The sequence below is a fragment of the Hydra vulgaris genome, chromosome 12, assembly GCF_038396675.1.
Source record: "Hydra vulgaris chromosome 12, alternate assembly HydraT2T_AEP".
Taxonomy (NCBI): domain Eukaryota; kingdom Metazoa; phylum Cnidaria; class Hydrozoa; order Anthoathecata; family Hydridae; genus Hydra; species Hydra vulgaris.
The window spans coordinates 29,955,001-30,177,500 of NC_088931.1; the positions used below are offsets into that span (position 1 = coordinate 29,955,001).

The 222,500-nt window shown below is 28.4% G+C and overlaps 8 protein-coding genes and 2 long non-coding RNA genes across 11 annotated transcripts in view; 2 read left to right on the forward strand and 8 right to left on the reverse strand.

Moving 5' to 3' along the window:
- Positions 1 to 1,926, reverse strand: part of LOC136088645 (uncharacterized) — an 18,848-nt gene extending 16,922 nt beyond the window's left edge. Inside the window, exon 1 of the long non-coding RNA XR_010642352.1 lies at positions 1,870 to 1,926. This is a non-coding gene — a long non-coding RNA (uncharacterized LOC136088645). The remainder of the gene's footprint in view (positions 1 to 1,869) is intronic.
- A 5,861-nt stretch (positions 1,927 to 7,787) lies between these two features.
- Positions 7,788 to 8,318, reverse strand: LOC136088053 (52 kDa repressor of the inhibitor of the protein kinase-like). Its single transcript, XM_065811701.1, has one exon. It carries the CDS (start codon positions 8,316 to 8,318, stop codon positions 7,788 to 7,790), a length of 531 nt encoding a protein of 176 aa, XP_065667773.1.
- A 167-nt stretch (positions 8,319 to 8,485) lies between these two features.
- On the reverse strand, positions 8,486 to 9,049 carry LOC136088054 (zinc finger MYM-type protein 5-like). Its single transcript, XM_065811702.1, has one exon. It carries the CDS (start codon positions 9,047 to 9,049, stop codon positions 8,486 to 8,488), a length of 564 nt encoding a protein of 187 aa, XP_065667774.1.
- Positions 9,050 to 22,926: 13,877 nt separating this feature from the next.
- On the reverse strand, positions 22,927 to 63,578 carry LOC100212265 (gastric triacylglycerol lipase). The gene is made up of 8 exons (XM_065812866.1): positions 63,425 to 63,578; positions 44,804 to 45,018; positions 44,505 to 44,597; positions 38,541 to 38,638; positions 31,557 to 31,702; positions 27,490 to 27,720; positions 23,842 to 23,910; positions 22,927 to 23,772 (listed from the first exon to the last, which is right to left on the reverse strand). The coding sequence occupies exons 1-8, from the start codon at positions 63,533 to 63,535 to the stop codon at positions 23,530 to 23,532; spliced, it is 1,206 nt and encodes a 401-aa protein (XP_065668938.1). The 5' UTR covers positions 63,536 to 63,578; the 3' UTR covers positions 22,927 to 23,529.
- Positions 63,579 to 70,270: 6,692 nt separating this feature from the next.
- LOC100208269 (gastric triacylglycerol lipase) lies at positions 70,271 to 126,413 on the reverse strand. 2 transcript variants are annotated; one of them, XM_065812867.1, is made up of 9 exons: positions 126,288 to 126,413; positions 96,838 to 96,960; positions 80,042 to 80,256; positions 79,850 to 79,942; positions 79,628 to 79,725; positions 75,837 to 75,982; positions 75,209 to 75,439; positions 72,780 to 72,848; positions 70,271 to 70,540 (listed from the first exon to the last, which is right to left on the reverse strand). In XM_065812867.1, the coding sequence occupies exons 2-9, from the start codon at positions 96,952 to 96,954 to the stop codon at positions 70,313 to 70,315; spliced, it is 1,197 nt and encodes a 398-aa protein (XP_065668939.1). In that variant the 5' UTR covers positions 96,955 to 96,960; positions 126,288 to 126,413; the 3' UTR covers positions 70,271 to 70,312. The 2 variants fall into 2 exon arrangements, with proteins under 2 accessions (XP_065668939.1, XP_065668940.1); XM_065812868.1 differs by lacking the exon at positions 126,288 to 126,413 and adding an exon at positions 106,897 to 106,902.
- LOC136088055 (uncharacterized) lies at positions 101,679 to 102,338 on the forward strand. The gene is made up of 2 exons (XM_065811703.1): positions 101,679 to 101,921; positions 102,030 to 102,338. The coding sequence occupies exons 1-2, from the start codon at positions 101,679 to 101,681 to the stop codon at positions 102,336 to 102,338; spliced, it is 552 nt and encodes a 183-aa protein (XP_065667775.1).
- LOC136088056 (uncharacterized) lies at positions 102,935 to 103,531 on the reverse strand. The gene has a single exon (XM_065811704.1). The coding sequence runs from the start codon at positions 103,529 to 103,531 to the stop codon at positions 102,935 to 102,937; it is 597 nt and encodes a 198-aa protein (XP_065667776.1).
- A 5,286-nt stretch (positions 126,414 to 131,699) lies between the features above and the next one.
- LOC136088057 (uncharacterized) lies at positions 131,700 to 132,451 on the forward strand. The gene is made up of 2 exons (XM_065811705.1): positions 131,700 to 132,027; positions 132,117 to 132,451. The coding sequence occupies exons 1-2, from the start codon at positions 131,700 to 131,702 to the stop codon at positions 132,449 to 132,451; spliced, it is 663 nt and encodes a 220-aa protein (XP_065667777.1).
- A 5,966-nt stretch (positions 132,452 to 138,417) lies between these two features.
- LOC100212698 (gastric triacylglycerol lipase) lies at positions 138,418 to 183,644 on the reverse strand. Its single transcript, XM_065812869.1, has 8 exons — positions 183,486 to 183,644; positions 164,558 to 164,772; positions 164,333 to 164,425; positions 162,746 to 162,843; positions 158,433 to 158,578; positions 142,413 to 142,643; positions 139,949 to 140,017; positions 138,418 to 138,943 (listed from the first exon to the last, which is right to left on the reverse strand). The coding sequence occupies exons 1-8, from the start codon at positions 183,591 to 183,593 to the stop codon at positions 138,716 to 138,718; spliced, it is 1,188 nt and encodes a 395-aa protein (XP_065668941.1). The 5' UTR covers positions 183,594 to 183,644; the 3' UTR covers positions 138,418 to 138,715.
- A 34,873-nt stretch (positions 183,645 to 218,517) lies between these two features.
- LOC136087716 (uncharacterized) lies at positions 218,518 to 220,095 on the reverse strand. Its single transcript, XR_010642005.1, has 3 exons — positions 219,632 to 220,095; positions 219,008 to 219,074; positions 218,518 to 218,775 (listed from the first exon to the last, which is right to left on the reverse strand). It is a non-coding gene; the product is annotated as an uncharacterized LOC136087716 (long non-coding RNA).
- Between the last annotated feature and the right edge of the window lie 2,405 nt (positions 220,096 to 222,500).

The window sequence follows — 222,500 nt, forward strand, 5'->3', positions numbered from 1 at the left end:
AATAAGCCCTTCATATATAAGTTTAATTTAAGGTATCATTTTGAAAATTATTCTTTGATGGACCTCTCTGCCATTTAATGCATAAAATTGCATTAAATGGCAGAGATTAAATTACATTGATTGGTAAGTTTATATGCTTTATATAAACATCAGTAACTGCAATAATAGCAAACACTAACAAATAGTTTCACTATTTCACTTTTAAAAAAATATCTAAGAATATCAAATTCTTAACAAAAAAAAGACTGGATAACAGGTTGTTAACACATTAACTCTGAACAGACTTTAAAAAGCATGCAACAGAATTTTATCACAAAAATCGGATCCGTAAAACATGGATTCCTACATACCTAATAATAAGTCCCATATAATATACACCTGAGATGAGGCAGTTTTGTAGACATTTGCTTCAGAAGAAAAAGTTTTTTGTGATCCTGCCATTTTTTCTGTTATAATATATTTAAGAACCTGGGTGGAAACACAATTTGTTGTTGAGCCATGTTGAATGATATTTGCTTATAGAACAACTGCTGAGATATCCACACACAGACATTTAAGCTATTATGAGCCAGATGCTCAGGTTTTAACTATGGTATATATTAGAGGAACTAGTTTAGTTAGCGCTATTAAACATTAGAGTGTCACACAATTCCAATAAAAAAAATTCTTGCCACCTTGGAAGAAGTGGTATCTATCATGAGTCAAAAAGACCCAGTATAAAGCCAGAAGCATTTTAAGCACCTGAGGTTTTGATCAATTTTCTTTTTTTTTAACTAATTTCTTTTGACTTTAACTAACTCTATTAAATCAACTCAAAAATTGTACAATCAAATCCAGTTTGAAAAAGTAAGCATGTAAATATATATATATATATATATATATATATATATATATATATATATATATATATATATATATATATATATATAAATATATATATATATATATATACACATATACATATACATTATATATATATATATATATATATATATAATATATATATATATACATATATACATATATATACATATACATATACATATATATATATATATATATATATATATATATATATATATATATATATATATATATATATCGCAATAGTAATGAAGTAATTCAGAAGCAATGAGAAAGTTTATTATGAGTTCTTGAAAACATGTACAAAAAGTACGTATTTTAGTCTTTTTTAGAATGTTTCTAAAGTGATAAAATATATATATATATATATATATATATATATATATATATATATTATATATATATATATATATATATATATATATATATGTATATATATATGTATATATATATGATATATATATATATATATATATATATATATATATATATATATATATATATATATATATATATATATATATATATATATATATATCACATTTGCAGAATTAGATCGGTAAGTTCGAAACATGCTTCCTACACTTTAAAAATGTTGACTAAAATCAAGATATTTTTTCAGAAAAAGAAAAAAAAAATAGTAATAGCAGAAAAAAATTTTTATATCTTTATTTTTAAATAGTACCTGTCTAAAGCCTAATGACATTATTGCAAGAATAAGATGTTTATTTAAACATTTAAGCTATTATATAGCATGCCTTTTATTAAAAGGTATGCAGGAATTAAGTTGTTATTTTTTAATTTTAACTGTTTAAATTGTAAACTGTATGATTCACTATAAAACTTGACCTTTGACAATAATTTTTTACTAAAATATTGCAGCAAAGCGCTTTTTACTATTACTAATCTATTTAATAAACCAGAAACTAAAATTTTAATTTAACTTTAACCTAATACAACTACATCAACAACGATCTAAAATTAAGGTAAATAAAGCAATTCAACCTTTTGGCGCTTTTTAGATATTTAAATTGCCAGCGGCGAAACTCGCGAGAATCAACGAATGGTATTTAAAAATAATAAAAATTAAAAACAAAAACAATTAAACTAGACAAAAAAAAATTTGTTACTATTTAAAACTCTTCTACGTCTTTACTTTTGCGTATTAATTAACAAAATTTTGAAATAGTAAAGCATATTTTAGATTGAGACTAATAACCTCTCCCTTCCCAACCGGCACAATCAAAATTAAAAGTTGAATCGCCAATTTGGAGCTGTCCATTAATTACTTTGACAAATAGAAGAGAGGGGGTCTGAATTTTTTTCTCTACTCTCTATATCTATCTCGATATCTACATAAACACTCGGAGTTTTTCTAACAGACTGAAAATTAGATTTAATACTCATCAACTAGTACTAGTTGATGTAGTTGACTACTATAGTAGTAGACCTCAAAATATTTATGCATGTTTTATAAAATTTGCTTTTTAAATTTTTAGTTTTCATTACATTTTAAAGGTTCTCCACGATAAGACTTCTCCTGGTCTTTTCCGAGTTTTCTTCAAATACATCATCTTACTAAATTTATGATATATATGTTTATTTATATATTTATAATATATAAATTTACAATATATAATAAATATAATATACTAAAAATATAATATATTTTACAATAAATTTATAATATGTAATGTATATTTTCTTTAAACGACAACCACGAGCAAGTTCCTAGTAACCCTGTGGTGCGACGGACTTGCATACATTTTTTAAGGTGGTTGCCCACTATTAAAAGTCTAAAAAAAAAAAAAAATTTCTTTCTATTTTTTGGAAGTTTTAACCCTTATAAACAATAAAATATATAACCATGGAAGAAAAATTTATAAATTTTGCCTTAATTTTGTTCCTTAAAAAAGGGTTAACATCCAAAAGTTCCTTAGCAACGGCCTCAGTGACAGTTGGAACTTTTTTCAGAACTAATATGCACTTTTTCTCCATATTTTTACTTGTACCTTAACCAAGTTCTTATCTACACTGTTAAGTTATTCCCGAGCTAAATGACATTGGTCAAAAGTACTAAATCAGACTATATTTGAATTTGTAGCTTTTTATTTTTGAATTTTTTTTTTCCAATGCGTTTTTCTCCATTTAAAGATTTTCTACCTTCTAACAAAGATATCTTTGGTTTTGTTCAATATTTTTCTTTAAAATTAAGAGATAAAACTTAGTTAGATGAATGTGCTGAGTCAAAAATATATATACCATGGTATCCCATTCAAATTAAAATCTGGGTCAATGGGGCCATTTTTTAAGGATTTATACTAAACTGTAAATTTCAGAGAATTAAATTAAAATATCAGTTTTATTTTTGACTCAGCACACAGTTCATATAAGAAGCAAGGTTTTTGAAAAGTTTCACTTAATTTGGAAAACTCTGCAACTAGTTATCCTTGTTAGAAGATATGCTATTTTTGAGTTAATTATGCGCATAATTAATGACGTAACATTAAAATTATAAATTTGTTGTATTTTTTTGTCTTATTTGATTCCAATGTAATTGAAATGTTTAAATATGGGGAGATAAAAGGGTTCATTTAAAGATTTTATTTAAATAGTGGGTAGCCACCTTAAATCCAAGGATTAATAGCCAGCTATTTATTTTATAAACCACGAACTTTTAAATTCATTATTTAAACCCACTGTCTAACAAGCACGCGCTAACAGTATTTTTAACTTTCACTTATTGTAAATATATGTAGTGTAATAACTTTTTTGAGTGATTTCGTACACATATATATCGGAGATTGTAAACACTTTTTATTGAATTATAAAATAATGTTTGTTAAAAAAAAAAAAAAAAAGATTACTCGTAACATTATTATTTTTTCAAATTTAATATTGGTTAGTCTGCTGTGACTAACAAAAAAAGATTCATATAAGTACATTATGTTATTTAAACGTTACGTTTCTACATTATATTATTTAAACGTTTATACCAGGGGTACTGCGGCTCACAAGCCTCGTGTGTTTCTTTCGATGCCAAGATACGGCTCCTTAGCTCTATGCACAAATATTAATATAATATTAAAATAGAGATGTTGGTAGCTCTTTAAAAACTGAAAAACTTTGTAAATTGTAACTTTTGGCTCTTTTAACTCTTTTGCTCGTCTCAAAAGGTTGCCGACCCTTGGTTTATACAATTTGTTAAATGCATTTTTTATTATACTAGATTTTATTATACTTTTATTATACTTTTATTATACTTTTATTATACTCTATCAAAAATACTTGACTTTCTTTATAACATTTGATTAGGTCTAATGTTAAAGTGAGGACGTTATTTTATTGGGAGGAGAGGTCTTTGAAAAATTGGCATCGGGGAGGGGGAGAGGTAAAAATCGCTTAAAGTTATTGACGTAATTAATTTACAGCCTCTTAGTAATATATAAAAAAGTGAGTAACTTCTATTATATATTTACATTTTTTTGTGCATAACAGGGCTGCCGAGATTTTTAATGACGCCCGGGGCAAAGCATCTAGTGTGCGCCCTTTTCAGCATGCATAATTTTAAAAAAGAAATTAAGTTAAAAGCATTTGCAATCATGCATATAAATGATTGCATACGCTTTTAAAATGGCTTATTTTTTAAAGAATATGTTTTATTTCTGAATAAATTGATAATAATTTCATAAAGTAAAATTGTATGAATCAGGAAAGCAAGATGAAGGAAGCAAATTCCAAAGATCTGATGTTCGAAGAAAAAAACTAGACGAATCAGAGATTTCGGAGCACTTAGGAACATTCACAGAAAAAGGATGAGACTTAATTGAATGACGAGTAACACGAGAATGAGTTTTAGTAGATTGTACAAGAGACGCTAGCTCTTTATAGCATTATAGTATCTGTAGAAAAGAGAAAGAGAAGCAACATTACGACGATGTGATAATGGTTGAAGGTTGGCTGCATGAGCAGGTCCAACTGTGTTTACAATGCGTTTTTGCACCTTGTCTAAAAGAGAAAAGGCATCATTAGAAAATCCGCCCCAGGTATGGCAACAGTATTCCATACAAGGCCGGATTTGAGATTTATAGAGATAGAGAATAGAATCCGAAGTAAGAAAGTGTCGAGCTCGAGATGCAACCTTAGCAGATGCTAACTTTGCAACTAATTTGATATATGGTTTCCAAGAAAGATTGGAAGTAAGAGTTAATTCTAGAAGATGAAGAGTAGATGACTCATCGAGTACATCACCGTTCATAAATATAGGAAAATCTAAATTATTGCGATAACAATTGGTTGAAAAAAATTGAGTTTTATTTGTATTGAAGTTCACGAGCCACTGTAAAACCCATGCTGTAGCAGAAGTGAGATCCTCTTTAATCTCAAATGCCCCCTCCAAGCAATCAGGGAGTGTTGGTTTCTTTTCACGACAAGAATAAATGGCAGTATCATCAGCAAACAATGCCACCTTAGATGTGAGAATATCTGGAAGATCGTTTATGTAAATTAAAAAGAGTATAGGGCCAAGGATAGAACCTTGAGGAACCCCTGAAGTTACACAATAAGAAGAAGAGTGCTGTCCATCGAGGACAACTTTTATACTACGATTGGAAAAGAAGGATTCAATAATCTTGAAGATGTTGCCAGATACTCCATAAGAAGAAAGCTTGTGGAGAAGACCAGCATGCCAACCTTTATCAAAAGATTTTAAATGTCAAGAGCGATGCCCTTAACCTCTCCGCCTGCAGAATCACTGACACTAGAGCCAAGCCAATCAGAGTGGTGAGCATTAAAGTCACCGACAACAACTATATTAGCTGATGGATAAAGAGAGAGGGCTTGGTCAATATGATTAGAAATAATATCAAAAAGAGTGCAGTCTTGAGATGAAGGAGAGCGATATAGAACAAAGAGAAAGGCATAATAGTGAAGTGGTGCTAAACAAAAGCACATAAGAGAATAGTCTGTGGATTCAAACCTAGTTTCACGACAAATGGGTGAGTTGTTACTGCCCAGGCCAAGCATGTGACTATTGGAGTCTTTACGAATTAGAGAAAGATAACCATCAACACTAAGATCACAAGATGAGACAGTTGAACTCAAATTAGTCTCACAAAGAGCAAGTAGGTCTGGTGAACTTTGCAAGAGATAAGACTCATATGAATAAACCTTTTTGAAGCATTGTTTAAATTCTGTTTGATGATTTATAGATTTATGAATCATCCACAATAGATTTATGGTTGTTAAATAAACTTTCTCTCGTTAAGAGCTGAGGAAGTTCCTCATTACTGCTTCTCTCATCATAATTGACAACATTTTTTAATTCGTCGTTATTTTCTTCTTTCTTTTTTAATTTCTAATTACTTTAAAATCCATAAGAGCAAGGATAGGATATTAAATTTAAAAGTTATAACAAATAATAAGTTCATTTGTATGAGTTTAAGTAGGAGCCAAAGTAAATCAGCCTAGTTTTTTTAGCAAGTTTTTATTTCTCTCGTTATCTTGCGGTTTCTCCAGGGCCGGCGCCAGAGTATTTGGCACCCTAGGCGAATCTGACACACTGTGCTCCTACCCCCTCCCCAACTTACTTTTACAAAGGAATGCTTAAGTTATGTTATTATATTTTGTATATACATTCGGAAAAATACATACATTCATAATCATAAAGAAGCGCATATTCATGTAACTTTATAATATATTAATAAATAATTTCAAATCTTCACTTTTCACGCTTTTGTTTTTGCAAATGTAGAAACGAGTTCCGTCAGGTTAATGTCTCTAGCAATATCATGTTCACTTGACAGAGTAGCTAATCAAGCAAGTCTTTCTTGCTGCGTAGGCGTTCTTAAAAATAATTTTATAAGTTTGAGTTTTGAGAAGCTTCGCTCACCGCTAGCGACGGAATTTGGAAGTGTCAAGAGGATTCTTAAAGCTATAACAGTGTTAGGGACACTATCCGTTAAATTATTTTTTAATATAAAATTTAGTAAACCTAGTGGCAATGTACACCTTGCAACTCGTCTTGAAATTGATTTCAGTTCACTGCATAGATCAACTGCATCGATATCTTTGGAGTCTCCATGTTGCAAAGCCTTCTCAAGATTCAAGCAATGTTCATAACTTCTTTGCTAGTTACACTCTGTAAACTGTGAACATCATAGAGAAAACCAAACAACGAACTTATTGTTTGTATAAGAGTAAATCTTTCTTCAACCGATTGTGTCAAGAATAGCAAAGTAAAAGTTTATCTTGAATTTTTCTTTTGGATCTTTAATAGGTTCGTCATCTTCTTTATACGTAAATTGTTTATTCTTTCTTCTGATACGGGTTGAATCGGGTTCAAAAAGTGCAGTTATCTCTAAATTGACTGCAATTTCAACTGCATCTAATAGTATTTTCTTAAACTCCATTTTATTTCTGCGATTTACATGAAACTTCTTTATTTTTTTAAGATGCATATCTAATTCTTTTGCCTGAAGTTGCATACTAGTCATATTGATCTCAAACAACACGTCGTACCACACAACCAGAGAAACGACAAACTTAAAACTAGAAATAGCGTTTGCAATAAAGCGTACATCTACCCGTGTTGAATTACCAGATGCTCCTGTTAAATTTGTGTCGTTCGCAATCTCTGCCAGAGCATCGTAAATATCACCAAGTTGTTAACGGAGAGGTTTTAAAGCATCAATTCGGCTTTTCCACCTTGTTTCACTCAGCGGTTTAACAGTGAGATTAGAAGCATGTCGTGTTAAAACTTCCCAGCGACGAGTTGATGCAGAAAAGAATGCATATACATGTTGCATCAGATCAAAAAAGGCTGTTGCTTCTAAGCAACATTCAACACCATCATTAACAGCCACATTCAATGTATGTGCACAGCAAGGAATAAACAATGCTCGGAGATTGAGATTTAAAATTCTTTATTGGACACCCTTATTTTTTTCCCTCATATTTCTGCCATTGTCATATTCTTGACCGCGTAAGTTTTCAATAGATAAAGACATCTTGCCTAACTGCTTAATGATAGTTTCATCCATAACAGCACCAGTTGTCTCCTTTAGAGGCACAAAATGTAAGAAATGTTTCTTTATAGATGCTGTTGCTGCAATTCCATTTTTTGGATTTGAAATCACATCCAAAAAGCGAATGATCATAGTCATTAGTTCAACATGACCCGCATCAGGTATGCAATCTATAATTATTGAAAAGTACTTAGGATCACAAGCAGATGTTAGAATTTTTTGTTTGATTGCATTGGATAAAAGATGAATCAATTCATTTTGTATGTCTTTGCCTAGGTAATGTACATGTGTTTCATTGTCTTTAATCTTTCGAAGATGCTCATCCATTAGTGGGTCAAACAAAGCTAAAAATTCTACAAATTTCAGAAAGTTTCCGTCATCAGCAGTGTTCAGTTTCTCATGTGTTCCACGAAAAGCAAGATTTTGCATACTAAGATTTGCTGCCAATACTGTTCTTCTTTTTTAACAAGACGCAAATGTTCGGCATCAAATGTTTTATTGTTTCGCAGTCGCAGCTCAAACTCTTTCCATGACTGAAAATTCGCTAGATGTTCACTGCTTTTCTCATGCCCTGACAGAATTGCGGACATGCTTTTTCAATCATGTGAACCGTTGGAAGAAAGAGATGACGCAGCTGTTGTGCTACTGGTAAACAGTTTGCAGCAGAAGCAATACACAGAGTCATTACTTACAGAATACTGCAGCCAATGTCTGCGAACTTCATCTCCATTGACAAGCCGGCGGTTGTAATGGTTTTTTGAAAATTTTTTTTCCATACTGTCCTTAGGAAAGTCAAACTGATCGACTTGTTTTGGTTTATGTTCTATCAAAAGTTGTCGCATTTCATCATCAAATACGACCCAAGTAGCCAGATCGCTATAGTTAGCATATAGACCAGAGAATTTAACAATTTTATGCACTTCAGATTCTTTGTTTGCTACGTGTATTGCATTATGTACTTCAAACTCTTCTGATACTGTCATCTTATCGGCTTCCCTGTCTGCTTCAACTTGATTTTTTAACTCATATGTTCCATTTTCATTTTTCTGCGGTGAACTTAGATACTTTAACAAAGAACCAGCCTGTTTTATTATAGACCCTTCATTTGCAGCCCGTCGTTTACGATATTGCGCACCAGACAATTTTTTTCTTTCTGCCATCGTGGTTTGAAATAACAAAGGAAACTGCTAAAAATAATAAAAATGATCACCTCGTGCATTTTTAATACCTTTAAATTAAAATATTATTTTAAATTCTTCATAAAAGTTTTAAAGATACATTTTAAAACTTTTAAAGCTCCATAAATATAAATTATAACACTCTATTAGTATAAAAACACAATATAAATCAGTTAATTTGTTATATACTTTTTCGTAATTGCTATCATAGAATATTTAATTCAAATTGTTGCTTACTATTTCTGAATAAACAAGCCAGCAAAAACAATGCCTTGTATTAATTACTACAAAATTTCATTCTGCATAAAAAGTATAAAAAGAAAAAGGAAACCGCGTCAAATGAAACAAAAGTATCAAAATTGATTCTTTTGTTTTATTTGACGCGATTTAAAATAGTACTTTTTCAAATCTCCTAAATTTAATTCAAAGAGATTTGAAAAAGATTTTAGCAATGTTTTTAATATATTTATTTTTTATGTAGCTAGTTTTAGTGCCGCCCTAGAAAACTTGCCGCCCTAGGCGGCCGCCTAGTTTGCCTAGTGGTAAACCGGCCCTGGCTTTCATGATAGCATTTGTACGATTTAGAGCTTTGTAATTGTTTTTACAGATTATTATAAACTTAAACCTTTACTAAACAATGATATTTTTAATAATAAAAAAACATTGTGAGAAAAGTTGTTTGAAATGTTATTTATACATGATCATTCAGCAGGTGAGTTCTTCAGGTTTAGTGTGTTGCCAAAATGGTAACACTTACCAATTAAAAACATAATTTTTAAACTAGCTCTCAAAAAATTAAACAAATAAAAACTTCTTTTTAAAAGTTTCCTTTTATTTCTCAAAACAGATATAACTTTACAAAGCCATTAAAAAGAGCTAAGGGTCAAAAGATGTCCTGAAAGCAAATTTGGACCTGTAATGGCTCAATAAAGCAAACTTATTTTCAAATCTGGAAATTATATCATTTTATATAAAATTATAGGGAAACATGAAAGAGCCACTTAAAAGAATACTGTATAAACTAGTATACTTCTATCTTTAACCTAAATTCTATTATTGCATACAAATACTGATTGAATCAATGCTTAACCATATAGTGTACACTCAGAGTTTTTAACAGAATATTTAAAATATTTATAAAGATATTTTGAATTTTTTATTCAAAAATAAGCAGAGATCATACATCTCACAGTGTTTTCTGTTGCAACCTTCTAAGCAATATCAGCAACTTAGCTCTATGAACTTACCATCAATAATTACTATGAATTTGAACAGTAACTTCAGATAATACATTAATATGTATTAGCTGTTTTCTATTCTACTAATTTACTTTATAACCAAGGGTGACACAATCATTATCATACCGTTGAACAAAATGAATGCAATGAATACATCATTCCAAAATTTTATAGCTTATGCATTGAACCAAGTGCTGAAAAACAAATACTAAATAACAAACAATGCTTTTTGAGTTTTGAAACATGCTTTATAAATCACAAAACAACATATTTAATTGGGTATTTTTCACTTTTTGTAGTATTTGCATCACAATATTAAAAAAATCATACTTAAAAGCAGACAGCTCGAACAAAATTTTCTATGCCCAAAAATTGTTTGTTTTTATTAATGGATTATATTGAGGTATACCGCTATAATTGTTTTTGCAAATATAATTTGTTCATCAATATTGTAAGATTTAAAGAACTACAAAAAACCTTTTTTGGAGTTTTGAGGATCTTTTTTTTTTTTAGTCATTTTTTCAGTCATTTCTTTGAAAATTATTTATTTGAAAAAATTATTGGGGGGGGGGGGGACACAATAAATATTAGTCTTTTTTCAAAAAACTTTTAGGCAGAGGTATATTATACCTCTGCCTGAAAGTTTTTTTAAAAAAAAGACTGTTAGTTACTTTAAGGTTACTATTAGTAAATGTCAATGACAAAATGCCAATAAATTCAAATATTTGAATTGTTATTGTCATGTAAATGCTAACAAAATGCTAGATGTTTTTTTTTTAAAAATAAAACAGTTGATGCAATATATTCATACCATGTCTCCTTCAGACCTGTAGCAACGGGGGAGGGGGGCATCAAGGGCATTTGCCCCCCCCCCCCAATATTTTTTATATATTTTTTTCAAATAAATAATTTTCAAAGAATTGACTGGAAAAATGATTAAAAAAAAAAAAGGTTCTTAAAACTAATTAGGGCCCCCTTAATACAGCACTACCCCCCCCCTTCCCTCCCCTAATATAACTTTTGTTCCTACGGACCTTTCCTTAGCCTAGCAAAACATTGAAATTGCACTATTTTTTTTGCACTAATGTTTATACTATCGCCATATTGTTGAACACTATATCATTTTGTTTTTTTGCTAGTTTTTAGTAGCACCATTATCCCAAAAGGTTATTAATCATTTAGTTGTTTAATACAAGTATAGTTCACTAAAACACACACAAGTATAGACACAAAAACACACACAAGTATAGACACTAAAACACACACAAAATATGTTTTTTAATATATGGTAACACTTTTATATATTAAAACTATAACAATAATCAACTTATACAACTTATAACAAAAAAACAACTTAAAAAAAAAAGAATTCTTCTTCATGTTTTAGCCCATCTTTTTTAATATCTTGGCACCCGGGATACGTTCCCCGGTGCCAAGATATTAAAAAAATGCCCTTTTTAACCTTCTCTCCTCCTCTCTCGGCGGCCGTGATGCATAGTGATCCACATAACTTAAATTTTAGCAAAAATTAATTTTGTTGAAATTAAAAACCAAAACTTGCTGAAAATTTACTTGGTAATGGTCAGGTTTAGAATATTCTGTCGATAAAACGGAAGATTTTCTGCTAGGTTTATTCGGGTCGCACGCGTTATTCAAGAATATTTGTCTTATAACAACGGAAAAAAGCTCTTTTAAAATCTAAAAAAAGTGCTAAGACTTATAAATAGGGCAAAAGGTTAAAATTGAGGGGGCCCATTTATACATTCTAGATATTTTTAACACGTTAAAATAATATATAAAAGAAGGGGGTTGTAAATTTTGCATGGCTATAACTTTTATAATTCACTATATTTTTGAATGAAATTTAAAACCTGAAACCTTTAAAAGATGAATTAAAATTTAGTACAAGAAAATAAAGTGAAAATTTTACTATATTACTGTCTTTAAGTTAAGCACGTTAAGTAGGAGGAAAAGAAGAGACATACATTTTAGGAATCTTTCGTGTCCACGCCTCCATCATCGCAATTTGTATCATATTTAAAACATTAAAAAATCCTGTCAGCAGGATCATTTTGAATTTAGGTAAAAGCGCTATGTTTAGAAAGGCATGCGCCAATTAATTTAAAAAAGCATTGAACTTTTAAAACGGCTGTGGTCCTTAACTACAGCAATTGTTTTATATGACAATTGTTTTGATGTAGGTTTTTTAGTTAAATCTATTTTAATTTTATAACTGAAATAAATCAGTAAATTATTTATAACTTAGTTTCATAATAAAAAAGTTAAATAAGCCGAAAATAATCTCGGTGTATTAAACCTTCAGTTGAATGCCTTGAATGTTATTTTAGTATAAGTCAGTAATTTATTTTATTGAAATCAATTTATTTATTTTCTAGCCGTTAAAAGATTTTTTTTTTATTAATTCACAACAACATTTTCTCTATTTATGGTGATTTTTTAGCTGGTTCAACTTTTTTTCTATATAAAAATATACTTCTGCTCTTATGCATAAGAAGGAATAAAATTCTTATGCATAAGAAGGAATAAAACACACTTTATTATATCAGGGCATATTCATAAAAGTAAAAGTATATTTTATACCGCTAAAAAGTTGAAGCAACAACAAAATAAGTATACCCATATCAAGTATATTCGCAAACTAAAATAGCATTAGTTTTTCACAAATATATTGATGCTCTAATTAAATTGGTAAAATTTATTTATAATTATCTCTATATGAGGCACCTCACAGGATAAGGGTCCAAGTCTTAGAAATGAAGTTATTAACACTACTGTATAATAGAAAGAAAAATGATCAAAAAGAAAAAAAGTTAACCTAATATCTTTATTTTTGACCAAGTTATAGCTGTTTGTGCGGGACAACGACCGGAATAGCGTTTTTGAGAAAATTAAAGTTGAAAGTTCGCATTATTTAAAAATGTTATAAATTCAGTTTGATGAAGAAGTTAGTGGTTATTTTCTGTTTTTAAATGCATAATACAGTTTAGATTACGGGTACAAATTTTCAGATCAAATAAATTTCAGAAACTCTTTTAAAAGGTACCAACTCTTAATTAAATACAAAATTTTGTATCTGCTTTTTGTTTGGGGCAAACTGGAACTGTTTTTAGCATTTTATTTATATGTCCAACTTGTTTGCAGTAAGAACATGTGGACGGCTTTCTTTTAACCGGAGGCAAACCCGTCGAAAAATCTAGATTGCCAACCGTTTTTTGAACTGTTTTGCGAACATTTGCTGCTCTGACCTAGAAACAAAAAATAATTTAAGATAATTAGTGATGTTTTTATTGTTTAAAGCCTAAATATTAAGTCAAATATATCCGTATTTTAATTCTCGTAATGATGGTAGATTAAAAAATAAAAAACCTGGGTAAGCGTTATCCTGTCAACTTGTGGCTTTGACAAATTAAATCTTTCCCGCGTTCTGGGACAAAAATTCGGATGCTATCGTAGAGATACCATTGTTTTTCTGGTGAGAGAAGTTTAAGTTGTAATATTTGTGGCGTGGTAATTTTTGCGATGAGTTCGTGTTGCCATATTTGGAATTCTACCTCCGCACTGTCCGAATCAATCTTACAAGTAATCACTCCAGGTTTATCAAATTGAAATGTGAAAGAGTGCCATTGCTTGATATTAGAAATCGTTTTAAAATTAGGTGAAAGCTGTTCTTGCCAATCATATGTTGGAACAAAAAGTGAACTATTCTCGTCACCGAAGATGACTAATTTATCAAACTTTGAAATTGGAGTACTAGCTTCTATGCATGCAGCAAACTCTTTGACCAAAGCTACTTCACTTCGCCGAAACTTGGATTTCAGAATCCAAAATCCTGCATCTGGAGAGAACTTCGTGTGACCGACAGGCAATAACATAATAGTTATTTTTTAATTTAACCCAACAGCCACTCTCCAAGAGAAATACTGCATTACAATGTTGTTTTTATTTTGCCCTACACAGTTGTCAGCATGGAAATACAGGGTATCTTTGATAGAACATTTATGTTCAGCAAGGTAGTGATGAATCATACTCAAAATACAGCTTGCACCCTTTCCGGTTAACATGTTTTCAGGTATCACATAATTGTGCTGAACACAGGCCGATTCATTTGCAATACCAACAATCCCAACTTTAAACGGAATTAAAAAATAGATAGGTCCAGGTTAATCTGGTAAGTTTGGTAGAAAGTTTGCTGTGCATAGTCAAAAGAAATGTGTGAAATTTCATTTTTTTTTTGCCAGTTTGATACAATCATGATAAACGGAACACTCTTTCTCAAATAACTTTAGATGTTTTTACATCTCAGTTATACGCTCTCGTTTGATTTCTACTTCTAGATTAACCATTTCAGATATTTTTATAGTGTTATTCTGACACACACTGCATAAGTCCGAGCGCGAACGTTGGATAACAATAAAAGGTAAGAGCATTCCCCAAATCTTCAAGAAAGCTATAATTTGCAGCAAATGCATTCCAGACAATTCACATGCGGATTTACATTTTTTATGTATGCTTTTCTTTGTCTCCCATGACGGAAGAAGCATCATCCGATGATCTCTTATTCCTCGAGTTTTTCCGGGTAGAACTAGTGCATTGTTTTCAGCATAATTTATTATAAATTGAACAACTGTTGTGGCATCTACTTTTGTACAAGTATTTTTGGGTTGTCTTCCAGTATTGCCATGTCTACGAGGAGCAATTCCGAACTTAATGACTCGCCTGTGTAGTAGACGGAGAATTTTACGACCAATCCCTTGCAAAAACAGGAATGTTTTCAAATATATCTTGCATCCGTGAAACCGATCATCCATCAGTGTTTTTGATCGAAGATTAAAGTTCATTTTGATCTTCATAACGATTGAAACACATTAGCCTTTCACTCGTGTGAAGCAGAGCACTTAACTGGGAAACAATATTGTCATTCAGTTTGTTTTCATGTTCAAACATCCCATCAATCTCATTGTAGTCTGTATTCGCGTATTTCTGAATGTGAGAAGCGCGCCATACAGTTTTTATTTTTTACTCCTTGATTACATCCACAACCAGGTTTTATAAATTTTTGTATTTTTTCCTCACCTTCATTTTCAAATAACTGTGAGTAAAGTGAACGGAGAGGAATTATTGTCTTAATAGTGTTATCAAGAACAACAATGTCATTTTGGATCGTCAGTTCATCCTGTGAAGTTGGAGCCAAAGGTGCATTCTCACTCATTAGTTCATCGTGCAAAGTTGGGGTTAAAGGTTGATTCTCATCTATCGCCGCTTCATCATCGCTAGATGCTTGGTTATCAGATGAATCAGACATTAAAAAATTATCATCGAAATCATTTTCACAATCTCTATATTCAAAGAAATCGTGCAGGGCATCGTTGACTTTATGATGGATCTAAACCATCAGTTCCACAACTATTCAAAAGCTTTGCTATATCAGCATTTTTAAAAGTACTGGATTTACGATTCATAATAACTAAAAACCATCGATATTAAACGAGTCATTAAAATAAAACTTAAAGTTTAACTTTATCTGAACTTTTTTCTACACGTAACGTGAGTCGGCTCTCATCGTTGGTTTGAAATACTAGCAGAAATTTCGCAACTAATAGTTGTTTATTTGTTATAATTAATTTGGTGTGTATGAACATCACTGTCATGCACTTCTATTTAAATACAAAATAGCCGCAATACATAGTTACATTTATGAATTAGCAGGCTTATTACGTCAGCATTTGAAATCAATTTGTTTCTAAAGTACCTTTTAAAAGGAATTCAACAAAGAAAAGCATATTTAAAATTATTTCTTTATTTAATCTAATAATTGTTTTATCAATCAATAGTTGTTGGTACTACGATTAAAAACATAACAAAAAATTTAATAAAATATTTGGTCACCATGCTTGCTTTAAAGGGTTAATAAATAGCATACAAATAAGTTATATTTTCCACAACTTCTTAGGATTTTCAACGATTATTGATCAAAAATAAAAAATATTATATACTGGCACGCTAAAACGTTAATAATATAGCATAAAAAAATAATTAACAAGAAGTTCTTTAGTTCTAAAGGAGAGAACATTATCAAAACAGTTCTGATGAAGAGTTGGTACCTTTTCCATATTTAAAAAAAAAGCCCTTTTTGCAACTACCAAAAAATTTTTTTCACAAAAAAACACCTAATGTGCATTGTAATATGATAAAACTAATAAAAAAAAAAACAATAATCTCGTTTTCGAATTTTTTGACCTGACTAACTATTAGGTCAAATATCTCTGTTACTAGAAACTAAGGCTTGGTACCTTTTCCAGTGAGGCGTCTCATATATATAATTTATATATATGAGACGCCTCACTGGAAAAGGTTAATTATTTTTTTATATTATAAAAGGCAATGTTTGTATGTTTGATGTTAGCTATAGGCGTCAACACCTCTGGACCAATCAATACCAAACTTGGCACAGACACTAAGTAGGCCTGAGCGGTGATTTGGGCCAGGTTTGGGCCATCAGTGGCCCCTCCGGCCGCTGGGTTTGGGCCACCAGCGTCCCCTCCGGCCCCAAGGTTTTCCCAGACATTCAAAGAAAGTATTCCCAGACATTCGAAGAAAGTTTCCCAGACATTCAAAGAAAGTATTTAAACAACTTAACTCACATTAAACACAATGAAATCTGGAAAAGATAAATTTGGTCAAGTTTAAGTGTGACAGAAACCCGCACGAAGCGCCGGGTAATCCAGCTAGTCTTAAATAAAAGTGTCTGTCATTTTTAAGGATTCATTCGGAAATATTGTAAACTAAAAAGATTTTTAAAACTTACGAAGAAGGTGTTACTTGGTAAGAGGGACTCAAAGGCAAATGACAAATTTGGTAAAAAAATTATCTGTCATTAAAAAAAATATCCACAAAAAAATTATATCTTTAGCAGTTAAACAGTTATAAAAAACTTAATTGAAACCTAAATAGTGTTAGACAAAAAACTTTTTATTAGCTATATTATTTAAAAAATTTTAATATAATTTTTTTAAATTGAAACTTTTATTTTGGATTTTTATATATGTGTATTTGACTAAATTATCTAATTTCTTTATATAAAAAAAAAAGCTGGACAAATGATCCATTAAGCTTGATGAAAAGATGTAAATACGACCTTAGATGTAATATTATCATCTAGTAGGCAAAGACTTTTTTTTTGCACTTTATATTTATAAAGATGTGTATTTCTTGTTCCTCACAACTTTTTCAATGGACTCTCTTATTTGTCTTCTTTGTTATGATCTTCGTTTGAACTTACCGCTGTTAGATATTCTATACTCTTTTGACACAACAAATGTAGTATTCTAATGACAACAGAACACTAGTTATAATGCAATTACATACACACATACAAAATAACAGAGATTTGCCAGGAAAACTGGCAAGGCTAATTAGATCTAAATTATTGCGGCTAATACTTGTGCCATTTTTTTATTTGTGAGAAAAACAGCGAAAAAGATGTAGAGTTCAAGTTATTCTTGACATTACCAGGAATATTTTACCTACCTGATCAGCCCCATAGTAGTATTTAGTAATACTTAGAGTTTGGTTATTAAATCTCAACCAGCCGAATATCCATTTTTTTATGTATGGTGCGAAAGTATGAAAATTTTTTTACATGATATTTAGTTTATATCGTACACGCACATATGATTTTAACGGAGACTTTTGTCTGCAAACATTCCTGAAAACAAAAGTAGTTTATCTGCAATCTCTTTTAGGTTCATTAACTTTAAACAAAACCTTGGATTTGTAAACATTTTAACACTCGACTAGGATCTGCTAGAAAATAAGACGTTTCGTGAATGTTGTGTTGAATGCTCATTTTTGGGACGCCAAAAGAAATTACCTGAAATCAGGACAACCCTTGAAAACCATGACGTCTAATCGCCCTAACAATTTCTAGCTATAAATAAACCAATACATTGTAAAAATATCGGTCGCTACAAAGCTGCGGTATGCAGCCATTAACTAGCCAAGATTCATCGTTATGCTGTTACTAGCAAAAATGCTACGATGCGTAGCTAACAATATCGTAGTAATATTGGTAGCTAGAAAGCTGTATAAAATCGCAATATTTTAAGTTCAATTATTATCAAAAATAGTGTAGATCCAATGATAATAATTAAAATTTAAAAAATGTAAAAGACAAAATGAAACAATGTGAGAAAGAAAATTGATGAAAAATTGTTAAACTAGCTATTTTCCAGCTAGTCTCTAGCTCTTTTCCCACCTGGAAACTAGGTTTAGTATCATACTTATTAATGCATAAAATTGTTTAAGCAAAACTTTCACAATGTTTATTTGGGTAGGTTTTGTATTTTTTTGTATCTTAAAACATATTAAACTTTCTTTGCTTATCATTAACCTTATTAGTGATTGTTATTATTCATTAAACGATAAGTTTATTTTATGGAGACTTAAATGCAACCAAGACAGAATTCTTCCTGGTCTATTAGGCAAATAAGATAATAATACTGTCTTCTTAATAATGTCTTCTCAAAACATTTAATCTAGCCCTTTTCAAGGTGTAATTGAGAACTTGAATGTTGTAATTAAGAAAAGTAAGATGTAATTGAAAAATACAACATGTAATTTAGAAGTCCCTGTCCCTGGAAGTACCGCGCTCAACTTAGTTTCTCCGCGCAGCGACCTTGCTCGGCAAGGTTCGTGTTTCGGAGTTAAAGAGTTGAGAGAGGGTTGCACCACGAATAATAACTAAAAATTTAAATTAAAAAAAAAAAAAAAAAAACACAAAAAAATGAGTAGCCTCCTCGACTGTAGTGGGCCCCTTCGGGCCTTGGGGAGGTGAATAATCTAAAAAAAAAAAAAAAAAAAAAGTCGCAATATGTAATTAAGAAACACAACATGTAAATAAGAAATTGCAATATGTAATTTGAAAAACGAAAGTTGTAATGAAATTTGTAATGAAAAAGAAAGTTGTAATGAAAACGAAAGTTGTAATGAAAACGTTGTATGAAAAACGTTGTAATGAAAAAGTTGTATGAAAAACGTTGTAATGAAAAAGTTGTACGAAAGTTGTAATGAAAACGAATGTTGTAACGAAAGTTGATCTGGGACCTTTATTATTTTTAATATATGTTAATGATATGAATAAAGCTTCTCTTAAAATATCGTCAATTATGTATGCAGACGATACAAATTTATTCTACAACAATTCTGATGTAAAAATATAGTTCGAAACAATGAACACTGAACTGGAAAGCTTTAACCAATGGTTTATAGCTAATAAGTTATCATTAAATTGTGAAAAAACAAGTTTTACTCTTTTCCATAAAATAAGACAATCAACTAATCTTCCGTTAAAGTTGCCAAAACTGTCAATTAATAAAAATGAAATAAATCGAGTAAATTATACAAGGTTTTTGGGAGTAATATTTGATGAGAATCTATCATGGAAAAAACATATTAGTCCTATTGAAGAAAAAATATCATCTGCTATAAGTGTATTATATAAATCTAGGGCCTTTCTTGATTATAAATCACGCAAAATGCTTTACTTCAGTCTTGTTCATTGTCATCTCTCTTACGCTAATATTGTTTGGGCTAACACACACAAAACTAAATTAATAAGATTACAGAGGCTACAAAACCATGCATGTAAAGCGGTTAACTATTTAAAAAGATTAGAAAACCCTTCCTCTGTAATGAAATACATGAATGTGTTAATTTTATCAAAACTTAAATCGCTTCAAATATTTATGTATAAATATAAGAATAATTTGCTGCCAAAAGTATTTTCTGATATTTTTACTTTGGCGTTTTCACAAAATACAATCTTCGGTCAAATAGCAACCATAACTATCAATTGAGCAGAGTAAAATCACAAGTGTCAAAATTCTCAATTATTAACCAAGTTCCGTCATTATGGAATCAATTAAAAAATAACAATATAAAAGATTTGAAAAGCACTTCCTCTTTTAAATGACAAATGAAATTACATCTCCTAAACTTCTGATATATATGCGAGTATATTTATATATGTGTGTGTAAGTATGTTTGTATATGTGTTTGTGTATGTGTATGTGTACATATGAGGATGTATATATGAGTTTTTATTCTTCACCTGGTATTTTTCAGAAAAAATATTTTATTGCAAATTTACTAAAGTCATGTGGGCTTTAGATGTTATTAAATGTTATTGTAAATTATGTTATTGAGTTTTATTCTTCACGTAGTATTTTTCAGAAAAAATATTTTATTGTAAATTTACTAAAACCATGTGGGCTTTAAATGTTATTGTAAAGGAACTCTATGAAAAGATTGTGGTGACACCAGTCATCCGTATCTTCTTTGAGCCCCTGTCTGTTTTATATATATTCTTTCTGTAACGTAAAAGTTTCATTGTAATTTTACTATTTTATTTTTATATAAACAGCGAAAAAAAAAAAAAAAAAAAAAAATTAAGAAATCGTAATACGTAAATGAGAATACATTATTTGTAATTGCGAATTCAATGTAAGCTTAAAGGTCATTATAAAAGATCTTCTTGGACATGTATTTTAATAAGTTATTAATATCAAATTTAGCATTGGTATCCACCAGCAATACAGTTATACAGTAATGGAATTGAAAGATTGTTGTGTTATTTGTCAATACACTATGAATAGAAAGTCTGTTATTAAATTGAATCCGCGCAAGCATTTATTTCACCAAACTTGTTTACAACCACTTCTGGAACAGCCAGAACCACCTTGTCCAATTTGTAGACATGAAATACATACAACTAAACAAGTTAAAAGAAAACATTATGTTTTATCTTCATCGAATGATAGAAGAAGAGTAATTGAATGTGCTGAGCGAAACGACGATTGGGTGACTCTGGCGTAAACTTTAGGTGTCAAATATAAGACAGCATACAATTGGGTCCCTAGCGAAAGTTTAAAATTTATTGGAAGAGGTGGTTTTAAACCAAAAAAATTAACCGATGACCAAATCGAAGAAACACTAACATGGTTTGAAAGTGACTGTCAGTTGACATTGGCGGCCATTAAAACAAGGATATTAAGACAATTTAATATTAGCGTCAGCACAACCATAATTGCCAATTACCTCGAAGGCAGACTATTTTCATTTAAAAAAGTGCCTACTACAATGAGTAGTAATGAAAACAAACAAAAAAGAGCTGAATATGTTAGGAACATTAACGAACACATTACAAATGGTCATCAAATAGTTTGAATGAATGAAAAAAATTTTAATCTTTTTTGTAGGAAAACTCAAGGACAAGGGAAAAGAGCAGGGGAAAAAACAGGGAAAAGAACAGGGGAAAAGAGCAATAATGAAAATATCCTCTTCAAAAGGTGCAAACATTCATTTGATTGCAACTATATCAACAAAAAATCATCATGATGGAAACTCGCAGAGGATCATTTAAAGCAGATTCTTGTAACAAGTGGATGTTAGCTTTGTTTGACCAGTGGATTACATTCGGGAACCGTTTAGAGGATTTAGTCGTCGTAACAGACAATGCTTCATGTCACGCTTGTTTGGAAAGGGTGTTTGAAAATTCACCGGCTTAGTAGTTACGATTAGGACCCGACAGCCCAATGTTAAACCCAGTGAAAGCTATTTGGTCCAAAATAAAAATAAACGTTCAAAATGTTATTCGCCTGATATTATACCTGTATTCGGTGCTGGGATAGCGGAACAACGAATGCAGTATTTAGAAAGAATTGTTACTGCAGAAAAAAATACAATAATGGGAGGTGATTATACACGCGCTGTACAACATACGACCACGCATTACGCAACGATTTTAAATATGGAAGTCGTCCAAGTTGGTACTTAACTGAATATTGCAATAATTTTTATGACGTTGTTTAAATTAAAATTTTTATGTAAATAAATTATTAGTGTTTTATTTATTATTTACCTGAAATCTCAATTAAATTTTTCACAAGTAAAAATAAAAGAAAGTTTTAATTGACACATTAAAACTTTCTTTTATTTTTGTGGAGGTGGTGTATGCATTTCTCCCCCACTAGAATCTGAAAGTCCTAAAAGTTCTTAGAGGATATTTTATTTTAGGAGACACATATGTGATACAAAAATTTTTCAACAAAACTTCTCCCCCACCAAAAATTCATGGATCCGTCACTAAAAAGCGAATCGGTGAATGTAAAAAAGGGCGGAAGTCCAATAATGTAAACTTTCGAGAAACTAAAAAAAACTGCATTTTCCCCCGCAGTAAATTTTTGTTAATGGGTTAATAACTTTTTTTTTGAAGGTGAAAAACATTTTTCTCTTGGAAAAAAAAGTTATTGAACCATCGACAAAAATTAACTGCGGGGAAATTGCAGTTTTTATTAAATTTTTCCCGAAAGTTTTCATAGTTGGACTTCCGCCCTTTTAACATTCACCGATTTAACTATAAGTTAATATTTTAATACATTTGACGAATGAAGTTTTTTCGTTTTTGTGGCGTATCGCTGGGGCGACAAAACCGGGAGTGAGGGGGGCACAAAAAAAATCACGATATAGACGACTTTTTTTGAAATTGATTGCCGTTGGCCATGTATCGAAAGTGTATTCAAAAAACTCCAGACAAAAAAAATATTAAAATGATCATTATATTTTATTAATTTTACTTGAGATTAAAATTTAATTACATTCTAAATAACAAATGTTCTGCGTAATAAATGTGAAAAAGTGCTTCTTAAATAAAACCCAAAATATATCAACATTAAAACCAATACATAAACAGTAAATTAAAAATTAAATTGTTTCTTAACGTTAAAATATTAAATATAATTTAATAAAATCAAGAAATTGAAAAGAAAGAAAAAAATCTTTTAGCTTAAACTAGTGGACATAACCACATTTAGAAATAAAAATTCAAAAAAAAAAGAAAAAGAAATAAAAATTCAAAAGAAGAAAAAAAAGAAAAAGAAATAAAAATTCAAAAAAAAATACGCAAAAAAAGATCCATTTGCTAAGTCGCTATTTTGAGAAAATAAAAGAAATATAAGATTGAATGCTTTTCAGTAAGCAACAGTTCAAAAGTATTGAGTTTAAACAGCAAATTTTATCCGGAAATTTTTTAAAATACAAAACTATGATTTTCTAAACTGTTTAAACGAATTTTTAAAAAATAATTCAAATTGAATCTCGCTTTTTTCGTTCTTAGAATTTATAACCCCTTTCGATAATTTAGGATGATTACATTTTTTTCATTTTGTTCATAACTTCGATAATGTCTAAATAGATCATATTTTTGGCATTTATACCCCAAACAAAATCCAGGTGATTCCAAGCATCAATATTTTTATGAAGTATTACGTTAGGGAGAAAAGGTTTTAGATTAGTATTAACATCGGTAGGGTCGGCTAACCAATCATTGGACCCTGTGTATAGAGCAACAGGAACTTCAACCTTACTAACATTATATGATGGCGCATATTCCTATTAAGAATTTGATCAAATGTAAATATTTTTTTAAATGATTCAACATAAGCTAGTAAAAATTATTACCTGATTATATCGCTTGATGTTTTCTGACTTTCCGTAGTCAAATTTTTGAAACTTTCCACTTTTTACCATCTAGAGTTTAAACAAAAACGTTAAGTAATAGGGTTTTAATACATAGAAAATTTCTATGTATTGAAATTTCTATTAGAAATGCAAAGCTTTTTATTAAAAAATTTAAATATTTCAAACAACCTAAAGCAAACCAAATAATAAAGTTTGAATACATAAAATTTTTTAAAGGATCGACTATAAAGTATGAACGTAGTTAAATGAAGAAAGTGTTTACATAAAGCGTATGCATAGAAGGGTAAGAAGTACAATCACTAACTAAAAAAGGATATTTTACATTATTTTTCGAAATTATTACAAATACTTTTGAATATATGACAATTTTAATATGATTTTAGAAGACCTTAAAAAGGCCTTTTAGAAGATTTAAAAAGGCCTTTTAAAAGATTTTAGAAGGCCTTAAAAAGGCCTTTTTCGTATTTAGTTCAAGAAAACTTTGATTAATTTAAAACGTGAATCAATTTAAAAATGAAATTTCAAAGTTATGGAAACTAGGTTTCTGAAAAATGATTAATTAGATTTTGATATCAGTACATCAGTACTATAATAAAGCACATTAGAAACATGAAAATAATGTAACAACATTAGAAACATGAAAATAATGTAACAACATTAGAAACATGAAAATAATGTAACAACATTAGAAACATGAAAATAATGTAACAACATTAGAAACATGAAAATAATGTAACAACATTAGAAACATGAAAATAATGTAACAACATTAGTTGGTAACATTCAATAATAATTAACTTAGTTTGTTTAAAGCTTAAAAAAGGTTAACTCAATCTTTTTTTGTTTTTAAATACTATTTATTTTTTTACAAACTTAATATTCTTTCTTTATATAAATTACTTTTTGTAAAAAAAGTTAAACATATCTAAGAAAATGACGTCAAAACCAGAAGCTAACAGAAAAGAGTTTACAAATTTTATTTAGAGCATCGATCTAACGGAGAGAAGTTCACCTTGGATTAATTTAAAATTGAAAAAATTGCAGGAAAAACCATTTCTGACATAACCCAGCATGCTAAAAATGGGTCTGATTATAAAGGTTTTAAAGGAAGAGAATTTCGGACAATACGAGGTCGTATTGTCAGAAAAAAGAACGAACAAACATGATCACTACAACAGAGTTTCCCAAAGGCCAACGCAATTAAAAACATGCTCAACCCTTTTTAATGTAGTGTTGGTGCAGAGTGCATCAACAAAAATTTTCAAGAGATATACCTAGAATTGATCATCAATCACAATCAAACATGACTCCTAAAAAAACTTTTTACTTTAATTGCATTATAATGATAAACACTTTATATAAGTGGCAGAGATGCATCACAATTCAAAAATTACAAAAGTATTAACAACTTATGCTACTGTAAACAAGATTTAAACAAAACTGCAGAAGTTACTTTTTTGCAACATCAAAACTTAAGACCATAAAAATACCTTGTCAGAAAAATATTCATGAAACCAGTTATTATCTCAAATGAATTACTTTTGTAATTTTTTTAGCCGAAACCATCTAGATAACAATAAAGATACTTTAAACTATTTAATAAGTGCTTGACTGAACCTTGTTTTCTTGCATGCTGGAAAATTCAATTTTCAAAAATTTGGAGAGCATTTTGACCTTTCCAACTATCATCTGATCAGTCTTCTTTCTGTTATTAGCAAGATCTTTGAGTCTTTGATCAACAAAATTCTAACACCCCATCTCGAGTCAAATAAATTACTGTCAGACAATTAATATGCTTTTCAATCCTCTCCCATTACGACTAAATTGCTAACTGCTGTGACAATAAGATTTTATTGGGCATTAGATGGAAGTGGTGAGGCTATGGCTACTGCTCTTGACATATCTAAAAAACTCAATAAAGCTTGGCGTTTGCTAATGACTTAACTCTACACTCCTGTCTTGACAAAAAGTGGGCTTGCAGTGGTGTGTGAATTTTAAAAAAGGCTTGCAGTGGTGTGTGAATTTTAACTCCGACAAATCTCAGTTATTTACTGCAAACAACTACCCTATATTGATGAATGTCAACCCTCTCACTGAGTCCTTTGTTTTACGTCTTCTTGGATTATCATTCACTAGTGACCTCTCACGGAAACTATATATACAATTGATTGCTAAGTTAACATCCGCTAAGGTTCTCTTTATCGAGCTCACCATTTTTTTACTCATGATTGCATTTTTTTACCTCTATGAATATCTTATTTGCCCTTGTACAAAATACTGTTGTCTTATTTGGACTGATTCTTCTAATGACGCTCTTTCTTTTCTAGACAAGGTCCAAACTTATGTCAATTAATGGTCTATTGCAAATTGTTCCTTTTATCTTTTCCAATTTTTCTAGTTCCGTTTGTAAAGTTGTAGATTTTAAAATCAATTTGAATGATTATTTTTACTAATAAGTCCATTATCTCTTAAAAGAAAATGATTGTGTAGACAGCGACTCCTGGTACTACAATAAAAGCGGAAAATGTTATGTTTAATACCATTTTTAAATGGGACACAAAGCCTTTATTTTTATCACTCACTTTTTGCACCAACTGTATTACCATCAATAGATGCTACTTTTACATCCCTAGAAACTTTCCCAAGTTTCATTGTTTTTCAAGAAACAGAAATGCTAACTGCTGTACGACTGTAATTTTATTATAAAAGCCTTGTTGTAATTTTATTATAAAAATCTAATGGCAACAGTGTTTTGTTAAAAAAGTAATGTTCAAGATTTGATTTCTTATAATTTGACAGTTTTTTATTACTAGTTAATTATATTTTATTACTAATTAAACATATTGGTAAACCAGTGATAGTTGAAATAAAAGCATAGATTTCTGTTTATCACACTTTTTACTTTTAGTTTTAACAGAAACTATTTTTCTGATTAAGCACCATTGGTAAATGACAACTTGTGGTGTCGCTTGGAGGACTGGCAGAACTAAACCTTTATTTGAATGAAAAGGCATCAGAACTATATAAATAATTACATAATTTATTTTAGCATATTTTTATATAATTTTAAATCTTATTTCTGAAATTCTTTTTGAAGAAATATCTGAAATAATAAAAATAACCCAAAATTAAAATTGGTAATTTTTAAAAAACCTTATTAAGTCTTGCTTTTCTTTATAAAATTACAACAAAGTAGGCAATTTACAATGATCATAAAACTTAGCTTTGAACATTTCATGTAGATTTGGCGGTGGTATTGATATTGAAATATGATTTTACTTTACTGGTCCTTACTTTGAAAGCTAAAGTTTAGCTGAAGTTTAATCAATAAAACAAACAAAACTAAATTTAAAATAATAAACAAATACATTTATATTTTTTTATGAATATATGATCAAGTAAATCATTGTTGTTTTATTATTATTAGGCTCCTCAAAAATAGACAAGGTTATTTTTTTCCCTTTAAAATATAATCTCCTTATAACTCTGAATAAAAAACTGGCTTTCCATCTTTAATAATCCAATTCTATGTATTTATTTTTGAATTTCCTTTCATAAATAATTATTATTAAATATAATAATTAGCAAAAAAAAAATAATAATAATAATAAAGTTGAACAAAAACACCTGAGCAAAGTGAATCATATCTTTAGATGACGTTCCAGCAGGAAGGTGTGTCATATAAACTGGAATTCTTGTTTCATTTAAATTAGTAGTGTCATATCCAGCAATAAGAAAAGCTAAAGAACTGCATACTTCCTCATTCACTTTCCACAAACCACAAACATATTCACCAAGATAATGTACAAAAGGTGTTGACGGAAGGAAATCATAAATTCCAAATAAATTTATAAACATCTAAAAAAAAATTTATTGTTATAAAAAATTAGATTCCATTAATAATACAGTTAACCAATATTACAAAAATGTGCAAGAGTTTGAAACACTATTTAACAAATATGCTTATATTCAAAATACAAAACTTTGTTTTTACAGCATAAAAATCTACAAACCTTGTTTATCTATTCATGTTAAATAACAATTTTTATTTTTTGAAGAAAAAAAAAATTAGCCAGCTTACCCATATATATATATATATATATATATATATATATATATATATATATATATATATATATATATATATATATATATATATATATATATATATATATATATATATATACTGGGTTGGGGAATATATTTGTAGCGTTTTTATATTTTATTTTATTTTACAACGATTTGTTGCTGTTTGACAAAGTGTAAATATTCATTCGATAGAGCTCTTTCTGCTCTACAAAACTGTCCTAATCGTCTTTTGGAATAATTTTTTTGGAATTTTTTGTTACTTTTAAGGCTTAAAAATGGAATATCCAGGAGGTAAAAAACAACATTTTCAACACCTACTTTTTTTCGCTTTTCATCGAGGCCAAAAGGCTGCTGAAGCAACCCGGGACATTTGCAACGTATACGGAGACGGTGTCATAGGTGAGTCCACTGCACGAAAATGGTTTGCAAAGTTTAAAAATGGCGATTTTGACGTCGACAACACACCTCGCAGCGGGAGACCTTCTGACTTCGACGAAGAGCGTCTCAAAGCACTTTTAAAGGAGGACGGTCACTAAACAAGTCGTGAATTGGCCGAAAAAATGAACTGTGATCATAAAACGATTCTCAACCATCTTTATTCAATGGGATTTGCTGAAAAATTGGGAGCCTGGGTACCTCACGAGTTGAGCAAAGTAAACAAAGAAAATCGCCTTCAAATTGCTTCTCAACATCTCGCCCCCCCTTGAGCAACACGTGGTCATAAACAGCGCTTTTTGCATCGAATCGTCACGGGAGATGAGAAATGGTGTCTATACATTAATATGAAGCAAAGGAAGGAATGGGTGGCACCAGGAGATACGCCAAAGCCCAGAGTCAAGCGTGACCTTCATCCAAAGAAGATCATGATATGTGTTTGGTGGGACTGGCAGGGCATGGTGCACTGGGAAATGCTCGATAGGAATGTCACGATCACCAAGGAGCTCTACATAGCCCAGCTACGCCGTGTAAATGAAGCTATTCAACTGAAAAGACCTCATCGACAAGGCCAAACCATACTCCTTCACGAGAACACCAAACCCCATGTAGCACAAGTCGTCAAAGTCACACTCCAAGAGCTTGAATGCGAGGTCCTTCAGCATCCGCCGTATTCTCCCGATTTTGCACCCACAGATTACCATCTTTTCCGACATCTGTCGAACCATATGAGGGGCGTTACCTTCTATAATGAAGAGGACCTTAAAAACTGGGTCAATAACTTCTTCGATACTAGACTGGGGGATTTTTGGCAAAAAGGCAATGACAAAGTGGTCGAGAGGTGGGAAGAGGTCGTAAACAGCGATGGCGAATACATAATCGATTAATTTATTATGTGAAATTACACTTCTAGTTATGAGTTGTTACCTTATATGTAAACTTATAGAAAGCAACTAATTTTACATTATTGTAAAAGATTGTTATTAGTAAATTTAGATTAAATTTTCAAAAGTTTCTGTAAAACTTTAGGTTGAAAGGTCATTAGTAATTAACAGTTGCTAATTTTAAATTGAAAAAAAGTATATTTTGTTTTTTAAATCAAATAAAAATACTTGGCCCTATACTTTTTTAAATTTACATTAAGGTTTTCCCAGAAATTCTCATATCTAAGGTGACATTGTTTGCTGATGATACTACCATTTATTCTTGTTTTGATAAGAAGCCAATACTCTCTGATTGCTTAGAGGGGGCATTCGAGTTTGAAAAGGATCTCACTTCTGCTACAGCATGGGCTCTCAGTAGCTAGTGAACTTTAACTAAAACTCAGTTTAATCAGCTAACGCTATTGTAACAATCTAGATCTTCGTATATCTATGACCGGTAATGTACTCGATGAGTCACTTACCCTTTGTCTTCTAGGAACAACTTTTACTTTCGATCTTTCTTGGAAACCATAAATCAAACCCATTGCAAAATTAGCATCTGCTAAAGTTGCATCTCTTTATCGTGCTCACCACTTTCTCACTTAGGATTCTATTTTTCTCATAATCTTTAAAAATCTCAAATCCACTTTGTATGGAATACTGTGTGCCTTATCTGGAACAGATCTTCAAATGGTGCCTTTTCTCTTTTAGAGAAGGTGCAAAAACGCATTGTAATCATAGTTGGACCTGCTTTTGCAGCCAACCTTCAACCATTGTCATATCGTCATAATATTGCTTATCTTTCTTTTTTCTATAAATACTATAATAAACGCTGCTTGTGTCATCTACTAAAATTCATTCTCGTGTTACTTAATAAATTTAATTAAGTCTCATCGCAACTGTTCCTAAGTGCTCTATAAAATTCATATTTGTCTAGTTTTTTTCCCTCGAAAATCAGTTCTTTGGAATTTGCTCCTTTGGTCTTGTTTTCCTGATTCTTATAATTTGCAATGTTGGGTTTTATTCAATTTTTTCTATTTTCATAATCTTTTTATTTGAAAAACCCCAACCAAAAATTTAATGACAACTATTTGAGCTATTAGTATAACAGAAGTAACTTAGTCGTCTAACTACAGTGATGGATCCAGGGGAGAGGGGTGGGGGGGTGGGTGGGGGTGGGTGGGTTATGCATCCCCCTCACCAGAATCTGAAAGTCCTAAAATATCATAGAAAGGACGACCTTTTTTATTTCTAAGGAGATGCAAATGTGATACAAAATACAAAATTATTTCAACATCAAATCTCCAAAGCCCGCCAAAAATTCCTGGATCCGCCAGATAAATTCAATAACCAAAAATATTTGGTTATTGAATTTACCTGTATATTTTATATATTGTAAACTTATATACTATATTTTATTATATTTTGTATACTATATTATGTTGAACGTATCTGTGCTCTATGTTTTATATATTGTATATTTATTTGATATGTTTTTTTTATTATTACCACTTTTTCTAATGAATTGCTTGATTATAGGCACGTTATCATTTTCTAACCAGTCCAGTATTTCATCATCACTTTCTTCAGGGTCGCTAGATGGTACTGGCAAGATTCTGCTTCTCCTTACTTGAAACAATTCTTCCTCACTTTTGTTACCTAAGTTAGGAAACTCCACATCACTTGATATTTGCGGCAAATTATTGACAAAGACATCTATTATTCAAATTATTATCAAAGACTATTATTATTCGAATCAATTGGAAAAAAAAATTTGTAGATAAATCAACAAAGATTATTGTTTGTTTAAATTAACTCACTGAATATTCGACCAATTTAACAGTTAAATACATTTACAAAAAATAGTATTTATATAGCAATAAAGCAGTAATTATTGTAAGAATAATCGCAACATGGTTCTCTTAATGTATAGCGTGATGTCTGTCTAGCGGTATTTTCAAAAGAATTATTTTATCTTGCATATATCAGACAATAAATAAAACAAAAACAAACAAAAATTGTTATCATTTTTGACCAATAGTTTTTATGCTTTTATAAATGGTTTTGATTTATCTGTTAACGATCTCAGCACAACTATATTATCAACATCTAAGTAGATCTTCACCTCAGTAAAACTATATTGTCAACATCTAAGTAGATCTTCACCTCAACACAACTATATATTTATGTACAAATCATTAGTAGATCAAATTTAAAAAAATAGTAAAAACAAATTATACTTTTAACCTCAAGTTCTGGAGCAAAAATAGAAACTGCCTTAATAGCACCTTTAATATGACCAACTGTTGCCACGGGTGCTAATGCAACAAAAGTTCTAATTTTCTTTGCTAGTTCTTTATTCTCTCCAAACGCAATGAAACCAATTGAAGTACCTATATAAAACCAAAATAGAATTTTGTGAGAGTTTAAGTAAAACTATGCTCTGGTTTCCATCATTTTTGAAAAAATAAGTTAAATGTGAATTGATTATTTATAACAGAAATGAGTTAGGCTGAATTGATTGTAAAATTTCTATAACAAAACTGTAATTAGAAAAACAAAAAACATAAAATTAGTATTTACAAAAGTTTTTTAGCTTTTTATTTAGAGTGTAATTAGCGTTCATTGATATTTTCATAGTTAAAAAAGAAAAACTAAAAATATAAAATAGTATTTAAAGAAATGCTAACAGTTGCATCAAATGACTAAAATGAGCTGCCAAACCTCAGTGAAATAAGAAAACAAACTAAAAAGAGTGATAAAGCATTTGGAACAAAATAAAAGTAAATTGCGTAACAAAAGTAATAATGTTAAATAAGCAACAATCATGCAATAAAAATGCAAAAATCATACTCCATAGAGGAAGCCAAATCATGCATGCACTAAACCTCATACTTTACATACTTTTCCTGGAGTCAAGATGCTCTAAAAATGTTAAGAGACATATGAGAAACAAATTCATGAGATTTAATTAATTGAAACCTATTATTTTTTAGTCACCAAAATCCTGGTGTCCCTATGCCCGTGCCATCATTATACATAAGAACTCCAGATCAAAAATCATTGTTTCTCTAACCTAAAAGTCTTAATTTTTTCAAAAAAGGTAGTTCATAAGTCTCTTTATAGAGAACTACTTATAAAACTCCTGGATACCAAAAACAAGGAATAAATAATCATTTTGTGACTTTCAAATCCAAAGTCCTCTTTGAAATTCCGCATCCCTGCTAATAATTCAACTAAGTAGATTTACTAAAAATTCTAACTTCTAAAAGAACAATATAAAAGGTTATCATTACTAAGCATCAACAAAGTTTGCTTACCTTTGCCAACCAAATTTAAACGAAGTGGAATATAAAACATTTGATAAACTTTGTAACTGAAGTTTAACAAAAGTTCAGTATTCTTTAAACTTCTACTACGAAGTTTACTGTATATTATGTATTCATAAAACTTAGAATAATAAATATACTATTTGCTATTTGTCTCACTATTTGTTAAAAAATTTGTTCAACTATTTGTTCAAATCCAGTTTAAAGTTCAATAGTCTGGTTTTAGCTTCTTTATTTTTGTAACAACTGCTACACAAATAATTCCCTTAGGACATTATTAGAGATTTGTATAATTCTTTCTAGACATTAATGATTGGTGTACAAAATACAGAAACATGTAAGAAATCCATGTGAGAACGCACATAAAAGTTGTAGTGCTAAACGTAAGAATCAGATTATACAAGAGAAAATAATGAATGGTGTACATTGTAATATTAGTTTTTGTTTTTTGCTTTAATTTTATTTTATTATTAATAAAAATTTGGTGTCACTCCTTTGATCATATTTTGTTGATAAAAATATGTAAAATATAATAATATATCCACTTGCTTATAATTATTGCAATTATTTTTATTTGCTTTTATTTTATTATTATTTATATAATAATTGTTTAATATTTTGTTGTACATAACTAAAATGTTATGCATAACCTAAAAATATACATATATCTAAAGCAGAAATGTAAAACTGTGTCAAACAATTTTCTTCTACCTACCTAAGCTGGTTGTGAATTATTTTTTCTTGACAAATTTAAGTCACATTATTGAAAAAAAAAAAATCAATCGCCTGGTTTAATAACAGATAATGTTTATTGTTTAGATTTTTTTAAATTTTGTTTTCAATATTTTGTGTGTCATTATTAATATGACTATGCAAGAAAATCATGTATCGAAGTCATTTACATGATTAAACACTATATAATAAAATGTATTTACCTTTAAAAAATTTGTAAAAAGCAATTCTTCTAGACCTTTAGCAATTCTGGGCTAGACCTTAAAGCAGGGCAAGATTAAACCATCTATAAATGTATTTAAAATCAAAAACGAAGTATTCAATACAAAGAGATAACTTCCATACAAATAACCAGATAATACATATGCAAAAAATGCTGAAAATTATTCTTGTCATGCTGCAAGCATGACAAGAATAACACATATATGTAGCCTATTTTTATAACAAATGTATTCTTGCTTTGGAATCTACTGAACTATTCTACTAGATAAGTTTAGACAAAACTAATGTCGACTATGCTGAGATCTTTCATTGCCATTGTATTTTGTTTATTTTAAGACAGTCTTGTTAAATTTTTCATTTCTCTTTAATTTTCTTGATTTTACATCACCAGTTAGTTTATTGTGGTTTGCACCTACAGTCTTCATTAACAGAAATGGTAAGTTACTTTCATTTTCAATTATTATTTTCTATTTGCTTTGTGTTATTTTTGTACATTGCAATTGTTCCTTTTAATATATGTGCTTACATGCATGTGTTTACATTTGTCTCTTCTAGTGTATGTGTACATGATATTTATATGTGTATTGGCATACTTATTCATGACCACACCAAGTGCATCCCTCACCACCTTCATTATATTTTTGAGAATGCTGGATCTGTATTAAAACTGGGATAGGGTTTGAGACTTTTGGCATTTTTAAGTGTACTCTTGAGTCCTTAATAATAGGCAGGAGGAACATTTATTAATTTTTGGAAAAATTTTCCGCCCACCCTAAGCTTATTAAGACCCCCCCCCCAGTTTGTTAATTTTCACTTGTTATCAACAAAAACTTAATCTTAAAACTAAAAAATACAAAATTTAGTGAAAATCGGCCTTAAAAAATAGAAAATTATTATTTCAGTCAGCGATAAAAAACAAAAACTTTCAGTGTAAATTATAAAACTTGAACCAGCATATTAAATTCTATGGAAATTATGATAAAACAGCTGTTAGAAAATGCACATTTGACCAGTTTTATGCGTGTTTGTAAAAATATTAGTTAAGATTTATAAACTGAAATTTTTTATAAAAAATATTTATACTGTAACATGAAAAATTCCCCACCCACCTCCCTTGTTTATAAAATTTTGACTAAAATTCCCACCCCCCTTGTATTAAGGACTTGAGAGTAGTCCTAGTATATTGCAACATTGACTAGCATGATGTGGAGTGTAGGTGGTAGATCTGTTTCAAGGACACGCCCCTGGCGAGTGGTGTTAGTGCAGGTCTCGAGCTCCCTGAAACATCATTGGTGATAACAGTGCATTCCTGAGGAGGTTTTTAATGAATTATTGTCTAGTGTTTAGACCATAAATAATACTATATTTATAAACTTCTTTTTTTATAATCTTTTTTTGATACACCAATACTGACTAGGTTGGGTCATACTTTTAAAATTTTGGATGTAGAGCGCGCGCATTATTTTTTTTATGTATTAGGATATTGGAAGAGAGGTAAATAATTTTTTTGGGGGCGCAGGGGATTTGAAAAATATAAGTTTTACTAAAAACTCATCAAAATGGCACTTTTCTGCTTTTTTTTAAAAAGCTCATGGGAATGCAATCATTAAAAAACAATTAGGCATAATATAGACATAAAAATAAAACATAACCCAAGGTGCTACTTTACTTTAGGCCATACAAACACGGTAGGCCTAATTTAGTTTCTACAATAATTCACAAATTGAAGCTCAGAAACCTCTGAGGGGTTAAAAATTTATTGGTCCTTAAAAAATGTCATAAAAGAGAAAAAATATATTTAACGTTAAATTTATTTACTATGATTATAAATAATATCCTAAAGCAAAAGAAAACAACTAAAAAAATTTATATTGCCTAAATTAATTTAAATAAATCTTTTTTTGATTGGTTCACGAGCATTATTTCTCGATGTGCTAATGTTGCTCTAATGAACCCAACTCTTCTATCTTTTCCAAATAACGATTGAGAAGCTCTAGTGACTTCTTGGATACATCTTTTAATAGCTTGCCCATGAGCAGGAAAACAAGGTACATACATCGGGGTATCATTGTATTTTAAAAGTTCTTTGACAATAAAAATGTCAAAGGATGTATATTACTTCATTGTAATATACATCACTTTTTGATCTAATAGTAATTAGATCAAAAAGTGAATTAGCATTTTCATTATGTATATGTTTTCTACTTCTTACATTATTTCTGAATCTTCTCTTAATTTTAAAATTGTTTTAACTGCAAATTCTCTTTCTGTTTTTTCTAGACTACATAACAATGCTTGAAGAACATTTTCACTATGAGCATTCCATAAAGATGATAAAACATTACAAAGTCTTTCACTTTAAATCTTTGATGGCAAAGAAGTTTTAATTGCTTGAGTATATGGTTAGGCCCTTCCACTTTACTTTGATTTCAAACCAAAGTGGTGCATAAACTCCAACAATAACCTCCACCAGAAGTTAAAGATTATATGTTTCTTTAACTGAAAGTAAGGTTTCTGAGCACCAAAGTAAACGTATTCTATTTGCGAAATTCAACCATCTTGCATGGGAATGTCGCCAAATTTCTTTGCCTTTAAGATTGTCTGGAAAAACTCCTGCGTTAATAGTATGGGTAATTTCATAAAGAAAATTTTGATCCTCAAAAAGCGAATTTACAACTTCAGAGTCAAGATCTATCATTGCATTAGGAAATTCAATTTTTATTATGCTACCTTTGACTTTGATGCTAGTAAGCTTACCTATAAGTTTTCCAATAGAACCAGAAAAGTTATTTTTTGATGTAGTTTTTCTATCAAGCTGAATCATAAGATGTCAGAGTGGTAGTTCATTTGTATGTAGAGCACAAATTATTCATATTAGTTTTTTATCCAATTTATGTTCAAGGTAGTGGATGATAACACCTCCTTTCCAACTAGTGTTTAAATTTGTTGAGTCAGCACCAATGGCAACTAAAGAGTCTCCAACATCATGATACACAATCCATTCGTAAAACATATCAGCTATTACACATACATCTTGTATTCAAATGTGTTACTGATCTTTCATGCAATGAAATTCCATATCTCTCACCATAGGCAGCTCCGATAAACAAAGCTCAAGTCCATCACCCAATAACTCATGCAATTTAGGGCATTTTAATGCTGTTGAGCTCGAGTAGACTTATTTATCACAATTAAATTAATATTATGTTTGTTAAAAAATATTGGTAGCTTTTTGTAGTAAAGACTATCTTTATATATATGTTATAAATTTGTTAATTACATCATTTCTTTTTTTTTTTTATTACAATATTTAGGATACCAAAGTGATCATAAATAAATAGAACACATTCAAAAAGCAAATCGTTCAGGAAACTATTATTTTAGTAATTATCCTACAAATTAGCTACAAGACTGACTTTATACCATATAAAAATCATACACCATTTCCTGTTATTGACCAATTTTTATGGTTTTTAATAATAATGGAGATGATATCAGTCCCAAGCCCACAAATTTTGATAACCATGTTTTACGATTCACCTCATTTTATATATTAGTTGGATTATGTACATTGATAATAACAAATAAGATTCTTATACTAATTTTTTTAGAGTTTTTAACTTTAAAATTGACATTTTTTAAATGCCCTGCGCCCCCACAAGACAAACTTTTAAAGAGAAAAAAATTATTCATGTTTCTTCCAATATCCTATTACATAATTAAATTACTATCGCTCTACCATTTCTAACATTTATACTTTTTTCTTGTAAAATCCATAATGGTTGACAGCTTTTCTTATGTCTATCGTGTTTGTATGGCCTTAAGTAAAGTAGCACCTTGGGTTATGTTTTATTTTCATGTCTATATTATGTCTAATTGTTTTTTGATGATTGCATTCCCATAAGCTTTTTTAAAAAAGGCAGAATAGGGCCATTTTGATGAGTTTTTAGTAAAACTTTTTTTTAATGAGTTTTTAGTAAAACATTTTTCAAATGCCCTGAGCTCCCACTAGATAAACATTTTAAGAAAAAAAAACTATATAAATCTCTTGTAATACATAAAAAAAATATTGTGCATGTTACCATATCCAAAACTTTAAAAGTATGACTCACCCTAAGACTGACACTACAGCATGGTGGATTAGCGCGCTGCGTTATAAACTGAAGATCCAGAGTTCAAACCATGTAGGCCACATTTTCTGTTTTTCTCTTTTAATTATCCGAACTATCATTATTTATCATTTTTCTTACAACTTTATTATCTACTCATTTTATTTATTGCTTTATATTTTATTTTATTGCTTTATATAAGATATTTTTAGTCACAGGTTTCATTAGTACACCAGTGGATTTAGATAGACTTGCTAACTCATAGGCCATTATTTTATCATTTGCTAAGGATGACTAGAGCATTATTGTTATGACCAATAACTCTAAGAGGCACACATTATTTTTTTTCACTTCTGATTTATTATTGGTTAAATATAATTGATTCTTTATCAAATTTCAACTTCTCCTCTTTTTTCACCATTTTCTTGAGGTTAACTAATTACCAGGTTATTTGGTAAGCTAAATTAGAATTGAATTCAATTGAAGTTTTTAAACCATCCGATGTTTCATTCATTTTAATTGTTCATTTTAATATATGTGCATGTATGCACATATATTAAAATGAACAATTGCAAAGTATAAAAATAACACAAAGCAAATAGAAAATAATTAAAAATAAAAGTAACTTACCATTTTTGTTAGTGAAGACAACTCAGGGTCATCAAAACCATTTGATTATCCATCATTAAAAACACATACAAAATACTAAAACTGTATAATTCTAATAAATCTGTAGTAGGTTCAGTGATGAAGTAAAATCTTTGTTTGATTAGTAATTTGAAAATATCATAAAAATAATTACAAACTAACTCAGTCATAAATCAAATAAAAATTAAAACCTTGAGAATGTCCAACATAATACAAATCTGATTTATTACTGGTCTCCAATACATAATCTATTGATGCAGGAAGGTCGTACTTGGCCATTTCATCAAAACTATTGAATTAAAAATCTTTTTAAATATTTAAAATTAAAGTATCATATTTATCTAATTCTATATTGTGTTATTTTAATTGAATTATCTTTATGTAACTTTGATCATTTATTTGATTAAAATCAAGAATGTAAAGTCCTAAAAAAGATTTTAAAACGTTTTTAAAAAAAGATTTTTTTGAGACTTCACATCCCTAACAAATAAACAATTATTTAATAACTTTAAACATAAATTACTAGTTATTTAAAGTTATTTATTAGTTTATTATTATTTATTAGTATTTAAAAGTTATTTATTAGTTTATATTATTTATTAGTATTTAAAAGTTATTTATTAGTTTATATTATTTATTAGTATTTAAAGTTATTTATTAGTTTATATTATTTATTAGTATTTAAAAGTTATTTATTAGTTATATATCAACTAGTAGTTATTTAAAACACTTTTAAAAATTGCTAGCTGTTTAACTCTATGATTCGAAACAACATAAAAAATTGCTAGTTGTTTAAACCCATAGTTTAAAACAACATAAAAAATTGCTAGCTGTTTAACGCTATGATTTAAAACAGCATAAAAATTTGCTAGTTGTTTAAATCCATAGTTTAAAACAACTTGAAAATTTGCTAGTTTGTTTAACTAGTTAAATAACTTTTTTTGACATTTTGTCATATTTTCTAGTACATTTTATGTCCTATTTAATTTAAAAACTTTTAAATTTTATTTGTTTTGTAGCATTATTTACTGTTTATTGGATAATAAAGAGTAAATATTACTTTTTCTTAACTTGCAGTTGATAATTCTTTAACTTCTTATATTTTAATACAACTATATATTGCATTATTTTTATATATTGCAATTTTTTTTAAAATTTTAACAAATCTTTGAAATTGGAATATCTGCAGCAATTATTTGTTTTGATGACAGGTGATCATTTACTATTCTTAAGGTAATTGAAAAAATTAAATTGTTAAACTATATAATCCTAATTTACCAAAAAGAAGTTGATACAATAAGTTTAGGAAAAAAATTAATTTGTTATGCAAAAACTGGTTTTTAGAATAACTGAATATGGCAAACAAGGCTATAACAAAAAAAAAAAAAAAAGTATAAAATTCAGGTATAAAAAGCCCATTTTTTAACCAAACATTTAACACTTAATAAGATTAAAAATCAATATACATATATATATAGATAATGTAAGCAATAAAAATACAGTTAATTATCTTTTATTTAATTTTAAAGCATTTCTTTGTATCAAATAAAGAAATCACTGTTCTTGATATAATACTTGCCTATATAAACCGATCTTTTGCTTCTGATCCAAATACCAATTTAGCAGCAACTGTCACAAATTTTAAACAGGATTCAACACTTTACGGGTGGTTTAGATAAGTAAATCATAAAAAGTACATCCATAGTTGGTTGGATCTGTTTGGTTGTTAGATTTGAGGTAAATGGTGGTTCTGTGGCTTTAATAATTTCCAGTTAATTAGGTCATCCAAATCATTAGTATTCAAGTCATTTTTTGATTATTGAAATTATTTGATTTTAAGGCTTGCCTTCTAAAGTTGTTTCTTCTGAGTTAGTTTCTTATTTTTAAAATAATATCTGTAATTTTAACACGCTTATATTTGTTAATCAATCATCAACGATAAAAGAACATTTTCAAGCAGAGACAAACCCAGACCTGTGTTGGTACCGCTGGAGCAGTATGAGCGACTAAAGAAAAGCGCCCAGAAATACTTATTTTTTGTTTCTTTTTTATTAAAAATAGGAAAAAAAGTTTTAGTTTCAAATGCAGTATTAAACAACTAATTTTCTGCTTATTTTAAGCTTATTTCTTTAGGACAATAAAATGGATTAAAAAGTAATTATGTCCTGTAACTTATTATCACTAGCTAAAATGTAAGAGTTAAAAAAAACTTAAAATTATTTAGAAACTTAATTTAAAGACAATTAAATTAATGAAAAATTTGTTTTTTCAAAAGGTAGAGCGATTTTAAAACAATTTTAACAATGCTAACTTTTGCTTGTTTGCAATTAAGAGTAAACTTTTTTAAATAATAAATGAACATAAGTAAAAATACTTATTAAACGCTTTCTATATAATATATTATACAATAGGTAGACAGTAACAATTTGACTACAAGACATAAGTGTTTAAAAAGTGTAATTACTTTTATTTTAATTTTGCAAATACTACTTGCAAATATTGATTAAAAATTTTTTAAAGTATTTTAAACATTTAATAACTACATATAGTTACCTAATGTTTAAAATACTTTAAACAATTTTCATTAAATATTTACAAATAGTCTAGTATAAGCAACTTGAAAGTTTATTAAAATATTAAATAATTTTTCTTAGCGTAACAAAAGTCCACTGTTAAATAATGTATTCAATAGGGGTGTGCGAAACTCAAAGTTTTGAGTTCGAGTTTATTCAACAATAGAATTCAAATCGAATGTGTTTAGTTAATCGAATATAATTCGAATTTTGAAACTAAAGTTCGATATTTAAAAAGTTGCTGTAAAATCGTATTAAAACGCTTCAAAAAGTCACTGTAAAATTATATTAAAACGCTTCAAATTGGAGGACGAGTGAGTAAGGAGCGTTATTTGGAATTATTTTGATAGGCATAAAATTAAGGATACAATTTTTGGTCTTTGTAAAATTGGAAAATGCAGTCAAAAAATATCTTGTCCTACTTTATCTACAACTGGGTTATTTACTCACCTGAGAAGTTATCATAAGAACGAATCAGCAGAGTGTGATAAAAAGGCACAAGAAGCAAAAAGAATGAAAAAGGAAGAAAATAAAGCTGGAAAACAACTGTTAGTGTCACAGATCTGTGGGCTAAGAAAACAGCATGGATGTCCGATCACGAAAAAGCTAAAGAAATAATACGATCTATTGGGCACATGTTGGCTTCCAATTACCTGCCGTACGATTTTGTAGAAGGACAAGATTTTCAGGCACTTATGAAATTGGTTGTTTCTCAGTGTCATATTTCGAGCAAGACCACTTTTTCTCGCAGCATCGTGCCAACTATGTATAAAAATTTGAAATGAGAAATAATTGATCGCATTACAACTGAGTTTGTTGGCATACCATCCTATTGCTTTTCCACAGACATATGGTCTTCTCGCGCACTAGATTCCTATATATCATTTTGTTTGATATATTTAACTGCTGATTTTTAAATGTGATCATATACACTGGAGAATAAACCGTTTGTGGCTGTGTCACATACAGGCGAGGCAATATTAGAATCTCTTGAGAAGTCAATTGAAGATTGATCGCTACCAAGAGCAGTACCAATTCTTCAAGACAATAGTAGTAATATGAGAGCAGTCATGAACATGTGGCAAAACTTTATGGACTTACCTTGCTTTGCTCATATGCTTCAATTATCAATCAATGATACAGTATACGAAATTGAAGGCATGATTAGTATGATAGCGAAATGTAAAAAAATCGTCTCACATTACCATCACAGTATTCAATCATCTCAATTGCTGTATGCACAACAAAGGCAATTAAAAAGAGATGAATGTGGCCTCATAATGAGTGTATCAATGCATTGGAACTCCAACTATTACATGATTCAATGCCTTATTGAAGGGAAAGCGCCCTTATCAGCTGAGATCGCATTAACTGGTAAGGTGGAGAATCTCACAACGAATGAATGGAAACTCAACAAGGGTTATGTAAAGATTTTAACTCCTTTTGAACAGGCTAGCAGAGAGTTGTGTGGTGAAAGTTACCCAACATTATCCATGAAAATACCAGCTCTGCATGGATTACACCAGAAATTGCAAGGTTTCATCAGTGATATTGCAAATAGAGGCTCTGGAATTTCACTGGAGCGGAGACTTATGGCATATTTAGAAAGAAAGTTTCCTTCTTTTGACGAGGTAATATAAATAATTATTTATATACTGAGACTCAGTATATAAGTGCTTATTTTAGTGTTTTATCAATTTTTTTTTCACATTCACTGTCAATATCAATCACGCACTAATTTTTAATTACTTATTTCCACATAAAGCTTTCTTTAACTTCAATTGCATTACGGACCATGGTCATACTTATCTAATATATTAATATCTAATTATCTATATTCCTTGAACTATTTGACAATTTCTGTAATATTTTATTAGGTTCAGCCAGGTGCAGTTTGCACACTGATAGATCCCAGGTACAAGTCACTTTACTGCAAGCAACCTGAGAAGCTGGCGACCAACTTATCAAAGCTTCATGAATTACTCAATGAACTTCCAACAGTACCAGGTTCAGGACCAAAACCAGTCCAGTCTCAGCACTCAGTGATGGAGTCGACACTAGAAACATAATCAACAGGCTTGTGGGAATCCCTTGATAACATGATGACAGCAACTGCAACAATGTTGCTGATGCTGATGTGTCAAGTACGAGTGTGCTAGATGATGATGTGAAGACATACTTGAAAGATATGGAGATTGGGCACAATGGTTGTCCACTGACATGGTGGAGGCAAAAAAAAAGTCGATTTTCTTGTCTTGCTAAGCTTGCTCAATAACTTCTGGCAATCCCAGCGACCAGTGTCAATTCAGAGCATCTGAACTCAACATCTGGGAACATCCTTTCTATTAAACGCTGAAGTCTTCTATTAGAGCATGTAGAAGAACTTACCTTTCTTCATAAAAATTTGTAGACTTTTAGCATTAGGATAAGTATGGTTTGTTGATGATGACATTTTTAAATGAATTGAATGTACACTTTCACTTGTTTCTTTAATAATCTTGAACTCGATCACATTTTTTGTAATCTCAATCGAACTTGATTGAAGATAAAAAACCTAATCTCGCACAGCTCTAGTATTCAAAGAAATGCCTTTTTTAAAAGAGATGCTATTTTAACATAACTCCTTATCTTTAGATAAAACTAAGCAAGACGAACATAAACAAAGTTATATTCAAAAGTCATAGTGGCAGAGCCGGTTTTGACTGGGAAGAAGGATGAGGGGGGAGGGATAAATGCTACTACAAGAGCATTCCCCCTTATGTGGTCAAAAAAACAACAACAACCACTATCCTTAACAAACTCTGGGTTGCTCACTGTCAGGATAGGCAAAGTATGCATTCCACTTAATGTAAAGTTTAACAATATATCAATATTGTTGATATAACCAATAAAGGTAAGTGTTTTTACAACTCTAAGGCCAGAAATTCAAGTTTTGGTTTAAAGCAGAGAGGTTCAAACTTAATAGCAAGCCAACTTGGTCCGTAGTAAAGAACAAAGAATTGAGTTAGTAACTTTAAATTTGTAATTTTTAGGTTTTAAGGTACTAATCTTATGGCAAACTAATTTGGTAAATATACTGCTAATCTTCAATAAGATTGAGAAGTGCTTCTTTTGATAATATAAGTTTCCTTCTATAATAAAAGTTGAAATTTTACAATTGTCAATTTTTTACATATCCGAATCGCTTCACCAATTGATCTTGTACAAAAACTTCTGGCAGATGTTGGACCATAATTTTGTTTGAGCAAATGTTTTAATGGAGCTCATTTGTGTGTAGTCGAAATTCTAATGTATTTTCCAAGTTCCGTATTACTGTTATTGTTTTTTTTTTCCACTAATGTTATTTATAAAATCATAATAAATAGTAACACTACAATGCTTAAATTAAAAATGAATGAATACAAGTTATTTTTATTTTTCAATTACAAAAAACACTTGAAACATTTTAAAGGTTTATAAATCAGCAGATTCAGTTTCAATGAGAAAATGAATTTGCTAAAAGTAAAATAATGAATAGCAAATTGAAACAATGTCTATTATAGTTAACTTTACTTTTCTCTTTAACAAAACTCTTTGTCTTACCTAAAGTCCCAAAATTCCTTGTCTTTAGTTGTAAACTTGATATGCTCTGATGAGTAAGTATTTCCTCTGCTGTTTCCAAGCCAAACATCGTATCTAAGAAGTAAAAAAATTACTAACATAACCTAAATAATTTTCAACATACAAAAAAAATTTATAACTTTATACACCTTTTCTTACATATTTATAGCTAAAGATTTAAGTAAGGATGTAATACTAAAACTAAAAAATTATTAATTCTAAAGTTTTATCAATAAAAAATTGTTTAAAACAAATTTATCATTAAAAAAGTAACTACTAACCCTGCATCTGCCAAAATAAATCCAAGACTTTGATGTGGTGGATTCATTAAGTAGGTAGCAGAAGAGTCAAGAATTCCGTGTTGCAAAAATACTGCTTGCCCATTGCTAGATTTAAATAAACCATGAGGAATACGATGAAGTGTTAAAATATATCCATCTTCAGTTTTTACATGGTGTGTTTCACTTGGATAACCATAGTATTTTATTATTTCAATCTTTAAAAAAAAAAAAAAAAACACCTTTAAAACATTTATGCTTTTTGTTTCAATCTCAAAATTTGAAAAAAAAAAAAACTATAAATGTCTTTATGCAAATGCTAAAAATAAGCATATTTTTACTCTTATTTTTGGTATTTATGTTATAATTATATGTTAAAAGTATATTATTTCTGATATGGTTGTTAATCATTTTCATAATATACTAAATCATACATTTGATCTTAACAAAGTTATTGAATCCACAAAAAGACTGCTAAATAATAATAAAAAACAGAACAGAAATTAATTGACAAAAGACTCGAAAATAAACAGAATACTAGTATTGTACCTAAATCTGCTATCATAACACAGTGGGCAAAATCAAGTTTTTTGTGCCAAATTATTTTCGTAGTTTTTTTTATTAGAGTAGCTATATTTATATATAAAATGCATAAATAAAGTAATAAACATGTAATTATATAATATTAAAAAAATTAAATTTTGGTGAAAATACGAAATATTTTTTATGGACAAGACATCTTTTATCAGTGTAAACATTAAAAATATAACTTTTTAATGCATGTATTTGTCATAAAATAACTTTTTCAGATTCATATTTACAAAACTTATATATTATAACAGGAATGAAAGATTTTGTAGGTATTCTTTGTGTACAAAACATATTTTTTACATGTTCAGTATTTCTCATCAACTGACCATTAACCGAAGACCAATCTTTTGTTATAACTTTTTTTATTGCAAAAAGTTGCAAAATATTTATGATGCATGGCTATTTACATACATTTAGCATGAGATTTACATAGTCAAATGTTTGGAGGATATGGGAGGATAGTTTATCTGATACCTAATAGTAAAGGTTAGTAGCAAAAAAAATATCGAAAGCTGTCTGTTTTCGATGCATAAAAACTTATGATTACAATTACGTTAAATTGTTTTTAAAAGTCTGAGCGGAAAAAACAGTGTTAATTAAAATAATATATTTTAAAACGAAAGTTAATTCAAAACAATAGTAGCATAAGAAAGTTGATAAATAAAAAAAGCAAAAGAGTGTTTTGGAACACATGTCAAATTAACGTGTAAATAACCGCATAAAATTATGCTTAAATAATATTTAATATTTTTTTAACTAAATATTTCCTCTAATGAACATGTCTTTAACATTCCTCTAATGAACAAGTCTCACGGTGAATTAATGCCGACATTGATTTTTAGGTATTTTGGCAAAATACTATAAAATTATATATCTATAATAGATAATCTTTCTTGCAATTTGCAAGGTATGTTAAATAGCAAAAAGAAACTTTAAATAACAAAGAAATCTAATTATAAAATTTTTTACAATTAGATTTCTTTATGTTGAACTCTATATCATAAGTGAGAAAACTCCTCAAGCATTCTCAATTCCAGGATTTGAGGATTGAAAAACTTGTTTCCAAAAATTCCAAAATGAAAAACAAAAGTACAATCATAGCAAATCTGGCGAAGAACGAACTTTAAAGAAGTTTTTTAAAAGAACGAACTTTTAAGAAATATTCAAACACTAAAATTAAATTGTGTAAGATCTATTTTTATATACACATGTTATATACTATATATTTATATATTACAACATAGTCCAAGAAAAACTATCAATTAATAAAGTATTAATGCTTTGAATGCCATAATCAACATCATTTAGAATTATATTTTCTGAAATAAAAACAACAAAAACAAGAACATATTTTTTATAGTAAACAAATTTCAAAATAAAATGAATTAAACTTAATGAAACTCTCATAACAATGACTGAAGCACAAATAAGGTGGGGTAACATTGTGGGTTAAATATATAGTGAGATAAACATAAAGTAATTTATAAAGATACATAAAGTAACATTGATACATCTTTAGAAAATTTTTTAAGCTTTAGTTTGTCACAGCTTAAAAAGCTGTGACAAACTAAATTCAGTATGCAAAATTTTTATGTGTTTACCAATGATACTGCTGCCATAAACTGATGAAAAATTTAATTAGTTATCTAATATTATTGATAGATGATTTTGTTGTTGAGGTTTATTTGTCTATATGGGGTAACATTGACAGTAGTATGTTTTAAATTGTAAATGTTAAAGCTACATCATGAGGGGTAATATTATAATTGGAATTTTGACAAACATAATAGAGAAAACATTTTTAATATATATTAGCACCAATCTACACTTTAATTTTAAAAATTAGTAGAAGGCCTAAGGTAAAGTGGTGTAACATTGACACAATTTTAGTAAGTTTTTTTTCTCTTGTTGTGACAAAAATTTTATGTCAAATATTTTTATGCATGTACCAATTATATTGCTGTCATAAACTGATAAAAAAATTAATTAGTCATGTAATATTATTAATAGATGTTAGTTAATGTAACAGATTGTTAATATTGTGTTAGTGTGCAACTGTCAATGTTACCCTTAAACTAAAATATGCATTTAAAAAAATAATGGTACAAAAAAGTCTTAAAAGCTTAGTATTTAGAAACAACACCATAAAAAAATGTAAAATTATATTATAGTATGGTTTTACTTACGCTTTAATTAAAGTTTTTCTGCAACAAAAAATATATGCCCACTGTTAGGGTGTCCCAATCTGATAGATAGACTATTATACGGTTCTGTTTTTCTACTTTGGTCATTGGGAGATAATAATAAAGTTGCTTAAAGTTGTTCTTAACCAATAATCTGTTGTCTGATGACAAAACTTACTGCTGGATTTGCTATTGCTGAGAAACTAGATCACTTTAAAAAGTAAAACTTAATAATTTTGTCTCAAAACAAAGTGTTTTTTGAGATGGCCAGAAAATTTGTTGCATTTATAGTGAGAAAGTTTTTTTATAAATCTTTATTGAATTATTCATTGATAAAAGCATCCAATGATTTTGAATCTATTGCCTTAATTGAGTTGATAAAAATAAATTAGTTGATCAAATGTTACTTGAGCACATAATGAGTTAAATGAATTTATTGCCACATCTATGTAACTTGGTGTTATCTTTTAAAATTTTGAGATTTAAAAGTTTACCTAGGGTAAAATCAAATGCTTTTACCTGTCACCCATTAATTGTTTGAATTATTTTAACAGATGCTGAAACCAGATGTTGAATGAACTAATATAATTATTTTAATAGTAAGTATAATTAACAACACAATACGGTGGGTAAGGTTTCCCATCCGCCTCCTTATGTTCTAAAAAAGATCTGTTATATTCTTAAAATGTTCTATTGATTCTCACAAGCAACTCTGTTAAATTTTTTTAAAATTTTATTGGATTTAAGGGGAGCACAAGACCCTTAAACACTTACAGGGTCCCTAATATTTAAAAAGAAAAGGTTTTACAAAAAATGTTATGTATTAATGTATATCTCAAAATAACCAAAATTATATAAAAATTTTAAAAACAACAATCATTTTATAAAAAAATTATTATTTAAGATTTCTTTTTTAGAAGTATTATAAAAAAAAACACAATTTTTATTTTTAGTTATAAAGTTTTTCTGTAATTATCTCTAAAATAGTAATTTTTTAATAAAATGATTATTATTAATGAAATTTTTATATAATTTTGCTTCTTTTGAGACTCAACATGACTTTTGAAAATTTATTACAACATAATTTTGAAATTTTTTATGTAGTATTAGGGACCCGGTAAGTGTGTTTAAGGGTCTTGTGCTCCCCCTAAATCCAATAGAATTTTGAAAAGATTTAACAGAGTTGTTTGTGGGAACCAATAGAACGTTTTAAGAATATGAACAGATCATTTTTAGAACATAGATCTGTTCATATTCTTTATATTCTATCATATATAGCTGCATCTAATTTTACAACGCCTTTGTTTCTCTGTAATTGACTCATAAGGAACTAAAGAGACAGATGGTAAAGACCTTATCTATTTTGGTTTTACAAAAAAACCTTTCATTTTATTTAAAGGGATCCCAAACTTCCGAGACATGTTGTGTTCACATTAATGAGAATGATTAAAAAAAAAAATGTTTGGGCCAAGTTTTTTTGATTAGACAAAAAAAAGAATACCAAGAAAAACTAACTTTTTTATTTCAGTCAAAGCTTGCCTTCTCCGTTTTGTTGAAGGTCAAAAAGTCAGCCCAATATACGCCGCAATCTACAGACTTGATAATTTATTCAAGTGCGTTTTATTCCTTAGAGTTTTAGTACATGACGTCATTGACATTAACATCGGCTGAATACCCTGACATTATTCATTATATAAATTATATAATTATATAAATATATACATAATATAAATATAAATATATATATAAATATAAATAATAAATTATACATAATTATACAAATTATATAATTATACATTATATAATTATATAATTATACATTATATAAATTATATAATTATATAAATTATACATAAATTCATGCTGAATTTAAAACTAATTTTAAGCTTGAAGTTATTTTAAAAATATTCCCTGAGTTTTCCCTGATTTTGATGAATTTCAGAAAAACTTTCCTGATTTTTCCAGGTATTCACTGATTTCCTAAATTTCCGAAACATTTCCCTGGTTTTCCAGGTTTTCCTTGAGTGCTATGAACCCTGTTGTGTGTGTGTGTGTGTGTGTGTGTGTGTGTGTGTGTGTGTGTGTGTGTGTGTGTGTGTGTGTGTGTGTGTGTGTGTGTGTGTGTGTGTGGGTGTGGGTGTATATATATATATATATACTTAGGTCGTTAGGAAAGTTCATAAAAATCCCCTATAAAAAAAAAAAAAGGAGAGTTTTTTTTAATTTTATTTCATTAAATGTTAAAAATAATGTCCATCATTATCTATACAAAGTTGCATCCTCTCAAGCCATTTGTCAAACGTTTTTTTATACTCTTCTTTAGGTATACTTTGAAGTAGCTTCATTATGCAAGTTTTTCGACTTTCGATGTCAGTATTGCCATCAAGATTTTTTTTATCAAGTTGAATAGCCAATAATCGGATGGAGCTAAGTCTGGTGAGTATGGTGGGTGGCGGTTATTGTAATTCCAGCTTGGTTTAGACAATTTGTGACCATGTGAGTCACAAAGGGTCAAGTGTTATCATAGAGAAATTTGAAATTTTGAGTGCCTGTTTTAGGTCTTTGCTTATTTATTTCGCATATAAGAGGTTTCAAACAATTTTTTATATAATATTCGCTAGTAAAGGTTTCTCCGTTTTCAACATAACCTAAATGAACAACACCTGTTATTTTGAAGAAGATGTAGAAAATGTTTTTCGGCTGAAACCTGTCACATCTTACTATAGTTCTTGGACTTTCACCTTCACCGACCCAACTAGCATTAGCCGACTTGTGTCCAACTTGTCTCAAATAAAACCACGACTCATCCCCTGTAATAATATCACATAGTCTCCATGAGCCATTTCTGAAAAGGGCTAAATTTTCCTTACATGACTCAACTCTATTCTTGCAATTTTGATCGGTCCACTCGTGGAGTATCCAACGTGATGTTAATTTTCTTTTTTTAAGTGCGTTGTGAATGATTTTGTTGATTGGAAAAACGACTAATCAATGTCAGGGCTTCAAATATATTATGTGTTGCATGCCGATTTTCTTCAATAATGGCTCGCACACGTTTAATATTCTCAGCTGTATACGGTTTCCTAAGCGAGGATGATTTTCAAGACTCTACCATCTTCAAATAAAGTAGCCCACTTGGCAACTAAACTATATTTTAGAGCTTGGTCACCATGAACTAAAACCAACTCATTGGTTATGGCTTGTGCTGAAACTCCAAGTAGAGCACAGGTTTTAATATATGCTCAATATTCAAATTTTTCCATTTTTTAATTTTTCCTTTTAAACGTATATAATAAAATTTAAATAACTTTTTTAATAAACATTCAAAATATTTCAACAAGTACTTATAATGTTCATAATTAAACACAGTTTAAAATGATATATAAATATTTAATTATTTCCTGTCTCATTGTATCTTTATAGATGAAGTTCTATAAACTTTTCTAGCAACCTAAGTGTATATATATATATATATATATATATATATATATATATATATATATATATATATATATATATATATATTACATAACAACAGTTAAGTTAAATGAGTTTTTGCGCCAAGGTTTTTCATTTAAAGACACTTTAAACTATCATTGTTTAAAGTCTTTGTTGTTTATTTTAAACTAATTATAGAAACAGTTTTAAAAAAATTTAAATAAATTTATAAATAATTATGATTATTTGATATATGTTAGAATGCCCCTTTTTGTTGGTGCCCAAGGCAGTTGCCTAGATTTGCATAATAGCAAATGCGCCTTTGCATGTATATATACATACACACACATATATATATATATATATATATATATATACACATATATATATATACATACATATATATATGCATATATATATATATATATATACATATATATATATATATATATATATATATATATATATATATATATATATATATATATATATATATATATATGTATATATATATATATATATATATATATATATATATATATATATATATATATATATATATATATATATATATATATATATATATATATATATATATATATATATGTATATATGCTGACCTGAAAGTGTCTGTGGTAAGCAATTTTTTGTCGACCTCAGAATTTAAAAACTTAACTTTGTTATTTCAAATAGATTAAAAATGGCAAAACGAACACTTTGTTTTGATTCTTAATAAAATAATTAAAAAAACAACAACAACAACGACAAAACAAATGCTTTATTTAAAATCTAAAAATAATTTAATATAAAAACAGAATTAAATATGTTATTTAAAATTCTAAATAAAATAAAAACAGCAAAACAAATATTTTACTTGAAGTCTAAACAAATTAATTTAAAGCACAAATAAAAAAAGAAATATTTTATTTAAATTCTAAACAAAATAATTAAAATAAAAACGAAAAACTAAAATTTTAATTAATGACTAATTTAATACAAAAATAAAAAATTAATCTAAAGAAATGAATTATAATAAAAATAGAAAAACAAACATATTCCTTATAAAATAATTAAAATAAAACAACAAAACAAATGCTCAATTTAAATTTTAAAAATAAACCCATTTACTTGAATTGTAAAGAAAAAATTAAAATAAAAACAGAAAAACAAACACTTTAATAATAAATAATATTATTAAAATAAAATTGGCAAAACTTTTATTCCTTTTTCATGTTTTTAAGCAAGCGTCAACAATTTAAAGAAAATTCAACAAACTCGATGTTTGTAAATGTAAGGTAAATGTTTGCAAGGTTTGTAAGGTAAATGTTCGCAAGGTTTGAAAGGTAAATGCTAGCAAGTTTGTCGACCCTGTTTCAAAATCCTTGGCAACTTAATATATATATTAGGTTATATATATATATATATATACACACACACACACACGCACACACACACACACACACACACGCACACACAGCTATGCACAAAAGTTTAATCGAGATGGTATTTTTAATCAAATTTTTCAGGGTTTTTAACTATAAAAAAAATCAGGAAAATTGATTTAATTAACTCTTTTTATTTTTAAAAGAAAAATCTATTAGCAATTAACATAAATAAGATAGTTAAAAAAGCAATTCAAAAAAAATTAAGTAAATAATTATATAACCATAAAATGAGTTGCATAAAAGCTTATTTGAGTTAAGATTTGAAATACAATAAAAAGTTAAAAAAAAAAATACAAATTTAATATTTAAAGTGTTCTCCTTTGGCTTAATAGCAAAGAAGAACTCGTCTCTGCATTGATTCGACCAATTTCATGCACATTTCATGTGGCACTTTTAACCAGTACTCATTCAGAAAATGCTTCAAATACTCAATTGATTGAATTTGATAGTTATATACAGCACATAGTATAATAAACCAGTTTGTTATACTATGTGCTTTGTGTGCTGGAGCCCTGTTTTGCTGGAAGATATATTACTTGCTTCTGCCGCACAATTGCCTTGTCAATTGAATCAAACGTGTTTCAAGTGTGTTTTTGTAGATATATTATTTGAAACGGCCATTATACAGCTCACAAAAACTAAGACCTTTGTGAGAAAAACATCCCTATATGCCTACTGAGCTTCCACCATCTTGTCGGCTTGCTTTAAAATAGCGCTCGCAACATTTCTCAGTTGCAAATCTTTTAACCTTTGCAGTTCACAACCTGAAAATTTGACTCATTGCTCCAAATCACTTTTAGCCAATCCTTAACTGCCCCATGCAAACATTTTTTGCACCATTTTTGTCTTTTGCGTCGGTCCATGATTGACAGGATAGGCTTTCTTATTGCAATGCAAGACCCGATACCTTTTTTTGCTAATGTTCTTCTGACAAGTTCTTTGCTCACATTTCAATTAGAAAAAGATTGGTTGAATATTTGAGCTAGCTTTTTGTTGCTGAGACTAGGATTTTTTTTACTTGTTCTGAATACGTTACTTTTGTCAGTGTCACTAAGCTTCAGCGGTCTTCCAGAACGAGGCATGTCAACAACGTTACCTGTTAGCTCCAATGTTTTCACTGTTTTTTGAACGCAAAATGCAGAAACACCCATATGTTTACTAATTTGAACGTTGTTATGATTCTTTGATTTTACCAGTTCAAAAATTTGCCATTTGATGCTTTTCTTTGCATCTGCAAGTGAATTGAAATTTAAAGTATTGCAGTAATTCTTTTGATGATTTTTTGCAATAAATTTTTTTTGTTATTTTAAAATTTTTTATTTATTTAAGAATCACCAGTATCCTTTATATTTATAATTTATAGTGGTAATTAATTATAATAATTAGTTATCGAGTGTGAAAAATGTATAATTAATTAACTCGACTAAACTTTTATGTCATCAGTAAAATACTTAGTGTAACGTCTAATTAGTTTACCGAAGTAGTCTATTTTATTGATAGAAACATAAATAGCAAAACACACACAAAAAAATAACTTAAAATCTATATCCATTGAACTTTAATGTTAGAAAAACTGGCACAAAGCTATGAAAAACTCTATCTCGAATAAAATATTGTGCATAGCTGTATGTATATATATATATATATATATATATATATATATATATATATATATATATATATATATATATATATATATATATATATATATATATATATATATATATATATGCAGTTCTTTAGTAAATTGGGGTAGTTCTAAAAAGTTAATATCAATAAATATGAAAAGAAAATAAATAGAATTTTATGATGTCAAAAATTCCATTACGGTTACATGTTTATTCATCACAAAGTCTGAATATATAATCTGATGCTGTGTACAACTTGTATACATAATATTACATGTTGTATAATGATATAGATGTCACTGTTGAAAATGTAAAGAAACATATGGTAATTACTACAAAGTTAGTGGAAATAAATCTTTTAGCTGAAGAACTGAAAAGCTCATATCAAATTATACAACATGAACTTTGATTCTGTGCTTGCCATACGAAGGATTCTCTTTCCAAGATATCTAAATAATCTTCTTATTTAACCAAGAAATGTTGAATAAGATAGTGTATTTTTTAAAACCAAAATTATTTGTATTAAAGTATTTGCAAATAAAAACTTACTTTAGAAATTTCAACTGTGTATTGTTAGAAAAACTGACACCAAACTAATATATTGTTTTGTTTAAATGTACTACATTAGAACTGGTTATTTATACTTTTAGCCAAAAAAATGGACTAAACAATAAGTTACTAAGGTGATAAAAAAAATAATAATGTTTTATAATGTCATTTCAGTGGTATATTGGTGTTTAATATGCCTAGCATCACCTTTGCCAGAGCTAAAATTATATATTTAAATAATGTAACCGTTAATTTTTATTAACTCATGCCTTTTTATAACAAATTGTATCTTTTGCTTTATACAACTTCTGGCATCTCTGAATTTTTTTGAGGTCCTATTGCACATATAAGAAAAGCTTCAAAATTTTAGTAACTAATTCTCACAACTGTCTCTAGGTTAAGAAATGTCCATTTTTTAAAAATTAACTCATATAGAAATAAATGTGTCAAAGTAGTTTTTGGATAATTAGTTTTTATGAGATAATGGATTTGCAAAATTTCACGAAATATTGAATCATTGATATCTCCATGGCAATGCTTAACAACTTCTTCAACACTTTTCTTCAAACTCTTATTGGTAATATGAGTAGCAATCAAAAATCCAAAGGCTGTCAGGTTCTTCATATTCCACAGCTCTTTATTTTAAATTTGAATAGATAGTGCTTAACATTTAAAAAAATGCATACTATTTAAAATTTTTTCAGGGCTTAATACATTACAGTCAACATCAGGTAGCAATAACTTAAATAACATGGTCACAATACTTTAAGAAAAGAACGTAATTAGCAAATGATAACAACAATGAGCAGTACACATCTAATATATTTTGGAATTTTGAAAGTTTTTGGATACTGCATTCATTCTTTCTAAAGTTTTATATTAAAACACTGATCGTAGTGCAAACTCAAATTCCTCCATTTTTAAATAACTATTTTGCACTTCTGCTTATGCTGCTGTATCAAAAACATTGTCATCAAAAATACTCGTTAATGCACCCTTTATATTTTTATAATTATTCTTTGTTACCTTGACAGAATCGGCTCATTCATTTTATCTGTTCTTTAATAAAGGCTTTATTGATTTTTCAGATATTTTTTGTTGAACAGCTCATCTTTTTGCAGATGAAGAAAGAAAAAATTAAATCTGCTGCAATATTCCAAAATAATTTATAGATTAAATGCAAGCATCAGCTTCATATAATGCAACCAAACTTAGAGAATGTCCTGCACATAGTAAAAACTTTGCCTGGCTGCCTTTTTTTTAAAAACAATTTTCTACATCTCCTTGTACTTTTCACTCATGCTAAAAGCATTATCATATGATTGAGATCTACAGTCTAAAACGTTTAATCCAGCTTTATTTACTCAAAAATTGACTGTTGTATCAGCTAAATTTGCGCCAACGTGATACTCAATATCGATAAAATATAAAAAGCTTTCTAGGCTTAATTGTATCAATATCTTAAAACTACAGAAAGTTGATCTGTGTGCGATAGATCGGCAATAGAATTAAAGAAACATAAGCATAGTAACTAGAATATATTTTATATTTCTTGATTTTTATAATAAAGTGCATGTTTTGTGGAGTGTTTTATAAAATTTATGTTTAAGTTCTATTATTACATTTTTAATCAATAAGGCTAATAGAAACCAGCACTTGATACTATGCAATCTTACAAAATAATTTGAATTACTTAACCTTATAATGTTGTTATTATGTTTGAATTACTTAGACTTATAATGTAACCTTATAATGTTCTATTACTAGAATTATAGCACTTCATGTTGATTTTTAAATCTATTTTAAAACACTTTTTAAAAAAAAAATTGAAAAAAAAATTATAGTTGAAATAATTTTAAGTTAATTGAAAATGTTGGTACAATAAAAAAACTTTTTTATTATATATCTTATTTCATGTCAGGTCAGGTTATCCTGCTACTGGTAAAATGTAAACCAGTACAATCTGTTTTATATCCTGCTTCCTTTATAGAATATGCTTTTGGAAGTAAAGGCTAGGAGATGCCAACAATGACTTTATACCCCCCTGCTTTAGGGCTCTTGGTTAAGTAAAGGCAGGAGATGTTGTCTCGATAAAAATACTTATCTTGGGCAGACGTTACATGCATCAGGCTACTGTCTAGTAGAAGGCTTACTAGACCAAAGACCTATGAAGAAAACAAATTCTATCTGTTGACCAGCCTTGCACTTCTTCTTCATCTACTAGGCTGGCGTAGATGTATTTATATCATATTGTTTCCAGTTTAAGATGTTGAATGCTGGATCTTCTTGACTCATTGCATGGGTTTTGCTTGTGTCTCTGTTTTTGTGACTAGACACACATTATATTATCTTCTAATGAGCTTTAAAACTCAGTTTTATAGTACGTTTGGATCCATAGACCATTCTTTTACACGCTCTTGTTTAGCACCACTTTACTCTATGACTTTTCTTTTTGTTCTATATCGCTTTTCTTCATCTCAAGGCTGCACTCTTTTCAATGTAATTTCTGATCAAATTGACCAAGCCCTTTCTCATTATCTTTCAGCCAATATCGTTGTTGTTGGTAACTTTAATGCTCATAACACTGTATGGCTTGGTTCTAGTGTCGGTGACTATGCAGGCGTTAAGGCCCACAACTTTTGCCTTTCTCAATCATTGTATTTTTGACAACTAACTTAAGGCTGACTGGGACTCTTTCAGTGATTTTCTTTGTGATGACCCTTAACAGACTTGGACAGGAATGGTGCGTGATTGCATGCTGTAACTGACCACGCTTATAATTTTTTTTTACAATTTGACCACAGCTGTTTTAATGCTTTAACATTTTAAATGCAATTTAAAAAATTATCACATGAATAACTTTTAATCATTGATCTTTTCTAAAGTTTTTATTTCACGCAAAGGCTTTAAATAAATTGAAAATTAATTATAATGATCCTTTAAAATAAACACATGTTGTTTAAACCAAATATTACATTAAAATTTTATTAGGCATGTATTTTTATAATAAATTTAAACAGTTGAAATTACTTTTCAAGGTCTTCCAAAAAATCTTTTAGAAGATTATTTTTTTTAAAATAAGTTACTTTAAATTATGAATAAGTTAACTTAAAATCTTCCCAATGCAATGCAATGATTTAATTGGTTTTTTTTTTTTGTTTCTATTTTTACCAAGAATTGTTTAAAAGCTTTTTTTTTTAAACTTGACAAATGAAATAATTAACAATTACTATTTTAAAAAGACTACGTTATTATTTTATAAAAATTTTTCTTGCAACTTTTTTAAAAAAATGTTTATACAATTTAAAAATATATTTTTTTCTTTTCAATAATTTAATTTCACTAATTTTTCACCATAATTTAAATAAAATTTGTTCATTTATTAAACAACCATTAGAAGTAATTTGTAAAAGCGTTTTGCATAACTTTAATAAAACGTTTCAAAAGATAAGTTTTAAAGTAACTTATTTCAAGCGCAATTAAAAATGTAAAAAAAGTAATTTTCGCTTTGAGTTTTATTTTAAAGCTTATATTTTCTTATTCATAAAGAATAGTTTGTTCTTTTTCTGTAGTGTTTTTAATTTCTTTTTTTCTAGTTTAAGTTTAGCTAGCATTTCTTTTTTCAGCGCATTTCTGAAAACATATAAACACTCGTAGTCAAGTTGTCAATAAAAAAAATCATTAGCGTGGTCAGCAAAACCGTTCAATTGCGCGCCATTACTGTCCAAGCCTGCCTTGAGTAGAAACCTTTAACTTCCTGCTGACAAATGTGCTTTTTGTGTAACTTCTTCGATTCAGGCTACCATGGCATATTTTATTCCCTCTCAACAATTCCAAGTCAAACCTTATTCTTCTCCATGGTTTTCCTCTCAATGTGCTGCTGCAACCCTAACCAATACTTCCATCGCCAAAATAATTCTCCAGAAGACAGATGCCTATTTACTATTGCTAGAAACCATTGTAAAAAGATTTTGTCTAATGCCGAAGCCGGCTATTCTCAGGTCACTAAATCTGGTTTTTCATCTCAATAATTAGGCTCCAGAGACTTCTGGAGAATCTTGCAATGTCTTTACTCTAAAAAATGATTACTTGGATGCATCTTAAAAGTTATTAAAATATGCCCACCCCCCCCCCTTTTTTTTTTTTTTTTTCTAATGTAAAGTTAAAAAAAAAAAGAAAAAAAGTTGAACATTTTCAAATAGTAACAGTAGTAGAAGTAGTAGTAGTAGTAGTAGTAGTAGTAGTAGTAGTAGTAGTAGTAGTAGTAGTAGTAGTAGTAGTAGTAGTAGTAGTAGTAGTAGTAGTAGTAGTAGTAGTAGTAGTAGTAGTAGTTTACAACTTCAAGAAAAGGTGTTTAAAAGTAAAATGTTTAGAAAAAAAAAACTTAATTTAACGTTTAACTTATGAACATTTATTAAATATATATAACCATTTAAAGTTACAAAGGCTTGCTCTGAACAAACAGTGATTAGGAGTGAAAGTGATTACTACATACAACACTGTTGGTTTAAACTTCTTTCAGTGCATGATGGAAGGTAAAAAAAATTAAATTCACTCAACTTATCAAAGAACTGCAAGTCGATATTATGTCAATAATAAAAAAATCGTTTCAGTTATGGAATTTAAAAGAACAAAGAGAAAAATTAAAACTTTAATGGAGGAGAGTACTCCTCGATGTTTTCCAAAATTCTTACTATGATAAACAAATCGTAACTATTGAAATTTTCAATAAGATCTTCAAAATCTTCTTTAACAAAACAAGTTTGTATTTTTAAGTTGTTATATTACAAATAATAATCGTTAACTTAAAAACTATATACATAATTAATCTGAAAGTTATGAAATACATATACAAATATAAATATAAATATAAATATATATATATATATATATATATATATATATATATATATATATGTTTATATTGTTTTTACATGGATAACATTAGCATTAAGGTAATTTGGTATAATGGTATTAACTAACGTGCACATCAACAGACCTACTCCTAGATATATTTAAAATTTATCATAATATTTTTATCATAACTTATGTACAGTGCAGCATCGCAAAACATGAATGTGCCAATCCTCCTTACTTTAACTTTAGACCTAATCTAATTCCACATTGATAGCAAACTAATTATAATATAGTCTAGCATAACAAAATAACGCATTTGATAATTTGTATAAACAAGGGGTTAGCAATCTTTCATCACTAAAGACCCAAAGTTTAAAATTTATAAAATTTTTCTAGTTTTTAAAGAGCTACTAACATCTTGTTTTCAATATTATAAAAGTATTTGTGTGTAGAGCTGGAGAGTCGCATTATAACATTGAAATTTTAACATCAACTGTTTATACCAGGGTCGGCAATCTGCTTGCGAGCAGCATGTTGCTGATTCTGGTATAAACATTTAAATAATATAATGTAGATTATGTACTTACATAAATCTTTATTTGTTTTTACATTAGGCCAACAAACACAAACTTTGAAAAAATAATAGTGTTACAAGTAAACATCTCGCCTGTGCTTATTTAGTTCTGTATGTGTCAGGTATATTTAAAGCACAACACAGTTTAAAAGAACTAGAATATAGAAAATGTCATTAAAATACTAAAGGTTGGGTGAGTATGTAACACAAGATTACAAACGCTGTCTAATTTTCTTTTTTTTAAGTTTAGCTTAGTTTATTTTAGTGGTCAATAATTTAAAATATTTACAACAATCAGTAATAAATTTATGGACTTTTGAAAAATCATGAATGTTTACTATGTTTAAATTACTAACAAAGATGCGCTGCATCAGGCACCTCTATACTAACAGCTTTAAGATACTTGTGCACATTTGCACAAGTACCATACTTTAAGAACATAATAGAATACTGGAAACATATGTGGAGATTTCCAGTTATCGGTTAAAAATTCTCTTTTAACTAACTTAAATTTTATTCCTAAGAGTTTTAGTATATGACATCATTGATTTTTCTTTGTTTGCGCAAGAAATCGATTATGTAAATGAAAGTCAATGACATCATGTACTTAAAATCTTAAGAATAGAATGCGCTTGAATAAATTATCAATTCTTTAGATTGCAGCGTATATTATGCTGACTTTTAGGCCTACAATAAAACGAAGAAGATAAGCTTTGACTAAAATAATTAAATTAGTTTTTCTTGGTATTCATTTATTCTTTTGTTTTAATCAAAAAAATTTATCCCAAACATTCTTTTAATGATTCTCTTTAATATGAACACAGCATGTCTCAGAGATTTAGGACCCCTTATGTAATTATCAGACAAATTGTTCTCAACAAAAAAGTTTGTTATTTCGAATCCTGCACTAGTATATGTTGTAAAGTAGTAAAATATAACTTTTATTTGTAATACTAACTTTCTTTTTTTAAATAAAGATACAAATATTTAAATAAGTTTAACATTTTTAATAATAGGGTGTGTTAATCCACCACCTCCATATCCACCTTAACACAAAGTTATACCTCTTATATTTGGCGGTGGTCTGAAAGCAAATATTAAAAACTTTATATATAAATGTTACTAATTTTACAAGGAAGACACATTTTTATGAAATAAATATGTATTTTTAAGAATAAAAAAGGTAGTTTAGCATCCCCTCTAGCCCCTGGATATGCCGACTCGGTTGAAGCCATTATAAATTTAGGGCGCTAATACACTTTCGCACCACCTCGATCTCGAAAATTTGAAAAATGCAAAAACGCTAATATTCGCCATCTTTTTTAACGTAACCAGTTTAACTAATGTTTTGTTCGTAAAACTATTTTGTTTATTAAATAAACTGGTTTTTATTGTCATCACGCATTAAAATGTTCTTGAACAAACATCGTTGTTGTAAAGTCATTAGTTATAAGTCATTTCTTCTATTATTAACTATGACGATTTTGCAATTAAAATAACGTATGCACGAAATATGCAATGTTTTAATTATACTAAAATTAGTTTGTTTTAATAAGTAAACTTATTACAAAATCTTATAAACATCTAAAATAATTTTTTGCATTGACTTGTTCCCAAAAATGAAAAAAAAACCGTGTTGTTTATATCTTTGCGCCCACATGAACTCTGCCAAGTAATCAGGAATCATTTCTCGATTAGAAGAACCAAACATTGCTTTGAATTTTGATTTACTTCTCTGCCACATTGCTTCAACGCTATTTGTTGTAACTCCAGTAATAGAGTGTACAAAGTGATACGTATGGTTGACTGTTCCATGTTGATAGCTGTGTGCTGCCAAATTTCCATATGCAGCCCACATATCGCTCCATATCACAGTACCAGGCCTTATCTATTGTCTAATGATTGGTATAAGAGTGGCAGCGTCTTGACGCTCAACAGGTATAAGAAACCCTTGTTATGTGGTGACATCATAACCGCCAAAAATTCATTGTTCTTCAATAATTCTTCCACGATTGTATTTCCTTCTAGGAAAAAAGGACTCGTCAATTTCAACAATTCTGTCGGGACCACCTAATCGAAATGGGTTGTTCAAGAAATAGTTAACAGCTATGTCTCGACAAAACTGATTCCAATCTATGACTGTCGACTGTCAAAAATTTCTAACTTTTATCTAATATCTTCTGACAACATTCCCCTACTTTTCCCTGCACTACGTGTCCACAAATAGATAATTCCAATTATTTGCCACAGTTCTAAATGAGATAGTTCAAAGAAACTACCAACCCGTATACTAATAGTTTTTCTGCATTGTTTTAACAGACACCTCCAAGTTAATTTGTCAACAGATCGATGGTATTGTTCTTCATTACATTGTAAGTTACAACGAGGACAAGTAATATTTTGAGAAAGCAGACCAAGCTCTTTGCACTATCTAACACACTCTTCTTTGTTTGTTTTAAATTGAACTCCAATATTTACTAAAGAAATACTATCAAACTCAGCTTGTGTAGGATTCTCCATTGTAATATAAAAAGAGTTATAAGAATAACTTTAACTTTAATTTAGAAAAATATTGAACTACATTTAAATTATATTTTTTACTTTTAAATTGAATTTTATTACAAAGGCAAAATTAAAAACATTTAGTCTGATAGGAACCAGTCTTTTTCAAAAAAGATTTTGAAGGCTATTAAAATTTTTAAAATGAACACTTAGGACAGTGAATATCTTGCAAAAAAAGATGGTGAATATTAGTGTTTTTGTGTGTATTTTTCAAAACTTCGAGATCGAGTTAGAGCTCCTTACTTTGATGAAATTTTTGATTGAATACCTTTTTTGTTTTGTTTTAAACGACGATCTCTCACAATCTACAATTAAAACCTGTATATTCGGAGGTGGTGTAAAAGCCTATTAGCGCCAAAATCTGTAAATTTGAAGGTGGTGCAAAAGTGTATTAGCGCCTAAATTTGTAGCTCACTGTTACATCTATCTTTTGATATTAAGTTATAGCTGTTTGGTTAAAAACAGACGAGTGCAAGAATATTTTTTTTGAGGTGCTTAAAATTCGATGCTTAAAACAAACTGAACAGATAAACACTTTAAAAAGCCAATATCATAAGTTTTCATATACATAACTTTGATAATCGACATTCTTCTTTTTTCAAAGAGCATTATAAAGCATAACTAAAGTTAAGACTACAAATATATATGCTTACATAGACAATATTGGTCACCTAACTTATTGCAGACTTGTCAACATTGAAACTTTACTTCGAAACTAATGTTCACAAAACCCTTATTTTGTTATAATGCATTAAAAAAAATTATATGAAAAAAAAAAGAATTTTAAATAAACTTACTACATTCATAGATTCTTCAGGTAACTTAGGAGCAAGTGCTTTTTTCAAAGGATTAGATGATACCATAGTTATCAACAATAATGAAATACTGAAACTTACAACTTCCATCATCTTTTTATAATTATCCTATTGATGTTATTTAATTACTATTAAATGAAAGTACCAATATTTTATGTCAACCATATACAATAATAATTTTGTACTTATTATTTGAATAATAAGTACAAAAAATATTTATATACAAAAATATTATATACAAAAAAAAGGTGAAATATAGTTAAATGTAAGTAAAATAAAAAATTATTGTTATCTTCAATCTTTTAGTAACAATAAATTATTTATCCAAAATCATTGTTCGATAAAATACGGTCATAAATCTATCAAAAACTAATGCATACCATCATGGAATAATTTACATTTTTATTCATTAATTCTACCACACAATTTTTTTGTGTGATGAATCTAATGATTAAAGAAGTAAAATATAAAAACCTATTTTTTAGAGTTGTTTTTTTTGGCTAATTTGTTGGAGATTAATGGTATTGTTTTTGTTATTAATATTATATATTGAACTGTTATTACTACAACTGTTATTCAATAACAGTTGTAGTAATAACAGTTCAATATATAATAATAATAACAAAAACAATTAAATGATATTAGTAGTAATAACTTATTACTACTAATATCATTTAATATTTATTTGTGATTTTAATCAATATTACTATTATTATTGCTATTGTTGTTGTTGTTATTTCTATTATTATAATTATTATTGTCATTATTATATTTACAGTAATTTTGTTTATTTAATAATTTTCCTCGGTAATTTAACTTTAATATTATTATATGTTTTCTATTATTATTCAATTGGTGCTTTGTTTATATTAGTATTCGTACTACTTAATAACTATCAAACACGACTTTTACTTCAGAATATATATTATATACTCAGTATATAATATATAATATACAATAAAGAGTATAATAGTGTTTATTGTTATCGAACAATTTCAGGTTTTCCTTATAAATGATCATATATGATGGTCGAATTGGTGTCCGGATAGCTCTAAATTAAAAAAATTAAAAAATTTTATCCCATTTTCGGTTTCAAATTATTTTTAGTTTATATTTGCATATTTTTTACACAAAAATAGTATTAGAAAATTTACTACTTGATTGATTGATATTAGTTAAGTTACACTTTGTATCATATGTATTACACATTACGGTTACACCTCTGACGTGGCAATAAAATTAATTAAAACACTTATTATTATCAATAACAATTACTATTATTTTAGCGTACATAGAACTTGTGTTTGCTCATAAATATATGAGTAAAAAAGAACGAATCATATTAATTTATTAATGTTGTGAACTCGTGCTTATGGAAACATAATATTGATTTAAAATTAACGTTCATTGTTGCTCAATACGGTCCGCAAACACGCATTACATGTAATGCGTGTTTGCGGACCGTTTTTTTTTCCCACTGTCTGCTGTATACAGCAGAAAAAATGGCCAAAAATTGAGAAAGTGACACTACAAAAACAATGTCTGATTGTTCTAATTTGTAGCTTTTCAGTACTTTGATATTTTTCAGTCTATAGTTGCTACTAGCTATCCTGAGAAATGTGTTAATCCTCATTAGTACCGCGTAGTTATGATAATTTAAAGTTAACCAATCACATTCTATTTAAAAAAGATCTCTAATTGGACTTTTTTTTTAATGGATTTCATTAATGACATCCATTGAAAAAAATATCTTAAACAATCAAAGTATCGCAAATATAAGATAAATAGAATAAAAGTATTGAAAAGGGGGTGCCATGACCTAGGATAAAAGTATTGAAAAGTTTTTAAACATATTTTGAATTATATTTATTGTTATTTTTTTGTTATTGTGTTTTTTAAAACGACTAAGAACAAATTTCTAGACTAGATTTGAATTAATTAATGTCTAAATAAGAATTGGTAGTATTTTAGCCGGATTTACATAAAGATATTTTATATCCAGAGCCTAGGAAGGGGGAAGAGGAGGGGAATTTTGTATTGAAAGAGGAGAATTTTCCTTTTTCAATACAAAGACGCCATTTTGACTAGCTGCTGCTAATTATACTACTAAGCCTGTGCCATTTTAAACTATTTTTTTGGCTTTATTCTCCCACCACCTAGTCTATTATACCCCCTTGTATTGACCGATCAAAAAATAGGAAGAATTGGTTTAACTGTTAAGCAACTTTTATTTACTTTGGAAATATATTGTTGCGAACTAAGAACATTATGACAGAAATTCATGTCAGAGAAGACAAAAAAAGTTTATTAAAAAAGAGATGGAAATTATCTCTTGTAAAGTATGTGGTGCTATGCATCACATAGAACAGAAAAAATGTTTGATAGTAGAAATTAGGTTTGACCTATTTCAGGTTTTTAAACAAATGATTTAGTTAAATTACTAACAAACTAAGATATACAGCTATGCACAAAAGTTTTATCGAGATGGTAATTTTAATCAAAGTTTTCAGAATTTTTTCAACTAAAAAAAAAAATCTGGAATATGAATTTAATTTTTATTTTTATTTTTAAAAGAACAATCTGTTAACTATACAATTAGCATAAATAAAATAAGATTAAAATAAGTTAGAAAAGATAATTCAAAAAAACTAAATAAATATATAATCATAAAATAAGTAGCAAAAAAGTTTAATCAAGTTAAGATTTAGAATACAAAAAAATTGAAAAAAATATAAGTTTAATATTTAAAGTGTCCTCCTTTGGCTTGATAGCAAAAAAGAACTTGTTTCTGCATTGATTCAACCAATTTCATACACATCTCATGTAGCACTTTTAACCAGTACTCGTTCAGAAGTTGCTTCAAATGCTCAGTTGATTGAGTTTGATGGTTTACCAATTGACTGTCGATCCATGACCAAATATTTTCTATTGGGTTGATATCTGGTGATCTAGGGCACCAAGGCAACAAATTGATTTTCTTTATGATAAATCAGTTTGTTATACTATGTACTGTGTGTGCTTGAGCCTCGTTTTGCTGGAAGATGTATTGCTTGCTTCTGCTGCACAATTGCCTTGTCAATTGAATCAAACGCGTTTCAAGTGTGTCTTTGTAGATATATTGGTTGATACGGCCATTATACAGCTCACAAAAACCAAGATCTTTGTGAGAAAAACATCCCTATATGCCTACTGAGCCTCCACCATCTTGTCGGCTTGCTTTAAAATAGCGCTCGCAACATTTCTCAGTTGCAAATCTTTTAACCTTTGCAGTTCACAACCTGAAAATTTGACTCATTGCTCCAAATCACTTTTAGCCAATCCTTAATTGCCCCATGCAAACATTTTTTGCACCATTTTTGTCTTTTGCGTCGGTCCATGATTGATAGGATAGGCTTTCTTATTGCAATGTAAGACCCGATACCTTTTTTTGCTAATGTTCTTCTGACAAGTTCTTTGCTTACATTTCAATTAGAAAAAGATTGGTTGAATATTTGAGCTAGCTTTTTGTTGCTGAGACTAGGATTTTTTTTACTTGTTCTGAATATGTTACTTTTGTCAGTGTCACTAAGCTTCAGCGGTCTTCCAGAACGAGGCATGTCAACAACGTTACCTGTTAGCTCCAATGTTTTCACTGTTTTTTGAACGCAAAATGCAGAAACACCCATATGTTTACTAATTTGAACGTTGTTATGATTCTTTGATTTTACCAGTTCAAAAATTTGCCATTTGATGCTCTCTGACACTGCTTTTCTACGCATTTGCAAGCGAATTGAAATTTAAAGTATTGCAGTAATTCTTTTGATGATTTTTTGCAATAAATTTTTTTTGTTATTTTAAAATTTTTTATTTATTTAAGAATCACCAGTATCCTTTATATTTATAATTTATAGTGGTAATTAATTATAATAATTAGTTATCGAGTGCGAAAAATGTATAATTAATTAACTCACTAAACTTTTATGTCATCAGTAAAATACTTTGTATAACGTTTAATTAGTTTTACGGAAGAAGTGTAGTATAGTATGTGTTGAATTTTTTTTTGGTCTATTTTATCGATACAAACATAAATAGCAAAGCACAAAAAAAAATAAACTTAAAATATATATACATCCGTTAAACTTTATTAATAGAAAAACTGGCACATAGTTATGAAAAACTCTATTTCGATTAAACTTTTGTGCGTCGCTATATAACAAATGAATCAGCAAAAACAGATCGACGAACAAAAGTTTGATGAATTGAGTTCTCGCACCAAAAAATGATTGATGGTAAATATGACATAGAGTCTGTTGAAAAAATATTGTTATTTTCACAAATAACAGCATTTCATTAACGCTGTTTTAAAAAAAATCTTAATTTACTTCCCCAAGGAAGAGAAAAAACAATCGAAGAGGGGGACTTTATTTGTAGTTACATCCTTCTCTCAGCTCTATAACTCCAAGACATGAATCTTGGCTATAGTCAGCACTCAAATTGTTTCTTCGTGCAGCGGCTTTGTTATAATAAGGCCGTTACACGGAGAAACAAGTTGAGCACGGTACTACCAGAAACGTGGTGGGGATCGAACTTAAAACTTCACGCATTTTTATTTTGCTCAGCATTTTAATTTTGCATTCTCTCATTTTAATTTTGCTGAAAATGAAAAACGTAAAATTAGTGTTTACCTTTAAAAACATCCATCGAGTTTAAACATAAGCTAAAGTTAAACTACATATCTTACCTAATTTAAAAAATCTTACCTAATTAAAAAAAAATATATTAAAAGTTCTAAAGGATAACAAAAAAAAAAAAAAACTTTGAAAAGTGATGAAATAGTACTAATAAGTGGTTGAGGTATATACCATCAAGCCACTCAAATTAAGCAATGTTGTCTGATTTATAACGTAATATAATGAGCAATCTAATACTCGGTTCTTGATAGGATGTTTAAAGAATTTGGTTTGAGAACTAATGAATCAAGAACTAGTGGATTAGAAACAAGTAATATTGTAAATTTATGCCAAATACGTTTTTTCGATCATTTTTATTAAAAAAAACTTTAGAAATTGTTATCTTTCATTGTTTGAAAGTTATGATCACCTAAAGTTAACCGCTTCATTTTAGGGAGATTGTAAAACATTTTCATTTGGCTTAAGTATGAGCATACATAAGCTTGGATAATCCCTTAAAGTGTCATATATGAAATATCTTCCTTCCTGGTCCATAAGTTGACTTAAAGAAAAAATATTCTCAAATCTTACTTATTTGATAAAGTCATTTGAAATTCCTCTAGATAACAAAGAAATGATAGGCATGAAAAAAGCTTTGAAGAAACAATAGAAGCATATTTTTCTGACATAGAAACAAGATTGTTTTGAAGTAGGAACACCTTAATCATGATACAATACAGCACTCTTTAGATCCCAAAAAAGCAGCAAATAAATCTATAATAAAATTACAAATAAATCTTATATTGTAGTTATATTAATAAACTTTGTATTATTTTGGATTGGTAGATATAAAACTGTTCATTTAAATAATTTTTATTTTCTAGAAATGGAAATAAGAATTTTTTTGGCGAAATTGGGCTACTTGGTTCAACTAAACAAAAAGCCGCATGCAAACTTTTTTTTTTGTAGTATTTAAAAAATGAAATTATTAAAATGTGGTAAAATATTTGCTTCCAAAAGACTAAAGAAGATCCAATAATCTTATGTTATACACAACTATTAGTGCTGTATTAAATAGATAATTAAAACAGTAATTCTTTATTAAACTTACCCACAATACTTTATAAAGAGGACCATAGCAGCTTACTTAGCACAATACTTTAGAAAGAGGACCGAAAAAATACCGATGCCGTTCTTTTTACTTCTTTATATCAATGCTTAGAATACGGTTTGCTTTTTTGCAATAGACGAGGAATAGTCGGTTCCATCTATTTGACATTAGGATATATAATTTGAGTGGATAGGAGGATGGAAAGGGAGGGGGGCAAAAAAGTTTTTAATATTTTTTTTATTTTACTTCAAGAAAGATTTTCAGATTTTTTAGTCAAGACTTTTTCGTTATTTTACATTTTAAGCAAATTTGGAGCGTAAATTTGCGGTATAAAATTAGTTAATATTTCCATAACTTATTTTAAGAAAGAACTTTGAGTTTTTTAATGAAGATTTTTTTTTTGTTTTAAATTTTAGACGATAGTCAGCTGACAACCAGCATATTTACTCTGTAATCTTTTTTTATAGCTAAAAATTATAAAAAAGCGCCAGATGCACAATCGTTTACAAAAAAAAGCTTAGAGACATTTTAATTCAGATATGAGTCTAAAAATAAATTCAATTTTATCAAGATTCTCAAACAAATTGTCTCATGTCATTTTGAATAAAATACTATTCATTCAGTTCCAGTAAGTTTTTCCAACATTTTTAAATAAAATTTTCCTATATATATATATATATATATATATATATATATATATATATATATATATATATATATATATATATATATATATATATATATATATATATATATATATATATATATATATATATATATATATATATATATATATATATATATATATATATATATATATATATATATATATATATATATATATATATATATATATATATATATATATATATATATATATATATATATATATATATATATATATATATATATATATATATATATATATATATATATATATATATATATATATATATATATATATATATATATAGTTTTTCCAACATTTTTAAATAAAATTTTCCTATATATATATATATATATATATATATATATATATATATATATATATATATATATATATATATATATATATATATATATAACATAAAAATATAGTTCTTTCTTCACTTAGTTCATAAGTTTAATGATATCTTCATAAATCATTTTATTGGCGTCTATACCCCAAATGAAATCCACGTGATTCCATGCATCAATGTTTTTATTAAACACTATATTAGGAAGAAAAGGTCTCAGATTGGTGTTTACATCAGTTGGATCAGATAACCAATCATTGGTGCCCGTAAATAAAGCAACAGGAACTTTAACTTTACTTATGTTATATAATGGTGCAAATTCCTATAAAAGAATGAAAAAAAATGTAACAAAATTAAAAAAACGTGCAAAATATCGATTAACAATACAATGAAACAACTTGATTTTCATCTAATAATATTAGTGATCTTAAAATGTTAACTTTTAAAATAAATATAAAAAAATTTAATATAAAAACTATTTATAAACAATTATTAAAATATTTAAAGTAAATGGAGATTATAACTCGTTATCAAGTAAATATCTATTAATTTGAAGTAATATTTTGAATTATACACTTAATAACATGGGTATCTATACTAATTTGAAATACTGTAATATAATTTATAAACAGGATTATCCATTAAAAAAATTGCCCTAATTTTCTACTTTTTATAGTTGCTTTAAAATTGTGTTTTGAACAAATGATTTAAGATAAATAAGCCTCATACAACACACAGTGAATTACTTTATACAAGATAGATGAAAAAAAAAAATTAGTTCAAGGATTTGACTAATTAGTGATATTTTTACAAAAACAATCACTCATTACAACTTGAGGTGGTATATACAACAAACATTCTATAGCAAAGTCATAAGCAATTAAAATGATCTTAAAATATAATTTTATCTATGAAAAAATTTTAGTTACAAATTTACAGTGTTTATATTGAACAAGATTATAAGAAAAGACCTAATTTTTTGCTGTAAAGGATTTTACTTAAAAAGATAAGTACTTTTTAATCATATTAACTATTTAATTCAAAAAAGAAACAATGTGTGAATATGATTTGAAAAAACTACACTAAAATCTTTTTTTGTTTTTAATTTTTTAACATATACTGCTTTTTGTATCCACATGTACCTAAGCTAATCTTTTAATAGCGTGTAGCTTAAGTCCTTAGCTGTACAATGATGTATAATTTATCACAAAATTAAACCACAAGTTTTTTTAACTAATTTTTTTTTGCTCAAATTGTGTGCTCTTTTTCAAAAATGGAGTTATTTGAAGAATGGCAGAAACATAAATAGAGAGAAAGAATTACCCACATATTGGATTTTATTTTTCAAAAATTTTGTATTACTGATGTAACTCAACATTCGGAGAGATCTTTGCAGTTAAGAATGTCTTCCATCAAAATTCTCCATAAAAATGGTCTGCAGCACATATGGATGGTGCACCGTTTTTCAAATGAAAACAAAAATTGGTTGAAGAATTTAAAATAAGTTTCAGTCCTGTCCTTTTCATTACCTAGAGGCAGTCGGGGTTGGCACAAAAAAAAAAAAATTTAAAAACTCGTTCTTTGAAACAAAAAAAAGGGTTAAAAATTTTTCTGCTATTGTTAAATTAAACTTGTTTTTTCAAAAAAAACAAAAAATAAATGATATTACAAGAGAAATGAACCTAAAGTTTCAAAAAACGTCTTTTGACACCTATAAATGTCTCAACTGTTAAACACAACCTTATACTCTCAATGATTGATGAAAAAGTGTGCAACAGTTTAACTGATATACACTTTCAACAAAAATGTTACATATGTAATGTTATGTATCTCCCAAAACAATGAATGGTGAATTATATTAGATATAAAAAATATGCAAATTAGAAGCGATAAAAATAAATTTAGTGTCCAGTAACGTTAAGAAGATATATCAAGCAAAATTTAAAAAAACTGGGGCTTATTTTAGACAAACCAAAGTTTGGAAGTTATTTAAAGCATACTTCAAATTGAGCAATTCTTAGAAAAACCTAAAGCTTGCTAAATAAAGATTTGTGTTGATTTCATGAACATTATACCAGTAAAAAAAATCACATTTATTTCTACAAATATAGATTTGCTTAATATGCTCTTGGTAAACAAGAGCATATTAATAATGGAACAGAAGTTTTGAACTTAGTTGTCCCACCTGTAATGCCACCACATCAGGTTAGAAATAAAATTATGCAACAATTACTTAGAGCTTGATTTGTCAAATAGTGAATATGACAATTATTCATCTAATTAATATTATTTTATTTGCATTATATTTTTAAATCAGAAAATAATTTTGCATTAATTGAGACATAGGATGACAATGTTTTTTTATAATTTTTTTTTTAACAGAAAATGTATTTAATACCCTAATAGTTTTATTATGTGAGTGATAAGAATATCAGAATTTAAATTTGAAACTTTAGTTTAGGTGTTTTCACTCCAAGAATAGTCTTAGAAATACTTAGAAAGCAAAATATAAAAAATTTTCGTCACAATAATAAATAATAAAAGATATAAGTTATAAGCACCTGATTGTACCGTTTGATATTTCCTGACTTTCCATAGTCAAACATTTGAAACTTTCCACTTTTTATCATCTATGTAAAAATTAAAGCTCATAAATTAAAATGTTTAACTTCTGAAACAAAACTTTTGAAATATGAAAGAAAAAATAATAAAGGATCCAAAAATAAAAGCTATTAGCTGTTTTCAATGATAGATTGGTCCTAAAAATATAAAACTTAATAAACCTGCAGTTAACTATATTTAAGATCGGAATTAATCTAGAATAGAAAAGCAAGGAAATGACATATTTTAAAAAGTGCAAATTGTGCGGTCAGGAAAACATGGCATTGAGAGAGAATTCCAAAACACTTATGTTCGAGAAAAAAAACTAGATAAATGAAGTGTTTTTTGAGCATGAATGAACAGTTACAAAATAAGAATGCAATTTTGCCATATAAACAAGATAATGTTTTGGTAGGTGGAACATAAGATTTAAGCAGCTACTATGAATATATATATATATATATATATATATATATATATATATATATATATATATATATATATATATATATATATATATATATATATATATATATTTATATATATATATATGCACAGACTTTTTTTTTACTTAAATCCATTTTTCCATAACTGCTAAATTTAGCAGTTTATAATAAACAGATTTTAATTATTACATATTTCAATAATTATCTAACTTTTTAATTTTCATTGAGTCTTCACTTTTTTTTAATTCTTTTTAAAAAGTTATTAATTGAAAATATAAAAATAAAAATTAAAAAAATATTAAAAACTGTTAATCATTATGTTTTGGTTGCTTTTATTTGGGTAATTTAGCTGGTATCTAAATACGTGGAAAAAACAATCTTAATTGTTAATTTTTTCTTCTTTTTCCGAAAAAACATGCAAAATATGGAAATTTTATCTTTACACATTGAAAATTTCTACATTCAGTATTCCACATTTTACCTGTGCCCAATTAAAAACATTTTTTGCATAATTGAAGGTGATTATTGCACAATTAGGTTACGATTTGTTAAATGCATTTTTATTTTAAATTTGAAAAATTGCAAATTAATTTTATTTGTTTAAGCACATAAAATGCAACTCAATATAATAAACATTAAAAAACATCTTTTTTTTCTTTCTATTTTAATTAAATTTATGCTAATTTGGCACAGAGGGGTTACCATAGAATATAAAAATGTGTATTCCCAGGGAGTATTTTATACATATATATTTTATGTATATATATATTTATATATGTATATATATATATATATGTATATATATATATATATATATATATATATATATATATATATATATATATATATATATGTGTATATATATATATATATATATATATATATATATATATATATATATATATATATATATATATATATATATATATGTGTATATATATATATATATATATATATATATATATATATATATATATATATATATATATATATATATATATATATATATATATATATATATACATATATATTAGGGTGGAGTGAATTTTAGTTTTTTTTTACAATTCGTTTAGCCTGGGTGTGCAAAAGTTGTCTATTCATTTCAGAAATACTCTGGAAAAATATCAATGCTCTAGGAAATTATCTTGAGGTTCCTCAAGACCTTTAAAATTTTAATGGGTCCCTAATATTATGTAAAAAAAATTTTTTCAAAAGTATGTCATGTTGGGTCTCAAAAGAAGCAAAATTTTATAAAAAAATTCAAAAATAACAATTATTTTATAAAAAAATTATTATTTAAGATTTTTTTAAATTATAATTAAAAAAAATAAACTTTTTTCATTTTTAGTTTAAAAGGTCATTTTTTCTGCAATAAACTATAAAATAACAATTTTTTTTTAAAAATAAGTTTTCAAATTTTTATAAAATTTTGCTTCTTTTGAGACCCAACAAGACATACTTTTGAAAAAATTTTTTTTACATAATATTAGGGACCCATTAAAATTTTAAAGGTCTTGAGGAACCTCAAGATAATTTCCTAGAGCATTGATATTTTTCCAGAGTATTTCTGAAATGAAAAGACAACTTTTGCACACCCAGGCTAAACGAATTGTAAAAAAAACTAAAATTCACTCCACCCTAATATATATATATATATATATATATATATATATATATATATATATATATATATATATATATATATATATATATATATATGTATATATATATATATATATATATATATATATATATATATATATATATATGTATATATATATGTATATATATATGTATATATATATATATATATATATATATATATATATATATATATATATATATATATATATATATATATATATATATATATATATATAGTATAAAATATTCTGAATGCTAAAACATAAATACTTCTTAACATAAAGAATTCTTTAAAATACCTGAGCAAAGTGAATCATATCTTTAGATGATGTTCCAGCAGGAAGATGTGACATGTAAACTGGAAGTCTTGTTTTGTTTAAATTGGAAACATCAAAACCAGAAATAAGAAAAGCAACATTACTGCATACTATTTCAGCAGAATGCGACAAACCACAAATATCTTGAGCAAGAAAGCGCATAAAATAAGACTGTGGAAGAAAGTCATTAACACCAAATATTTTAATAAGCAGCTAAAAAAAAACATAAAAAAACTATTGTTTTTATGTTTGTACATAAAAACTTTTTATACATAAAAACTTTTTATGCATGTACATGAAAAGCATATTAATAGTACACATTAATTGCAACCAACTAACAATGCAAACCCAATCTATTTCTCCAAATCATTGACAACATTTAACACTTTTTGATACAAAATTTTAAATAAATCAGTTATTTAGAAAACATTCACTGACCTTAGTATATGTGAGATAAAACTGTTATTATTAAATATTTATTTTAAAATGATTAAATACTTTGTAAGATTAATTATAAAATAAACTTCAAAAATACAAATAATTTTTATCCGTATGAAAATTAATATCAGGCATTTAAACCATTTTAAAATAGCTATAAAATATTTTGAACCTCAATTTCTGTGGTGAAAGTTGAAATAGTTTTGATAGCTCCTCTAATGTGTTTGACAGTTGCCACAGGTGCTAAAGCAATAAAAGCACGAATTTTGGTAGCCAGTTCTTTGTTTTCTCCAAATGCGATAAAACCAATAGTTGTACCTAAGTAAAAAGTCAAACCATTTTGAAAATTGTGACTCTTTATGAATCTAGTGTGTTGCGCTGTAACACATTAGATTCTTAGTGATAAAATGAATATGATAAATGATAAATGATTTCCAAATGATAAATTCAAATGATTTCCAAAAATGCTATTTAATATTTATCTTTGTTTTAATTAATTTGTAAGTATATTGTCAAGATAAACAGCAAGTTGATTGGTTTTAATTAATATCATTCTTGTGTCGTGTTAAACTTTTGACACCTAATCTAAAAATTCCATTAAATTATACGATAGACTGTTTTCCAAAACAATTTTCACTTTAAAATAATTGTAAGTAAACAGCTTTCCTTGCGTCAAATCTTATTTTCACTTTAAAATATTTATAAATAAGCAGTTTTCCTTGTACATAAGACTTTGTCTCATATGCATTGTTAACAATCTTTTATATTATGATTGTATAGACCAGGTTTTTGTGGTTAACTGAGATACAACCAGTTGCAATATTGGTAAATACCAAGGAGTAATGGCATTTCTTCCCAAAATTATTGACTCCAACATACATTGGTTCTCTGTAGGCATCATTTATATGAAGTTCATGTTTTATATTTCTTAGAATTTTTTTTTTTATATATGAATTTATATATATTTTACATTTCTTTTGTTTGGAGGAACAAAAATTTTATAAAAATTTGTTTATCAATGTCAAGCTAGAGATATTCAGATTTAGTTCACCCACAAATGTTTGTGATTTTGATAAAAGCCTGACTTTGTTGGCCTACAAAGCTGGATCTTTTTTGATATTATTTGTTTTTATAAAGAAGATGTTAATAAATGGGTTATAAGAGATTCTGGCTATTGGTACAATTTAGAAAGTTTGTGCATTTTGTAAAAAACATGCAAGTAACAAATGACGAGAAGTATTTGCCTTATTCAAGAATACATTTTTGCAAGCAAGTGTAATGATCAAAGGCAGAATGTGATAACTTGTATCAGAATTTTTTACTGAGTACTATTTTCCATGAAAAGTATGAAAAAAATGAAAAAATCAAACAATCATAATCATTAACAACAATAATCAACATAATTCTGTTGCACGTGTTCTTGGATTTTGGCTTTTGTTACAATATGACCTATTGTATATGTGGCTATTTCCACCATTTTTGAACTCATTTTTATAATTCAAGAGCAATTCCTTTTTTATTTATTTATTTATATGTTAATTTATCTCCCCAAAGCCACTAAAGTCAAGGGGGTCGCTACAGTTGAGGAGGCCGCTTTAATTGTGGTTGCAACCCTCTCTCACCTCTATAACCCCAAAACACAAACCTTGACGAATAAGGCTGCAATGTGGAGAAACAAGTTGAGCGTGGTACTACCAGGGATGTGCTGGGGATCAAACTCAGAACTTCTTGCTTATAAAGCAAGTGCTCTACCACTTTTTTCATCACATTATTAAGCTATTATTTTCTTTTTAGAAAAAAAGATAATTAATTAATTAGTCAGGCATTAACTCTGATTACAACAAGCCTTGCATGTAAGTTTTCTCTAAAAAATTACCTGCAAAAATTTAAAAATTTGTAAGTTTTGGAATGTTAAGATAGACCGCTTCTTAAATAAATAAAAAAATTCATAGGATATGATATACATAGATACCTCAACCTTCAAGGTACCAGTGTACAGATTAGGTATACAGAAAACAAGTAACTTAAAAACATCTTGAAAAATTATTTTTTAGCATTAAAGACCCGTAAAGCTATATTCTTAATAGATAAAATGTAAGAAATTTAAATAACACATTTCATTTATTCTCTAAGATAAAAAATATATTGATTTCTATTTAAAGAATAGTTTCTATGGAAAGCTCTCTTTAAAGAGTTCAGTGTTGATTTACCAAGGGAGCTATTCTATGCATATAACTTATGTTTAAATGCAGAGAAAAAAGAAGTATTAACTTTTGTTCTGTCAATGATATGATTTCAATGTTGAAAAGATGGAATAGAAGAGAAAGAACTTAAGATAAACAATGAGCAAATAGAGAATATTGGAAAGTGATCATGTGGAGAGTGTAGAAAAGGAACTGCAGCAAATTCTACTCTCTGCACAGTTTGTTAGCAATGGGTTTATAAAAGAAGCATACAGATGTTTGACATAACTCTATATTATAAGAAAGGGAGCAACAAACTTAGACAAAGATTGGAAACAGTGAGTTTATCCGAAGATTGTATCATGGAAAATTAGTATGGTTTGGGCATGTAGAACATAAAGATGCTGATATTTGGGTATCAGCATGTAAGACTTAGCAGTTTCAGGAGAAAAATGTGAAGGTAAATGCAGAAAAACTTGGAAAAAGTGCATTACAAATGTTAAAAAAACGGTTCAGTTAAAGAAAGAAAATACTCAAAATGATGATTATTGGAGAAATAGAATTATAAGAAACATCCAAACGAAAAATTGCGGAAACATGCAAAACAATGATAATGACAGTGTAAATCGAATTAACAATTATCAAAATAAAATGCTGAAACGCTGAAAAAGATAGATTGATGTCATTTTAAATGATGTCATTACGAAGGATTTCTATCTTATTTTAGCTTTAATTTTTCAACTTGTTTTTAAATGAATTTTATAAAAACTTTACATAAAAAAGATGATAAAAATAATTTTTTATCATTTTAGGTAAGGTTACAATTCATGAACAGTATTCAATTTATCAAACCAATATTCTAGTGTTTTAATTAAAAATCATCCCAATAATTTAATTTTTTTTTTTAGTGAAAAACATTTCTATTTGTAATGCCCAAGATACACTTTCTAATATCTGTCCAACAATTAAAACCATAAGGTTGAAAATTTAAATACCATTTTCTCTTCTCTATTTTCATTGTATTTTTTTAATTTTAAGAAAAAAAAGCTACCCCTTCTCCCTGAAATAAATTGTATAATTGTACTAATTTACAAATATTTAAAAACAAATTAAAAGAAAAGCAAATTAAAGTAAGAGCTAACATATCAGCTTTAATATAAAGTCAATCAAAATCTATCAGTTTAGGCAGTAACAAACATTGGTGTTGACACATTTATTTTGTGCATGAGAGAAATTTGAGAGTTAAAAAGTTTTTTTTTTTTACAATCTTTACCTATATCTATATTTAATAGCAAGTTTCAAACATTTAACATTTCTCTTTTGTTGAAAAACTATTACTATTTAAAGCATCATTAAATCAAGGCTGGTTAAATTTAATATAGCCATAACTTTAAAACGCTAAAAATTATTTGATGAAATTTAAAGTCTGTCAATGAGTATAAACTTAGTTTATAATTGTGAAAAAACTTTTTAACTAACATTAACTAACATTTTAGAGTTTTGTTGTTCCCAGGCTCCAATCATTTTGATTTTGTTTTTTGAAAAGCATCATCTTTATAATATATATAGGCATAAAAAAGATATATAAATTATATAAAGATAATTTATATAATTTATATAAATTTATTTAAATAATTTATATAAATTATATAAAGATAAATTATATAAAGATAATTATATAAAGCCTAAAGCAGTTTGGAGTTTACTTCATTACTAAAAGTTTTCTCAAACAAAAAAACTTGTCTTGTTTATAATCAAAAAGCTAGTATAAAGAATCAACCTTGAGAATGTCCAACATAAAATAAATCTGTTTTATTGCTCTTCTCTAATACATAGTTTATTGATGCAGGAAGATCATGCTTGGCCATTTCATCAAAACTGAATGACAAAAATTAAATTTTTTATATTACAAGCTGTTATTTTTGAAACTTGCTTGATATGTTTTACAAAATTAAAAGAAAAATCTACACATTCAAATAAATTTCTTTCATATTTGAATTACCTGAAATCCCAGAATTCTTTATTCTTTGTTGTTAAATTGATATGCTTTGACGAGTAGGTATTACCTCTACTGTTACCAAGCCAAACATCGTACCTAAAATCAAGTAAAACTTTTTTTTTTTAATGTTCAATTAAGACAACTATTATCTATTTTTAAAAAAGAACTTAAATATTATAATGATATAAATATAACCCTTCATCTGCCAAAATAAATCCAAGACTTTGCTGTGGTGGATTAATTAGAAATGCAGCAGAAGAATCAAGAAGTCCATGTTGCAAATATACAGTCTTTCCATTATTAGGTTTAAATAATCCATGAGGAATACGATGAAGCGTTAAAATATATCCATCATCAGTTTTTACGTAATGTGATTCACTTGGATAACCATAGAAAGCAATTATTTCAGGCTAAAAGTTGTAAACAAAATAGAAAACAAATTAATATATTCATGTTTAAATAAAGGTTTATTTAAACATAAATATATAAAACTAAATTAAATGTTTATGATAAAAATTTTAAGAATATATGTATACTTTTTTTTATAGTGATCAGTACAATTAGTCAAGTAAAGAAATTATATTAACATTAAATTTTTTTAAAAATATTTCACAATGTTGATAATTGTATGACTGGAAATACTGAAATATCTTCTTATCCAGATATCTTTATAATTACCAAAACATAGTTTGCAAACCCTCTTTAAAAAATGTGGCTGATTATGTTTTCTACACAAACAAATCTATATCAAACTCTTTAAAATGTCGAGGTAGAGGTATTGCCATAAATATTAAAGAAAAGTATGCAGTATCTACTCCAAAAATTACTAAGTTGGTTGGTACTACAATAGAGCAAATTTAGTGTGTTATTCGAGACAAAATACAATCAAGTTTTAGTTGGATGTATTCATCACCCTTCTAATTCATTATATGGTGTTAACAAATCATTAAATAAGTAATGCAGTAACTGCTGCAAAAAAGTATATCCATAAACATATTCTTTCCAGTCTTATAATTGCTGGAGATTTCAATTACCTTAATATCAATTGGAAAAAGGTATTCAAACTCTAACAAATTTTAATCAACATGCCCAAAAGTTTACAGACGCAGCAAGTAAAGTATATATGAATCAAATTGTTACACACCCAACATTTAATTCTGACACCTGGTGTGCATATCTGGTGTGTATGGCATTAACAGTATATGTCAAATTTGAACATTTTACAGGAGAGCATTCTAAAACTTTTAAATTGAGTTTCTGAAGTCAAATAATGATATAGAGACATATTTACATTTTAATAGTAAAATTTGTAGCGTTGTATTACCAATTATATTATAATTAGTAATACATTGGACCTAACAATTTTTTCTAAATGCCCTGAATTTATAAAAAATTTAATTCATTATCCACCCATGAGCATTATCGATACAGCACATAATATATTACATTTTAAACTTTTATTATACAACCAGTGTAATAAATCCAAGTCAAATTATGGTAAACTATTATTCAATTATAGATAAGAAAATATGTTCAGTTGGATCATTACTTTTACAAATTAATTGGCCTGAAATATTCATTAGCAAGGACACAGATAAATGTTCACAAACTTTTACAAACATGCATCACAAAGCATGTGAAAAATATATTCTCAAAAGAGCAATAAAAGGATCTTATATAAGACTGTGGATCAATAAAGAAGTCAAAACTATGTAGCAAATTGGTATAAAATAAATTTAAATCATTGTTTCTGCAGCAACAATACAAATAAGAAAACAAATTAGTAAAGTAGTTTACATAAACAGTTAAACTACAAAAAAATAATAGATTTGTTAGTAGATTTGTTTAAAAATAACAAAGTATTTTTTAACTATGCAAATATCACCAAAAATTAAAAAAAAATAAGAATAACCTCTATATATGATATGTAAGGAAACATTTTAATGGATATGATATTGAAAACATATTAAAAAATAGTTTCACACCTATCCAAAAATGGTCCCAACCTCAATTTTGAGGACCAAAAAAACGACCTATTGGACATTAATCTGCAAGGTCCCTTGTATCACCAGATGTAAAAATTAAAATCTAATCTCTATAGCCTAAGGAGAAAAACGCATATTGGAAATACACACAATAATAACAACTTCTTTTATTTAAATAGGAAATATATCTTTACTCAATTGGGTTTTAATAAGATATCAAACAGAAGAAAATCCCATATAACCTTAATCTCCCATTGAAAAAACACATACACACAGACATGAAATGATTTCCTTTAAAAAAAATTACTTTATGGTGTTGTTGTGATATTTATTACTTTTTCTTCAAACTGCTGTTGATATTTTTTTATTTAATACTTGCAAAATAAGCTATATACTTCTAAAAAAAATTTTATAAACTTAATAAATATAGTTTTTAATATAAACAAAAATTTCAGACAAGAACATTTATTATCAACAAATTTTGTCTCAAGTATTTCTAGAATGAAATTCTAGAAAATCACTGTTTAACTGTTAAAAAAAAAGAATTATTTAAATAATCCAATTCAAAGATGCTTGCTGTTATAGTCAATAACACAATTCAGTAACTGGCTTCCATAACTAGGGTGATCAGGGTTTCTTTCGTACCTTGCCCATTGAGCACTGAAGATTGAATGCAAGGTTTCTGTTGATTGCTCACTAAAAATGCCCAATGCTGAACCCTTTAAAGCAATAAATTCAGGAACATGGTAGAACACTGCATGGGCTTTTGGAGTGACTGAAACTGAGAGTTGAAGATATGAGTTCTTAAAGTCTTTGATATGTTGAACATATGCAGTATTTAATGTCCTTCCAAAACAGGAGCTAACAACACTCTTGGAATGTTTTTACAAAACCAAGCATGTGTTTTGCTTTTTCGCTTTCAACAATTATTTGCAAAACATCTATGTTCTTCAAAAGCTTATGACAATCATTTCCAACAAACTCTCCACCATGATAAGGTTGCAATTTCAATTTGAGAAGTAATGGCCAATCTTTGCTTTAGGCCATATCTTTAGCATCGATTTCTAAAGATGATTTACAATTCCAAGGAGAAGATGAAGTTCCATTGGGGGAATAAACTCAATAACTTGTTTGACATCTTCTTGGTCAAACAATGGATTATGAACAACATTTTGAAAATCTTTTGCGCACATTTTTCCATTCCCTTTCTCAACGAATGCTTTGTATTGCATCTTAATGGATCTGAAGTTTCTTGGAGTTCCCTGTTCTTTGAGGTCATCAGATTTAACAACTGATCTTTGAAAAATAATTTCAGTAAAAGCTTGTGTTGATAGAAAATCTTTTTAGTTGTTTAGGTTTTAATTACTTTGAAGTTGCGGCTTTTGTAATTACTTAAAAGTAATTACTTTGAAGTTGTGGCTTTTGATTTTTAAATAGTAGAAACAAACTAGGTCAGAGCAATAAAAGATAGGAGGTCTAGGAGATACTTCAAAACAAAAAAAAAGCACAACAAGGTTATGCATTTTTGATTTGTATAAAAAAAAATTGATTCTAACATTAATACCGAAATTATTTTATAAGTTACCAACAAATTTTGAATTTACAATTCAAACATAATTTTTACAGTATGAAAAAAGTTGTTATTATATCCAATTTCTGTTCAATAATGTTTAGAAAAAACAACAAAGCAAACTTGTGGGTTTAACTACTAAAACAAAAAGAGGTTTTTATGCGTTTTAAATTCAGAACAACTAGAAAGAAATTTCTATATGTGTTTTTTGCTCCTACTTTTGTACAAACAAGGTCAAAAAAAGCACTCTATTTGCAGACAAAGTACACACAGATGTGATGTCTAACAACCATAGAGTCCCATATCCACTAGTCACCTCATATTGTTACTAGATTAGTTATTTAATGTAACTTTGAATCTTTAAAAGACATAAAAACCACAAAAAACTGCTACATTTTGGCCGCATTTTCAAAGGCGAGGTTTCTACCTTAAGAGCTATATCTTTTCACAGATAAAAGACTTCTTGCTTCTATTTTTTTTGCCTAAAAGATACATGCCAAGGCTTCATTCTATTAAATTTCGAAACTTCCATAGTCAATAATAAGGTTATAATAAAAACGTCAAGCATTTGTTGTCTCTTTTTGAAGAGGTTTTAGAGCGAAACTCTATACTTTAGGTCCCTGTACACAAACCGCAAGTGTTAAAGAGATGATTTTTTGTCAGGTTATAGCCAACACATATATGTAAAGAGTTTTTGATATTTTTTAAAAACTCCATAACCCAAAAGTGAAAAAAAAAAAAAAAAAAAGATTTACAACGGAGCTCCAAGTGCAATCAGTAGCGCAAAGAGCTATAAAACTTTAAATGCGTTTTTCTCCTTAGGCTATAGAGATTAAATTTTAATTTTTGCATATGGTGGTACAAGAGACCTTGCAGATTAATGTCCAATAGGTCGTTTTTTTGGTCCTCAAAATTGAGGTTGGGACCATTTTTGGATAGATGTGGTTTTAATACAGTCTTTGTAAATAAAGATACATATAACATTCCATATATAGTACTTAATAAAATTTAAAAAATCATCATAGAGCAACTAAACTCATACCAGCTCTTAGAAAAACTCCTAACAAAAAGCTATTAAAAGTTATAAATTTGATAACATTGCTGGAGCATAAACTACGAGGTAAATTGATCCAGCAATTTAAAATTGAACACAATCATACAGTCATGGCCAAAAAAATACAAACAACAATAAAAACATAGTTTTTATAGTTTTGTCTTATTCTTTTATTATTCTACCCATTTTAGACCTTGGTAAATTAATAATTATTATGTGTAAGTCACCGGTATACTGTTTCTAAGGAGAATGAACATTTATTTTCGCTCATATTTTAAATTTTTATCATTTTTTGTGTTAGTGACTTATTGTATTTTCTATTGAACTCTATTCTAGTCAGTATTATTGTTTATTAGTTTATTTACATTTAAATGGGTAAAACGAAAGACATTACTCCAAGAAAAGCATTTGTTGTTACTTCTCATGCAAAGGATGGCTTGTCATACCAGAATATTGCTGAGAAAATGGATATTCACATATCTACAGTAGGTCGTGTTGTAAAGAGGTTCAATGAAACGAGTAGTAGCAACTGCATAAGAGGCTTAGGAAGGCACAGAAAGACCAGCCGATGCAATGACAATGCTATTAAACGTGCAGTAGTTACCAATCCATTTGCTGTGTCATCCAAAATTGCTGCATCCCTACCTGTTGCGGTTAGTGGTACCATTCGTGGATGACTTCCAGCTACGTCGAAGAACACCCGCCAAAAAACCATTGCTGAATAATGGCCAGAGGGAGAAACGAATGCTATTTTGCAAGAAGCACTTACATTGGACGCCTGCCGAGTGAGGAAAAGTATTCTTCAGTGATGAGTTGACGTTTTGCCAGTTTAATGTTCGGTTTACAGGAGTTAGACGTCCATCCGGTGCAAGGTTCGAACCACGTTACACCGTGCCAACCATGAAACATCTACTAAAAATCATGGTTTGGAGATGCATGTCTGCTGCTGGCCGTGTCAGCATACATTTCATTCCAAAAGGTGAAACTGTGAATGCAGCCAAGTACAAGGCAATCTTGGAAAACAAGCTGAAGCCCATCATTGCCATACAGAAGTGTAATACGTTCCAGTAGGACGTTTCTGCGCATTTCTTTTTTTTGCCAAAAACAACAAAAAATTAGTATTTTTGATTTTATTTTATTTTATTTTGAAGAAGTTTTTGTGTTTACCTTTTCGTTTTATAGTTTTTATTTTTGTTTTGTAGTTTTTGTGTTTTGGCTTTCGTTTGCGTAAAATTTGTTATTGTTTGTAAAGTTGTTGCTAAAGTTTATTATTATTATTTTTGTATTATTATTTTTTTTTTCATTAAGATTTTACAATAAATTGTGTAGGCATAAACTGCCTGTCGACCTAATTATATAATACTTGACAATTACAGAGGTTGTATAACTAATAGAAAATAAAATGTGGATTAGTCGTAGAGAAACCATTCATTTTTTTAGATGATTGTCAAGAAGCAGCTAAAACTTTTTTTTAGAGAGAACGCTGATACAATGTCATTAGGAAGAGAGTTCCATTAATTTATTACTCTTAGAGAAAAAAAATTCATACGTAAATTTAATCGTGAAGATTGTTTTTTTAGTTTATATACATGACCACGAGTAATAAATTGGCTATTTATTTCAAAAAGACTTCTATCACTATTGTTATTTGTGCACCATTTATAGACGTTGATTAGGTCTGCACGAAGTAGCCTGTATTTTACAGTTGTCATATTTAACGCCAACAATCTTTGTTCATACGGTAGATCATATAATCCATTGATTCGTTTCGAAGCTTTTCTTAACACATTTTTTATTTTCCCTTTGTCTTTGAGAAGTCCAGGGTTACAGATTGATCCACAGTATTTTAGGTGAGGGTGGACTAGAACTGAAAATAGTTTTCCGAAGGATAATAAATCTGGATATGATGTAATTATGTGATTATTGTTGTTTGCTGTTAATTGAGTGTTTTCATATTTGAATTAAGTGAGTGTTTTTACATTTTTTTGTCTTATTATTTAATTTATTATAGCTTAATCGCTATTTTTTTGAATTAATTTATTTTAGGTTTGCTTTTATTTATTAATATTGAGGTTGATTTTTTTGTTTGTTTTTTTATTTTATTTAGGTGACACTCTTTGTTAATTAGTTTTTAACTACATGAGCTAACCTAATTTTTTAAAATTTGTAATTTTTCAATTTTTGGTTAAATAAATGAATAAAATAAAAATAAAATTAAAAAAAATAGCGAAAAAGCAGTCAGTGGCCATATCAGAGGTGAAAAGAAAACATAAAATGGTTGTTTGTTATCAAAATTTGAACTTAAAGATCAAAATACTTTAAAAAAACTAGCTTATTTTAATATATCTAACGCAGGAACTCGAACAGAACTAATTAGAAATTTTAAAAATAAGTTTAAAATTTTTTTTAAAAGCTAAAAATAAGCAAACAAAAACACAATATTTTTTTGGGTAAGAAAACACATTTGCAAGAGTTTTTAGAGTGGTATCATATTTAATGTTGAAAAATGACGCGGAGCTTGTGAATCTGAGTGTGTTTTGGATTTTTAACAACGTTTTTTGATTTTTTTAATGGATTTTATAGCGTTTATAAGTCATTTTATCCAATAATATATTCGTTATATATATTATTAATAAGTCTCCATGGAGACGTATTAAGTGCCGTAAATCTGGGCAATAAATCTGGGTAAAACTCCTGTGTCCTTTTTTTGACAAAATAAATCTTATTTATTTTTGCATGGCAGTTTTCCTTTAAAAAAATTGCCCCAATAGATGTTGCATTCAAAATCCATGATGATAATAGTGTGTGAGTTTTAAAAATAATTTTTAACAATACAAATACAATTTATTTTAATTTCTTTAAAAGGTTCCAGCTTTTCTGAGCTTCTATTAAGACTTCTAGCAACACTATTGAATGATGATAATCTTACTCTTTTATTTGGAAGTGGAAAAAATTTTTCGCTAGGGCCAGCTACCTCTCCTATAATGTCAAAGGAAGTAGTTACATTTTCTGAAGTCTTTTACAATAAGATTTTTTCTTTGGACTAACAGGAGATTTTTGAAACAAGATATCCTTTACTAATTCACTATTTCTTTTTCCATGTTGCATCATTACATGGCATCATTTTCCAGGTTGCATTGTCACATTGGATTGTTTACTTCTGGGAATTTTTAAAGATTTTTTTTTTAATTGTCATTTCTTTTTTCTTTTTTGTTTTTAACAAAAGTAACACCTATTACTCCTAAAATAACACCTATTACTCTTTTACTTTAACAACAGACCAGTAATTTAATAACAATATTTCAAAAATACTTAATCTAAAAAATATTTAAGTAGCAAGCAGTTTAAGCAAAAAATAATTATTTCCAAATAGCCTCATAATTTCCCAAATAGCCCTGTTTTACGGTATTAATACTTAGTAATTGGATAAATCAAGTAATCTTTTAAACAAGCCTCAAGCGTGACGCTTAAATTGAAAAGATTATCTGATTTATCCAATCAAAAATATTATCTGATGGGTTGATGTCGTAATGCCTGGATGATTGAATTGTGACCAAATTAAACGACCAACACGGAGTTTAACAAAAAACGGGATGTCACATCAGGGTGTTCCAAAAAAACTAAAGTTTAAAAATCTAGATCTCCCTGGTTGTTTTCTGGTGATGGGTAGCGTAAAAACTCTAAATTTTAAATTTCGGCTCAAAATGTTAATCCTAACCCTTGTCCCAAGTCCCCCCAAAATATTTCTTTTTTGGTTTTTTCAAAGGTTTTAAATTATTTTTAATCTATAACTTTTTGTAAGTAAACAAACAAGTAAATCCAGTTTTAACTTTTATTTTACATAAATGTTCAGAAAAAAATCACAGCCATGATAAAATGTTGAATATGGGGATTAAAATATCATAAATATTACTAATTTTTCATATTTATTGGTATTTCTCATATATAGTTTTAACTATCAAAATCAATCTTAATAAAAAAACAAACACGTTTTTTAACTTATACATTTGAATATGAAGTAATACGCATTTGTTATTATAAATTGATTTAAATAGGAAAAACTACGTAAAGTAGTAAAGTAAATGTTTGTTTAACGATTGTTTAAAGTTGCCTTTCTGAAATCGGTAAAACACTGTCTGAAATCGGTAAAACACTTTCTGAAATCGGTAAAACACTTTCTGAAATCGGTAAAACACTTTCTGAAATCGGTAAATCACTTTCTGTGGTTTTCAACTACTTGAAACACACTTTGCTTACATTTTTCATCTTTTGTGAGGGACAAAGAAAAGTCTTGCATCAATTTTACACCTCTCTCAGCAATATCATTAACAACTCTAATATTTTTTAAAACGTTCATTGCTTTAAGTTGTTCTTCTCCCATGTTTGCACAGGAGTTTTCAATCATACCAAAAAGTTTTCAGTTCACATCAAGGGTTTCAAACAGAAGCCAAGAATGTTGTCCAATCAATGATGGAATTTTTGTGTTTTCGTCACTACAGAAAAGGATATAATTTTTTTCTTGTCAGGCAACGTTTTTGAAAACAATGAAAAACTGTGATCTTCTCGGTTAAACACCAAAAATGATTTTTAAATATTCTTGAGGTGCTTTCTGATATTTCCTTGTTGATGATTTTGAAGTCCTGCAACTCGTTAAAAAGTTTCAAGTCATTAAAAGGAGCGTCAACTCCAAGAGTGCATGTTAACCAGTGCTTGACATACACAAGAGCATTAAAAAGACATACATCTCTCAGCTTCGCAGTGATTACCTCATTATAGTCCATTGAATCTCTAAAGAGGTACATTTTAGCAGCAGATATCACCGACGACATCCATCTTGCATGATGAAAGGCCCCAGACTTGCGCTAATGTACACCTCTATCTGGAATTTCTCCAAGTAAAATTAACATAAGTTCTGTGCATTCCTTGTAATTATCTCTTAGTTCAAAACTCTTATTCTTGAGCTTGTCTTTGAAAATTGAAACTTCAGAATTTTGCTGTAGCTTCATATTTCTGACTTAAACATCTAAGCATTTTAAGTCATCCTTGTACAAGATATAGTCTCTTTTTTTTTGGAAACCCTTAAAGTATTCATTATTTGGGCTGTGATTACGTCCAAATAACGCTTGCCAGGCTGTACTCTGCAGTCTTTCCAGTATGTGATTTCAACACAAAAACTAAAACTTTTTTTCTAAAAGAATTTTAATTTTTACACATGCACCGTTTTTTCACCCTGAGTTTGAAGCAGTTGTGTCAGACAAAAAAAAAAGACAACCCAACTATATTATATGCTAAATCCCATTGCTGTACAAAAGAAAATGTAGCTGTGGCTTTATTGGACCCAGTGCTATTCAGTATTTCTGGAACGCCTAACAATTCACCTTGTTCTTAGTCTGGAGTTCCTGAAATTAATATTGCAAGTCTATCTAAACGTTTCTTGTTAAGGTCCTCCATCACTACTACATCACATCGTCACAAACGATGATTTTATTTCATCTTCCATTATAGCCCTATTTTTTTGACGATATCAATGACACAAAGTTTTTGAAATGGAGTCACAGTGTTTAAATCAACTCCACTACTTTTTAGTATTGCAGTTGTGGTTCCTGTTGCTTGATTAAGGGATAGATTCAAACAGTCAGCCTTTTGACGAATCTTTTTATCTTTAAAAGGGTTATTAAGTGATCATACAAACAGTTCTTTCTCAGGCTTTTTTAGGGGAAGAAATTCTTTATCTGTATAATCTAGATCATCATCTCCGGAATCTTCTAAAATCACTTAGTTGCAATCAACACAAGTGATTTTAGAAGATTCCGGATACTCTATAACTTTTTTTTTCGACGTACTTTTCACTTGATTGTTTCCTTTTTTATAACTTTGCAGTTTTCTTGTATAATCTTTGTCAACAGAGAGCAACTGTAGCAAATCTTGTAAACAACATGGTTGGGTTAAGATGTATAGCGTTGCCTTTCTACAGTTTTATAACATTATGCAATGCATACAGTGGTTTTATTTAATCGATGTCTGATTTTAGCTTTGGTGATAACTAAGTGGTTTTACCTGTTAAGAATCATCAATCCTATTTCTTCAGCTTTTTCAAGATTTATTTTATTATTTCCAATAATTGATACAAAACTTGTAGATAAATAATGCAAGTTTGACTTTTGATATTTAAATTGATTTTGTCTTTTTAACCAGTAAACAAATTTTTTGCAATCTAAAAAACTCCTTGCACGTGTTTCTGACTCCATTTCTTTGTATTGTTTGCTTGTTTCTATTGCACATCCTGTTAGAGTTGTCGTGACTCTGTGTATAGCCGCACTGGAGTTTAAACTAAGTACCCAAAAGGTTTTGACTATTTCTGTTAGTCCACGTCCTCAAGTTAAGTTACCTCTACTTTTTATAAAACGCATTAATGTTTTTTCTATAACCAAATCAATTCGCTATTCGTTCAATAACGTCTGGTTCAGTATATAAACAGTCATTAAACAAAGAATATTTGAGACATCAGTGTTCCATTCCTTGAACATAAGTTCTGGCACACTTGAATAATTTATGTACCTAGTTGCAGCAAATAAATTTCGCATCAGTTTTGTTGTATGAAGGTAAAGAGACCAATTTTATGTTCTTTTTGCAATAATAAAGCTTTTTGCGATTGTAACATATTCGATATATTAAATCAGAGTTCTGCAGTTCTTGATTGTGATTTCCTAGATTGAAATTGTGAATGAAATTGTCTGCTTTACTTAGCACAGTGATAAATTGTTCTGTTTGTACAAACTTCTCAAATTCAAATGAAATCTAGCCAAAATGCATACTATATTAAAATTTTCTTCTATATTGACTGCTTTCGGTTTTATCCATAACGGTTGATCAAACGTTATGCAAGCTATTGGTATGTTTAGTTTTTCAGCCTGATCCATAACAAAACAAAGTGTGAAGTAAACGCATGTTTCATCAGAAGAATTAAAATCAATACTTGGAATGAACAAAAGCTGATGATTTTTGCGAACAAATTAGTGTTAATGTATGTATTTGCCAATAAAAAAATAATTTACAATTGAAATTTATAAAAACAATTATTTACATGACTAGGGCTAAAAGAAGATAAAATTAGTTTCATCAACAAGCCCCAAATCACTGTACCAATTGTATAAACTACCAGTTGTATACTAGTTGTATACCAGTTGTACCACTCTACTAGTTGTATAAAACCTGACCATTATGGCCGCGGATACTCGGTGGAACTGAAGAACCAGCCACCTTGCCATAACAATTCCAAATTTAATTTTCTGGGAAGCGAAATGAGAGATGCCACTTCTCTGTAAGGTTTAAATTTAATTATCTGAAATTCAAGGTTACTACATCCTAGATAAGGTAATATCATAACACCACAACCCGTTTCTTTTTTCGTTTTTATTGCTTTATAGAACTTTTTTGGCATCTAGATAGCGAGCTAACCGATATAAAATCTATACCGTGAAATATTTCTTTAGAAAGTGTGGCAATACTATGATCTACATTATCAGCAATGCTCTGAACAACAGATGGTAAACTTTTTTGTAGATTAACGGTTTCATCCGATGTGATAGAGAATCCGAATTTTGAAAAATATTTAACCAGCCACTTACAACCAAAAGATTAGTCTAACTCAACACCAATTTCAAATGGAGTTCAAGATTGTGATCAATAATAGTTGATCACAGTCTTGAAGCTTGCACAATATATTGTTTAATACTCATTTAATTTTGTTCGGAAATAATTAAGAATTGAAGAAACGTCATTTCTTGGAAACCATGTGTTCGGATCATTTATTTAGTAATTAGTTTTACCGTCTGTAGTAGGGTACTGATCTTTATTTAGACTCATTTTCCTTATATCTGATTTAAAAAACTTTGCTTTTGCTCTAACTATATCATCAACTGTTTTTATTATCTTTTTCTTCATTTAATTATTAAGATGCCATACCTTTAAAACGAACCACATCTGCTCAACCTTTTAACTCAGCAAAGAATTGTTCCGAGATAATCTTTGAGTTTCTTTTTAATCCATTTGATTGAATATATGTTTTGATCATTTCTATTAAGTTGGTACGCCTTCATATTTTCAGATAGCACATGCAGTCTAAACTTTGCCATACATGTGTTATGGTAGGCAGTACCTACCGCATCAAGATCGATGCAACTTTTAATAAGTTTTTTACGGATTGGCAAAGTTGTTACTATAATAGCAGGACTTCTTTTATTGTCTTCAATTTTTTCGCAAAGATAACAATCTTTTTCAAAAGAGTTCCAAAGAATAGAAGTTGATAACCAAGATTGTAACAATTAAGGTTATTTTTTGTGTACAGAGTTCTATGATCTACAAACGCACTTCTACAGCTACGATAAATTAAAACTCTATCTATTAGATTCTGATTTTTGATAATATTGAAGTACGAAGTTAATTTTTCCATTTCCCTTTTTTTGATAAACTTTATTGGTGTTTTTAATCCATTCAACGTGACAATAACATGTGACTCATTACTGAAAGTTTAGTCAATTATAAATAGTTCTTTGCATATTAAATACTTTTCTTCAACTGCATTTTGAGCCATCTAAAAATAAATCATTACATTTGCATCTATAAAATGCAGAATACCAGCTCTATGACTTTGTAGTAATTATTACCAAAAGGAAGTTATAAGCAAAGTGACCATGTAAACTATAACCATCTTTATAATTTTTACATTAATTAAATAATGAATTAAAAATGCCAACTTAATTCATAACTAAAAGTAAAGTTTTTATTAGGAGTAAATGAAATTTAAAATAAGTAAAATAAATTCCTAAATAATATTTTATACCGTTTCTTTAAAAAATAGGTGCGACACTTTTACACCTTTAAATAAACATAAAATACTAAAACAGTCATTTAATTTTTAACTATTACTTGAAATTGTTTACCAACACATTTAATTTAAAACCATAAAAATTATTAACCCTTTTTTAATTAGGCTTATTAGTACACGATGTCATAGACAAAAAGTTCTGATGCTTTTTTTTTTTGGTGAAGTATCGTTTAAAGTAACATTTATGTTCACGTGTAAAAAACCTTAACTTTATAGCATTTTATTACAGGTGGGAGTAATTTTTTAATTACTCCAACCTGTAATATAAATAGTATACTAGCCTGTCAATCCAACGGGCTAGTATACTATTTCAATACCGAATCAGAAACCGACATTAAATTTTTCTATGTGCTATTTTATTGTTTTTATTTATTTATATATGATTTATAATTCATTATTATTCATTCATCTTCTATTTAATTATTATCTGAGATGGAATGAAGTTTATCATTGCCAAAAACAGCTCTGCTTTTGCCGAAATTTTGGTATTACCTTCAGTAAAATGTTTGCGAAACAATTTAAACTAAATTGTTTCATTTTACACTTTTTTAAATTAAATTTAAATAAATTTAGTTTAAAAAAGTGTTCCACAATGGGAAAAATTAGTCCTGAACTTTTCAACTCGTTTGTTTGAAAATTACCTCAAGAGATTGGCTCTGAAACAACACAGTTTGCATATGACACAAACTCAGTCTGACTTATCACTTAATTCTCTATCTGAAAAATTGACCTATGTAAAACCAAAGAACTCTGTAAAAATATAAAATTAGCAGTTAATCTTAGATACTATATTAAATGTGACTTCTTAAGTCACATTTAATATAGTAGCTCTTTATACTTATCAGTTTCTAAAACTCATAAAAAAAATAAAAATTGCACTGAAAATTTCTTCATATGTCAATATGATATATGAAGAAATTTCAGTTTATCATCTTTAAAAAAAAAACTGTTATATATATTAGGGTGGTGGTAAAAACAACTTATTTTAAAAATGTCAGCTGACAACCCCTAAATGTGTTTTATATAATAAAATAATACTGGATTTAAAAAATTTTTGAATAAAAAATATTTTTACGGGTGCCACAAGGCCCTTATACATCAAACAGGTTCCTAATAATATAAAAAAAAAAGTTTTCAAAAGTATATCATGTTGGGTCTCAAAAGAAGCAAAATTTTATAAAAATTCTAAAAATAACAATTATTTTATAAAAAAACTATTATTTAAGATTTTTTTGAAATTATAATTAAAAAAAATAAACTTTTTTCATTTTAAGTTTAAAAGGTCATTTTTTTTGCAATAAACTATAAAATAACAATTTTTTTTTTTAAATAATTGTTATTTTTGAAATTTTTATAAAATTTTGCTTCTTTTGAGACCCAACATGACATACTTTTGAAAAACTTTTTTTTTTATAATATTAGGAACCTGTTTGATGTAAAAGAACCTTGTGGCACCCATAAAATATTTTTTATTCAAAAATTTTTTAAATCCAGTATTATTTTATTATATAAAACACATTTAGGGGTTGTCAGCTAACATTTTTAAAATAAGTTGTTTTTAGCACCACCCTAATATATATATATAATTTATTTTTTTAAATATTAAACTCATTTTAAAAAAAATGATCTCGATATGTTTAATTTTTACAATTTTTAACATCGTTTAGTTTTGACTAACAACCAAGGGCGGATACAGCATTTTGTGATTTTAAGATGACTTTCAGACATAAAGCAAACTCCAAACATTTATATGTTTATAGTTATGACAAATAAGGATGTTTTGCAATAAATTACGATGATTGATGCCTGAAAACATAAAGCCCCAAAATTTTTGTCCTTCTCCCTCCCTGCCCAAAACGTAGGAGTAATAACGTAATAACATATTTTTTTCACTATTCTCGACTAAATTATAATTCAGCAATAAATTTTAAAATCATTTAAATTTTAAAATGATATTAAAATTGAACGTTCAAAAATTATGACCATATAAAGTTTGAACCCCCTCAATTAGAGGGGGCTTGAAGTTGAACTGCATTTGAATACAAATCAAATAATTTTTTTTTTCGTTTTTTAGTTAGGAAAAAAAATTAATTCTACTTTAGATTTGAGTAGAATGAAATAATGAATAAAGTAAAATGAATAAATTGGGATGAAATGAGTTGATCGCTAATTAAAAGAACACCTAGTTAAAAAAAAAGAGACACACACACAACCCAATAATAACAATCAAAAGTCTAAACAACCGTAACAATTAATAAGACAAATCCTGCATTTGATGCAAATAAATACGACCCAACAAGTAACAACCTATAACTGGAAAACTTTAACTTGATTCATCTGTCAGTTTAGGACAAATTTTTTTACTTATCAAGTTAGCAATTAGCATGTTTCAATCTTATAGTTTACCATTTTTATTTTAAATGAGTAATTTTTTGCCGTTCACAGCAAATTTGATTCAAGAAAAAAAAATTTGACAATAAAAACTATACGATGATACGTTTTAAGTTCGCTAATGGTAAACTTTACTTTTATGCCCATTTTTTATAAAAAAAAAAAATTATTTGCAGCCTAAAAGTTTAATAATTTATAAAAAAACCTTTTATTAAAAATTTATATCATCTTATTTAGAAAAAGATTTTCTTAAATACGATTAAGCGCCAAAGTACCGACATTGTCATAACTATTTTTTTTTCCCCCTGTTTCTCTCCAAATCACATGACGCTAATTTAAAAATATATATTTATATAGTTAAATATCTTTTAGGGGCTAAATAAAATCTAAACTTAATTGTGTTTAAATTTGCAAATTTGTCTTACATTGATTTTAATCTGCTCTCTGACAAAGTAGTTAGCATTTAACCTTTTCCTTATAGGTATAATCAGTGATATAATGATTGATTCACTGTCAAAAATAGCAGTATTCAAGTAGTGTTGGTCACAAGTCCGTGTCTGGCAAGCTGAACATGGTACAACATTATTTTGCACGTTTGTTTAATTCCGGCCCAGATTTTTCTTGCAATTACAGGAGGAAGCGATGATTTTTTAACGGGTCATTACCAACAACTGCATACGGATTTAATGAAGGTACGCAGTAAATTCAAAAATTAAATTTAAAATAAGTCCGATAGCGGTGCACTTCTGATTATTCTATGTAACGCAATGAACTAGTCAACCCACATAACGGATAGGGCAGTGTTTTAATTTTTCATGTTTACCAAATCATGTTCCTCCCATATTACATTTTATTCAAAAGATCAGATACTTTCCAAAAATTGTTAGCCTAGTTAAATCTTAAAAAACCAAATTTAGAAAAATTAACTGAATATAAACTTCGGACTACTGGTGGATTTAAAAACCTATCAATCTGAAATATTAAGAACTTTTATCTCAAAAATTCTTAGAAAATATTTTTTTATATAATGAATTTTCATTCAAAAAATTAAAATAGTTTTCAGATAAAAAGTGATTATTATAACATAACAAAAAAAAAACTTACAGCACTCAAAGATTCTTCTGGAAACTTAGGAGCGAATACTCTTTTCACAGAAGCAGATGATGCCATTGATACAAACATTGTTACAATATATAGATTAAAAACTACCAGTATCTTCATTTTTTGCTTAATGATATAAAATTTATTAATTATTCAAATTCAAATTACAATGAAATGTAGCATTTTTAAAGTGGGAAAACTAATAACTTTTAAATAAAGAATATATTTTAATATATTATTTTAATAAATAAAAATGGATTTTAGTAACTCGCCAATGCGCTTTGTTTTACGTTCATTTTAGTCAGATGTTTTTCTTTAATCTGATTTTGATCTTTTATTTTTCTTCTTTGAAAAAGTTTTACTTTTCTCTAAAAAAGTTACACTTTTTGTTTAAACAATAAATCAAAAATTAAAAGTATTACTTTATGTATCGCTTTTTTTTCTGTTACTGTTATGTAAAATGTAAACACATTAAAAAGGGGTCCAAATTAAACAAATTATTTAAAATGTGAACTCCACAGCCCTAATTGTGTTTCATTTAGAAAAATCACACTGGGTTATTAAAATTTTTAAGTAAAACATATTTATGAAACTTGCTAAGAAGACTCTTATCCCAGAGCACTGCGGATTATTTAACTGATGCCAATAAGCGACAATGGTTAGTAAGGAAACGTAAACCTCCTAGTTAAATGTTATCTGGCTGCTTTTATGTTGGGTCTCAAATGAAACGAAATTATATGAAAATCTTTAAAATGATAATTATAAAAACGTTATTGGAAAAAAAATATCATCAAGAAAATCACTTTTTTTCATTTTTTAGTAAATAAACATCATTAACATTAACTTGCCTCATTTAAAACCCAACATAATATACTTTTGAAAAGCGTTTGATATTCTTCGGGACTCGGTTCAAGGGTCAATTTTTAAATGCCCTAGGGGACCCCGAAAAACTTTTTTTTTTAAATGCAGTGTTATTTTAATATATAGAACACATTTCAAGCTGTAGAACACACATCCTTGATTCAAAGTAGCTGTGAAAAAATGTTAAGAACTTACAAGTTTTGATGGGTATTTCTGACTTCAATCTTTTTGAAAGTTTAAATTATAAAACATAAATTAAATTGTTAGAAATAATGTTTGCAGAGGCTGTTCTAGGAAAATAATGTGGGCGGCGTTACCCCTCTGCCACAATTTTGCCAATTCCCTAAATTTAAGGTAGAGGCACAGTGGGACAAAATCGAGTTTTTTGTGTCAAAATTATTTTCGTAGTTTTTTTTATTAGAATAGCTATATTTATATATAAAATGCATAAATAAAGTAATAAACATGTAATTGTATAATATAAAAATATTAAAAAAATTAATTATTTTGGTGAAAAATACGAAATATTTTTAATGGACAAGACAACTTTTATCAGTGTAAACATTAAAAATATTACTTTTCAATGCATGTATTTGTCATAAAATAACTTTTTTAGATTTATATTTACAAAACTTATATATTATAGCAGTAATAAAAGATTTTGTAGGTATTCTTTGTGTACAAAACATCTTTTTTACATGTTCAGTATTTCTCATCAACTGACCATTAATCGAAGACCAATCTTTAGTTATAACTTTTTTTATTGCAAAAAGTTTCAAAATATTCATGATGCATGGCTATTTACATACATTTAACATGAGATTTACATAAGCAAATGTTTGGAGGATGTTCGAAGATAGTTATCTGATACCTAATAGTAAAGGTTAGTAGCAAAAAAAAATATAAAAAACTGTCTGTTTTCGATGCATAAAAAAAACATTCTTAAATAAAATAACATGGTTTAAAATGAAAGTCAATAAAGTTAATTTAAAACAATATAGCTTAAGAAAGTTGATAAATAAAAAATGCAAAATAGTATTTTGGAACACATGTCAAATTAGCGTGTAAATAACCGCATAAAATTACGCTTAAATTAATATTTAATGTATTTTAACTAGATATTTCCTCTAATGAACATGTCCTTCACCATTATGACAAATTTTTACCGTGCAATGCTGATATTAATTTTTTGGTATTTTGGCACACTCTGTCCCACTGTGAGAGGGCAGAAGGCACATGAAGTTTGTGCGTGCAAAAATTAAAAACTTATTGATATAATTTTTTAATTTTTGCACGCACAAACTTTCATTAATTTGTGTTTAAAGAGAGATATTTTTTCATTTCTAATTTGTCTTTAAAAGGTTTAATGTTAAAGTCTATTAAAAAATCTTTAATCAATTTCTAATAAAATGTCTATTCAACATTTGTACATTTAAACTAATAATTAATATAACGCATTATTTGTAAATAGTTTTTTTTTGTGAGTAATTTTTATTATAAGAGAATAAATTTATTTAGAAAACAAACTTATTAAAAAAAATAAAAAACTGGTATAAAAAGTATAAATAAAGAAATAAAATATTATAAAAACTAGATTAACTCAAAAACACCTTTTTAAATCTTTTCTTTATTTTGTTCACGTGTTTAAATGATTTTAAAAATGTTTCAACTAATTAAAAACTTTAACACAAATTATGGGACTTAATATATGGATAAAACAAATTTTCGGTAACTAATTGTCGACATTGTTTAAAAGTTTTGTTCTAAAGTAACTTATTAAACACGGCAAAAAATAATAAACAAAACTATCGTATCAAAATTAATATCTAAACAAATCCTGACGCTATTTTGAAAAAAACAAAACAAAAATAACTTTAAAATGTCAACCAACGTATATTTTTCGCTCTTCAAATCGCGCAACGGATGCATTAAAATAACATTAAAATAAAATAAATAAATCATAGATTTCAAAATAGCAGAATAACGACGGAGTTATTTACAAAATATTAATTATTTTTAAAATACAATAATCACGTTTTAGTAATTTATTTATCAGTTTAATATATATATATATATATATATATATATATATATATATATATATATATATATATATATATATATATATATATATATATATATATATATATATATATATATATATATATATATATATATATATATATATATATATATATATATATATATATATATATTGTTTTGTTTTGTAATAAAGCTCTGACTGTATAAATACAGGTAGCGTGATTTACACACTGAAAAAACCATTCGCAAAAATAAGTCGCTTTATTTATAGTTCTTTCGTAGATATTTGTCAAGTTTGTTTTTAAACTGATTTTAGCTATGAGAATTTACTACTTCCACCGGTAATTAAGGAGATAATTTTATCTAGAAGCACTTTTAGTAAATTCAGATTCTTTGCGTATTTATTTTCTCTAAGCAGTGCCGGCTCTAGGCACAGGCAAGAGAGGCAGCTGCCTCGGCGGCACTTTCCTAGGGCAGCATTTTGAGTTTTGATTATATATTTTTTGACATTCATATATAAAAATGGTAGGATATAAAAAAAAGAAGTCTGGTGATTTCTACGGAAAGCAAAAAGAAAAACGAAGAGTAGAGGATGAACAAATGTCTAAATCTTTTAGCAATTTTTTCAATAACACCAAAAGCAAGCCAACAACAACTATGAGAGATCCTTGTGATGTTAGTATTTGTGATGAAATCCATGAAATTCAAGATGCAACAACAAATTTAAACTTGGAAAATGAAAAATGAGCTGAAAGGTGAAAAATCTAAATTGGGAGATGAAGCAAGTTTATCTACGACTTTGCAAATTGCATTGCCAGAAGAAGAACAGAGTTTTCAAACTTTACCAACTACAGACCTGATAGGTCCTGCCAATTGGCATGATCGAATTCCAGATGATCTTCGAGTGACTCTTGTTAAAAATGGTCCATCAGCACCTAATCCATCTTTTCTATTTCCTGTCAATGCCAACAACAGAAGATTTAATCCGCAAAAAGTACTCAAGAATGGTGAAGTTGTTAAAAGATCCTGGCTTATATACTCTAAAAGAAAAGGTGTTGTGTTTTGTTTCTCATGTAAGTTGTTTGGTGACGTGGACATACATTTGAAGACAATCGGTTTTGGAGACTGGAAAAATTTGCACAGCTGAAGGAACATGAAACTTCTAAAAATCACATCTGTTCATTAAGAAAATAGATGGAATTAGCAAACTGACTAGATACCAACAAAACAATTGATGCATCACAACAACGACTTCTCAGTGCAGAGATACAGCGTTAGTTCTGGAAAGATTATTTGCAATAGTGACATTTTTAGGAGAACAATGTCTTGCCTTTCGTGGAAACTCTGATGTTTTACATGAGAAAAGTAATGGAAACTTCCTAAAACTTGTTGAACTGCTAGCACAATTTGATGCAGTTATGGCAGATCATGTTCACCGAATAAAAAATGAGGAGATTAACACTCATTACTTGGGGAAAAAAAAACAAAATGAACTCATTCAAATAATTACAAAACGAGTTCGTGAAGAAATTTTGTCAAAATTGAAAATAGCAAAATATTTTTCCATTATAGTTGATTGTACCCAAGATGTGAATAAAGTGGAACAAATGTCAATTGTGCTACGTTTTGTTTAGATAGAAAATGCTGAAGTTAAAGTCTGTGAACATTTCATCAATTTCATACTTGTAGAGCAGACAACTGGTGCAGCACTCACAGATGTTATTCTACAAATGTTGACTCAAACTGGGATTCCAATTGAAGACATGCGTGGATAGGGCTACAACAATGGTGCGACTATGAGAGGACATCAGTCAGGAGTTCAGAAAAGAATATTGGAAAAGAACAGCATAGGCTTCTTTGTACCATGTCATGCTCATTCATTAAATTTGGTCGTTAATGATGCTGCAAAATCATCTTGAGAGGCTGTGGCTTATTTTGGAATGGTGCAAGCCATTTATAGCTTTCTTAGTGGATCATCTCGTAGATGGACAGTTTTGAAAAATCATCTTCGAAAAAAAATCTTTCCAAAACCTTTAAGTGCAACCATTGATGCTCTTTTTGAAATCAGCCAGGACATTTCTTATGATCCATCATCACGTCATGAAGCAGAGCTATTAGCTCAAAAGATGAAAAACTTTAAATTTTGTTGCTGTACTGTGATACGGTTCAATACTTTGAACCAAGTAAACTTAGCAAGCAAAGTTATTCAGAATATTGAAATTGACATTTCTGAAGCCAAACAAACTTTGAACAAAACTGTTAACTTCTTAAAGTTATATCGCTCTGATTAGGCTTTTGAAAAAGTTATTTCTGATTCAGAATTAACTGCAGCTGAATTAGATTTGGAGCCATCATTTTCATTTGAAGTTTCTATTAAACCAAGGTTTAAAAAACAAATGCTTTCTTATGAAACTCTAGATGATCCCATTATAAATCCAAAAGATGGATTTAAAATAGAATGTTTTAATTGCATTTTGGATAGTGCTATAAATTCGATTGAAGAAAGATTTAACCAGGTAAATGAACACTGTGATGCTTTTCAATTCCTGAACGATATTGCAAGTATTAAAAAAGATTTTTCAAAGGAAAGTCTTTTTTAATACTTGCAATATCGTTCAGGAGAAAAATGTTTAAATCTTCAAAAATATTAAGCACAGATACTTCTGCAGATATTGATGGATATTAAGCACAGATACTTCTGCAGATATTGATGGATATTAAGCACAGATACTTCTGCATATAATGATGGCATGGAACTATTAGATGAAAAGCTTGCATTGTCTGAACTAATTGAATTAAAAGCGTCACCATTAAAAGTACTAAAGTTTATTTTAAGAAACAAACAATTTCACTCCAATTATTTCTATTGCTTTACGAATTCTGTTAACACAGCCTCTTACGAATTCTGTTAACAACAGTTGCATCTGGAGAGCGTAATTTTTCAAAACTGAAATTAATTAAAGATTACTTAAGATCTACTATGTCAAAAAATCGTTTGACAGGTCTTTCTTTAATTTCCATAGGAAGTGATATGGCAAAAAAATTAGGTTTTACTAAATTATTGAAGGCTTTTGCATCTGAAAAGAGTAGGAAAGTATGCCCATTTTGTATGCATTTTGCTTGCTTTTTGTGTTTGTACTGTTTGGATTTAATGTTTTGCAAATATACGATTTTATATGTCACTCATAGTTTTACTTTAAGATATTTTTTTAATATACTGGCGCTTTGTAGTTAGAGCGGGAAACTGGGATCTTGCCTCGGGCGGCAAAATACCTTGAGCCGGCACTGGATCTAAGAAATTGTATCCATGTAAAGTTGGATTTACACTATTTATTTTATTGATGATTTTTAAATTTTGTATTAAGTCACTTTTTAAACACTGAGTTGAAAGTTTTGTTAAATATAAATTTATTAGCTTTTCTTCATATTTTATGTTTTTAAGAGAGGAAGTTAGCTTAGTTGCTTGTCTCTGTACTCGTTCCAATATATATGTATATCCTTTAGGGTAAGGAGACCATACAGCGATACCGTTTTCAAAATGTGGACGGACAAATAAATTATAAAAAACCTTAAAAATCTGTTTATCTTTATAACTAAAGGTACCCTTTATCATACCAAGTATTTGATTTACTTCAGACGCAGGTATAATAACGTGTTGTTTCCACTTAAGATTGGCCGAGAAATTAAAACCTAGATCTTTTTCACAAAAAGAATTTTCTATAGTTATTAAATTGTCATTATTAGAATCGGGTATGAAGTAATCGTGCGTTAGATTTTTTTTCCCAATATGCATAAAATAAGATTCTTTACAGTTAAACTTGATAAGCCGTTTTTTTGATTATTCGAATTCATTGATAAGGTCATCTTGAAGTGCTGGTATAGAGTTTTTTGTTGTAAATTTAATTGACGATTTTAGTATCATCAGCAAATAATTTAGATGTGTTAGCTAGGTTTTTTGGTAAGCCGTTGATATATTGATATAGGTGACAAAAAGAAGTAGACCTAATGCAGAAGCTTGTGGAATAATCACTAAAAGCATCCAATCAAAATCAATTTTGTAAATTACTACTCTTTGCTCCCTATTTTCCTACTTGACACTGTTGCTCACGAAAACCTTTTGTGATCAACAATGTCAAATGTTTTGGCAAAGTTGAGGTAAATGATATCAGTTGAGTTATTGTTTTCCATGCAAGTTGATAGAGGGTCGATTGTCTCTAACAAATTTGTTACACATGGTTTTCAAGGCAAGAATCCATGATATTGCATAATAATCAGGTTATTCTTTATTAAGTGGTTCAAAATTTCTGAACTAATTATTAATTCAAATAGTCTACACATAATTGACGTCAGCGAAATCGGTCTGTAGTTTTCGGGCATAATTTAAAGGATTTTTCAAAGATTAGTAAAATTAGATATGCTAGTGACGTCGAGCATTCTTTAAGAGCATTCTTTTTCTAGGGTGAACTTTGTCACTGTCAATAGATTTATTTATATCTACGTTGTTCAAAAGTTCCAATATTTTATTATATTTAAGTAATATTTTATTTTCATCCATTGGTTTAGAAATAGATGTATTTTTATCATCAAATTCAGGAATTAGATTAGTATCCTCTTTAACTACCAATTAAACCAATTGAAGTTGAGTATTTATGATATTAGTAATATTAAAAAGATCGTCACTGATTAAAAAATTTTTTATCTTGATGTGATGGGTTATTTTTATTTCGCATGTTGTGATATATTAATATAGAAGCTTTGCGCATTGTTTTGCTTTGGATACTAGGTTTTTCTCAAATTTATACCTTGCGTTCTTTGCCTCTCATTTGTGCAATTTTTTTAGCACTTTATAATCATTAATTTTGTTTTTTTTATTCTACCCACTGGCACAATTGAAGAAAAAATGATTTTGTTTTTGATTGTTTTTTTCATAAAATAACAGAGTCCAGTCTACGTTGTCAAAGAAAGATTTTATATCTTTCCACGATTAAAAGCAAGTTTCGGCATTGTTTCGGAACTTGAACTACAATGAGCTATTGAAAGAATTAACATCCAAGTCAGAACAAGATGGCCTTTTATTTCAGTCTTCAAGCATTGAATTATACTTAAGGTTGCAGATTCGGTTACTTTGTTTAGTAAAAATCAAATCAAAAGTTCTTGTGTATATATATATATATATATATATATATATATATATATATATATATATATATATATATATATATATATATATATATATATATATATATATATATATATATGTTTGCGAGTGTGTTAACTCACCCGTCAGTTGCTATCTATATGTTTGTGTTCTGTTTCAACCTTTGGCGCGGTGTTGACTAACCCGAAAGTTGCCATCTGTATATTTGTGTTCTGTCTGAACCTCTGGTACAGTGTTGGTTCACCCTTAAGTTACTTTATATAAGTGTGTTTGTGCTTTGTCTGAACCTGTTGGTCGGTTTTTATTTATTCGTAAGTTATTTTATGTATGCATTTGTTATTTTGATGCAGTGTGACCACAACTAGACACTCTATAAAACCTACACTAACCTTAATCTCTAGTATTTTGTTAGACGTAATATTTTCCCGAATGCATTTCCAAAATATAATTCCAATGTTTTAAAGTATTGTTTGCAGAAAGTGGCTCCTTTTAATTACTCCAGGTCAGGTTCAAGATCATCACATTCACCGTACTACCAATATCATACCTAGCTTGTGTTCAGTTTCTCCTTTTTCTCCTTTAGGTGGTTCTGACCATGCAATGATCTCTTTAAATCTTTCATCTCTTACTTCACTTTCGGACTCACTCTATTATCTCACTACTTACTACTACCCTAAAGCTGACTGAGACTCTTTTTGTGATTTTCTTCCTGAAGTTTCTTGAGCTTATGTCTTTTCCCTCTCAGCTGTAAAATGCACCTCCTACGTATCCTCCTGGATCTAGACAGAAATGGAAGCTTTTTCTTGTTCTCTTCAGATTCAAGTGAGACCTCATTCTACTCTATGGTTTTCATCTTCTTGTGCAACTGCTATATCTAGCCGTTATCATTTTCCCCATCTTTTTTAAAAGCACAACTCATTTGAAAACAAACGGCTAATTATTATTGCAAAAAATTGATCTAAAAAAGTGCTGTTAGATGTTAAGCTCCATTATTCTCAGTTCACTAAATCTCATATCTTATCTAAGAAGTTTAGTTTTGAAGACTTATGGAAAATCTTCAACAGCGTCGTTAGCAAGGGTAATTCTAACATTATATCTCTCATTCACAGGACTTACCTTATTACCTCTCCCAAGGATAAGGCTAAATTATTTACAAAGAACTTTTCTTTTAGTTCAACTCTCGAATCTTATAGCCATTCTCTTCCTTCCATTCCAATTCAACAGGTTAACCCATTGTTAGACATTTAAATTACTCCAGCTTCCATTGCTAAAGTCATATCTCAATTAAACTCTTCTACGGCTTCAGGTCCAGACAACATTCCTGTCATAGTCTTACAAAATTGTTCTCCAGAACTCTCCTTAATACTCTCTAAACTAAGTCTTGCTTTCTTGCCTGCTTGAAAATGGCATCTGTTGTTCCAATTTTCAAAAACTTCGGTAAACGTTTTGTGTCCTATAATTATCTTTTGATCAGTCTTTGTTCTGTTATTAGCAAGGTTTTTGAGTCTTGGGTATAAAAATTTTTCACATACCATCTTAATTAAAATAACTTACTGTCAGACAATCAATACGGTCTTCGATCCTCTCGCTCTACGGCTGACTTGCTAACTGCTGTGACTGGAAGATTTTATCGTGCGTTGCATAAAGACGGAATAGCTAAAGCTATTGCTCTTGACATATCTAAGGATTTAGACAAGGTTTGGCATGCTGGTCTTCTCCATATGCTTGTTTCATATAGTGTATCTGGGATTGTTTTAAGATTCAAATTGTTTTGTTTCTAACCATTTTATTAAAGTCATCCTCGAAGGCCAACGCTTTTCTTTATTTTCAGTAACTTCTGAGGTACCTCAAAGTTCATTCCTTGGTCCTGTTTTCTTCTTATCTACATTAATGATCTTTCCGACAACCTTACAACTTAAGTAGCTCGTTTTACTGCCAATCTTGAATCTGATTTCACTTCTGTAACAGATTGGGGCTCACAGTAGCTTGTAATATTTAACTTTAACAAAACTCTTGTTAAAGTTATTTACTGCACACAACTATCGCTATACTGTCAACGTTCCTATTTTAATGAATGGCAACTCTCTCAACTAGTCCTCTTCTTTATGTCTTCTTGGATTATCATTCACTACTGAACTTTCATAGAAGCCATATATACAATCGATTGCTAGATTAGCATCTGCTTAAGTTGCTTCTTTATATCGTGCTCGCCATTTTCTCCCTCCTGATTTTATTCTCTACCTCTACAAATCTCTTATTCGTCCCTGTATGGAATACTGATTTCATCTTTAGGTTGTTTTTTCTAATGATGCCCTTTTATCTTCAAGACAAGGTCCAAAAACGCATTGTAAACGTAGTTGGACCCGCTCTATCTGCTAAGCTTGTGCCTCTTTCCCATCATTGTAAAGTTACATCTTATTCTCTTTTCTGCAAATACTAACATAGTCGCTGTTCAAAGAAGTTTTATTTCTAGTTCTATCAACTAAAACTCATTCTCACTTAACTCTTCATTCATCAAAGTCTTATTCTTTTACTGCATTTGACCCTGCATACTCGAAAAATATTTATTCGTCTAGCTTTTTTCCCCAAACTTCAACCCTTTGGAACTCTCTCCCATCCTCATGTTTTCCTGACTCATACAACCTTTAACTTGTATGTCTTCTGTCAACCGATTCTTTGCCCTATAACTCTATTATTTTTTTCTAGTAACTCTCAACTTAGATTTTTTACTTGCCGCCATTATGGGAGTGAATCAGAATAAAAAATTAAAAAAAGTGCAACATCTTATGCATAGAGCGCTCTTGCTTGTTTTTAAGGGTTGCATAAATTTAACTTTAAGTGTCAAATACCCTGTATTTTTAGCTGTATTGTTCATAATACAACTTTTTTTAAATAAAAAAGGGAATAAATTTTAAACATCCAGAAGTTCAAACATTTATATTGGAGATCAGTTTATCTAGGGTCCCATGCATTTTTATATTGTACTTACGATGCGCATCGCTTAAATATTATAAATACAAAAACATAAATGAATAGTGTTTAAAATTTTTTTATATATTTTAAGTTATTCAACGAATTGGTAGCAGTGATTCCTATTTTTTTATAATTTTTTTGAACAAAATGTTTATAATTTAGGTACAAGTAATACTTTTTCATAAATAATCCATAACTTGTGAAACTTTACAAAGCAATTTCTCTTACAATTCAAACATAAGTATAATTTACGAGCAACATGTACAATATCTGGGAAAGGTTTTTTGACTGTTTTATGCACACGCCTCAAAACAACTCTTTTTATTGTTGTATTTGGGCCAATAAAGATTTAAATTTTATTTTCTATTTGCTGATGATGCTAAATAATTTGATAACTTTCTTTTTGATGCACTTGTGGTGCAGATAATAATGGCTATCCCACTCTTGGATCCAACACTCTAAAAAAAAAAAAGATAGAAATTTCTATCTTCGGGTAGAATATACTCTTAGTAATGCATAGTTTTTTTATCTTTTAAGCTAGAAAATTATACTTTTAAAGTAGAAAGTTGCTTGACAAATCATTATTTTTGATTTATTTTGATTTATCTTAAAAGATACAAAATTATACCTTACTAAGGGTATATCACATAACCTACCCTAAGATAGAAATTTCTACCTTTTTTTTAATTTGTAGGTGTTTTCACTTTGAAGGTGTTTTTAGTTTTTGTACGTCCTTGAGGGCGTACACAAACTAAAAACTCGTTTAAAGTAATCAAAAAAATCTTCAAAGTAATCAAAAAAATCTTCACAAGAAGTAAAAACTATGATGCTATTTGATGATAAAAAGTTACATAGCAATTGTTTAATCAATAAAATTGATTAAACCCATTTTAAGAAACAAACTGATTTGGCTTGTCAACACCAACAATGAAGATGTTGTAGCCTTATACAAAAATTGAGTAACTGAAATCTTTTCGTGTTCCATCTGTTTGTGTTCTCAAAGTTGTTACACGTTATTAGCCATGAAAAGTTGACAACGTGAACACGGATTTCTTTCCGTTTGTACTCAGGAAAAAAAGTTCTATAGAACTTCTATAAACTTTTTAATCATATGGTCTATAGAAATTCTATAGAGTTTTATAGAATTTCTATAGAGTTTTATAGAATTTTTATAGAATTTTTAATAATTTTTATAGAAATTATATAAAGCCTTTTTTTTTTTTTTTATAAATATATGTTGAAAAAAAGTTCTATGGCAATTTTTATAGAAACTAACAGAGATTCTATAGAAACTCTATTATGTTTTAAAAGTTTATATAAATTTTAGAGAATATTTTTTTTTTGGATCAACAGCAACCCTTTAGTTAAAAACTCAATAGCCAATTTAACCCATTTACCTCTTTAAAACATGTTATCACTAGTCAGGTTTTTAGAAAGTATTTACTATCTGAGACTATTGTCCACGAGAATAACCTTAATGCTAAAATAGGTATTTTATCCGGGGTACAATAGTAAAAAGTTGTCACAATAAACATGATGATATTTGCTGCGCAGTTACTTTGATGGTTGGTAAACTTCAGATGCCCCTTATCAAGAATACTTGGGTATTGAATCATCATTCAGAATTTTTTTGCTTTTTATAGACTCCATTAATTTTATAGATTTTATTAGTTACTTTTTATAGATTTCATCAGATATATATTGTTTAAGCCTGATCTAACTTTTGAAAAAAATCAAAATTTTAAATATACTAATACAATAAGATGAACTGTAAAGCTTAAAAATATTTGAGCTCATATAATTAATCATTAGTCCAAGTTTGTACAATTTGTCAGTACTAGTTTGGTACTGTAGCATTATCATTCACATGAATATTGTTTGGTACTGTAGCATTATCATTTACATGAATATTTTTTGGTACTGTAGCATTATCATTCACATGAATATTGCTTGGTACTGTAGCATTATCATTGACATGAATATTGTTTGATACTGTAGCATTATCATTGACATGAATATTGTTTGGTACTGTAGCATTATCATTGACATGAATATTGTTTGGTACTGTAGCATTATCATTCACATGAATATTGTTTGGTACTGTAGCATTATCATTCACATGAATATTGTTTGGTACTGTAGCATTATCATTCACATGAGTATTGTGTTGAAGATTTTTTTTAATAATAACTCATTATTGTATTGATACTCAAGTAGGAAAACAGCTTTTGTTAAGAAACATTTAGAACGGCTATCATGCTTTTTACTATGTATAGATTAGTTTTATATAGCGAGTTCTGCTGAATTTCTTCATTAAAATAAGAAAAAAAGTAAATACAAGGGTTTTTAACACTCAGCAAAGTGGTGCTTAACAGTTTTGGTGAGACAAAATTAAAATTTCAAATTTTTTAGTTCAGTTAACATCTTTCACAACATTGTAATCTTTATGATCAATGCTATTGTCAAAAGGTTTTGCAATAGTACTGTTTGACTTGGTATTTATCATATTTTTACAGACTCAATTCATACTAGCAGCTGCATCAAACTGTTTTGTTATGTGGCATCACGTTTGGACATTAGTATCGGTTTATCTAATAAAATAGCTAAATGTATAAAACACTTTTAAAGTTATAATATTTGATATTACTATTTTGTTTAAGTATAATGTTTGAATTGAATAGTGGTGTATTAAAAAAAATGATTTTATCTTGTTCTGCTTATAATTGCACTCAAAGATATAGTAAAGAGGTTTATTTTCATGGGTAGCTGCAAAATTATTTCTAGCTAAGATCCTACATATTTTGTGTATTTTAGTTGGTTGATTTTTTTAAATATCTAACAATAACTTTTTTTATTTTTACATGTGAAGTTAAGTAAACGATGGATTCAGAGCCGGATCGTGAACATTTCTTAGTGTGTGCAAAAATATAATGATCAAATATTATTAGAACGCTGTATTTTTTTGTCAATTTTTCAATTACTGTTGATCTTAAAATTTGCCAAGTGTGTGCTTTGCACACTTCGCACATGCCACCAGCCGGCACTGGATGGATTTAAGCTGTGCAGTTGAAGACCAGACTTTTAGTTTAAGTTTGTAATGGCATTTAAGTATTTAAAACAAACAAACACTAAACTTTAAAAATAGCGAAGCAACTGAAGCTTTTTTTACTAATATTAATGATGCATTTGATATTTTAAATAGTCAGAATATACTAGCAAACAGTTTCAAGCGTAACATACAATATTAAAACAAAGAAAAATATTTTTATGAGTTGATCAAGTTCTTGAATATTTAAAAAGCCTCAGAGCTTTACTGGAGGGACAATGCATGTACACAACATGAAGAAAAAATGAGTTTTCTTGGTAATATAATTAGTTTAAAATCTTTTTAATTATACTAATTATATTGCCAAGTAAAGTCATTTTATGAAAAAACTTTTTAGTTAAAATGAGCCAATATTAATATATATCTTTTAAAACATAAATTTTCTCATGACCAGCCTAAAGTTTTTTTAGTGCTATCTATAGTTGTGGTTGTTATAATATTTTTTTTTGTGGTTTTTAAGGTTGCACCCGGAAGTCCTAACGTCTTATCGCAGAGTACCGAAGAAGAGGATTTAATTAGGAAGTTCACGTCTCCTTCATTATCAATACCGCTTTTGCGCTAGAACCGGCATTTAACCACGGATCTTTTGGTTCTAAGCCCGAACTGTAACCACTGTCCCACAGCTGCACAAATAATACCTAGACAGCTATTTAAATTTATTATGAAGTGACTAGTTCTCTTAATGAAAATTGCTTGAATACCAATTTTAACGAAAAGAAAAAATTGGTATTCAAGCTCAAATTTTATCATCAAGAAATTTTATCATCAAGAAATTTTATCATCAAAAAATCAAACTTTTAATTTAAAGATTGATAATGTTACTTTTGAAAGTTTTCAGCTAAATTATTATTTTCAGTTAAAATATTATTTTCAGTTAAAATATTATTTTCAGTTAAAATATTATTTTCAGTTAAAATATTATTTTCAGTTAAAAGATTATTTTCAGTTAAAATATTATTTTCAGTTAAATTATTATAAATACTATAAGCTCCCATAATATGAAACACTATCATTTTATGTTGTTGATGTTGTAAACTATATTCTTAGGTTTGTAACTTGGCAAGTTAAACAAATTGTAAAATGTAATCGTTATATTTGTGCTTTGACTTTAAATGAAAACACCTTTTCCCTACTTTGGAAAAAAATACCAACACTTGTGACTTTGAAACTGTATTACTTAAATCCAAAGAACGACCATATAAATGCATTAGCTTAGGTAATTTGTTTAAGCAAGTTGGCTAAAACAGAATTTAGAATATTTGATCTACAGTTAATTTAAATAAAGGGAGCAATAAAGAACTTTTGGTCATCAGTGTTTGCGTAATATGCGCAAATCTGTTTTTAAATTTTTGCATGATCATCATGTTTGTGAAGATCCTCAAGGTAATCATATAATACGTTTAGTCAAAATTATTATTGCCAAATATTTAAAGATATGATTGCATCAGGAAGCTGAGTTGTTCAACAATTTTCAACATAATAAACGTATACGTAGTGTACATATACGTTATTTTGTATACGTTATTTGTTGTATATTGTTACATAAATGTATACTCAGTGGACACGCGTCATCCGAAAATCATCTGCCAGACGTCTTACGGTTGTCCAGACGTCCGATGGATGTCCCTCGGACGACGCATGCCCACTGGATAGTAGTGTATAAACAAAGCAAATTTTATTTTCTAATCAATAAAAAAATATTTTGTATATTGTATTTGTAACATACATTGTACGCATGACATAATTTTAACTGTTTTTTATTCTAATAAATCTAAAAATGTTTTAAATCTTAAGTTTTCTTTTATAAAATTGTACATCGTTTGAATCGCAGTTGTTGGTATTGACCAAACATGAACTAATGCGCTAAAAGATGATGAATATCAAAGTATTCAACGCAAGATGTGTCTATTATTTTTATGGTCTAAGACTGTGGCCAACTTTGAAATTTCCCGTTCGACACACGGTAGACTACATTATCAAAAAGATATAAAAAAAACGGTGGCAAATGTGACGCAGATGCAAATGCAACGTCGCCAACAACAAAAAACCACTGTTGTATCAGGCAATGTTGTATCAAGGCTAAAAAATAAAGCATTACCTATTTTTTTCAGTTATTTTTATTATATGATATGGGCAAAAAATTGATTAAAAAGAATAAATTTCCAAAATATATACCCACAAAGAAACGTACATACAAAAAATTATATACCCACAAAGAAACGTACATACAAAAAATTATATACCCACAAAGAAACGTACATACAAAAAGTTATATACCCACAAAGAAACGTACATACAAAAAATTAGTACTTCGATATACCGTGAATATACCTTGAAGTACTTAGTACTACAAAGTACTTTAAGGTATATTCAAAGAAGAATATAAAAAAGCTTGACAAATGCCTATGTAACTTTGTGTAGATAACGATGGATATTATAATTTCCAACTCTTCTTTGCGTATACTTTGAAGTAGCTTGGTTATGTGGTTTTTTTGACTTTCGTCATCAGTAGAGTAATCAAGATTTTTTTTATTAAGTTGAATAGCCAATAACCGGATAGAGCTAAGCCTGGCGAGTACGACGGGTGGCGAATTATTTTGATTCTGACTTGTTAAGATGACTAATAACTGTTTGAGTAACATGGACTTGAGCATTATTATGGATAAATTTAAAATTTTGAATTCCAGTTACAGGTCTTTGCTTATTTATTTTGCGTATAACAGGTTTTAAATAAATTCTTACATAGTATTGAATAAAAGGGCTGTTTTCCGTTTCAGCACATCCCAAATGAAAAACGCCGACGAAGAACATATTTTTTGGCTCAAACCTGTTGCACCTTACTATAGTTCTTAAACTTTCACTTTCACCGACCCTAACTAGCGTTATCTTTTATTTAAGACTCTCTCTACCACCTTGACCTAGAGCAGCCCACTAGGCAACAGCGATTTATTTTGGTGCTTGGTCAACATAAACTCAATTATGGCTTGTGCTGAAACTCTGAGTAGAGTGCGGATTTTAATATTTAGTTGATATTAAATTTTTTTCTTTTTTTTTTTTAAAATATGTTTAATAAAAATAAAACAACTTTTTTAATTCATTTTTTAATTCAAAACATTTTAACAAGTACTTAAAATGTTCATATCTAAAAGCGGTTTAAGGTGATATATAAATACTTAATTATTTCCTGTCTTACTGCAACTTTATAAATAAAGTTCTCCAATATTTTCTAACGACCTCATTAAAATGTAAACAAAAAAAGTAGATACCAAAGCAAATGTTCTATTAAAAAATGTAATACCAACCTGTCAGAGTGATATTTGGCATTTTTTCAGGGAAAAAAGAAATAAGACTAGGGAGTAGAATAAGGCTAGAGACCATTGCTAGAGACCATTGAGTAAGCAACCAAAAAAAGAAATAAGTAACTATTGCAAAGAGAGCATAATTAAAAAAATAGAGAGAGTTTAAAACCATTTGCATAAATGCAGAAAAAATAAAAAAGGAAGTGCTAATGATTTGACAAAGGTATTTAGCAATATATCAGTTTTAAAGTTAAGGCTACATCTGCATCTACATCTGCAGCATCAAATAAGTCTAACCATTCAGATGATGAAGTGTAAGATCATTTAAGTTTTATTAGTGAATTTTCTTAACCTTTAGTTTTTTATTCAACTGCAATGATGGTGCAACAATAAATTTCCATTTCTAAATTTGTTACCACAACAACTAATAATCGGAAGGATAAACTAATTTTATTTTTAGGAAATATATCATTCAATTTAGTAGCAAAACTTGAATTTATCAAGCTGCATAAACAACTTAGACCTGAGTACGAGCGATCAAATAAAAAGCAGATATCTTTAGAGTTCAGTTGTCTCTAAAGTCTTAAATAAAACTATAGAAATATTTTTGTAATTATCACCAACCATATTTATGTACTAAATTCTAGATTCTAGTCACAGCTTCCAAATGATACTTGCTCGAACTCTCAATTAGATTGTAAAAACGTATGCAATCACTCTATGTATATCTGCATTAGAGGTGAGCATATGGAGTCCATTAATCCTTAGATTCGAAGACTAATTGAAAATCTGTCAATACAGAGAAAAGAAATAAATTTACAAGCACAGCTGAAACTTTTTGATGCTGCATAAGATAAGAATAATAACTTTAATTTTAGTTATTATTCTTATCTTATGCAAAAGTTAATTTAGTTAATTGGTGAATTTATCAAATAATATGATAATGAATATATTAAAACTACATATTATGTAATTTAAATATGTTAAAACTACATATATATTATTTATATAGTTACAAACTAAATTTTTGCGTTTCCTGTAGTTGTTGGTAGATAATGCAACTTTGAGTTTTTTGTTTAAGTTTACGAATCTTATACCCTTGCAAAATAATTTACTAAATTTTTATTTTGAACTTTGGATAAAAGTCAAGAAGAAGAAGGCAGTATTTGGAGCAAAATTAACAATGGTTTAGGAAGAGCTAAAATACTTGTACGAATTTACATTTAAAATCATGATGCATTTAAAGATACAAGATGCATTATAATTGCTGATGACGTAAATTGTTTGATGACTTTGCTTTAAATTTTTAAGTTTGAATATTAGGGGAACCTGTTGTACCTTTGACCACGTTGTACCTTTGGTCACCCTACTCTGTCGGCTTACTATTATTTTTAAAAAAAACGTGAAGTGCCATTTACAATAATAGTCCATGACGACTATTCTCACTGTAAAACATAGTACTTGGGAAAGATAGTATCGATCCACAAGTAACTTTAAAATTTGGCTCTTAAAAAGTAAATATTTGTGTTAATCTTATTCTGATTTTAATAATGTGATAAATTGTTATTTGATTCATCCACGACATTATAAACATTACCTAACATCATTTTTTTGTTATGGAAAAGTTTGGATGATTATGTCTGACTGTGATTGGGACTTATACGATAATTGTTAAAGAAACCTATCTCGTGTACCTTTGACCAGACTAAGGTGTTGTACCTTTGACCAACAAAAACTAAAGAAAATATGTGACTTTGTCTAAATAGTTATAATAACTGATTTTATTTTAAAAAATTAGTAATACTATTAGTAATACTGAGTATCGTAACTTCGATACACAAGTCTTTGCAAGATTGTAAGGATTGATTTTTCTAATTTTTTTTAGCCAATTAAGATTGATTACAAAATAGTTAGATTTGTTTTTTTATTGATATAAGGTAGGCCAGAAATTGCGATATAATATATAACAAGCTAAAATATTAAAGAGGTTCAAACATTGCATGATTTTTTAATAATAACATTTTGGTTAAAGGAACAATGCGCATCAGTCAAAGGTATAACGTACGTGTTGTACCTTTGACCAATCGACTTCTTTTTTTAAAACGCTGGAAAAAGATAGTTCTTGGTCGAATGAAAAAAAGTCCTTAGTATAATTTTAGATCAAAATATGAGAGAATATTATATAGTTTGAATGGTTTAAATTTACTCAATAGACTACGCAAAAAACGCCTTAAAGCAAAAAGTGGTCAAAGGTACAACAGGTTCCCCTATTGCTCCATGAAAAAAAAGTATATCAATTATGGAATGTTTAATAATTATGAAATATATAATTTATTATATAACTCAAAATTATTATATATAAGGTAGAGCGGGGCTAATTGAGCATAGGGGCAAGTTGGGCAATTAAAATATCTCAAAAACTATGCATTACATGACAAAACATCTAATGGATGAATGTTAGGGAATTAGAATGTTCTTACAATGCGCTGGAAAGCAGTTGAGCAAAATACACAAGCACTTTTTCTATTTTAGATCAAAAAAGTAAAAAAAAAATTTTTTGGTATTTTTTTCTGGTATACTTATAAATTTTTTCATCTCCCATTGCTTAAGTGTTGATATTTTACCAATTTATCGAACATTTTATCGGACTTTTTATTATTAACGATTATAACTAGCCGTTTTTTCCTAACTCTTACTGTTCTCTTTAAAACCTAACTAATGTTTCACCTGGTCTAGAAGGGGTAAGTCGAGCGCCTTTCAAAAAAAAACTGAACTATTGGACACAAAGAAACCACTTTGATGAGAAATAATTTTGTCGTACATTATTTATATATATTTTTAAAATTAGTAATTTTTAAATCTGGCTTCAAAGTCCATGGTAGTCGAAAATAAGTAATTTTTAAATCAGGCTTCAGGTGCAAGATTGTTTAAAATGATATTTTTATATTTTATGACACATTCTTTCTATTTAAGTTTTTTCTTTTCTTTTACTTACATCATCAGAGTGTATATAAAAAAAAGTTTATAAATTATACACACGCGAATTGTTAGTGAAAGTTGTATTGATGATTCGCCCGAGTTTCGTACTATGCATATTCATTTATTTGTTGATTGCTCAACATACCCCACATTATTGCATATTGCATTATTACCTTATCCCGCTGGGGTAAGTTGAGCAGCTCTGCAAACTTCAGACAATATCTTTTGAAAAAATATTTTAAAAGACTACACTTTTTCTTAACAAATTCTTAGCAGGTTAAATTATCTTTCAAATATTGAAAAAGTTATGTAAATCCGACACACCGCTCATGAGATCTGTTTGATTTAGTAAAAATTGCTCAACTAGTTCTGCCCTATCGTAACTATCCTTTTTTTTTATTACCATTAGAAAAAATGTTTTTAGGATGTTTCGTTCATAAATAATTTATGAACGAAAAAATATAAAAAATTTGTAACCAAGTAAAGGGTTTTTGAATACCAAGCCTGGTAAAAATTTTAATTGGTGAATCGAGATCTGAGACTTCACATAGTTAAATTTATTTTGAAAAACATTGATTTGCATAAATACGTCTAGCCGAAAAATCATGTAATCATAAAGTTCCAAACTTTTTTAGTTTGTTTAAAGAAGATTTGTAATACATTTATTGAAGATCATCTTTAAGGAAAGACGATATATTTCCATTACATTTATTCGGATTTAGTTCTTGTAATATACACGCGGCTATTTCCATGAAAAGTAAAGAAATCATACAGAAAGAGAGAATCGACTCAATATTTGTCAATTAAATGAGTTTCTTTTTAAATTGTTTTTTAAACATTTTAAGGTACTTAATGATTAATGACACGTTGATTTCATTGCTACCTAGCGTTTGCTTAATAAGTGGGAAATGCACTAGAAGTTTTATCTGTAGTCGTGATATCAAGAAAACCAACTTTACTCTATATAAGTAACGAAGCTTATTATTTTTCTAATATTTTTTTCTTTTTCAAAATCAACTGTGAGAAAACCTTAATCTACCAGCTTGAAAAGCAGTTTCATAACTTTCATTTTTATTGTTTTTAAATGTTTTCATTCCTTCAATTATGCTCATAAATTTTGTAAGAATATAATTTTTATCAAGCCAACATACTTTAGTATGCTGCTGGATGATATCATGTTCTTTAGCTTCAGTATCTTTTAACAAGACCTTAAAAGTTGATAATGCAATGCAGCTGCAACACGGCGCCTATGGGTACAGGGTTGGGAACACTTAACATATGTACTTAATATATTTTCTCATCATAAACATCCATAAATATTCTAGTAAATATTTCTGTGTAAAACTTAGAGTGTAAAATAAAATATATACCAAATGTATGGAAATATTAAAACTATCTTCAATATTAAGATAAATAGCACAAAAAGATTATTTTGTACGTAGTTATAAAAAGACTGAATTTGTCTTGTCATCGAGTAATTTTTAATTAAAGTGTAACACACATAAAAAATTTTTTACTCAAGGTCTTATTTATTCTGTTGTAGGGAAAACTGGTCCAAAATAGGGTACTGAGGAAAAACGGTTTTTTCCAAATAGACCTTGTTCTGAGTGTGGAAATAACTAATTAGTGATTGATTTTGAATTATCATTTTAAAAAATGCCACCATCAGTTGCGTTAGTTTAAAATTTTAGCAAAGTTTGTTGTGACTATGTAAATATGACTTTAGTTGAACTTCGATGTAATTCAACCATGTCATATTACATGATGCAGAATTTTATTATTTCATGTGATATGCTAAAGCTCATATTGCATTTAACTAATGTAGAACTGAGTATTATTAAAAATTTTAATTATTAAAATGGGGGAACTTATCTTAGATGTAGCATTGTTTTTAGCAATATGAATTGCTAGAATTATCGTCTATCGGCATAATGGGGTATGAGAATTGGGGAATAATCGGGTATTTCCCATTTTACTCTAAGTGTTTTTAAAAAAAACTGTAAACTAATTATATATGACATTTTTATAAAAATAAAATAATTTTTGATCCTGAATACATTTGTGCTCCACGTAACATATATCTTCCATTGATATTTTGAGTTTATATATATATATATATATATATATATATATATATATATATATATATATATATATATATATATATATATATATATATATATATATATATATATATATATATATATATATATATATATATATATATGTATATATATATATATATACAAATTATAATTTATGTTTATTCTGTAAGTTAGTGTATTCTATCATGTTAGTATAGGCCTTAAAAAAACCTAATGATGAATTATCGTCTATCAATATAAACTCAAATCATCCCCCTCAAATCTCAAAAAAAATTTCTATTTAAATTAACAATAGACTAAATCAACTATCAGTTAGCTCATCAGGAGGAATGTTTAAATATCAAAAAAGTCAAGTTATACAATAAAAAATTAAACAGGAAGATGGGAATTAGTGTAATTAACTATGTAATAACTGAAGTATTTTGCAACAAGGAAGTTGCATCAACTACATTAGATAATTTAAAAATTAATCATGAAAAGAATTCTTTAGAAATAGGATAATTCAGAATGGTCATTTGTTTTTATAATTTTTTAAAAGGAACTTATTTTCACGTCTGCATTTAGAAATTAATTCAGATTTTTTATTCAGTAAATTTTCTTGATCTAATTGCGTAATAATTTCAAATTTTTCTTGCAAACATAGTATACATTATTTGAAAATGTTATTATAGGCAAGCGCAGTTTCTAGAATAGACCAGTTTAATTTAAAATTAATATTTTTTTCTTTTAGCCAAACATATTTGGACAGCATAGTCTCTTTTAAGTATTTTTTTTATGTTTAAAAGGTTGTTTGTGGTTGGCATAACGTTTTTTCCATTTGTCCTTGGTTAAGCCAATATATTGTTTATCAGGGTTATTTCACGAGGAAACAATGTATTTGTAAATAATATATTTTGATAAGCATTTGCAATTCATTGGGCAGTCAATTTTTTGCTTGCGGTTACAATTTTCAGTGTTTTTTTCTTTGAAAAATTCATTTTTATGAATCAATGCAAAATTATAGTCTTTTATAATTCTTTCAATATTCTTTGTACAGCTATAGTTCACCTTAACAGTGTTTCTGTTAAAAATTTTGTGCAATTTATTATAGGGAGGGAAATGTAAGTCTACAACATATGTTATTGTTACATTGTATACCCCATTTTGTCCCTCGCATGTTGCAAAATGGTTCTTTTCCAAAGATAAATGCTAAATAATTTTTTTTTATTTAATTCTCTTGACTTTTTCTTTTGTCAGATAGTAGTTTGTGATGTATTTTATCATTTAAAAAAAAACTGTTTTCATTTTAACTACTTTTGTCTGATTTTTGATGACTTTTCCTTGAGTGCCCCAATATACCCCAGTTTCCCCTATATGTTTTACTATTATCAATTCTCTTTGTTCTGTTGCCAGTTGTTATTAGCATTTTAGTTTTTAGTTTTGGTAAGATTGGGTTAAATATATTAATTTTCTTATATTATATAAAAAATTATAATATAAGAAAAATTAAAAAATTGGAGATCAGTTTTTAACTAACTTTAAAAGATATTTTGATTACCATGGTTACAAATCAAGTTAGTTTTAGATACTAGTTAATTGTATAAAAATATATTAATAAGAGACTAAAATTTGAAATAAAGAATGGAAGAACCTTTTCAGATTCGGTTCAAAAATCTATTTGAATGGTTCGGTTCAGTTTGGAAATTATTTGTTTCAAAAAATTTTTAAAACCACAAAAGAAAACTATACATATCTTTATCAACCCTGAACTTAATAATGATGTTGGTAGTTGTCACTTGTGCGTGTTTGACACGGAACTTTTGGCACCCATTGCAAATGAGGTAATGACGAGAAAGAGCCGCACCTCTTTTTTTATAAAATAAATGTGAACTAAAGTGTATGCAAATATCTAACTTATTAACATAAAGTTATGTAATGTTAAGACTTATTCAAGTTCTAATGCTTTACCTTTACTTGGAAATTGCATTGTGGCAATATCTCCTTGTTTTTAATTTATAGCATTTGTTTGCGGTTTGTTAAAGTCATTATTTTAAAAATAGTTTCAAAACATTTATCGAAAAATGCGCTTTAGTGGCCAAAGTGGTAAGCTCACAGCATTTCTGAAGTGTATTGCTATAGTTCAAATCCTTACGCTTGCACTTTTAATCTTTTTCGATTTTTTAAAATACAAAAAAAAACCAAGTTCTATAGATATTATTGTTACTACAAATATACATAAGACATATAAAGATACTATATATTATAAAAAACGAAAGAAGAGAACTTTTAAAAAAGCCTAATAATAGATTTCAGATAGTCTGAAAAAAAGTTATGGTCTGAAAGTTAGTAAAGAAAAAATTTAATAAGCCATTTCTGCTACTCCAGAAGTTGCTGCTATGGAGACAAAAAAGGAAAAAAAATAGCCTATAACTTGTAAAAACTTCAAAATTTACTTAAACAAATCTATTTTGATATATTTATTTTTTTGTTATAAATTTATACGGCCAGATTAAAAAAATTTTAAATGTGTTGTGTTAAACGACAACAATGACAGCGCACTATCTCACCACGTAACATATTGTCTCATCCAAGTGAAAAATTTTAAATTCGATTTTAGGTTTGCCATGACTGTCCCCACTCTTGATAATTTCTGTTTGCTAAAATTACGTCATTTTTTTAGTTCCGCCATTTCGTTGCATAGGTTTGGCAGGGTTCTATTTTTTCAAAAATTGAGATTATGACTTTATTGGACTATTTGTATCATGACAAACAAAATAAACTCAAGTTTACTGCGATCTAGTGAAAAATAACCGAACTACCAATGTGCCAAAGTTCCACGTGCAGATTTAATTAACTAATACTAAGTTTGACAAGATTCCAACTAACAGGTTATGATAACCCCTATTGTTTCTGTTACAAAAGTTAAAAGTAGTTTTTGTTATAAAATTTAAACTACTTCAACCACAAAATTTTAAAGTAGCTAAATTGTTCCTGACAAAATTATAACCGCATTTAGAACCTTGTTGTGGTGGAGATATGAATATTTCACAATAACAAGGTTCTTACAGCATTATGGGGGTATTTATTATTTAATGAAAAATGAAACTTTTTTTTTGTTACAAATAGTGATACTAAAAGCAAAGGCTTATGTTATCATGGGTGAAAAATGTTATCAATTTATATTAATAACTTTTTATGGTAGGAACATAACAATTTTTGACATCAATTTACTTAAAACTACTCGCGGATCAGTTAGAACCTTGTCAAACCGACGTGACCATTAGTATAGCGTTCGTACAAAGTTATGTAAGTATTAATGTTTTTAGCATAAGCTGAGTTTGCTGGGGTATATGGAACAATCGTGTATAATATATTTATAATATGAGAAAACTTATAAATCTTAAAGTTGTCGTGGTTTTTCAAGCAACGAGTTGAGCTACTTTAACTTTTAAAGCGATTACATTTATTTAGTTTTTGTTATTTGTTTGTACATCAACCATTTTTATTTGTTTATCTTTATCGTTTATTTAAAAAAGCTTGGGTTTCGCCTTTATTTGTTGTTTACATAAGGTGTTATTTTATTGAATTAAAATTTTGAAATTTGTTTTTTATTATTATCTTTTTATTATTACCGTTGTTAACTATAAGTCTTGATAATATTAAAGGCGAGCATACTAAACATTTCGAAAATTTAACACAAAATTTATTTTGTGTTATATTTTTGAAAATATCAAGTTAAATTGTTGATATCGTTATTAAACATAAAGATAAATTTTTATCACCATTTACCAATAAATCGTATTACGGGTTGCTTAGGCTAGTATATATTAATAGTATGCACTATAAAGAATTATAGCTATTTTAAGAAAAACAATGAACATGCCCGGATTATTATATTATATATGTACAATGTTAAATTAAATATAACACAAAAAAAAATATGAAAATTTTAGAACTCAACTAATTTAAGTTGCCGATTTTGCCTCTTTCTTATAAAAATGACTCATAAGTCCCATCAGTAAACATCATCAATTTACATTTTAATAAGTTCTGTCAGTAAACAAAAGTTTAGATCTTTTTTCCCTTTGGGATCGTCCATAAACTACGCAACGCTAAGTTTCACTTATAAGCAAAACAAATAAGATCAAAAGTTTTCCCTTGCAGAGCCTTAAGTTGAAGAAAAAATAAAAATAGCTCATCAAGTTTCATGAAAATGCCGCATGAAAGAGTTTTAGATCTCCAGCTTCCTTTTCAAAAATAAATTTAGAGATGCGTAAATTATGGACAATCCCTTTTACAATTTAAAACAATCAAAGGTTTTTTTTAAAGTTTACTGTCAATTACAAAAACTTTAAAGTAAAAATTATGTAATAGTTTATACGGCCGTGGTAATACCGCGTTCAACATGTTTCTCCGCGCAGCCGCCTCAAGTTCGGAGTTAAAGGATTGAGAATGAATTGTAACTACAATTTAGAAAAAAAAAGTAGCTTTGCAGCCTTAGGGAAGTGAGTACTATGCAATAAATAAATAAATCTAAAACTATAAACAAAGTAAAAGATGAAATGGAATTATTATTTCTTCTGTTACAAATGTTTTAAATACCTATAACTGAAAGTTAAGATTTTTAAAAACAATATCTTTATCCTAAAATTAATTAGATCTTGAAAGATCTGTGTAACTTGGGTTAAAAATATTGTTTTTAGTATATCGGCCCGGCCTAACCCTTTTAAAAGTCATTCTTTTTATAAACTAAACTAATTTTTTGTTGTTGTAAAAAACAACCTTTTTTAAAAAAAAAGAAAAGAAGCAAAAGAGTGTTAAGAAGAAAGAAGAACATACGTAAAGTTGGATGGATTTTTTCAGAGGGCTGTAAGTAAAAGAATAGACAAAATAATAACTTTATCCTTAACCTTATATCATTGATATCAATAAAATAATATTCAGCTTCTGCTATAAATAATATTCTATTATTTCTTCAAATTTTTATGCTTTTGAAAATCATCAGTTTAAATACGGATGATCATCGAGACAAGTCAATTAGAAAAGTAGTCAGCAACCCCCAAATTTAAAATATAGTTTATATATGTATATACAGTATCGGACAAAACGAGTGCAACCGAATAATGCTAATTTAGTTTCTTTATGTAAAAGTGCTGCATTTTTTCAATTTAGAGAAATAACTATGTAACTTTTTAGAGACAAAGTTCTTCATGTTTTATTCATCACAAAGTTCATTATTTGTACACGAAAATTAATAAATTAATCAAAAGTATTAAAAAAAGTTGATTTCCTTCTCGACAAAACAAGTGCAACTCGACAAAATGTTGACCAAGCTGTATTTCGCTATCAATATTTTGTGGCGAATCCTTTGTTGTCGATCACAGCCTTGCATCTTCGAGGCATAGATTTGATCAGGTGATTAATGAAACTTTGTGGAATCGCTGCCCAGGCCATTTGGATTTGTTCAAACAGATGATCTTTATTACGAACACCTTCATGATTAATTCTGCGGTTGACGATCTCCCATGACGGTTCTCGATAGGGTTGAGAACTGGAGATTGAGGCGCCCAATCCATCACCGATAGATGGTTGTCTTGAAACCACTGCTTGACTACTTTTGCAGTGTGTTTCGGATCGTTGTCTTGCTGAAAAATCCATTTTATTGGCATATTCCATTCAGCATGAGATAACATAACATCTTTCAGGATATTTTTATACATGAAATGGTCCATTATTCCATCGTTTCGATGTATCGGATCTAGACCATTAGCAGAAAAACACCCCCAGACCATTACGTTGCCTCCACCATGCTTCACGGTCTTATGGCAGTAACGTAAATCGAGGCGTTTTCCGGCCGGTCGACGTACATGGCAAATGCCATCGCTCCCAATGATGTTGAACTTCGATTCATCACTGAACAGGACAGTTCGCCATTTCTGCACATTCTAGTCAATATGAGATCTAGCAAACAGGAGTCTTTTCTTCTGGTTTTTTAGTGAAATCAGCGGTTTCTTTGCAGGGCGTCAAGAAAACAATCCGGCTTCAACAGCACGTTGTCTGATTGTTCGGTCCAATATAGGCAGCTCAAATTGCTTTTGTATCTCGACTGGTGATATCCAGGGATCCTTCTTGACAGAACGATATTTGGAACATAGTCTTGATACGGTCCATTTTTTCACGCAATATTTATCACAAATCTGTGTGAACCTGTTCTGGAAGATTCTAGATGCTTCTTTTCGATGCTTCTGGATGCCTTTTGGATGCGTCTGGATGCTTCCGAGTGTTTCTGGATATTTCTGGATGCTACTGGATGTTTCCAGATGCTTCTTCTGGAAACTTCTGGAAGCTTCTGCATGCTTCTGGAAACTTCTGGGTACTTCCTTTAATTATTAAAAAACTTCTGTGACGTTGACACGGACCAGACTTAAGAAAATGAAACAAACCAAAAAAGTTGCACTTATTTTGTCCGCTACAAAATGGCACTTGTCAACGAAATTCTGCCTGTGTGCTGTCACCTGTCAGCTGATTGCTCATGTCATGGCATGCTATGAATCCAGACTCCTGAACTGTTTGCTGTGGTAGTATAGTTCGTTTCGTTTTTAAGACATGTAAAGTTAGGAACACTTTTTAGCATTTTCGATGTTGGTTGCAAATGATTTGTCCAATACTGTATATATATATCATAAATATATAATCATCAATTCTTAGCGACAATTATTTAATTTATTTGAACAATCAGCTACGTAATCATTGTGGGAAGATCAATTTAAATTTTCATATATTTTTAATTACAAAGTTTCAAACTTATTTTAACAGATGAATTGTTGAAAAATAGTAAAAAAAAATAGAAAAAATAAAACTTTATTTTTGTCCTTAAATTCAAAATTATTTGGTTTACAAATTGTAAAAAATTTTAATTAAGTATATTTTAAAGTTAAAAAAAAACTTACTTTAACAAAACTTTTACTATTAACAATAGCTCTTTAAGAATTTCTAGTTATGCAACTTTTCATCTGTAGCAGCTAAATTTTTAAGAAGATAGACAAAACAAAAAAAAAATCAAAAGTTTTCCATCGCAGAGTCTATAATTAAACTAAAACTAAGAATAGCCGTTTAAGTCCGATGAAAATCGACGCGCCAAAATGCAAATATCCTACTAAATCTCTATATACATACATAACCTACTCTATATACCTAATAACCTAAATCTATATACCTAATAACCTACAAAAATCTCCTACTTCAATTTTTAAAATAAGTTTAATGTTGCGTAATTTATGGAAGATCCCTTAAGTAAATTTCCCATTCTAAATAATTTTCAGTTCATAACTCTTGCAGCCGTTAAAGTTTTCGCTTACGTAACTTTTCAATTCTGTTCACACGACATATTTTTTCGTAGAAGTTTCAACCTATGATTTCCCTAATCATAAAAATGTTAATTTTAGATCATTTTTCAATATTGGGAAGCCTGCAAATCTGTTTATCCTATTTTTAAGAATTATTTTTTATTACAAGTATCCAGTTGCAAGTATGAAACTTGTAACTGTACACTTATTTGTTTTCTGCTCGTGGGGTTAATGCTATAAGCCATAGTTCTTTAAATGTAAACTTGTTTAAAATAAATAACACGAAACAAAAAAACAAAAAAAGTGAACAAAAATGGCACTGCGATCTTTTCTTAAATGTCATAACCAGAATGACTTAAGATTACATTTAACCAGAATTACTTAAAGTTTGGAGTAGAATTAATAGTATTAATTTCCAATTGAAAAACAAACTTAGTACTAAAAGTATATAGATACGTGTAATACACAACATAGAGTAAATGCTAAATTATTTCCTTTTTTCTCTCTCTCTCAAAAACTAGATTTTTAAGAGAGAGAAGAAGAAAATTTTCTGCTGGTGTTAATGTATAAAAGCAGCTTCCCCCTTGATCTCTCTCTAGGTAAAAATCTAAGTGATGTAATCCGCTGTCTATAAGTAAATAGCATGTAATTGGTTTGGTTACTCTTGTTAATCTGTTAACCAGAAATTTATAAAGATAAAAAGTAAAATATTAGTATTTAGTAAAAATTAAACCAAAAATAAATAAAGTTGAAAAATTATTAGTGGTATGTAGACCCATCAAAGAATAACAAATACAACCTAGATACGAACCTAGATTTCTCTTATGTTCAAAAGTAAATAGTGTTGATCTTAAAAGATTAGTAGTTAAACTATGAATCATAAGCTTAATATAAATTTAATTAAAATAAAATCGTAACTTAAAATAACATTAAAAAACAGCTAAAGTAAAGAACCAATAATATTTTGTATAATAATAATAGGAAGAACTTGCGTGAATATTTTAGGAAGATGTGAAATTTAGGTCATATTATAAACCGCTTTTACTACACAAAAACCTTGCGTGTTTCTATTTTTTTTTTTCACCATAATAGTAAGTTGCAGATTTCTATTATGATTTCCGAAGAGTTTCTAAAACGCCAAATTCTAAACAGCTGAAATGCCAAAATGCCAAATAAACTATGGAATGAAAGCAATGAAAAATCAGCAGTTTTTACTCGAATTTATGTTTAGCCCTATTCACCCCATGTCGCGCACAATCTGCGCGAGATGTTTTTAAGAAGCTGGCATTGTGAAATATTTGTTGGAATGATCTAAAATTTTTTGAGAAGCATTTTTTTTTTTGCCGCCTTCAGTTTAAAAAAAAATTCAAAAAAAATTTGGAGCGCAAAAGGTCGCTAGGAGGAGTCTTGAAAAACTGCCCAAAATTGGTTTTAACTGATATCGACAAACCCTTTCTTCGTTGTTATTTATACTACAATATTTATAATACTTTACTATATGATTAGTAAATTAAAAATATCATTGCTGTTTATAAAGGTTTATAAAAAGGTGGCGGGATGGTTTGCACTTTATAAAAGGTGGCGGGATGGCATCCCGCCCCACTTTGAGCACTGTATATATATGCATATATACTAGATATATATACTGTAACTTTTATATTGAGGAAAGCAGCTACTAGCTTATTTTCTCAGTATTAGTATAAGTAGTAACACAATGCCTGCAAAACGTGCTCGAATCGCTGTATGACTGTTTTACCAATTTTTTACGTTGTGTTATATTTATATTTGTCAATTATTTATTCCAGAAAAAGAAAGATAAAAAATGCATATATATATAAAAAAAGGTGTTGACCAAATTTGGAAAACGACCCTTTTTCAACACCGCGTTCAGTCAATACTAAAATTGTGGCAGCCATTATGGTTTGCTTTTGTAATTTTTTTTTCTTTCTACGGTCAGCTCATATATCTCGAATTCACCTCCCGTCGAATTTTTATCTGAATTAGTCAATAACGTAAGATTTAAAAAATTGCGCGTTATTTTGCTCGACATGGCAATGAGAATCGTTTCTGAACACGGGGTGAATCAGTTACTTTGAAAAAAAGTACTTTGAATGTTTTGAATTTTATGTCTGAAAATTTTTAATTGTATATAATCACAGAATGTGGCAATAAATTTTGTATTGCTATGCTATCGGTGTGTCAAAAATAAGAGTGACTGGTAACAATACCGTGAATTTTGTGGAAGCTGCACAGTAAGAGAATCTATCGTTAGTTATTTTACTTTGTAGTTTTTTTAGTTTGTTCTTATTGACAATAACAATAGCATAACCAATAGTATTAAAAGCACATAGTATACTATTACATCTCTTGTAAACTATTTCTTACAAACTGTACAAATCTTTAGAGTACTTTACCTTGTTTTTACTTTAACTTTTTGTGGTATGTATTTTTTTATCTATCGCTTCAATATTTATGTTTCTCCAACAACGTTCTTATTTTTTTTAAGGAATTGTTTTACAACTCTAAATAATTTATTTTTCTGATCTATTCTAGCATCTTAACAAAATTGGTTTGCTCATATGATTGAGTTTTGTATATATATGTTTTGTTTTAAAACTCTGCACTTACTCATAAAATTTAGCTGTTTTTTATCTCACAGATGGCATACACATACAAAATTTAATGCAACATTATGTATTTTTAGACACTTAATTGCCTTCAATTCATCTATGTTTTCTCGAGCTATTAGGTTTGAGGTTTATTTTGTTTTTCATCAAAATGTAATGGTTTTTGCTAATTATGCCAAAAAAATTAAACCAAATTTTTTTGATTTTTTTGATTTTTTTTAGTTATTTGATGTAAATAATAGATTGCTTGCAAATAAATATAATAAAGATTATTTTTTCATAGCAGTTTCTCTCCCTCCCCCTCGTCCCCCACAATTTTTTTATTTTTATTTACGAATATGACAGAAAATTTTATGCTGATTAAGAATTGCATAAAAACATAGCTCTGAAAATTAACACAAAATGCTTTAATTCGATGTTTAACTTTAAAATTACTCTAAAGAACGCTGATGATAACCATAGTCAGCACCAACGCTTAACAATTACACACGACGTATTCTTATATGAAGCAAAAAAAATTCTTAAAAATCCCTGCTATCGCACTTTTTTAGATTTAGGGAGAGCACGCATGAAGTAATACACGCATCGTCTTATTTAGGGAGAGCACGCAAGGAGTAAATGAGTCGACTTATTGGTTGATTCGTAAACTACTCTTGGTTCGGGATATTTACGACACTATTCCTTATCTACTGTTTGCGAAATTAGGCTTTTTTAATAAATTTGACACAATATGAACTTTATTTTTCGAAACTATAACTTCCGCCCCCCTCCAAAAAAAAAAAAGTTGAAAACCAAATAGTACTGCGGGCTATACTTACTGTACTGTTCAATGCAAAATAATGTTTTTACAAAGATGTGTGGCTATGAAAATAGCCGCTAAACAAAGAGTTATTTTTTGTAAGATAAAATTTTTATATTTTTTATATATTATATTTTTATTATATATTTTTTCAACTATTTTATTTTTTTATACTTTTATCAAAATTTTATTTAAAACACAACCTACAATTATTTATAGCAAACTTATTAATGACTTTTTCAACATTTATAGGTAACTCTGTGTGAATATTCATTAAAGCTAAACCATTTAAGCGGTCCTCTACCATTGTGCTTCTTTTATAATCTTTTAGACGTCGAAGTGAAGAAAACGTTCGCTCACATTCACATGAAGCTAAGGGTAAGGTAGCAAGTAACTTAAGACAAATTTTAATGTTTTCAAATCCAGGAAAATTTATTGCTTTTAATGTTTCGGTAATATTAGACGAAAGCTCATTTTTAAAATTAACCCTATACACTTCCCACAATTTAAGCTCACCTAATAAAGCGAGTGGATTTGGTAAGTCTGTTATATAAAAGTCACTGAAAGGTATGGCACAATCTTTCCAATTAGTATCACTAGAAAACTGAACTTCTGCAATCATTTTTGAAGGAACTAAGTGCTTTATAACACTTTAAAGTTGTATCATTAAACCTTGTGTTTAACTCAGTGCTCAGATGGTCTAACAAAGGAATGGTGATAACCAATTTAAAATAATGAGAGACAGATTTAAAAGGAGTATTAGCTCTGTTTTTTGAAATAAATGAAGTTCTAGGCTTTTCTTCTATAACATTTTCTTGGATGCAGTTTTTAATGCTTGTTTATAGCATATTTAATGGTGTTCATTAATTATATTTTTAAGAGAAGACACAGCATCTTTTAATGCCTGAATAAGAATTAAACCATTATAAATACCATTACTTTTTGCCTGCAACAATCGTGTAATTGGAAGAGTTATATCAAAAAACAATTTTTGTTATACAAAGTGCAACAATAAAATCAAAACTTTATTATTGCAACAATAAAATCAAAATGTTATTAACTTCAGTAAAGAGGAGGCAGAAGTAGATGTTGTATGATTAAATGTTTTATTGATATTTAAGGACATTTCTTCAAGACAGGAGACCACAGGTATAAAAAGCTCTTGAAAAGTATCCATGCCATGTACTTTATCAACCCACCGTGTTCTACAAACATCTTTTAACTTTTTTTTGGAGGCTAATGGAGTAATTTTATCAATATGCTCTTCTAATTTTTGTGTAAAGACAACAGGAGAAAGTTGGAGAAAGATTAAAAAAGTATGAAATCTCTTTTACATGAGCTAAAAGGTTCCTGATAGACTGCACATTGCATGATGCACAAATAGTTAAATTAAGTCTGTGGCTGTAACAATGAGTTACCCCAAGACACGCTCCTGAGTTCCTAAGTTAGTATAACCTCTTTTACGACTAATGATTTTTTCGTCAATATTTCGTCTCTCGGAGCTTCCTCTTGTACGAAAGACAAAATAACAAGTTATTTTAATACACTTCAAAAATAATTTCTTGAAGCAAATATCAACAATAACACTACATGCAATTTGTGGAATTTGACGAAATTGGATTTTCAGGCGATCAAGGTAAACAGTATATAATTTGCAGGCTCGGTGCTAAGCGACATTTAAAACTGGTTGTTAACAACGAAAAAATTAATTACACAGTCGGTAATTGTGGCAACGCTACCGGTACCATTCTGCCACTATTCGTAGTTTACAAATCAATATCACGTCTGTACAAATACTGGGGTGTAGGAGGACCACCAAACACCGTATTTACAACATCCAAGTCGGGTTGGATGGAAGAGAAACAGTTTATTCAATGGCTCACTAAAGTATTCATACCAACAAGCAAATTAATTCCAGGTAATTAGTTTGTTCTACTTAAATTGAGTAGTTTAATCAATAAATCAACTAATCAAATATTTTTTTAAATTACAGTATTCACACTTTAGTCTTGGACGGGCACGTCACACATGTTACTTACGATGTTGGACGTACTTGCATTGGCAATAACATCAGACTGATATGTTTACCGGCTCATTCGTCAAACATACTTCAGCCGTTAGATGTAGGTGTGTGTTGTCACGTTAAACGAGTTTGGCACAAGTTGCTTACAGAATTTTATGCAGCTAAAAGTTTCAACAACTTAACAAAAGAAAATTTTATTCAACTACAAGCAAAACTTTTTAGCTCTGGTGACGCATTTACACGAACACAAATAATCGCTGGATTTCAAAACACTCATTTGTTTCCACTTGATATTAGCAAAATTGATAAATCAAAATGACATATTGCTCAAACATTTTATGTACCATCTTAGCCTACTTCATCATCTTCATCTGAGCCTGCTTCATCATCCTCAACTGAGCCTGTTTTGTCATCTTTATGCAAGTCTGTTTCATCATCTTCAACCGAGCCTGCTTCATCCATAGCCTATACCATCATATAGCATCAGTCAGCATCAAACTCTAACGATTCGCCTTCAAAACTTCAAAATTTAACAACAACACCAGCGACTCCTGCTCAAACGTATTAAATGTTGCTGAACTTTACAGAAAGACTCAAAGGCAAAAAATGAAAAATGTTTTACAGCGCCACCATATTGACACGCAAAAAAAACCCAAAAGAGTCAGCATTCCGAGAGTTGAAGCCCAGTGTCTATGTACATCTGAGGTACTTGAGAAACTAAAGCAAGAGGATTGGCCCAAAAAGATTAGTTTTCATTTTACTATATTCAATATACGTTTATTTACCACATTTCAAAATAATGTTTCTGTATAAATATGGTAAAAACAAAATTTGTGTAAGTTTGATAAAAAGAATTACTTGCTTGGAGTTATAGGAAGCTCGCATAAGACTTAAGTCAGTCTTGCGTAGTCATAGGAAGCTCGCAGAAGACTTAAGTCAGTCTTGTTATCGAGTACCTTTTTCAGAGATGTGTAGTACACATAAAAAATCAGTTGCATACGTGGTATATATGTAGGAGTTACATATATACCTTGTTATTAATATTATTATTATTTTTTTTCTATCGATTTGTATTAAAAGTTAAGTTACATTTATTTATTTTTTTATTTGAATTTAAAAAATTTCTTATAGTTGTTTAATTTGATTATTGTAGATTTTAGCTTTATTTTCAGAGAGTGTTCGTTTAAATTAAATTCCAGAAACGAATCACTATATAGTGATTCGTTTCTGAAACTAATTTGCAAAATAAATAGGGATCACGATATGTAATTGAGAATTTTGAGAGTCTTGTTGTTTCAAGCGCTATCATAAAGTTGCCTGTTGCTCTTGTATTTAATTTATTTATCTTGTTTTCAAAAAAGTGTGCTGTAAAATGTTCTGGAACCAGACTTAGTTTATATTTAAACATGAAAAGTACATTTTGAAAAATATTTATTTGAAATATATTTAGTGCGTTCATTTGTTCCAGTAAGGGTTGAGCATGAATAAATTTGTTTTTGTTTTGTACTAGTCTTGAAGCGTGTTTTTGACGTAAGTAAAATGGTTCGAATTTAGATTTATGGGTACTGTCCCATGCTATATTGGCATACATGAGATAGCTATGTATGAATGAAAAGTAGACAAGTTTTAGACTTTTTTGTGACAAAAATGGTCTTGCCTTGTATAGTAAATCTATGTTCTTTGATATTTTTTTATTTATGTAGTTTATGTGGGGTTTCCAGGAGATGTGTTCATCAATTAAAACTCGTAAAATTTTTTTATTCAGAGCTTTTTTGATGGTTATATTTTCTATATTAAATGTTGGAAGGTTCAGGGGTATTTTTTTAATTTGTTGATTAAAGTGGAATAGTATGTACTTAGCTTTTTCTATACTGAATGACAGTTTATTTGATTGAAATCATATATTAATTTTTTTTAGTTCAGCATTTGTTTTTTCAAAGAGGTCTTCGATTGTTTTGATGAATAAAATAAGTTTGTATCGTCGGCAAACATTATAGTTTTAAAGATATTAGAGGCATTTTTGGAAGATCGTTTATATAAATCAGAAACAAAAGAGGAGCAAGAATGGAACCTTGGGGTACACCACATTTTGTTTTTATTAAATTTGAGTTTCTAAAAATTGTTATTAAAAATTTACTAGTTTACTTTTCCCCAATTATAAGGGGAAAATCGATTTTTGTAAAGATTTTCAAAATATTTTTTCTTAATTTTTATATATTTATATAATGTAAAAAATTCTCTTTAAAACAAAAAAAACAAACATAAAATATTTTTTCTTTAAAAAAATATTTGATTCTGAAGATACCCCAATATTTTACCCCAGTTTACTCTATTACATGTAAGTTAATTACTTTGTAAAAAAACATACTGAAAGTGTGAAGTTTAACGTTCGTATACAGTTATTTAATAGACAGTTCAAATTTCGAATAAAAAAAGCTATTAAACTAAAATGCAATTAAGTTTTTTCAATCTTTGTTTTTTTTTTTATTTAAAAAATTCCTCTGTAAGTGTTTTGTTAGATCAAGTAAAAATTTTCCCCTTTTTACCCCCATTGCCCACTAACACCCCCTCCTCCTCGGTGTCATCGGCTCCGCTATGACAGACTAATTAGTTTGCAAAAAATAGCTTGTCTATTTTTGCTTTAAACTCATTTACGGACTACGATTCAGAAATAGCGTGATGATCTCGTCTTTTTAAAATAGCTACTTTATAATTCTTTTTAGGATGAACTTGCCATTCAATTATTTCTATATCTTTATAGCATTTAATAAATTATAGTAAATCCGCTCTTTTACTTCCTTCTGATAGAGTTATTAAATTTAACGGCATATTCTTTTTTTATAAGATAAATGTCGTATTTCCGGAATCAATTTTTTCGCTCGTCTTTGTATGCTTTCAAGAATTTTTATATCTTTCTTCATATGAGCTAACCAAACTTAAATCGCATACTCAATGTATGTTCTTACATACTCAAGGTCAATGGTCTGACATAGTTTATCTACAATTTTCTGAAAGATAATTTGGTTTTGTATTTAAATATTTTTGACAATAGGCCCAGTCTACTATTTGGTTTGGTCTCTGCTGAATTAATTTGAATTTTAAACCTCGTGAAATTGATACTCCTAAATCCTTTTCTAACTCAGTAGTGCTAAGAACTTGTTTGCATTCACATTGCCCAAAAGTATATAAGTGTTTTGGATTTAATTTGCCAATTTCCATAACCTTATATTTATTTCAATTTAGTTTCATCTTACGTATTTTAGACAATTCTTATATTATGTCAATATCATTTTGTTGCTTTGAACTATTAAGTCTTTCATCTAATATTGCAATAACTTTGTTATCGTCCGCATATAACTCACATCTATTTTTAAGTAAAGAACAAAAATCGCTTATGTAAAGATTAAACAATAGCGGACAAAAATCGGATACTTGTTGCTTGTTGGACACCACTTGTGACTTGTAGCCATAATGAATTCGCATCACCATATATAACTCTTTGACTTCTATTAGGCAAAAAAAGATTTGATCTGATTTAACAAATTCGATTTTATACCCTAAGACTATAACTCTAGTAATAATCATGTTCATCAGTAAAATAAGCTTTAGTATAACTGAAGTATAAAATGCCAATTTGTTTTCCATTTGCATTTGAAGACCGAGCAATATCCGTATATTACAACAAGTTTGTGGTGCAGCTTTTGCTTTTAACAAAACCACGTTGCTAATGTGTTAAAAAGTCATTTTAATTTATATAGTTCACTATTTGCTCACAGATTATTCTTTCAAGAGTCTCTTTCAATAGAATCGAAATTAAAGAAACTGGACAATAATTAGGTGCTTTAAAACGACTACTTTTTTTAAACCACAGGTAAATATATGCTAGATTCCACGCTATAGGTAGGTACTTCGTCTATTGATTTTCTGAATCATAAACCTATTGGCAACACAAGCTTATCAGCACACAACTTTATCACAAAGAGATGTACACAGTCCATTAATTTTGCTGTATTTAATTTTAAATTTATCAAAATATATATTATCAATGATTTTAGATGTTCAACCTTCAAATTTTTGTAACCTTGGTAACTGCTCATTTTCTAGATTTAAAAAAAAAAAATCTGATTGAAAATATTAATTTATGTGTTCTATAATATTTTTCTGTTAATATATATTTGAGCAGCGGTAGCAAAGTGGTTAACGCGCTTGCCTCAATAGTTGAAGATTCGTGGTCCAACGCCACCTCTGGGCAAGTTCTATAACATCGGTAAGGAAGAAGGCATAAAGCACTTCCACGGTGCTCTATAATAATACCGTAAGGACATCTTGGGACAGCTACAATCAATGATATATTATATAAAGTAGATGTCCAACTTGCAGGATTTCATTGAACGAAAAGTGAAGCCACTTTTTTGTGCTTATAAATATAGTTCGCCATTTGTAAAAAGAGCAAAAGCTGAAGCCGATATGAGGAATAAAAGTTAAAAACGCAAGTCAAAAGTTCCCAATAAATTAAAGATAATTCAAAAACAAATTTTAATAATTATAAAATACTTATAAAAGTTTTTTTATGTGCCTATCTTTATTAAAAAGTATTATAATTCATTAAAATGCTTTAAAAGCGTCTGTCGTTTTACTTTTCTATTCAAAACTTAAATCCCTTTTTAATTGAAAATAAATTTAAGAATCATAAATTATTATTTTCCAAGTATTCTAATTTCCTCTTAACACTTTTTATTTGAATTCGATATTATTTTTTATTTAAAATAGATATTATTTTTATTTAAAATAGATATTATTTTTATTTAAAATATACTTACTTCATTTAAGAAAAAAAAAGTTAAATAATATTTGTTTACAAATTTAATTTGGCATTTGTAAAAAGGGCGAAAGCGGTTTCACTTTTCGGATCGAAGTTAGACATCTATTTTATATGATATATCATTGCCTAAAATAAACAAATGAAAAAGTTGTATTTCCCAAGAATTCGATGACTTTAATAAAGTTTTTGTTACTTGAATTTAATATACCTGCACAAAAGTTTTGGGTTTGTTTTGGCATTTTGTGCTGTATTGTGTTTTGTACTGCAGCATTGATTTTTTTTTTTTGTTAAATTATGCCTAACAGCATTGTACTTAATTTTAACACCTTTACTGTTCCAACTTCTAAATAATAACAAGAACTCGTTTTTTGATTTAATACAAAGTTTTAATTCTTTAGTCATGACACCTTTCCTTTTTATTTGTTTTAGATTTTTATATAGTATATTTTCTCGACATGCTTTATTTTAGTGTTTAATAAAAAAAATCAAAAGCTTTATTGATATTCATATTAGCAAATATAAATTCCAAATCTAAGTTATTGAAATAATTTATTTTGACATAATTTCCAGCTTTATATAAGAATCGTTTAAACTTTTAAGTTATAACTTTCTTTTATTAAAAAGTTCCATTTAATTGCGTGATGACCTAGGATTTCATTGCCTGGTTGTCATTGGATGACACTTTTAACAAAATTTTCATCGTCAACAGTCAATAGATCTAAAACATTTGTCAATTCTTCATTAAATTTTTGATAAGTTGGTTTTTTTATTATCTGGTATATAAAGTATCCCTCCAAACAACTAGCAAAACTTTCGTCGCGTATGATAAAATTTTTTAAACCTGGAGATTTTTCAAAAGAGTTATTTTTTGAGTTAAAATAATTTTATTTGCCTCAAAACACGAAATTTAGGAAGACCTAACTCACTATTTTAATTATTTTAAATAATGATATTTATTTAAAATAACTAAAATAGTGAGTGTAATGATTATTACTCATTTTAAATGGCTTTTTTTTTTGAAACTCTAGTTGAGACAAAAAATTTTTTAAGACATTTAAATATAGAAGAATATTTAGAACCAAAAACTTTGAACAGTTTTTTAATTTTTTAACAAACAAAACTTATTTTAAAAAAGAATTATTTAATAAACAAAACTTATTTTAACAAACAAACTTATTTTAACAAACAAAACTTATTTTAACATTCCTTTGGAGATCAATTTGTCAACTCTGGAAAAATTATTTTCAAATTAAGCTAAAGTGACGCCAATGTTGTGCCATTATCACGGTGCAACATAGTGATAAATTAAGTTGCTTTAAACGAATTTATAATCTTTCAAACTTTATAGCAATTGCAAAAAAGTGCATTTTTCACCCGTTTCCCAGAAGGTTATTTTGAAAATAAAGGCGAAAGATTATTTAAATTAATACATAACCTAAAATTTTACAAATCAAAAAATGAACTTTATTTTTTAGATTATACTTTGTGTATTAAAAAATGAATATAATATATTTTGTTTTATATTAATTATAATATTTAAACTGTCAAAAATAATTTGATCAAAAAATAATAATGATAAAATAAATTTTCTTAAACTACAATAATATAATATAAGATAATGATACCAATAGTATCTAAATTCATAATTAAATTCATAATTAAAAAAACTATTTTTGATAAGAGCTTTAATAACAATCATATATAAAACAAACACAAAATACATATAAAAAAAAAATTATTATTTTTTAAATGTTGCAGCACTTAACTCATAAGATTAATAATATCGTTATATATCATTTTGTTGGCATTTATACCCCAAACAAAATCTAGATGGTTCCAGGCACCAATATTTTTGTTAAATACTATATTGGGAAGAAAAGGTATCAGATGATTGTTTATGTCAGTTGGATCAGCTAACCAATCGTTGGAGCCCGTAAACAAAGCCACAGGAACTTTAACTTTATCAACATAGTACAATGGTGCAGTTTTCTGTAAAAAATAAGAAAAGATATAAGAATAAGAATAAAAAAAGTATTTATTACATTAAACTAATTAATATTTAATAATTAAATAAATTAATATTTATTACATTAAAAAAAAAAATTCATGCAAAACTTAATGAAATGTCTTTTAACGTTTCAATGTTTTTTAATATCTAGGAACAACAGTTAAAAAAATTTTTTTTAGGTGAAATTAAATTTACCCTACTCAAAAATAAAAAATAAATCAAATAATTTTTGATGTAAAAATATCAATTTTTCAAATACCGCTCATACATAGAGGCGGGATAAACGTTACATCGTCAAAACTATTGAACGTAACAACATTTTGATTGAAACTTAAAACATCTTATTTAAAGGTCTAATTAAATTTCAGTATGGCATCACCAACGTCATGCTAAATTTATACATCGATTAAATGTTTAAGTTTAGGCGGTTTAGGCAGGCAGTACCCTAGGTATGAAAAGATCATTTGCAGCAGAAAAAATTAATAACAATTTTTGTCCATTATTATTATCTGAAAAAATTGTTGGGATTAAGGTTCATTGACTATTCCTAACGCAAAAATTTGTTCATTAAAGCTAACTTAGAAGTCACATAAATGCAAGCCGTTTAGGTGCAAAAGAGTTAAAGTGCGTATTATATATTAACACTGTGCAAACCTACACAGTACAAGACAAGTAAATTCAAATATACTACAACCGTAACAATGATTTTTTTATACATTTTTAATTTCATTTCTATAAGTTTCTAAAAAATTTCTTTCAAAAGTTATTTATATCTTATTCGTAGTAAAGTTTTACTAACTATTAATTTTGTTGAGAAAAGACTTTATTAGTGTTTAGTTTTAAAGACCAACCATGTTTGGTTCATTTGTTAACTAATATATTTTTAATATACTTTATGATAATAAATTTCTATGCATTACTTTTTATTTTAAATAGATGAAATTAAAATTAGTACAAGTTTTTAAAATAATAGTTATTATAAACACCTGATTGTAGCGCTTCATGTTTTCTGATTCTCCATAATCAAACATTTGAAATTGTCCACTTTTTATCATCTAAATTTAAATGCTTAAATATTAGACTCAAAAAACAAAAACAATATAAAGTAGTAATTCCAATCTTATTAGTAATTTTATTTATTTTACTAAAAAAATTAATTACAAAGTTATATTTAGCAAAAAACAGATAAATCTTAAAAATTAGATTTTGAGAAAAAAAATCTTTTAGCAATTATCTAATTTAAGTTCTTCTCGCTTACCCAACTTATATGACAATTATAAAATAAATGTTAAAAGATAAAAATTTTAAAATCATTTGATGATTTTGATATAACATTTTAAATTTCACTTATATTTATAAGCTAGGTAAAAAAAAAATGTCTTTAAATAGTATAAAGATAATTATAGTATTTCCATTATACCCATTACATCCATTATATACAATCTATTTAAAAGTTAGCATCTGCTAAGGTTACTTCTTTTATTGTGTTTGCCATTTTCTTACTCATTATTTCATTGTCTACTTCTAAATCTCTTATTTATCCCTGTATGGAATACTGTTGTCATAATTGGGCTAGTTCTTCTAATGATGCTCTTTTGCTTCCATACAAGGTCCAAAAATGTATTGTAAACGTATTTGGACCTGCTTTATCTGCCATGCTTGAGCCTCTCTTCCATTGTTGTAAAATTGCATCTCTCTCTCTTTTCTATAAATACTATTATGGTTGCGCAATCTCTAGTTCCATTAAACAAAACTCGTTCTCCCTTGACTCTTCATTCAGCAAAGTCACATCTTTTTACTGTATCTCTTCGTGCATGCTGTAAAAACTTTATTCGTCTAGTTTATTCCCTCACACTCCCATCATCATGTTTTCCTGACTCATACAACTTTTCAAGTCTTCAATCAACTGTTTCCTTGCTCTTTAACTGTTTAAATTTGATTCTTTAACTTTAACTTTGTTTTCTAGCAACTCTTAACTTAATAGTGGTTGCTTGCTGCCTTGTTAAGAGTTAATTAGAATAAAGAAAAAAAAATTTTTTAGGTAAAGTGTCTAAAATTATTACAAAATATATGACAACGCAATCAAAAAAAATTTGAAACCAAGAAAAATAAGACTGATAAGATTGAAATACAATTTTTATCCTTTGATTCAAAGTTATATATTTTAATTATTAACATCATAAAACTATGAAAAAAGCAACTAAATGTTACTGTGGAAAAACAACTAAATGTAACTGTGGAAAAACAACTAAATGTAACTGTGGGAAAACAACTAAATGTAACTGTGGAAAAACAATGTAACTGTGAAAAAACAATTAAAAAGAGCACAAAAATTGATGAATGCAACACAATAAAAATTTATTTTTATCAAGACAGAACAAGGAAAATTTCGCACACTTGGTTTGGTAAGAAACAACATTGAATAGACAAAGAAAGTTACAAACCACTCAAAAAGTTTATAAAATGAGATTTGGAAATGTACTGTAAATCACTACCTTAAAGTAGTGATTTACAGTACATTTCAAATCTTTCATCATGTTTATACTGCTTTTGATAATGACATTAAATTTCAATACATCTTAATGAAAGTGTGGCCTTGCTTCTCTGAGAAAGCTCCCATATTCTTCTTGAATTTATCAAGATAACCGTCAATATGGACTTTTTATGAGAACCTGAATCAACTCCACAGGCTTCCACTTTACATTGCTCTTTTCCATTTCCTGGTTCATTGTTGCCAGTAGTCCTTTTCAAGATCCATAAGTGAACCATCAGAAGAGACAAGTAGTTGTTTAAGTTGTGAAGCAACACAACTTTGAGGATGGACAGCCTTAAATCATTATATTCTTCTCAACCACACCTACTAAACTTTAATTTGTATCTCCAATATCTTCATCACTGTTTGACTTTCTATTTACTCCTGAAGATGTTTGGTCCCTCTTAGGGAAACAACCATCTTCAAGGAACAGGCAGCTTGGGGTTAAGAAAACAATTTTTATCCCAAGGAAAAAATAAAAATAAAAATTTGTTACAGAGTAATTTATTAACTAATTAGCGTATTTAAAAAAATTGAGTTATGACTAATGACTTGCATAAACAGAAAATGGAAAAAAAATTGCAGAGAGTTTGAACTGTAAGAAACCATTCTATTTAAATATTGTTAAGTTACACAAAACTTGCGTGTTTTGAGGTGTATATATATATATATATATATATATATATATATATATATATATATATATATATATATATATATATACACATACATATATATACAAAATGAATTATATCACACACGCACACGCACATATATTTATAATTGAAATGTGCTTCTTTTAAACGATTTTAATACAAATTTATATATAAAACTTATTAACATCATAGTCAAATAATTGTCTTCATAAATTTTGTAACTGTTCATAATAATGTAAGCTAATGTTCATGTTTAAATACCTGAGCAAAATGAATTATATCTTTAGACGATGTTCCAGCTGGAAGATGTGATAAATAAACAGGAAGTCTTGTTTCGTTTAAATTGGAAACATCATAACCAGCAATAAGAAAAGCTATATTACTACACACTTTTTCAGTAGGGTACAACAAACCACAAACATCTTGAGCAAGAAAACGTAAAATAGCCGAGGGAGGAAGGAAGTCATAAATACCAAATATTTTAATAAGTACCTGAATATTTAAATCAATAAAATTAGTTTTCTTATATATTTTTTTAAATTTCATACATAATTTTAAAAATTACCAGGCAACCCGATTTTGAGAAGGGCAACTAAAAAATAAAGTCACCTGAAAGGGCAACTATAGATTTTTATCCACAGTTTTAGTTTTTTTTTCTTTTTTTTTATAATTCAAGAATTTCATAAAAAGAAAATTAACTAAAAATCTAAAACACCAATAAAACGATATTTTGAAAGTCGCAGTGTCAAAGTTTATTTTCTGCATTTTCTATTATTAATTAGATCATAAGAAAATTGTATGATCATTTAAAGGTATTTAAAAAAATACTTCCTTAATAAGTACTAAAAAGTTTTATCATTTATCAACCAAAACATTTTTATTTTTTTACAAAATTTATTTAAGGATTTAGAGATAAATAATAGAACTTTGACAGAGAACGCAGCTCGCATACATACGCATCTCTAGTTTGTAGTTTTACATTAAACTCAAGCTTTTTTTATTTTGGAATATTTTTATTATCTTTTAACAGATCATCAATAAATTATGCAATTCTAAATTTAACTAGTGGAGAAAACAAAAAAGATCTAAGTTTTTTCTTCCAAAGTCATTATTTAAGCCAAAAATAAAAATAGCCCTTTAAGTTCAATGAAAACAGGTGTGCACAAAATTTTTTTTTATTTTTTAATGCAGTATTTTTTTGCTGCATAAGGCCTTGAAAATCCGAATTTGCCAACTCCAGTGTCCAAATTTGCTGATTAATTTTTGAATAAAATTTATCTAGGTGGGTTAGACACCCCTAACCCCCCCCCCCCCTAAATATGCCTCTGGGCATGTGCTTTATCTAAAAGTAGCAAAGTGAATGTTATCAATAGTTTACAATATTACTTTTATTTACGCAAATTCTTTCTAGTCTACACTTAGCCCTATAAGTAAAAATGACTAGAATATATTTTTATAAAAGTTTTTTGCATATGACTCCACTGAATGCAAAAATTTTTATAAAAAATAGAGATGGGCAACTCAAAATGTTTGGCAGACAACCAACATTAACAAACTGGTTACTTTCAGTTACCAAGTTTTTTTAATTGTTTTGTTTACAATTTAAATGAAAGGTTCATATTTGGAATTTATACAGAATGTTTGTTATGCCAACTTTTTGTTTTATTTAGAATTATAAACAATTATTTTATTTAGAATAAAATAATTGTTTATAATTTTTTTTTTTTCCATATTTAAATGCAAAGATTTTGTATTACTTTTGTCTACTTTTTATTATTATTTAATTTCTGAAGCTCTACTTTGGTGTTCTACCAACTGCTATTAGTTTAATTTGTCATTGTTTTTTTTTTCCTCCAATGTTTTTTATTAGAGGGATCATATTTTTAATAAAAATAAATATGTTACTAAACTCTTTTTTTTTATTTTTATTTATTTGTTTTTATAGTTTTTACCTTTATTATCTCATGATGGTAGAGTTTCATGATGGTAGACTTTCATGATGGTAGAGTTATCTTTCATGTTTAATTCCAAATATTATGTATTACAAACATTTTTAATTATATTGAAATTTTATTTTTTTAGTTCTGCTTTGATGTTCAACTATTATTAGTTTATTTTGTCTACTGTTAAAATATGGTTTTAATTTAGTAAATTACAACTATTTGAAATTTACTTTAATGACCATTTGCTAATAGTTTAAAAAAAGGTTTACTTAGTCACAAATAAGGTAAGAATAACTTCATCTTTTGGTCATAAAGTTTGTTTGCACTGTCAATTATTATGTTTTTGCTAATTTGTGTAACTGTTGTCTTTGCAATAAATGTGATTTTGACATTTTTAACTATAGAAATGTAATATTCTCAAACTAGCTATCCGGACCCATAAAATACGGGTCTTGGTATTCCACACCAATTAATTTTTTACATATTCTATACTTCAATATTTTTTAGTAAGGAGTAGAAAAATAATTACACATTTTTGGTATAAAAAGTTTATATAAATATATGGAAACAGACTTTAAAAAATGTGCAATAATGACCCGTATAATATGAGTAATGGTCTATTCCACACCATTTCAATATTCATTCTCTTTATAGTCGTTTTATTTTATTATATATGTTCAATACATTATAATTTCTTTTTGTAAATTTGAAAACTTCTATAAAAAAAAAAAGGATAGCTTTATTATTACTTTTCTTTAATAAATTTAAGGCCATTATTTTTTTTCAGACAATCTGCAGCTTATTAGAACTCTCATTCCGTTAATTAATTTTATAGGAATCAAAAGTTTAATGCAAAATCTTATTTTCTATAAGAAAGAAAGTTGTCTCTTTAATGTGTGTTGAATAAGCAAACTTCACTAGTTACCTAAGCATATTAATAACATAAGTATCTCTATCATGACATATGGGTAACAAATTTCTTCCAGTGTTTTAACGTTTTTAGAAATTTTAAGCTTTTTTAAAAACTCTCTTTCTTTCGTTTGTTATAGTATATAATATCTTTATATATGTTATGCATATAGAACTCCAAAAATATCTTATTTTTTATTTTAAAAAAATTTAAATGATTTAAAAAAAACTGTGCAAGCCTAAGGAATTGAACCACAATGATGCACTTCAGAACGTTTCAATGCTACTTAATAAACAAAAGACTTTTATAAAAAGAAGTGGTGCGACTCTTTTATGCCACTACCTTGGTTACAATGCCTGCCAGGAGTTCCATATCAAACACATGCAAGAGGGCATTACTATTACTAAAACTACTATTATTAAGTTCAGCATTAGTATAAAGAGATAATAATTGCAATGTTCTATTTTTATGAGAACTTGCAAAATCTTGCCTATAAATAAAATAATATAAATGTTGTAATTATAATAAATAAAACAATATAAATGTTGTAGTATAAGTTGGGGTTTTAGTGCATTAATATAGGAAGCTCCTTTATGTATTTATAATATATATTAGTCAATAATGACCTGTATTTTTTTATTTTATTCTGATTCACTCCCATAAAGGCTGCAAGCACCCACTATTAAGTTGGGAGTGACTAGAAAAAAAGAAAAGAGTTATAGAGCAAGGAAACGGTTGACAGAAGACTTACAAAAGTCAAAGGTTGTATGAGTCAGAAAAACATGAAGATGGGAGAGAGTTCCAAAGCGTTGAGTTTGGGGAGAAAAACTAGATGAATAAACATTTTTAGAGCATTTTACAGTAAAAGAATGAGACTTTGCTGAATGACAAGTCAAGTGAGAATGAGTTTTAGTTGATGAAACTAGAAATAAAAGTCCTTTGAGCAGCGACCATGTTACTATTTGCAGAAAAGAAAAAGAGATGTAACTTTACAACGATGGGAAAGAGGCACAAGCTTAGCAGATAGAGCGGATCCAACTATGTTTACAATGCGTTTTTGGACCTTGTCTTGAAGATAAAAGGGCATCATTAGAAAAACCAACTCAAATATGAAATCAGTATTCCATACAGGGACGAATAAGAGATTTGTAGAGGTAGAGAATGGAATCAGGAGTAAGAAAATGGCAAGCACAATAAAGAGAAGCAACCTTAGGAGATATTAATTTAGCAGTCGATTGTACTTATGGTTTCCATGAAAGGTCAGTAATAAATGATAATCCAAGAAGACGTAAAAAAGAGGACTCAGTGAGAGGGTTGCCATTCATCAATATAGGAATATCGACAGTACTGTGATAGTCTTTGCATTAAATAACTGAGTTTTGTTGGAGTTAAAATTTACAAGCCACTGTGAGCCCCAATCAGTTACAGAAGTGAGATCAGATTCAAGATCGGCTGCCTGTTCTAAGCAATCAAAAAAAAAAGACTTTTTGTTAAGACAGGAGTATAAAGTTGAGTCATCAGCAAAAGAGCTACTTTAGATGTAAGGTTGTCAGGAAGATCATTAATGTAGATAAGAAACAAAACAGGACCAAGGATAGAATCTTGAGGTACTCCAGAAGTTACTTAAAAATAAAGAAGGGTGTTAGCCTTCAAGAATGAATTTAATAAAACGTTTAGAAACAAAACGATTCGATAATCTTAAAAACATTCCAAGATACACCATATGAAACACGCTTATGGAGAAGACCAATATGCCAAACTTTGTCAAAAGTCTTAGATATGTCAAGAGTAATAGCCCTAGCCTCTCGGCCTCCATCTAATGCACGATAAAATCTTTCAGTCACAGTTACAAGTTAGCTGTAGAGCGAGAGGATCAAAAACCGTATTGATTGTCTGACAGCAAGTTATTTGATTCAAGATGGAATGTGAGAAATTTGTTTATGAAAGACTCAAAGACCTTGCTAATAACAGAAAGAAGACTGATTGGACAATAATTGGAGGGGTCAGATGGTTCACCAGAGTTTTTGAAAATTGAAACAACAGATACCATTTTCCAGCAGTCAGGAAAACAACATTCAGTCAAGCACTTATTAAATAGTTTAGAAAGAATTGAAAAGAGTTTTGGAGAACAATTTTTTAAGACTGTGACAGAAATGTTGTCTGGACCACAAGCCATAGAAGAATTTAATCGAGATATGACTTTAGCAGCGGAAGCTGGAGTGATTTTAATGTCTAACAGTGGGTTAACCTGTTTAATTGGAATGGAAGGAAGAGAATGGCCATAAGATTCGAGAGTCGAATTAGAAGAGAAGTTCTTTGTAAATAGTTCAGTCTTATCCTTAGGAGAGGAAATAAAATCAGACCCATGAATGAGAGATGGAATGTTAGACCTTCCTTATTAACAATGCTTATCCTTGGGAGAGGTAATAAGATAAGTCCCGTGAATGGGACTTATCTTACTATCTCTCCCAAGGATAATGAGAGATGGAATGTTAGAATTACCCTAGTTAACGATGCTGTTGATAATTTTCCAAAAGTCTCTAGAGCCTAACTTCTGAGATAAGATACAATATTTAGTGAATTAAAAATAATAGAGCTTAGCATCTGATAGCACCTATTAATATTGATTTCTTGCAATAATAAATACCTGTTTGTTCTCAAGAGAGCTGTTCTTTCAAAAAAGATGAAAAAAATAATTACAATTAGATATAGCAGCTGCACAAGAGGTTGAAAACCATAAAGTAGAATGAGGCTTGGCTTGGAAACGAAGAAGGAATAAAAGCATTTATTCTTACCGGAGTTCAGAAGGTTACGTAGGAAATAGATTTTTCTGCTGAGAGGGAAAAGGCATTTGCCCAAGGACCGTCACAAAAAAAAATCACAAAAAGAGTCCCAATCAGATTTAGGATAGTAGTAAGTAGTGCAATGATAGGGTGAGTCCAAAAATGAAGTACGAGATAAAAGATTTAAAGAGATTATTGCACGGTCAGAACCACCAAAGGGAGAAAAAGGAGAAACTGAACACAAGCTAGGATCAGAGGCCAGACATAAATCAAGGAGTGAAAGTAAATGATTAGGATTGTCAGGAAAACGAGTCAGTTAACTATCTGAGTAAGAGATTGAGAAGTGCAGAAGTTATAGGCTTTAGTGCCAGCAGGGTCAGTGGCCTTAGAGTCAAGCCATTCAGTGTGATGAATGAAAAGTGACTTACAACAACAATATTGGCAGAGAGGTAAAGAGAGAGACCATGGTCAATTTGATCAGAAATTATGTCTAAAAGAGTGCAGTCTTGGAAAGAAAGAGAATGATAAAAAACTAAGAGAAAGATGATTGAGTGAAGGGGTGTTAAGCAGAAGCACATAAATAAATGGTCAAAGAATTTGAACCTGATTTTACAACAAATAGGTGAATTGATGCGTATGTATACCCCTAAGCCAAGCATGTGACGATTGGAGTCTTTGCATTATTAAAGGATAGTACCCATCAACATTGAGATCAGAAGGAATAGTAAAATTCAGATTATTCTCCCTAAGAGTAAGCATGTCTGATGAATTTTGCAAGAAGTTAGATTCAACTGATGGAAGCTTGCTTTGCAGACCACGAATATTAGTAAAAGATATATAAAAAATGTATTATTAGATGTATTACGGGTCCTATTAGCTGTTTAAACAGAGTTTATTTGCACATGGCCTTGTAGATCTTTTTACAACTTATAATTTGCTGTAGAGCTCTTAAGAATCTTCATTAATAGGTATAATAGGGTTATGACTAAGAATTTTTTGCAAAATTTAGTTTCTCCTGTGATCGCAAATGATGAACTTTTTTAACCTTATTTAAAAATTATTATTAGAGGTGGTTTTAAAAAAAAATCCCACACCAAGACACCCAATGGCATGGTGGGTTTCTTATTTTAACAAAAAATTTTTTCTCCTAAATTATATCATGTTGGACCTCCAAAGAAGTGAAATTTTAAAGATTTCATAAATAACAATCTTTTTCAAATTTAACCTTAAAGAAGGTATTTTAAAAAAAAAAGTCTTATTTTGGAAATGAGAAAAAAATGAAAAAAAATGCTTTTTTTCCATTTTTGTTTAAAAATGTGAGTTTTTTTAACAATAATCTTTAAAAAACTGAATGTTATTTAAAAGTTGTTTTTTTTTAACTTTCTATGAAATCTCACTTCTTTTGAGAACCAAGTTGATATACTTTTAGAGAGGAATGTTTTTGGTAATATATGGCACCCACCATTTCATTTTTGAATTTGAACTTGATTTTGAATTAAACAAAATTATCTTTTTCTTAATCAGTATTAAAATGTTCATTGATTCCTATTACAGGCCAAAAAATTATTTTTTTGTCATAACCCTAAAGTATATATCTGCCTAATCAGTATTGTGATTTAAACGGATTAGTTATATTATATGATAATTTGAACCAATCATATAATCTATGTAATTTATTAATAGGCAAACATTATATATTTTTTTTTTTTTTGAAAACTAAAATGAGTAAAGATATGCAGGGGCGGATCTAGGGTTCGGGCACATGAGGTGGCCGCCACAGGAGAAATGTTATATTACTATTAAGATGTAAATTAAGATGTAATAATTTACATTACATTTTAAAATTCCATCAGACATTTTTTATTATCCATAGTTTCGGCGTAATTTAACTACAATCAGCGAGGATTGTTACAAACTATGATTAGGCAAATGGTTTTTTCATGCATTAGGTGAAATAAGTTTTGTCTAATCTAATCTCAGTACGAGGTGTGTATTTTTAATCAATTTAATTAACGAAAGTTAAATTTTGCCTAAAAGTGGTATGGAGCTAAGTGGTCAATCCGCCTAATCTGATCTGGATCTAGATAAAAAGTCTGGAAATTAATTGTGCAACTTGTCTGGGAATTAATTGTGCAACAAATCTGGAAATTATTTGTACAACTTGAAAAAAATAGATAAACAAGCCAATAAGTTGCATAAGGATTTTGCAATTAGCATATGTAAAGTTATTTATGTGTCTTATTTATGATGTCTGACATTTGTTATAATGTACAAATGGGTTTAGAGCAAAACGATGTTGTTTTATTAAATGAAATTTGCAAGAAGTTGTCTTATGAAGTAAATTCTATACGTTTTCTGTATAAAGAAAACCTACATTCATCTTAAGCAAAATTTCTGTTCAGAAACAAACATCAAAAGCTCGAAATTGGATAAACTTGTACCTATTTAGAAAGCTATTAACCATTTATAATGCTTTATTTACTTTATGTTATTATGCAATAAAGGAAAAAATTATCTTTAGTGACGATAATTTGTTGCTTTATTTGCAGTTTTATGAATTTGCAAAAAGTAAACAATTTGTTTTCTCTTTTTGTGACAATAATAAAAAATATACTTGGCTTAGAGAATTACAAACTGCTTGCATAGTTTTGTGATTATGTTGGTATATGTATGCAAACACATATACATTTTTTATATAGATATATTTTTTATAAATTAGTAAAATATAAAATGTATATATCAATATAAAAAAGAAATTTTTGCTAGATTATTGATACTGGCATCTTCAGCTTTAATTACAAATTATTAATTAAATTAAATTACAAACAAACGGTAACGTCACTTTTTAATGGCTTCTTTAAAATTCGCTTTAATTGGGCTTTTTTAATATTACACAGGTATAAAAAAAATATGGCGTCCAGAATTGTGTTTTTACATATCTAAATTTATACCTCCATTTTTAGGTCCCATTTGTTGAACTGAATTTCGATTGCCTCTCGAACTTTTCTTTCAAATTTTTTGGGTTTTACTTTTGATGTCTTTTTTTGATCCCATTTTATACTACATGAACATTTAATTTTATGATGCTCAATTGCAGATTGTTCTAATTTTTCTTCAAAAACATTTTTTTGGTGTTGTTTTGTTCTTGTTGCTATTTTCATTTTTGTTTCGCCGATGTATTTTTGTTCACACTCCCATTCTATTAGGTATACTCCGGGATGGCTATTTGATGGTAGTTTTGTTTTGCTGCGTGAAGTTAACAAAGATTTAAGATTTGCACTAGATTTAAAGACTGCCCTGTAACCTGCTTTCCTAAAGATTTTTCAAAGTTTTGGTGATAATATTGGGATCCATGGTAGTGCTATAGTTGGCATGGTTGCTTCGTTGTTAGATAAAACTATTTCATTATTTTATGTCATTTTTTTATAACAATATTTGCATATTTTTTTTACACCTATGTAATATTAAAGAAGCCTAATTAAAGCAAACTTTAAATAAGCCATTAAAAAGTGACGTTACCGTTTGTTTGTAATTTAATTTAATTAATAATTTGTAATTAAAGCTGAAGATGCCAGTATCAATAATCTAGCAAAAATTTCTTAGATAAAATAAAAAAATTAGTATTGAGAGAATTCGTATTTATTGATGTTCATATATTAAATTTATTCAACTCTCATACAAGATGTCATCATTTAAAAAAAAAAAATATATATATATATATATATATATATAAGTATACATATATACGCGATAAAGTATACATTGGGATAAGCGAAACCTCATTTAAGCTACGTTATGCGAACCATCAAAAATCTTTTAACATAAAAAAATACAAAAACGACACTGAGTTGTCTAAGGAAGTATGGGAGTTAAAAGAAAACAATTTTACAACTTCAATCAAATGGAATATTATTAAACGCTGTAAATCATACAATCCTGGGTCAAAAATTTGTAAGTTTTGTTTAAATGAGAAATTTAAAATATTATTTTACAAAGGGAACAATCTGCTAAACAAAAGAGGTGAATTAGTTTCTAAATACAGACACAAAAATAAATTTCTCCTTTCATTATTTGATAGCGGAGATTAGTTTTCCATTATGTCTTCTTGTAATATAACGTCAGAACTCATTCTACCGTAGTTTGTAATTTTTAAACGGTTTTTTATATTTTTGATTTTGTACTTCATGGCTGATGATTGCCAATAGGCATGAAACTTTAAGTTCTATTAAAAGTTGTTTTTTCTAAAATTTAATTATAAAACGCTCTGTTTTTGAAAAAATATATATTTTCTTAAATATTGAGCACTTTACAACAATCAAGAGTTTAGTATTTTTAATACTAAATCATACAACAGCAATATATATATATATATATATATATATATATATATATATATATATATATATATATATATATATATATATATATATATATATATACATATATATATATATATATATATATATATATATATATATATATATATATATATATATATATATATATATATATATATATATATATATATATATATATATATATACACATCACAACAGCAATATTACAAAGCTATGCTAGCAGTTTGTAATTTACTAAGAAAAGCATTTTTTTTATATTATTATTATAAAAGCATATGCTTGTCTTAGTAAAGTACAAACTGCTAGCATAGTTTTGTAATATTGCTGTTGTGATGTTTTTATATGTAAACGTATGCTATTTTTAAATATAGATTTTGCATGATGTCAATTATAATATAAGAAACACTTTTCAAGAAAAAATAAGTTTGATTGATGTTGCTTAAAGCTCGATGCCTAGCAATAACTGTCAGTTATATATATATTTCTTATTAATCAGCCTTATTTTATTTAAATTATACAGTTGATTGTTGGTGCCAAATTTTGCGTTTTTTATTGGTTCAGTTATTCGTAATGTGTTATCTGCAAGTTACCTTTATTTATTGAAAAAAAAAATTCTAAAGGATTGTAAAGTTTGTTAGTAAATGTTTTGTTTGTATTATTTGAATTTATTTTAGATAAAATCTTGTAACTGCCACTATAGTTTAGCATTTAGTATAAAAGTATAGTTTAGTATAAAAGTATTTGTTAGTTGGTGTTATATGGGTTCTTACTTCAATAACTGTATGTTAATGCAACGTTTTATTCCAACATCCATGATTTAATGGAATAATTAGCAGTGGTAAGTAAAAAGTTTTAATGACATTTTGAAAATCGCATTATCTAAATCTGTTATTTATCTAAAAATGTGGACTGTGCTCAGTAGGTAAATTTTTTTTAAAACTTTTTAAAGTTTTAAAAACATTTGCATATTTCCTTATGGAGTTACATTGCCAGTGCTATAGCCCTGGGCCTCACAGTTTTGAGGCTTTTGTTCATAAAAGAATAAATTTTTAAAAGAAACTCTGAAAATAACTTTTTTGATTTATCATGGAAAGAGGCCTCCTGCTTTAAAACAGCCCTGGGCCCAAAAATGTCTTGATCCACTACTGCACAATGCCATAATATATTTTATTTTATATGTAATCCAGAAATAGAAATGTGTAGCGAAAAGCAGTTTGCTAATTGATGGTGTATTTTTCTGTCATATGCCTTCAATCGTTCTGCATAAAAAATCGTACACATGATTAGGAAGGAGCCTTGACCAGTTTCATTTGCCTAAAACAAATGCCTTCCAGACAGATACTCTTTCAACCTTTATACTGTGGAGGTGGAGCATCAGCATATATTATCTGAATTTATTTTATACTCAATAAATAGAAATTTGACTGTTCTATTTATGTTCAGATTTCAAAAATGAGATATAGTTATAATTTCAATTCATTTAAATTTTATTTATTTTTTTTATGGAAAAGATAATATTTGAATTTAATAAGAATTTTTAACATATAATTAATTTAAAAAATTTGACTCAGTTATAAAACTCTAGTGTTCAAAGTAAACAGGGAGGGAGAGGTCATAGAAACAAGGTTAAGTGAGAACTTTTTTAAAATTTGAATTCGGGTAGATAGGAAAAAATTTGCAATTGATGAATTGGTAGGGGCGTTTCTTTGGCACCTGACAGTAGTTGTGCATGAAAGTGGATGGGGTTGTGAAACTGGTTGGGGGGAGGGGGTCAGAAATTTGCACAAAAAAATTTCGCCAAAGGAGAAATAAATCCTAGATCCGCCCCTGATATAAGGTAATAAATCATTTCAATCTAAGTCAGTTAAACCATTTTGTAGATAATGTGCAAAAACGCCTTGTAAACATAGTTGGACCTGCTTTTGCAGCCAATCTTTAACCATTGTCACATTGTCGTAATGTTGCTTCTCTTTCTCTTTTCTATAAATACTATAATAAGCTCTGCTCTAAAGAGCTAGTGTCTCTTGTGTCATTAACTAAAATTCATTCTTGTGTTACTTGTCATTCAATTAAGTCTCATTCTTTTACTGTGACTGTTCCTAAGTGCTCCAAAAATTCTTATTCGTCTAGCTTTTTTCTTCGAGCATCAGTTCTTTGGAATTTGCTCCCTTTGTAGGGATGCGTGAATTTCAATTTTACGTTAGCCGTAATTTGCTTAAAAAAGTGTTTCCAAATTTTTCATGAAGCGTCAAAGTCATCCTCTGCCTTAATAATATTACTAAACTTGTTGATGGTTTAAGAATAGGTATAGTTGTTTTTTATAATCTTCATATTTCAATTAATAGTTTCAGTATAAAATATATTTAAGTATTTACAAATAAATGACATTTAAGACAAGCTGAAAAAGTTGATCAAAAAGGAAAACAAAGTTATCATCAAAGTAAAAGTTTGTTCACGAAAACTTCAACAAGAAAAAGTATTTTTCTTTTAATTCTGAAAATTTAAAGAAATTTTATAGATTGGAATATATGCTAAAATTGCTGGCAATTTCGGTAGTAGATTCAATTTTTTTGAAAAAAAGTAGTAGTAATTATGCTGTGAAATGTTTTGATTCTGATGTCACGTGACAATTAAACTAGTTTTTAATTGGACTTTTTTAAATCTGTATCGATTTAGCAAAATAAATATTATTTATAATTAATATATTTTATAGCATTGCAGTTCATATGAATTCAGAAAAAAGTTTTCCTGTTACATTTTTTAAAACTGGGCTTGCAAAGCAGTATTTAATAGACAATTTTACATTTTCCCCAGATAATAATGAAAACAAATGCTACAATGGACATGTTTTGTTATTGTATATGCAACAATCCAAGTCAACTTTAAAAACTGCCAAAAGCATTTATAGAAATTTTGATTTTTATCCAACTCAAAGCCAGATATATAATTTGGTCAAGAAAAACAAAAAAGTGTACAACCTTAAGTCATCTAACGAAAAAAAACTTGAAGAGTTATGCAAAATGGTTTTTAAAAGTAATGAGCCATCAACAGTGGCAAAAAGTAGTTTATGTGAATCATCTAATTTACTTTCAGCACCTATTCAAACAAAACTGCATGAACCTTCTACTTCTGTTGTGTATCAAAAACCAATTAAAGAACTGGATTGTAACATTACTTCTAGAAATCAATTGTTAAAAAAGAGATTATTCTTTATGTATAAATATAATGCAAAAATGAAATCCGATCATAAAGATAAACTAACTAACCTAAAAGCAAGAATTAAAGCAGATCCTTATGTAATTAAAAGATTAAATCAAACTATTAAAAGGAAAAACTTAACTATTTCAATTTTAAGGCAAATCTAGCTGAAGTTTCAGCAAAAAATTTGATACTAAAAGAAAATAAATGTTTAAAAAAACATATAAAGATAATAAAGCTTAAAAAGAAAGAAAAACAAAATGACTGTAGTTATACCAATTTGATTAAAGATAACTGGATAAAGGGTCTACAACATGAAAATATGAACTTGCTATACAAATTGGATAAGTAAAAGGATTCTGCTAATGAACATTTGCCATTTAAAAAAGATAAAAAAACATTTACATGGCAGCTACGATTAATGATTTATGATGCCATTGTTAACCAGGTACCAACAAAAAGTATTCCAATTTTGTTTCTAAAAATTTTTTAACATTTAGGCATTGCACATATAGAAAATTTCCCACATCGTAGCACAGTTGAAGAGATGGTTCGTGAATTAGGTATAATCAGCAACCTTCATGCTGTTGAAGTTGTGATTTCTACAGCCAATCTTACCCTTGGATTTGATGCAACAACCCAAGAAGGAGTACATATAAACTCTATTCATTTTACAACCAAAACACAGTGTCATGTTATAGCAATAGATCAGTTGTCAGGTGGTACTGCACACGATTATCAAACTCATGTTGTATCTTCAATAGATCAACTTGCCTTTTTGTATTCTGATTTCCATAATTGTGACTTTCAAAAGAGCCGCTTAAAAATTATTCAAAACATTACAAACTCTACTGACCCTGCTGCCACTAATCATGCAACTGTTCAGTTAATAATTTCTTCATGGGGAAAAGTTTTAAATGAACTTAATTGTCATTTACACCCTCTTGAAACAATATCCAGCTCTTGCAGGTCTGCATTAAAAATGATTGAAACACATAATGGAGTGCTGTTTGGGAAAGATTGTATTGCTGGTAATATAGTTTTACAATTGAATAAGATGCGATAAAAAGATGGTAAAGGAGATCTTAAAGGTTTTAAAATCTTTTTAGATGAGATGAAACTTCCCAAAGGACTCTTTCCCCGTTACAGAGGGAACAGATTGCATATTTTGTTTCATATATGTGGTATATTAATCCAGCACTACAACTTATTTATTAAGTTTTTAAGTACCAGTACAGTTTCGTGTGGAGGGCTACAAAGTAGTTTAAGAATAGACTTTATTAATGAAACAGCTAAAAAAGAAATGTGCGTCTTAAGGCTATTGGGAAAGACTTTAACAGGACCATGGATGACATTATTTTATCAGTCAGCTACAGGAAGTTTAAGTCATATTGAATGGATAAAATTGGTTGAAGATTTTTTTAAAAATCTTTATCATGTAAGAGACAATCCTATATTGTTATTTAGTACAAAAGATTTGTTCAGAAATATAATTGAAAATGATAAGATCTTTGAAGAAATAGCTTTGGTGTGCCCAAAAGACAAAGAAGTTGAACAAATGATTGTATCCTGTTTATCAGCTATTATTGCTGTTTTAGAAAGACAGTATAAAAGATTTTAATTTGAAGGTATCAGAACAACTTATAAAAGAGACGCAGACAGCCAGGCTTCATAATATTGATGCAGAAGAAGTCACGTGTATGTTCAGTGCTGCTAAACATCGTGCTCCTAACTCTACTTTATGTTTTTTGTCATCAAAATTAAGAGCAATAAAAAATAGTGTAAGTGATTACATTGACCAAGTAGATAAAGATGAGAAAATGAAAGTTGTCTACTGGGCAATAAATAAAGCCAGAAAAAAGAGAGAGTTAAATAAAAAAAATATTTATGAAATAAAGCTTGAAATGATTGGTCGTAACATGTTGAAGAAACAAAAAAAAGAGGATAAAAGTAGAAAAACATTGGCTCTTCAAATTCAAAACCTTAGTTTGTCAGATATTTCAACAAAATTTCAAGAACTAGAGTCTAAGCAATTATCAGACCTCTCCCATATGCTATTAGATACAGTAGTTGGTAGAAATATTTGCCATTTGTGGTTTAATTCAGAAATGCAAGAAGAAGTTCTTTATTTTGGTAAACTTGAAAAAATGAAGGTAAAAAATGGTAAGCAAGTTTATGTTGTAGCATACTGGAAAGATAATGAATCCTATGATAATGATGCAGTGGATTATGACATTTCAAAATACGAACTTGCTGCTGATATAATCAATGGAGACCTTATGTTATCCTGAAAACTAAGGGTTGGTTAATATTTAAAAAAGGCTATTTTCATAGCCACATATCTTTTAAAAACATTATGCGGCTTTGAAGTTTTTGTAGTTTTAACTTTTATGAAATAAATGAATATAACTATCAGTTTGTGTTGATCTCTTTTTTTTTCTTTTACTGCATTTCTTTTACTACATATTTTGTTTTTACCACATACCTTTGTCTTTGTCTTGTTTTTCTGATATATATAATTTAAAATGTAAAACCAAAAGAGACCATATAAAGAATAGGTATAGAAATGGTCGGTATGAAAAAGATTTACCATGACCTATATTTTAACAGCTAGTTTCAATTATTTTATTAAGAATTTGACAAAAACATTCCTTTTTTCGGTGTTTTTGGGGTTGCTTTCTCGCATTATATTAACTCTTGCATATATTAAAGCTTAATATATATATATATATATATATATATATATATATATATATATATATATATATATATATATATATATATATATATATATATATTAATATATATTAATATATATATATATATAAATATATTAAAGCTTAATATATATATATATATATATATATATATATATATATATATATATATATATATATATGTATATATATATATATATATATATATATATATATATATATATATATATATATATATATATATATATATATATTAATATATATTAATATATATATATATAAATATATTAAAGCTTAATATATATATATATATATATATATATATATATATATATATATATATATATAAACAAACATATAAATTATAACTACCTCAATTTCTGTAGTAAAGGTAGAAATAGTTTTAACAGCTCCTTGAATGTATTTAACAGTTGCCACAGGAGCTAAAGCAATAAAAGATCGAATTTTGCTAGCTAGTTTTAAATTCTCGCCAAATGCAATAAAACCAATAGTTGTTCCTAAAGGTTAAATATGAGTGTGAAAATAGAAGTAAAACTAAGAAATATTTTACCATCAAATTAATTTCTAAAATCATAAAACCAACAAAATCAACTTAATCTAGAAAAAGTCTAGCAATACAATGACTTCTTTATTATTTGTTAGTAAATGGCATCTAAAAGGTAGTGGTCTTTTATTTAAAAATTCATTAAACTATAAAATAATTGTTTTTTTAACCGTTTTATCATGATTTAATTTTTAACAGTTTTATTATAGTATAGTTTTACGTTATCCGAAGAAATTTACTAAAAAGGGACGAATAATTTGTTTGAATTAATAAAGTTCCAGTAATCTGAGGTTCTACTTAAACGTAGAATTTTAATAGTAATCAATTAGACAATTTCAAGGAACCAAGTAAAATAGTTTAAGATAATAAAAGTTAACCAGTGTTAACTTACTAGGAATTAACTGTATTACCCTATTCTTCTAGAACTATTCCACTTGTTTCAGCGGTTTTAATACTGTTTTTTAAACTTAGGGTTGAGAATTTTAAATAAAATAATTAAAATTAATAAAATAAATGCATTGAGTAAAATAATAAATAAAATTAAATGACATTGAGCCTATATGCTTGCTGGTGTAATGATAGCTAGCATAGCCAAAAATATTTATTATATTATTGTAGTTTTATATCAATGCTGTTTCTCTGGGCAGCAGACTTGTTCTTCAAAGGTTTATGATTAGAAGTTAAAAAGTTAAGAGGCTGTAACTACTCAACAGTAGCAGGCCCCCTAGGCCTCGAAGAGGTGAATAACATAAAAAAAAAAGATAAATAAGCTAATATAAAATAACAATACCTAATACCGCAAAAGGACTAGTATAATAAAGAATGTGACTAGATACAGTTTTTTTTTTCTTTTTTTTTTAATACTAATTCACTCCCAACAAGGTTGCAAGCAACCACTATTAAGATGGGAGTTACTAGAAAACAAAGAATAGTGCTGAAGGAAAGAGTTGACAGATGATTTAAAAAGTTGTAGTTATTTGAAAAAATAAAAAGTTGAGTCGTCAGCTCAAAGAGTCACTTTAGATCTAATATATTCAGGAAGATCATTAATGTAGATAAGAAACGATATAGCACCAAGGATAGAACCTTGCGGTGCCCCAAATATTTCTGGAAATAAAGAAAAGTGTTGGCTTCAAATATGAATTTAATATTGCAGTTAGAAAGAAATAATTTAATAATGTCAAAAACTTTTCCAGATACTTTATAAGAAGCAAGCTTATGGAAACAAGTAAGCCAAACTTTATTGAACCTTATGATATGTCAAGAGCAATGGCCTTTGTCTCGCTGCCTCTGTCTAATGCATGATAGAATCTTTCAGTTACAGCAGTTAGCAAGTTAGCTGTAGAATAAGAAGATTGAAATCCATTTTGATTTTCAGAGAGTAGGTTATTAGACTCAAGATAAGAAATAAGAACTTTTTGTTGATTAAAAACTTAAAGATTTTGGTAATAATAGAAAGAAGACTGATCGGAAAAAAGTTGGAGCAGATCAGAATGTTGTCCAGATATTTTAAAAATTGAATAAGAATACTTGTCTACTTGTCTATTATTTTTCTCCTCCATTCCAACTGTTTCATTCTTAATAATGTTCTAATATTTCACTCTTTTTAATACTTCTGATTAAACCAACCATTTTTCTTTATTCATCTGCCAATATTGTCCTTATTGATGACTTAAATGCTCATCAAAATTAATAATTAGATTCTAGTACCACCAACTCTTAACGGTATAGGCTAAAAACCTTGAAATTTTTAAAGCGAGCGCCATCAATGTTGTAGTGCCTAGAAGGAGTTCATGACCCTTATAAGCAGAGCAAAAAGGTTCTAGCAATCTTTATTGACAGTCGTGTTGTGAATCTGACATTGACATTCGTCTTCAAAAGCAGTAAATAATGTTTTAATTTAATTTTTATAAATCTTAATTCAATTTTAGAAATAAATGTGCATTCAACAATTTATCAATAACCATGATCTGAATTTGATGCTGATCTTAAAAAATACTCGTTTAGAATCGGTAAAATGGAATTGGTTATCCCTGATTTGTGATTCTCTTGATGCTGAGTTTTGGATAACTTTTTCCAGTTCTTCTTCCATAGTCATTTCTTTTTCTTCAAAAGAGACAGTTTCACTGTTATTTTTTGTTTCAAAAAAACTATTGAAAAAATTCTTTGCATTATTTCATTTGCCAAATGTAATTCATGTTTTGAAGTATGCGATGAATCATTCAATGATTTTCAGTAGATTCATTAAATTCTTATTTGCGCATGTTTTGCCAAGTTTTCTATTAACGTTTTACTTTTTTCACTGTCAACATTATAAGTTTATTACATAAAAAGTTGAAATTTACTTCTGCCAGCATATCTATTTTATTTAACTCAAGAAGAGATTTATTAATATATTCTTGAACATTTATAAAACACTAAACCTTATCAATTAAGGAGCTTCTATCTAGTTTTTATGCCTAGTTAGAGCTCTAAAGAATGTCCTTTCTCCTCACCCGAGTTTGATCTTGTTATGCAAAGTTTTTAATTGTTCATTTTCATAAAAAAAAAAAATTTTACATATGTTTTTGATGTTTTCTTGAATATTTAACTATAAATATAAAAAAATAAAAAGTTTATCTAGTTTTATTTTAGTTTTTTATTTAGTTATCTTTAAAACAATCTTCTCTATCACTATCAACACTATCTTCATTCAATATTGCATTATTATTTTCATCACTGTATAAATCATTTTGTATATGTTCCAATTCAATTTTTTTTTTTCATTAAGTATGTTGCAATCGGCTAAATGTATGCCATGGTTAAAACATAACTAGTAAATTGCTAGGCTCTCTATCTCTCTACCATAGTTATTCATCATAGGAGCACCATCACAAGTTGACATAACAATATCTTTCTCAAAAGAAATCTAGAAAAGTTTTCTAAATGAGTTTTAACTAGATCAACTAAGTCTGATGCAGAACAAGATGTAAAAATTCTCACTAATCTAAGATTATATGGTTCTTTTCTCTAGCATTGTGTAAATTGATATTAACATAGTGTTTCATAATAATACTTGTCTACTTGTCAAGTGAATACTGAATCTTCTATTACTCTTCAGCTTTTCAAATAATATTGTACTAAGTTGATTCTTTTTTCTTCATAAATTTTTTAAATAAGTCCCAGGACATCGGATTTGTTTTTGGCAGATGTTTGGTACATTTAGCTATCGACTCTCATATAAAAATCGATCTTGCAACTTCTCTTATTGAAATTCCATCGACTACAGCTAGTTTGGTCACAACTTCTTGTTAGCTCCAATGTGTTACAAAATCAAACATTGTTTTTTGTGTTTTTATCATTGGCTTACCATTATGACCATCTTCATGGCTTGACTTATTTAGCATAATTCCATGAATTGTTTTTATGCGGTTTACCATAGCACCATTAGTCATTGCTGTTTAAAATCTTTGTTTTGCATGTTTTACTGCTTCTTCATTGAGAAAATTTTTAAAATGTTCCCATATTTTTGATGTTTTTTAACTGATCTAAATGACTTAATAAAATTAATAGACAACCAATAATAAGTGGTCTAAATTAAAATCACCAAGCATAAAGACAAGTTATAAAATTTTGATAGCGGAGTCATCCTTCATACCTATTATTTGCCACTGTTGCTTCATCTATTGCTTCTTAACCCATTTCTGTGTTATCTTAACTTTTAAAATGTATTAATATATTTGAAAAGGCTTTAATGTGACTATAGTGTTCATCATAAACAATTTCATGCCACTTTTACCCGGAAATGGTCAAACTAGCATATAAATTAAAAAAATGTTTTCATTTGAATATTTTAATAATAAACTTTTTGTCATTAAATAAATTCTAATATAAATTTTAAATAAACTCATTGTGTTTTAAAATGCATTTAAAAATTTCTTATGACATTGAAATAACATTTGTGTTTAAAAAAAATGCTTAAAATTGATAACTTTGGTAAAATAAGAATAGCTCACGCGAAAAGCTACCTAGATGAGGTACTTTGCCTATTTTACATTAACTTGTTTCAGTTTGCGCATTTATTTATTTCCGCCAAAGCTTGTATATATATATAACATATATGCATTATTAAAAAAAAAACCTTGAGAATGTCCAATATAATACAAATCTGATTTATTGCTGGTATCCAACACATAATTTATTGATGCAGGAAGATCATACTTGGCCATTTCATCAAAACTAAATTTTTTAATAATAATAAATGATGTTTTATTACATAAGTTGCTTTTTTAAATATAAAAATAAAAAAATATAAATAACTTTCATATTCTAAACAATCTGTATTTATATTCAATTTTGACTGTACCATTTTGATCCAAAAAAATAATAACCATATAATATTCTAAAAAGTTTAGTTCAACACCATTTACAAATATTACTGATATTAAATAAACACACATGTCAAAAATGGAATTGCCCCAATACTTGGCATGCACATTTGAATCGTGATTGTCTCACTATGTGCATACTTGACATTTACTTTTGAGGTGTGATCTAAAAATTGCATAGAGTAGTCTGGGGGTGAACAAATTTAAACCTAGTAATTTTTTTCTTATTTGTGCTACTATCTTGAAAAGGGTGATAAAATCAACTTAAACTATTGTAATCTTTGAAACCAGTCAGATTAGACAAAAAAAAAATCTAATTTACAGAATCATTTTTAATCAAGACAATGAACATGTTTACACAAAGATTTTCACAAAAGGTAAAGCAAACAACTTAAAGTTTGATTTGTTCAAACACTCATCATACTTAACAAATCCAGTTGTTCTTCATCTAACAAATCCAGTATTGTTGGCTCCAGCCAACAATACTGGATTTGTTAATTATATTATTTGTTATTCTATAGAACATTTAAAAAACCATTACAGTTTAAAATTAGTGGAGTATTTATTGTAACAAAGCCAAATACTGAATTAAAAAGTAAATTAAAATGCATTAAAAAATACACATTCTTTCATTTTTGCCCGCTAACTTGTATGATTAATATATCTGTATTATCAGATAAAAAATTGCTTTTAGAATAGCTGTGGTAAAAAAAATTACCTAGAAAAAAAAGACTGACATATAAACCCAAATTTAACTTTAGGTTAGAGTAACCCTAGTAAACGTTCGATGATAGCCTCCCTAGAAGTAGCATTAAAATAAAAATACTTAGTCCTAATTCCAAAAAGGTAAATCTTGCTCCAACTTTTCTATAATTTCTTATTTAAATAAAATAGCATAATGGAAACCAATCCAAACCACTCAAGTGTAGAACCATAAACATTAAACATAAATTTATATTTAAAAAATGTAAAGACCTCATTCTTTATTTTATGAAAACAACAAATAGACTTGAAAAACAATTAGTGGATTATTCAGACTCATTTTTGTATCTATTTTTTTAGCAGCAAAAATTTATTTATATGGTTATACATATCCTTAATGTTAACATTTTTATAAGCATGTATTTAAAAACTACATTATGCTAACCAAGACTAACCAAGACATAATAGGACAAAGTACTAAATTTTGTGATCCTTTGATTACAAACTTTAATAATTTGTTAAAAATAAATTTTTTTAAACAAAAAATAAATGCTGTAATAAACTAAGAAATGCAATTAATAGACTGATTAACTGATTAAAAAATGAGTGACAATAACAAATCAATAGAATGCTTTTACCTGAAATCCCAAAACTCTTTATCCTTGGTAGTAAACTTGATATTTTCTGACGAATAAGTATTTCCTCTGCTATTGCCAAGCCAAACATCGTATCTAAAGGATAAACGAAAATTGAAATTTTTTTTTTGAAATTTTTTTTTGAAATTTATTAAAAACTTATAAAAGAAAGACAGTATTATAATGAATAATTTCATAATCAAATAAAGGAAATGGTTAAATTAAAACCCTGCGTCTGCCAAAATAAATCCAAGACTTTGATCTGGCGGGTTCATTAGAAAAGTTGCAGAAGAATCAAGAATTCCATGTTGCAAAAATACTACTTTTCCATTACTGGGCTTATGTAAACCTTTAGGAATACGATGAAGAGTCAAAATATATCCATCTTCTGTTTGAACATAATGCTCTTCAGAAGGATAACCATAGTATTGAATTATTTCAGGCTTAAAAAAATAATATTTTAAGCAACAAATTAAGAAAAAGTTATACTGATAAATATATATTTTAAATATAATAGACTTTTAGCTGAGTGACCAAAAGCTCTATGCTAGCTTTTTGCAAGTTTTTAAGTAGTTAAATGCAGGATGCTGCCCAAAACATACAAAAAAATTTTTGTATGTTTATATTGTTATTGTTTTAAGAGACTTTTTTTCTGAGAAAAGTGTTCAAGTTCATACGGGTAAGGTGGTGGTTTGTTTTCCCTCTGCCCACCCAATACGCCCGGTGGTTAGAGTTTAACATAAATTTGTTGCCCATTTTACAACCAGGGCTGACAACGCCGTGGGGCACGAGCCCCAACCCTCCCACCCCCTCACTTTTTCGCTAAAGGATCTTTTTTTTTTTAGAAAAAATTGAGGATATAGAGGACTTTTTTAGTAATAGACGATTGTGCCCCTCCATTTCGAAACCCGTGTCGTCGTCTATTTTTTGATACCAAGATATTTATATTTTGATAAGAATTGACAAAGCAAAGACAATTTAAATAAAGAAAAATAAATTCATATTTTAAAAAATTGGTACAAAAACCTTTATAACTTTTGAACAAATTGTTCAATTTTGATCATTTTTTCACCTTTAAAATACTGATCTTCTTTTTAATGATTTATATCAGTATTGTATTCAAATATTTTTAAATTTTTATGTATTCTTAATCATTAGTTTCTAGTTTTCAATTGGTTTGTCAATTTAGTTTATTTTTTATCTATTTTAACTTAATTCTTTGTAGTTAATAATTGGTGATTGTTTAAATAATTAAAGTTCTTTTAGCAACTTTAATAGGATAAAAGAAAAAATATATTATCTTTAAATGTGATAAAAACGAGTGATGCTTTGGACCCATCGGCCACGTGTAGGCGTGGAGATGATAAAATAAACGGAAATAGAAATTTTAGCAACAGAAAACGTAAGTTTTAAATTTTGTTTTAAAAAATGGATACGGAGAACCAAGAGGCCTTGGGACATTGAGTTTGGAACTCGTGTTCCCTAAAATTTTTTTTTTCTTTGATATCGCAAATAATGGACTTTTAATAAAGTTTTTGAATTTAAGCAGAAGAAAAAAGAAAAAAAATTAATACATAACAAAACAAAAAACAAGTTAATAAGATAATAAAGTAAAAAAATCAAAAAAGAATGTAAAACGTAAAAGTAAAACGTAATGAGAATAAAAGTGACAATTAGATATATCTCCAACCTCCTAGGGACTGAGAAAATAGTTCTAGTTAGCAAATGTTCAAGTTATCGGGGTATTCTATAACACGAACTTTTGCCCATAAGTAAAAACAATTCGAGTAATCAAAAGTTTTGATATCAAATGTAAAAATAATACATTTAAATTAAAAAATGTTCTAATGTCACTCTAAATGTTTTTTGAAAACTAATGTCTTAGTTTTGAAGTATAGGAAGAATAGGCAGATTTCTGCCCATTTGCATGATCTTCCGAAATTTCTGACTTTGCAAAATAAATTAACGGTGTTGAAGGTTTTCATTTTTTGCCATGCATGCATTTTGATTGCATCTAAAATTGAAAAAATAAGAAGACTTTTTTTTTATTGATTGCTACGACCAGTCTTTGTAATGCCAAAGATCTGTAATAAACTTTCATTTCATAGTAAACTTTATATATCATTTCCTGTATCCACTCTTCGAATAGTACGCTATCCATCTAGCTTTTATTTTGATTTCTGTACCTGCAAGTTAAGTGCTTAACTCCTTTGAAGCAGCAAAGTGATTTTCATTTACCTATTACAAACATAGGTTTAGTGACTTATTAGGTTGCTTACGAAAAAATAATCCATATTCATCTGCGTTATAAGTTTCATCAAGTTTATACCTGGATTAAATTGTAGTAAGATTTATTTCTTTCCATGACGTGGTCATATCAGTTGAACAAGAGTTACCCTCTCCGCCTATCGTCTTGAAAGAAAGATTGTATCTATTTTTCCAACAATCAGTAGCGGTGTTAGGCGTAGACGACTGCCGACTGCCTCGCGCTTGAAGGAGCATCGCAAAAATATACTAAAAAATATATATACATAAAAATTTTAAAAACAACATTTTAAAAATGGACTTAAAAGTAAAAAATAAACTATTTCATGGGACCCAAGGACTTTGTGCGCGTACACAACCTGGAATATCCATTAAAGTCATTCACTGAAAAGCTGGGCGCCAATAGGAACGTGTTGTACTTAGTTGCCCAACATTTTTAGTCATTGACTTACTTGGATATTTCAGGTTGTGTACAGGGCCGCCCGGAGGGGGGGCCACTAGGTACTTTTTACCTAGGCACACGGACAAATGGGGCACATGCGACCCTTAATACAAGATTTTATTAAAAATTTTAATAATCATAAAGAGCACAACACCTTGGAGAAATTTAAAACAGAATTTAAAAGACTGTTATTACAATTAGAGTTATTACAACAGACTTCAAATATTTATTATTCTAAATTTAATTTAAAAAAAAAGCGTTATTATTATCACTAAATTAATATATTTTATTAAACATTAATATATAAAAAGCTTTAAAGCTTTCATTTGTTTTCCCTGCTCTATTTTTGGACAAAAACATAATTTTGGCCCTGGATTTCAATCTTTGCTCTTGATGTGGAATGGCGGAATAAAAGATAATTGGCAAAAGCTGGGAGAAAAGATTAAAAGTCACCAGTGTAATGCTCAACATAGAAATCGCTACATTGTCTGGAAATCAGCCTTTGAAGCCTTGAAAAATCAAACTGGGATTGATTCAGAACTTGAAAAGTCAATAAAAAATGAGGCATCTAAAGTGGTATGAAATTTTACTCTGCGTCCTTGACGTCACTCTCCATTTAGCTTCATTTCCCCATGCGCTGGAAAATATTGACTGAGGCAACTGGCCAGTCCCTTCACCAAACGTCCCAAACAAGTTGGAGTGCGCGCATAGAGGCTGTCCGACCATTGTCGAAACAACCAAAAGAAATACTGAAGTCCTTGAAACTTCTTGAAGAAATTGATTTAAAAGACCATCAACTGACTTTAGTTAAGACACTCAAAAAGTGGATTCAATCATTTGAATTCATTGTCTTGCTTCTTTCTGGTTCAAGACTCTCCTATGTGTCAACGATGTTTGCCTCCTTCTTCAATCAGAAATCATTTCTTTGGATGACGAGACAAAATATTTAAAAACTCTAATCGATGATCTTGACCGACTACGTTCTTCTTGGCCCCAAATCCTCCAAGAAGCGAAACTAGTTGCATCTGGGTTAGCTTCGTTTGGGTTTCAAAATGATTTTGTTAAGAAAAGGACAAGGAAAATGAAAACATTTCACGGCGAGTCAATGAAAACAGCCCATTTCCACGAAGACGAATCAAAGGGTTTTGATGTGAAGGTATTAAATGTTGCTCTTGACACGCTGCTCCATAAGATAAGATACAGAATGGATACAGCTCAAAAGACGACGGATTTGTTTTCATTCATATGGTGTTCTCCGTCTCCTTCTAGTGATGAAGAAAAACTTAGTCAGAAAGTAAAATGCAAAGTCCTAGCAAACCTCTACATAAATTATGTATAAGAAGAGGAGTTGATTGAAGAAATCCGTCACATAGATGTTCTGAAGCGATCAAATACTTTGGGACAAATAGAATCTCTTTCTTCTATCAAGTTGCTCAACAGAATCTACCAGAAAGGTCTTCAGTCAATATTTCCTTCAATCTGGATTTTGCTTCGCATTTTTAATACAATCCCGGTTTAAGTGGCTGAAGGAGAGCGCTCTTTCAGTAAGCTTGCTCTTATCAAATCAAAATTATGATCAACAATGACTGAAGAACGCCTTACTAACCTTATGGTGATTTCAATTGAAAACGACCTTGCTAAGACTTTATCGTGCGAAAATGTCATCTCTATTTTTGCAATGAAGAAAGCGCGCAAAGTGAAATTAGTGTGATTCAGTCTTCATAATTAACGTTTTATTGATGAAATATATAATTTCATTCATTTAAATTGTATTTGTGTTTTCGTTTTGTCATATATAACCAAGTTCAAATATAGAATGTTTAAGTGCAATAGGGTGGGGCATAAAACACCAAAGTCAATAAAAAAAATACCATTATAATTTTTCTGGTTCCTTTTGATATGTGTATTAAAAAAATGTAATTTTTTTTTTCATGGGTTCCCCTATGGTCGGTCCCAGCAGTCCGAAAATTAGAAAATTTATTATTTTTGTAAAAAATAAAAGGGGCATGTTCACTTACAAATATTTGTAAGATATATTAAGGGTTATTTTTGTAGACTGATATATCTATTTTTAGATTATGTTTTGTTTTATTGCAAAAGATGATGGAAATGGTTAGCCATATCCATTTAAATATATGATGTTTATATTTGGGAGGTAGGGGGTGGAAGGGTAAAGTTAAAAAAATCGGTAATTTTTTTAAAATTTTTATCTTAGTGTAAATAAAAATAATGTCGACAAGCAATAGTTTTGAAAAAATATCTTATCGTGAAGTTTTTCTTGTTGGAAAAAGAATTGGAACAATACCTAATACACAATTGCCAACTAAAAAAACTGTATTGCAATATTACCATTACAGAGATCTTATGCTAAGAGCTGATTATCCAAGCATTTCCTCAGTTAGTATAGCTTCATGTCCTCTTGGTGGTTTCTTTACTGCACAATGTGCTGAAATAGGCGGTTGTCTCCGAAAATGTTAACAATGCGTTGTTTAAAAGGTGAAGAAAGTAAGTAGTTTTAATTTTTAGTTTAATCCAATTTCAAATTTGTGTTATATAAGTAACAATTATAAAGTCATATAATTTTATATATATAATAAATTACATTAGTTTTAATGCATTCTTCTACATTTGTTTTAGAGACAAGACTGTTGATTTGAAAAAGAAGAGAAAAAAAATAAACAAACACAGGAACCGTTTAAGCACAAATTTAGTTTTAAAAAGGGAACAGTTTTCGAGAATGCTAGGGGAGGTATTTGATGTAATTCAAAAGAATATAAAAAGATATAAAAACTGGAAGAGAAGATGCAGATTTTCTTAACGACCAGAAAGGAGCGCGTGTTCAGAAAATGTTAGGTAAAGATAAAATTTCACAAAAATTTGTAAAAAACAAAACAATTGCAAGGCGATAGTTGACATAAACAGTTAAATTCATGTTTATGTCTACTATCGCCTTGCAATTTAATGAAAACAATAAATATTTTTGTATTGACTATCGTTGTACATTAGGGTGGTCTAGGCGATAGTAGACCATAAACAGTTAAATTCATGTTCAATTCAATATACCCAGGAATCCAAATTTTGGGGTACCGACCAAAAATTGACCCTGGGCACCACAAAGTCTCTGTGCGGGCCTGGTTTTGTACGTACACAAAGTGCTTGGGTCCCATAAAATAGTTTACTTTTTACTTTTTAGTCCATTTTTAAAATGTTGTTTTTAAAAAGGTTTTTCTATATGTTTTTTATTATTTACTTTTTAGTCTGCTAAAAAAGTTTATTTACGTTAAACTAAAACGCTAAAAGTTTGTTGTTTGTTATTTGTTTTCATTACTTTTTTTAACGATTTCTTTTATTATTACCGCTGACCTCGTGTTTGTTTTGCGCGGACACAAAAAAAAAACCGACAAGAAAGCAAGTTAAATAAAATATTGTAAAAAAAATATATTGTATCTTAATTATAATTGATGATATTTTTATTATCTTATTCTGCTTTGCTGGACAAAAATATGTTTTTTATCGGTTTTATCATTGGTATTATACTACTTCAACTTTAAATAAATGTCATTTTTTAAGTACTAATCTTATTCTAACTGTTTCTGATAATTTAAGAGCATTTTTAAATTTTGTTTATTATTGTTTACCGGCTCTGAGGCGCAACGTATCGTTAACTATAAGGAATATTAATATTCGATTCTAGATCTATAAAAAATTCGATTGTCTTATTCTATTCCATATTTATTCCATTACAGCACGCGACACGCGTTAAACTATTAGTAAATTGATTATAAAATCTTAGAAATGAAAATGAATTCGAATTCAAATTTAAGTTTATTTTTATTATAATCTAACTAGGTTATAATTTAAATATTAAATATAGTGCAATTATTTTAGCATTGGGAATCTGGTGTATCGAAAAGAAAAAGAAACAATGAAACAGAAATCAAACCAAGCTATGAATTCCAGTATGATGAATTTTCTTAAGAAACCCCTTTCAACTGTTACTGCTTTAGAGTCCTCTGATGAATCTCTTGGCCAAGTTTCTTTGGTTTCTGAAACAAAACCAGCTTCAGAGTCAAATGTACCAGCTGTGACCCAAGAGTTTGAACGCAATAAAAATTTGGCAAAATTTTGATAAAATTTGTGACTCAGCAAATCAAGAGCAAGCAATTCGTTTGAGCGATTCATTTATAACCGTAGATGCGGGAAAATGGACATTTCCAATAACCGAAGTTATGACTTAATTCAAAACAGTCCCCATCAAAATATAGAGAAATCTGATGGAAGATTTCTCTATATTTTGATGGGGACTGATTTTTCTAAATTTCATTTTACGCGAAAACTGATTAACGGCGAAACTCAACACTGCAGATGGTTAATTTACTTCTTGTCAAAAGATAAAGTTCATGGCTTTCCTTGTAGACTTTTTTCACATACACAGATTCAGGTGGTGGAAGAAGGATGTTGTGATTGGAATTATCTGAGTCGTGTATTGCATAGACATGAATAAAAATCAAGGACACATGGTGTGCATGGTTAAATGGATGGAATTTTATAAAAGAACTAAAAACGGAAAGACAATAGATGAGCCAAAACGAGGGATTGATTTGAAAATCTCGAAAATATTGGTTTAATTTGTTTGAAAGATAGATTGATATAATAAACTTTTTAGCCTCACACAATCTGGCATTTAGAGGTCATCTCGAATTACTTAACCTGGGCAATAGCAAAAACAGTGGTAACTTTATAGATTTATTTAAGCTGTTATCCAAATATGATCTAACGCTAAAAGAGCACTTGCAACGAATTAATGAAAAGGATATTGCTTAAAATTATGAGTCACGACATTCAAAATGAATTAATTACATTGATGTCTGAAACAGTTATTGATGAACTTATACACTGAGTTGAACAAGCAAAATACTCAGCTTTTTTGCTCGATTGCACCAGAGCTCTGGTGCAATCGAGCAAAAACGCAGAGTACTCTGCAGAGATACAAGTCGTAGTGAACAAATGTCAATAATATTAAGGTTTTGCAATTCCTCAACTGGAGCGATAGAAGAACATTTTGTTGGTTTTATTGCCGTTACGGAAACTACAGGAGAGTATTTAGCAAACTCCATATTACAAGAACTAGAGAGAAATAGTCTGGATATACAAAACTGTCGAGGACAGGGATGTGATAATGGCGCTAATATGGTAGGCATAATTGAAGGTGTCAGAACAAAAACACTCAACATTATTCCAAGAGCATTCTTCACACCGTGGGGATATCATAGCTAGAATTAACTTTTAATAGATGCAGCTAATTCTTCTACAACAGCTAAAACATTTTTCGGCTTTATTAATCTAAGTACTCTTTTCGAAGTCAAGCAAGCGTTGGGAACTTACAAAAACTATATTAAAACTAACACTAAAACCTCTTTCAGAGACACAGTGGGAGAGTAGAATAGGAGCAATAAAAGCTATACTGTTGCATAATTTTTTGATAATGTTATCGAATGTGTGAATGACTTGAAAAATAAAACGGACAATTCGGAAACTCTAAGCGACTGCAAAGCAGTTTTGAACGAAATTTTAACTTTCGAATTTAATGTTCCTATACATGTGTGGAATGAGATTTTATTACATGTAAATAATATAAGTAAACTAAGACAATCGATTCTAGTAAACTTAAAAGTTGCTGTTGATACTTTACATTCATTTTGTACTTGGATTCAAGAATTCCATGATACTGGATTTGAGAAAAGCGTTGCAGATGTTCGATTGTTTGTGGAAAAAAGCGCTTACGAAATTGAGTCACAATTTAAAGAAAAAAGAATAGCACAAAAAAAACGAATGTTCAGTTATGAACACATAGATGAACCTATACAATCTGCTGAAACACACTACAAATTAAATTTTTTCAACATAATTGTAGACTCAGTTACTCGTTTGAATGTCGATTCAAAGCGCCTAATGAATATTTTGACCGTTTTGATTTTATTGACGATATCAATTATTTGAAATCTTTTCAAAGAGAGGACCTGCTCAAATATTGTAGTAATTTAGGTAAAATACTTCGGGAAAGTGAAAATAGCGACATAGATCCTTTCGAACTTTATGAAGAACTGCAAATTTTAAAATCTACTTAACTAGAAAATATAAATGATGCAAAACAACTTATACAGTACATTTTAGAAAATAATTTTGAAAAAATATATCTAAATCTTTACATAACAATCTGAATCATGCTCACAATTTCTGTAAGTACAGCGTCTGCTGAGAGAAGCTTCTCAAATTTAAAACTGATTTAGATCTACTTAAGAAGCATGATGAGCCAAGGAAGACTATCTGCTTTATATTATTAAAGTTGAAATAGCGGAGGGTGTTAGTTATGATACAATTTTAAAAAGATTCAGCGAGGCTAAATGCCGAAAAGTTCGTCTTTTTTAATTTGTGCTTGTTCGTGTAATTATTGTCATTTTTATTCATATGATATTATTTATTGTATTTATATGATATATATTATATTCAAATGATAATTAACAATAAAACTTATATGCTCTTCCTAAATTTTTTAATCCAAGATATCTAATATTTTGATATTAGGAACAATTAAGTGTGAATACCTATATCAGAATTAAGTGTAAAATAAATGTGTTTATAATAACAACTACAGCTCTGACTTGTGTTTATAACTTTCTATAAAATATAGTACTCAATAAAAATTCAATCCCAGATATTAGGCCAAATCAAGGTTTATTTTTATTAGTTTGTTTTTTTTTACATAAAGGGGTTTTGCAAAGTTAACTCTGCCGACGTCCACGATTTGCCTAGCGCCGCCGCTACAAACGATCAAGCCAACCATCAAACGCTTGAAATCCTTTGATATTAATCTTTTAAAGTTCTCTCGCATTTGTTTTTAGAATTGATGCTGATACTGCTACGTTTCTACTTCTTACATTTAAAAGGCATTTCGAAAAGAGATTATCTAAAGTTGATATCGGGAGTTCACTGTATAGTAGGGCAGGTCGATTTTGGAATCAGGGGTTTGGTAATAAAGAGATTTGATTAATAGGTGAAAAAAATGTGCATGGTAAAATTTTTTTTGTTTCAATGAAGTTTAAGTTGAGCTAAAATGATTTTAAATATTGGTATATTTAATTAAAAATTTTTTTGCAACGCCATCTTTATCACTTACATTTTTATACAAATTAAAGATTGCCGCACTTACGCAAAATAAACAAAAGTTATAATTGTGTGGGAAAAAGAAAGTTTTGTGGACAAAAAATAATGTTTTCAAACAAGCGTAAAACACGAAATTGCATAAAAAGCAAGTTTGGTGGAAGTCCGAACCCTCTTGCAAATACAGAACCACCCACAAACAGACAGATTATTCAAGATTTTTATTTTCTTAACAATACTTATCCAAGTTATTGCTTTAGCGTAATTGTAAAACTGATAGCTGAAAAAGTAATCATGATTTAGAAAAAAGTTAACACTCGGCTACCATTAATGTCCACATATTGTGTCGAAAAAAAAGTTGGAGTACTTCTAAACATATCCAGGTTAATTAACCGAAGAAAATGCAAAGTATTAACAGAAAAAAACACTTATAAAAAATTGGATAGGCTTTTTGATATCAGTTCCTGCACATGTGACCTTAAAGTTGTACTTTGTAATGATAAAAATATCAAATGTAGTAAAGATAATTGTCCTAATACTCATATTTTATGCAAATGTAGTCCAGATAAAAAAGTACTATGTTATTTTTTAATAATAGATAAATAAAATAAAAGTTTTTTTTTAAATAAAATGAACACAAGTATATTACTAGAGTGATAAAGTTTAATACTATGAAATTCATATGCAATTTCTCAATATTATCAAATAATATTTAGGTTCCTGTAGAAGAAAGGTTATATTTAAAAAACCAGAGAGATAAGTCAGGTCCTAAAGGATCATTTCAACTTGGCTCAGTTGATTGTGAAAGGTCTAGAAAAGGATCTTTAAAGAAACATAAAACTGAACATAAAAATATGGAACAATCATTACAGCAAGAAACATTTAATTTACTTCCAGAAATAGTATTATCAGATTCTGATTCAGAATCTGTTATTTCTAGCTCAAGTGAGGTAATTAACGAATAAATCGAAATTTAGTTCATTGTTACATTTTTTAAATTTACTTTCTTTTTTTTAACATATCACTTTTTTATATAAAATTTTTTTGTTAATTAACTTTATAACATTTCTTTTAGATATGGGAGCCTGCAAGAAGTCCATCAGGAATTTACAATCTTTGGAAGTTTCCAAAGTTTGCTATTGAGTTGATCAGAAACGATATAGGAAGTTCGATTGGAGCTGCATTAGGGAATGCTCTTTTGCTCGATCTATCAGGACTGTTTAATGATCCAGCAATTATATCAAGTTTAGTTTTAGACAAATCCAAAATAGACAGACAAAAAAAGTCAGTTAAAGTATTGTCAGACTTGAAATCCTTTGAAAATAACAGAGAGTTTGTTTGCCTTGGTGTTGATGGTAAAATTGATAATGAAACTTTAGTTATAAGAGAAATAAAAAGAGAAGATGGTGAGGTTGTGTTAAAGAGATCAACAGAGAAAGAACATCACATGACTGTGACTAAAGAACTTCTCCCTAACCTTTACAGTGGGGAGTATCTTACTCACAAAGTTTTACCTCTTGTTGGAGCAACAGGAAAAAAGCAAGCTCAGTGCCTATACGAAGTTCTTGAAGAGTATGATTCTCTAAACACTCTAAAAGCAGTTTTGGCAGACAATACTTCCACAAACACAGGTCATAAAGCAGGAATGGTTGTGGAGTTAGAGAAAAAACTAGGACGAAAACTTCAGACTATAGGCTGCAATCTTCATCAGAATGAGCTTCCCTTTAGATCTTTGTTTAAAAAAATTGATGGAGTAACTAATTCACCAAACCATTTTGCTGGACCTTTAGGTAAAATGGCAAATATCAATAATGAGCTTAATTTAGTAGTTAATTTTGGTGTTATTAAGTCTCCAATTATTGTTTTAGAAAAAGAAATTTTAGATGATTTAAGTAGTGACCAGAGGCTTTTATATGAATATTGCATTGCAATTGCCACTGGAAATATGAGTGTTAAATATTCAAGTTGGAAAATTGGTCCCCTTAATCATTCTCGTTGGTTAACATTGGCAATACGGTTGATGTCTTTATATGTCCGAGTACTAGTTCCTGATTCTAAATTAATTATTTTGGTAACCTATATTGTCCAAGTCTATGTTCCTACATGGTTCCTCCATAAAAAGAGCAATAAGTTACACGAAGCTCCATCAATAATATATTTTATGATTAACCAAATCAAGCTCCAAGGAAACTAGGTTCAAGATATTTGCTTAGCAAACTTAAGGTTCAATACTTTTTGCTTACTTCCTGAGAATATTTTGTACTTAATGTTAAAGTCAGAGGAAATATATATAAGATCAATAGCAATGCAGAGATTACTTGATATTAGAAATCGTAAAAAAGATGGCCAAGTTATAAACAGAATTAATAAAATTCCAGAAATTAACATTGATGCTCATATATGGTATGAGCTCATAAACATTTTTGATGAAGACATAGATGAACCAGCAACAACTCAAGATATTACTGATGAAGAGATAGTAGAAAAGTTATTATCTGGAGAAAAAATTGACCTCCCAGGTCTTCCTTCACATTCATAGAGTGTTGAGAGATCTGTGCAACTTGTTTCCATGGCTTCTCGAAAAGAAGCACGTCATAAGCATATTTTAGCAAAAATTCTAAGCAAAAAGCATAGAAAGAGTTTTATGTTTAAACTTTATTACGGTGAGACATATGATGATATTTTTTGTTAATTTAAAAACTAATTTATTGCTACTTGTACATGTAAAATTAAACTTTAATAAAAATGTATAATAATTTTTGAGTTAGTCATTACCTCGCGTGGTTCTTAATAAATAAAAAGATCTGAATGCAATTTTTTTTATGGAATCTTTTATATAATTTAAAATTTTGACAGTTATTTCAAAGGTTTTTAATAATCGTTATTAAAATTTAACTTATTGGATAAATTTAACTTATCTGAAATAATTAAGATAGTTTTCTATTTTACAAATATTCTATTATATAACCCAGGCGTCGGCAACCTATTTAAGGTTGAGAGGTTTTTCATTAAATAGTTAAAATAAATATTCATTAAATAATTTTAAAAAAAGAGCCGCAGGATTACAGTTTTAGACCCCTGATATAACCATTAAACAAATTTTCAACATTTTAAATTTGCGTTTTTTTTATAAAATCCGGACCAGAATTTACAAAAGAATTTTGTTAAAGTATGAATATCTAACTTAGAAAAAAAATATATTTTTTTGACTTAGAGTACTTTATTTTGTTTTTCTTTATTTCTAAGTAACTGTCAGTCCTTTTGCTTTTTATTTATTTTATTTTATATATAAATTAGTTGGGTCCTGAATTTATAATACAATGCCGCAGTAAATGTTGCGCGGAAAGCCTTAGGACCCAACTTCAAAGCTAAAATCGCTCATGAAGAAACTATTTTAATTTCATAAAATTTTCCAGGATGTGTTTTTGGACTGTTTAGAAATTATCTCCATAATGCCAAACACTGAAATCGAAAAAAAGTTGTAACTCGACCTGCCCTACTGTATAGATGGCGTTTGATTGACGTCACGATGTAAACATTGTTACTCCGACGCCATATTGTAGGTCAAGCGAATGCGCATTATTTTAACGCAAGGCTAATTGCTATTATCTGTTAATATGGTTCCTATCAAAAAAAAACAGTTAAAAAGTTTATTATTTTAAATAAATTTATGTAGAATTCAATTCTTTTTCTCATAATATAATTAATTTTTTTTGTTCAAACTAAAACTCAATATTAAATAACTTATTTTCTTGTCAAACAAGGTAATTAACCTAAGCAACTAAGTAAATTGTAAATAATGTGAACAATAATACAATACAAACAAGCAAGACTACAAATTTAGAATAATGTATCATTTTAGAGGCAATCAACACTCGTTCAAAAAAGTTGTAGAAGATCAAAATGATTACAATTTTTTAAAATAATATAAACTTCAAATTGTTGAAAGTTAATGTTTACCTTTAGCTGAAATTCCAGAATGTTTTTCATAAAACGTAGACTTTTTATTTAAAATTTAAATCCTCGCATGGTGGATAGTGGATGTTCATAAATTAAACTTTAAAGTTAAAAGCTGTGTGTTTAAAAGCAGCTGCTCTTTACATTGAACCCTGCAGTTAAGAAAAGTATACGCATTTGATGAAAGTTTGATATAGAAGTCTTCATTGGTTTTAAGATATGTAAGAAGTAAAAGATACGAATCAAATCAAAAAATTTATAAAATAAGTTGTAAGATTTCAAGGACTTTTATGTATAGTACATGTAAGTTGCATGTTGATCTCATGCCACCAAATAAACACTTCTAAAACCATATGCAGCTGTTGCAGTAAACCTCATAACAGTAATAAAATAGTATTCAGGTATTGTCAGAGAACTACAAATCATGTAAAATTGTAGAATGCAGATAAAAATATTTATTATCACTTAAAAAATTGATTTTACTTCATGGATTTGTTAGCAAAGTTTACATTACATTTACATTTTACTTAAAAAATTGATTTTACTTCATGGATTTGTTAGCAAAGTTTACATTACATTTACATTTTACTACATATTAATATATAACACTGAAATTAGAGCTTGTGCAGCTTTGTCTTATTTCATTGAATTCAATGATGCATCTTAAACTATTTTTGATGTCTGTAAACAAATATAGCTCAAGCTAACTCAAAATTTAAAATGAGTGGAAAATCCTATAAGCAGTCAAGATAGGGTTAGTTGATTAAAGCCAGCTGAATAAGAAGAAGATTCTTCCATTCGAAAAAGAATTTGAGTTTTTTTGATTTATTAGTTATTTTTGCTTTCATTTTTGTATTTTCTCAAAACGAAGTTTTTCAATATGTATATGTACTTGAAAATATGCTTAAATTTACACAAAAATGCTAAATCAACATATTTAAAATTATAAATAATCAACTTTTTTTAGGATTGGTTAATTGTGTACATTTTGTTTTTCATTAATTATTTAAAAAATCTGCTTCAAAAACTCAACAAAAGTGTAGTTATTTTTTCTTTCTATAGGAACCATTACAATAGTAATAAGTCTATAAGATATCAAGGTTAGAGAAGATAAAACCCAAAAACTTAAAATTAGTAGTAAATATCCATGAAATCCTCCACAAAAAAGGATCTTCAGCAAGTCGTAAAATTTTTATTTCTAAATCCGTAATATTATGTTTTTTTATTTTGACGATAGGTGTTTAGCTGTACATATTGTTGCAAAAATGGAGAAATATGCTTAAACATTACAGGCTACTACTGCAATTCAGTATGTTACAAAATTACAGCTTGTTAATGGGGTAGACCCGTATAAATTGAAATTTAACGAATGGGACACAAATCATAAATCACTTACTTCCATGGAGTACTTCCATAAAGTATACACATATGCTTAGCAGATATGACAGATATACACATATGCTTAGCAGACTGTATGCCTACAAATAATTTATTTATGGATGAGCCTAAATATTAGTATTGTTGAAGCATGCAAAAAAATTAATAAGGAATATCAATATCATAGGAGGTATTTATTCAGTTCCATATAAACTGAACTAAAAAAAAAAAGCTATTAAAAAGTTGCTGTCTAAAAGTACTTAAAAAGTCCTGTTACATATTACATTTAAAATTATATATATATATATATATATATATATATATATATATATATATATATATATATATATATATATATATATATATATATATATATATATATATATATATATATATACATATATATATATATATATATATATATATATATATATATATATATATATATATATATATATATATATATACATATATATATATATATATATATATATATATATATATATGCATATATATAATTCATTGTTCAGACACCTTCAGAATTAAAGTGAGCAGAGCATACTTTCGAGGATTTGGTTGGTTCTTTTTGCCGATTAACGGCTGCAATCCACTCGCAGCGCCTCTTTGATGACAGCTCAAGCGTTTTACTATCTTGATGCTTAATTATAGCGGAAAAGCTATGGAAAGACATCTTGTCACTGTCACGGTCTTAAGAAGACTTGAGCAAACCGTTGACAAAACAAGTACTTGGCATAGTTTTACTGACAAGTATAGAATAATTTATAGCTTTTATTTAAAAAAATATTTTTGTACATGTTTCGAAACAATCTCTTTTAAAATGTATAATGAAAACAAATAAGCCAACTTTCTATAATTAAAAAATCTCTCTATTTAAACTTTTATTTTCACCTATAAAATTCGAATTAGAGAAGTTGTACTTTATATGGACTACAATTCTAAAAAAAAATTTATGTATATTATTTTAAACGTGCTAGTCCAGCATTTTTTTGTCAATTTGAGCATATTTTTGAAACGTGTGTTTGAAAATTGATATCTTAAAAATCCAGATAACTTAAAACGTTCAGAATCATGTTTATAGTATCAACAAAAGGTTGTTATTAAGTCATTTTTGAGATCCATTATTAAGTTCCAGTTGTTTACATTCGTCGTTGAATTCAATTAAATTTGAAAAAAACTGCACATGTTCAACACACTTTACTTTCAGTGGTAATATATAGAATTGAACATAAAGCCCACAACTAACAACATCTTTAAATGACAAAGAGTCACCTCTTCTGAGAAAATCATTGCACGCTAATCAATGAAATGATATAGATTTTTTAAACATAACAGCTTGTTTGAAAATGTTTTTATACTTACAGATCAATTACATATTTACTAGTATTATTTATAGAAGTCCTTGAAATGTTACAACTTATTTCAAAAAAATTAACAATTTGATTCGTGTCCTCTTCCTACTTCTCTTAAAGCTAGTGCAGATCTTTCAATCAATTTCGTCTACTATGAAAACTTTTATTTGCAGCAGTTTTGATGCAAAGAACGGTTAATTAAAAATACTGCTTTTAAGCAAGCTTTTAAATTTAAAGTTTAGTTTATGAACAGCACCCATGTGATTAGTTAATTTGTCAATAAAAAGTCTGTTTTATAAAAAACATTCTCGACATGACAGCAAAAAGATACACATAGTTTCAACAATTTGAAGTTTTTTATAAAATTATAATCATTTGGATCCTCTGAAACTTGCTTACGTCTTTAGCATGAGTGTTGATTGCCTCTAAAATGACACATTCTTCTAAGTTTGTAGTTTCGCTTGATACCAATTATTATTGCCATCAATTATTATTAAATACTTTTAAAAGCAATTTAATAAGTAATTCAGCATATTATTTATATACATATCATTTTAAAATATTAATACAATTTAATAAGTTATTTAACATGCTTAAAAAACCAAAATGTGTTCACTGTGTCTGAGATGTGTATGTTAGCAAACTGACAAAAATATTAAAAAAAAAAAAGAATCTCATGTGTTATAATACTTAAAAGAAGATGTTAAAAATGTAAAACAAAAATAATTAAATCTATTTTTGAATGCTTTGGAGAACTTTATATACAGTTTACTTATATGCACATTACTTATAAATTATTAGTAATGTTCGAATAAGTAAATTGTATATAAAGTACTCCAAAGAATTCCAAATTCTTGTTTTCAAAGGTGTATTATAATATAATACTCCTTTGAAAACAAGTTATTTAACAGAACTTTATATAAGCATAAACAAATTACTTATATTGTGAGTTCGAGAATTAAATTCTACATAATTTTATATTCAAAAATAATCATTAAAAATCTATCTACTTCAAGGTATGTTATCTAAATAATTGTAATTAAATACGTTAAAAAACGCTCGGTTTGTTTACTTTAGTTGCCATCACGCGAATTTTAACGTCACGTGATAGAATACCATCTATAAACTAAAGATGAAAAAGTAATACATTAGCATTACAAAAATATAATTAAAAAAGATCAAAACCAAGAATTTATTTTGTTTGTATTTTATTATAATTTACTATTGTTATTTACTTTTTATTTTTCTTATGTGTAATTATTCGTTTTGATCAGTTGTTTTGCTGTAATATTCTTTTATTTTATTTGTGTATATTATTATTTTTCATAAAAACTATTTTTTGTATCTTATCATAAGCCGAGCGTATCCAATCACGTGAGTTAGTCGACGTTAATTTTGATTTATTGGATATGCTTGCTTTCGCCTCTTTTTTTTTTTTAGTTAGTTATTTAAGATGGTTCGACACTAAATAAATCTCAACTTTTATTAAAACATGGTATTATGAATTTGTTTTTTTTTTATATCAATTCAGCATAGCATATTGATTGGACTAGAAAAGCCTACTTTTATGGGATGCCAACACCATATTTTAGATTTTAAAACATGTCATGAATGACATGTTTTAAGCTCTTTTAAAACATGTCATGAATGATCTTTTTGAAAGATCAACAACATCACCAAATCTTCATTACCCTTTTGTGACAAAATTACTGCAAGAGTACCAGAAGCTGAAGTTATTATTTCAGAATACTGGAAATCCTTTGACGAAAGTGAATTGGACACGCTGGCAAGATGACATGGACTTCCTGCATTAGTTAATAGCTTGTTATAGAAAGTTTAAAAGCACAGGTACCTTTCCAAAAGTAAATTTCAAATCATTTCCTGCTATGAGCAATTCAAGATAGAACTCGAGAGCAATTTTTGTTCTACTTGCTTACATTCTAATACCAAGAATCGAAATCTGCTCAAGCAGCATGCAGCTTCATCTGTGGTTCATGGGGTAATATATGGTTTGGTGATTACTACTTCAATCCTTCAGACTTTGTTAATCTATTAGAAGCATGCAATCAGCATCCAAAAGCATTAATTTTTGGTCCACAGAACCAACACCGATTTCAACACAAAAGTCAAATATATGTGCAGAACGTGCGGTAAAAGTAATGCAAGATTTAGTGCCTCTATAGAAAAACTTAACATTAAATACTTATTGTCAAATACACTGTAAAATTATTTTAATTACTCATGTTTATTGTTTTTCTGTAAAGTACTGGAACATGCGTTGCAAAATTACATTTCTTATATTCCATAAATCTTCTTTTTCAATGGGGGATCAACTTTTTTGAGATATGGTATAAATGTGTGTATGTATATATATATATATATATATATATATATATATATATATATATATATATATATATATATATATATATATATATATATATATATATATATATATATGTATATATATATATATATATATATATATATATATATATATATATATGCATTAATCCCCATATATATACACATATGTGTGTGTTTATATGTGTGTGTATGCACGTATAACTTTCAAAAAACTTACAACATTCATTGATTCTTCGGGTAACTTTGGAGCGTATATTTTTCTTAACGAAGCAGAAAATACCAATGGTGTAAACATAAGTATTATGCATAGGTTTACAAGTTTCATTTTTCAAAACTTATTTCTAACATAACGTAAAGAATATAATAAATGAATATAAATTTATTTTGACCACAAATAAAAAAACTTGCAAAATGAAAACACTAATAACTTAAAATATGCACTCTGCTATAAACAAATAGAAACATTTAAAAAAGTATGCTCTCTGTTATTAACAAAAAAAAAAATTTAAAAAAATGTAGTCTGCGATATTACATGTAATGTGATACGCATTTGACATAAAAAAACATATATAGTTGCATCATGTTACACACATAATAACATATAGAATTGTATCAATTTGCACTATCTTTTGTTTTAAAAAAAAACACTTTTATTTACCAAAAGTTATTCAATACAAATCCAGAGGTGATAATTATTTATAGTTACGTATACTTTTAATTTATCTTCTTCCCTAGTTTCTAGGTGACTCATATAAAATCACTTTTTAAAAATGCCTGCTTTTAATTAACTAGTTTACTCAATTGCACACAATAACAGTTATAGGAAAATTGGCTTGTATTATATATTTCTTTTTATATTTCATCATCTTTGATCAATGTAGAGTTTATAAGGTGTTTTTTACTGCAATTCAAAGAAAATGTGTTTAACTTTTTTTTTTCTGATTTTGTTTCATTAAATTTATTTAGATTGTTGCATTGAGTTTATTGCATTTGGATTATTGTATCTAGTTAAATTTGTCGTATCTAGTTAACTGTCCATTTGTGTAAGTTAATTTGTGCAATCTAGTTGCAATTGTGTAAAAATCTTGTGCAATTGTATAAAATTGTGTAAACAGTTTTCATAAGTTTTCATACTGAGATTTATCTTTTAGAAATCAAGTATACTAAGTTAATCGTTATTTTTTTTATTAAAAAAAAAAAAACCAAAGTAAACCTACCTAATAACATTCTCACCTAACAGCACACCTACCTTACCAACACACATGCCTTACTAACATACCTACCTTATGTAACATAACAATAGTTTTTTTAAATATTTTATTATACTTTAATTTGACTTATAAAACTTACTAAAATCTTGAAAACATCACAAAAACAGCATAAGTTATGTAATTAGACACGTGTTTGTTAGTAAAAGAATTAATAATATTTATTCATGATGAGTTGAACATTTTTGGCGTATAACTAACTATTTCACATAATATATTTATATTATGGTATGTAACTATTTCACATAATAAATTTATATTTTGGTATTTAACAATTTTACATTAGATATTTATACTATGGTATATAACTATTTCAAATTAAAATTATGATATAGTTTTATTCTAAACATGCAAACTCTTTTATTATAAAAAGAGTTTAATCATCTCACAAGACAATTAAAGCGCTAAATGTAAATATTAAGCTAATAAGTTTTAATCAATTATAAAGCTAAAAGTTGCGGCACAATCGATCAAGAAAAAGAATTAAAACTCCAAGGGATCAATTTAACCAACTGTTAGCCAATCTAGCTGCGCCTCTGAAAGTTTATAAGAAAAAAAACTTTTAAGAATTTTATTGCTTTTAATAATGTGATGAGTTCTAATAGTAAAATTAAAGTACAAAATTAATTTAAATTAAAGTAATCTACAGGTTGTTGTTATGATTTAATTGTTTATGCGACACAATGGTCGCAAAAAATGACCAACGGAGCCGTTCAGTTACGTAGACCTGGGAGATGTGAAAATAAAAACAGATTATAGATGGTGTCATTGAATAAAAAATAAAAATCATAAGAAAATACAAAATGTGTGGCAAGACTTTTGTGAAGTAGAAAAACGAAGAATAGACGATAAGGGGGCATGGGGAGAAACAACTCACGCTTTAGTCACTCTGAGTGTTGAACATATGCAACAAGGAACAAATATTTGATATACTTATTTTAGAGACTGTTAATGTCTACAGATGTGATGGTGTAGTGCATTAGTATGTACCGTTTGGTCGTCTCGTATGGTCTCGTTATGTTTTTGTCCACTTTCAAATCGGGTGAATAAAAAGCTAAACACACTCACTCCTTGCGCTTATGGGCTAGCACATCAGAGCCAGACGTAAGACCTACAGAATGGATTTCAATTGATCAAATGCACACATTAGTCACCGTACACCACAAGCCATTGCTCTTAGCCAAAAGAGCTACTGCCCCATGCTGGTGTGGAATGATGTGCTATGGAGTAAGATTTTAGATCCGAGCACATAGTCAGCGAGCGTTGATCCGATGTGCATTGTGGAGCTTCCAAATGAACGTGTGCGTGAGTGTCAGCGTAGTCATTAGGTTATTGAGCACCACATTATTAACCACATCCAGCGGGATAGCCTAATGTCCGTTTTGTCGTTGTGGCGTACATTGGAAAAAGTCGGGGCTCACCAGCCACAAAGAATAAATTTGTTTGTTTATGCGACACAATGGTCGCAAAAAGTGAAAATAGAAGTAGATTTTAGATGATGTCATTGGGTGAAAAGTGAGAATAATAAATAAATGTTTTTTGTATTTTGTATTTTGTAGGAGGAATAAAATTTTAGGACTCAGGGAAAGGGTGAACAATAACTCACGTTCTAGTCATCCTAAACAAATGATAAAACAATGGTCTATGAGCAAAAAAGTCAATATAGATCCGCTGGTTTATAACCGGCAACCATGGCTAAAATTATCGCACCATACAAAAACAATAAAATAAAATAAGTAGATAACAAAATATCAAGTAAAATGATAAAAAATGATCGTACGGGCAAATAAAAATAAAAAATAGGCTAATAAATTAAAAGTAAAATTAAAGTACAAAATTAATTTAATTTAAAGTAATCTACAGGTTGTTGTTTTGATTTAGATAAATTGTCTACAATGATTAGTGATTTTTGATAAATGTGCTGAAATTTCTGTACAATATATTTTGTACTTTACAAAGAAAAAGTAATATTTTGACAAAAACAAGCCACATTTTGCGTTTGGTGTTTTAGCACACTGGCGCATGTGGATTAAAATATCGACTATTATCGTACCTTGTAAATATTAAAAATGATCATTTTGTAGTAGACAATGACCATATCATTGCAAGCGTAGTTGATGTTAAGTTAAATACCACCAACATTTTCAACATTCAAGAAATAAAGAGTGACACTACTGTTCTACAACGAAAAAGAAAGTAAAAACGAATTTCTATAATTCTAAAAAAAATATTGAGTTAGATAACTTACTGCTTTAAATGTAAGTTTAAATGTAAATCTTCTTGTAAATAAAATTAAATCATACAAATAAATGGTACCAGGTAACAGATTAAATACGGAATTTTGAAATTTGTCTCGTTAGAAGCAAAAAAATTTCATTATTTGTGAGGTGTAAAAACTTGTAAAAAAAGTTAATAACATAACAAAGTTTGAATAAATTTAAAAGCAAAATTCAGTTTTCAGCAAAATCTAAACTTAATAAATCTAAATAAATAAACAGCAAAAAAGTAAAAATCAACATTTTCATTTGTTGAAATTTGTTTAAAAAGAAAACTTTGATTGAATTAAAACTTTAATTTTCACGGGTTTGACTTTTAAGTCAAACTTTTTTTACAAAACTAGAAACTTCAAAAACTTAAAAGTTTTTGAAAAAAAAGTTTGGCTTAAGAATTTATAAGCCGTGTCTCTTTCAACAATGAATCAAATATATAATATATTCATTTTGATAAAAACAGTCCCAGTGGCGTCTTAAAAAGTAAATGTGTATAAAATGCAAAAACATTTTTTCTTAAAAAAATTTAAACAAAATCGTATTATCTATTAAAATATTTTATTAAGTATTTATATTACACATATTCTACATAAATATTTGATACATACATATTTTATATAAATTTAGTTTTTATAATTGTCGTTACATGGCCTACTTTATACACGGCCGGATATGTTGCATAAATAGGCCGAAAATTAGAAGACCAGTTTTTCAGAGTTTTTTTTCGCCAACGACGTCGTGTTGATCAAGTTTCCAAATTAGTTGTGAGAACTATGGTAAATAAATGCGCTGTGGTTAATTGTCGAACTGGCTATAAATTTAAAAAACGTGAATCTAGTTCTCTTTTTGCAATTAAAGCTGTTTTTAGTTTTCCCAAAGATATTAGCTTAGAAGAAAAATGGATTAAATTTGTAAACAGAAAAGATTGGAAACCAAGCAAACATTCAATTATTTACATGGATCATTTTGAAGAAAAGTATTTAAAATAAGGAAAACGAGTTACTTTAAAACACGAGTTAAAACCTGTTCCATCTATTTATTCTGAAGAAACTTGTATTCCATCTTCTGTAATGCCTAAAGTTTTTAACTTTCGTAAACCACCAACTAAACGAGATTCTACTATCCCAGATGAAATTCATTCATTTCAAGAAATGGATAAAATAAAAAACATTGATATGCTACATGAATCTAACTCTCCAAATGGATTTAGTTTTCAAAGATATGAAAGTTTTGTTTTATATTATTGTTTGTTTTTTGTAGACTCCACTCCTTTTATTGAATCAATAAGTGTTGATAACAATTTGCATGTAAAACTGCATTATAAAAGTTGTTCACTTCCACTTCCTCGTTGGTTTAGAACTGTCAACAATTGTAAACTCACAAGTTTATCTATTTTAGATAATTTGGTGTCTTATACCCGCAATCGTTTTGAAGGAAACTCCTATTATTTAGTTAATGAATTTTCAAAACTAATCTTTTTTAAATCTAAAGGTCGACCTCAATATTCTTCAAAAGTGTTACGATTTGCACTAATGCAAAGATATTCATCATCTCAGGCTTATTCGCATCTTCTGGAACAACTTACTTTACCATCAAAGTCACTATTAAAAAAGTTAGTATCAGGTGGAATTGATTCCAGAAAATCATTAAAGTTATTGTTAAATGAGGACAAAATAAGCAATGATTGTGTTATTCTTTTTGATGAAATGTATCTGCAACAATCTTGTGAATACCACAGTGGTAGATTAACTGGACAAGATAAAGAGGGTAATCTCTACAAAGGAGTAATTGTCTTTATGATTGTTGGCCTTAAGAAATCATTTTTAATGAAATCAATATAGATTTCATTAAAAATGAAATAGAGGAAAGTTTAAATACATTAAGATCTGCAGGTTTTAACATTCGAGAATTGATTGCAGACAACCATCCAACAAATGTCTCAGCTTATTCAAAATTACTTAGCATTTATGGGTCAGACAAAAGAAGAAAATTTCGTTATCACTTATAATGATCATAAAGTTTATCTAATGTATGATAGTGTTTATTTGCTTAAAAACTTAAGAAATAATTTGATTAGTACTAAAAAGTTCATTTTCCCGCCATTTCAGTTCACTGATTACGGTTTTAATATAAAAGTGTCTGCAGGGAATATCTCTTGGGCTTTGCTTCATAGAGTACATGAAAAAGACAAAACTCTTTCAGCAAACTTAAGAAAGGCATATAAATTAGGGGAAAAGACTATATATCGAGGTAACAATAAACAAGATGTCAACTTGGCATTAAATATATTCCATGAAACAACTTCAGCTGCTATTCAAAGTAATTTTCCTAATGAATACTCAGCATCAAAATTTTTACAACTCTTCAATTTATGGTGGGTAGTATCCAACTCAAAAATGAAATACTCTAATAATGTTATAGGAAATGCAGCTGTTATGGGGGATGGTAAGCCACAATTTTTACGTGCACTTGCTCACTGGGTTCAAGAGCGGCAAAATTTACAGTACAGTTCCACTGAAAGATATTGTCTCACAACTCAGACTTCTAATGCACTTGTAATAACATTGCAAAGTACTTCAAGTCAAGTTAAAGATTTTCTATTTGAAGGATATAATTATGTTCTAACCTCACGTTTCCAAAGTGATCCATTAGAGCGACATTTTTTAAAGTATTGTCAAATGAGTGGTGGCAGGTTTCTAGTTGGATTACACGAAGTAATTACTTCTGAGAAAATTTTGCAAATGAGATCATTATTAAAAGAGAACTTTGACTTTTGGAAACTGGATTTAAAACCTTTTCATTCGGATGTGAATCTGAATTAGATTTCAGAACTTTTTAATAATGAAATTCAGGAAAGTGAGATAGATGAAGACAGTAAAGAGGTTACAATTTTTATTGCTGGATATATATGCAGAAAGTTACTTAAAAAATTGAAATGTGAATTGTGTACTTTATTGCTAAAAAGTGATGTCGTTGACATAGATGCAGAATATATTGACCTAGTATCCAATGGAGGTCTCTTAACTCCCTCAAAGTTACTTGCAAGTCATGTTGCTAGTTGCTTTGATATGCTTGATGCAGTGAAACAAAGTCTACTTACGTTGGAAACTCTTGAGATCAGAAAAGTTAGCGAAAATATTTTATATGAATATAATTTGAACCAAAAATTTCTTTGTGATAGTCATTTTGAGTGGGGACTTTCTCTTGTTAATCGAACAGTAATAAATATTTTTTATAATAATGAACAAAAGATTATAAGTGGGAGTAAACACAAAGATACTGTATTATCTTTCAAAAGGAGACAGAGAAAAAAGAAAATAAGAAATGTAGTGAATATATATATATATATATATATATATATATATATATATATATATATATATATATATATATATATATATATATATATATATATTGTTTATACAAATAAATTGTTTTAACTACAAATTTGTTTATAATTTCAATATCGTTAATACCTTAACTCCAAATGCTATTTTATAAATGCATCTGTTATATTTTAAATGTTAAAAATTATATATTTGAAATGAACTGTAAAATATAGTTTTACTTAATATTTGATAATTGTATTATTAATTTAATATTTAACACAGATGAATTAGCCTAAAAAATGTTAAATAAGGAATACTTAATAAACTTAAAACTTTGGAAACGTTAAGCATTACTTTTAAAACTATTTTACATTTTAAAACACAAAAACTTAAAATGCTGAAAAACTGGCCTTCTAATTTTCGACATATTTATGCAACATATCCGGTCGTGTATAAAGTAGGCCATGGTCGTTACTATTTACTAATTGGAAATAATGTGAAATGTTCTATACTATAAACAGTATTAAAATTAGGGAAAAGATTACTACATCTGTCCAACAACATCCGCGGAGTATAGAAATAACATCCGCGCATTTTTGTGTAAGAACATCCGCTTTTTTTCTTTACTGAATTAACATCCGAGAAATAACATCCCAAATTTCATCGATGCATAATAACATCTTTAGAAAGATGTAACTACATCCGGGATTTTTTCTCGATGTGTAACTACATCCGCCTAAAATATTCCATTATTAAAAATAAAATAGAAAATAAAATGAAATAAATTTCCGGACGTAGTTACACCCGAAAATAATCAGATGTGTAACTACATCCAGTTAAAATAATGTATTATTAAATAAATAATTTTCCGGATGTAGTTACATCCGAAAAAAATCAGATGTGTAACTACATCTGGTTAAAATAACGCATTTTTAATTCTTTTTTTTCTCGGATGTAGTTACATCCGAAAAAAATGAAATGTGTAACTACATCTAGTTAAAATAATGCATTATTAAAAACAAAAAAATTCGGATGTAGTTACATCCGAAAAATCTACAGATGTAGTTGCAGGGATGTTATTATACATCAATAAAATTTGGGATGTTATTTCTCGGATGTTATTATACATCAATGAAATTTGGGATGTTATTTCTCGGATGTTATTATACATCGATGAAATTTCGGATGTTGTTTCACGGATGTTATTATACATGGCAAAAACGGATGTTATTGCCCTGACCCTTAAAATTACCACTTTTGATAATATGTGGTCAGGAAAATTTTTTACAACTTTTTGTCAAAGTGTTTAGAATTTACCTTTTTTTTTTAAGTCATTCCGGTCTTCAGAGCACCGCGCATGAGCATTTAATTGGAAGTTCACGCCTCCTTCCTAACCGATGTCGCAAAACTTCCCAGGGGTGGGGTTTGAACCACGAATCCTTTGTTTCTGAGGCGAGTGCGCTACCACTGCTGCTCTAAATCTTCGAAAACAAATTTATTGTCTAGATTGTCTATTTTATTTTAAATGAAAACAAATTCAAGTAACAAGTTTTCCTTGTCCCCTATGTTTATGCTTTACTTTAAAATTGAAAAAAAAAACAGACTCATTAAAATTGAAAAAATAAAACAGTTCACATTAACGGGTATATTTTAATAGGAGCTGGGTAGAGTGAGTATATAAGACCGGACTGACTTGAAAAAAAAGATAAATTCTCAACACTTTGAAAAAAAATTGTAAAAAAGTCTTGTTCTTAGTCTTGCTTAGCTTAAACAAATTCAAGTAACAAGTTTTCCTTGTCCCCTATGTTTATGCTTTACTTTAAAATTGAAAAAAAAAACAGACTCATTAAAATTGAAAAAATAAAACAGTTCACATTAACGGGTATATTTTAATAGGAGCTGGGTAGAGTGAGTATATAAGACCGGACTGACTTGAAAAAAAAGATAAATTCTCAACACTTTGAAAAAAAATTGTTAAAATTTCCTGACCACATATTATCAAAAGTGGTAATTTTAATGCTGTTTATAATATAGAACATTTCACGTTATTTCTAATTAGTAAATAGTAACGACTATTATAAAAAAAAAATTTATATAAAGTATTCGTATCAAATATTTATGCGGTCATGTCGCATTGGTTAGAGCTCTTGCTTTCGAAGCAGGTGATCCAGGTTAGAAACGAAGTCTGGACATATTTTTGCGTCACGGTGAAGAAGGAGGCGTGAACTTCCAAGTTAAATGCAATTCCGCGGTGCTCTAAGACAAGACCATTGGGTCTTCTTGGAGCACCTAAATAACAAAATTAAAAAAAAAAGGTCTCTATATATATTTTTTTTATGAACAAGAATGTTAGACAATTCGGATGAAACAGTATCAGTATCGTTTTCTGAAGCAATCGAAATAGAATATTTTAAAATGCTGCCAGTATCAGTATCGCTTTCTGAAACAATGGAAATGGAATATTTTTAAGTGTTACCTCCGAAGAAATTCTTTCCAGAGCCAATTTGATTTTTTTGTCTTTTCTTTTTATTTGTCATAAACACAGTGCAATTGCTTAAGTACATTAGGTACTGCTTAACTAGCATTACTTTGAACAGTTTCAATTTTTAATCAACATCTGACCCAGTGGGCATGCGTCGTCCGGAGGACGTCTTACTGACGTCTGGACGTCCGTGAGATGTCCAATGGACGTTCCCCGGACGACACATGCCTACTGGGGAAAAACAACTGCGGACAAGTATTTTAATTAAATATTGCAATTAATGGGTAGTACCGCAATTAATGGGTAAATACGCTAGTTAACTTCTAACTGACAAATATATGTGAACATGATACGAATGTATGTGAGCTTGATACGAATATATGTGAGCATAATGCGAATATATGTGAGTACGATAAGAATATAAATGAGTATAGAAAATTTTGATAAAAAAAGGAAAATTTTTTTTTTAATTGCCAGTGCTTTTTTTTAACAAAAGTTGTTGATTAATTTTTTTTTTTCCAATATCTTTAATTAGCTCATAAAATGCAACATTAAATGGTTGCAATAAATAGATAAAGTTTTGCACAACACATAAACAAGGTTCTATTTTATCAAATTTGATTATCACCAATAAGAACTTAAGTTCTTCTCCCTTTTTATTAACGAGATTCTCGAGGAGGAGACAGCAAGTGTAAGCATTTACAATGGGAATCTTTAGTGAAGCTAAAGAAAGATTGCCTAATGCAACAATTTGTTTTATTTCGTGAAAATTAGGATAAAAAAAGAGTCAAACTTATAATTATCTAGATAGTTTAGAATAATTATTTAGAGAAAATTTAGTTATTTGGTCTATTCATTCAGAGCAACAGTTGCGTGTACTCTATTTCAACAAATTAAAGAGTTTATATGCATTGTCTACTAAGCAACTTGATAACTTAGATAATGTAATGTCAGAAGAATTGTTGGCAAAAACTCTGCCACAAATTGTACAATATTGGATATGATGTATAGAAGATATAGATATGATAGATAGAATGAATGGAATGATATGATATATAGTTGAATAATATAAGATGCTTTGCAAATCTGAAAAATCCGTCATAAAAAGTCAGAAAAGCAAACGAACTCAAACCATCCTGACCTAATTTGATTTTACATTTTATAGTCCATTTTTAGTTCATGTTGTCCATAAATGGTTAACCTCATAAAAAAAATTAGCAGGGTCCATTTAAACAGAAGTTGAACCACAAAAACTAATTGATGCAGCATGCTTACTGCTGTTTTGAATACGCTGAGGATATTGAATCTCTTTAATATAATGGATTTGGTTTCAAAGGTTATTTGACAAATGTTTGGTTTCAAAGATTACCTGATTACAATGAAACTCGGTTTCATCGTAGTTTTATCTTTTAGAATGTTTTTAACTACGATAAAACCGAGTTTCATCGTAGTTAAAAACATTCTAAAAAAGTATTTGATTTCCTTCACTATACTTAAATTTTGCTTTCAAATTATAAAAAAGTTGTTTAGTTTCAGAAGATAAAACTGATACACGAGAGTTTTTAATAATCTTACGAGTCGGATTAGTATTGTAGCATTTTAAAAAACAAGGAGCCAACTCTTTTTCAATACTATTGTAAAATTCAAAAATAATACATATATGCTCTATCGGAAATATTCCATGGGTGTTCCGGGGGAAACCTATGGAATTCTATGAGTAAACAATGGTTTTCCCATGGAAAACGGAAATTCCATGGAATTTCCATGTGTAAAACCATTTTTTTCATAGCTCACGATGCATCATGGGTTTTACGAATGCGCTTTTAAAGATGCTGTAGAAGTTCGTAAAGTTACAATCATTTCTAACTTGAGTAAACAATATTTTCTGCATTCTTCTGTTTTTCTGTATTTAATAAGACTATAAGTTATATGTTTTTGACAATGCATCACATTTAATATGATTCAAACTAAACATATAGACAAACAACTAGACATATTTTCAATAACTATAATATAATAAATGTATGCATTTTATAATGCATCATGATATGATAATATCAGAGATGTTGGTCGCGAGACATAAATTTTTTTCCTGAAAGGTCTCGAGACTCGTTTAACTGTCTTGTTCTTAGTCTTGGTATTAAATCTTGACATTAGTGTCTTGGTATTAGTCTTAACCTATACTGTCTTTATGTCTCTGGATTATATCATATCATAATGCATTTTAAAATGTATATATTTATCATTTATATATTTAATTATATATTATTTATGCATATACTTATTCTAGCTATTGACAATAGCTTTGCTTACTTTGCATAACTTGCAATAGTATACCAAGTATGTCAAGTGAATCAGTTTGATTTTTAATGTTGATTTGGTTTACAACAAATATTTTAGTTTTGACGTAGATTAGATAACTAGTGCGTTAATACACTAGTTGTCTAATGTACATTGTAACTAATATAATAACTATTATAAAACTTATTTAATATGTTAGATAAGCTTAGATAAGCAGTGTATCGGATAAGATTAGATGTACAAATTACAAAATTAATGTACAAAAGTAAAAAAAGTATAAATTACTGTACAAAAGTATAAAATAAATAAACAAAATTAAGTACAAATTAATCTACGAATTTTTTTGACACCTATTTTTATTTTTGATTATGATAAGAGAATTTTATCCTAATTAAGAATCGTGTAAAAATATAGACCTGAAAACCGAAGGAAAGTTCTCTAATCTGATGTTGAAGTGTCAAAAAAATATACCAAAAACGCTAATATTCGCCCTTCTATTTTTTGTAACACTTTAAAATTTCACTATTTAATTACGCCGCCTGGTTTCTATAGTTTGAAAGTAATTAAAATACTCATGAAAATTTCGAAAGTATTCATGAAAATTCCAATGCGAAAAATTTGCAAAAAACAAAATGTTAATATAAAAGACTCTCGATAAGATATGTTTCTGTATTTCTGTTTTAGAATTAAAATAGCGAATGCTAGACAACCGACTCTTATTGAGTTTGATAGCCTTAATTTACCGGAAATCGGTCGCAGGTTTAAAAACAATAATAACGAGTGCATCTGGTGGTGTAGGCAGTTTAGTTTGCTATCAATATGATCTGTCCTCGATACAACATCCAGTGCAACAAACAAAATAGTCATAATGTCGATGGAAAAATTTGGAGATGCATGCAAGAGCAATGCAAAAAGAAAATAAGTATTCGTGTTGGAAGTTTTTTTTGAAAGATCTCAACTGAAACTTTGGCAAATAATAGGTTTTACCTAAATTTGGACTCGTAGCGCCGGAAAAAGTCGTGACCTTTCAGTAGAAGACATTCAAAAGCATTTAGTAATTGGTAGCAATAAAACTGTAGTTGATTGGAATCATTTTTGTAGAGACATTGCCGTTACTTATTACCTTAACAACCGTGTGCAATTAGCAGGACCAGGTTCAATAGTGGAAATAGATGAATCACTTTTTTCAGGAAGGAAACATAACCGAGGTAGAACTGTAGAAGATCAAGGGATTTTTGGTGCGTACGATATAGCGACTAAAGAAGGGTTTCTCATTCCTGTAGCGCACCGCGGTGCAGCAATCTTATTACCCATCATTATACAATGGATTCGTCTTGGAACTGAAATATGGAGCAATATGTGGGCAGCGTACCGAGGTTTAGCAGCGCAAGATTTTCAAATTGGTAAAGTAAACCATACTTTACGTTTTTTTGAACAACAAATGTTACAACAAACAGGGTTGAGGCAATGTGGCAAAGAAGCAAAGCCAAATTTAAAGTTATGTTTGGGACCACAAATCGAAAAATGATTCCCGATTATTTGTCAGAATTTATGTGGGCACAATGTTTTAAAGAACACTCTTATTTTTACTTTTGAGTATAATATTAATGTTTTAAACAGAACTCTGAAATTTTTCATAGGAATGGAAAAAATTGGAATGAAAAAAGTTAAAATAACAAAAAATTTACATTTCTACAATTCTAAAAAAATTGAAGAACTGAATAGAAGTAAACGTGGAAAACACTGTTTGTGGAGTGATGCAGCTATGATATCAGCTATTGAAGCTGTAAAAAATGGATTTTCACAGCGTGTAGCGTGTAAAGCTTTTGGTGTTCCAAGATGTTCTCTGCAGGTTCAACTTTCTGGGAAAACAGAATTGGGAGCCAATGAAAAATTTTTATTGTCAATTTTGGTAGTTGTTTGATTTGTAATTTTAAGAGACAGGTTTTAATGTAAAATGCTTGCCAAATGCGACATTAATTGGGAAATATTAAATATAAAATGTTTTTTAAGGCGCGCTGCAACACATTGACAATTTTAATTGCCATCGGTCTTGAATTCTTGTCATAAAACATAATTGTTGCTTTAATTAATAAAAAGCTGTCTGTAAATTTGTCAAATGTAAAATCTATAAATATTTTCTTACTAAAAATTTAAGAACTCAGCAAATATCTTTAATATTTAATATGTTAAAGAGTTATAAAATGAAGAGTTAATATGCAAATATCTCTGGCAATAATGTCGTTTGCCAAATTTATTTATTAATTAAAATTTTAAGAATTTTGAAATGTCATTTCGATAAGAGCACAAAAACATATTGATACGACTTGCTTAAACTAGAAAAAAAGTTCACATTATTTACATAAAAAGAAAAAAGATTTAGAATATATAACTAGGTGATCAACGTCTTTTTAAAGTATTTATTACATATAAGAGAATATGTATTATATTTTAACATAAAAATCTTAATTTTATTTGATTCTCGCGCTCTATAAAAAGACATTCTTTTGTTTATCATCCTCTAAATTTTATAAGAAAGTCATACGATTGATAATAAATGCTTATTTTGAAAAACAAATAAAACAAATAATATCTCTAATTGTGCTGCTGCAATTTCCAATCGAAACCACTATTTCCATATCTATTAGTAAAACAATACTCTAGAAAACAGATGTCTGTTTACTATTGCTAGAAACCATTGTAAAAAGGTTATGTCTAACGCCAAAGCCCGCTGTTCTCAGGTCATGAAATTTCGTATTTCATCACAAAAATTAGGCTCTCGTGACTTCTGGAGAATCTTTAACAGTATCAATAATATAGGAAAATCTGTTATTCCACCTCTGTTATATGGTTCAGAATTTTTCACCTCACCTAAAGACAAAGCTGATTTGTTTGCTAAGAACTTTTCATCAATATCATCTCTTGATTCCACTAACTGCAATCTACCTGATATAGCCAACAAACAGGTTGATCCATTGCTTGGCTTTTGTATCACTCCAGCTTCTGTATCTAAAGTGATTTCTTGCTAAGACTCTTCTACGGCTTGTGATCCGGACAACGAACCTGTTATAGTCTTGCAAAAGTGTTTTTTTTTTGTTTGTTCATTTAACAATACTTTCTGGTAAAAATTTTGTAGCATATAATATATGAGAACACGGAAACTCGAAGAGAATCGTAAGATCCTGTCAGCGAAAACCGTTTAACAATACAATAATAATAAACCAACTATTTCAAAAAAAACATAAAAGGAAAAGTATACCGTTTAAGAAAACCTACATACAAATAAGATAAGGTCTCTTTTGTAAAACACCGTTTAACAAAACAACAAAAAATAAAATCATTTTAAATAACATTTAGATAAAGAGTTTTTTTCAGTTTGTTTTTGAAAGTAGAAAAATTCCAACTATGGGAAAAATCAAAAATTTTTTAAAACTATTTGGTTCCGCAAAAAAGCCTTCCAAAGAAAAAAAGACCTTTCAAAATTTGTATGCAAATAATGTTGATAAATAAAATTGTCATTTCTTGGATCATATTTGTTTTGGGGCTTTATTGCAAATAAATTTTGAAAAGATATAGGAGTAAAGTTTATCTTACACTTAAACATAAAGCAAGGAATGTTAAAAAAATTTAGCTGGTATATATTAAAAATACTCATTTCGAATTAAATTAGTTTTTGCATGAGTAAAACGATCTTTAAAGTTTATTAGTCGTGCTAGATGCTTCTGTTGCCGATAAAGACAATCTAATTGACTTTTTTTAGCACTACCCTAAGTGATATTTGAGACATCATTTGGAAAAAGATATTTTTTGGATTTTGGATGAAATAGAGTCCATTTAGTTTTTTCTATGTTAATTGATAACTTATTAAACTTGAACCTTTTTGAAATTTTAATTAGCTCTATGTTCATGTCATTAAATAGTATTATGATATTAACGGGTGATGCGGAAGTTATCGGACAAAATAAAAACGTCAATAACTTATTCATAAATAAAAAAACAAACTATTATTATACTTTTTTTAAATAAAGCATTTATCTTTTAATAAAAATATATTATTTATATATGAAAAAACACCACCATCTGCAATTGATCTCAATTTGCTCTGACGCCTTTCATATGCGACTGTAAAAAGTTTAAATCAATTTCTTGTAGTTTTAGTTTAATGCGATCAATCAAAACTTGCTCTGTTGAAGCTTGCCAATCTCCCTCGTAAATCTTCTGTGCCAAATGTCCCCAAAAATTTTCAATTGGTCGTGCTTGAGGCAAATTTGGAATGTTTAGAAAAACACAATGTTTTTCAAAACATTCATTAATATAGATTGATGAATTGATCGCTACAGCCTTGAAAGTGCAAAACAATGGCTCGGACATACCACTGTCAGATATGGCTATCCACCTTAATAATTTTTTTGAAAATTTCTCTTTTCCTATAAAACGAACACTTTCTGGGCATGTCTTTTTGTTGTTTGTGTAGTATCCATATTTTCCAGGCATTTTTGTCCCCTGCAAAACAAAAGTATTTTTCGTCATCGATGACTAGAAGCGATTTTGGGTTATAGAGTTGGTTAACTAGTTTCCTGCTTCCTTTCTTTGCCTTTATTTATTGTTCTATAGTGTATTTTCGAGTCTTTTCACGTTTTCTATATTTAATATTCATTTTTTTAACTGACGACCAATTGTCGATTGATTTACACCGAATTTAATACCTATTTTTCTCTGACTGACCCCTTTTCGTTTGTTGACAAGTCTCGTTAATTCGGCTTTCTATTCTCTAGTTCAGGATGTCGGACGACCAGGGTGCTTTCTATCAGAAAACGATTGAACAGTATTAAGTCTTTTTAGGTTATCATATATTGTACTTCGAGCAAATCCTTCCTTTTCAAAATGATTTACGATTTTTTTTTTTATATATTAAGTTTATTTACAAAAAACATTTTTAGTCGCTTTCGAAAAGATTCTCGTTCAGCTGCATTTAACCTAATTTTAAATAATTGTATTTCAAATAATAAAGTTTACATTTTATAGAACGTTTATGCCGACGCATAAAACCACAAAAACTAATTATTATGCTCAAATAATGAAATTAGGATTTGTTCGATAACTTCCGCATTACCCGATATTGCTAGACAGAAGGAGCTGTCGTCTATACTTTCAAAACTATTCAACAAGTGCTTATCAGAGTCTTGTTTTCCGACCTGCTGGAAAACGGCATCTGTTATCCCTATTTTCAAAAATTCTGGAAAGCGATCTAACTTGTCTAACTACCGTCTCATTAGTCTTCTTCCTATCATAAGCAAGGTTTTTGAATCTTCAATTAACAAACAATTAATCTTGAATCTAACAACTTACTTTCTGACCATCAATATGGATTTTGATCTTCTCGTTCTACAGCTGATTTGCTAACAGTAATAACCGATAGGTTTTATCGTGCATTAGATAGAGGAGGAGATGTTAAGGCTATCGCTTTTGACATTTCGAAAGCTTTTGATAAAGTTTGACATACTGGTCTTCTCCATAAGCTTTTTTCTTACGGTGTATCAGGTAACATCTTTAAGATTATTGAATCCTTCCTTTCCGATCGTAATATAAAAATTGTCCTCGATGGACAGCACTCTTCTTCATATCCTGTAACTTCAGGGGTTCCTCATGGTTCAATCCTTGGCCCAATACTCTTTTTAATTTACATTAACCAGATATTCTCAAATCTAAGGTGGCTAAGGTGGCATTGTTCGCTGATGATACTACCATTTATTCTTGTCTTGATAAGAAGCCAACACTCTCTGATTGCTACCCTTCATCTTCTAGGATTAACTCTTACTTCCATCTTTCTTGGAAACCGCTTATCAAATTTATTACAAAATTAGCATCTGCTAAGGTTGCATTTCTTCATCGTGTTCGCCACCTTCTTACTCAGGATTCTATTTTTTGTCTCTATAAATCTCAAATCCGTCCTTGTATGAAATATTGTTGCCATACCTAGGGCGGATCTCCCAATGATGGCCTTTATCTTTTAGGCAAAGTGAAAAAACGTATTGTTAACATAGTTGGACCTGCTCTTGCAGCCAACCTCCGACCATTATTACATCATCGTAATGGTGCTTTTCTTTCTTTTTTCTATAAATGTTATAACGGGCACTGCTCCAAAGAACTAACGTCTCTTGTGCCATCTACTAAAATTCATTCTCGTGTTACTCGTCATTCAATTAAGTCTCATTCTTTTACTGTGACTATTGCTAAGCCTTTATGGAAAATTATGTAATTTAAAAATTATATCAAGTTTTACAGTTATACTTTTATTTAAAAATTGCATTGCGGCAACATCTCCTTAATTTTGATATATAGCAATCGGCGTTTTTTAAATAATTTGTTTGTTAAATAAAGTTACAGCATCGATTGAATAATACGCCTTAGTGGCCAAAGCCGTTAGCTCACACCGTTTCTGAAATGCATCGCTGTGGTTCAAATCCTTTCGCTCAGTGACGGATCCAGGATTTTTTGGTTTTTAAGATAACTTCCAGACAATATGAAACTTGAAACATTTGTATGTTTATACTTATGTCAAAAAATGAGGCTTTGCAAAAAATTGCGATGACGGAGACTGGGAACGAAAAAAGCCCTTTGACTTCATTCCGTCACCCCCACCCTACCCCAAATGTGAGGGGCGACAACTTGTATTTATCAATAAATTTTAAGTTTTATGGTATTATCTCTCAGCGTTCAAAAATTATGACCATACAAAATTTGTAACTCCCTTAAATTAAGGGGGTTTTAAACTTTATATAGTTATAATTTTTTTATTTATGAATTTATCGTTACTAAAATATTGTAATATTATTTCATAACAAACACCTGATGAGTCATGTCTGTCTTGTTTTTATTTTTTTTTTATTTTTTTTTTTTTTTTTTTTTTTGTGCATTAAGAAAAGAAAAAGTGAATATTGCATAGGAGAAGGTATACGCAAAAACATCGACTTTACATTTTACTGCAATCTTTCTCGCATTTCAAACTGCTCCTGACAGATCTAAAATAAAACAAATGAGCCGTTCATAATATAAGACATTTACACTTAAAAAATTTCAACTACACTTACTGTTTATTTATTTACATTTACAAGGTTACTTAACAATTAATTCGCTGTCAACAAGTAATTCAACCGAGTTTTTATTTATTTTTACATACAAAAAAACTAAACTTCATACGTATATAAAAATAGATTAAAAAAAGAATAAACATCGATGACGTTACACTTAAAAAAAAAAAATAAAGAAAGAAAATACAATGTTTGTTTTACATATTACAACCAAATCATGCTAAACAGCTGAAAGTGAAAAAAATGTAAAATAAGCTTAAAAACTGTATTAAAAAGAAATACAATCTTTGCATTAAGTAAAAAAAGTTTAAAATAACACACTAAGAAAATAGATTAAATAAAATTCAATAATGTTTAATTATACATTATTAATGTTCAAATGTTTATTATGATACGCCCTACCTTAAGTACCCGTGTGTATAGCGGAACTCAAGTCAAAGATAGGTACCTATTTTGGGTGAGTTAGTAGGGTGTCTGGGGGTGCTTATATTTTTTATGAAATTTGGCAGGTAGCAAGAAAAAAGGTTTTTGATGATGTTTGAATATATGAATTAACCATGCCAGGATGTAATATTATACATTACATTAAACTATTATTTTTTATTATATTATAATACACCCTGTTTTGAATTACAAGGTTTCTTATCATTTGTTAACAAACTCAAATAAATTTACTACAAATAGAAATCAATATTTTAAAAGTAATAAGGAAACTGACATTAAGTTAGAAAGTTAAAGATGGCAAATTTTATAAAACAGCACATGCGCAAACGCAAAACCTTTGTTTTATCGCAAACATGGTTTAAGCTTGGCACAAGATTGGCAAGATTGGCAAGATCGGCAAAGTTGGCCAATCGTAAAACAAGCATGGCCAGCTATTGGTTGATGACCGGCATCACTGGCGCGGTGGTGCCGGTCATCAACTAATGAATCCCATGTATGGACCATGCATTGCAAGTTTACTGGGATAACCCGATAAAAATTCGATACAACAAGGAATAAAATACTATAAAGCTGAAACTTTGTGACACGTATATATATATATATATATATATATATATATATATATATATATATATATATATATATATATATATATATATATATATATATATATATATATATATATACAACTTGTGTATAGTAATGATGGTCAGCAAAGTGAACCTCTGAGCATAACCTGTGGTGTTCCACAAGGTTCTATTCTCGGACCACTACTATTTTTAATCTATGTAAACGACTTAAACAATGCTTCCAAATTGAAAAATATAATGTTCGCTGATGATACTAATCTTTTCTTATCCCATACTGATGTTTATGAACTCTTTTTAACTACAAACAAAGAACTCAATCTCATTTCTAATTGGTTCAAAGCTAATAAACTAACTTTAAATATTAACAAAACAAAATGGATTATCTTTCACTCCAGCGCAAAAAAACGTTTTTTACCAAGTAATATGCCTCAAATATATATTGATGAAACAATAATAAAAAGAGATACCGTTATAAAATTCTTAGGTGCTTATCTTGATGAGAATATTACTTGGAGAAAACATATTGATCATACAAGCACAAAAATTTCTAAAAACATTGGTATTTTATACAAAGCCCGAAATTATATAAACAAAAAAAAACTAACCCAACTCTATTATTCATTTATACACAATGATATAAATTATGCAATCATCGCCCGGGGAAGTACGGATAAAAGTAAATTACAACATCTTTATCGCCGTCAGAAACATGTAATCCGCGTAGTTAATTATGCGGATCGCTTCTTCACATTTAAAATATTTTTTTGATTATATGAAGGTTTTAGATGTTTATAAACTGAACGTATTTAATGTCTTATGTTTTACTTTTATATGGAAAAACAATTTATCTTTATTTGTTTTTAACGACCCTTTTTTTTTAAAACCAATAAATAAATACACATTAAGAAATTTTAGTTTTTTAAGTGAACCTTTTTGTAGAACTAAGTTCAATCAATTTTGTATTTCATATCGTGCACCCCATCTTTGGAATAAAATAGTATTACCAAACTTTGATCCTTCTATTACTCTTCCTGTTTTTAAAATTCAGTTAAAAAAATTAATTCTCTCTATGGACAACATTCTAAAATTCTACTAAAAATAAATGTAAAATGTATTTGTTAAATCTTCAGCTTATTATATATTAAAATGTGTGGTATCTTTGCATAATGTAAATACGTTAAATCTTATATGTATATATATATATATATATATATATATATATATATATATATATATATATATATATATATATATATATATATATATATTTATATATATATATATGTGTGTATGTGTGTGTGTATATATATATGTATATATATATATGTTTTACATATATATATATATATATATGTATGTTTATGTGTGTATATATATATATGTATATATTTTATTTTATATATATACATTATAAATATTACTTTTTAAGGTTCCGATGATAAGATCCTTATGATCTTCTTTTGGAAACCTAGCTTTATATTGTTAGTACGCTGAATTGTATTATTTGCGTAATTGTATTACGACTTATGTTTATGTATTACGGCTTATGAATTATGTAACACGACTAACATTGTAAACTTAAATAAAAAAATAGAAAAATAAAAAAGTCTCCATAAAAAAATCCTGTCATTTGGATCAGTGGAAGGTGCTCTTTTTTGTCTAATTAAAAAAGGGTAATAAGTTTTATGATCAAAATTTTTTTTTTCAAAAATATACCATTCATACATCGTAGGAAAGATAACTTAATGCTGATTCATACTCATATAAGAACTATGGGTTAAAAGCAAATTGTTTAGAGAATATGATTAATTATGTTTATGAAACAAACTACATTATAAAAACTACAGTAAGTAATAAGATTCTTCAGTATTTATTGTTTTTTATTATTTATTTAGTATGTATACTTTTGATAACAAAAACATGTTATAAAGTTCAAAGTCGAGTAACAATGGCCAGCATAAACTCGAAAAAGCTAATTGATCGATTCAATCGCTATTGAGTAACAACAAAAAAGAAAAGAGAAAAAAATATGATCATTTTTGGAGTTGCGGAATCAACTAAAACAACTATAATTGACAAAGCAAATTATGACATTCAGCAAAGTACTGAAATTCTTCATACTATAAATAAGGAAGAAATCAAACCTACTCACGTTAAAAAGTTGAAATCTCGAACAGATAAACCAGGTCCAATAGTCGTAGAACTACCAGATAAGGCTGATCGAAATCCAATATTGGCTGCAGCAAAAAATTTAATAGGGAACCTTAAATTTGGAAACGTGTTCATCAGTCCTGATCAAACAGAAGTAGAAAGTTTATTAGATTTTCAACTGCAAACTAAACGGAATGAATCAAATAATTCTTTGAAAAACGATTTTCCCATTCGATATGGGATACCCTTGAAACGAAATTGTCAAACTTAAAGTATTACAGCAAAAACAAAAGTAATGAACTGAAATGTTGGTACACTAACGCCACATCTTTGGAAAAACAAGCTGCTAAAATTTGAAGCTTTTATAAGAGTACATCAAATAGATATCATTGCAGTTACAGATACCTGGTTTTCTAGCAACTCGGTACCAACTTTAGACGGCTATTTATGACGTAGTTATATATAAAGAAAGCAGCTATACATAAAGAAAGATTTTGTACAATATGAAGTGACATTTCCAAATATTGAACAAAATTTTGAGATAATATTGGTAACTATAATAAATATTTTAAGTATCATAATGAAAACTATTTTGAAATAAGTAGAGTGGCCGAAGGAATGAACTGGGCAATGCATTTTAAGAATTTAACTGCATATAAAATGTATCATAAATTTTTATTAATTTACTCGAATATCAAAGAATCTTTTATACCACAGCGAACTAGAACTCATAATGCCAATAGATCTCCCTGGATCACACAAGAAATTAAAGATTTAGTGCGTGTCAAAAGGTCACAATAATTAAAATTATATTCAAAAAACAATAGACAGGCTAAATCCAAAATAAAATACAAAGCAATGTGCAAAGACTTAAAGAGCAAAGTTCTACAAGCAAAACGCTCATATGAAAAGAATCTTGTAAGCGAATAAACCCACAATCCAAAACTACTATTCAAATATATTAACTGTTAATATATTAATTTAACAGCAAAAACAGTTTAAAAAAAACCATCCGAGCTTTAACATCCAATAATAAATTAATTAAAGAACCTAACCAATTAGTTAACATTATGAATGATCACTTTAAATGACTCTTTACCAGGGAGAAAACCAATAATTTACCGATTCTAAAAAATTATATTAGTGCGGCCGTGGCGCAGTGGTTAGAGCGCTTGCTTTATAAGCAGGAGATCCAGGTTCGAAACGAGCTCTGGACAAATTTTCGCGTCACGGTAAGGAAGGAGGCGTGAACTTCCTGGTTAAATATATTTCCGCGGTGTTCTGTGACAAGACCGTAAGGACTTCTTGGGGCACCTAAAAAAATTAAAAATTAAAAAAAAAAAATATTATGTTATACCCTAGTGAGGCAATTATGAATAATATAATAACTGTGAAATTAATTAAAGAAAAACTTTTTCAGTTAAATAAATATAAATCTCCAGGACCAGACATGGCAAAATCGATAGGACTAAAACGATGTGCCTTTGCTTTGCACCGCTCGCCATGATTTTTTAAAAATTGCTCAAAACTGGACGAGTACCAATTAAATAGAAATTGGTAGACATAACTCCATTATTCAAAAAAGGGAGCTGGTTAATTGCTAGCAACTACAGACCAGTTTCATTAACTTTAATAGTCTCTGAAGTACTTGAAAGTATTATATCTGACACAATATATCAACATATGTCAAATAATAGTTTATTAAATAAACATCAACATGGATTTGTAAGGGGAAATCTTGTTTAATAAATCTAATTGAAACAGTGGACCTTTTGAGTAAATCGCTTGTGGAAAACAGATATTTGCTATCTTGACTTTACTAAAGCATTTGACGCGGTACCTCATGAACGATTATTAATTAAACTTAAGTCATATGGAATATCAAATATCAATAGTGAGAAATGTTGTATTATGCACTTTGAAAAAATAACCTTCGCTATATTTATAAAATATTAGCAGTCTGTGATACCGAAAAAGATCTTGGAATGACAATGTCATCAAATCTTTTACATTAAAAGCTTATTCAATGCTTGGAATGTTGATAAAAATATTTTATTGCATTAACAAAAATATGTTTAAGACACTTTACGTAACTATTTAAAAAAATAAATGTTGTAGAATTAGATTGTAATATTTTTGCCTAATATCACCCCAACACAAGGGGCCATAACTTCAAAATCAGAAGAGAAATAGTTAAAAACTGCAATACTCGTCATCAATTTTTAACTAATAGAGTCTCATCTAGAGCTATATGATTTATAACTTATAATTTAATTTATTTACCTAGAATAGTTACACAACGTATATGGTGTCAAAGTGAAATTAATTACTATTATTTCACTTGTAGTTTTCGAACTACTACAGCTTTCTATTAAATGAGATAAAATCTAAAATAAAAGTTATTTAAAACAATATGGTTGCTTATGAGTAAAAAATTAATCAAATCAATCTTCAAAAATGTTTCTATGCCATCAGTGTCGTCAAAGTATTCAAAATCGTTGATACTATCACACTGCATTTTCTTTGTCTTTCCTATAAAATAATACGATATAATTAAATATAACAAGTGATTTTTCAAACATATCGTCAGCATACAAGGGAAATGCACAAAATCCATTTTTGGCGGTATGGAGTTATTTATACCACTATTTAGTACTTTAAATTCTCTGTCGTTTGATATACCACAAAAATTTAATAAATCAATTATTAATGAGTTGTTAAGGTTTTTTATTTCAACTATTACGCAAAAACTTATTTGTTCATTATCTCAAAATAATGTTTTTGGATTTATTCAAAATGATATTTTTGGACTGATATTTTAAATTTACCATTCCATTCATATCAAAAAATGATAACAAATTGCGTAAATATCTTTTTTTGAGCATGATTTTCTTTGCGAACAGACGTAAATATTTCCTTATAGTGAACTTTAAAACATATAAACTAATACAATAAATATTTATGGATCTATACATTTATATATTTGTATCTAAAAAATATCAATAAATTGAAAATGGCAAGCAAAAAAGATATTGAAAAAATGTTGGAAAAGAAATTCAGAGTACAAGAAAATTCAATTATAAAGATTATTTCTGGAAATGCAACAAATCAAAAAAAAAATGGATAAGATAAAATCTTGAAATCGATAGAGTCAATTACTAAACGTTAGTCATTGGCAGAAGAAAAACAAAAAACTTTACAACAAACTGTTGAAGACCTACGGAGAAGTATTGAGTTCACTCAAGATACTTTGATCGATGAAAAAATTACTTATCGTAATAAATATTTTTACAATGTTATTAATAGCGAAATCACAAACGTTTCAAATAAAACCGTTTACGTACATGCAACTTTGGATGAAGCAAAGAACTTATGCCACGAGCTATAAGAAAAGATGAGAAAGTTTGAAGACAGAAATAGAAGAAATAACATAAGAATTTACGGATTACGAGAAAATGAACGAAAAACTTGGGAAAATACTGAACAAAAACTTCAAAAAATTTTTAATAAACAGCTTCAGCTAAAAAATATAGTAATAGAAAGAGCACACAGAATTGGAAAAGTTAATAATAATATTGATACACCAAGAACTTTTATACTTAAACTGTTAAATTATAAAGATAAAGAACTAGTCTTAAAAATGGATCTTTATAAACGGGGACTTTTCGGAAAAAACGAATAAAATACGATGCAATCTTATTGAGAAAACGAAGATTGCAAGAAATTCCGGAAAATATGCAGTTTTAGCATATTATAAACTGATTGTGAAAGAGTTAAATCGGAACATTAAAAAAGTTATTTCTTTTCTTTACGTTTAGTCTTCTTATTATTAATTTTTTTGGAGGGCAATTTGCGATTAAAAAACTTTCCTAAAAATTTAAGCCTTAATGATAAAAATACCTATACAAAATACTTTGATTAAATAACCTCACTCAATTTTCCAAACCGCAAAATATTTTTGCCAAAATAAAGCCTCATCATCAATTTTAAATATTAATATCCAAAGTCTTAATAAAAACTTTGAAAATTTTTAAATTTTTACTCGACGAAATAAAATATGATTTCAGCATTATATGCTTTGCAGAGATTGGTGTAAATGTGAACAAAATGCACAATTTGAATTAAAAATTTATACATCTCTTCGTCAACCGCGTAAAAACCATGCTGGAGCCCCTAAAACATTTTACTATTTTCGTTACTTCTCAATCGGTTACAATTGGTAATAAGTATTACGTCATCTGCTTTTTAGTCCTCTTGTTTTTAATTAAATATTAATTAAATAAACTTGATAACGCAGTAAATATTTGTTTATCATTGCCGTATTGCTAATTACCATATTTACTTTATTTTTTTATTGTAAAAAAGATTCGTCTCAACTGGTCACTTTGTCACGAAAAAAAAAGTTTCAAGTCGCAACGTTACGTCTCAATTGACTTTTTTTTAACATTTAAAGTGTAACCAATTGAGACGTAACATAATTTAAAGCGCAATTAAAAATGTCTCAAAAACAGATTTTTTTTTACATTACGTCTCAATTAGTTACTCTCCAGTCCTTAATGCAAGGGGGTGGGAATGAAAGGAGGGTGGGTGGTAATTTTAGTTCAGATCTAATTAACGGGGTGGGGTTTAATAAAAGGGGTAGGGGTGGGAATTTATAAATCCAAACTAATATTTTTTACATAACATGCATAAAATTTTATGCGTATTAAATAAATTATAATTAAACAGTTGTTAGAAAATGCGCATTTGACCATAAGCTATGCTAGAACTAAATAGTTTTAAAACTATTTAATTTTAGCGTGGCTAGTGGTCAAATGCGCATTTTCTAACTGCTGTTTTTCATAATCTCGATAGGATTTATTATATTGATATAAGTTTTATACTTTGGTGAGAAAATCACTGTTGACGATTTTAAAAGCCTGTTTACACTGAAGTTTTGATTTTTCGGTGACTGAAATGATGAAAATACTGAAATAAGGTCGATATTTAAAGAATTTTCTTTTTTAGTATTTAAACTGAATTTTTCTGTTGATAACAAGAAAAAAATTATTAAACGTGTGCGTGTGTGTGTATGTGTGTGTGAGGGGGGAGGTCAAGAGTACACTTTTAAAATATGAAAAATCTGAAAGTTATTAAATATATTATACTGAATGATTTTAAGATTTAATAAGCATTGTTTAAAGATCACTGATCAGATGTTTTTTGAAAATGGTGTGGGAGATTAAGCCTACTTAAAAAATAGACATTTAGCTGGGTGATGTTTACTTTTTATGGTCTTTATGTTCCTAGGTTTTCATCTGCGCAATTTTTAGTCATAAAATCATTTAATTATATAAGTATGAACATACGAAAGTTAGATTTTTTAACTTACCCGGAAAAATTTTTCAACCCGCTCTTTCTATATAAAAAAGTTTAATGTTCAGTTTCAATCGGTGACTTTGTCACAAAAAATTTTTTTTTGCGCTTTTAAAGTTTTAATAACTCACAAGCAAAAATATAAAATGTTGAAGTAAAAATATAAAATGTTGAAGCTATATTTTGTGCTACGATTGCTGTCTCGAAATATATTGATAACGTTTAAATTAGTTAAATCTACTATCGTGTTTATAACTTGTCATTTGTAATGCTGGATTGCTATTTTTATTTACTATTGTTATATTTACTATTTACACTCTACTTCAAATATATATTTATATTTACATATGCTTATATAAGAAGCTATTTATATATATATAAATAACAAAAAGTTATGAAATATTAAGGAAACTGTGGTAGAAAATTAGATCCCATGAAATATAAGATCCACTGCAGTTAAACTCAAAACGAGGGTGCGTTTTCAATTTATTATCTTTAGAAATGTTCCTTTGAGTCCAAATATATATAATAATATAAAGACATTAATAATGACGCAAAAAGGAAAAAAAAAGGTTTCCATTTGTAAATTTGTCATTTACAAAGTAGATGGTGAAATCTACTTATCTTTAAAAAAATATCTTTTAAGAAATACCTTGCAATATCTTTTTGATATTGCAAGCTTGTAAACCATATAGTATTTAAGTTTTATGTATAAATTTTGTACTTAAAAATAGTTATATGTGATATGTCTTTATTTTCTAGTAAATAAATTACTATTGTTGTTAAATATATATTAATAAATAATAAACAAATAATAATAATAATATTAATAAATAAATAAACGTTCTTTACCTTTATTCAATACTCTGAAGGTTGTACCGATTTCAAATATGATATAAAAGTATTGTAAACACAGGTATTATAAAACATGCATTATATATTACACACTTATTGTGTGTTTCTCATAATCATGAATGTATAGGAAAAATTTAAGATAAAAAATAAGAAATTCTTAATACCTTAATGTAAATATTCGGACTCAAAGGAACATTTCTAAATATAATATATTAAAAAAGCATCCTCGTTTTGAGTTTTACGGCAGTGGATCTAATGTTTCATAAGTTCTAATTTTCTACCACATTTCCCACATTATTATCATTTTTTTAAATGTAATCTTTAATTGAATCTGCACGACCTACCTCAAGTTAGTTCGAAAATTATTACTTTTTAAAACAGCAAATTACTTAATTTTTTCTTCTTTTATCACAGCTTTTCCATAATAATTTGATATATAAAACATAAAATTAAAGAATTTTCTTATTTTCTTACTTATCTTTTTTATGTAATATTTAGTCTCATCTACAACTTTTACTAGTAGTAAATTTATTAGTCAGAACTTTTTTAAATGAGTATATATTACATAATATGAAGCTTTTTTTTTTTGTTTATTTATCACATCTTTTTTTTTTTTGTTATAACGGGTGGTTACTAAAAATCCGGACTAACTTTCATGGGCAATTACTCCCATAGTTTTTATGGTAGAGATTAAATAAAAATATCATTAAAAAGAGTTTTTAGTTATTTATTTATTTTAATTAAGTTTGTCTTCAACCAGTCTGTTTCTTCGGATTCGGCCAACTCTAACACGAGTTGACCCAAAAAGTGAAAATACAAGGTTAAGGTCATTTTTTTTCAGGCAAAGCTTTATTCTGGTTTGTAGTTGCTTCACGTCTTTTGCTTGCCAGTTACTCTCATACACTTTGCCTTTCAAAATAGCCCAAAAGTCTTCTATTGGACGACACTCCGGTACGGCTGACGGATTGTCAACTTTTTTGATAAAACTGATGTTATGAGTCTCATAGCAGTTGGTCACGGTTTTGGCATAATGCGATGACGCCAGGTCCGGCCAAAATATATAATTACCATCAGCATGATGAGCGTTGATGAACGGCAGTAATCTTCTCTTTATACAATTAATTTCATAGATGGCTTTATTGACTGCAAGGCCGCTGGGGATAAAAAATGGCTTTGAAATACCTTTGTCAGAAGCGGCCAGCCAGACAAGCACCTTGGGCTCGAACTTGCGCTTTTTGCGATATTTAACACTTGGTGGAGTCTTGTCTCTGTTGCTAGAGTAGTAGGTGCTGTTTCCATTAATTGTTGAGTGTGACAGAGTAAAGTAAGACTCGTCGTCAAGGATGACCGATTTTCCTTTAAAACCACGATAAACACGATCAATGCCGGTTTTGATTCGCTCATTCTGGTTCTCTAGTCAATGAGGTATACCCTGTTTTTTATAACTTTTGATGTCAGTGTACTTGGCAAGAGTTTTAATGATATGTGAATGACTGCATCCATATTTTCGACCAGCTTGCCTCATCGAAACTCGGTCACTGTGATCAAATATGTTTTTAGGCGCTTGATACCCTTTGGGGTCATGATTTTGGCCACACGACCACTTCCTTGCACTCTTTTGTACCCAGAATCATTCTCAACACGTTTGATTATATCATAGATAGTGCTTTTTGGAATTTTTTCAGCATTGAAGTGAACTTTTTACCTTGCAATTTATTTTTCAAATAGAACTCGTAAATCCGTTTTCTTACCTCTTCTTGCTTGGCCATCATTATTTTCTTAACTATTATTAATTATCTAAAAACAAGTAAATTAACTTATCGACAATTAAATAAGCTTTAAAATGGATATAAGCATGAAAAAAAATAATTTAGTTTGTGGCATTTAAAATTCAGTTAAAGATAGTCCGGATTTTTAGTAACCACCCGTAATAGCAACATAAGTTTATATATGTATAATGCAATATAGTAATTAGAACAATAGAAATCTTCAGTGAGGCTAAAAAAAGATTGCCTAATGCAACAATTTGTTTTATTTCGTTAAAATTAGGATAAAAAAGAGTCAAACTTATAATTATCTAGGTAGTTTAGATTAATTATTCAGAAAAATTTAGTTATTTAGTCTATTCATTCAGAGCAACAGTTGTGTGTACTCTATTTCAATGAATTAAAGAGTTTATATGCATTGTCTACCAAGCAACTTGATGACTTAGATAATGTAATGTTGAAGATAATTGTTGGCAAAAACTCTGCCACAAATTGTACAATATTGGAATGATATAATATGATATATAGAAGATATAGATATGATGTATAGAATGAATGGAATGATATGATATGTAAGTATTCAAAGTCTGTTATGTATGATTAAGACATATTATCAAGATATATATGTCAAGACATAGTTTACACTATTTCTTTCTGCAATAAATATATTAATACTGAAGCTGTTGACTACAACATGAAAAAACTGCAAGTGTTGCTGATGTTACTGAATTCATAATAATATTACTTGTATGAAAATTTCAAAATAGATACTGCAAGTGATGAAACTTGCAATAAGGTATCGCAAGTGATGAAACTTGCAAAAAGGTATTGCAAGTCATAAAACTTGCAAAAAAAGTCATACCAAGTCAGGTATATCAAGTACTTAACCATATGTTTTTATTTTTACTTCTTTTTACGTATATTAAGTAGCTTAAAGAATATTTTGAATCTCAAGTTTATTCCAGTATTTACTGTTCTTGAAGAATTCATTTTTTCTGACTCATAAAGAATCAAAATTTGTATTTTTTATAATTCTTTCAGATGTGTTATTTGTATGTTTTTAGAGAAAATTAAAAGTATTTAACTTGAAATGACCTTTGCGCAAGTATTGTGACTTGCAAAAAATTTTGATAGGTAGCTCTGGCTTACCTTCGTGTGGTGTCTTTTGTTACAAATGGCAGTTATAGAGTTTCATTTATGGTATGGATTATTTAAGTTACTTTAATAAAAACCAAGAAAACTATTTAACTAAGGGTATCTTAAACGTCTTAATACAGAACAAAATAAAATTGATTGTTAGTAATGACTTTTTTGATTTTCAATTAGCAAAGATTTTTGTTCATTCAACAACCATCTTACATTCTTCTTAAAAAAGGTTTCATTATGGATGTTAATTTCTATTAAATTGGTTTATATAGCCACCTTTTTTACTTTAAATTTAATTTTATTTATATATAAGATAACTATCTCTTACATTTCGTATTTAAAGCACTTTTTTCTTATAGGATACAAAACTGATATTTTTGGTAAAGAAATTAAATTTATTTAATGAAGTATGAAAAAATGAAATCCACTTATTTATTTTGTTTGTTGAAGATACAATTATTTTAAGAATCAACAATTTTTCATTTTAGGATGTGGGGAACCATCACCGCCCTATTCAAGAAACTCATCTTAACTAAAATTTACGAATAGCAGCAGAGAGACTTTTATCTTTTAAAAAGTAAGATTGGTTGTGATCTTCAACTTTAGTCACTAGGTTATACCTGGTGCCAAAAGCCAAAATCAAACTTTAAATTGTTTTTTAATTGTATAAATATTTAAACTTATTTTAGAATAGTTATAGTTGTTATTATAAAGATTTACTATTATTTTTATTAATTTATTTTATTTTATTTTTTGGTTAAAAGGAGGGGGGTGGGGGTGCACACGCCCCTCCCACAGGTCAATATGTACACTACCAATAAATGAAATCTTGTAAAATAATTTTTTTTTAAATATTTTTATACTGTATACTAATTTCACTTGTTTCATTAAATATAGAAATATTTATGAGAATTTAATATATACCAACTTTAAATGAAAATTTAAAGTGGTGGCTCTATGGTTAAAAATCACTATAAAATCAAAAAAAAAAATTAATGTTGTCTTATTTGAAATTTATTCTAGATTCAGAAAATATATATATTTATATACATTCAAACTCAATATTATGAATAATATCCATTTTTTTATAGGTAGTCTTTTCAGTTTCTATAGCAACGCCCCTAGCAACGGTAATTTCCTGTCTTTTTAGTCAACTATATATTAAAGATACAGTACCTTATAGCTTTTGCAGCCTAAAAGTTGTGAGCCATTAGCTATTCATAATGCAATAAAACTAATTTTTATTGATTTCTCTTCTGAAAACTGTTGTATCGATATCTACATGGTACTACCCAAAATTTAAACAAAGCATTTAATCAAATAATTTGGAAAAGGTGTCCTAAAGATGTATTTATTTGCAAAGAAGTTTTAGATATTTGTGCAGTTTCAGTTGTTATTCATTTCAATGATAGAATGTCTGGTTTTTCTAAAATTTTTGAAATATTCAATTTCAAACTTGTATATCTTGGTAATTATGATTCGTGTAAAATAGACAGCCACTGTCAACGTTATTTTAAAAAGAAAATCTTCTGAAGCACTTAAAAAGGACAGAAAAATGATAAGCGGTGTCAAAAAGGGATTTATCGATAAAGAAAAGGATGTAGAAGGTGGCAAATTTTACTTTCCATGAAAATATTAGAATAAATTACTATATGTTTTTTAAATGCGTTTTTTACAGAATTGTTTTTTCCGATAATGCACTAAACTCAAAATGGATTTTCTTAAAAAGTATAAAAGCAATCAACTTGAAAATTTCAGGGAGTACTCCTTAACAATTACTTGAGGGACTATAGCAGAATTATATAAAACTAATGATTTTATTATTAGATTTTTATTATTAATAACTATCTTAAATAAAAAGTTGATTTTTATTTTGCTTCCATTGCTATTTTTGATGTACAAATTTTTATTAAAAAATTCTGTTACAGTCCCAATGATTGTTGCTGGTCTGGAATAAAATAATAGCAACTTTTTGTATAAAAAAAAGTTTTATTTGCTGAGAAAAGCACTTTCTAATAAAAAACAATATGCATATTTTTACGGTGAAGGTGGTGGTTTGGCACCCCTCTAGCCCCTAGAAAAAACCTGGTAGGTTGAGGCAGTTATAAATTTGTAGCCCACTGTTACACCTATCTTTTGATACCAAGTTATGGGTATTTAGAAAAGAATTAATTAAGTTATAGCAATTTAGGTGAAGAAAAATTAAATTTTGACAACAGTTTCTTCAACAAATCCAAATTTGCTTCTAAAAACCTTACAACGTTTTGTAGAATTGTTCTATTTTAATACTTTTTTCATTTCTAAAATAGTGTATTAAAGCCCTTTTTAATGATATATAACAATCAATCTACTAAAAGTATGTGTGTGTGTGTCTATATATATATATATATATATATATATATATATATATATATATATATATATATATATATATATATATATATATATATATATATATATATATATATATATATATATATATATATATATATATATATATATATATATATAGTCACAAAAATAATTAATAACAAGAGCAAGTAGAGAAAAACACCTCAAAATCTGAGGAAATCATCAAAAAAGCAAGTTTTTTTTGTTATAAAAAGTAAGTTTTTACATCGAAAAAAGTTAAAGCAGTAACCAGAAAAATCATAAATATAGAACTTATTTATTAGAAGTTTAAAAAAAATTAATGAAATCTGATAGCATTGCTCACCACATCAAATTCGAATCTCGACGCGCGGACTCATCAAGCAGATATAGACTCGACTTGGTATTCGACTGATCCAATTGATGCAACGTGCATTTTATCACTGAGAAATGTAAAGTAAAGCATATTGGACACGCAAAGAAGTCAAAGTATGAGTACTCAATGGCGAATATTGATGGCACTTGTAACTACCATAAAAAGGTGATCTGGGAATTATTTATCAAAAAATCTAAACGTTTGATCTCAAATAAATACTGCTGCCTCAATTACAAGCAGTATACTTAACTGACTTGACAGTATAATCAATTGCCAACAGTATACTTAAAACTTCTCTTTTCTTTTTAGCATAGATCAGCCTTCTTCTAGATCTTGCCGTACAATCATGCTCGCTGTTTTCTAAAAGTGACATCGTTATCCTTGAGAAGGTACAGCAAATAGCAAAAAACTATTGCTGCAATTAAACATTTATCGTACGAGAAGAGACTACTACGGCTTGGAATTACCACCTTGGAACAAAGGCAAACACGCGGAGACCTATTTTTACAATATAAAATATTGAACAATATAGAACAGCCATTGCAATCAAAGTACGGAATGCGTAAACAATAAGCCAATAAAGAGACATTTTGTAAACAACAGCGCAGTGTATGAACATTTCTTCACATATAGTGCCGACACTCATTGGAATTCTTTATTTCAAAAGATTATTTTCAAAAGCCAATAGTTAACTCCTTCATGGACTCAATTGCCTAGACCATCCGCTGCTTTGTCTGCAGTGCAAACTTGTTAGAAAAAAGAAGCCTGTGCTCTTCTTTATCAATAATAATTGTAATTATTGATTGCTTTATAAATAAATTCAAATTCACTCTTACGGAAAATTTCCATGGAATATCTATAAAAAAAAAACCATGGAAAAATCATGGGTATTTGAAACACGTTTTCGTGGAAAAACCATGAGTTTTCCATGGGAAACTCATAAGTTTTCCATGTTAAGTGTTCCAAATACCCATGGAAGTTCCATGCTTTTTTGATCTATGGACAAGCCATGGAATTTCCATGCGTATATGTAACACCTTTTCAAGGAAAACTCATGAATTTTCCATAGTAAAATAGCATGTTTTGTTTTCAAGTTTTTTTGATCTAATGTTATTTGAATTGTTATGTTAAACCATAAAAAGTAAATTTTATCACGCAAGTCGCTAATATTATTGAGTTCTTTTAATCTATGGGATCGCTTTCACCAAATAAAATCAATAAAAAAATTTAAATCTTGTTGAATCCTACAAATCTTTGAAAAATAATAGCTATAATGCACCTAAAACATTAAAATTTGACTTCACCACAATATTTAACGCATGCATATGTATAAACATACTGAAAATAAGTAAATCAAAAAATTACAAGTAATATCATACTATAATTGATATACATAGAGTGATAAACAATTGAAATTCAAGATTAAGAAAACATTTTTTATAGAAAATGTAACAATTTATATGTTTATTATTTTATATTAACTATTTGATAAAAATAGTATATGTAAATTTAATAATTAATAGCTTCAAGTTTCAATAAATTATAAAGAATCATCTATACAACATATTCAATCCAAAAAAACATCAAGACCATTTATAAGTGCGATTGCACCACCAACTGTGTCTGTTGAAGCAGGTCAAACAAAGTACCATTCACATTTTGATATTTATTATTATTTTCACCACAGTTAGTATCATTGTCTATTTCACCAATCTAGACAATACATCATTCAGTTAATATATACATACTAACTAATTTTTTTTTGTTTACTAATTCATTTATACTTATAATTATTATCTATTATAACTTACTTTATAATTACACATTAATACACAACTTTTTGAACGTTCTGTATAGATGTTGCCTAATGTTGGGTAACATTTATATAGAAAAAATTAGCAGTGAATATATCATTATTTACAAATAACAACTATAAGATTATTACCTCTTCTTCGCTCAAGCTATCTGCATGATGTACAACATCGTTTATATTTCCAGTCAAACGTTCCTGCCTATAATGGAATTTAAATAAAGTAATAAAGTAAAAATATATAAGATTTATGCAAACTAGTACATGTGTAAATGTTACCTGCATGTTAGTAATATTTATATAGAACAAGACAGCAACAAATATAGTATTACCTATAAATTGTAATTTAAAAAAAAAAACTTTCTTCTTCGTCTGAGCTATCTGCATGATGTACAACATATTTACAAACCTGCTTACAATGCAGTAATTAAAATAAAATGATAAAGTTAAAATAAAAGAACTTATTACACACTATTAGACTCAAAAATTAATTAATTTTTACTTTACTATTTAAAACATAACAAATATAATAAATATGTAATTTATTAAGTATAGTAATGTAAAAACATAATAAATATTAAAATGTGTGCATAAATTAATTTATTTTTAGTTAAGACGAGCTCTTCAGAATTAGTTAAATATAAACAAATAAAAATAATTGTACTATAATAAATAATAGTGTATTATTTATAAACATTGCTTTTATATGTTTATATTTAATTGAGAAGTAAAATTTTGTAGTTAATTAACTTCCCTTACTCATATATTTAAAAAATTACTGTAGTTTTCCTTCTCCAACTAAGTTGTTCTTAGTACATCGTTACAAATTGAATCCCAAAGATTACGCTTATATCTTTTCTGGTCAATTCAAACTCATTTCACCATTTTATTTAGACACCTTTTGCACTATTTTTAAAAATATTAAATGCATATAAAAACTGAGAATGTTGTAAATGATGAACAACATTTATATCGCCAGTCAAACCTGGATTAACCATTAAGCAAACAAGGCATTTGTCTTGAACAACAAGCGTTTGGGTGCACCACAAGTCCTCAAGAAATATTTTTTTTAAACAAATTTAAGTCCAGAAACAACTGAAAATAGAACAACTGCTATTAAAATGAAGAAATACATTATAATAAAAATTCACATTCAAGTTCGGTAAAATCTTGAGTGCTTAAAAATTAAGCTATGAATGAATCGGTTTTTTTATTTAGCTTTTTTTTAAACTAATTATTTTTTTCGCGCTTTAATGACTTTTTTTTTTGTTACGCTTTAACGACTTCACTTGAGGATACTTTTTTATTTTTTTTTTATTTTTTTTTTAAATTAAGGTTTTACAATAAATTGTGTAGGCATAAACTGCCTGTCAACCTAATTATATAATACTTGACAATTACAGAGTTTGTATAACTAATAGAAAATAAAATGTTGATTAGTCTTAGAGAAGCCATTCATTTTTTAGATGATTGTGTAGAAGCAGTTTAAACGTTTTAAAAGATAACGCTGATACAATGTGATTAGGAAGAGAGTTCCATTTATTTATTATTCTTAGAGAAAAAAAATTCATACGTAAATTTAATCGCGAAGATTGTTTTTTTAGTTTATATATATGACCACGAGTAATAAATTTACTATCTATTTCAAAAAGACTTCTGTCACTATTGTTGTTTTTGCACCATTTGTAGACGTTGATTAGGTCTGCACGAAGTAGCCTGTATTTTACAGTTGTCATATTTAATGCCAACAATCTTTGTTCATACGGTAGATCCTGTAATCCATTGATTCGTTTCGAAGCTCTTCTTAACACATTTTCTAGTTGCCGTTTGTCTTTGAGAAGTCCAGGGTTACAGATTGATCCACAGTATTCTAGGTGAGGGCGGACTAGTGCTGAAAATAGTTTTTTGAAGGATAATAAGTCTGGATATGATGTAAATGTTATTAACAACGTGAAACTATTATTAAAGCTGTTTTATCATTTGTTTTATCATTTTTATTGATTCTGATATTAAGGAATTATTTATAGGAGCTTACACCTTAAGTTTGTTGTTTTTTAGCCTTATTTTGCATAATTTTTTAATTTTTATGTAAATTACATTTTCGTTTTATATCATTTAATCATTATTATTTACATCTTTTCGCATACTTTTTTCAATTTCAGATCTCAAAATGAAACGCGTTCAGTTAAGTGGTGCACAAAAGAGAAAACAAGCTAAAGAAAAAGAGCACACTATTTCTGTTGTGAAAGCTACGAGCAGAAAATTAACAAGTTATTTAGTTTTAGATCAGCAACAAGTATATAATGATGTAGCAGTTCGCTTTTCTTGTTTGGTCGATGGATCATTATCACAAACATCTCAGTGTTGTCAAGAACTAATAAATGCTTATCCTAAAGATCTGAACAATAATTTATATACTGAACTACAACAGTTTCATTCATATATTCGACACAATTTTCCAGCTGCATCAAAATCGGAAAACAACACGTTCAATCATGGAGAATTATACCAAGTAATAGTTAGAGACAGTATTGAGTGTGCCTTTCCAAATGTTGAAATCGCCTTCCGCATATTTTTAACATTAATGGTTACTAACTGTTCAACTGAGCGTTCTTTTTCTCAGTTGAAACGCACAAAAAATCCAAATAGATCAACAATGAAAACAAGAAAGGCTCGATTCCTTATCTCTGCTTATGATTGAGGCAGATATGTTGCGCAAAATTAACTTTGACGATATACTCAAAGACTTTGGTAGATGTAAATCTAGAAAAAAAGACTTTATAATGTAAATGACAATATCTTTTTGATTTTTTCATCTAATAAAAAATACAGTTTGTCTAATATTATTTCAAAATTTATTAACTATTAATTTTAATGCAGAGATACTTTATTGTAGGTTTTATATGAGTGATAGTAGTACAAACTACAAACATATTTGTTAACAACTGTTTTCTTTACATAATATTGAACATACCAGCGGTCACAGTTAGCGAAAAATCAGGGGCCCCGGGCAGAAGGGGGTACCGATGTGGGTTCGTGCCTTGGGCACTAAAAAGGCTTAATCCGGCCCTGCCTGTCGGCTCATAATGTGGTAATTTAGATAAAATAATAATGTAAAAATGAAAGGATTTATACACAAAATATTACATTATTTACATATTCTAATAATTCTGCTATTTAATAGTAAAGAAAAAACATAAATATCCCCTACTAGATTTAGTCGCTAGCTAAATGCCGACTTGAATGGTTGCATCAATAAAAAGACAAAAACAACTTAACGGAACTAAAATTGAATAAAACATTTATCATAAAATAAAGTTTTTTAATACTTTATAAACATTTACCATAAAAAAAAGTGTTCAAACATTTTTATGCAAACTAAAGCCATTAAATAAAAAATAAAAAAAGATAGTTCTAGTTATATTTTGGGCGCTAATTTACATCTCTATCCCCCTATTTTTATTTTTGATTATGATAGAGAATTTTATCCTGATTAAGAATCGTATAAAAACATAGACCTGACAACCAAAGGAAAGTTCTCTAATTTGATGTTGAAGTGTCAAAAAAAGATACGAAAAACTAGAGTTGTTAACCGGAATGTTTCGTACAATTCCGGAAAATTAAAATT

Excerpts from the sequence above, each read along its gene's own strand:
- LOC100208269 (XM_065812867.1), bottom strand. The coding sequence starts at position 96,954 with ATGAAGATACTGGTAGTTTTTAATCTATATATTGTAACAATGTTTGTA. Across the intron at positions 75,983-79,627 it reads TTATGTTGGACATTCTCAAG|GTACAACTATTGGTTTTATC; the intron begins GTTGATTCTTTA and ends CTTTTTACTTAG. Across the intron at positions 72,849-75,208 it reads ATATGATTCACTTTGCTCAG|ATGATAAAAAGTGGAAAGTT; the intron begins GTATTTTAAAGA and ends ATTTTTACATAG.
- LOC136088056 (XM_065811704.1), bottom strand. The coding sequence starts at position 103,531 with ATGCATATTGGGAAAAAAAATCTAACGCACGATTACTTCATACCCGAT.
- LOC136088054 (XM_065811702.1), bottom strand. The coding sequence starts at position 9,049 with ATGGCAGAAAGAAAAAAATTGTCTGGTGCGCAATATCGTAAACGACGG.
- LOC100212698 (XM_065812869.1), bottom strand. The coding sequence starts at position 183,593 with ATGAAACTTGTAAACCTATGCATAATACTTATGTTTACACCATTGGTA. Across the intron at positions 162,844-164,332 it reads AAAGAGTTTTGGGATTTCAG|TTTTGATGAAATGGCCAAGT; the intron begins GTAAAAGCATTC and ends TAAAAAATTTAG. Across the intron at positions 142,644-158,432 it reads CCTTTACTACAGAAATTGAG|GTACTTATTAAAATATTTGG; the intron begins GTAGTTATAATT and ends TTAAATATTCAG.
- LOC136088055 (XM_065811703.1), top strand. The coding sequence starts at position 101,679 with ATGGTGCAAGCCATTTATAGCTTTCTTAGTGGATCATCTCGTAGATGG. Across the intron at positions 101,922-102,029 it reads GGTTCAATACTTTGAACCAA|GCTTTTGAAAAAGTTATTTC; the intron begins GTAAACTTAGCA and ends CGCTCTGATTAG.
- LOC100212265 (XM_065812866.1), bottom strand. The coding sequence starts at position 63,535 with ATGATGGAAGTTGTAAGTTTCAGTATTTCATTATTGTTGATAACTATG. Across the intron at positions 38,639-44,504 it reads AAGGAATTTTGGGACTTTAG|TTTTGATGAAATGGCCAAGT; the intron begins GTAAGACAAAGA and ends TTAATTCAATAG. Across the intron at positions 27,721-31,556 it reads TTTTTGCTCCAGAACTTGAG|ATGTTTATAAATTTATTTGG; the intron begins GTTAAAAGTATA and ends ATTTTTTTTTAG.
- LOC136088053 (XM_065811701.1), bottom strand. The coding sequence starts at position 8,318 with ATGCAAAATCTTGCTTTTCGTGGAACACATGAGAAACTGAACACTGCT.
- LOC136088057 (XM_065811705.1), top strand. The coding sequence starts at position 131,700 with ATGCAATTTGTGGAATTTGACGAAATTGGATTTTCAGGCGATCAAGGT. Across the intron at positions 132,028-132,116 it reads AACAAGCAAATTAATTCCAG|TCTTGGACGGGCACGTCACA; the intron begins GTAATTAGTTTG and ends TTCACACTTTAG.